This window comes from Notechis scutatus, chromosome 5 (genome assembly GCF_049901735.1).
Source record: "Notechis scutatus isolate UNSWTSFEM ecotype Mainland chromosome 5, rNotScu1.2, whole genome shotgun sequence".
Lineage (NCBI taxonomy): Eukaryota > Metazoa > Chordata > Lepidosauria > Squamata > Elapidae > Notechis > Notechis scutatus.
Window position 1 is genome coordinate 91,137,270 of NC_142013.1, and position 288,358 is coordinate 91,425,627.

At 38.9% G+C, this 288,358-nt stretch overlaps 2 protein-coding genes and 1 long non-coding RNA gene across 4 annotated transcripts; 2 read left to right on the top strand and 1 right to left on the bottom strand.

The window, feature by feature from the left end:
- Positions 1-13,226: 13,226 nt before the first annotated feature.
- On the top strand, positions 13,227-45,199 carry TM9SF2 (transmembrane 9 superfamily member 2). The gene is made up of 17 exons (XM_026668932.2): positions 13,227-13,458; positions 15,714-15,781; positions 20,387-20,480; positions 24,077-24,204; positions 25,136-25,265; positions 27,177-27,301; positions 28,571-28,685; positions 30,019-30,098; positions 30,189-30,297; positions 32,735-32,867; positions 33,635-33,754; positions 34,735-34,792; positions 35,354-35,513; positions 36,806-36,957; positions 39,088-39,199; positions 40,144-40,315; positions 43,976-45,199. The coding sequence occupies exons 1-17, from the start codon at positions 13,327-13,329 to the stop codon at positions 44,041-44,043; spliced, it is 1,956 nt and encodes a 651-aa protein (XP_026524717.1). The 5' UTR covers positions 13,227-13,326; the 3' UTR covers positions 44,044-45,199.
- A 4,418-nt stretch (positions 45,200-49,617) lies between these two features.
- On the top strand, positions 49,618-231,260 carry CLYBL (citramalyl-CoA lyase). 2 transcript variants are annotated; one of them, XM_026668933.2, is made up of 8 exons: positions 49,618-49,704; positions 152,675-152,864; positions 203,140-203,328; positions 207,224-207,325; positions 209,070-209,163; positions 210,631-210,798; positions 220,239-220,363; positions 230,894-231,260. In XM_026668933.2, the coding sequence occupies exons 1-8, from the start codon at positions 49,634-49,636 to the stop codon at positions 230,987-230,989; spliced, it is 1,035 nt and encodes a 344-aa protein (XP_026524718.1). In that variant the 5' UTR covers positions 49,618-49,633; the 3' UTR covers positions 230,990-231,260. The 2 variants fall into 2 exon arrangements, with proteins under 2 accessions (XP_026524718.1, XP_087823428.1); XM_087967302.1 differs by lacking the exon at positions 230,894-231,260 and adding an exon at positions 224,273-224,576.
- LOC148130580 (uncharacterized) lies at positions 120,032-128,147 on the bottom strand. The gene is made up of 3 exons (XR_015749914.1): positions 128,028-128,147; positions 122,813-122,989; positions 120,032-120,586 (listed from the first exon to the last, which is right to left on the bottom strand). It is a non-coding gene; the product is annotated as an uncharacterized LOC148130580 (long non-coding RNA).
- Positions 231,261-288,358: the final 57,098 nt, after the last annotated feature.

Below are 288,358 nucleotides of genomic sequence, written 5' to 3' on the forward strand. Positions count from 1 at the left end.
GCAAAATTGGTTATGCTCCATTCAGTTCTGGAGAACTTTCTCACTGACAATTCAATAGGTAGATAGGTAGATTCCTGAGCTCCTTTATATGCATGTAGTCCTCAACTTACACTTAGTTCATTTAGTGACCGTCCAAAGCAGTGGTGGAATTCAAATATTTTTACCGCTGGTTTGGTGGGCGTGGCTTGGTGGGCGCGCTTTGCATGCATACACACACTTTGCGTGTGCGCGCACGCCAAATGCGCACTTTGCGCAGGCGTAGAGGCGTTTGCACAGGCGCAGAGGCGTTCTAACTCACCTCCTGCAAGCCTGCACGATCCCGGTCGCTTCAGCAGCTGCTGCGCAGCACTCTTCTATGCCGCGCAAAGCAGCTGCACTTCAAATTCAGAGGATAAAGGTGAGTATGCGAGCGCGGGCGGGTGGGCCCAACAGCAGAGTGGTAGAAAGAACCGGTTCGATCCCTGCTGCTCATTGCTGCTATCGGCTCAACAGAACCAGGTCGAACCGGTAGTATACCTCCACTGGTCCAAAGTTAGAACAACATTGAAAAAAAATGACTTATGGCCGTTTTTCACACTTTCGACCCCGTGATCATGTGATCACAATTCTGATGCTTGGCAACTGACTCAGATTTACGGCCATTGCTGTGTCCCAGGGTCATGTGATCACTTTCTGCAACCTTCTGACAAGCAATGGGGAAGCCAGATTCACTTAACAACCAGGTTACTAGCTTATCAACTGCAGTCCTTCACTTAACAACTGTGGCAAGAAAGGTCGTAAAATGGGGCAAAACTCACTTCAGATTTCACTGGACAACAGAAATTGTCGTTGTACGTCGAGGACTACCTGCAGTTTCTTGCCAACATAGGACAGAATAAAAAAGGAATGGAGGATGAAAACTGAGAAATATAAAGGGAAAAGCAAGAAAAGTGTACTTTTAAATGGAAGGAAAAGAAAGGATAGAAAGATCTGAGCCCCATTCGTATAAAGAAAGGCTAAAGACTTCAGGAATGTTTTGCTGAAGGGAAATGTGACAGTACTACAAATCTTTGAAATGATGCCACTGTGTTCTACACTAGCTGCAGTTTCTGAGTAATCCTTAGGGGGAATTGTATATAAAACATGTTTTAGAAGACCAACTGGATGGGAATGCGGGCATGGGCTGTTGTAACTTGGTCCTCCTGCATTGCAAGATTACATTTGGTGAATCAGGTAGCAGAGAGCCTTCCCACTGCAACTTCTGCCTATTCCAGGGGTCAGCAACCTGTGGCTCTGGAGCCACATGTGGCTCTTTCATCCCTCTGCGGCGGCTCCCTGTTGCTGGTTGGCTCCACAATTGACGGAGCTTTTGTAGAGGAAAAAGGATGCTGTGTTAGGAGGAGACTCTATGTTGGGGGAACCGCCAAAGAGTCTGGTCGGCTCTTTGAGTGTTTAAGGTTGCCGACCCCTGACCTATTCAATCAGGAGCCATGAATCCAGAAGGACCCATAAATCGTGAACCTGTCTTTCATGGGTAGTGGTTGCTTATCCAGAAGTAACACTGGTGTCTACAGAAAACCCCCTATCCAAATCAGTCACTGAGGGTGTTGAGAGTATCTCCCAGACAGTCTGGGCTGGCAATATAGTTGGGTAATGTTAGTGTAGAGATAATACTGCTGTACCCAAAGCCTTTGCATAACTTTTCCCAGTAGTTTCCTACAACCTTTAGAGAGTAGGAGAGAGGACCAACCCCTACAGAATCTGACATTGCAGAGACCCCCACTACGATTCCCCCCTTCCCAGTGGTGGGATTCAATTTTTTTTACTACTGGTTCTGTGGGCATGGCTTAGTGGGCATGGCATGGCTTGGTGGGTGTGGTTTGGTGGGTGTGGCAGGAGAAGAATACTGTAAAATCTCCATTCTCTCCCCGCCCCACTAGCCTGCTTCCCAGCTCCATTTTCCTATGCAGGGCAACAAAAGGAGACCCAGCCAATCAGCTGGGACTCGGGTGGCAGAGGATAGGGGTGGGGCCAGTCAGAGGAAGTATTTGCTGGTTCTCCGAACTACTCAAACTTTCTGCTACCGGTTCTCCAGAACTGGTCAGAACCTGAATACCACCTCTGCCCCTTCCCCCAGCATAGACTAAAACCACCCAGTGAGGAAGGAGCAGTTTATACTGTAAAACAGTATTGGAAAGTCTTTTATTTCGTTTATTTTCTTTTCAGAGTAGGTTTTTAATCAGTTTCCCTGAACAGAAATGTCTATTTCTTGTAAATAAACTCAGATGTACGTGTCACAGTTAAAACCAGAATATATATAAAAAATATTTCTATAGAATGAGAACTGTAAAAACAACTAAGCCAAAGAACCCTTTCATACCATTTTTTTCAGATAATAATTTTTCTTTTGTTGTTTTTTTTCAGATGCTTTGGTTGATAGAACCTTTCTATTGTTCATATTTTGTCTTGATAACCTTTCAGATTCTACTACATAGAATCAGCCTACTACATAGTCTATCCTAAAGATAAGGCGTGTAATTTCCGAATCATACTTTAAGCATGCTTTCTCACAGTAAAGTTTATACCAAAAGTAAGATCGCTGAGAGAATGAGAACAAAAGAATGAATTTTACAAAATCCCCATCAAGAAGGTTACAGGAAAACATACCTTTTTTTAAATGAAGGATCAGCTGAGTATAACTGAATAATCTTTGAATAATCAGCTATGAATAATCTTTAAGACATCGTTGAGCCCACCAGCTACATATTTTGAGGGCATGGCTTTAAATACTGCTGGTCTTCTGTTGACTTCCATAGCAGGAACTTTCACTCTAGGTTAGGAGAAAGGCTCATAAATCTGTTGGTGTGAGGTTTTTTTTTTGTCCTTATCTTTGTTCATTCTTTCTATTTTTACAAACTTTAGGTGTTGCCAGATTTTGTTTGGATTTTTAATTGGTGCTTCTGCTGTTTATCCTTTGGGACAATCCTCTTTTCCATCTACCACATTTCATGCTTTGTGTTTGAGACACAGATTGTTTCATCAGAAATTCTTGGCGGTTGCCGTTACTGATATCACTGAATTTAGATTTTTTTTCTAATTTGTATATACTTTTTCTTTTCCTTTCCTTTCCTTGACTGTATAACACCCAATTAAGGTCTCACCACAAGCTGTTTTCAGCACTCACACAAATTCTCACCCAAGCCATTTGCAGACTGCTGTTGGGCACACAGAAGATTTGTTCTACAGTAGTTACAATTAAGACCTTATTTGGAATTAGTTTGAGATTTCTGTTGATAACAGAAGCTTCCAATCTCTTTGATTCTGTTAGGTGTACTGATTGGCACTAAAAAAAGGTCTAGGAAGTATCTAGAAACATCTAGATCAGACCAAACTTTAAATGTTAATTGTAGTTAGAACATTATTTTTCATGATTTTTTTTTCATTGCAGGAGGTATAGGACTAAAGAACAAACAGAAAATAGTAAAAAGAAAAATGGAAAACTGATCATTTATAAAATGGTTACTGACTGAAATATAATTTGAGTAATAGTAATTTTTATTGACTTTAGACATCATATGTGCATTTGCAAAAATAATATCCACAAGTTTCTTTCATATGTACTTAATATATAGTATATATACATCATAATATATCGTAGCTGAACAGAGGTGAAATTAAGCTTGCTTGCTTGTGTTAGACAAATTTCACAGGGTTCAATCTTGACATTGTTAGTGAATACTCAGTGGAAACCACAGCTTTAGCATTGTGTATACTTGTATTACGCATTTGCTGCACACACTACTGTAAATCACATCCGCATGCATCTGCCATCATATCTTTGCCTTTTTGTCATGCTTTTGATTTAGTGAAACACTAAAGAAGATCTCACTTCAGTAGAGTTTGTATTCAGTTTATACAAACACTTGTATAAGTATAAAAGCAATTTGTAGGGTTTTCAGGGACTTCCAAGACAAGGAAGTCCTTCACAGATGAAGACATGAACTAAATACAGTAAAAAAAAATTAAGTTGGGTGAGATGAAAAAAAAATCCCTATTGAGATTCCCTCCCCCCACCTTTATTTTGTACATTTCAAGATAGAGTACATGTTTTCCCACACAACCACCACCCTAAGAGGTGGGGCTGGGCTGAGAGAAAGTGGCTGACAAAGTCCGAAGGTAGCTTTCATGCCTGAAGGAGGGCAGGAGGTCCTAGTCTCCGGATTTAAGTGATGCACCCAATCGGTTCTCATATACGAGGGTTATATGAGATGAACAGGCCCCATCCTCTTAGTTTTTCCCTCCCAAAGTACTTTTACTTCAAGATTCCTTCAAGCCAACTGCAACTTTGAGGTAACATTTTGGCTATAAAAGCAATAGCATTCCCTCAGAGATTGAAATGGAAAGAAGAAGAATACAGGTAGTCCTCAACTTAATTGAGCCAAAATGTATGTTGCTAAGTGAGAAGTTTGTTAAGTGATTTTTTTCCCCTCAGTTTATGACATTTTTTTGGCCACATTTTACAAAATTTCGTGCCACATTTGTTAAGTGAATCACTGCAGTTGTTAAATTAGTAATGTGGTTAAGTTAATCTGTTTTCCCCACTGACTGCTTGCTGGAAGGCCACAAAAAGGGATCACATGACCACGGGACACTGTAACCATCATAAATGTGAGTCAGTTGTCAAGCCTCCGAATGTAAATCGTGTAACCATGGGGATGGTGCAATGGTCATAAGTGTGAAAAATGGTCATAAGTGTTGTGGTTAGCTGGCAGCAGGTGTGGATGGCTAAGGAGAGTGAGGACTCAGATGAGGGGCCAGGACCATTAGGGAGTGGACTGCTGCCTTCAGAGATTGGTGGGGGCTGGCAGCAGTGATGAGGAGGTTCCCGAGGAGCCTGTGCCAAGTGCACATGCGCGCAGGATTGCTCATAGGAAAGAGCAGTTACACCAGCATGGGAGACTCGGGAGTAAGGCTGCAAGGTAATGGCCCCTCCTTCAAGAAGATAAAAGCCAGCTGTGAAACTAACCTTCTTTGCAGAAGGCAAAGACCTTTTGAAACTCCAGCCTCGTGGACATTCCAGTATCCTGAGTTTGTATTTGAAGATTCTTATTTTACAAATTATTTCTTGTCTGCTATCTTTTGGCAAGTCTCGCACAGTTTGGCAAGGCTTGTGCTTATCACAGCTAATTATTTTGTAAAAGCATTACAAGGTTTCTGTTCTTTTTGAATTGTGTTTGATTTGTTGGAAAAGGGCGTGGGTCAGAACAATAAGTCACTTCTTTTTAGTGCCATTGTAACTTCGAACAGTTGCTAAATTAACTATTGTAAGTTGAGGACTACCTGTATTGGCTTGTATGAGAGAAATGTTTTAAATATAGAGAAACAAAGCTCAATAAAGATGTTATGTTAATCTTGAACGGAGTTAAAAACCTCAGGCTATGCCGGAGGCTTTTCTTTTCAAAGATAAAGATGCCTGTATTCAGGCACAGCTGACTGTTGCATGCTTCATAAACAAAGAAGATTATCTTCAAAAAAAGAGTAGGACGAATTATATCCTTTTTTCTGTTGTTTAGCTGTGTCAGGAATGTTTCTCCTACGTGAAACTGAAAAACAGATTACGATACTGGAAAATCCTACTGATAAATTGCTCTCTGTAGCAGAAAGTGCTTCTGTGTGTGCACAAAAAGCTAACCTGCGCCCTCTGCAGGCCGTCCTTGTCCAGATCGCATTCGGTTGGTAGTTATTTACGTTGCACTTTGCTTTGTGCTCATACAACAGAACTATATAACCTGGAACCTAATTGGGAGGAAGACAAACTCCAAAACCCTTCCAACTGGATCCTCTTTGCCTGCTCCAATGCTTTCTTCTTGCACAGCTACATTTAGGAGTGCTGCTCCCTTGTTGATCAAAGCAGGAACAACTGGTAGGATTTCAACCTTGTGTATGCCCACAAGGCCAAGCATTTTCAGAGTTGTTGAATTCAGGCCTCCTCGGAATATGTTCGTACGTGTTTGAACAGAATGGAATTCTACATTTGGAGATTGGCAAGGTTTCCTTTGATTGTCAGGATCCAGTTAAATTGTCAGTGAGAGACGGAGTTCAGGCTACATGGGGAAATTCCCAATAACATGTGAGTCATAAGCAAGAAGAAATAACAGGCTATATACAGGGATCTCTTGGAGAGCCAATCCTATTTTGAGTCAAAGCTTATAGCTTGAATTTGGCTATGAAGTTTTGAGAGATCTCTAGGTTTGGCTACTATACTGTGGAAAAGGAAAGGGCATAAACTCCATCTAGAGTCTCATTTATCTCAACTATAATTTTTCTGATTTACTGTTATTTAGTTAGGTTTATGTACCGCCCATCTCTTAGGACAGCAGTCCCCAATCTTTGCGGCTTAGTGGCCCAGCGGCGGTGGGGGATAAGAGAACCGGGTTGCGTGCGCGACGGGCCTGTGCACGCAACTCAACGTGCATGAGCGTTGGGCCGGGGTGTACATGCATGTGCCTGCAACTTGACTTGAGCAAATTGAGCTGCATGCTGGCTTGCCACTCACACAAGTCAAGCTGTGCATGTGCCAGCTCACCATTCACAGGGCCCAGTTCCAAACAGGCCACAGGCCAGAGTGGCCCGTGGTCAAGAGGTTGGGGTTGGGGTTCTATGAGATTGAGAGAATCCCCACTGTTGCTATTAACTGAAAGCAACACAAAGTTACATCATATAAACTATCCCCGGTATTTTTCCAAAAGCTATACAGTCAAAAGTATTTTATGAGGGTTAGTACTAGGAAACAGGAAACATAAGCAAACCTCTGTCATTATTAGTATCAATTTTATACACATAACCATTGAATTACACTCTTAAAGAAATACAAGCAATTTGTGTGTGTGCAGAATTACAGCCCATGCAGTATCCCCCATTCCCCCATTCCCTTACTCCCTCTCCTAACGGATAGCAGTCATTTACCTGCCTGCTGGGAAAGGAAGGAGAAAGGGGTTGGAGAGGGATTCACTCATCAGACCAAAGCAGTGAATAAAATAGTAGTAATCCCAACGTATTCCAAACTCAAGGGTGTCTCAGATGACACTTCTCACATCTTAACTGTCTCTGCCTCGTGGCCAAAATCCTTCCAAACTACCTAAGACCAAATTTAATTTGCGAACAAATAGGCCGTATATGTTTGGTTTACTTCTGATTCTTCCAGGATGATATGTGAGAAGTTTAGACACAAAAGAGAACAGTGGCAAATTTTGTAAGCAAGTGTTTCCACATCTTCAATGAAGTCTGCACAAGCCCAAGCCACTTATGGGACCATCTGCCCTCTCAAACACCCCAACCCAGAATCTTAAGGCCAACCGATAGGTTGACTCTGATGGAAACCACCCTGGAAGTATTGACCATTATGGGTGTTTTTTTATTTTAGGGCCATAAAAGTCACCAGACATGGGGTGGGGGGGGGGGTGGGAACCCCTTATACAAATTTTGGATGTATCAACTTCCAAGTCTCTTAATGGTATTGTGTTAATTTTGTATCTAACCTGCTTTTCATGTATTTAGGATTTTTTTTTTGGCTCTATTGTTGTAAAGGATGTGATCTGTACATAAACATTCTAAATATAAATTCTGAATAGAGGCTGTCACACTTTTTATACCTGCATCTCATATCAAGCCTGATGCCAGCAGAGTTTGTATTACTCAATTCCTGTCCTGATATCAGAAATTGCCATTTTAATTTTCTACATCCCCTGAGCTGTTACAATTTCAGAAACATTGTGCAAAGTCAAAATGAGCTCTTGTCTCATATTGCCAATTTCACCATGGGACAGATCTGAACAGGAGCTCAACCAGTTAGAGCAGGGGTGTCCAACCTTGGTAACGTTAAGCCTGGAGGACTTCAACTCCCAGAATTCCCCAGCCAGCTGGCTGGGGAATTCTGGGAGTTGAAGTCCTCCAGGCTTAACGTTACCAAGGTTGGACACCCCTGAGTTAGAGACTGGGCCAAATTTAACCTTATAGAGATTAGCAGATGGAATATATAATCTTAGATCACAGTGAAACGGCAGAAGGGAGAAAGCAACTTCTGATTCAGATGTGAAAACTAGGCCCAAAATGAATATTCAACATAAAGGATTTAAAATTAAGATTTTCTTCACTTTCCTGCCTTAATGATTTATATTAATGTTACTGTGCAGGAGATGAAGATGAAATTCTTGGAAAAACTACCATATATTTATTCTATTCTCATTAATTGAGCAAATTCCCCACCACCCAGAGAATAGATTCAGTAATGCCTTGGACAATTTCTCAGAATATGAATTATAGAAATCAAGGAAAATACTATCTGTTCATAGTAACTTTTTATAATAGTCTAAGTTGCCTGAAATGATGTGGCTGAGAGCTAAATCAAGGCAACCGGCCAGTAGCTGGAGAAGGGAGGGGATTTGCATCTGTTCTAAATAAGCTGAAAAGTATGACTGTTATCCATGCTAACATTTTACCAATGTTCAGCAGCATCTCTTTGAAAACAATACCTGTATTGTTACAGTGAATGCTTTAATAATTCTTGTATATAATTTTTAATGGGTAAATGACATGTTGTTGCATCCCCATCACAGGTAACATAAAGGTAGTACTCACATGATGACTACTTGCTTAACAGCCATTCAAAGTCTACTCATGACCCGATTTCAGAGTTCTGATGGTGCAACATTTCCCCCCCCCCCCCAATTATATGATTACATTTTGGGCACTTGGCAAGAGGCTCACCTAAACAGCCATTTGTAACATCCCACAGTTACCTGGCCATGATTTTCAAATGTTTTTGCTGGTTTTTAGCATTTACTTCCAGTTTCTGGCAAAAAATGCCTATTGGGATGGTAAGAGGCTTTTTCTCTCTAGCTAACGATCGGCTGATTTCGCTGCTAAAGTTGGTTTTCTGGCAGTGCTGCTTCCTGGATTTGAATGGGAGCATTTTGACAACTTTGGACAGCCATAGATCACCTAGGAAGGGAAGTCTTGAAGATTCCAGTTATTTTTGGGAGCAGTTGGAAAGTCATTGGCATTCATCTTTTTTTTTTTTTTTTTTTTTTTGGACATTTTGGTTTTTTAAGCATGCTTGGGCTTTAACTTCACTTTTTGAACTTTTACTTTCTCTTTTTATTTTTAGACTGGCTGACTAAATGCTGATTTATTTCAACCTCCTGTTGGACTCTTAGCTGTTTTTTTTTTCCTTTTCATTTATGCTGTTGTTCTAAATAATGTTTGTTTTCCCATATGTAAACATGGCATGTTCTTGGATGGTGAAGTGCTTTCATTTGGTTTACATTAATATTGGACTCTCACTACAGGGTTTTTGCATTTTTTAAAATTTGCAAAATACTTGGAGTTTATTGCTTTTTAATTTTTCTTCGAATCTTGAATAGAAATATCCAGAAAATATCTTTCTTGAATCCTTCTGCTTCAGCATTCTTTGTTCTCTGGTTAAGTTCACAGAGTAACAATGTATCAGATTGCAGACAAGTAAGAGTGCCTGAAATCTGAGAAAAGATCTTTTGGTAACATGCAACCTTTAGCTGTAAGTTTAAAAAAATATATGATGAGATGATAATGGTTGTAGAAAATATTCAGAGGCATGTAGCTTTGAATAAATTCGATTCACAAAAGGAATTTGATTTGAAAACTGTAGATCAAAGATATATGGACTGTGCAGATGGAGAACCAACTGAGTTGATTCCATGCATTTTTCTGAACTTCAGTCCTGCATTTTTTTACAATAGCAGAAACTTGACTGAATCAGGACGTGACAACAATTGTTTTTTTTTAAGGAGGCAGATTGGGGAATGAATTTACTACACTTCATTGGAAACACTTCTATCTGGACTTTGTTGGAAAGATAAACTGATTGTAAAGATTTAATTGATAATATTTAACTAGACAATAACTGATAAGAGGCATGAAGAAACAAACTTTGATATTTGATCCAGGGTGAATGACTCTTAAAACTTTTGGGATGATTTGAGATACATAAGAAGTGGGATAAACTTTCTACAAGTTGATTATAAAAGACTTTAACAGAGGGTTTTGAAAATTTAATTTTCTCCTTTTTATTATTATTACTCTTCTTGTTAACTATGTTGTCATTAATATAGCGTATAGATGACAGGTCAATAATTTGCAAATAGATTTACTAGTTTAAAAAATTGGGAAGGGCTGTTTGGCAGTGAGTGAGAACCAATATTGTAGTACTGTAATGTATTAATCCGTGTTCAATTAGGGGGGGATAATATGTGTATATGTATTGGGTTTTTTTCTTTTTAATGCACTTTTTAAAATGTCTTGCTTGTTTTATATTTTTTTCTTTGTTCTTCTTTTGGGGTTGGGTTGTTGTTGTTTTTTTGAGTTTTGTATTTTAAACTCTTTTTCAAATAAAATAAAAATGCCTGGATAAAATGGACTTGCTTAAGGACTGCTGTGTTCACTTAACAAATGCTGCAAAAAAGGCCATAAAATCAGATGCTGAACAATGGTGAGCTGCTTGACTATCACAATAACTTGCAATCATAGTTCCAGGTCCAGTGACAGTTCTTAGTTGATTTACAAAATAGTGTAGTGATTTACAAAATAGTGGTAACATTAACCCAATAAGCTAAGCCAACACCAAGCAATTTATATTATGGCTTAGCACAATTCTATTTATTTGTTATTTGAAATTTGTGTTTTTTATCTGTTAATGTCCAACAGCTTGAGCCAGTTTTTGTGAAGTTCTCCTTCAGTTTGATCTGCAGAACAACTGAGAGAGAGAACATCCCAATGCAAAGGCAACCACACATTAAAAACCAGAGTTTCAATTGCACCACTACATTCTGACTTTTTAAACCACAGCTTGTGGACATCCTGATTCAAAGTTACTTTCAGACATTGCATAACCTCCAGCAGCATTTCAGAAACTCTATATAAAAATCCTTGAACTCATCAAGCTAATTTGTCAGCTGTCTCAGAACTGCACACTGTGGTTCTGTTTATCAATAAACGGACCTTCTTTCCAATCAGCCTCCATTTTATTTCCAGCGCCTTTCTCCCAGCTTGGAACTGAACCAGATGGATTTTTCTTCCAACAGCTGGGACCAGCAGCTTAGTCACTAAGCAATGTGATCATAAAGTGAAAAAATCCTGAGACTGCAGCAACTTACAACAGCAATTCAGGCAGTTTTGCTTGCAGTTATTAAGCAAATTGCATGTAGTTAAGTACATCATGTGACTGTGATTTTAGACTTTCTGCTGGCTTCCCCATAGACTGTGCTTGTAGGAAACCGGCTGTGAAGGTTTCAAACTCAGATCATATGACTGAGGGGATGCTGCAACACAACTTCAACGAGTAACTACAAATCTTCTTGTTCCACACTGTCATAACTTTGAACAGTTGTTGGGCTAATGATCAATAAGCGAGAACTACCTATGTTATATATAGTCTCTCTGGAAATTAAGAGTGGCAATTTCACTCTTGGCCTTTCAGAAACTATTGAAGACAGAGGGATCTTGGGAATGTCCTTATTTATATTAATTTGTGCTTTTATTGGTTTGTATGGTTTTTGACCAAAATAATGATGTATAGATAGTCCTCGACTTACAACAGTTCCTTTAGTGACCTTTTGACGTTACAATGACACTGAAAAAAGTGACTTATGACCATTTTTCACACTTATAACCATTGCAGCATCCCCATGGTCATGTGATTTACATTCAGATACTCAAAGTTATGATGCTTCCACGTCCCAGGGTCATGTGAACATATTTTACAATCTTCTGACAAGCAAAGTCCATGGAGAAGCCATATTCACTTAACAACTGTGTTCCTAATTTAACAACTGCAGCGGCAAGAAAACAAAATTTAACAAAATTTAACAAAAGTGGCAAAAAAGTCATGAAACGGGGAAAACTCACTTAACAAACATCTCACTTAGCAACATAAATTTTGGGCTCAATTTTGGTTGTAAGTCAAGGACTACCTGTAGTTTTAAACATCTGGGAGTTGTTTTTGGAATTATATAAACACAAAGAAATAAATAATTCTAATGTTTGTATTTGACAGCTAGCTTGGTTAAGTGGTTAAGAAAGTAGTTAAGGCTAGAAATTGGAGACTATATGCATATGTGCATATGTTTTATAGGTATATAAAAAGCAGGACAGTACACATTGATGATTTGTAAAAAGTAAACAAACTATATTATAGGGAGTAACTTTTTCTTTCCCTTTTAGCCTCCATGAAAACCTGGACACCCTGTTCTTTTGTCTTACTGAAGAAAGAGTTTTTGCAAACACTTAGATATTGGCCCTATTATCTAGTGGCTAACCCTAAATCAGGAAATTGGGAATATTTAAAGTATTTATAGTTTATTTACTTTTTACAAGTCATCATCAAGTCATTTACTTTATTTACTTTTTACAAGTCATCATCAAGTCATTTACTTTTTACAAGTCATGTAGTTTCTTGCTTTCTTTTTTTGAACTGGACAAAAATAGAAAATCTTTTGCATATGAATGTTCAGAGTTGATATGGATAATTTATCCAATGTCTTTAAGCAGCTTCCATTTGCATTAGCAAATACTTTATGGCTCAAGTTTTCATTGTCCTGTTGAGAACAGTTGGAAGATAAACTAAGTTAGAACTTATTGTTAATTCTTGTAACTGCAGTGCAGAGATGTGATGTACATGTTTAAAATATGTCCTGATGGTGTTTCCTTCATCTCATCCTCAATCTGCCATGAAATCACCTTTAGGTGATATTTCATGTTCAAGTTTCAAAGTGGAGCACTTCCTCTTCTCCAAAAGATGAGAAAGATTTAAAAACTACAAAGTTAAAATGTATATATGTATATAAATGTATATAATTGTACATAACTTCTTTATCTTTCTGAATGCAAAATGTATTGACCGAAATGTTATGTCAAAGAAGGCCACCACGTTCAATGTTTTTTAATGTTTATATTCAATTTTTTTTTTAAAAAAAAGTGTGGCTTTCAACTTCCAGAATTTCCCTGAGCACCACGTCGGCGAGGGAACTCTGGGAGTTGAAGTCCAACCGGTCTAAGGTGATAGACTTTGAACTTCAGAATGGTGCCGTAATTGGACCACGCCTTCCTCAGTCCCGCTGTAACCATGGCATTCAAGAAGCACACCCCACCCCACCCCACCCGCTAAGCGGAAATGACTCTCCCTGCACTTCCCGCGAACACCGGTCGACGTGTCTGCCGAAGCCGGAAGTAGCCGCCGAGGGAAGCTCGGACCGTTGGGGGGCCGCGGGGTTTTGTTTCGTTTCGGCTTCCTCCCCGTCCTCGTCTGGGGTCGCCATGGCGGTCGCGTGCCTGTTGTTGCTTTCCGCGCTCCAAGCGGTTCTTCAGCCCCTCGCCTCCCCTTTCTACCTGCCCGGCCTGGCTCCCGTTAACTTTTGCGAGAAGTCGGCTGAGGACTCGGAGTGCAAGGTCTGTGGCTGAGGAGGAGGGAGGGTCGGGTCGGGTCGGGACGGGCGAGCTTTCCTCCCCAAGGGCTCTCTGCCCCTGGGGCGGTTGCCGGTGATAATAAGAGTGGCTACCTTCCTTGGCCATGATCCTCAAGCGCTTTGTAGTCCTGGGATTCACCCCCCCGCCCCCCAAATCTCATAGTGTCTGCTAAGATCTCAGCCTTCTTAGCTTCTTCTTTTCCTTCTCCTCCCCCGGCCAAAGTCGCTATTCCCTGTTGCAAAAACCAAAAAGTTAAAAGCCCCCCCCGCCGCCCTTCATTGACTTCTTGAACGGGCATTGCTTTGACCTCAATACCAAAGTGTGATTTGCCATCACTGGCAATGTTTAAGAAAGGATTGAAATGGTATAAGGGTCTCCTGTGGGTGTGCAGGGGGTTGGACTAGAAGACCTCCAAGGTCCCTTCCAGCTCTATTCTGATTGATTGACTGATTTGCTTTTTTTTTTCTGGTTTGGTTGGTTGGGCTTTTGATCTTCGTGACCTTGCCCATCGACCTGACACTTCTCTCAAGTGTCTAGAGTTCCTTAGAATTAAAATAGTTGAAGAGGAATTTTTTTTAAAAAAAAAGTTTATTATCCAGTCTTAGTTTGTATTTTGCCAACAAGGTTTTTTTCTGAACATCAATTTCATTGATGTCCTGCTGTTTGAATCACTAAAATGACTCTGTGGTAGACAATGCACATTGAAGATTCATGGGAAAAGAGATGATGTTTTTCTAAAAATTTTGCTGTTGATGATTAATAGACCTTAATTTTGGCTTAGAATTATGTGCAAACTCATCTAGGTGTAGATATTTAATAGAAGAACCAAGGCTTAGCATATTCTGTAAACTTAACTGTTATTTACATTAAATTTTAAGTTCCTGTCGAAGCCTTCTAGATGAATGGAAAATTTATTAGTGCGTGATTTGAGAAGAGGAAAAGCATCTTAATTATTCCAGTTTTTCTTTCTGTTCCTAGAGAAAGTCTTTTACATATTTTATATATTGTCATGATGTGTGAATCCAGCCACTGATATTTATTTTTCAAAGTATGGTTTTTTTGGCTTAGCTCTTGGTGAATCATGTGTCTGACTTTATGGCTTGTGCAATAAGTTAATTAAATTTAAATTAAGTTAAAGTAAGTTAAGTTAAATTACTATAGTATCTAAGAAATGTCATCCTCAAACTGGCATTTTCCTCACATGACTCTGTGGCAGTTGTACAGTTTTGACAGTCCTAAATAAATAAATAAAAATCTGTCCATTAGTTGTCCTCTCCAAAATGCAGATACTTTTGAAATCACTTTTGTATACAGTGGATAATCAATGTAATAATTATTACAAAAATTGATTATGGCCGCCTTTTTTGTGCCTTTATAAAAGATCACTTAGAACTCTGGAAATAGATGTCTGTTAGGTGCCATCTGTCATTATAATCATCATATTCAGGGCCAGTATGCTGAGGAGGGGGAATAAGAAACCTATTGAATTTATGTTTTATCTGCTTGCTATTTGGAAGGTAGTTGTTAGATAGAGAAAATTAATGGATCTTTGATCTGATTGGAAAAACTATAATAATACATCATGTTAACTGTTTTTAATGTTATCTAATGTTTTCCATGTTGGGAAGATTATTTTATGCTATCAATCCTACTAGAAATTTCAACTCTGTTAGTAATTTATTTGTTTATTTCCATTTTACAAACAACTCAAGGCAGCAAAAATATCCAGTACACCTTCCTCCTATTTTCCTCACAACAACCTGTGAATTGGGTGGGGCTGTAAGATAGTGGCTGGCCCAAAGTCATCCAGCTGGCTAATTTGAAAGTCTATTGATAAAATATTGTTTCAGTAATGCTATACAGTATTTAAAATTATATAAGAAGATACATTTCTCTGTTGCTTAAATGATCAGCCCTACTATATTTCTTCCTATGGGCTACATGCTTTGAAAGTTGTAATCTTCTGTACCAACTTCCTGGTATGTTTTAGGAGCTGTCAACATCCACATGCATCAGATATAGGAAACATGGGTTTCCTAAAGAGCGAGAAAATTCTTATTACTAACTAGATCCATTTGCCACTGGAAAATAGACTTCAATAAAAGCACATTAACTTTAGAGTTTAGTTGTTCTAAATAAAGTACTATGTTCAAAATACTTTAATAACATTGTCTATAGCTAAGAAAATTAGTGTGGGTTAATTTAATTATCTAATAATGTCTTCTTGGTATTTGCAGTCTGCGATAGAACTATTTGTGAATAGACTGGATTCTGTGGAATCAGTCCTTCCTTATGAATATACTGCGTGAGTATATTATTCCTAATTTGGTTTGTAACATTGAACTAGTAGTACTTTATGAATGCTTTGCTAAGCCAAAAAAGGAATGGCTATCCCAATTCAGCCATGGTGGAAAATTACTTTTGCCCTTTGGATTAGTTGTTTGGTGTAATATTTGAGTTGCTGAGTCCTGAGCATTTGTCCTGAGTATTGTACAGTATTGTATTCATTTGCTCAGTTGTAGAAGTTAATTTTATAATTTATCTATACTATTTTAAACAAACATGGGACAACATTTGTTCCATAGTATAGATGTGGTCATAATATATATCTAATAAAGGTTATTTTAGTTGTGATCTATTGTATTTTAGGATCTCATAACTAAAAATGTTTAAATTGCTAAACTAATTAATTTTAAATATCGGTATTTATTATATTTCCTGTACATCTTAATGCACAAATACAATTCTTTTGGAAAATACACTGCTCAAAAAAATAAAGGGAACACTTAAACAACACAATGTAACTCCAAGTCAGTCGCACTTCTGTGAAATCAAACTGTCCACTTAGGTAGCAACACTGATTGACAGTCAATTTCACATGCTGTTGTGCAAATGGAATAGACAACAGGTGGAAAGCATAGGCAGTTTGCATGACATCCCCAATAAAGGAGTGGTTCTGCAGGTGGTGACCACAGACCACTTCTCAGTTCCTATGCTTTCTGGCTGATGGTTTGGTCACTTTTGAATGCTGGCAGTGCTTTCACTCTAGTGGTAGCATGAGACGGAGTCTACAACCCACACAAGTGGCTCAGGTAGTGCAGCTCATCTAGGATGGCACATCAATTCGAGCTGTGGCAAAAAGGTTTGCTGTGTCAGCGTAGTGTCCAGAGCATGGAGGCGCTACCAGGAGACAGGCCAGTACATCAGGAGACGTGGAGGAGGCTGTAGGAGGGCAACAACCCAGCATCAGGACCGCTACCTCCACCTTTGTGCAAGGAGGGACAGGAGGAGCACTGCCAGAGCCCTGCAAAATGACCTCCAGCGGGCCACAAATGTGCACGTGGCTGCTCAAATGGTCAGAAACAGACTCCATGAGGGTGGTATGAGGGCCCAATGTCCACAGGTGGGGGTTGTGCTTACAGCCCAGCACCGTGCAGGACGTTTGGCATTTGCCAGAGAACACCAAGATTGGCACATTCACCACTGGCGCCCTGTGCTCTTCCCAGATGAAAGCAGGTTCACACTGAGCACATGTGACAGACGTGACAGGGTCTGGAGACGCCGTTGAGAACATTCTGCTGCCTGCAACATCCTCCAGCATGACCAGTTTGGCAATGGGTCAGTAATGGTGTGGGGTGGCATTTCTTTAGGGGGCTGCACAGCCCTCCATGTGCTAGCCAGAGGTAGCCTGACTGCCATTAGGTACCGAGATGAGATCCTCAGACCCCTTGTGAGACCATATGCTGGTGCGGTTGGCCCTGGGTTCCTCATAATGTAAGACAATGCTAGACCTCATGTGGCTGGAGTGTGTCAGCAGTTCCTGCAAGACGAAGGCATTGATGCTATGGACTGGCCCGCCCGTTCCCAGACCTGAATCCAATTGAGCACATCTGGGACATCATGTCTTGCTCCATCCACCAATGTCACGTTGCACCACAGACTGTCCAGGAGTTGGGGGATGCTTTAGTCCAGGTGTGGGAGGAGATCCCTCAGGAGACCATCCGCCACCTCATCAGGAGCATGCCCAGGCCAACGTTGTAGGGAGGTCATATACGCACGTGGAGGCCACACACACTACTGAGCCTCATTTTGACTTGTTTTAAGGACATTACATCAAAGTTGGATCAGCCTGTAGTGTTTTTTTCCACTTTAATTTTGAGTGTAACTCCAAATCCAGACCTCCATGGGTTGCTAAATTTGATTTCCATTGATAATTTTTGTGTGAGTTGTCAGAACATTCAACTATGTAATGAACAAAGTATTTAATAAGAATATTTCATTCATTCAGATCTAGAATGTCTTACTTTTGTGTTCCCTTTATTTTTTTGAGCAGTGTACAATCTTTTTTCCCCAAGCATAAATTTTAAACATTAAAGATGGAAAAATTATGAGATTTTACACAAGAATGCAGATCTGATAAGATACGACACTCATAAAGTTTTGGGTTATTTTTACTTTTAAAAAGCTTAAAACATTTTTCCTTTTGTCTTAGTATTTTTGAGCAAAGGTTGTCATTTAGTATTATGTGATGTGCCATGGTGCTTCACAATGTTGCTGTCAGCCTTCAAGATTTTTCTCCCTTTGCTTTGCTTCTTTCCGCTGTCATAAGTAACGGGGGGAGGAGGGGGGAATGATTATGGGAAGTGAGCTGGAGGTGTTACAAACCAGAACTGTATAAGCTGGGGGGTGGGGTACATTCTTGCTTAGGTTTCTATCCTATGCTATGCGCAGCTGCAACCCTTTATCAAACTATGTCAAGGTCAACGGACAGAAGCCTCATCACCACCTGCAGATGCCCACATGATGATATACACAACTTTTAATTGGATGAGCCAATTGAACTATTGGTGGGAATGTTGCCATTATTTTGTATATGTGATTTACGCGCCCATTTTCTCAGATTCAGAATTCTTTTGTTGCTACCACTTGATTTCCAGTTAAAGGTATCTTTTCTCTGGTTAAAAGAGTCTAAGTATTTCTTTCTTGGATTTTGAATGGAGCACCAGCAGACAGTTGCATTGGTTGGTTTGTTGATTATGTGTCATCTGTTTGTTGTAACCCTAATCCTAACCCTAACATAAATAGAACTTCTCCATGACAACATCTTGTCCTTCAAGTCTTCCAATAGTGCACCCCTCACCAGTCCACCTACCAAACTACCCACCATCTTTTTCTTGTCCACCTTTTCCAAACTTAGATCCTTTCCCAGAGAACTAGGCCTTTGCATAACGTGATTGAAATGTAATAACATAAGCTTGATGTTTCTTTAGTGGACATTAGGGTTGATTTATTCAGTGATCCATTTGTTTATTTTTTGCCTGTCCATGGTGTTCCCAAAATTTTTCACCAAGAGCAAAGTTCAAAAGTGTCAAAACTTTATCTATCCTGATTCTTTTAAATCCAACTTTCACTTTGATAGAGTATCAGAGGGAATGCCATTAGTGTTTTGCTAGTGGCCTTCAACATAGGGATTGGAGAATATTAGGTATAATTACACTTGATTTGAAGGTTTGACCCCTATGACATTAGTAGATAATTGCAGTGCCAGTTGGAAGAGTCAAAATACTTAATAGAGAAGTTGCATTTTTATTATTTTTTAAGGTCATTTTTCCTGGGTGTGGAAAGGCAATCAGACCAAAATATATTTTAAGTAGTTGATATGCAAAATATGTTTTAAGTAGTTGATTCACCCTTGTTCAAACCTGAAAATACTTAAATTTTGTCCCAATTTTCAAACTAAGAAGTTCTCTAACATTAGCTTGGTCTACTGTCCTGCCATTGACTGTATTTGGAAGGTAGATATAAGATATACCCTATACTTCCTAACTGTGCCTATGCAATACAGGCACTTTAAAATCCACTGTCCATGTCTTATGCATTTATTAAATTTGTATGAATGCCCATTTCATAAAAAGCAACTCTGGACAGTCAACAATCTAATAAAGCAACATATATGTAAGTACATAAAATCAGTATAAAATATACAGTAAAAGATAAATATTATAAAAATAAATATATAAATACTATGCAAAGAGAGAATAAGAATAGCTACCTCAACAATGGAGCCATTTAGGCATGTCTCCAGTTCTTTGGGATTCCAGGCCTGATAACATATCCAGGTCTTGAGGGGCTTCTGGTATCTCAAAAGGGATGAATAAATCCCTTATTATTGGTATATTATAGGATTTATAGAGAGTCTGGAGTTTGCCATATCTTCGTAATATCGAAGGCTACTGATTTTTTCTCCATGTAGTTTCTTCTATCTGACTAGTTTGGACTCTTTCTTTCTTTGAATGTTGCCAAGTTTTGTTAAACTACAACCAAAATAAATTGGGAAGTGACATCCCTTGACTGTTGTCATTCACAGACTGAAAGACCTAAACAAACAGATGCTAAGGAATTCTACTGCTATATGCATAGTAACTAGAGGATTTACGCTTTCTCCTTAACCATAGGCAATAGTTGTAAATTCAGAAGTTTGGTGACATCAAAATATTTTCTCAGATTCCAATTTTTAGCTCTTGTTACTATATAGTTTTAAATGATATGATTTTAACTTTATGATATCAGCTTTGGTATTAACATTATGCTAAAATATTAATATACATTCATGTATAGGATGTCACATAAAGTGATATTCTCTGAATGTGTTATTTTCTTTTATTGCTTGGTTGCCTCTTTTTTATTTGAGTCATTGACTAAAATGAAGAATTGATTTTTGGAGTAGTTTGATTAAAACAGTTCCAAAATATGACTGAAAGTGTTAATTTCTGAAAATGTATAAGCTATTTAAAATTTAGAAAAATAACTGGACCTTTGATAAAATGTGATGTGCAGAGAGCTGTTCAAATAAAATAATTTAACCCATACTGAGAATGTTGGAATTTTATAAATCTGTATTCTTTCATAGATTCGATTTTTGCCAAGCAGAGGGAGGAAAACGACCTTCTGAAAACCTTGGCCAAGTATTGTTTGGTGAGAGGATTGAACCATCTCCGTACAAGGTATAATCCTCATTTGAACAACTGAACAAATGTAAAATTGCAAAACAGAAAGCATGAATCTCATTAAGAGGAAAACTTGCGCAGAACTGTTGCATGGGAAGTACCAGTATGTAGCATTCTTGGGCCAATTTTAGAGACATGGAAGGAACCTACGGATGCTAGACTTGCTCTGGTTTTGTTTTGTTTTTTGCTTGCTGCTGCTAGGATTAACGACAGCATTCTAATTCGGTTTGATGATATGGCCTCATTTTGCATTTCTCACAGTGCAATTCCTTGATGGAGTTATTGTGTTAAAATTAAAATGGCATACAGCTGCTCACATCCTACTAGCTTGGTTTTTCTGGCAAATGGTAGGCAGACCATCTGAAAGCAGCTTTCAGTGGACATTTAGTCAGACTTGCTGATGCCATTTGATTTTCTCACACTGCAGTGCTGATAATGTATGACTGTCAGGTGTTGCATTGTGGAGAAGTGAAAAAAAAACACAGTTTTGTGAAAAAGTTAGTACACCCCCAATGTGTGTACTGCACATTGTAAAGGTTTTTTAATGTATGTGGACAAATCGGTTATTTTATCTTCAGTCAAACTATATATAAAGCTAAAGATGACATAATTGCACAAAACTATTACAATTTTCTTTGTAATGATTTATTCAACACAAAATTAACAGATATATGCTTTCCTCCATGGAAAAAGTTAAGTACATCCTTGGCTCTAATATCTGGTATTGCCTCCTTTGGCAAGAACAATTTCAAGCAGGCAGTTCTACTACTATCTATGAGACTCCAACATTGACTGGAAGGAATTTCTTCTTCAGCTGTGTGAATGTTGGAGGGGTTTCTTGCATACACAGCCCATTGCAAATCACCCCATATCTTTTCAGTAGGATTTAATCGCAGCTTTGGTTTTGCCATTCCAGAACTCTCCATTTTGGGGGTGGGGGGGATTTTTTAGCCATTCTTCGGTGAATTTTCTGGTAAGTTTTTAGGATCATTGTCACCTTGCAAGGTCTATTTTTGTTTAAGATTCACTTTTCCAACCGATAGTCTCATATTGTCCTCAAGCACCTTCTGGTACAATGAAGAATTCGTAATCGATTCTGTGATGCTGAGCTGCCAGACCCTGATGCAGCAAAGCAGCCCCAAATCATAACATTTCCAACATTAATTGGTATCTGATGAATGTTTCTTCTGGTGAAATGTTTCATTAAACATGTCTTCTAATAACTGTGGCCAAATAACCCTATATTTGCCTTATTTATTCAGAGCACATTCCAGAAGACCTGGTTTTGCCTTGCTGATCATGACTAAACTTTAATCTTGCCCTGATGTTTTTTCTGGATGGCGAAGATATCCTTCTGACATACCTCTTATTTAGATTTAATTTATGCAGTTCCTCTCTAAAGGTAGATTCATCCATTTTGATTCAGTCGTGGCAAAAAATACCTGTAGGTCACATGATGAAATTCTTGGTTCTTAGAGACTTGTTTCAGCATCTGCTCTGAGGTTGAACTTGTCTGGCCTAGGCAAGTTGGCAGTTGAAATATTTGCTATTTGTAGATGAAACAATGGGCTAAAAATATAAGTGATGCATTATATTTGTTATAGCCCTTTTATCAGTTGATATTGTTGAAGTGAAGATCAAATATATATATATATATATGTTGAAATATATTGAACACTTACCAGTGGGGATGTATCTCTCTTCACTGTCCCCAATTCATGTTTTATGGTTGTGAGCTGCTCAAATATTGAGATAACAGTTTGCGCTGTGAGAGGGCATTGTTTTGCCATAAACTCAGTTGAATTTTCCCAGGGTGCCGCTCTATGTTCTGATTTTTCTTATTATTTTGGGATTTTTTTCAGCTCCCCTGAAGCAGGTACCTGAGTTGGTTACTTATGAAGGTGACTGGCTATCATTTTGCTCTTCCCCAAGAAATGAGGAAAGATCTAATGGTTATTGTTTTGCCAGCTGTTTGGTGGTCCCATTCTAGTGCTTCAAATTTGTTAGAGGTGGGTGGTGGCTGGGATTTGTTTTACTTACAGTTCTCTTTCTTGCAAAGTGCTTCTCAATTCTTGGCTGTTTTACAGATTTCAAAGGAGGGAGATGTCCTGGGCTAACACCATGGCATTTTTTTTCTTTTCCTCAATTCTAGGCAAAATCTGTTATCTTTGTATTTGTAGTTAAGTAAAAGTACTACAAAATTAATTATATAATAAAACTGAACAGAGCTCTTGTAAAGTGTGTTGCAGTTCAGGTTTCTTCCCCAGTGGAGTTATATCTTTTTCACACGACTGCAGCTCTGCTGCTGAATCCATTTGCATCAGTCATCACTTGTCTTATCAGAATACTGAATTGCTGTATGCCTTTGGTCAGCCCTGGTGCTGTTTATTGCCTGACTCAGTCTGTTTTTGTTTTTTTTAGGCATATACAGTAATTTTGGGGGGCAGATTCTGCTTTCTGTGATTAAGCAGAAGGTGACATGCAGCACAAGCAGATCCGAGGAGAGGTGGTTTTAGTCAATAAAATGGAAAAGGCCCAAGTTTTAAAAGAGCTGAGTTTTCAAAAAAAACTTATTTCCATCTTAACAAAGTTATTTGGCTGTATAATAATTGTAGATTGGAGTTATATGCTAATTTATTAATTTAGAAATGCTTGGAGGTTATCGGTAGTTTGTTTTCTTGGGCCAACAGCTACCTCAAATTTTATATTGATTGTAGTTAAATTAGATTGTTGGTTTTTTTTTTCACTGTGCAACTTTAGGCCACAACTGCTGCATGAATTACCACCAAGGTTTGAGGGCTCTCTGAAAGAAGCCCTAGGATCTACTCTTACATTTGCAGAAACTCACGTAGTGTGGTCATCTAGACCTTTACTTTGCAGACTCTATATCATTGAGTACATTTTCCCCCTAACCCCATGCTTTATAGATATGGTGAATTACAATTCCTAATATCTCAAGTAGCCTTTCTGATGGAATCATAATGCAATGCATCTGAAAGGTTGTGCTAGAACTGCTCTGTACAACAATCTGATATTTACCTTCTGTTTTTAACATTGATTTTATTATCTGATATCTGCTTTGATGGGACAACGCTTTCATTAAATGTCAACTGATATTTGGTGCTTATTGGGTCCTTCCAAAATAGAGATGCCTATGTATGACAATGCTCCTCAGGTTTCATTATTGTCAGGTGTTTGCAATTCTACCCCTCTGTTTTTGGAGGAATCTATCCTGTAGAAAAGTATAATTTAGCTGTTAAACTGTAAGCTGAATCCTTCAGAATGGAAAATCTGATTTCTTTCTCTGTATAGATTCAAGAAAGGTTCATATTCTTGTTTAAGAGAAACAAATGGACATAGAATAGTTGGACTACAGCCTTATTTGGCTTAAACAAACAATTGCTTTAGAAATATGAATTTATACAGAAGAGATAATGCCACTTTTAATGAACAATATCTTGATTACTTACATTGATTCAACAATAGTATATGGAGTTGCCAACTAGTCTATTTGTATAAAGTTTCTGTCTTAACTTTGCTATAGATTTTAAGATAGAATTCCTTCTAACCTGAATATTTTTCATTTTTCATAGTTTGCCTTTAAGGAAAAAGACACTTGCAGACACGTTTGTACAAAAGAATATGATCTTAGTAAACCTGAACAAAGGCAAAAATTACAATTTCTGAAAAAGAGTATGCTATTAAACTATCAGCATCATTGGTGAGTTTACAATGTTAATGTATGTGGTTTAAATTTTAGCAGAAATACAATTATTTTATGGTATTTTAGTTAAAATAAAAGCAATGGTTATTTTTATGTTAAGTACTGTGGATTGACACAACTGTCAATCTACAGTTAAAACCTTACTTAGCTAAAGTAAAAAAACCTATTGTATAAACAACTCTTACAGCACTCCAAAGAACAATTTTTTAATAAAGTAAATGTATCAGAAATTCATTCATATATTTTTTTTCTTGGTTATACAGCCAGAAAATTTTTCATTGTTTTTGACTACAAAATTCTAAACTGGTTAATCCCCTGAGTTATTTAAAATATGCAATTTAATATATCGACAATCAAAATACAAGTAACAAATAATATGTCATGATCCCGACTAACAAACCCAAGCAAATCAGAACTCTGAGACTGAGGTCTTCCTCTAAGAATGTCTTTATTGGGTACATCATATCAGCACAATCAAATGGAAAACTAATTCCTAATGTTTACCATGGTTTCAGCATAATTAAAATGGGAAATAACTCCCTGCCCCAAAGTCACAGGTCACATTGGCCATTTAGATTGATTGGTGAGCTCTCCAGGCAATCCTCCCTGTTTCTATCCACCACCTGTAGAAATAACCTTCCCCCTCTTGTGGCAACTGAGGAATAGAAAAATGGCTTCTGCCAGGTTCGTTTCAAAGTTGACAGAATATATTATTTGTTCACCTCACTGCAAACTGCTGGGTTTGGCAGCCCCCCCTTCCCCCCTGCGGTGTTTCCTAGTTAGGAATGTTCTCTATAAAAATTGGTCTGCAGACCAGTTTATAATATTTTCAATGTGAATCTTTTGTCTTGGACCTTTAAATATTGATGCTTAGCTTTAATGTTGTTTTCTGAAGCATTTCCTGAAGTACTTTTTTTAAAAAAAATAGGATTGTGGATAATATGCCAGTAACATGGTGTTACGAGGTTGAGGACAATCAGAAATTTTGCAATCCTGGATTTCCCATTGGTTGCTATGTTACAAAAGATGGACATCCCAGAGGTGCCTGTGTTATAAGTGTAAGTTCCTTGAAAGTTCACCTTGAGCCACATTTTGACACCACAATCTGCAAATATTTGAACTGTGACTAAGTTGCTTATTTTCGTCTGTAATTGAGTGAAGGCTTTATCGGGGCCTTTATTAATATGTTACTGTTCTGTTTAAATAGTTGACATTAAATTTATCAATGTAAGGATTGCCCCACATATCTTTTAAACATAAGTCATATAGATTTTTATTTCACATGTTTGGTTTTTGTTATGTAAGAAGGTATCTTGTGTGCTTTGATTTAATTCTGAGTCCTTACAGATGAGTACAGCAGAATGAGGCAGGTATTCAAAGGATAATTCTAATCATAGCAAGACAGTCAGCTTAGAATTATGTCAATCTGATAGTTATCTAGCCTGCTAAGATTGCACAGTGTAACTAAAGATTGTTGAATTAATTTTTGTATTTTACATCTATCCACAGTTAATGTATAAGTAAAATTATTTGAAGAATTTGGATTTTCAGAGGAAGAAAGCTTGCTTTTAAAACATGAGATATAATTCATTTTTACAATTTATTTTGACTCACTTTGAAACCCTTCATTTTGTTAGCACCATAATTATTTCCTTGTTCTACAAAAAACAAGATTTTTAAATGTTCCTAGCAGTTGTAATACTTTGTACAAAAATAAATGCAATTAGATATGTAGTTAATTGTACAGATACTCCTTCTTAATGTCTACTCATTTAGCAACTGTTTGAAGTGACAATGATGCTAATGATTTACTGTGGATCCTCATAGTTGTGGATGTTTCAGCATCCCTAGAGTCATATCATATTTCAGGTGCTCAACAACCACTCATAATTACAGTGTTACAATGTCCTGCAGTCATGTGGTTGCCATTTGCAATCACATGGCAGAGTGGAAAACTAACAGCTGTTGTAAGTCAGCATAGTTATACAAAGTTACTCTTTAAACCTGCATTGTTTGGTAATGGAGTTCCCAGTCCCGCTTAAACTTGGTGAGGATTACCTGTAATTTGAACATTTAAAATTGATTTTATTTGATAAGGGTACTTTGTTTAAGATGTATCCTAAATTTGTAAGTAATCTGGCTTGATTTTTTTTATTCTTTACTAACAGCAAAATGTAGCTTAGACTTTCCTATTGATGACATGGTGTATATTTTATGCTCTTAATTTATTTTATGCATCAAAAGCAGCACTGACAAACAGTACCTGAACAGTTTATGAGCTGAGAGTGAAACTGTGAATTAGAAAGCAACTTATTGCTTGACTTTATTCAATTATAATAGTAAACAATAGTTAGTTCACATATTGGACACAGGCTCAATACTGTTAATAAATTTATATCCTTGTGGTTCCATCAGCGAGTAGGTGTACAACTGATAGCTAACAATTAATCTGCAGCTTGGATAGCACACTTATTAACATGTCTTATGAAGGTGGGACTGAAGTAAACAAAGCCAGAATCCTGCCTCTCTATTAACAAGAGAGAAAATTTGTCAGTGGGACTGGTTCATAGCACTTACAGTTTAGTGTTAGGAGCTGTGGTAAGCATTGGGCTTGTGTTTTCCTTTCCTCTTAAGGTAGAGAGTTTCTTGGCTTTCCTTTCCGTTGAGCAGTCCTCAGGAATAATCCATTATTAAATTATTGTAAAAATGCTAAAAGTACTTAAGAATGATTCTCAGCAAGGAATCCAAACATCAGAATTAGGCCCCAGACTAATTTGGTAGTAGTTCTTCAGTTTGTCATCTTAAGAAATCTTCAAGTCTTGCTTTTGGTAATGGTTTAACTGGAAACAGATGTGGAGCTCATTATGGTGGTGTTTGCATGTAGGATAGCACATGATCCGGACAGGCTTAGTTTCTTCAATTTAAAAAGAATATCCATATTCTAATGTAGTTTATTTTATGTTCTTTAGTCAGAATTCCATGATTCAGATACTTTCTATATATTCAACCATGTGGATATTAAAATAGTCTATCATGTTGTGGAAAATGAAGCACCAAGGGCAAGACTCGTAGCTGCTAAACTTGAACCAAAAAGGTGAATATGGATTTTTATGTAAGAGAACACAAGATTATGTGGGATGCATGATGAAAATGAGATTTTTGATAATTAAAACAAAGTAAGAAAACTTAATGTGCCATCTATAGGGATCTTCTTATAACTTGGCCAGATATCTGATGCCAAAGAAAATGTGTACATAAACAAAAATCTAGGACTAGTATTTATTGCTTGCATTTATGCTCAAGTTTTGTCAGAGAGTTTGAGATGACTTAATGGGTCTCCTTTCATTAATTTGATTCCCATCACAACAGTTTTATAAGGTACAGATAACAATTGTGAGAGAGTGACTGGCTCAAAATCTCTTGGGGAATCATTCATGCATTCATGCATTCATTCATTCAGTTTGATGTGGCACCTCCTGACTCCAGAGTGGCTCTGGGTAGACCACAGTAAAATTATCCGAATCAACAATAATACAGTAAAAACCTCTTTAGCCCCATGAGGATTTGAATCTGGTCTCCACTATTCAAATCAACACTTTGATTACTGTGCTACAGTAGAAATAAAATACAGCACACACAAACACACGCACGTATGTATGTATGTATGTATGTATGTATGTATGGTATTCAGCTTTGTTCGGGTATTTTCCCACGTCATTATAGTTGTGCTTTTAAAGTTGTAGCGATGTTTCGGCAGAATCTCATCTGCCATCATCAGCCAAAACGTCGCTACAACTTTAAAAGCACAACTATAATGATGTGGGATAATACCCGAACAAAGCTGAATACCATACATATAAATACCCGTGAAAACTTAAGATTATAATATTAAAATATTATTAAGATTAAGATATATATATATATGCAAACTCTGACTGTATCTTTATTCTGCTAAATCCTTAAATATTGTATGATGCCTTTTAAATAAATGTTAGGAGTTAGTAGCTATAATGGATTGAGTAGAATCTTGTCTTGTAACAGTGATTCTGCTTGAATGATGATAGCTTTGACTTTGTAGTGTGTCCATTCTTTCTTATTTTTATTTAACTACATTTCAGGCTGTTTGAAGTTTTATTTTTCTCTGTGCAAAGGTATATAACTCCATGGCCAAGACTTCCCATTTGTAGTATGTTTGCTCTCTTCCATCTTTCTTTTGTTGATATAATTAAATTTGCCTCTTCATAAGTTAGGTTTCTAATGTTATGACTACAAAACATTGTACTTTGGGCTTTGATGTTAAAGCATGGTTAAGATTGAACATGCATATTGTGATTATACCTATAATTTGTTTTTGTTTTTTTAGTTTCAGGCACACAAATATTGACCAACCAGATTGCTCAGGACTACCTATGGGTTTAAGGAACGTTATTAATGATGGAACTGTCAAAATTGCTTATACATATTCAATTAGTTTTGAGGTTGGTACAGATAACGTCATTCCTTTTGTGGCAGGCAAATAAAATTGAGTATGTGGTCATGACATATTTAAGTGAAATAAGATGTTAATTGATTAAACTGTTTATTCATCCAAGACATCAAACAGCATGGCAAACTAATCAGCTGTGATTTGATGGTTATACTTTGTTGTGGGTGCTCTGTTATTGGAAATTTTCAACAAGAGATTGGACAATCATTTGGAATGGCATAAAGTCTTCTGCCTTAGGCAAGGGCTTGAACTAGAATACCTCTAAGGTTCCTTTCAGTCCTATGATTCTATGTCTATGTCTATTTAGTGAGCAGGTTAATAATAATAACAGTAGAATAGAGTTGAACCTTCCTCTGTCATATTTGGATTCCCTTTTCACTTTTCCTAAGCGGGGGCAGTGGAGTTGGAACAGCCTCAGGTGCTGAAAGGTCAAGTTAGCTCCCCTTCATTCTTGGATAGTGTCAACTTGTAAAACATTTCTACACTTGTTTCCAAGTTGGCATAAGAAAGAGGAGAGGGTGGGAGGAAGGGCTGGAGAAGCATACGGCAAATGAACTTAGAAGCACGTTCCAACTTTATCTTAAAAAAGATTATAGCTAAGCATTGAAGCTTTTGCCTGCAAAAAACTTTAATTGGAGAATGTGATGGATGACACATAGCCTGTGTACATGCTTAATTGGAGAAACTGATTTATGGTCATGCCAGTATGTCGCTCCTAATGAATTCTTTGAAGTTTTTTGAAGTTTGGCTCAAGACTCATGATTTAATTAGGGTGATCGCTGGAATCCTGACAGCTAGGACATATCATGGCCCATATAAATTATACTAGAACAACTCACAAAAATGAATTGTTACAGTACTCAGCCATAATTTAATTATACTTTTGGTCCAGATAGTACATCAACCTAGCTACATTATGACATGAGACAATATATTTTATTCTTGAATTTTGTACATACTCTGTTTCTGTCTAATTTATATACAGGTAGTTCTTGATTTATGACCACAATTGAGCTCCAAATGTCATTGCTAAGTGAGATAGTTGTTAAATGAGTTTTGCTCCATTTTATGACCTTTCTTGCCATGGTTAAATGACTCACTTAAGATGCTAAGTTAGTAGCCCAGTTGTCAAATGAATCTGGCTTCACCATTGACTTTGCTTGACAGAAGGTTGCAAAAGATGATCACATGGCCCTGGAACAACCATCATAAATATGGACCAGTTGCCAAGGACCTGATTTTTGATCACGTGACTGTGGGAATCCTGCAATAGTTATAAGTGTGAAAAACAGTCATAAGTCCCTTTTTATAACTTATTTTTTCAGGAAAATACAGACATTAGATGGGCATCCAGATGGGATTATATTTTAGAATCCATGTCCCACACGCATATACAGTGGTTTAGGTAAGGCCTACTTTACTTTCGTAATTCAGACAATTTTACAGATAGATATAAAAATGAACAATTCTAATAGCAGGTTGCCTTGTTTTCCAGTATAATGAATTCGCTGGTGATTGTCCTTTTCCTCTCTGGAATGATAGCTATGATTATACTAAGAACTCTGCATAAGGACATTGCAAGATATAACCAAATGGATTCTACAGTAAGTATACAATTGTTCTGGAAAATTCCTTCCTTCCTCCCTCCCTCCCTCCCTCTCTCCCTCCCTCCCTCTCCCCTCCCCTCTTCCGTCTCTTTAAAGCAGCAAGGTCTCACATTGTATATTTAGGTATTTAATTTTCATAGCTGAAGGATAAATGACGACTTGATGAAATAATTCAAGTAGATGGAACCAGATTTTCATACAGAGATTGCGAAGTGTAGTATTAAATCAGATTAGATTATTCAGAGATGGGTGTCTGCTTTGGTGTGCAAAGTTTAAACAAAAAGCTGTTTTGTTTTTCTACCCCAAAACACCAGGAAATTGCATTACTGTTCCTCAATTATTTGTTGTTGAAATTCAGTGATGTGCTTTCTGAAAGCTGCAAAAAAGGGATCTTTGGGTTAATTTCCCTTAGGGTTAACAATAGCATGTTATACTGTTTAATACTTTCTAATTAATAGTTCTAACATAATATAAGTCCTTTTTCTGTTTTATATAAATATATTTGCAATCACACTGTTATGTAGACTATGACCAATTAACTTTATTTTAGCTCAGCTCAGTTGTATAGAAGCAAATACATTGATTGTATGTTTGTCCTTCTCAGATTGCATAAATGCACTTGTTTAACAGTAATAGAATTCAGTAATAGAATTTTGGGTAATATTTAATTTTTGAAGAAAAATAGTAATGCAGATTCTTCTGTGGGTGTGATTCAGTTTCCATGGACATACTTATTAATAGCAGATATTAATAAAGAACATAAGATTATTTGTTGTACCATCATCTCCTTTAGCTGTGAAAAAAGCACTGCATCATGTGTCAGTTGGCAACATCTTTCTTCTCTACTTTTTGGTTACTTTTTGTCACAGATATAATTTTAAAAAATGAAATTAGTCATTTGAAGAACAATTGCCTTTTTTGCTGTGCTTATTAAATAATATTGAGAGTTAGTTTATGGTTATATTGCATCCACAATTAGGAGAACCGGTGGGCCCATTTGAAAGGTTGAAGTTCAACCACCATGGAAAATGTGACCAGTTTACCAGAAGACAAACTCAAATGAAGCTAACAGTTTTCCCAGATTTTTACTTGTAAGCAAGTAGATATGATGGTCTGGGCTCTAAAAAATCAAATCTCATATTTGTGTATATGGAGACATACTCCTAAATGAAACAGCTTGCTTGACTGCTGTTTCAGTAGAAAATCAGATACAAATGGGATATTTAACAGTAAGAATGCAACTTGGATATACTCATTGAAGCGCATCCCCTCCCAAACATAAGCAAAAGTGTAAGCCGTGCATGCTGGAAACAAACAGCCTGTAATGGTATGTGGGAATAACTTCGGGAGACTGAAGAAATGCTGCCTAGGGAATGGTCAGATAAGAGAGAGCATAGCCCAGCGGTCCCCAACCTTTGCAGCCCAGTGCGGGGGGAACTGGGCCACACAAACAGCGGGCTGATGCATGCATGCAGCCCTTGTGTGAGTGGTGGACCAGCACACAGACGTGCAGCTTGACTTGCATGAGCAGCAGGTCACCGCGCACCTGTGCAATTGCCTGCCGGCTGGCAACTCACACAAGTTGAGTTGTGCATGCATGCAGATGTGCTCAGCTAACCACATGAGCGGTCCAGTTCCAAATGGGCATGGCCTGGTAGTGGACCATGGCCCAGGGGGCTGGGAACCTTGGCATAGTTTACAGTTGCATGGTGGGTGAGAGGCTTGGGAGGGACCTCCCTAAGCTATTTGAGCTGTAAATGTGAGAGCAGGAGAATTATACCTGATAGAATTGTACAAATCAGATTTCATATACAAATCAGGAAAAAGGAGAAAAATTACATGGAATAGGATCCCTGTGTGGGCTGAGGAACATATTTGCAGATACACAGAAGCCCACCAACTTTGGGGACCTCAAGTTGTTTATTTATTTATTTGATTGATTGTTGTTCATCTCAACAGGGTGGCATACATCATAAAAAAATGCTGTTGAGATTCTGGAATGAGGCCAAACACATGTTGAATATCAGTGCTAGGGAAAAGTTCACTGGTTTGTGTCCCAGGTTTAGCGACTTTCTGTAGAGTAGAAACACATATTCTTGCTTGTAGGACAATTCGAAAACTTTTTATCTTTGCATGTTAATAGAAAAGAATTCTGAGATTCATATATAATAGGTTTCTGATGCATGTTTTGAATGTTGTAGAAGCTTTGTATTTCCCATCATTTTGGAAGATTATGTGAAATGATTAGAATGATTGTATTCATAGCACTCTTTGAATAAACTGAATTGATTGAAACTGAATACATAAAAAATTGCATATCTGAAAAGGATAAATAGATAATAAGAGTATAATAAATGACAAGAGTTGGGAAACCTATACTTATGTGAATCAGACATATCATTGTAATATGCTAAATTGATCGTTTCCTTTTCAGGAAGATGCTCAGGAGGAATTTGGCTGGAAATTGGTTCATGGTGACATATTTAGACCCCCACGAAAAGGAATGCTGCTTTCTGTCTTTCTGGGTTCTGGAACTCAGATTTTAATTATGACATTTGTTACATTATGTAAGTACAGTATAAATACTGTTAAAATACTGGTTCATTTTCGAAGTCTGAATTCTTTAAGCAGGATTTCAAGAATGCTCTGTGTTGTAGGAATAGTTAGTTATATATTAATGTGTAAACGCAACAAGTTGAGGTTGGAGTGTGTTTATCTTGTACTGTGCTAAGAAGAGTTGGAAATCAATGCCACTAATAACACTCCTTGTGCCCCCAAAGACCTGGTCTTGTGCAGAAGACTGGGGGAGGGGACCAGGGTGGGGAATTGTCGGAGCTTCCATACATTAGCTAATATCTAGAAGCTGGCTCCTTTCAACTCTTATTCCTGAATTTTGTACAATTCAGTTAAATCATTATGAGAACATAGCAAACACTATAACCTTTGAAAATATTCATTTAACTTCCGTGCCACCCATCTCGCCTTTTTTCTCCTTGCCATCTCTCCCCCCTTTTTTTCTTGATATGTGTTCATGTAGTCACATGAGGCAATGTTTTGTAACATGGGCATCTTTTAAATTTTTGGACTTCAATTCCCAGAATTCTCAGCAATTGCTGTGCCAGGTAATTGCCAGGATTAAAAAAGAAATCCCACTGTTTTATGGACTGATTATCTTTCTGGGAGGTTTTTAACTGTAGATCTGGAGAAAAAAACAACACTGTTTTACAAATGGTTCCATTACTTGTAGCCATTCTGTCCAGGAGATGTGGTTCAGAAAACTGGATTGAGTATTTCCATTTTAATGACCTCTCAAATGTGTGTCTACTTTTAACAGTCTTTGCTTGTCTGGGATTTTTATCCCCTGCAAATCGAGGAGCATTAATGACTTGTGCCGTGGTCTTGTGGGTGCTTCTTGGAACTCCGGCAGGTTATGTTGCTGCCAGGTTCTACAAATGTAAGTTTAAAACTTTATTTAATCTGACAGCACTTAAATTCATTAGTGTAAATTATCATCACAGCAGTAACATTTTCTTCTCTAATGTTTGCCTTCTGGCAAGATGGAGAAATGTTTAAGACTGAAGGCTGTATGCCAGTTTACATTGTTCTGCTTTCAGGTTGGCTGGGTTTTTTTAAAGAAATTCTGTCAGTTGTTCTCATTTTGATATATTTGAAAGGAAGGGAAAGCTGTGGAAACTGACTACTGTTAGGTATGAAAATGAAGTTGTTGATGGCCTTTGAAGTTGCACTATGTTTGACATGTGATGCTTACATTGTTCTGTTGTTTTCTTTAATATGGTATCACTTGAAAGGAAGCGAAATACCATATTCACTTTATATTTTATGACACTTTGCTGAGGTCCTTGATCAGTGATTATTTTTATTTTAATAGATATGTTGTAGAGGGAGTACGTTGTGTTCATATGTGTTTGTAAGCCATTTTATTGAAAACAGTTGAGGCTGAACTTCAGTATCCACAAATAAAAAAATTAAGAGCCATTTAAATTATTTATTCATTCAATTTCTATAGCCACCCAACTCAACCAAGTGCCTTTGGGTGGCTTACAATTCTAAAATTGTAAAACAACAAAAACATCCATAAAATAAATAAGTACAAACAGCAGTTATGATGATTAATCAGCTAATAGAAATAAAGTTTAATAATTTTAAGTAGAAAAATTAAATACTGTATGTAATGTTGAAATTTTCTTCTTTTTCTTTCTTCCTATGTTATAAGCTGGACTTTAAAATATAATTTTCTCTGGCAAGTAAATTAGCCTTTTGAATTGCTAAAATTGGAGAATAGGATAAGAACAGGATTCTTTCTTTAAAGTCATAATAATTCACTTTTTGCCTAATATATTCAGATGTATTTGAGTATACCTCCATACTCTATAATTAACTGGTATTCTCCTTGTTGGCTTAATTTTTATATAGCTTTTGGGGGAGAGAAATGGAAGACAAACGTTCTCCTAACTGCTTTCCTTTGCCCTGGGTAAGCAAATTCCTATGATTAATGTTATATACAAAATAAGCTGACCTTAAATATGTACGTCCATGATAGCATAAACAATATATCTCCATATCATAATACATCAAAGCTGTGTATAATTTTTATTTTTTAAATAAAAATTTGTTTAATTTATACCAGGGAAAAGTTGATTAACAGTATCAACCTGGAGAAATATTTTGTAAGACAATCTTGCTCCTCACTGACCCTTGGTTCTATTCCTTAGGCTGCTTTTCAGATCTCAGGATAGTTGGTCTTATGTGTTGTCATACGCTATACAGCTTCTGTATTCCATCTTTTGGCTTAATCACAGCAAGCAGTTGTTCCCTGAAGTGCAGAGATGACAGACAGACATTTGAAGCTATTTAGCTGAAATGTCAACTCCTGCAGGAGTTCAATTCTATTCCATTAAGAGAAGTAGACTTTCTTGACCTATTTGCCTGACCTGTTCTGCTTGTGAATGTTGCTTAACATTACATTAGACAAACTGTAATATGATTTCGGTAACATAGAACTTCATCAGATTTAAAATCTTCTCTCTTTTAGCATTGTGTTCGCAGATTTCTTCATCATGAATCTCATTCTTTGGGGAGAAGGGTCCTCAGCCGCCATTCCATTTGGCACTTTGGTTGCTGTTCTGGCACTTTGGTTTTGCATATCAGTACCACTGACTTTCATTGGGGCCTACTTTGGTTTTACAAAGAATGTAAGTGGTTTTACCTGAGTACATTTTGTATCTTTGACTTGTTTGCAAAATAAGTGCTGAGCCTCATCTCTCAAGAACATGTTGTCTCTAAACGAAATGCTTTAATTGAATGAATAGATAGATAGATAGATGGACAGACAGATAGGTAGCAGTTATGTAAAAATAAAAAAAAATGTTGGTCATTATCTTTAAAGATAAATTACTTTACGATGTGGTGCAGGGTTTCTTCAGGAGTCATCTCGCCTCAATGGGACCCTTCCCACTTGTTCCAGTGGAAGAGGCTTACTCTGGATCCTATCTGCCAAAGTGGGCTGGCAGTATCCAGGAAAAGAGCCTTTTCTACTGTGGCCTCGCCCCTGGAATATTCTCCCACTGGAGGTGAAGTCCACCCCCACACTCCTGGCCTTCTGGAAGAGCCTGAAAATGTGGCTCTGCTGCATGGCCTGGACCCTGACAAGGGTGTGTTATGTTGGGGGTGGCTGACAGAGTAGAGAAGATCCCCACCCTCAGACCACCCATTGTCTTGGTTTTTAGCTTTCCTATTTATCTGTCACCCAGAGCCGCTGAATCCATGAGATTGGTGGCATAAAAAATTAATAAAATAAATATAAAGCATGATCAAATTTCAGATTACTTAGATTTTACTTGACAAGGCTATTTTGAACATGACAGATTTTATTATATAAACTGTGTAGGAATTCTGGTTTCGGTTTACTTTCTATTGTACTTTAAATGTATACAATTGTAAATAGCTTTAAACGGATTGTTGCTTTAGATCAGAGAAGTCGTGTCAGGGTTGTGTTTGACCTCCGAGGGGGGCGGCATGGTCAGCTCGACATTTGTGTTGGGGGCACCTGTGGGGATCTGAGTGTTCTGTCAGTGAAAATGGGCTCCCGAACTCTGTTTTCACCTGCAATGGCCTCCTGCAACCCTCTGCCAGAGAAAACAGAGCTACGTTTTTGCTGGCAGAGGCCCTGAGGGCCAGCCCTTTGCTGTTTCGAGGGCGGCCCCGTGGGCCAGATCTAAGCACCCCATGGGCCAGATCTGGCCCGTGGGCCTTGAGTTTGACACCCCTGTTTTAGATCAATCTTTCTCAATCTTAGCGACTTGAAAATGTATGGACTTCAGCTTCCAGAATTCCCCAGCCAGCATACTGGTTGGAGATTTCTGGAAGTTGAAGTCCACACAATTTCAAGCTGTTGAGTCTAAGAAACATTACTTTAGATTGTGTGAAATACAGCTGAAATTACTGAGAACCAATTCCTTCTGTCCCTTTTGTAATACTTCTAAAGGCCATAGAACATCCAGTCCGTACGAATCAGATTCCTCGCCAGATTCCAGAACAATCGTTTTATACAAAACCACTTCCTGGGATTGTTATGGGGGGCATTCTGCCCTTTGGATGCATCTTCATACAGCTTTTTTTCATTCTTAATAGCATATGGTGAGTTTTGAATACATTGTAATGCATAGCTATTTTTTTTTTATTTGCTTTAGGTTTGCACCTATCTCTTGCATTTTTCTGTCCTTTTGACATGCCCTCAGAACAGTTTCCTGATGGCCAAAGAAAATTGTTGTGAACATGTTACTCATTCAGATAAGTTTGCTATATAGTCAAAGCTTGAGAGACTGATTCATATAAAAGAATCTGTTGCAGACCCTGAGTGTTACAATACACCTGGTTCCCAGTGGTTTGAATGTTCTGATGTGATGCAAATCTAACTTATCTGTCTTTATATTGGTGCATTTTAAAATTTGTAGACAACTTTGACTTAATTTACCAATCAGTGTCATTTTAATGGATGGAGATAATTAGAGCAGTGGTAGATGATCTTCCTAGAACCAGATAAATGATGCTTGTTCCTTGTATTTGCAGCACTTTAAATGGCATTGTAGGAATTAGTATAAACTGTTTTTCTTACTAATTGCCCATCAGCTATGGTCATAGTCAGAACCACCATCACAGGATCAAGTGCTATCAGAGCTGTGGTGGCGCAGTGGTTAGAATGCAGTACTGCAGGTTACTTCTGCTGACTGCCAGCTGCCAGTAGTTCGGCAGTTCGATTCTCAATAGCTCAAGGTTGACTCAGCCTTCCAGTCTTCTGAGATTGGTAAAAAGGGGACCCAGATTGTTGGGAGCAATATGCTGACCCCACTTAGAGTGGGCTGTAAAGCATTGTGAAGTGGTAAATAAGTCTTAAGTGCTATTGCTATCAACATTTGATGAATGTTAGGGTATGAATGTTGACACATACTCTATGTAGGTTACTTTATTAAAACAGTATAGAAACACTTATACTAAGGCTTAAAGTCTCTGCAGGGTGATGTTCTAAAAAGAAAAAGAAATACATTTGTGTCTTTGAGTCTTTGTCCAGTAACTGTTTAGGCAAAGGTTTTTTTTGGAAATGATTTGCCATTGCTAGAGCTGAAAGAGAGTATCTAGCCTAAAGTCTCCCAGCTGGCTTTGTGCCTAGAGTAGGATTAGACCTCACAATCCCCAGTTTCTAGTCCAGTTTAACCACAAAATAGTTACAGGCAATGATCACAGGGAAGATTCTTCTAGTCAGAATCCATAGACCAGGAAAAGTAAATTGCAAGTGAGTTTCAAAGAGTGCTTATATAATCAGGAACAACCTGTTAAAATGCTTTCATCCAACAGCAGGTGTCCATAAAATATTTATTTACAAAGCGATAACTAATATCAGTCCCCACCTCTTGTTGCATAATACCATGAAGTAACGATGTTCTAATCAGTTTAAAATAACAATGGATGTGATTATAACTTTGAATATACAGGGAAATAGTGAACCAGTTTGACAAACAGAACTTGATACTGGAATGTTTCACACCCACAAGAAAGAGAAAATATAGGAGCATAGGTATACCCCAAAGAGGTAAAATGTAAGAAAGATTAATGAAAATCAAAAGAAATATGGAATAAAACACAAAAGTTACTGTTAGCTGGATAAAATATCATTTAGCATGTAAGTCTAATAAAGCAAAGCATGGTTAAAACTCCAAGTGGAAACTGGGAAAAATGACCAGGCTCCCAAGCACTTTCACTACAAGAACATGTGGCTGCTCTTTGTGAGGCCTGTATACCTTAATGAATGTATCTTTTCTTTTATGTATACTGAGAGTATTTGCGCCACATTCCTTGTGTGTCCAATCACACTTGGCCAATAAAGAATTCTATTCTATTCATAATGGCTAAGTTTGTGTGTTGCTAGCCACAAGGGATAAAGGAGACCACTTAATCAGCATAGCCCAAAAAGAACAGAGAAAGCAAACACAGGACACTAGAGACAAGAATTACAGCTTTCTGTAAAAACAAATGTGGCAATAATATTGTACAAAAAAACAACAAAGGCAAATCAGCTAAGGAACTGAATACAAAACAAAGTCAAAGCTATAACAGACTAAATAATAACCAGATTACCTAGATGAAACACCTGTTATCTCATTAGGAAAGGCCAAAAGCAACATTGCATTCATTAGGAAGTTCAGATCTCAAAGGCCAAGAGCTTGCTTGCCACAGTATGAATCCTATTTAATTTAAACTTCTGTTTTCCAGGTCTCATCAAATGTATTACATGTTTGGCTTCTTATTTCTGGTGTTCATTATTTTGGTTATTACATGTACTGAGGCTACTATTCTACTTTGTTACTTCCATTTATGTGCAGAGGTAAGCTTCCCAAATAGGTTGTCACAAGGTAATCTATGTTTTGCTGTGTTTAATTAAAATAACAAGATAAGAAAAGAGGATGCATTTTCTACTGACTGCCTCCCAGAGGGAGAATTTAAAGACTTACCAAAGGGACAGTGTTGTGGGGCTAGAAAAAAATTAACACGGTATTGTATTAATGAGATTGGGGGAAGGAAAAAATATTTCCCAAGTACCAAGAAATTTGTTCTTAGCTGCTGGGAAAAATATCTGCGGAACAAATGCTTAATCACTGAACTTGAGTATTGTATTCCACAGATAAAAAATGATAGTTTTAAGTACCATTTTGGCTTTGTTCAACATCCTAAACCAGATTTTACTTCTGCTTGTTAATACAATCTGGTTTGCACATAACACTCCTGTAAAACACAACTGGATTCACATATCAAACCAGAAACAAACCACATTATTTTGATTTGTATGTGAACCATACCTCTTATGATCTTACAAAAACAGAACAGAGAATCAGAAATTGTCATAGTTGAAACTGTTTAATAAATAACATCCAAGATTTATTTTGTTTTGCCAATTAAACCAAGACCCCCAAATACAGATTTGCAAAGTATTATATAGAAAAGATATATTCTCAATCATAGATTACATTTTCATAGGCAGGAATAGCCTATAACTTTATGTCATGAATAATCTCTCATACTTGCTTTAATCTCTGATCAACATTCCTTCACTGTTATATAAGTATTAGAAAATGTTCACCCCTTTAACCATATATTTAGCTATAACTCAGCATGTGTCTTTTAACATGATAATTACAGGTAGTGGTGTCCTCTTTAAAAGTTCTAAAAAGAAGTGCATAACTTGAAATGGAATATGATGTATAAAATAGATTTAACTGCACCTGAGAGAAGCATGTCTAACTTTTACACCTGTTTCCCTCTTTGTTGTAGGACTACCACTGGCAGTGGCGCTCCTTTCTTACGAGTGGTTTTACTGCTGTTTATTTTCTAATCTATGCAGTGCACTACTTCTTTTCTAAGCTTCAGATTACGGGTACAGCAAGCACCATTTTATACTTTGGCTACACCATGATAATGGTCCTGATCTTCTTCCTTTTTACAGGTAATATTGCTTGATATGAAAAATGCCTGCAGAAACACTAAACTGGTAACTAAATTGAAAATGATGACATGATGATGAAGCCAGATACTGTGTATCAAACATTTTCATTTCAGTTTAAAGCCTTCTGTGTGATCTAGGCATTCTGCATACTGGTGCTGTGGATCACATCTTCTGAAATCAGGCCAGGGATAAATTAGTATTTATGCTTTAAGTTTAGGTTCTCAAAATTTTTAATTTGGCCGTCAAATAGCACTTTTTTTATTTTTGTTATTGTGTTACAGTCTGGGCTGCATCACATAATACATGTACTGGCAGTCATGTCTAAAGTTATAAAATATTTTAAATATATAATTTTTGTTCCATTAAAAAGAACCCCGAAAAACACAATAGCTTTATAATTTCTGTGTGGGAATGGTTCCTCAAATCTCCTGCACTACAGGTAGTCCTTAAATTATGATTCCAATTGAGCTCAACTTTTCTGTTGCTAAGTGAAACATTCAAATTATTTTTCCCTGCCCCCATTTTACGACCTTTCTTGTTACAGTTGTTAAGTAAATCACTGCACTTGTTAAGTTACTAATACAGTTAAGTGAATCTGGCTTCCCCATTGACTTTACTTAAAAGAAGGTTGCAAAAGAGGATTGATTGCATGACCCCAGGACATCGCAACCGTCATAAATGAGTCATTTGCCAAGTGTCCAAATTTTGATCACGTGACCATGGGGTGGCTACAAAGGTCGTAAGTGTGAAAAATGGTCGTTAGTCACTTTTTTTCAGTGCCGTTGTAATTTTGAACGGTCACTAAATGAACTGTTATGAGTTGAGGACTACCTGTAGCGCTAGGATCTTTCATTGTAGTCAGTATGCTTTAGTGTTCATACCTTGACTTGCTTCTGTACTGTATTGTATCTGCTGTTAGTTGCTATGTGCAGGCAGCTAGTTGGACAATTCTTGAAAGGTAAGTTAATGCCATCTCTTTGACTTGGTAAATGTAAATTCCTTTTGTCTTCTAGTGCAGCAGATTCCCAAACTTTATTTTTAGAATTATGAATACTTGAAAGTAAACTGATAATATGCCCTGTATTTAAATAGAGACGCACTGCTTTACAAAAGGCATTAGTAAAATTTTTGTCATGCAAACATAATAATACTTAGAAGTGTAAAACAAGATGTGTAATTAATGCATACAGTTTCTGCTGCTACTACAATTACGAATACTTACAAGTGAATAAAAAATGTTCAAATTAGCATAAGAGGCTAATTTGACTCCCCTACAAGGGAAATGCCCCCCCTCCCTCCAGATGTTATGTTGAGTGTTTGTTAAAGGTATCGGTAGGGTATAGTAAAAATAGAAAGTCAAGATGGCAGCCTGGCAATGTGACTGAAGCTTTGCCTGTTTTCTATGGGTAATGCACATAAAAAATGGGCCCTTTTTGATTACACCTGTGGACACACCTTTGCTTTTGTACCACAAGACACTTGGCAACAGTGAATCTTTTGCTAATTCACCATATTGAATTAAATACCAATTCATATATTGGAATTTTTGCTCCCACAACCCACCTGCATTGTTCATGAGGAAAAAAGGTATATAAAAAAAAGCACATCATAAATTTCACGAGGCTAAAATGAAACATCCTAGGATATTCGGTCCTAGAGGCATTTAAGTTCCTGTCAAGTTGATATAAAAGCCAAACCAAGGACCTCCTAATTGCTGTATCCAAATGATTATATTGCTGCTTACTCATCTGTTTAAAATGGTCAACCTCAAGAAGGGTTTTGATGGTGCCCTGCTGTCACAGCAGTAGAGCGCATGCTTGGGGCATTTACTTCTCATATGGCATTCTGGGTCATTGATCTGACACAGCAAGCAAGTTGCTGGAAGCTACGCAACAAATCCGATTCACAGCGAGGTCCACAACTGTGTCTTTGACACACTAAATGAATCTGTTCGACATCAGTGGCTGAGCTAATATGAAAAAAAAAATCAATGCGATATTCAGTTTTTGCTGAAATATTTGTAATGCGTAAAACTATTGTGAATTTTCAAACCCTCCAAACTGCATGACACACCAGGCCTTTCAGAAACAAAAGGGAATGGTGCTTGTCCTTAATCTTATTATTCTGAAATTAGCAATTTACTCATTACTCTCTGCTATGTGAAGCAGGAATTTTAGAATTTCTACATATTCTGCAGAGATCTGAAGTGCACAGAAATGCGTATTGGCAGCTTTTAACTATTTAGCACCTTGAATTTCAAAGAGTTGTCTGTATCCTTTAAAACAGTAGTTTACATGAGCAACTGGTTATTTTTTTCAACCATGAACAGGTATCAAACATTGTTTTGCTCTATAATAGCTTTCTGTTTCAAGAACTGGTCAGTGATATACATAATAGAGTAGATTTAAAATTAGCCAAAAAGTGTGACGTCAGGAACCTAACCATGCATATATTTATCTGCAATTATTTTAAAAGCCAGGGCCATCTCTTTGTCTCTTTATCTTTTCGACATCTCATTTTCTCTGCAGAGGTGATCTTATTTCATTACGGTTTTTGTAGTGACTCAGGTTTCTACTTCCAGGGATGAAATAGTGCTATTTTTGTATCTTATGGGTTTTTTTCAGGCTAGCTGACTGCAAGGCTTGTCCAGCCTTCTGAGTATTTGGGCTAGCTTTTCTGTGCTGCCTTATCAATTTTACTGAATTTTGCAACAGCAATATAACTTTTTTTTTTAATATATGACCAAAACAGTTTCTTCCCAAGTTCAGTGGGTGCAGATACTTTAAGACAGCAATTAAGGACACATTAGATGTGAACACCTGTAAACTTAGGAGATCTTAATTCTGAAGAAATAGGAATAGGTTGATATTTGGGGGTGTGGTTATGACAACTATACATTGCACTTTCCAACTTTAAAAGTTAAAATGTAAGAAGGATGCTTTAGTAAAGATAAATCACAAGGATAAAGGTGCCAAGTTACAAGAATATTTACAGAAGAAAGTATGATGCTTCTGACTTAACAGAATAACAGGTGCAATTTAATATTTCAGACTATAAACAATAACATGCCTGTAGACAGCTTTTTTTTTTCTTTTTACTATTTTCTCTTTTTTCCTTTTGTTCTGTTAAATGAATAAATTAAAAAAAAAAAGATTAAAAAAGGATTGGATGGAAAAAGGATTGTTTTCATGCTGAGGCAGAAAAATGTATGGAAGGCTTAGGGTACATTTTTGGTTTTCTAATCTATACATGGAAATGCACCATACAGAAAAAGATTCCTAGCGAAATGGTTATTTTTTTCCAAAGCAAAAATCCCTGTGCTATCTTTACCTGGTCTTCTTCCAGATGTGGGGAGGGGTTTAACTTTAATGAGAGATGCCCTGCACCAGACCAATCTTGCTCCACAGAACTTCCTCTTTCAGGAAATGCAGACAGAGCTCAGCTCCTATATGGCAAGCAAGCTGCCTTTGGCACTGTGCTGATTTAATGTTGTGGCCCTAAATAAAAATAATTCTTGAAAAAGTAATCATGATGTGCTGTAAGAGAGAAAGCATTAAAATAGACACACTAACGTGCAAAATTATAGGTTTCTGTGGCCTGTTTTATTAATGTAAGACAACCAGGTATGAATATTGATGCAATTTTGTATTTGATTTGTAGGAACAATTGGATTTTTCTCTTGCTTTTGGTTTGTGACCAAGATATACAGTGTGGTAAAAATGGATTGAAGATATTCAATGCAGAAACTATCAACCTAATTTAAGTACAGGATTTTGGAAAAGAATGTAAGCTTTATCAAAAGTACTGACTTAGTACTTTCTGAATGATACAGAATATACATTTTCTCTCATTCAAATATTTGTATTGTAATTTTGCAATCTGTTTTCAGTTCGTATTCTTAAGACTGAATATAAATGTATGCATTTGTAAATATTGTTATATTGGGACTTTTAAATTCTAATTACCGGGTTATAAGTGCTGCCTTGCAGTATTTAATAATTCTTCTGAAAGAATAGTTGTAAATAAAGTTTTCTAGGTTTGCTGAGTGGGGTTGATTATTTTTTCAAAGTAAAGAACTTATTTCTATCATGCTTCTGAAGATTGACTCGGTGTAAGGTTGACTCAACATTCTTGTAGTTTGAATGTTTTTGTTTCATATGAAGCCATGGCCATAAATCCATCCTCCCCCCCCCCTCCTGTGATTCTGTTTAGTTCTAGTGGTGTTGGCGTTTGAGATTCTGTGCCTCCTAAGTTTTGCAACCTAAACAATTCATAATAAATGAGCTATGTTCAGTTGATTATTACCCATTATAAATAAACGCATAAAATCCTGTAAATAGAAATATATTGATAAGTTTTAAACATGTAGATTGGGTTATGTTTTTTTGAGTAAATCATGCTACATAAATGTAATATTCATGCACTACTTAAAAATGACATTTCATAATTATACTATAGTGTCTCTCTTAATCCACTACATAACTAAATTAAAAGACTGGATAATATGATGAAAAGGTCTGCATAAATAGAAACAAGATGTATTACCAATTGTGTCCCTTGCAGATTTTAATGATACATATTATGCAGAATGGACTACAGATTTTTTTTAAAGAACTATTTGCCTCAATTAAAGAAGTAAATTTGTTAGATGAATTAAAATTAATCCACTTGCATCTCTGAAAATTGCAGTGGAAACGTGTTTACTGTGTTAAGTTGTCTGAGCAATTTACCTATTAATAATCTCTGCATGTTTTCTGGAAGACATACCTGTTGCCATGTAATTGCATGTTTCAACAGATGACCCTAATTTTTTTTCTAGTATTTCTAAAGAGGATAAACTGATGTGTGAATATTAAAATCCAATAAAATATCTTTTGTTAATAACCTGAATTTTTAATTTGGTCCTGTAAACTTCCATTTACACAAATGTTCGATTCAGAATGCCTTACAGAAGAATTTAAAAAGCCATGTCAATATTCCTCAGAATTTTTTTAACAGCCAATCTAAATATTTGCTAAATAGTTATTATTGCAGCTTGGGTCTTCTTTTAGTGAAATTATTTGTGCAGTTATACCAGGGTTGGATGTGGTTTTAGCTGCTATAAAAGTGAGCCACCCTTGATTGAGAATGCTAGCATAAATTATCTGGCTTAAATAATAATTTCCTTTAATATATTCAAATTTGTATGCCAGGTTTCCTTGGAGTCAGAGAATAATTTTAAACAGAAGACTCCTCTGGCAGAATAGACCTCTTGACTACAGGTAGTCCTTGACTTACAACATTTAGTGTTGTAAGTTCATTTAGTGATCATTCAAAGTTACAACATTGAAAAAAGGGACTTATGACTATTTTTCACAGCTGTAACTGTTGCAGCATCCCCAAGGTCACGTGGTCAAAATACACATGCTTGGCAATTGACTCGCATTTACAACGGTTGCAGTTGCCCTGGGTCATGTGATCGACTTTTGCGGCCTTCTGACAAGCAAAGTCAATGAGGAAGCCGGATTTACTTAACCACAGGGTTACTAACAACTGCAGCAAGTGCTCGTGTGCCAACACCCAAAAGGCAATGCACCCCCCCACCCCCTACGCATGCGCGTGCAATCACCCACCCCACCGCCCCCTTACCTGCACAGAGCCTCACAGCTGATTTATGGCTAGTTTGAGGCCTTTTTTGGCCTCCCAAAGACTTGAGGAAAGCTTCTGCAGGCTTCTACAAGCTTTGTAGGCTGAAATCTAGCCCCATTTCATCATTTCCTGTTTTTCCGAAAATACCGGCCGAAAAAGGCCTCAAACCGGCCGAAAATCAGCTGTGAGGCACACACATGTGCCGTGAGGTAAGTTTGCCTGCAGCTCGCGTGCTGACACAAACGGCTCTGTGTGCCACAGGTTCGCCATCACAGCTTTAGGATATTTCAAGAGGGTAGCAAGTGAAACGTGTAATGGGCCCTAGCACGTGCCAAGAAACTATAGAAGAGTATATTGCATTGCAAATACTGTCTATGGAGATTCTCAGTCATCCAGGTCATGGTTGTCCCAAAGATGCTTTTTTTTCCCAAGAGGCAATTGGACTTTCTGGTTTTTCTTCGAAGACATTTCGCTTCTCATCTAAGAAGCTTCTTCAGCTCTGGTTGAAGAAGCTTCTTGGATGAGAAGTAAAACATCTTAGAAGAAAAACCAGAAAGTCCAGTTGCCTCTTGGGGGAAAAAAAAGCATCTTTGGGACATTGCAAACACTGTTTTGCCAGCCAGTTACTATTTTATATCTGAATCTGGTAATGGAACCTGAACTGATGGGCCACAGGAGAAAAACAAGTTTGGAAGAGCGGCATGGATAAAAAAAACCTTGAAAAACACTGTACAGGTAGTCCTTGACTTACAAGAGTTTGTTTAGCGACCGTTCTAAGTTACAATGGCACTGAAAATGTGACTTGCTACAATTTTTCACACTTAACGACCACTGCAGCATCCCCATGTCACATGATCAACATTCAGGTGCTTGGCAACTGGTTCATATGATGGTTGCGATGTCTTGGAGTCCTTTTGCAACCTGGCAAGGAATGTTAGTAGATTCACTTAGCAGCCAAATTACTAACTGCAGTGATTCACACTTAAAAACTGGCAAGGTAGGTGGTAAAATTGGGCAAAACTCAATGTCTCAACAACAGAAATTGCTCAATTGTAGTCGTAAGTCCAGGACTACCTGTATTGTGTCATTTGGCAAGGAAGATGGAAATGAAGGAAAACCTTATTCTAAAGGAACTTTAAACAATTTATGCTGTTCCTGATAAAAAACAAAATGTACATTTTTAGGATCTGAAATAAAAATTATTCTTTCCATTTATCATTGGTAGACACGTTAGAAAATTTATTAAATTTATATAACTGCTCATTTCTATCCCTGCCATTCAAGGCAGCTTACAAAGTTAACGCCAAAAACAATACAAAAAACCAAAACCAAAATAAGTGTCATCAGAACAGAACTATTTAAAAAAACCCATAAAATCTGCTTTTCCTAACATGCAATCAATTTGCAGGCTCTCCACTGTCACCAGATCACCAGTTAAGATAGCAAGACCACGTCTTCAAGTGCCAAGAAAGTTAGTGCCAGTCTACCCTTGTAGGGGTGGCAGGAATGATGTTACAAAAAGCCAACACTGCAGCAGAAAAAATTCTGGATGTTGGGAGCAGAGAGAGTATTAAAGTCTGTGGCACCCTACATTGTAGGGACTGGATGGGATCTTTCCCGATCAACACCAACTGGAACTGGCCACAAATCAATTTAAGACAGTGCTGACATTGTACAGGATGTGGATTTGTTTAGCTATAAATTGTAATAGTATGTGGGAGTAACCTTGGGAGTCTCTGCCAAGAGAAGTTAAGTGGCAGAATAGCTTAAAGACAGACTGTGGCTCTAAGGCTGTAAAAAAAGGGAGGGAACTTAACTTTCAGACTTACAAGATTCTTTGTAAGGGTAATTAGCTAATCTGGTTGTGTTTCTTATCTGGGATGCTCTGCAAGGCCAACATTTTTCAATTTAGTGGCATCTATTTCTGAACCATCAAGTTTAGGAATTAAATCCTTAACGTATCTGTTAGCCTACAAGAATGCCATCCTTCACTCAGTATCTTAGTTAAGATTTAACGGGAGATTTCATACTTGCCTTGCAATAATGATTATAGTAACCTTTACGGCTAGTTTGCACACTGGTAAATTGGGGCTAAATGCATTGGATGAATGCCATAGTGTGGTCAGTGAACAGCTCCAGGCACTGGAGTTTATTCAGTCAACCATATTTTACTAAATGTGAGACACGTTTGTACAAATGCAACCTGTATGATTAAGGTATCAAACTAGAAACCGGGGAGATTGTGAGTTCTAATCCCACTTTAATAAAAAGCCAGCCAGGTGACCAAGGGCCAGTCACTCTCTCAGCTCTCGGAAGGAGAGTGGCAAACCACTTCTTTTTTTTAAATTTGCTAAGAAAAACTGCAGAGATTTGTCCCGACAGCCTCTAGAATGGGACACAATTGAATTGGTGGAAAGAAATGGTAGGACAATCTTTTCATGCTCGGGCAGAAGAATGGAAGGCTGAGGGTACATATTCGGTTTTCTAATCTATACATGGAAATGTACCATACAGAAAAAGGTCATTAATGCAGATTCCTAGCTAAATGGTTATTTTTTTCCAAAGCAAAAATGGCTACAGGAACTTGGCTAGTCTAGTAAAGAGAAGGACCAGGGGAGACATGATAGCAGTCTTCCAATATTTGAGGGGCTGCCCCAGAGAGGAAGGGGTCAAGCTATTTTCTAAAGCGCCTGTAGGCCAGACAAGGAATAATGGATGGAAACTGAACAAGGAGAGATTTAACCTGGAAATAAGGAGAAACTTTCTGACAGTGAGAGCAATCAACCAAATCAACCAATGAAAGTTGTGGGAGCCCCATCACTTGAGACTTTCAAGAAGAGATTGGACTGCCATTTGTCAGAAATGGTATAGGGTCTCCTGCTTGGGTGGGGGTTGGACTAGATGACCTACAAGGTCACTTCCAACTCTGATTATCTTTTAAGTCTGATTATCTGTTATCCCTGTGCTATCTTTACCGGTTTCCTTCAGATGTGGGGAAGGATTTAACTTTAATGGGACAAACAAAAACAAAGAGAAAATAATCTTTTTAAATTTTCACTCTTAAGTCACCGCCCCAGCCAGGCCCTCTAACTTTGCAAAATATTAAATGATTAGTAATTATCAGAAACGGAGCTCCTTTTGATGTTTTTCTTTTTTTTTTTTTTTTTGCACCTTTGAATTTAAAAAAAAAAAAACAGCGTTTCCGCAAATACCCATGGCTTAGTTCTCGCTTTTTTCACGCCTTTCGCGAATGCATTTTTGGCAGTTACTCCCGCATACGTTAAGTCCTTAGGAGGAAACCTCGGGCATTGCCGTGCATCTTTATCACGGAATAACCTTCGTTGACCGCCATGGTTTCTATTAAAAACTTGCCCGCAATTCTTATTCTCCCGTGCACTCTTCCGCAATGCACGCTGTTGCAAGTTTATTCGGAGCAAATTTTCTTTAGTTACGGCCGTGTCACTAAGCGAGCCGCCCAGATAAGGCTCTCCGCTGTTCTTCGGATTTCTGGCTCGGAAGATTCACGTGCAGACGAGCTTCCGCATCACGTCTCCAATCCTTAGTTCCTTTAAAGGGGCGGGGCAAACAAAAGGGGCGGGATTTTCCGCGCCTGCGTGTCTGACAAGGAGGCGGCAGAACTTTTCCAACCAATAGGAGAGGGAGAGGGCGGGGGCGGGGCGAAGGACAGGCATGATGGCGTCTGCGGGGATAGGACTACGGCGGCTCCTGGTGGCCGGTTCGAAAGCGAGCAGGAGGGGAGTGTGAGTGTCGCGATGGAGAGGGGATTGCGCGTGCGCTCTCCGAGAGAACGGCATGGGTGGTGGAGGGCTTTCTTCGCCGTTGTCTCCCCCCTCCCCCTTTCCGTTGCCACTTCTTAAAACCGTCTCCAAGGCAGCTGATTCCTGATGTTGCGGAGCGTGGAGCTGCTCGGGATAGTTTTGCTACTCCTTTAAAGCAGGGGTCTCCAACCTTGGCAACCTTAAGGCTGGAGGACTTCAACTCCCAGCTTTGCTGGCTGGGGAATTCTGGGAGTTGAAGTCCTCCAGGTTTAAGGTTGCCAAGGTTGGAGACCCCTGCTTTAAACTGTGGCAGTGCACAAGGCCCTTAAGCTGGGTGGATTTCGGCTCTCACAATTCCCCAGAGCCAGCATGGGAGCTGAAGTCCATCCAACTTCAAGGGGCTGAAGCTGAGAAAGCCATGAGAAAGGTCATTTATGTTCTACTGAGCCAACCTTGATGACTGATTTTGCAATAGCTGAGCAGCATCCATCCTGGTGGTGTCCTTCCATCTGGAAGCCCGTGGCTTTTACAGATTAGATTGGAAAGTCAAACTGAATCCTCCTGGAAGAAGAAGAAGATGGTGGTGGATGACTTCCATACCGCTGCCAAGAAAACAAGGTGGACAACAGTCCCTTCATGCTGCAAATCCTTGAATCACCAGGAACTGAGTTCAACTAGTGGGGGCATTTTGTGTTATCATCATTGTGTGGAGATTATTTAAAGATGGTGAATTGATCCCTTTAGTTTTCTTGGGATTGTTTTAAAAATATTTTTTAATAGTGCCTTGGAGTTAGTACTGACTCCTGGCAACTTCCTAAAAAAGTCCCTGCAGTTTTCTTGGCAAGGTTTTCTGGAAGTGGTTTGCCATTGTCTCCTTCATAGGGCTTGAGACAGATTGACCGGTCCATATGTGGCTTAGTGCCTAAAGCAGGACTGGAACTCATGCTCTCCCAGGTTCTTTACACCCAGTACTTAACCACTCTACTATTCTGTCTCTGCAATTCTTGGGATTATAGATCCCATAATCTTTGGACAAAGACAGCATGGTCTTATCTTGAGGAAGGTGGTATAAAGAACGACAAGAGAACTTACTTAGAAGTGAGGCCATGAATTCAGAACTCCACACTGTGATACAGATCAGAGGATTAATAATAGTAATAAAAGTACATGCCACTTGAGTCCCAATGACTCTGGGCAATTTACAATTGTTAAAACATTTAAAAGCAAAGAGCAGCTGGGCATAAATGGCAGGGAATTTGATCTAGGGAATAGAGAAACAGGATTGTATTCATAACTATGTTTTTACTTATACCTATTATCTTGTAAGCAATTGACAAACCAAATAAATAAATAAATAAAAACCAGTGGCTTTCTCAATGAGATAGGACAGTGGTGGCTAACCTTTTTGGCCTTCTGTGTCGATAATTGCATGCGTACTCACGTGCCATCACCCATAAGGCAATGTGCGTGAGGACCCCCACGTCCCCGTGCGCGACCTGCCCACGCGCTGTGCATTTCTGCGCATGTGTGCGTGCCCCCGCTCACAGCACACGTCTACATGAGTGCATGACCCCCACTGCGCACTGCACATTTCTGTGCATGCGCGCATGTCTCCACGTGCCACGCCCCCCGCATATGCGTGCCAGATACCCATCAATCAGCTGGTGGTCTCGTGCATGCGTAGTACATCTACTCTGGGCGAGGGCTTGCATGCCGGCAGTAATGGCCCTGTGTGCCACTTCCGGTACGAATGCCATAGGTTCGCCACCACGGAGATAGGAGTTTCGACAGGCTAAGTAGTGGCATTTACACCCCTCTGTCCATCCTGGTGTATTAATGTGAGAAAGAGAGATTTTTTTTCTTCTACGAATGTCCTTCATTTAAATTAAGGCAGTCAATATCCTATATCAGGGCTGTCAAACTGGCATCGTCATGGTGGCATCATGTGACATTTCTGGACTTTCCCCCCCTTTCCTAAACCGGGCATGGGCGTGGCCAGTGTGTGATATATCTGGCCCATGGGCCACGAGTTTGACAGCCCTGTCCTATATCATGGGTTCTTAGTATGAGCGTGCTGGTTGGGGAATTCTGGATGTTGAAGTCCATACCGTTTAAAGTTGCCAAAGCTGAGAAACACTAGAGTGGAGAGTCCAGCTGCCTTGGAATCTGCCAGTGCTGAGCTATTTTACACAGATTTGCTGATGTGACACCTGACGTCAGCCTTTTTTCAATGGAGACATTTTGCCTAAGGTCCAACCAGGCCGGTCTTTGCAGTTGGAAATAAGTGCTTTTGACAGACTTCATTTCATAATTTGTGTTATAAACAAAAATAAATGGTGGGGACAAAAAAGATTTCAACTTTAGCCAAGTATCTCGTTACCTTAATTAATAAACTGACTGAAAGAAACTTTTTATATTGAGTGCCTCTTATCCATGGGTTGCTTTTTCTGAACACTAGATGGAGCTAATGTAATGAATGCTGAAATATATTATGACCAGTTAAACAGAGTGGGGGGAATTCTTGTCTTGCAATATTTTAGCAAACACAATTTTTAACAAATCTAAAATATAAATGACCAATAATATTGTATCTTTAAAAATATTGCCAATTATTTTTAAGTATGGAAATTGAGTAATCTCTTTTTTGTGTTTTCTGTTTTAATTGGAAAATTAATTGAAAAAAATTGTTTTAATTGGAAAAATAGAATCTTAATACACCAAAAGTTATTTGAGTAAAATGTTGTTTATATAAGATTTGAGGTTTTTGAAGTTTTCATCTAAGTTGCTGTTACTGTGTCAAATGTTTTTGAGCGTTTTGCTTTTGTATTATTCATATTGCTTTGCTTAAACTTTTAATTAAAATGCTTATATTTGCTGATAATGATACTTAGTTGCTAATTGGATTTTGGCATCACCCAATCATTAGTACAAACCAAATTCAGTCTTAAGAAAATTGGTTTTACAGAATGAACTCAATTGTCAGTTTAAGTATCTTGTGTGTTAATGAATTGGGACTGGCTTGAACATAAAATCAGAAACTACAATCAGTTTCTGCAATTTGCGCTGAATGCTAGAAGATAGATTGTTGATTGTTATCCTGTGATATCATATTGGAAAGTAACAGGAATGGGAAGACAGTATAATTATAAAATTATACTGTAAAAGTTATGAGGTGGGTGCTCCAGTTCCTGGCTTACCTGGAAGAGGATGAGCGTGTTCTCCTATGGCTTGCAGTGTTGGATGTGCTAATTTAAGTATTACAAACAGAGCATTCTTAGCCCACTAAAGTTCTGAGGATTTTTATGCTGGATAATTTGATAGTTGAGGGTTGATGAAAAACTAGTTGCATTTTAACCCTAGAAAAATCTTTTCTCTGTGAAAGGCTTTCCTTGAGATTGAAGATAGTGAAGTTCTTTTGTTGCAAATTTAGAATTTATTTATGTATTTATTATTTTTATAAACAACTCAAGGCAGTAAACATATCTAACATTCCTTCCTCCTATTTTCCCCTCAGCAATAACCCTGTGAGGTCAGCTGAGCTGAGTTGGCTTTCATGCCTAAGGTGGGACTACTAGACCATATAAATTTAATTTAATAAGTAAATAAATAACTTTCCCGGTACCTTAACCACTAGACCAGCTACAGGTAGCCTTTGGTTAAGGACTGCCCTCTTTAACAACCATTCAACATTACGACCATGCTGCAAAAGTAGTTTTAGTGATCCTCACATTTAAAACCTTCACAATGTCCTGTGGACTCCTGATTGCATTTTGCAAGCTTCACAGCTGGCTTCTGAAAACAAAAGTCAAAGGGAAAGCTGACAGTTGCAATCCCATGATGTCTTACTTAATGACCACAGTGGAACTGATGGAAGTCCAGCACAGTTACATGTTTTTTGCTTAATGACTGTGTTGTTTAGTGACAGATTTTCCAATCTCAGTTGTGGTCATTAAGCGAGAACTATCTGTATTCTGATAAGCAGATAATGTGTGATTTTTAAGTGATTCTCATTAAGTCTGATTCTGAAATTCATTATTTGAATAATTCGTATAATGATTGGTGGGGGAGGGAAATTAGAAACAAGTGATGAAGTATGGTTATGACATCATGGAGTGAAACCTGTGATTTGTGTCAGATGCTGGGATGTAAGTACATAAGCAGACACGACATCTGTATCCCCAGGTTGTTGGTTGTTATACAAATAAGTAAGTGTCTGTCTTCTTGGTGAAATGACTGATCACTCTGAAGTCTCTTACACAATAAAAAGCAAGTGAAAAAACTCTGAGACACTTGGGACAGCCCAAGCCTGCTTTATAAAATATAGGCTACCAATTGTAGTTAAACATTTAAGAGAGACATTTTATCCTGAGCTTTTAGGTGACCTAATTTCCCCTGGTACTGTACATTTAAGTGTTTTTTTTAACATCTGCACCTAATTTGTAAAACAGACTTAATGAGAAACTTCAAATAGTTTAAACATCAATTACAGTGATGGCAAGGTTTTAGAGGTTCAGTAATCTGTCCATGTTGGTCATTGAAATGTGATCCCAGCTGGATATAGTTAAGGACAGATGTCCTTCCAAGACTTGAAAACGAGGGCTTGACAGTTGATGCTAGCTAGCTACTAGGCAGGTTGTTATTACTCTTCATTTGCTGTGCAAGAGAATAGTAATTAATTTCACTTAATGTGGATAAAGTTTTAAAACAGTGATGCATCTGCATCTCCTGGGAATGTCTTATAAAAAAGGTTTAGTATTGTTATTAATTCCCATTATTCACAGTGAATGTAAAAAGATTATTTTATGGATCGATGGAATGTTGAATAAAGTTACTGGAACTGGAAAAAGGGAATGAGCAGCATATCATACAAGTACAGGTAGACCTCATGGGATAACCACAATTGAGCCCAAAATATCTGTTGCTAAACAAGACAGTTGTTGAGTTTACCTCATTTTACAACCTTTCTTGCCACAGTCGTTAAGCAAATCATTGCATCTAACACAGTTTGTTAAGTGGATCTGGCTTCCTCATTGACTTTGCTTGTCAGAAGATTGTAAATGATGATCACATGACCCTGGGACACTGCTAATGATCTGAATGGTGACCATGGGGATGCCGATGCTGCATTTGTTGTAAGTGTTGCAAAGGTTGTAACTGTGAAAAACGGTCATAAGTCACTTTTTTCAGTGCCCTTGTAACTGAACAGTCACTAAATGAACTGTTGTAAGTCAAGGACTACCTGTATTTAATATTTCACTGGCTTTTTATTTGAGGGTGTCTAGTTGCTGGTTTTAAGTAAAAACAAAAGCTCATTAGCAGTATTATCAGGGGTGGGATTCTACCAGTTCGCACCTATTTGCTAGAACCGGTTGTTAATATTCTAAGCAGTTCGGAGAACTGGTTGTTAGAAGAAATTACTGGACTAATCCTGTAAGGAAGGCAGGAAGGAAACATTCTGGTGTTGCTTACAGAAACTGCCTCTCTGTTAACCCTTATTACATTCTTGGCAGGACTAGACTTCCTGTCTCAGAAACTTCTCTGGAGTTTTTTTCCCCTCCTTTGCTGGTACTTTGCTTGTGTGCAGTGACCAAAGTTACAATGGCACTGAAAAAAGTGACTTATGACCATTTTTCACACTTACAACTGTTGCAGCATCCCCAGTCATGAGAGGCCAGGTGAGGAGATGCGTGCCTCGATGTGAGTGATATTGAGTTGGCCACACCCAGCCAATAACGTGACCACCAAGCCACGCCCACCACCTAAGCCACGCACACGGAACCAGTTGTTAAAACTTTGAATCCCACCCCTGAGTATTATGGGCATGTCACAAGTCATTAGATTTGAAATATTTATAGTCCTCAGAGAGTTTTGCGATTAAGAACATTGTTCTGAAGAGCTCTTCACTTAAATGAGAGGTTTCAAGGGTTGCTTGTACAGAGCAATTGAAATGATTGCATTTGTTATTTAGGTGTTGGGTATTGTGTCCATATTGAGAGGGCAAATATCTTGTGTTGAAACGTTTCCCCTGAGTTTTAGGCAAGTAGATTTGAAAAAGGGAAAAAAATATCTTATTTTTATGCTGAATACTTTAATGAGTTCTTTCCTTGAAGATGACAGCATGTCCTCATCTGTTTTCACTTCTAGATAATTTTGCTGTCTGATGTAGCTCCCATTATAGTGACTTTGGGGCTCAGGATTTTATTTTGAGAAAATTTGGTGCAGTACTCAAGAAGTGGATAGGAAAATTCCCCATCCCTGGGAAGCTCAAAGGAACAAAGTTGAACTGAGAGCTTGTTTGAGGATGATGTTAAATATATAGTGGGCCTCTTTTTATATGAGTCCTTTAGGGACACTGAGAATTTGTGTCTAGCCATTCCCTATTCTATCAGATGCTGAAAGGTGCTATTTACAAACCAAGACTGTCTACCAGAAAGCAATTCAGCTTTGTAAATTTAAATTCTATCCCTGCAGGAGTCCAAACTTGTACAGCTTTTATCAGCTGTACATGATGCAGTGTGCAGTTTTTAAGGAAAATAGTAAAAACTGGGAAACATCTGCCTGCTTAGAGTAAACATCATTTCCCTTTATTCCAGTATCCTTGATGATACAACAGCGTCTTTCATGAAAAATGCATATAAAACCCTGAGCTGCAATTTTGTGCGGTATTTTAGCATGATCTTGTTCCAGGGGAGTTAAATAATATTTCCTTGAAAGTTTTCCAGGCAATTCAACAATGAGATATATTTTGTTCACAAGGAAAAATGGGGTATAAATTAGTTGCAGTAATAAATAACCCGTAGCCATGGCTGACAAACTTTTGCTTTGGAACCACAGAGAGCAAGATGTCATTTCTACAGTAGTTTTTTTTCCACATTCCAATTTGGACTTATTCCCTTCATCTTCTCAAGAAGGCATTGTAGTCTGAGAAGTACTGGAGTGTTTTTAGTAACAGATTTCTTATCCAGCAAGCAGGAATATGAACCTTATCCAACCTGGTAGCCACAATTCTGGTGTTTTTTTTCATGAAAATCTCTCTCTCTCTCTCTCTCTCTCTCTCTCTCTCTCTCCCTCCCTCCCTCCCTCCCTCTCTCTCTCTCTCTCTCCCCCTCCCTCCCTCCTCTCTCTCTCTCTCTCTCCCTCCCTCCCTCCTTTCTCTCTCTCTCTCTCCCCCTCCCTCCCTCCTCTCTCTCTCTCTCTCTCTCTCTCTCTCTCTCTCACACACACACACACACACACACACCAAGCAACAATAGAATTATTAGGGAGTAAAACTACATGAAACTTTCCATCTTATTCTTAATATCACATGGTCCTACAAATGGGTTGGCTTCCATAAGTGCAGATAGTCCTCAACTTACTACAACAGCACTGGAAAAAAGTGACTTATGACTGTTTTTCACAGGTATGACTCTTACAGCACCTCCAAGGTCACATGATCAAAATTCAGACACTTGGCAGTAACTTAATAACTGCAGTGATTTGCTTAACAACGGTGGCAAGAAAGGTTGTAAAATGGGGCAAAATTCCTGTAACAAATGTCTAACTGAGGCAACAGAAATCGTGGGCTCAATGATGGTCGTAAATTGAGGACTTCCTGTAGTCCTCAACTCATGGCTACGATGGAGCCTGCCCGTTGTGATCAGAAGTTATGCCAGCTCTTATGTAAAGCACCCATGTGACCACCTCACTTATGACCCCCGCATCCCTGCTGTACCCAATGTGGTTGTTAAATGGAGCACAGGATACCTCAGGTCCTGCCCCAGTCTTTCCCCATCTCCACTTCCTGCCCCACGAGGCAGCAGCCGCTCAGAAAATGGTAGCCACTTCTGGAATTGCACCCTGCGGCCCAGCAACAGTATGGCCTGACTTCCCTTCCCTAACCTGAGCTCTTGAGAGCTTTGAAGGGTAACTGCATGATGGGTGACACAGGGTGAGGAGGAAGGTATGGGATCTGGTGCAGTGGGAAGGCAGCCTGAAGCCTGTGGGACCCAGTGGAGGGGGGGGGAATGGGGGAAGTAAGCAGAGGGCACCACAGTGTTCCTGCAGCCAGTCCTAGGAGTGAACAACTACAAGGCACTGCAGCGGCATAACTTTGGCACCGTGTTGTAAGAACATTTGGGGGTGGGTGGGTGAACCTTTTATGAAGTTACTGTAATTTCCCAAAGGTAGGACTGAATTAGTGGTTGTGTTCAATTACCTGAGCAATGCTACGATGCAGAAATGACTAACAGGCTTTACTTTGCTTGACCTGCAGAAATGCATGTCTAACCTTGAAACTCTCAGTTTCTATGGTCAACAGATATATAATTTTAGCCTTCATGAGTTGTCAGCCTCAACTTAATAATCTGGTGGCCATGTGCAAGAATAGAGCAGAATAGTCAGTTATTTTTTAAAAAAAAACACCTTATATTTGCCCTTTAATCCGGTTACTTCATAACATAGCCATATTGATTTTTTGTGATTTCATATGTGAGAACTGCATATAGCCCCAAATTAAGTAGCTAGCAAAAGTCATACAGATTACTTGGTATTGTGTAATGTTCAGGAAAATTGCACCCAGGTTTTGGATGTACAGTATCAGGAAACTGAAAAATACATAATAGACACAGCTTTCCAATTTGTGATTTTCTTGAAGTTTGCCTGTTTCTGAAGTAAGAGCAATTTCAAAATTTCCCTCAGTATTTTTATTTTTTTAAAAAGAGGAATAGGAGTATTTGTGCATCGGTAATTTAATAATAACAACAACAGAATAACAGAGTTGGAAGGGACCTTGGAGGTCTTCTACTCCACCCCCTTGCTCAAGCAGGAGGACCTAAGCAGGCATAATATGGTCCAAACTTTCCCATTCTGGGACCTCCAGAGGTCTGTGGCTTCCACATCTCCCAGCTGGTCAGGAAATGACATTTGATATTTCCAGCTTTGTATGGAAACCGTTTCTGGACTTTGTGCTCGAGACAGAAAAAGACAAACTCTTGACATTGGGTTGTACTAGTTAATATAGTTTGTTACAGAAATGGCTGGTATTTGTTAAATTGGTAAAGTAAACTGTTTATAACTAACCTTATAGTTAGGAATAATTGGTTTGGAAGAGTGGTTATGGTATAGGAACTAGGGGCCTTGAATTCTAGTCTTCCTTTAGACCTGAAAGTTGGCTGATGACTTTGGTCCAGTTATTCTCATTAGACCTACCTCCTCACAGAGTTGTTGGGAAAACAGAGTCTGGAGCAATATCTATGTTGCCTTGAGAAGTACAAATAAAGACAGGATATAAAGCAGAGGTGGGCTGCACATACTTTAACAACCACTTCGCCAAAAATGTGAGCATGTGCATGCACGCGCCCTTTGCACCACGAGACACCCTCACGTGCCCCGTTTTCAGCCTGGACAGTCTCCTGCAACACTCTGCTGGCCAAAACGTGGTACCATGCAACCTCCTTGTGCCCTGTTTTGGCCAGCAGAGTGCTTCAGGAGGCCGTCCAGGCCAAAAATGGGGCACCATGCAGCCCCCTATGCCCCGTTTTGATCAGCAGGGTGTTGCAGGAGGTGTATGTCTTGTGTCCCCCCCCCCCACCCCCGGCTGGCCCACAGAGAAGTACAATGCTGATTCGGCCCTCAAAGAAATCCAGTTTGACACCCCTGCTGTAGATTTAAAGTATCCCATAGTGGTCAACCATGTCATGTGAATGCCAAATGATGATGATTGTATAATTGTATAATTACTTTCTGAGAATGCTTTTATTGTTTTGAGCACCCAGAGTCTTGTGCAGTATTGTCCATTATTATTGATCCAAATAGTTAAATGAGTAAACTAAATGAATTGCTCATTAACTAAATCATAAAACATGTACAGTTCTGTCCCCTTAAGAAGTTATATTGATTATTAGTAAACGACTGTAATTTTTTCTTAATGTAGTTCAATTTGACAGATACTTTCAGAGTTAGGATTAGGGTTAGGGTTAGGATCATCCAACTGGCTTTCATGCCTAAGGCAAGACTAGAATTCACTGTCTCCTGATTTACCCATGTACCAAACCGGCTCTTTTGATCTGTTTTCCGAAATGTATCTTGCAAATTACATTGGCTTCATTTCCTTTTTCTTTCCTTTGGTTCCTGCACCCAACATTTATCTCTTCATGAATATGTCGCCTTTTTATAAACGTTTCTGTATACAGCTTAATGTTTGTGCATGCAATTAAATATGAATAGTTTGATCCATATATTGCCTTACATAATTGGGATTGTTAGGTATCCACAAACAAGTCTTGAAATAGCTTAATTTTTCTTTGATACCCAGCACTTGTAATGAGAAGTCATTTACTGTCAGTAAATATAATGCAAACTGGAAAGCACATTCCCTGTACCTATGGTTAGTTTATCAATTATGCTTCATTCCGTCAACCAACTCTGCATGCAAAGCTTTTGGATCATTCCAAATGTTTGGCTGTGTTTGCTTTTAGAGTCAAAGGGTTGTTTGGAGTTGCTGTACAGAAATGTTTTTCTTCCAGTAGGATATGGATAGAGACTTTTCATCCTGAGCTTCTTCCCATATCTGGCTTTTGGTCTCTTAAATAAATATGAACGTATCCAGTTGAAATTTGACTTCTGGGGATATGGTGGACAATTTATGGCTAGCCAAGCAGGAGTGGGTGGGATTCCCTTTGCTTTACCGTTTTGCAGAATGCTTTAAATCAGGGGTGTCAAACTCACAGCCCACGGGCCAGATGCGTCATGCGCTGGCCACACCCATGCTCGGTTTAGTGAAGGGCGGGGAAATCACATGATGACTCCATGACCACGTGAGTTTGACACCCCTGCTTTAAATAATAACCGTACCTCTATCCAAATACTTGACCTTTTACACCCTGAAATGTTTGAGGAACTACTTACTTTGCAGTAAGCCCAAAGATGGTTTGTTTGATTCTGGCCTAGAATGTTTCGCAGATCCACTTGTGTCAGTCATGGTTTATCTTTTGGCATGTGACATCCATACTGTCAGCTTCAGCTGTTTGTTTTGTTTTGTTTTTGCTATTTTTATTATTCTCATTCTGTAGGCATCATTAATATAGCTGATTTTATATTTTATTCCTAGAGACGTGAGAGTACATGAATCTCTTATGAAGTATAAAGAAAACACACACATATAATTCAACTTGTATTTCAAATGTTTTAACATTTCTCAATAGTGCAGTTGCCTGCTGTAGATGTTGTATTTTATATACCAGGTCCTCATATATTGAGCTAGAAGTCTGATAATATTATGCTCTAGGTCCCCAGACAAAGAAAGCAGGGGGGGGGGGGGAATTAATCTTGGGATGGATTTGAAATGTACTGTTTCTTCTTTACTTCCATCAGGAATATAACTACCTGTTTGGTTCAGCCTGTAATAGCAAAATCTGTCTGAGCTCTTTTCTATACCCCAAACGGTAAATCTGAAGGCTGGCAATGGCATAATGCATGTAGTTTCTGGCTTTACTTAGAAGCAAAATCAAAGGGTTTCTGAATAATGGCATTTAAAATTAAAGTGCACGGGAGTATTTCTCTATTTTATTTTATTTTTTTACTTTTTAAAGGCAGCAAGTAAGAGCTCTCCATTCTGTTGTTTGTGTGGCTGTGCTGTCGCCCAATTATCCATTGCCTTGCAGAAAAGATTTCATAGTCTTGCTGCCTTTGGTGAGGTCTATGGATGCTATTCTTTCATGAGAAGTTAACAGGCCTGAACTTTCCATACAGGATTGAGACGATCATCGGCCTTTGCAGTACGAAGGGATGTCCAATTACCAAGTATCATTAGTAGGCTTTGATACAGAGTAGGTGGCATTAGAATGGACACAAAAGTCTGGCCGACCAGAGTCATTTTCCACAGGTATGGATGAAACAAGCCTGCGTCGTAGTGTTGGGAGCAGTAGTATCCTCAGCGCAACCTTTTCTGTCTATCACTGAAAGCTGAAAGCATGAAACGGTTGGATGCTGATCATCACACCCTTTGTGTCATCTGAAACCCAGCGCCATTTAAATTCATTGGGAGTCTTCCTGCTAGACAAAGCGCCAATATTGCAAAGCTTGGCTATACAGGGTACATTTTTAATAGTCAATGGAAATGCCAACCTGCACCCCCTTCACAACAAACATGAAAGTCTAAAACGTAATGCCAACCCCTAATTGGCAAGAAGTTCAATATGTTTAAGAGGCCTTTGTTTTTCCTATTTGCTTTTGGAAAAACACAGGCCTAATAACGAGAGGCGTAAACCAGTCTGTGATTTTCTTACAGAACATTAAGCCTCTCTCCCACCCATACATTCTCTGGTTGTTGAGCTCTTTGAGAATATTTTGTCTTTTGAACTTCAGGTGTATCCAAAAATATTCTTGCTGCGGGAAACAACAGTGATGCAACAGTGATTCACATGAATTACCACAAAGCACTAATTCTGTGGGACTGAATTTAGTACTAAACTAAAAAGGGAAGGGAAGTTGGTGACATGAACCATTTATGAAAAAAAGGTTATCAGTATTATATTCCTTTGAGATTAGGTAAAATGGACATTCAGTAGTGTAGTATTATCAATAAACATTATTATTTAGTTTATTATTATTTATTATTAAATTATTATTTAGTTTATTATCAATAAACATGGTACCTATGTAGTCTGTGTATTCAAAAAGCCATTTTGATTTTCCAAGCCTCGCTTTCTTCTCTAGCAGTCTTTAAAAGAGACAGTTTGGGATTTAGGAAAACATTTGGTATTCTGTTTGGTGTAGTGGTTAAGATATCAGGTTAGGAACCTGGCAACCATGAATGCTTTGGGCACGAAGCCAGCTGGGTGACTTTGGGCCAATCAATTTCTCTCAGCCCTAGGAAGGAGGCAATGGCAAACCACTTCTGAAAAACTTTGCCAAGAAAACTGCAGGACTTTCCAAGGAGTCTTTGAGAATTAAACACGATTGAATAGAAGAAGAAGAAAGAAAAAATTAAGACTATATTTTTAAATTCTTGATATAGTTTTAAAAAATAAGGATGAAATAGAGGAAGTCTACCAAATTACAGCAAAAGACTATGCCCTAGTTCTGGATTTTGCAAGATTGAGCATGAAGTTGTCACGTTGCTTTTTCATACCTACCCTTAAATAAGTTTGAATAAGCATTCCATCTGATGCATTTTAGATGTGTGGACTTAAACTCCTATAATTCCTAGAAAGCATAAGCAAAAGAATTCTTGATTAGTATTTGCCTAAGATGCATTTATTGTTCTAGCTCTTATATTGGCACATATACATTTTTATCCAGACTCAATAGTCTACTGATACTACGTGCGATTTGATTTTCTTTGCACACACACACTCCACAATTAACATAGTTTATGACACTTTTCTATGCTGATTTCCTAGGCAATTGTGATTAGGTTGCACATTATGTCAGTTCTTGGATCTATATATAATTGATCTTGTCGTTTTGACTAATAAAATACTATAATAAAGTACTTTTTCAAAGAAGCCTTTAGAAAGTCTGCTAGTAAATTGCACCGGGTGCCAGATTTTAATTACTGTTGGCATTTCTGTGTGTATTGCTGGCAATGGAACCAGTCTTACTGAAAAAAGGCATAAATTTTGACACTGGCAATATGGGAGCTCAGCGTAAGAGACTGTAAGCTGGGTACTGTTCTGCTTTAATGTACCGATTAAAATATTCAGTGTTAAGTGCAAAACTGTGCTAATCTCAGGCTTCAGTTGTGTAATGATTCAGATTGTTAGAAAGCAGCATATGTAATAGCTTCAAATAAGGATTTTAAGAGGAGAAAAATAGGATGCTACATCGTAAGAAATGTGGTTGGCATCTACCAGGTTTTCCATTAAGTTCCAGGTCACAGACAAATAAAGGAAGCATGTTAAGGGAGGGGGAAAAATCCCCTTTTAAAAAATAATTAGGGAGATGTCTGTTTTGTTCACCAGATGGAAAATCAGTACTTGTGGGTGGTCTGTGCTGGATGGGGCATCTCACAATTGGCAGAAGTATGCCTTTAACTTTTAAAGTCCTGGGACAAAATGGAAAAGTAATTGACTGCTGAAAGCACTCCTTTTCTGGATACATTTCGGTCTTTTTATACCTGAAGGCTGATGGAGTTTCTGTCATTTCTTGTATGAATTCCCTGATTTCCAGTTCTCTCATTCACGCCTGGCTTTTTATTTCGTGGGATTGATTAAGAAGCCGTTTGGTTCAAGTCTTTGAGATCCAAAGCTTTATAATGGCTGCCCACACATGCATCTTGGACCTCTTTGAAGCAGCTTTACAAGCCACCACTCCAAATTACATTTTGCAAACTTTAAAAACTTGAAGGGCTTTTCTCAAACGCAAACGTGACCAAGTATTTCAGAAGGCATAACATGTCTTACATTCTTGTGAGGAGTAAAACAATATTTAAGTAGATATATTCAATTATTACAAATAATTGTAAAATTATGGAAATAGACCTATGTTAATCAAAATTTAGAATAAAGTTAGGGGTTATAGTGGGTGTTAAAGCTATGCTTGTTTAATGAAAAGCTTCTGTATATGTGGGTTCTATACATTTGTAATAAATATTGCTTTTCCCCCCATTAAAGAATGGCTAATCAAGTGAAGAGCCAGTGATCTTAAATATATTTGAAGTCCGCAGGATCTAATATAATCTGGTTAGTCACCAGGACCAGAAGTTTTAGTTTCCCAAGCTTTCAGTCTTGTGCTGGAGCTCATCTCGGGAAACTTCTTTTTCATCAGAACGTTCACCATGTTTGAAATCTCTTTTGCCTTGCCTTCTCCAGTTGGAAATTCCAATTATTTGTTCTGTAAGATTGAATTTAGAAAGTAAGACAGTTGAACAATTGTCAACAATTGTCTCATTCTAACTGCTTCTAGGACTAACAAAAATAACAAGCTCTCCTACACCATCATATCCATATAGTATGGAAAAATATGAATAAATGAGCAATATTAAAGTAATCCTGGGGTCAAGAATAAGAATAACCAAAAGAAGGCGGAGCCTCCTCACTGACGGACCGTAGATCGCGACTCTCTGCAGCTATGGTCCGTGCTCTTTCGTTGGAGATCCCCGATCATTACGATTAGGAGCTGAAGCTGCCTTGGAGGGGTGGCGGAGTAAGGGGAAGCCGCAAGCCAGGTTGAGGGGAGCCGCATCTCCCCCCCAGGCTTGGTCTCCCCCCCCCCCGAAGACGACTGCAGCAGTGGTTTAAAATGGCCACCCCAAAGAGGAGGACTCAGCTGGATTAAGATTTGTGCAGGAGGGAAGAAAGAGGTGGATAACATCTGAACCGGGCAATACAACTAAACAAAAGTACCCCAGGATTAAGGTAACATGGAATTTTTAAGAAAAGAAAAATGAGCAGCGAAATTACAAAGGGACAGGAAAAAAAATAAGAAAATATTTTTGACAGCTACGCGGGGCTTCGAACCGGAAAAGGAAGAAGCTGGAACTAAAAATTTAACTAAATTGGACTAAAATATTTTGGGAATAAACAGGCAATAAAATAAAGCTGGACTTAAGATTGTCAAAAAATAATAATAATAAAGTTTACAAATTGGAGACTGGACTGTGCTGGAATATTGAGGTTCGAAAAACCCTAAATAAAAAAAATAGGGGAAAAAGGTGAAGACTTTGTATAATAGAGAGTGCCACCTTTTGACAAAAACTTGAGTTCAAACAAAAGGGAAAGCATCCAGTTTCTGAATGAACTTGTGTGGATATAACATTAAAGAAATATTGAAACAGAGTAAGAATCTTAGAAAGTGAAAACAGAACCAGATTGATTGATGTTTTTGGTATAGACCCTGGGCTGGAATAACTGAGAACTTTAGATAATTGAAAGAAGAAAGAAGGAAAGTAAAAGTGTGGGGTTTTTTTGTGGACTTTAACTATCGTAAAATATAAGAGTGTGTAATGATGATATCTCTTTGGGAATTAAAAATGGAACTTAAAAATATGAGAGAATTACTACAGGAAAGAGGCGAATCACTTTGCTCTGTGTTAGAAAAAATGGAAATGGCGATTGAAGAACAAAAAGAAAGAACTTCAGAGGAGGAGGAGTCGACTCAAGGAGAAGACATTTTAAATAGACAATTAACACAAAGAACACTACAAAGAAGTGGGGAAAGAAGGAAGGTTAAAAAGTTGAGATTTAGGAAGGCAATCAAAAGGGGGAATACCTGTGAAGTCGGGAAAGGCAGAAAGACCCAGCAGAAAAGGGGAAAGGAAGATATTAAGAAAGAGAGGGATATAAACTGGAATGAGAAAAGATATGGGGAAAAGAGGGGGAGGAGAAGTAGTAAGAAACAGGTGCATGAAATAAAGAAATACGGAAATAGTAAAATTTTGAAAAGAAATTGTTTTTTCAGAGATAATGGTTGATGAATTAAAAGGGATTCTGCAGGGTGACAAGGGGTAATAAGAATATTTCTGCAATTAAAATATTTAGAAAATAGGGTAATATAGATACTGATAACTCTTATTAAAAATCAAGGGGGGAAAATATGCTCCTGGATCCAAATGAAAAGATTTAATGATTATTATTGTAACTTCTTAAAAATAATGGTTTATTGGGAATCAAGATGAGGGAATAAAGGTATATTTTAATCATTGAGGTGTCACACTCAAAGCAGTAAAAGGGGGGGGACCTATACTTGTTTGTTTTTTTTAGTGTTAAAATTTGTATTAATCTAGAATTTATAAAAAGAATGTGTAATGGAAAGGGAATATGACAGACTAAAGAACCAACTAAATTAATAAGTTAACATAGACTATTAAAAGCAAGGAGAGACATTGGTAACATTATTATTATTATTATTATTATTATTATTATTATTATTATTATTATTATTATTATTATTATTAGGCAAACACATATTGTTTATCTTTATTTTTAAAATAAATATTAAAGGATTATATTTGAAATAATTGAAATGAAACAAAAAGATGTTTCGATTGAGATTAATGAAAGAGGCTAGAATTAATGTGTTTGTTTCTCTCCTTACTGAAAATTTGGAATGGAAAAGGTAATAATAGAATTAAGTATGCATATATGAATGTATAATTGCTGTCATATTTGTATGTAAAGGTGATGACCTGGAAATATGTTGTCCACTAAAAAGAGATTTTTGTTTTTAATGTGAAAAACTGAATAAACTTTGTTAAAAAAAAAAAACCAATAAGAATAACCAGTGAAGCAATGTTCTCGAACTTTATACCCCCATGAGTATCAAACTACAGTACAGCTCCCATAAGTCTTGGGCATTATGAACATGGTAATCCACAACATCTGTCTGACAGAGAATGACTGCCCTGAGGGAAATTCTTCATGGGACAGACTTGTCCTACAAATCAGTGCTGCCATCCTGGATTGTATTGATTATACATTGCCCTGGGGCTAAAGAATCAGTGATCCTCTCTATATTCCTAAACTACAAATCCCAGCATTCTTCTCCATGGTTGGACATACTTGATGTGGTAATTCATGTCAGACTTGATGATAAAAAAAGACAATAGAGCAAAGATAAAAGATAGCATTTTCTTAAACATCTAGAAACAAATAAAGTTATAATTACTGTAGAAGCCAGCATGGGTTGGTTAAAAACCAATCATGCCAAACCAATCTTATTTCATTCTTTGGCAAACTGACTAAATTAGTAGACCAGTGAAATGCTGCGGACATAGTATATTTAGATTTCAGTAAAGCATTCAACAAAGTAGGCCACAACCTTGGTAAATTAGAAAAATGTGGGATACACAGCATCACCACCAGATCGATTTGTAACTGGCTGACAAACCATACTCAACAAGTAGTCCTTAATGGTACTCCATGGAAGGAATTAAGCAGTGGAGTACCACAAGGTTCCATCTTAGGCCCAATATTCTTCCATATCTTCGGCCCAATATTCTTCCATATTTTCATAAAGGACTTAAATAAGGTAATAGAAGGGAAACTCGTCATAGTTGCGGATGACACCAAGCTGGCAGAAATAGCCAACACCCCAGAAGGCAAGCTCAGGATCCAAAAGGATGTTGACAGACTTGAACAATGGGCCGTATCCAACAAAACAAAATTAAATTAAATTTAAGCAAGTTTTTATACTTAGGCAGGAAAAACCAAAGGTACAAGTACAGATTAGGCAAAACCTGGCTCGAAAACAGTAAATGTGAGAGGGATTTTGGAGTTGCAGTAGATGATCACTTAACTATGAGCCAGCAGTTTGCTAATACAATCCTTGGTTGAATAAACAAAGGCACAGAATCAAAATCATGTGAAGTATTAGTATTGCTTTATAAAATCTTAGTAAACCATACCTGGAACATTGCATCCAGTTTTGGTCACCACATTACAAAAAAGATGTTGAGACTTTGAAAAAAAAAGTGCAAAGAAGAGCAACTAAGATGATTAAGGGCCTGGAGAGCAAAACATATGAAGAATTTGGGTTTGACTGGTCTAGAGAAAAAAGGAGTAGGAGTGACATGATAGTAGTATTCCAGTATTTGGGGGGGGGGGGCTGCCACAAAGAAGAGGGGATCAACCCAATTTCCAAAGCATCAGAGGACAAGAAACAATGGATGGAAACTAATCCAGGAAAGAAGCAACCTAGAATTGAGGAGAAACTTCGTAACAGTGAGGACAATTGGTGGAACAGCTTGCCTTCAGAAATTGTAATTGCTTCATCACCGGGTGTGTATGGAGGGGTGGGGGGGGGGTGTTAAGAAAAGACCAGGCAGCCACTTGTCTGAAATGGTTTAGGGTCTGATAAGTGAAACATGGGGTTTTTTTGTCATTGCCTTCTTCCTAGATGTCCCCCTCCCCACTTTTTTTTTAACTTCCCAGACTGGTCCACGTCTCTGGAATTTTGAGATGATTTCCATCTAAGAACCAAGATGGATCAAAACGCTACTTAATTTCCAAAATGCAATGAGTTTAGGTCATGTTGGTGCTGCCATAGGCATGATATGCACATATCCCTACATTGTTGACATCTTTGACTGAAAACACACACACATAATACCCACACACACACCAATAAACTTAGCATTTCCAAATCTTGTGTTCTCTAGAGCAGGGGTCTCCAACTTGGCAACTTTAAGCCTGGCGGATTTCAACTCCCAGAATTCCCCAGCTGGCTGGGGAATTCTGGGAGTTGAAATCCGCCAGGCTTAAAGTTGCCAAGTTGGAGACCCCTGCTTTAGAAGTATTAGACCAAGGACTCCCAGAATTTGCAGTCTTTGACCGCTAGTCTGAAGACGTCTTTATTGCCTTAGCTGGAGAAAGCTAGCTTAACTTTTTCAATCATGAAACATACCAAGGATTGTCTTGTAAGGTACACATAAATATGTTTGTTTATGGTCACTGTGTTTAATGTAATCATTGAAATTTGAATTTTTAATTAAAATTAGGCTGTGCTAAAATACTTTGGCAATAAAATTAAATAATAAAAATGTTTAATTTGCTTTCTATGCCATTCTAAAAATGTAATAGGTCATTATCAAATAAAAATAACCAGTAACAAAAATACTAGGGAAACTATTTCTGTTATGTGGAAGAAAAATATTAATTAATAAAGCTTTCATAAGTGTTCTTAGAACAAATCTATTGAAATTATTTCCACCAATAGTAAATCATAATATTTTGCTAGAAATAGCTAATATCTTTCAATATATGCCCTAATATTTTTTAAGGAAATCATACAATGGAGATGAGGGGAAAAGATTTGAAAATTGGTAGCTGATTCATATTTAACTTTAGATTCTTATTTATGTATGTGTACTTATTAAAGGTTTCTTGTATTAATATATACAAAAACTTAACTTCATTTTTTTTTGCCAAAACACTATGTATTTAAAAATAAAATAGCTAATATTTTATTACTGTTTGAACTGGAGTCTTCAAATCAAGAAAGAATATAATGTAATATCTAGGTCAAGGAGCAATATTTCTGATTCCTTCCATCTCAACTATACTTCATTTATTAAAAATGCAATAATGGTTCCATATTCTCTCACTCTTTCCCTGTTTTCTCCCCTTTTCTCCCCCTCCCAATATCACAGATGCTTCACAGTCTGTCCTCCTTCCTTCTGGGCACAGCATACGGATTTTTTCAAAATAAAACTCAATTTTTTTGATGTGTGTGTTGTACTATTAAAAGCATAATTTAGGCACTCATGATGGTTCACTACCAGCAAAAGACAATGGTGTGTTTGGAAGTAACCAAGACTGTGAAAATGTTATTTAACAACTTTTACAAGACACTGAACAAAAAAACATTTTGTGCTTTTTTTAAAGAAATAAGAAGCTACTCTGGATTTACTGTTATATTACCTTCCCCCCCTCCCCCCAAAAAAGTGTGTATGAATGTAGTTAGATTAAAATAAAGATTAGATTTAATTGGAAATCTGTGGTCTCCGTGCCCCCGTGGAAGCTTGGGAGAAGGAAAACTAGTAAAATGTAAAAACATAAGGCATAAAATGCAAGCAACAATTCTTAGAAAAAGTAAACTATAGGTGAAATGGATAAATAAATTCACCAAACCTCAAAAACAGAAGAAAGTGGAATAATAAGGAAACAATGAATGAATTGGTTCAGACTGTCATTCTGGTAGTAGAACCTATTTCTTGCACACACTATCTTTGTGTTACCTTGTTAATTCCTTTCTCTGTGTGCTATATTCTGTAAGCCAGGAAGTCTTCAATTAATGGTCCTTTGTTACATCTCCACTGAAAAACTGTGTGATTAGATTTAAGACAGGGAGGATCCTAAACCATAATTTGATTTCTGAAGGTTCTGACTGGTCCCAAGTATGATAAGAGAAATGTAAGCAAGCCATATAATGTCTTAATATACTGTATGAAAAATATTGATCCTTTTGTTCTGTGTTTTAAAATAGACTTTGGAGTCCATCTTCTAGTCCAACTCTATGACCAGAGCATATCAATCCAGAAAAGGGCTGTCTAAATTTTGTTAGAAAATGTTGAATTATATAACAGCCATAACTCTAGGCTATTCTACTGCTTAACAGCATTTATGTTCAGGATATTCTCCTCAATTTGAGGATGGATCTCTCTGTAATCCACTTGTTTTTGTCCTACATTTGGGCACTATGGAGAATAATCCATATTCTCTTCTCCGTGATAACCCTTCAACTATTGTAAGGCTATAACAGGACTTCTCTTAATGGAATAGTTGAATCATGACCAATCCCTTCCAAGCAAAACCAATCCACAGCTTGCTTTCTTTAACAATGGACATATAGCTAAATTCTGTTTTCCATATGAACACAAATGTAGCATGTAATCCTTCGGCTTTTGTATTCTTTAAAACTGGCAAAGTTTGTTCTAAATAAAGTAAATATTCTTTAATTTGGTATTAGTAATACTGCAACATGTATAATTTACTTCTGTGATTCAACATTGCAAACCAAACTCATTTTTCATATAACCTAATACTTTTTGAAAGCACTGGTTTCTACAACTGAATAAGATCATAAAACGACAGCAACCACAGTAATTAAATGTATGTGTAAATTGACCCTGTTTATTGGTATTAATGGGATTTGCTGGGCTTAAATCCAATTCTTCTGCTTTTAATGAGCTGGAAGCCAGTCACATAACACACTTGTTCAGAAATAGCAAAATATCCATAGTTTTAGATTATTATTTTTTTACTTTCTGCAATATATGCATTTCCATCAGTATACTTGTGTGTACAAGAAAGTCATTTATTAACAAAACAAAAACAAAAAACTACCATGGACTTTTCAACACTTGCCCATATGCACTGTGTACTCTATTGAATTTCTGAAGAAAGGGATACTGGCAGGAAATCTTGGAATATATCGTCATTGGCTGGGCTTATGTGTTACTTAAACCATACCTGCCTATTCAAAGACAGGGAGATAGTTTTATTATATTCAGTGAGACTATCTCAAACATTAAGCTGGTCCAGTCCTTAAGTGCAAGGACATTCATTGGATGACTTGATCACAAATAAGGTGCAATTTGTTCTTCAATGTAAAGGAGATTTGCTCTTCAATGTAAAAAAGATGTCAAATGACAGTAGCCGTTTCAATTTCTACTGTTGGGAGTACTCAGAAACAAGAATCTGATCTGGTCTTTTCTTGATTTATCTGATACAGGAAGGCAAAGGTTCTGTGATTATCCTTTACTGCTATGCTGAAATGTTGGAAATAAATAGGGGAAAGGTTCAAATTAAACCCTAACTAGACAGAATTCATTTCAGTTATAGAATTGTGCTACTACTGAGTCAGATATAGGTGAGATACTTCTGTATCAGGCTCTTTCTAGGTATGGTGATAACCTATATCACACATGCACGATGATGAGTTTCATTATCTTTCTTCACAAATAAGAAAGAAGTTGACCAGTGTCCATCCATCTGAAGAATTCCCAACATCCAATGAGATGATTTTAGTTCCTCAGGTGCATTGCCTAGGCCTAATGCACAATTAATTCCAAGTCCATATAACCTCATCTTAATTCAAGAGTATTTGATGTTGCCAATCTTCGTTCAAGAAAACAACATTCAGGCATGCCAGATGTGTAGTGTGTAGTCTTTTCTATGATTCAAAGAAAACAAATGAGAAATAGCTTTTTAGGTCTTTTAAAGAGACTTGGTAGATGAGATGTCAGCAGCCTACTCAAGCTGCATGCTGAGGATGACTCTAAAGGATGTTAGCACTAGCCAGCATCAGTTCTGCATCCACAGGGACACAAAGTTAGCCTCCTTTCCCAGTTAAAGCCAGATAATGTATCGCCCTTCTGTTCTGATGGTGATAGTCCTTTTTTCCTCCTAGAAGATTCACTTTAATATGTGTACAAATGTGTCTTTGGAATAAGATAAACTTCTGTAGATTCTTCAAAATAACTAGGGCTGTATTATGTGAAACTAAGGTGCAATATTATCAGCTTGATCAAAGGGGGCTATGTTATAATGTGTAAGCATGTAACATATCTAGCTAATGTAAAAATGAATTGTATAGCATATACTGTTTAACCTGAAAGGAATTCCACTTCTTTTTCCTTTGGCAGTTATGTTTAGGTTGCCATTAAGACTGGAAGACTTCCAAACAATTCATATAAAATGAATAATATCAACTGGAATCAACTGGAACAGTAATTGCAAGAATATCCAACAACTCAACAATAGTGTTTTGATCTGTTTTAAAGATGAATAAAGGTATTTAGGTCTTTTCTAACAACCTGCAAAAAAGAAACTCTGTTAAACTCTTGATGGAGCTTCATCCTTGTAAGCTTCATCTTCATCTTTCTTAAGAAAGCCCGTCAAAGACACCCATTTGAGAAGAAACACTGGCAGCAATTTAGAGATATTTTAGAATGATGGCATTTTTGGAGCAAAGCAGCATCTTTCTCACAAAGAAAATCCAAAGAGTTTGTTGATCATTTAGATCAGATTTGGTACATGGGTGGAGCCAAAAGAGAATGCAAACATATAGGGATGTCTACAAAAACGGGGAGAAAAAAAATCAAGATGGAGGCCAAACCACATGATGAAATTCTGCTCCATTTTTAATGTGCATTGTAGTCTCAGATGAAGCCTTTTGAAAGAAATGTACGGTAATTGGTCGGTTTACAAAATTGGCAATAATCATGATTTTATAAGTATCCACTAGATGGCAGTCATACCTTTTCATAAAAGCTGGATTGGAGACTGAAAAATTCTAGGAAAGCTTTGATGCTTTTAATCTTTAATAACAACTATCCATTGACTTTTCCTCCACATCGACTTTTTTTTAAAAAAAAATCTATTTTGTCCCTTTGAATAAATGGAATGCAAAAATAACTAAACATCTTTGCGTCATTCTCTCTTTGTTAGTGTGAAAAATCTTATTTTGAGTAAAAGTGAATATTTTGAGAGGAGTTGATTCAATTATACAGTAGTTGATATAGGTAAAGGATCATTTGCTTCTTTTTTGATATCAGTGAATTAGAAATAAAAAAATTAAAAGGTATCATTGAAGAATAAATTTACCTTCCATTATTTAACATGTATTTTGCAATGAAACGTAAAATGGGAATCTTAAGGATCAGGTACATATTTGATTAATTGCTGAAATGGAGTTACCACTTACGCATATTAGTACTGAATTGAGAAGTCTTATGTAGATTCTCTGGCATTTGTATGATTAAAGATAGTTCAGATATGTAAAGAATTAGAAACCCCTCTGTGATTGTTGAATATTGTGTTTCTGCAAAGGATTTTAGAGATATTTGCTTCTTCCTAGTCCAGCACCACCCAGACATCAGATAGGATTTCACAGCATGTTGTTTCATCATGTTTATTTGAGAAAGTGGTGCCAAAATAAAGCAAGCCTTAATTTATCATAAAAGGAAATTGTTGTTTGTGATATCCATATTCTTCATAGCATATTGGCTTTTAAAATGCTAAAATAAGATTGTCTCTGCAAGCAATGGGGCAAATTTCCCTACTGTTGCAATTATTGTAATTCATTTCTACTTGTATCAAATGAGTTGAATTTCTCTATTGCCCACTAACATATTCATAAACCTGGAAGAGAACTGACTTTCTCCTGGAGTTCTTGCTGTATTAAGGAAATCAAATATAATTTGATTATTGGAATTTCATATTATATTAAGAAAGCCTGACAGTGAAATTTTGGCCCTGAGAATAAACCTGATTAAAGAAAGGTGGTCTTTACCTTCTCCTCCTCCTCTTGTGAAATACAGCATATACAAAAACCCAATTCAGCCCTTGGTTTCTTAGCTGTGATAGCAGCCTCCCATGCCCATTGCAAAGGTTAACCTGTACACTGCATAAGGATAACAGATGGAAATGTTGGTGTTCTGCCATTGTGTGTATGTTCTCTCTCTCCCTCTCTGCCACACTCACACACACACACACACACACCGCTCATTCCAAAGGGAAAAAGGATCTTGTATTTCTGTGTTTAAACCTTTGATCTTCTTTCACATTTAAGGGGAAGAGTCCTCCTTTTCACAGGAGACACATGGCCATACATCTGTAAAAACACAGCTGTGTGTAGCAAAACAACAAACCTAGCTTTTAAAAGAAAAGACAAAGGCTTTGCTCTGCCAAGTCAAAAAGTATTCTTTTTTTTTTTTTAATAAATAGATAGCGGTGTGTTGGTCCTTTGGATTTATACCAGGATTTGCTACCACTCCTTAAAGCAGTTTTTTTAAATAAATCTTAGCATTGGTTAACATGGGGTTCGGCTGTTGTGATGGTTCTTTTTAGCTAGTGGGCAGGTAGAACCAACTCTTACTAAATGAGTGAAGTGAAACCACACAAACACAATCAAAAAGCTCCGACAAAGGAGTCAGATTGAGCGCTGTGGGTTTTTTTTCTCCTCAGAGGATTTTTTAGGATCTTTCCAGAATATCCTTGTAATCTCATTAGGCCTATATATCGGGCACAGGGCTTTCTTATGCATGCACTTCTCCTCTTTGCTTTTGAGACAGCTCCATCTTCCTTGATCACTTTTGGCTTACTTCCCTTGGGAAGCGGGAGCAGTTGTACTTTTCGATATGGCTTTAGATGGAATCTGCTCAGTGCTCAGTGGCAGAACAGATTCTTTGCACCCAGCAGAAGAGTTTGGGAGCAGATCCTTCTGTGTTCAGGTCGGGTCTTGATGAATCAATGACTCCAGCTCAATTCAGTGCAGCTTCATATGATCATATACATACCTGCTGTATTTGTTTCTTAGGGCAAGATCAGTATGCCATTATTTTGTTTCCGCAAGGCACCGCTCTTACTCTTCCTTTTTAAAAAGGCTGGAATTTCATGAATAACTCATTATTTTGTCCTTGATTATAATTTCGGCTTCTGTCTGTTTCCTCCTGCATTCTGGTGAGAGAGTTTCCCAAAATGTATTGTTCTGCCTCAATCCATGGCAGCAAAGAGCCTTACAATATTATACCTTTATATTTTTTAGATACAGAATTTTATCCTCATAAGAATCAATATTTTATTCAATGTTTTGGGTCCATCATAACTTGTCATGCCCGTTATTTGATCCATTTTGTTCTCTTATAATCAAATGGCTAGTTGTTTGATTTAGTAATTTTTTTTTTTGTTTTAATTTGCATTTTTATGATTTTGGTTTTATCTGTCATTACCAGTTAACAAGTAAGCCCAAAATAATCATATTCTTGAATTTAACGTGCTTTTTTTTTTTTTTACAAAGGCAGCCATAAATTTCTAAAATCGTTTTTTTATTGGAGCTACTTCAGACTGCTGCTGTAGAAAATATTGAATTTTGAATTTTCTTTCCATGTTTTGTATGGTCCTTGTGAAACCCTCTGTATTATTCCTTCCCAATCACTAATCTTTAAAATAGAGAATACTGTTTTTAGTGGCCTCACTGAATTGCAGATTTTCTATATTTCCTCACACACAGAGTGTATGTGTATATGGTTTGTGTGTAAGGTTTGTGTATTTGTGCATTGTAGAGCCTTACAGATGGGAGTTGGCTTGACAGAAAACATTTTGATATTGAATAAATCCAGCCAGAATTTTATAATGTGCACAAACCGCAGGGTAAGAAATGAAAAGGGAGACAGCAGAAGGCTGTTCATTGTAATCCTGCGTGCTAGAGATATTTTTAATTTTCTAAGAAGAAAACAAATTGGGGAGGGGGCTGCTAGCATGTGAATTCCTCCTCCCACCACCTACTGCCTCCTACTTCTCTCCAATAATAATGGCAGCTTCATTAGCAAGCTGGCAAAAAAAAAAAAAAAGAGGGAGAGGGGATTTTATTCATAATAATCCAAATAAGTAAATAAAGAAACGAAGGCAGCAGGACAACAAGTTGGGTTCTTTGCATCAAGCAGAAAGTTTCTCCTTTGAAGTGGCTTATTTCTTTCCTCACCCTCTGGGATGGAAGGGGGGAAAAACAACAACCGTAAAGATCTAAAGCAACCCGAGGAATGCTGAAGTGATGCCGCCTTCCCGCCCCTCCCCCTCCCCCACTCCCAAGCATTGAGATGAGAAGAAGGCTTATAAGGGGCTTTGGGGAGCAAGCGTGCCCTTGGGCTGCAGTCTCTGAGGGTGGCCAGTAGGTGGCAGTATTGACACAGAAACTAGCCAGAGAGAGGGTTATGAATTGCCAGATCCACAGAGAGCAAAAAATAAAAATAAAAAAAATTGCACCCTGTGCTCCAGAGTTGGTCCCTTTGCGTTTTTGTTCTAGGGACAGTCATCCCTCAGCCCCTGTTGGGAGGATCATGCAAAGCTTTGAGAGCAGTGGGATCTTATTTTTTTAATCAGGTGGACCCTGAAATAAAACTTCCATTTAAAAATGGGGGGAAAGGAAGGGTGTATGCAAAGCGTGGTCAAAAAAGTCAAAATGGTGGCCATTGCAGTGTGTGTTCTACCCATTTTAATGTACATTGCACATTTTTTTAAAAAGGTAGAGCATTGTTTGCCCTCATAACTTCCATCTTGACTTTGGTTGAATTTGCCCTGTGGAAAATATTGTTCCATACTTCATGAAAAAGGGGGGGAGATTCACACTTTTCACTTCATGATTTTTGAGTTAAACGTTTGGTGCTTTTTATTTTTTTTAATTCAAAAGACAGTTCTTGTGGAAAGAGAGCCTGTTTTCCATATGTAATATAGTCCTATTTTAGGGGATTTTTTTAAAAAAATATATCTATTTTTTGTTCTCATCTTCTTTAAAGAAAATATTTGTGCTGTTCCTTACTGGCTTTGTGTTTAATCTTACACACACACACACACACACACTGTCTCCCTCACAATGCTCTTTTGATCTATTTTTGTGCAACAATCGCCCCAGAGTTGGTATGATCACACTGTAGTTTGGGAGCTTCCAAAGGCTTTGACTGGATTGTGCCCGTTGTCATTCTGGGATAATTAGCTGCCAAGAATTACAGCCCAATCCTGTACCATTTTTTTCCCCTCAGAAAGAAGTCCCACTGTGTTCTGTGGCACTGAGTACCAAGTAAATGTTCATAAAATATGGGTCGCTTTTCTTTCTCGTCCCACACTAAATGTTTATCTCTGCTCCCTTTTCCCACGAAGTGGGAATTTTGCAAGGTTTCAAATAAACCCACTGCCCCCTTTCTCCCCCACCCGCTCCCCAAAAACCTCATTGAGATGCACAGCTATGTTAAGAAGTAAGAAGATTCTTCAGTTTCACTGGATATGTTAAAAGCACAGCTTGACTTTCTCCACCGTTTGTTAATCGCATCCTGTTCTCCACTGTTTTGTTGTTTGGTGGTGAGGAATGTTAATTTATTTGAAGTGAAGAGTGCTGACGTTTCCCCTTTTTTAAGAATGAAGCATGGCCCCCTTTTTAAACATACCTGGTCCACCTCTGGATCTTTATTGCAACAACCTGCATGAATACAAATGCTTAGCAAACAGTTATTATCATATGACAACTGAATGATCAACTCCTTTAAATGTATGGTAGTGGAAATCTAGAGAGTATAATTGAGAACTTGTATATGAAGCATTTTATTACTCTGCCCTTTGTCTTTTGTAGAGGGAGAAAAAAAAAGGATAGAAGAATAACAAGTTCCATAAATCACATATTCTTTATAAACCTGCTCTGAAATTAACACAGAGACGGTTGAGCATAATCAGCGTGCTTTGAATGAGAAGTGGGAGGTGATTCCTCTAGTTTGAGAATAGGAGACTTCGGAAAACTAAATTATTTATAAAGTGTACCTAACTGTACAAAATGATTTTATGAAAGAAGAATGAAGAACAGAACTTATGAGGTTGTTATGGCAACTGAACTACTTAGCCTGGGATGTGTATACATCTCGAATATAACAAATCAGTACAAAGTCACTGTATTTTCTAGTTTGGGGGAAATAAATTAGAATGGGGAAGCTTTTGGTCTTTTTATGTATGATTACTACATCGTTAATCTGTGTTTTCATGGAGGATATCTATGAGGTTGCTAAGAGTCAACAACTACTTGATAGTTGTTAATAAAATATAAATAATATACATACTTTAAAAAATCTGTTTTTTGTAGTATCTTTCTTAAATCCAACTTCATGGAAGTAGTAGCTTGTGCATTTTTCTGCTATCAATTGTTCGATAGCATAATTCCAGAGGTTTTTTTTTAACTTTGATTATTATTCAAGCTTTTTGTTTGTTATGGAAAATTGAAGACAGATTACACTGTCAAAAGCTCCAACAATGTTTAAATTATAACTCTTATTTTTGCTTACAAAATCAGGTTTAATTTTATGAATTAAATCCATAGAACTGTCAACTACCCAGGATTTTGTACCTTGATTTGAGAGTAAATTCTTTTACTTAGTGGTTCTTCCATATAATATGATTTATGAGGACATTCACATATATAAAAGGCAGTATCATCCATGGGACTGAAATCCATGGGATTAAAAGGCATCTTTTCAATCACATGATTATTTATTATTTATTAAAAAATACCAATTCAGTATTTAGAAAACAGCTCTCTAACAAAAGTAATTCCCTGCCCTGATCCATAAGAAATGTACAGTATTTGCAAATGGTTGAGTTCCCAAATGTAATTCAAGTTATATTTGTATCTAAGTAAATGAGGTATTTATATTCATGCTGTGTGAGAGAGGGGGTGGGGTATTTTCTCCTATCATAAGTTTTAAAACATTTAGTACAAAACTTTGTGATTAGGAACCGTAAGGTTTTTTTTCCACACAGTGGACTTATTTTCTTGACACATAGTTGAAAGTTTTCTTACTTTATTGCACAAAATTACTTGATATTATTTAATTGGACATGAGGGTGTATTGCAGGAATTTCTACTTTTTGATGGATTAATTGTTTTCCTAATACTTAAAAGGCTGAGATCCAAATATTTTCCTTTCTGTTGCAAAATTAACTGCAATAAATCTGTCAGACCCAATTTATTCATGGAGCATTTCCCTTTGATTAAATCTGCACATTTGTTTGTGTCTGAAAGAAGCTGTGAAAGGGAAGGAGAGAAGTATAGGAGCATAGACAGCTTCAATCATATTTACATTTATTTGGGCATTGTAAAGTGATATAGGAGTCCAAAAATATATGGCTGAAAGGGTCAAAGGCAGAGTAGAGATGGCTTCAGCCCACCTTGTAGCTAAAACAAAGTTCGTGAGTTTATGAGGGGGATCCTTTTGTGCTTGTGCACGTACAATTTTTATTTTTGCAGGGTCTTCTAGTAGATTGTTAATGTTTTCAAGGTCCCTAAACAAAGTCATATGTGTTAACAGTGTTATTAACAATGTTAAAATGGAATTAACAGCTTGTGGATACCCCTAGAGTACAATAGCGTGTCAGCCTTCGCTGCCCCCTTATAAATTGTGTCCTGCTGTTTTTTCTTTTGTTTCTTGTCCAATCAGCAAACTCAACTCCTGTTGAAGCCTCCAGCAATTCAAGTGTGTTTTGCTCCATGCAAGGGGTGGAGCTAATGTGGAATTGATCACGGAGTCCATCCCAATACGCAGGTTAAGGGATGACCTCCACCTTCTGAAGATCAGCTCTCTTGTTCTGCTGCCTGTCTGACCTCTGCCTTGCCACTTGGTCAGTTTTAAAAGGCTTTTTCCTCTGTTGTAGTTTACTTTTGTAGTTCTTTCAGTGAAGGAACAAAAAGGTTTTCTTTATTCCGAGATGCGTTTTAATTTAAATTTCTATTAATCTTCATGATTTCAGAAAGCCTACTCTCCTGATATGAGCTTGATAACTCAGCTGGAAAAAAGAGCATTGGTTAAAGAAAGAATTGTTTTGAAAGAAAGGGTTTCCCCCCCTTTTCTTTAACTTTTAACAAGTTGTTAAAACACACACCAATCTTGAATTGATTTTGCAGTCCCCTCACTCATTTCAGAGGAAAGAAATTCCTGCTTCCAAGGTTGTTTTGTGTTTCAGCATTTCAAGCTATACTGGGATCCAAGATGAGGAAAAAGATATATGTGAAAGAGAATGTGTGTGAGTGTGCATCTCTGTATATATATATTTTTATTTTTTTGCTCACTTTTGTTGTTGAGATCTCAGGGAAATGCCCTCTCCCATGAAAGAGTTTAAAATATTATTCTGTTTTGTTAGCAAAAGCTGATATTAGTCATTTGAGTAAATCACTAACATTTGTAAAACATTGTACATACAATCGAAGATCCTTACATTGATCTTAAAAATAAACATTCCTTGTGGAATTATGCATTTTAATGAATTTGGAGCAGCTTTGGTGCAAGATTATGTGCAATTTTTCACTTGTCAATAAAGTTCTATAGCACTGAGGAAAATAGTGTTACTATAATGAAACTTATCAAGCTCTAATATGCAAAGAAATGTTAATTAGACACTTTCAATAAGAGATACTCAAGAAGGAAAGGGAAAATTTGCTACCTTTAAGGAGTCTGGCTTCCCACCCCCCTCCCCACCTTTTAATTGAAGTGATTCTGAAATCTTGCAGAACATTTATATGAAAGTTACACCTTCATCAGCTCCTGGGAATCTGTCTTATTCTAAATCAAGTACGGTTAACAAAACCGTGCTAAGCTAAACTTGCATGCATTTTACCCTGAATGGGCTGAGAGCACAAATTCTTAAGGATCTTTTCTCTCACATGAGCACATTTTTCACCCCCTAGTTTTTTTAAAAAATTTTAGTTGGAAGACATTGTCTTTGTTCTCTCTGCGGAAAGGTTAAGTTTTTGCAACAGCGGAAGCTTTCTGCAGAGGTTCTTTTGGAGGGTGTCCTGCAGTCAGGAAATTCTCTTCCAAAGAAGACAATTTCATCATCGTTTTCTATTTTCTATAAACCTTTATCATTTTTAGTACACAATTTTCATTTGGTTACCTTTAAAGCGTTGCTCTAAAAATGCCTAATTTCAAATTTCTGCTCTCGGAGACCAACAAAACTATTTTTTTCTGATTAAGCATCGAGAGGACTAACTCAGTTTTGTGGTTTCTTATTAGATGCCTAAGTGACTTTGAATAGAAAGATAAACTAAGAATCCTCCCCCCCCCAAAAGTCCACAAAATAAATATTTTTGGTTTTTTTACAAAATAAAAAACTTTATAAAAAAATAATAATATTTTTTTTTAATTAATAATATGTATTTCTTGAAGGCATATTGATATCCTGAATATCCAACATAAGTATATACTGATAACTGAAGCGTATAGCTTGTGAGTGTTTTATTGTGATTGGCTTGTTTTTTGTTTTATATATTTGTTGTTGCTGTTGCTGTATATGCCCAGAGTTACTTCTTGTGATATGGAGAGCTATATAATTTGATAAACAAACAAAAATATTCACGTCTTATAAAATATAAGGGGTTCCACTGAGAAGGAAGTTAGACATATTTAAAGTAGTGAGGAGAAAATCACTATTGAGTAACTTGTTGATATTTTAAAGAGACTAAATCATAAATAACTTCGGCTGGATCTAACCTAGTATAATTTTAAAATAATTTTAACATGTAAATTCAGATTGGTATAGTATGGAGACATTTGTATGGAATTAAACATATTGCAAAAAAAAAAAAAAGTGGCAACAGCTTTTAAAAGCCAGTGCACAGAGATGAGAGTCTTAAATGTAGTGCTTGGATAAGCTCTAAAAATGCACAGCCTGTGAATTAAAAGACAAAGGCATCTCTACACAAAATGATAAATTTATTTTCATGAAATCATTGCTCTATGCATAGATACACAGCTATTTTTAAATGAAATATTTTTGCCTGCTTTTCTTAATGATTCATTAGGTAGAATAGTAATACATGTATTGTGAAATTCAGACATTTATATGATTGTGTGGGTATTTATGGGTATGCTTCTGAGAGTTTCTTTTTTATCCTGCTGCATTAAAGTCAAACAAACAAACATTATATTGCAAAACAACTCTGTGGCTATAAAACTGTTTATTTCTGAGTGAAGGTAGGCCACACATTATTTGTTGTTGTTATTTATTTATATACTGCCTAATTCCCAAGATGGGATTGTTAGCCAGTTTAATCTTTGAGTAGAGAGCACGGCTTAACTTTTCCCATTTTCTGCTTTGTACATACAAAGTAAATCTATTTCTCTTTTAATGTTCAATTAATGAAACTGTTTTTATTCATAGCAGATCACATTTCCATTTATATGACAGTTGTATACCATTCCAGAATGATACACCCCAAAACCATCTTTAGTTGGACACTTTTTATTTTTATTTATTAATTAATCAAATTTATATGGCTGCCCAACTCACACACAGGTGACTCCAGGCAGCTTACGTTAAAACTCCACAACATAAAAACCCATACGACTCTTCATCCTTTTTTTTCTTCATGTTGTATTGCTGCTGTTTTTTAAACATTCATTAATCCTGGGGCTAATTCTGAAGATTTTCCCTGAAGAGTTTAATAATTTGAATTTTTGGTCGTCACTTTCAACATGAAACCTGCCTTTTGGAATTACTTGGTCTCCGTGGGCTTTAATATTAATTGCATGTAGCCTGGTGGGAATTGCAAACTTCTTTTGGCAAAATGTTAAAATTTGTATCCAGTAAACCATAACAGAATAACGATGAATTATCTGTTGTCCTGCACTTTTCTTACTGCTGTGTAACATGGAAAAGCAGCTAACAGAAAAAGCTTGATATCTTTGCATTGATGAGAATGTTTTGTGAGTACAGCTGAAGAGTGGGGAGTCAAGCTATTCTCCAAAGCACCTGAGGGCAGGACAAGAAGCAAGGGATGGAAAGGAGAGAAGCAATCTAGAACTAAGGATAAATTTCCTGACAGTTAGAACAATTAATCAATAAAACAATTTGCCTCCAGAAGTTGTCAATGCTCCAACACTGGAAGTTTTTAAGAAGAGATTCGATAACTACTTGTCTGAAAACCTGAAATAGGTTTTCCTGCCTAAACAGGGGGTTGGACTAGAAGACCTCCAAGATCCCTTCCAACTCTGTTATTCTAAACCAGGGATGTCAAACTCACGTCATCACAGTGGTGTCACATGACGTATCGGGACTTTCCCCCCCCTTTGCTAAATGGGGCATTGGCCAGGAGTTTGACAGCCCTGTTCTAAACTCATCAGGGCTGAGAAAGGAGGATATATTACTGGGGCATCTGTTTGAATTAACCACTCATTCTGTCCTAATTACTACTTGTACCTGTGTTTTTAAACTTTAAACTACGAATTTAAGAAATGTGGAATTCTGGGAGTTGGTCAGCACATCTTAAAATTTCCGAGATTGAGAAACCCTGACTTATATTGACTCCACAAAGGCAATATAAAGCATAATATTAGGTTTTTCTTAATGGCGTGCTGACATTGATATTTCACTACCACTGTATCCCAAGAGGTGCTTTTTCAAGAGGCAACTGGACTTTCTGGTTTTTCTTTGAAGACGTTTCGCTTCTTATCCAAGAAGCTTCTTCAGTTCTTTAACTGAAAGTCCAGTTGCCTCTTGAAAAAGCATCTTTGGGACAACGATGATCTGGATGACTGACAATCTCCATAGCTACTACCACTATAATTTCAGCCAAAGCATTTGCTATTATCTTGCTTTTTATTCTGTATAAATATTCTGTATTCTTGTAGAAAGAAAATGAGACACAACTCATCTTTTTCTAAACTACAAGAATAAAGGGGCATTCTAGATTGTAAAAGGCTTTTCCTCTAACAAGAACGATCAGAACTGCTTTTTTGTTGTTTTGATTTCCCTTAGTGATAATACTGGACAATGTTTTTCAAAAAAAATTGCTTCCTGAAAAACTTTTGGTAATTATGATAGATCCCTTCAAACTGAACACAAATATAATTTCAGAATGACTGTATCATGTATCTTGAGAAATATGAAATATTGATTTTCAATAACTATAATGCATTTAATCATATAATGTTTCTGACACACTGCATTAGTTCAGCAAGGCTAAAAGTGTTTTGTTGCTGATTTTCATTTATAGTCAGTGTCCAGTGAATCTTGGTGCAGTGTCCAAAAATAGTCAGTCAGCACTGATGGATTCCAGTTGCCCTGATGCCGTTTTCCATTGTGACAATGTCCTGGTAAAATCTCTTTCATCATGTTCATCATTGATTGCACCTAGAATTTTGAGAAAGAAGTCCAAGTGTGAATGTAGAAAATAAATCTTCAGTGACACATTGCACTTCATGATCTTATAGGCTGTAAGAAGTTTGGCAACCTGCTGAATGTTGTTGCCAAACTCTGAAGTTGTCAAGAAATTCTCAACAACATCCTTGAATGCTTTCCAGGCAATTTTCTCTGGCCCTACTAACAGAACTTTGAACTGAGTCTCCTTGATAACGTATCAGATCTGTGGAGTAACAAAAATGTCTTCCTTAATCTCAGGATCAGTTATTCTTGGAAACATCTGTTTCAGATAACGAAAACATTCACCTTCCTTGTTCTTTGTTTTCACAAAATTTTGTGTTTTATGTGACGTAGAGACAAAAAAAATCTTGTCGGGTCCTGGAACCAAATTCTTTTTGAGTGGCCGATTCTTTTTAATATAATATGATTCTTTTGCATGGCTGTCCCATTTTCATATGTAGCAACAGTACTTGGTATATCCAAGCTGCATTCCAAGCCTCTTAGCCACTACTTTTAGAACTCCACAGACATTCCAATTGCACTTGGTGTACTAGATGTGTTTCATGCAGCCTAGTCAACAGGTATTGAAGGATATACGGTACATTACTTTTGGGTAACAGGACAGCCATGAGGCTTCGCACTGATAAATCAACAAAAATATGCCATTCTAGTGGCTCATACTCACAACCCAAACCTGTGAACAAACCGTGAATGTCTGCACAGAAAATGAGGTTGTCAACCTGTGCAAAGAAATGTGTTAAATCATCTTTGCGATTTCAAAAGTTAGAAATATTTGTATTTGGTAATAGTTTTTGATTTTGAGAAACTTGCCAGGTCATTTAATTCTGCTTGTGTTATGAGATGTAGCTCACCAGATACATGCAGTTCAAAATCTGGATCATTGACTGGTGTATTGCAGCATCTTCATTTCTTTCATCTACACTACATTTCTCTGGTGGCTTCATTACTGGCAATTTGTCATCATGTGGAGCTGGTCTCATGGCTAAAAACAGATCAGGGTATTTAACTGATTTATTATTTTCAGCAGAGAACCAGCAACATTGATCAGAAGTAACAGTTTGTCACGCGATCATTCTGTTCTCACCATATCATTCGGACAACAAATGGCATTGACTTCCTAGTTCCTCTGAGCCAAGCTCAAGTTCAATAGCTCAACTTGCACAACAAATATGAGGAGCCCAGGCCTTGTCTTGATCACCAATCTTACAACCAAAGTACAGCTCATACACTTAACAAGTCCAACCATGCTGAGTCTTTGAGGCGTGTACTTGCACAAATGTAGCAGAACATATCAGGCTGGTCCGACATTGGCAAGACATTTTTGCTGTCACCAATTGTCCTATAGCAAGTCTATAACTGACTTGTTTGTTGTATAAATTACAAGTACATAGGCAATGCTATGCCTTGAAACAATTGCATTAAAATACATAGAAACTGATATTAATGAAATGAAAAGCATCTGTACATGTAAGCTGCTTTTATAGCCTTTCCCAGCAGAATCCACCTAGCCTAAACATGTCTAAACAAGTCCTAAGTGTACCAGTTCCATCAACTTTTCAATCCTGGTGTGAGCAAAAAGTCCATAAAGAACTGCTAGAACACTGTAAAAAAGAAAAGAAAAAAAACTTATTTTCATTTTGATCAAATATACCAACTTTATATTCCTTCTTTTTATTGTTAATGGTCTTAATCTTTTATTCAATCAAATATTGTCATAGAATTTGATTTTTCATCTATTCTGTATCCTGTCACATAGGTTTCTTAAAGGCTTTAACAAATCTCTTTTGAAGATCCAATAAGAAACATTTTCCATGACATTCTCTCAGCTTGCCATTTATATTTATTTTTAATTTTTAAAATCTCAGCCAATTTCTTTTCTATATCCAATACAGCATCCTTTTGAAATCATTCTCTTGGTCTGTCATTTCTAGTACCACATTCTACACTTTCTCTGCCTTGTCAGATTTTTCCCCCGTGTCTACCATTCCTTCATTAACATTTTTACATGATCTGTCCATAGAAGCGGACTTCATTATTGACAGTATTGATTTTGTAGTTACTCATTTGTCTCTATTCTGCAAAGATCTCATTTAATATTTCCAATCTCATAAGATCTTGTGTCATTTTGTAAGTCCTAGTATTAATTGACATCAAAAACAGGCTTGTATTTTTTCTTCCACCTAAAATCTTTCATCCCTCTCTAGTGTCCAGTTTCTTAAATTATTGCTTACCTTTTTTATTACTTGCGTTACATGAGAGCTAACAAAAGTTTGTTTCCCATGAGAAGTTTTTAATTTTTTTATAGTTAATTCCAGAATCTTACAATAAAAGTCAATATTCCAAATTTATCTTGATCTTTAATCCATTTTTCTTAGATAAAATCTTATTAAGCTTTTTGGTACTTATTTAAATTTTTTAAAATTATTAAGCTTATAAGTAATTTTGTTCAGAGTTGAAGACCTGATGAAGACTTTTCAAACTTGTTGTTCCGAAGATCTCTAAGGTGGTTAATGGGCAATTTCAGAAAATCATTAGGAAGTGAGATTTGCGAATTTAATGTCTTTTAAAAAGCCCCACCACTGTTGTGAACAAGATGGCCTTTCCTTAGATCCCATCATGTCTTGGCATTCAAACCTGCAATAAACCACTATCTTGTAGTCTCCTTGCAAGGAGTAGCACATATGACCAATCTCTCATACTTTCCTTATCCGCAGAGATTCCAAGAAACCAAGCTACTCATTGGTTCCTTAGTCTTTGCCACCATCGTCAGCTCTGCTTTCTCAAAGCAACTAATTCACCATACCTCTCCCAGGAAAAAAAATTATGTCAATGTGTCTAGTGTCTCTCAAATATCTACTCAGAACAAATTCAATGTGATCAGAATGTATCAATTTAAAAAAAAGATATCTCCGTATTTCTGTGAAAACCTTATAATATACGAATGAATTCTTTATTGGCCAAGTGTGATTAGACACACAAGGAATTTGTCTTGGTGAGCGTGCTCTCAGTGTACATAAAAGAAAAGATACATTCATCAAGAATAATAAGATACAACACTTAATGATAGTCATAGGGTACAAATAAGCAATCAAATCATACTAGGAAACAATCAATATAAATCGTAAGGATACAAGCAACAAAGTTACAGTCATACAGTCACAAATGGGAGGAGATGGGTAATAGGAACAATGAGAAAATTAATAGTAATAGTAATGCAGTAAATAGTTGGACAGTGTTGAGGGAATTATTTGTTTTGCAGAGTGATGGCGTTTGGGGAAAAAACTGTCCTTGTGGCTAGTTGTTCTGGTGTGCAGTGCTCTATAGCATCGTTTTGAGGGTAGGAGTTGAAACAGTTTATGTCCAGGATGTGAGGGGTCTGTAACAGTGGTGGGATTCAAAAATTTTTATTACTGGTTCTGTGGGTGTGGCTTGGTGGGCATGGCAGGGGAAGGATACTGTAAAATCTCCAGTCAGAGATGGTATTTGCCGGTTCTCCGAACTACTCAAAATTTCTGCTACCGGTTCTCCAGAACTGGTCAGAACCTTCTGAATACCACCTCTGATCTGTAAATATTTTCACCGCCCTCTTTTTGACTTGTGCAGTATACAGATCCTCAATGGAAGGCATGCTGGTAATAATTGTTTTTTTCTGCAGTCCTGATTATCCTCTGAAATCTGTGTCTGTCTTGTTGGGTTGCAGAACCAAACCATACAGTTATAGAGGTGCAGATGACAGACTCAATAATTCTTCTGTAGAACTGGATCAGCAGCTCCTTGGACAATCTGAGCTTTCTGAGTTGGCGCAGAAAGAACATTCTTTGTTGTGCTTTTTTGATGACATTTTTGATGTTAGATGTCCATTATAGGTCTTGAGATAAGATAGAACCTAGAAATTTGAAGGTTTCTACTGTTGATACTGTGTTGTCTAGTATTGTAAGAGGTGGTAGAATAGGAGAGTTTCTCCTAAAGTCTACCACCATTTCTATGGTTTTGAGTGTGTTCAGTTCCAGATTGTTCCGGTCGCACCATGAGGCAAGTTGATCACCCCCCCCCATCTGTATGTGGATTCATCATTGTTTCGAATGAGACCAATCACTGTTTTATCATCCGCAAACTTCAGTAGTTTAACATATGAGGCTTCTATAATGAGTTAGATTGTTTTCCTTCTTTATTAATTAAAGAAAAAAGGCTTTGTGTTCCTAAAGTTCTTTGTGTTCCTGACTCTTATTCACTACTTAAAGGTTTAAACACATTTCTTGGAAAGTGTTATGGTATGTTGCAGAAATGGTGTCAAATTTTAGAGCTTTATTTAATTTCAGTTTTTTATTGCCTTGTTAGTTTCATCTTTGGTTATGGGTTGATAACAACTTGTTATTGATCTGTGAATTTAGTACTTAAGTAATATGGGATTCAAATGTTTAAAAATCTTTTCTGGAACAGATGGCTCTTTAGAATTATTCTAAATTATTATTCTAACTTAAAATAATAGTTAACAAATTATGCTCCATTATCTCTTTCATTGTAAAAACATGTTTTGTTGTGTCCCACATAGACATGATAATTCTTTTATGCTGTTCCTTATGGAATTGATAAGCCAACAATCTGTTAAATAAATTTCAGTTTATAATATCTCTGATTAACTAGCAATAAAGCTAGTTGATTCTATATCACTCTACTCTTTTGTTCTGTATCTGTAACTGAATTAAGTTTATGCCTTGATTCTAATAGTTTCAGATCAGATAGCAATATATATTTTCTGTTTCTGCATTCATTTCTTTCTATTTGATGACAAAGAGATGAATAAACCTCTCTAAGAATTTTGCTAGCATCCCATAGTTATAATGTAAACATCAGAAACTAAATTGATTTGAAAGAAACTTCAGCAATACCGAAAATTATCTAATTCTCCAGCTTTTTGATCTAGAACAGGAGTTTCCAATCTTAGCAACTTTAATACTTGTGGACTTCAAGTCCAGAAGTATTAAGAGATGCCAAGATTGGAAATCCCTGATCTAGAAGTTCCCCTATTTGGTTTTGCTGTTATTGGATGATAATCTGCATATCTAAGAGTTGCCACTGTAAGGTCGGTTAACATGATTTAGAAATGAAACACATAGCTGTCCTTAAAATATGAGCGGAAGTATGTATAGTCTGTCTCTGTGAGGTATTTATATCTCTCTTCATCCAAGAGAGATGAAAGTGACATGTAAACTGTGATGTATGAGGAAGTTTGCCGATATTCCTTAGATCTGCTTTTCTATATCTTGCAATAAATTTTTCAAAGCGAGCTCTCCTTTTGCCCCATCCATCTCAGACTGCAATGCCTTAGTGGTCTCTGCTCTAAGTATTAATCACATCTGACTTGTTTTTTTTTAAAGATCAGCAAAGTTTGAGTCAGTATTGTTGCCAAAAGGATGGGTATAGGAAATAGACGCATATCTAATTAAAACAAAGTATGTCAACAATGTAATTAAATTTGAACCAAGTACCACCCCCAAGTTGTTGTTATGCCTGGATCAACAAGCCTGTTTTAAGTTAGTATTTGAATCTATGTTGACAATATGAGTCCTAGCCAGAGATGGTATTCAGCAGGTTCTGACCAGTTCTGGAGAACCAGTAGCGGAAATTCTGAGTAGTTCGGAGAACCGGCAAACGCTACCTCTGACTGGCCCCACCCTGATTTATTCTCTGCCTCCCAAGTTCCAGCTGGATCTTCTTTTGTTGCCCTGCACAGGAGAATGGAGCTGGAAAGTAGGTTAGTAGGATGGAGAGGGAATGGGATTTTGCAGTAACCTTTCCCTGGAGTGGGGTGGGATGGAGATTTTACAGTATCTTTCCCCTGCCACAATCACCAAGCCATGCCATGCCCACCAAGCCACACCCACAGCACTGGTAGTAAAAAAAATTGAATCCCACCACTGGTCGTAGCCCTACTACTCTGTATTCTATAATTGGATGTCATCATAAAGAAAGTTCTGTTTTATCAGAACTATGCTAGATAGTTCTGTGGGCCAGATGTATCCGTATTAATATGTGGTCGGGTGTGTTATTGGAGAGGTGGTTTTAAAGTATTAATGACTATTAGCGTTGTTGGCATGTGATTGCCTCTGAAGGCCATCTATTGGGAGACTAGTGGGCTTCTTTGTACAGTTGATTGGCCTCTTTTAAAAGAGATTCCTGGACTAGATGGGCCAAGAGTCCAATCCATCAGAGCATTGCTTAATATTCTTATCCTGTTGCTTAGGTTTTTATAGACCAAGGTTAGTATACCGAGTTTGTGTTGGGAGTTCACTGGCAACAAGTACAATTGTTCTGACCAAGGCTTCTGAGACCGTAATTATGCACATCCTTATTTTAAAAACAAGTCTTATTTTATTGCAAAGCTGGGAAATATTTTCATTCCCATCTGGTAATGAATCTCAAACAGTCCCTGGAGATAAGCACCCACCTTTCTGTTCTGTGATGTGCTGCCAATAACAGAAGTGTTAAATGAACTAGGAAAAAACAACAACCGAAGTACAAAGAGCTTCAAGAATGAATCTGAACCAAATGAACGACTTTGCTTCCTGCAAAGGTTTCATCATCTTTGCCTGTCCTTTATACCTTATGGGAGGGGCAATCACCTCCCAGCCTTCCTCCGAAGTCTCCCCTCTCGCTTTCTAGCAGCTCTGCGCACACACGCACTGGGAACAGGCTCCCTTGGGTCCTCTGTCTTGCTGCTGCCAGACTCTGAAGGCTCCAGAGGCAGCACCCAACTCCCAGATGGTCCTGGCCCCATCTCTGCATCGGATGCAGGACCCTCGTCCAAGTCCTCTCCGGACTCCCTGACTGGTCCCCGCTCTTCCCCACTGTCCGATTCTGCTGCCGTCTGCACAGGCTGCTGGCGAACCACAACAACAATGCTTTATAAATCAGTAATATACATTTTCCAGAATGAGGGAGGCTGGTATAAATGAAAAAGCAGCAGTTTAAGATATCTAACAATGTCTAGTTTCTATCCAAGCGTTAAAATAATTATGACGATCATTAAAACAAATCTAAAGAAAGTGAAATGAAGGAAAGAAAAATTTAAAAAATGGTTTGTGAAAATTCAGATTGGCTTTATGGAAACTTGTCAATGAGGAGATAGACTTTTCCCCTCCTGTTATATAAAATGGCAAAAGTGTCTGATTGATTCATTTTTAGATAAAACAGATGGGACTCTCAGATCATGCACTGTTAAGCCTTTCTTTGGAATTGGTGCCACTGTGACCAGAAAGTCCAGATGGTGCTTAAATCTGTTGTTTTTTAACAACCCTACTTTTTTGATTGTTATACCCAAACACATTGAGCAATTCTTAGTCATTAATTACTGATCCAGTTCTGTCGGTTGGTACTACGGCTTACCAAAACGCACCCCAAAGAAACGATGCAATGTGAGAAGCTTGGGAACATGAATCAAAGCCAGTGGGGGGGAAAATGCTTCACACCTAATAACACTTTCGAAGAGCTGTTTCAACTTTGCAGACTGCACTAGAACAATACTGGCCTCATCGGAACCAGAAAGTACAGCACATGTCACAAGAACTTTATAAAATGCGATCTGAGGGAACAAGAGAGCAGCAGGAAACGAAGGACATGAAGTGGACTTACATTGCAGCTAAAATATTTCAGGGGTTTTAACCTGCTGTTTTCTGTGCCAGACTGTGTTCTAATCAGTGTCATTGTGGCTTGTGAAGTCAAGTGCTTGCTAAGTTGATTTCTGTCTTGGAAGATCAATCCGACCAATCAAAGAATAAAAGTGGTGCATAATTCTTATGAGAGACCACAGCAAATTGCAGGTTATGACTTGTCAAATCAAAATCAACTACACTCTGACTTGAAACTATTTGTGTTTCCATGGGTTATCCACAATTTTGTTTTTTCTAAATATTTAAATTTAAATTACTGGCTTCCAGAGGCAAAATCCTATTTCCTATTATTGTATTAATTTTAAAGCACCACATATACTGTTGGCATTGAAGGAACCACAAGTTATAATAAATATTATGGTTTGTGATACCAGGCTTTGAATGCTATATATGATGATATAAATAACTAATAGGGCCTGGGCACTATAATTTTCATTGATGCTTCTCTTAGTGTGAAGATGCACTAAACGATTTCTCCTATACCAGCCAGTCGCCAAAACAATAGATCACAATGTCAGCCATTTTTGTGGCTTTTTGCTTAATTTAAAAGATGATTAAAGAGAATTTAACAAGATGCAGGTAGACGGCGCTGAAACTTTTTCCGCTTGGTTCCACAGAGAAAGGCTATAGCCATGATGGCGAACCTATGGCATGCATGCCACAGGTGGCATGCAGAGCCATTTGTGCCGGCACACGAGCTGCAGGCAAACTTACCTCACTGGGCATGCGCGCGCCTCACAGCTGATTTTTGGCGGGTTTGAGGCCTTTTTTGGCCTCCCAAAGGCTTGAGGAAGGCTTCTGTGGGCTTTGCAGGCTGAAAACTAGCCCCGTTTCGTCACTTCCTGTTTTTCTGAAAATACCAGAAGTGATGAAAAGAGGCTGGTTTTCGGCCTGCAAAGCCTGCAGAAGCCCGCAGAAGTCTTCCTCAAGCCTTTGGGAGGCCGAAAAAGACCTCAAACCGGCTGAAAATCAGCTGTGAGGCGCAGTGCAGGTAAGGGGGCGGCGGGGGGTAGATGGGTGGGTGGGATTGCGCGTACATACATAGGGGTGTGGGGGGGTGCATTGCCTTCTGGGTGCTGACATGCAAACACGAGTGTGCAAGCATGCACACAATTTTTGGCACAGGAGCCCAAAAAGATTAGCCACCACTGGGCTGCAGTATATCATGGAGGAAGGAGAAAACAGAAGCTATTTTCAAAGCTATTTTCAATAAAACTATGACTTGTGGTCTTACAGATTAATACTTTTCTTGTTGATTAATCTATATGTAAGACCACAAGCCATAGTTTTATTGACTTATGGCCTTGACTTACGGCTCCAATTGAGCCCCAAATTTTTGTTCTTAAGTGGGAGAATGTAAATCTCATGAGTAAGTAAGTTAGGGAAGATTGCTAAAAAGCTTTGAATTGAGCAACCAAACTAAGCCATCCTGTTTGCTTGCTTGCTTTCAATGCAAGAGAGATTCTTCTGGCCTTGAGCCAGAGTATTCAGAGTATTTCTCCCATAAATCCAGTAATGATTGCTTATTGGTCAAATCTGAGTCCTGGGTCCCTGATTGAGCCCAACACTTGGAGGACTAGTGTCTTTTTATTCAGACACACCAAGGAAGAAAATACTTTATTGGTTTGGTGAATTTCCTATCAGTTTTCCTGTCCAGTTGCAATCCACAGCAGCATCTACTGGCAGATGTAAGGTCTGTTAAGAATTAAACTAATACTGAAGCCAGTATTCTAGTGTTTTCAGATGAATTTCCTCTTGTGATAAGAATGTGAGAGAATCTGTAAGTGTGCCTTTTGCTTCTCTTGTGAAAGTGGGCTGAACTGCATATGGCTATATGCTGTCCAGACAGTTTAGAGTTAATGGGATTTGGGATAATTAGTTAGGAATTGTGAGCTGTCCCCTTAAGGGAATGCATCATGGTAAATGTAGTTAAGGTATCCTGGGAAATGTAGTCCATGTCATGTGATCACATCTGTAATCCTGATTGGTCACTAAATTGACCCTTGTTGGGTTGGGGGAGGCTCCCTCACTCTTGCCTGAAGCCATTACCATGCAGCTGCTCCAATCATCATCATCATGGGGATGAGAATTTATTATCTTTCTACACCACAATTCAGATATGCAAAGGATTGGACATTAAGAAGAACCTCATCATAAATGTGAGTTGACAAGGATGCCTGATGAACCAATAAAAAAGATTTGTATGGATGCTTTGTGGAGTTGATCTGTCTGCTTTATGCCATCCAAATATTAATAAGCAGAACAGGCTATTCAAATTGGAAGAACAAGTTCCAGAATGTTTGTAGCAGCCCTGGGAAGTTGTTAGAGTAGATCCTGGGATGGAGTGGGGTGTTGTTTTATGATGGAGAAATCAGAAATGCTTAAGATAAGAAGTAGACTGCCTATATTAATTTTTAGCTATGTTTCTTATTCCTAGCTCATGTCTGTAATTTCACTACTGCATTATTGCTTAGAATTCTGCTGCATTTGACGAAATGTTGAATGCCCTGAAACATCCATGTAAAATAAGTCTGCAAAGACACGGAGTTTATTTGTTGTGTCAGCCTTGGAGTGGAGTATGGATGCCAGAGGACTGCAACTTTCAGTTTATTTCTTACTCTATGGGCTTGGGGTTTTTCAAGAGAAAGTTTTTGTACAGTTTTGGCTGGTGCGCAAAAAGAATTTGCAAATCTTTTGGGGACCATATGGGAGTTTCTGATAGTACAAAATGCAGTGACCCATGTTTTCATGGGAATAATTCATTACTGACACAACTCTGGTAGTCCAATAATTGAATTAGTTGCTGTTTCAGGGACAGCGCAAGATGTTGGGGGAAATTTACACAACCCTTAAATGGCTTAGGACTTGGTTATCTCCAAAATCACTTGCTCTACAAATCTGTCCATCCAAGGCACTCAGGCACAAGTCTGTGTAGGAAGTCACCATCCAGATGTGGGCATTATCTGCAAAAGTTCTCCTATAGACTACTTTGGCACCAGAAAAAAAGTTCCACACCTGTTGGGAAGCTGTTAAAAAAATGGGGCATTTTAAGAGAGTATATGGAGAGTGAGAATTGAATGGCGTTGTATCTGAGCTGGATTAAATTGTTATTGTTATAATATCTATCTATCTAATAATATATGAAGATTATTGTGTTTATTATTACTGGGTTGAAATATTGTTATTGTTCTATTGTAGACTGGCAAAGTTTTTTGAAGTAGCATTTTAAAGAAAATAAAAAGGAAGGGAATCTTTAAGATAGTGGGCATTTATAATTTCCAAATTATGTCTGAATTCATGCCTGAAATTCTGCACAGTTGAGCATCCCTATTTTTTCCACACTTTCCAATGCCCCAAAAACTTAACCTATCAGTCCAAAAACCAAATAAAATAAACCAAATAAGTCCAGAAACCAAATAAACCAATTGCTTAGTTCCTGAAGATGGAAATGATAGAACTCCCGTTCTTGCGTTTATAAGAAAGCAGTAAGAAAGCTGAGCCTTTGTGCGGCATTCTTGATAATGCATCCTAACCCTAAACTTTATATTCCCATTTCTTGCCCTTGTGGATATTGAGATACACAATAGCCTTAATTTAAACTGTCTTCAAGATATATTTACTGTATATACTCGAGTATAAGCCTAGTTTTTCAGCCCATTTTTTGTGCTGAAAAAATCCCCCTCGGCTTATACTCGAGTCAGATTCCCTCTGAAAAAAAAAATGGTGTGGAGTCGCGCCTCCGGCGGCAGCGACTCCCAACAGCCCCAGCCGGGAAGGGAAAGGCAAAAGCGCTTTGCCTTTCCCTTCCCGAGGCGGCAGGACTGGGGCCGGGCCGGCGGTAGTGACTCCTGACTCAGGGGGCCTCCGAGGGAGGGGAAGAGAGTGACTCCTGCCTCCCGCTGTCATCATCATCTTCTTCTTTTGGGTTAGTGAATCAATTAAACCTTTCATGATAGTGAGATCGTTTCCCAAATTAATTATTTTTATTTTTGAAATTTACCAGTAGCTGCTGCATTTCCCACCCTCGGCTTATACTCGAGTCAATAAGTTTTCCCAGTTTTTTTGTGTAAAATTAGGTGCCTCGGCTTATATTCGGGTCGACTTATACTCGAGTATATACGGTAACTCATAGTCTTGGTATTCTGACAAGTTGATTTGTCACATCTTTGATTATTCTATCCTGTAACTATGCATAGGATGGTAACAGCTATCTATGATTGCATGTTTCTTTTTTACTTGATCAAAGATGTAGACCTGTAGAAATTGCTCTGCAAAGTTTACTTTTAGGAGATCTTTGACAGATTTATAGTGCACAGGTGCCTTTTTCCCCTGTCACAAGATTTTGCAAAGATGCTGCTCACTGCATTTTAACAAGGTAAGGTGCCATCTACAAAATGGTTTTCTCCCCATATAACTACCATAGAAATAGTACATTTTTGGTTCTTAAAGTCAGAAATTCTTATTTAAAAAGTTTAATTATGGGGGAAACGTCAACATACTGCTGAGAAGATTAGATTTCATCCCCAAAGATGAGATAAAAAACATTTTAATTTTAAACTAATTCACACCAATTAAAAGATGCAAAAGAATGTTGTACCAATCAGTTGTTAATTATGCATCACTTTTACTTTCCCTGTGAGAAAAAAATAAGCAACTTTTGTTCCATTTTGTTTAGGATGTAAACAAGTAATTACATACTAATAATTATTGGGACAACGCCTCCCCCACATGTTACTATAAATATCCAGATGGAGGAATTGGGTTCAAGAGGTATTTTCTATAAAGTATATTTCTTCCTTGAGTTCTTGTTACTCTCTTCAATCTTTTTTCCAGCAAGAAAGCCCAGTTTTATCACTTCAGGAAGGATCATTTCTAAATCTTGGGATATATATGTCAGAAGTGTAACTTGGAACCAAAAAATTCAATTTATAAAGTAAAGTACCCAATACACTACAAGGTGCAGAAACATAAGAAACAAGAATCAATAACATGTGTAGTTCATATACTTATGTATAATTAGCAATTACTAACTGTGGACATTGAATAACACTTTTGTTTAAAGATAACACTCTCAGAAGACCAAACATTAGATTTATGGATATGGATTTATGGATCTTACTTGCTCTTCTTTTCCCAAAGTCTTGACATTTTTTTTTGTGATGTGACCAAAACTGGATACAGTGTTCTAGGTGTGGCCTTACTAAGGAAACGATACTAATACTTGCCATGATTTTGAGTCTATGCCTCTGTTTATACAACCAAGGATTGTATTAGCTTTTTTGGCTGCTGCTGCACACTGCTGGCTCATGTTTAAGTCATTGTCCATTAGGACTCCAAGGTCCCTCTCACAGTTATTGTTTTTGAGCCAGGTTTTGCCTAATCTGTACTTGTACCTTTGGTTTTTCTTGCCTAAGTATAAAAGCTTGCTTTTCTCCACACTAAATTTCTTTTTGCCAACAGAGGACACAGAAGAAATACTGATATGCTAGAAGTTCTGACATATTCTTTAGCATCTGTTCTTTCACTTCATTTGGAAGGGAGTTGCTGTGAAAAAAAGTTTGGATTAGTATTGTTTGTGAAATAGAAATCATCAGTGTGCCTTTACCAAAATCCTGTGACTGAATTTTTGACTGCTAGAAGAGTTCCTCCACTTGAAACCCACTGCTGAATGTAAGTTGTTTAAGAAAGAATTGGTTGGTGTGAATACTGTGCATTGCTGGTCCAAAAGATGTAAAAGGGTGTGATCAAAAGCAAAATGGATGGTTTGTGACAACAACTAATAACAGGAAAAAGCTTGGTAAGTTAGTTAGAGATAGTCAGGTCAGTCAATGGGAAATTGCTGTTAAGTTTGGCATTTCATAGGAATATATGGATTGTTCAGAGATGACAACTTCAAGGGTTAAAATTTGCCAAGCAATTGTTACACCACCAGAGTGAAAATGAAGAATTTCTTCTTAGCATTAGGGCAGACAGTAAAACATGGGTTCATCATTATGACTCAGAAACAAAGAATCTATCTATGAAATATTATTACAATGCTTCACCTATAGGGAAAAAATTAAAATCCAGATTTTGGCAGGAAATCTCATGGTGGGAGTTATTCATATAGCCTTAGGATCACTATCTAAGCACCATACACTACAACACCAAAAACTTTGAAAAAGTAATTAAATAGAATTCAGGTGTACAAGAAGGAAATTTTGCTGCAGCACAATAACAACTAGGTCTCATACTTCATAAGCCATTCAAGAGGTAGTTGTGAACTTGGATCTTACAATTCAGACTTGTGCCAGGTGATTTCTACCTTTTTCCAAAACTGAAGAAATATTTTCATGGGTTTGATTCAATTGAAAAGGTGGGAAGGACTGTCAGGAGTTGTTTAGATCCTTTGTGACAATGGATGGTGGTGACAGTGTGGAAAATTAAATGTAGATAACAAAAGAGCTCATTTCAAGAATTATTTTCTCTCTTCATCTATGTATTAAAATATTTATAAGTAAAGTTAGAGAGATGGACGCATACTTTTCATTTAGCTTTCATAACTTTCATGAAAATTTTGAATGGCTTGGATGAGACACCACCAGAACTGTAAGCTAGATTGGAAGTTGAAAAAGCCTCACAGGAGAAGGCAATACCAAATTACTTCTGAATTATTCTTTTAAAATATTACATAGTTCAGGAATCAAACTTGCGAGGAGGAATTACCTTTTGATTTGGAAGCACAAATCTAGTAGCCTAGTTGGTTTTGAATATATTATATATGAAAAAATAATGCAGATTTGCAATTTTAAATAGATTTTAATTCTTGTACTATTCTAAAGAAAATATATTCTTTTCTACCTCTGATCTACAAACTACTTTTCAGAAACACGTTTTCACTTAAACTTGTCATTTTGGGGAACTTGTGGCTCTGCAGATGTTGATGATCTTCAATCAGGGGTGGGATTCTACCGGTTCGGTAGAACTGGTTGTTACGATTCTACGCAGTTCGGAGAAGTGGCAAATCTTGCCCCTGGCTGGCCCTGCCCCTCTCTGCCTGCCCCTCCCCACCCAGTTACTCCTTATGGTATTTCTTTTTCTTCCTCCCGACGATCAGCTGTTCCAATGATCAGCTGTGCCAGGATCCCCCTCGCTGTCTCACTGCTTCGCCCAGGAGGCTTCCCTGAGGCCCAGGAGGCAAAAAAATGGAGTGCAGGGGGCTGCTGCAAAAAAGAAGAAGCCATGTCCACCCAGTCACATGGCCATGCCCACCTAGCCACGCCCACAGAACCAGTAGTAAAAATATTTGCATCCCACCCCTGCCTTCAATACACATAATGCCTCTCACTCTCCCTGCTTGGTTAGGGCTGCTGGAAGTTGTAGCTCAGCAGCATCTGGAGGGCCACAAGGTCCCCATTCCTCATCTAAAGATAGGCTCAAATTGTCCGTTACTTTTTCTTTTTATTCCTTGAAGCATTCCTTTATCATTTGACAGTGCAAGGGAACAGCACGAGACATTTACAAAGTCATTAAAGTGTAAACAAAGAATTGCGTTTTCAATCTATATCATAATGATTCTCTTGAATGAGCTCCCTTCCTCCCCTATTTTATCTATTTTCTACTTGGAAAGCAATTTCAGGGGGTCGGGTCATAGTTCACATTAAGTTATACTTTACCAATTCCTGTTCTAGACCCCGGTTATGACTAATAGAGTCCAACAGAGAGGTTAGATGAAGAATATCGCTGACATATTCTTTTCAGCAGGCATTTTAATGATAAAGTTAATTTGCATCTCAGTATTTGTGCCTAACCTACTTTACAGCCACAGTGGAAGACAGAATTGTACTCAGTATGCCAGTTTGAAACACATATGGCACTACCCAGTAAACACTGTATAGGAAGCAGACGAGGATAGTTCTTTGCTTTGCCCTATATTCCTTGTCTCTTTTAAGGCTTTTTCTCCAGTCTGTTTTTCCATTCATCATGTTACAATTCAAGTAGATTGAAACACCCACAAATCTATATATTTAAAAGTGAAATACCACTCACGGATCATCACAAAATCTCCAGGACCGTAAAGCCTACAATTTTGAAATTTGGCACATATGTTCTTCTTGGTTTCTAGGTGCTCACTAAGAAAGGATTTTTTGAAATGACCATCAGAGCATTAGTATTTCGTATATTAACATATTAATATATTAACACGCTCTAATGCTAAGAAGTTCTACTCCCTCTCTGGACCTGAAAAGAAATCTGTTCCAAATGCAAAACAGAAGCAGAGGAGAGGAGTTTCAGTTTCAGTTTTAGTTTCACAGCAGCACCCAGCTTTAGTACAGAACAGTTGAGCTAAGCCACGCCCAGGCTCCTTGGTGTCTCCTTCTTGCTCACGCAACAAATACTGCTTCAGTTTCCAAACAGCCCTCAACTCTCTCACACACTGACAGAACACTAGCCAGATGAATATCGATAGATGCTGGTAGGCAGAGGCACAATTTTTTTTCTGTTATTTTCCTCCCCCAAAACCAAGCCCGATCACATAGTTTCGTAGCGAAGCATGGGTATAGAGCTAGTAATCTATGTAGCTGGTTCATCTGAGGCTACAATCGCATAACATAATTCCAGCTTTGCCAGCAAAAGTTCCCAGGTCCCTTCCCTGCATTTTCAGGTAGGCTAGGAAAATGCATTTTTGAAATGCCAGAAGCCAGTGACTATTTCTTACAACAGAGCTAAAGTATTCGTATGTGTGAAGGGGCAGAAACCCTTGTCCCAAACAAGATCTAATTGGACACAGGTCCAGAACTGTTACAGAAAAACACTATAGCTGTTTTTAAAAATAAAAATCTCTAGGGAACTTTGTGACAAAGTAGCTGAAGCAGAGAGTTCTTCTCTTGTGTTCCTGTGTTACTTATATAGCCCCCAGAGTTGCAGATAAAATGTTGAAACTGCTTTTCAATACTAACAGCTTAGCATGGTTTGGTGGGTACAAGAAAAGAAATTAGCCTGAAGTACCACATACACTTACTGCTCAAGACAGAATGGCCCTAGTAGACAATTGCAGAGAGGCTGTGTGATGACCCGGGGCGTGGCACAAAAGCAACAAAGTCACAAAAGTAGGTAAAGTCCGTTTAATACCTCCAACTTGGCCCTAAATGTCCAGTTATCATCGGCTGGAGAAAAAACTCTCCCAAGAACAGTTTTTAAAGGGAAGAAATTCCGTCAGAACTCAAAGTACATATAAATTATAAATAAAACCAACACAAACCATGCTGCAGCAATTAACAAGATAGGGCAGAATAAGGAATTGAAGACTTGAAAAGATAACGAAACACACACAGTTGGGAGAACTCCAGAACTCAGATACGACTTGACAAACCAAAATAATTCATGCTTTGCTTCCAGCAAGGAGCTGTGCGCAAACACTCTCTTTATCCTGTTTTCCCAGCTGCAGCTAATTAAGGGAATCAGGGCCTTTTTCTCCCCCATAACCCACGTTGCTCCCTTATCCGTTCCTCCCTACATGTCCTAGAATTAAGAGGGGGTGGACCTGGGTCTTCCTATGAATGCCCATTTGGACTGTGCCCTCCAGTTTCCTCCACAGCCACCGGAGCCACACTCCCACTCTCTGTCAGCTGTTCCACCTCTCCCTTGGAATCAGATTCCAACAGGGGCATGACAGGCTGGAAGAGTGGGGTGCTTCACCCACTTCAGTCCAAAGTGATGGTCAGTCAATGCCAGGCCAGTCTTAACTACACATGGAGCACCTGAATAGATCACTGAATGGTTGATGGAGCATGTGAAGTTGCACTCAGGGTAAGACTGCTGTGGTTGTTGCCTGCTTAAAGTTAGTATTCTGGGGGAAAATGTATCAATTATGTGTGTGTGTGTTAGCATTCTGCTTTAATGCTGTAATGCAGGGCTGTCAAACTCCTAGCCCAGGGCCAGATGCATCATGCGCTAGCCATGCCCACACCCAGTTTAGTGAAGGGGGGGGGGGAAAGTCCTGTTATGTCACATGATGCTGCCGTGACGATGTGAGTTTGACACCCCTGCTCTAATGACTTGAGGATGATTTTAAAATCTGTTAGGGTCAGATTAAGGCAAGGTAGTAAGGAGAGAAGAGAAAGGAGTTGTGTGAACATGTTTATGCTGTGGGTAGTGCAAGAAGAAAAAGATAAAAGAATCACTTGAAAGTGAGATGGGTGGCACATACATTTAATGAATAAATAGTAAAAGGCTCACGATTGCTTTAGGGTGAAAGTACTGGCTCAGTTTAAAAGGCATTGATTGGGAGCATTTTCCAATTGGACCAACTGCAAAGACTGAGTCTTATACCATTTACTTACCATAAGGATCAATTCGTGAGGTATTCTTTGTTTATCTTGATTGAGAACTCTAGAAACGAGATTGTTTTCCAGGACAGAAAATGACAGCTGTATTATAGTATGTTTTACCTATCTTACTGTACGTATCCTTGTCCATCACGTGTTGTTGATGTGCTGGGAAAAGTGCTGAGGTTTTTAACCATGGAAAATTAGCTTGGCAATGTGTTCATTAGCATGCATTATAGACATTTGATCAATCATTCTTGAAAAGCAGATGCAATCATGTACATATAATCTACCCTCCTTTTAGTTCTTCAACCTTTCTTGACCCTCTTATAGAAGCAGAAATTTATTCTGAAGTGTCAAAATGATGCATGGAGATTTAGCTGTGTGATGCCCATTAAAGTCAGTAGGAGCTATGCATGTAAAGCTGAATACAACCTACAAAACTTATTCCTGGTGTGGTAGTAAGAAGTGGTTTAATTTTCCAGACTTGACAGTGGAATGCTGTGTTTATCTATATGAATGAATTTTGGATGTTGACTATGGATTAATAATATAAAGCACTGATATCTGTTCCTTACAGATTGTATGAAGCCTACTATCATATTTTAAGCCACTACTTTAATGGAAAAAGAGAATTGATCTTAAAATTGATTAATTGAACCTATCTATTTAAAAACATACATAAAATAATAGAGAATTCAGGCTATTTTCAAGCCAGAAATAGGTATAATAGATTAGCATCCTAATACTAAATAGCTGTTGTGGTTAGCTGGCAGCAGGTGCGGACAGTGGAGGAGAGCGAGGACTCAGATGAGGGGCCAGGACCATTAGGGAGTGGACTGCTGCCTTCAGAGATTGTGGGGGCTGGCAGCAGTGATGAGGAGGTTCCCGAGGAGCCTGTGCAAAGTGTGCATGCATGCAGGATTGATCGTAGGAGAAAGCAGTTACAGCAGCACAGGTGACTCAGGAGTAAGGCTGCAAGGTAATGGCCCCTCCCTCAAGAGGATAAAAGCTAGGTTTGAAGAAGCATTCTTTGCAGAAGGCAAAGATGCTGTGAAGCTCAGCTTCGTGGACATCATAGTTAGTATTTGAAAATTCTTGTAAACTAGTTCTTATCTCTGGGTTTTTGGCAGCCTTGACAAACAACTTGGCAAGGCTCTTTCTTGTCAGAGCTAATTAGTTGGAAGCAGCCTTTTATCTGTGAAGAAACAGAATTCGTGGATTAAACCTTAAAAGGTGGGGGCTGCTGCCTTTGTCCTGTGTTTGCTCTCTTGGAACCAGGTTAAGTCAGAACAATAGCATAATAGATAGCATCACTAATATATGTAAAAGACAAAGTTCTCTGTGTCTCCTTGCCTTCATCCTAGCATCCCTTTTCCAAATTCCTTGCCAGGACAGAATAAATCTAATATTAGATGTCACAATAACCCTGTGTTGCTGATCTTTTTCCTACTCAGTTTCCTTCATTGCGTTTCCCATAGAATATGACAGATAGGAAGCTTTTATAATAGTGGGAGACATGTGCTGATTGGTGCGATGGTATGAAAGAAAGACCTTGGGAGATGGATGAAGAGATGCTGCTTAGGGAATGGTTAGATTACAAGAACTTGGTATGTCTAATCGAGTGAAAAGAAGGACTTGGGGTGACAGGATAGCAGGGTTCCAATATTTGAGGGGCTTCCGCAAGGTGCTTTCCAAAGCACCTGAAGGCAAGGCGAGAAACAATGGAGGCAACCTAGAGTTAAGGAGAATTTAGAGAGCAATTAGCCAGTGGAACAGCTTGACTCCAGAATGTGGATCCTCCATTACTGGAGGCTTTTAAGATGAGACTGGACAGTCACATGTCTGGGATGGTCTAGGGCCATGATGGTGAACCTATGGCATGCATGCCGGAAGTGGCACGCAGAGCCATCTCTGCCAGCACGCAAGCCGTCACCCCAGCGCAGTTCCACTGCGCATGCGTGTGCGCCTCCCACCAGCCAGCTGATTGCCGGGTATCTGCCGTGCATGTGGGAGACAGGAGATGCGGCGCATGCAGGAGACGTGCATGCATGTGCAGGGGGCGCGGGAGCACGGGGGAAGCGTGCACATGCACAGGGGGCAAGGGGAAGCATGGGGGTCATGCATGCGCAGGAAGCATGGGAGCACGGGGGTCACATGTGCATGTGCAGGGGGGTGGGGGAGCATTGCATTATGGGTGATGTGCACTTTCAGCACACAACGACGGAAAGGTTAGCCATTTGAGCAGGAGGTTGGACTAGAAGACTTCCAAAGTCCCTTCTGTTATTCTGTTATCATCAGCACCTACATTTCTCTAAGTACTTTTGGTACATAATACTTCAATTAAGAAAGGTGCTTTCTCTGTTGTAGTATCCTGTTCATAGACCCTTTATCCTTGGTAGCTGGTGAAGCAGAGATGAAGAGACCAACTGCAGAGAAAACCACACAGGATATGTGTGTATGAAAAAAGTAAAGCTATGATCATGCTTCCTTTTACCATTCCTCCCTAACTTTATGTGGAATCAGGGTTCACAAATAAATTTCAAGAGATGAGAACATTCAAAATACGGTATGCCAATTAGAAAATAGAGGAAAAATTTACTCCATACAAGAATATAAAATCCATCCCTTTGTTGATGGGGTATCTCCAACATCAAATAACAAAGGCTGTCATGTGAGGATATATTTTACAGTTTTAGCTATTTCCCGCTGCATAAAAAGGCAAAGCGAGACCAATAAATAGACTGAGATAATGCATATAAAATAGGAAGGGATAATGGATCGTTTCTGCCCTCATTTTTCTGCTCTAAGTCCCCCTAATCCATTTCAGAAACAAGACAAATTGAGGAATAAATTTGTTAAGGAGGTAATCTGCTTTTAGGAGGTGGCTGCTCCTTTTCTTTTCCTTCCAGTGCCTCCAAAAATCCAAAAGTAATAGAAATAAAAAGAAGCAACTTCATACTCTGGCTGTGAATATTTTGAAGGGCTGCCCTACGAATGACAAAGAAATGTCTTGGTTCTGATTGGTTCTGAGGGATTACAAGTCTCTCTCTCTCTCTCTCTCTCTCTCTCTCTCTCTCTCTCTCTCTCTCTCTCTCTCTCTCTCTCTCTCCATGTGTCTCTGGCTGTCTGGCTGTCTGCATGAATTTGGCTCAATTAGAACCAATTGAGAACCAATCTCATCTGCCGAGAGTCTCCCCCCTTCGGGGTCTTTTTGTGTGAGTCAGAGGGGGACAGAAATTCCAACTTGGGGCCTGCTTCAGCCTCCTGGTGCAGGCCTTTGGGTGAAGGCTGGAGGGAAGTGCCGCTGGTGGTGAAGAGTCGGAGGGCCTTGTTCCAGTGGGATTGCATCATGGCCTGGAACTGGCTGACCATCTCAGCCCGCTGAGCCTCCAGGCGCCAGTACCTGGCCTTGACCTCCCGCAGGTCTTCCCTCTGCTTGGAAAGCCTATGCTCATAATCCTCAGTGAGGTGCTTCTGCTGAGCCTCCTTCTCGGTCAGATCCAATTTGAATTGAGCCAACTGTTTTGCCAACTCTTTCTCATGGTGGATGCTTAGCTCCAACAACTGCTTCCTGTTGAGGTCCTAAGGAGCGCGGGTGAGCTGGCAAGGAGTGGCTGGGAGGGGAGGGGCAAGTAGAGGTTGGCAAAGCACCCCTCAAAGTGAGTGACATCAAGTTGGCCATGCCCATCCAGTCACATAACCACCAAGCCATGCCTACCTACCCAGTCATTAGATCATATTAGTGTCTGCGGGATTAAAATTTTGAATTTAGCCATAAATTAAAGTAAGGTCAGAACAAAAATAGGATAAATAGACCTAGATTGTGAATATTATACTAATAATATGAATGTTAATGGTTTAGTAATATCTTTGTATGTATGGCAGAACTATTGCACTGTGCTTGATATTTATCGTTGTAAACTACACACACACACACACACACACACACACACACACATATATATATGGATCTTTGGTTATTCGGGTTTTCTCCCGCGTAAAATTGGAAGTATCTAGGCGACGTTTCGATGAAGTCTCATTCTTCAGGCCTGTGTCTTCGGCTCTGTGCTTCTCGAAGTAATGTGAGCTTGCAGCTGCTTCTTCCTTTTAACTGCTAGTGGGGGTGTGACTTGATTGGGTTGGGGCTTGGCTGTGTTCTGATTGGGTGGGGGTGTGTTCTCATTGGTTGGGGGTTTGGCTGTGTTCTGATTGGTTGGGGGGTTGGCTACCCGCGAAAACCTCAGAAAACAAATGTATGTATGTATGTATGTATGTATGTATATATGTATGTATATATGTGTATGTATGTGTGTGTGTGTATATGTAGGTCTAGGTGTGTTCGGGTCTTATATATGTATATATAAAAATTATGAATTTAGTGATCCCTGAGGTCCAAAAGGTTGGTGACCCCTGACATAGAGAATGCTAAAGAATGAAACATCACATTACTGTTATATTGTTAATGTTTGCAGTCCTTATCTTTACAAGCTGTCCCTCTGCCCCCATCGCTTGCATGGTACTTAACACGCAGAGCTAATCTCCCAGTCAGATATTGTGTTTTTGCTCTTAAAAATATGAGTCCAAGAAAATTTCCATGATAGTCAGAATTGTTGTTAAAATATTTAATGGAACAGAACAAATAGCTACATAAAAGAGAAGGGGAAGAAAATAGAGGAGTATTGTGGGTAAAAAATAAAATATCAGCAAATAAAGAGTTTACTATTATCGCAAAATTAAAATTCATGATTTCATCATTCATTCATTCATTAAATGTATAGAACTAAGTTCATTATGTCATGTTAAGAGTAGAAATCTCTTTAAAACTCCAAACACGATGTTGATATTACCATATATGTCATTGTTCTGAGGATTCTGAGGATAAATGTAAAAAATCATGGAGGAAAAATCAAGAAGAAAAATTCCCACAAAATGTTATTCCAATGCAGTTGCAATTAGAAGTCACCAGCTTTTATAAAAACTGCCTACAAATAACTACATGGTTTCAGAGCTTGATAAATTATCTCTTTTCCCCTTATCTTTTTTTTAAATATTCACTCTCAATCTCCTGCTATGAAATATATATTAGGATTATTTCCTCTTCTGCTGAGTAAAGCTGAACTTTTCTTGACTAACCTGACAAATGTTGAATATTATAAGCTGCTATTCACTTGCCATGCAAAACTGCCATAGATTGTCATGCAAATGAAAGTGAATTATGAAATACAAATCTTACATGTCGTGTAGTGTCAAGCTTCTCCTGGAACTCCAGAAATTCTCATATTCAAGAGACTTATTTGGATTGACCCAGCCAGAGCATGTATCGTAATCTTAAATGCTACATCATAACAATTGGAAAATGCCTATTTTGTGACTCTTGTCATCTTTAAAGTGACTTAGGGAGACCATTAGAAAAATTCACATCTATACGGCAAAAGAGAAGGATTAAATTAGTTCCAGGGAGACTTAGAGAGAGAAAAGAGGATGGATATGCCCCTTGTAACTGACAAGTGAGAAAGAGCTGTATAGTGTGAAGTCAGATTTCCCCACTTCAGTTGCTTGAGCCTTGACTAAGTGCCTCTTGAATCACAGTTCATGGGGATATAGAGCTTGTTTTTAAAATATGCATTCAGTGCTTATTACTCAGTTGGGCATTTAGGTATTAGATATGTTGGGTTTAATGTATCACCTCAAAATCCTAATGAACTTTTGTGCAAGGCTTCTCAGCCTATGAACAGTGCAGTTGGAATTGCCCCCTAATGGTGAGGAATGGAGCCCAGATGGCCCTTTAAAGGTGATAATTAGGAAATACAGCATATTTGAATGTTAGAAGAGAAATTTGTTAAAGGCAGTCAATCTGTCTGAAGCATTCATATTTTCTTAATTGTTTGTGTGAGCCTTAATTTGTTTTGAATGCAAGAGTCATATATTTTTAATATTAAAACTAAACCCGCTGATTTTCTCTGTTCTGATTTATATTTGTTTTAATTTTGTCTGTGGTATTTTGTCTCCTAAACACGTGGGTGGAATAATAAGTATATAGATTTGGGTTATCTGCTAGGCCATATTTACTATCTGAGCTCAGCATCAAAATGTTATTAAGGCCAGAATGTTTAAATGAAAATCAGTTGAGTTTCATAACTATCACTCAGACTACATTTCTGGAGTTGTTAAATGTGTTTTTGCACTAAATGTCAAGTGTGAAATTTCATGTACTATACAAATGGGAAAAGTATATTTGCCATCTTATTTTTAAAATGCAAACAATTCTTTATTAAGTGGCCGAAAAGTATGGAATTGTGAAAATTTGGTAGTGTTGCTTAGGGTGCTACTGAGTTTTCTAATTTTACATGGGTGCTGTGTTCCCTCCTTAAAAAATAAATATTTGATCTGCGATTCAGTTAGAAGAAGAACAATAAATCTATTCTTTTTCTCACCAAATTAGAAAGCAGAGAATGCTGGTGTGGAAATGCATTTTCTCAAACAGTCCTTGATATGTTTGCCGTGAGGTATCACCAGGCCACCTGGTTAGGACAGAACTGGAGAGAAAAGAAGGAAGATATATGACTATGGCAACCTTTAGATTTTAGGAACCACTCTGCCCCATTGTGGACTCTGGTAAGCAGAAAGCTATCTGTTGTATTATTGCCATCTTCTTATAATTTCAGCCTGACCCATAGACTCTGCACAGCTATAGGCATACAGTATATATGCCTATAAGAGGAACCTGGTTGTAAAATTCATGTCGTTGGTTCGTTCTCCGAGCTTGGCGATTTGGTTGCAAATGTTTTGCCCCCATTTGAGGAGATCTCTTCAGTTCGCTTTGCAATTGTGCTTATCTGGGAGAGCACTGGCCTTTAAATACCTTTCTTGAGTCCTGGTCTGATTTTGGGTTGTGTGAGTGGCTGGCTGTAGTTGCTGAGTAAGTGCCATCTCTGTGATGTAAATTAGTGCTGGTGTTGTTGTTCAGATGTCTTCTGATGAAACCATGGTCTGGTTTCAGGTTGATTTGATTGATCAGCTACGTGTGATGTGGTCTGATTTCTTTTCATCTGTCACGTTATAACTTTGCAGCATAGCTGTTTGTTGGTCTTTATATGCTGCCTTCAGGGTCGTGGTTGATGTTGTTCTTTTGTTCGAAGTGATTGGTAGATTGGGTCAATGTCAGTGTGTCTGTTTATTGATTTATTGATAGAAACCCAGGTTTCCAGAAATTCCCTTTCTCTCCTTGACTTCGCCTGGGTTACAACTGTTGTAATATATCCCCACCAAGTATATGTATATACCCTTGTTTCCCTGAGTCTTATTTTCTTTTGGGCCCAAAAATAGGCAGTAAGGCTTATTTTCAGGGGTGTCTTATTCCCCCCCCCACCTCTATAGGAGACCCACTTTTTCTGCTTGCTCGTAGTGCCACCACCATGAGGCAGGGAGGTAGAGCTGCCCCGTGCACAGAGGTGGTATTCAGCAAGTTCTGACCAGTTCTGGAGAACCGGTAGTTGAAATTTTGAGTAGTTCGGAGAACCGGCAAATACCACCTCTGACTGGCCCCGCCCCCATCTATTCTCTGCCTCGCAAGTCCCAGCTGATCGGCTGGGTCTTCTTTTGTTGCCCTGCACAGGAGAACGGAGCTGGAAAGCAGGTTAGTAGGATGGGGAGGGAGAGGGAGAGGGAATTTTGCAGTAACCTTCCCCCAGGAGTGGGGTGGGAAAGGAGATTTTACAGTATCCTTCCCCTGCCATGCCAACCAAGCCACATCCACCAAGCCATGCCCACAGATCCGGTAGTAAAAATTTTGAATCCCACCACTGCTCGTGCACCCTACACCGGCTTACCTCGGGGCCCCCACAGCCAGGCCACCAATGCCCCGATACCTGCCTCACCTTGCAGCGGCAGCTCCAACATCTCTGTCCAATAGGACCCGGCATGGCTACCCACCCACTTCTACTTGCTCGTGGCTTCAATGGAGCTGGAGGCCGAGCAACGTGCCATTGCCACGGCCACAAGGCGAGGTGGGGGGGGTGGAGCTGCCCCATGCACCCTACGCCGGCTTACCTCAGGGCCCCCGCAGCCAGGCCATCCCCACCCCGACACCCCGATTTTCCTCTTTGACTTGCACTTGTATACGAACTTGTGCAAAAAGAAAAAAGAGAAAGATAGGCTGGTAAACTCCTAAATCAAGAGTTTTGCACCTTCCTCTGATTTGTATTTTTTTTAAAAAAAACCTGTTTATTGCAGAGGGAAATTCTGCCTTTACCAAAGTATTACCGAAAATAATAAAGGAAACTTTAAAAATAAAATTAGAAAAATATAGAAAGAGATTGGCAGGCCTCACCTACAGGCTACAGCCAGGGGTGGGCTTGGAATAATTTAACAACCGGTTCTCTGCCTGGTTGCTGAGTGGGTATGGTCATAGTGGGCGTGGCCTAATCATGCCCCTGCATCCTGGGAGCAAAAACTGACCATTTTTTTGCCCTCCCTGGGCTCTGAAGGCTCTCTGGAGCCCAGAAATGGGCCTGTTTCTGGCCTTCCAGAACTTCCAGGAGGCCTGTTTTTCACCCTCCCTGGGCACCAGAGGCCCTCCTTGAGCCTCTTGGAGGCTATTTTTGCTCTCCCCAGGCTCCAGAGGCTCTCTGGATGCCTGAAATGGGCCCATTTTCGGTGTTCCAAAACTTCCAGGAGGTCCATTTTTCGGCCTCCTCTGACTCCAGAGGCTTTCCTCGAGCCCCCGGGAGACTGTTTTCACTCTCCCTGGGCTCTGGAGGCTCTCTGGAGGTCAGAAACACACCCATTTTGGGAGGCTGGAAATGGGCCCTCCATAGAGCCTTCGGAGCCTGGGGAGGCCTTCTAGAACTTTCAGGAGACTCGTTTTTCACCCTACCCGAGCCTCTGCACAGGCCCTGCACTTACCTGTGATCCAAAATGGGCTGCGTGGGGACTCCTCGGAGGGGCAGGGTGGGGTGGGCAGGGCCAGCCAGGGGTGAGATTTGCCAGTTTGCCAAACCGGCCATAAAATTAACAACCGGTTCACCTGAATCGGTGTGAACCGGTAGCAGCCCACCCTAGGCTGTAGCTTTAGATAAGCTGTGCTTGGCTAGATAGATAAAGTTAGTTGGTGATGCCATGGAAGCCAAGCAGTAGATAGAAATGTAGCTGCATCTTTTCCTTTTAGATTCCTGCAATGAGAGTATTATATGAACAAAAAAAAAAAAAATGAAAAGATTCGGCATTTACCCACATGGAGGAATGAAATTGACAGAACTAACTTCTTTGACTAGTGAAAAATTAATCAATGAAATTGGAAAAAAATGGAATTAGTAAATCTAATGTCAATAAAATCTCAAGGGTATGTCAACATAAACCAACAGAAGCCAAATATAAGAGACTTGACCTTTCCTTCCTTTAATCTCGGCATTCTCCATTATCAAACAGTAGTTCTTTTAATTAGATTAATGCTCAGTTGTCCTCCATGTCTAATGATTTCTGAAGTCCTCGCTCCAACATATGAATATTTTCTTGCCCATTTCACAGAGTGTGGGGAAGGTTCAATAAGAAGATTTCAAGTACTTCCCATCTTTATTTTGCTGATCTTGTAGTTTGCTTTTAAAAATAAACTGTAATATTTTCAGGCTTAAACTTTTAACCAAATAGTTCATGAGCATACTCACAGAATAATGCAGAGAAAAAAATGCTTGGGTAATCAGATTTTATATTCAACATATATTATTGTATATTCTTGCATTGCATCAAGGCCATTGCATTTCTCCCCTTCCAGTATGAAATGCAAGGCAGAAAATGTTGAGTTGAAAAAAAAAGCATTCATGGTCTTCAGTATAAATAGCTCAAGAATGATTTTAAAGGGGGAAAAAAGAGAATTGGAACTTGCTGTGCTTTTTAAAAATATACCTTATTAAATTTTTTAAGATCAATAATAATAAGAACCACATCAAACTAAATTAGAATAGAAAAAGTGAAGAGGAAATAACAAAAAGCTAAAAGTGTAATAAGAAAATAGAAAAAAAGAATAACATATAAAGAACGCATATAAAAAAAGATATAAAGGCATAAAGAAGTGAATTCTATTATTCCTCAGAGTAGTTACAAATACAATTATATTTCAGCCTTTCTCTTTAAAGTTACATTATAGCTCTCTTCTTTCTATAATCTAGCCCATCTAATCAAAACCTGGAAATTGTAAAAAAAAAGAATTAGAATTAGGGTTGAATAAAAAGTCAAATTAGATTAAATGTATTTAGCCTGAAAATAAAACTGATGACTTATAACAGATTTCTCATATTTAAAATCATGATGCATAGTGCTAATTTATTACATAAACTGTAAGGCCTTAAAATAAAAAAGAGTAAAACCTGAGGAAGTGGACAATAAAAAAGCAAACATGGTTTAGGAAAGAGCTTTAATGTTTCAATTCTGTATTTTTATTTGTTCTATTGTTTACTATTTGAATTCATTTCTTGTTCTATGTGGGTCTTTAAAACCTATTTCTTCTCCATGAGTACTGAAGGTGTCAGATGTACAATATTAAAATGGCATAATTAAAGGTATTGGTGCTAGCTGACAATTTAAAAGAAAGGATACGAGAGTCAATTTAATTTTGCAGAATTTATAGGACAAGTCAGAATTGGGCAATGACTTTGTTCTGGACTGAAAAAGTTATTGCTGCACACTTGCAATAAAGGTTTGGGAAATTTTAATTTATATTAATAGCAATACATCATTCTGTGCTGATATTACTTGATGTACTTGGATGGATTTTGGACTGTGAAACTATAATCCCAAAGGACTTCCAAAGAATTAATACCAACTTCACTTGTAAAATTCCAAGCTCAATTTCTTGAACACAGTTGTTCTTCTGTTTAAATTGGATTGATAAAACAAACTCATATGTTTCTGGCAGTTTCCTTCTGTGTCAGGAAGCAGGATAGAAGGATGGGAATAAAGCCAAACACTTGGAAATAGTTTATTGCTTCAGATGTTATTATCCTTCTGAATCTCTTCTTAGCTTCCATCGGCATAGCGCATTTGCAATGGATTAAGGCTGTATGTGATTACTTTAATACACAAATTCAGCATTGACAGATTTATTTACTTACATAATTTATATTCCACTTTTATTTCAGTACAGACTCAGGTGGCATAGCTGATGTTCTCATCTCCTATTTTCTCCGCAACAATATCCCTAAGGAGTAGGTTGGATTGAGAGAATAAAGGTAAAAGGTAAAGGTTCCCCTTGCACATATGTGCTAGTCATTTCCAGCTCTAGGGGGCGGTGCTCATCTGTTACAAAGCCCAAGAGCCAACACCGAAGGCACACAGAAAATGCTGTTACCTTCCCACCAAAGTGGGAAAAAAGTGGCCCCTATTTTTCTACTTGCATTTTTACATGCTTTTGAACTGCTAGGTTGGCAGAAGCTGGGACAAGTAACGGGAGCTCACTCCGTTACATGGCACTAGGGATTCGAACCGCCGAACTGCCGCCTTTTCTGATTGACAAGCTCAGTGTCTTAGCCATTGAGCCACCGCATCCCTTTTATTGAGAGAATAACTGGCCCCAAATCATCAGCTGCTTTTCATACCTAACACAACTAGAATTCCTGACCTCATGGATACTAGCCCAATACTTCAAGAACTTCTCCAAACCAAATTTCACATATCACATCCTTCGGATATTCGAAAGGAGCGGCCCCCAACCTTTGCAACTTGGTGGACTGGCTGGGGGGAGGACAGGGGAACCAGGCCCCACAAGTAGCAGCCTGGTGCTCATGTACGCACAGCTTGACTTGCGCGAGTGGTGGGTTGGGACACATGTGCGCAGCTCAGCTGGCCCAAGTTGAGTTGCGTGTGTGCATGTGCATCAGCCCAACACTTGCGCAAGTCAAGCTGTATGCACATGAACATGCGCTGGCCCGCCACTCGCATGGCCCAGTTCCGAATAGGCCATGGCCCAGTAGTGGGCTCGAGAATTGGGGACCCCTGTTATAAAGCTCATGATGTAGAAAGGGCCTAGGACTTTTGTTTATTAGTAGAAGGTTACTTCCAATCAATTTATTTACTGTAGTAATTTGAATTTAATTCAATAATAATTAAATTCAAGTGTTGCCTTTCCTTTCTACTTAATGTGACCCGAAAGTCAGCTTACAATAATAAAACATGCATTCTATAAGGCACAACAAAAGAAAAAAAATGGTGTTAAAATAAATCCAAAGTGTGCAAAATAATTTCAGAAAGATAACAGGGATGCCTATCAATCTGGAAATAATCACAAAACTATTTCTAAACCTCTTTCCCAGCTGGCACTGCCTGTCAGAGAGCCTGGGATGGGATAGGATGGGGTGGGGGTAGGATAGGATAGGATAGAAGGGACCTTCGAGATGTTCTAGTTCAGCCCCCTGCTGAAGCAGGAGAAGCCATTTCAGAGGGGGCTTTCCAGCCTCCAGTGATGGAGCACCCACAACTTCTGAAGGCTTTTCCATTGGTTAATTGTCCTCACTGTTTGGAGGTTTCTCCTTAATACCAGGTTGCTTCTCTCTTGGATTTGTTTCTATCCATTGAAGAAGAGAAAAAAATATTCTAATTCTAACTAGACAGATGCTAAATAAAGCCAAAATTGTTACCCTGCCTATTACAGATAGCATGGAAGAAATGATAACTCAGGTTCATTTCTTTTCCTTTAATATCTGGGTTTCCCCCTCTCAACAGGAAAATAATTCAAGTTTTTGCAACTTTTCTCAGTATTGCAGTTGCTGGCTTTGAGGTTTTCCTGCTTTTATTACATTTTTCTGATATGTTATAAATGATCGTACCATGACTAGTGTTGCAGTGTTAAAGAAGATTGTTTTTGGAATTCCAAAAGTCTGTGATCAGTTTTTAATATCTGTTTTGGATTCAGGAACAGGAAAAGTATGCCAACTTAATACTGGAGTCTATTTCTGTGGTCACAATTGTGAACATTGTGCAGGACTGTTAAAACTTAATATTTTAAGAACTATACAAGCTTAAAATAGCAATTTTAAAGCCAGATAAAATATATTTGACTCAAGCTCATCAGTGAGTTCTTACTTTGAATTTTAAAGTTGGAACCAACCTACAGTGAATTAGCTTCCTTTGATGCTATAGTATAGTATTGACAGAGGGGAGGGACAGACAGAACAAAAGTTCTAATTGCCTAAATTTACAATAGGTTCCCAGCAGCAGCTGTCACAAAAGAAATGTTAATGCAGCAAAAAAAAAAAGGTAAATGGAAGGAAGCTAAATCCAACTTAGGGACAATTTAAACCCTACATTGAGTTATTTTAAACTCCTTCCTGCACATTGTGGGTACTTCATTTGTCATGCCAGGTTTTCTCTCCCTCCCCACCCCCCCCCCAAATTAGTCACCACTCTTCTTGTCCTACAGTACTTTTGAATTAAAATCAGAATGGGCAAGGAAGTGCAAAGGGAAACACATGGTGCCCATTATTTTGATTCAGCTTCCTTGAAAAAAATGCTTGATGCAACGATCAATTTCTTGTCCATGTTTCTTGCAGCTTTTAGAGGAGCATTGTTGTTATTTTCCTACCGATAAAGATTGGAATATCTGCAAATATAACAGATGGCCATCATTTTTTCATCCTTCAGCCATGAAGCAGGGGGCTAGGTGTCATCCAATGAGCTTCCACCCAACCATCTATCCAACCGCATCAGAATAGTTATCACTTTTATGCTTGCTCAAATTTTTTTTTTTTTACTTCCAGTACCATGTACAGACATAATTTCTCTTCTGTGCACTATCATCTGTCCTGTATTCCTTTTTATAACTGCAACTCCCAAGTTTGATGTTGTAATTAGTTAAAGCATCCTATAAAATTAAAATTGTTTTTCAGGAAACATGTGAGGAACCCATTTCAAGCTGTGAGGATCTCCCTTTAATTAAACACATTTTAAGTGTGTTTTTTTTTAAATCTCCCCCGTACGTACTAAATAGTATTGCATTTTATGATAATCAGTGCAACTGGGAATTGCTGTTTTGGCTATTCAGACTGATTTGTGCACAGAGTTCTTTGATTTCATGTTTATGTTCAGGGTGTAGGGTGCATTCCATAAAAACTGCTAAGTTTTTTTATCTGGATCCAAATCAGAAGTGGGTGAGCCTGATTAAACTCATTTCTGGGGTTGAGCAGATTCATGATGAGAAAGAATATAGAGCCTAACAGCTAAATATGTCTTTTTTGGCAGCTGTAGCCCAGCAAAGTATGTATTTGTTACTGTTTGTTTATGTGACTATGTGAACTCATGTATGATGAATGAAGAAATGAAGGGTGTGAAATACATAGCAGCTGATGTATGCATTGTTCTTCAGTGAAGCGAGGAATAACTACTTCTAAGAAACTCAAGACAACCATCTTCAAAAGTAGGCTTTAATTTAACAGGGGCAAAGGTTATAAAATAGAAAAGGGGCTTCTACACACACACACACACACACACACATGGAGGGAGGGAGGGAGGGTGTGTGTGTGTGTGTGTGTGTGTGTGCATAATTATGTTGGATACTGTTCGAGTTAATCTTGAAATAAATCAATATGATTCACAAGTGTTTTCAATAGCCCTATAATAGAAACAACAAAAAAAAAGAAATTACTGATGCTGGCATTTGCTAAAGAAGGAATGAAACAAGCATGATAGGAATGGAAAGGAAGGACTTGCTATGGGACAAAATGGAAAATTGAAGAGAAAGAAATACTTACATAACTGACTGTGATTGTTTTATATTATTATATGTTCGTTATATTTATATCCCTCTTTTCCACACAAATTCAAGGCAGTTTATTGGGGAGAGGATCTCCCATACTTTTTACCTGTAACAATTGTGAAGTATGTTGGGCCGAGAACTTGTATATCTGTGGGGCAGGGGATCAAAACATTCAAAATAGGGAGCATTATTATTAATTCGCGACACCACACCCCTTATTGTATATCATTGTATATAGTCCTCAACTTATGACCAGAATTTCCATTGTTAAGCAAGCAAGCAAAACAACTGGACAGCACGTACCTACATGAACAATTCAGGCAGAATGGGTACCCACAAGTGTTTATCACAAGATGGCTATGTGACATGCAAGAGGAAGGAAGGAAGAAAGAAGGTACAAGACCCAACTATATGGCACACCCTGCCATACATCAGAAACATTCGGAAGCAGTAGAAGACAGCTTCCAAGGTCTGCAAGTGGGCATCACCCATCGCTCAGAGGCTACCATACGAGGACAAGTCATACAACACAAAGATCGTTTGGAGGTGGAAACATTTTCTAATGTAATCTACTGGATTCCCTGCGTGAATTGCCATTGTGACTATGGAGGACAGATGGGACGGAAGCTAACCACCAGACTAAGAGAACATGAGCAAGGGGTTAGACAAGGAGACCCGAACTCATTGGTAACCTCACACTGCAGTGAACAAGGACATGCATTTAATTTCACAACTACTATGGTTGTTGGATGAGCAGGGACAAAAATAGCCAGAGAAATGATTGAAGCCTGGGAAATGGTCTCCTTGTCAGTGAACAGGAGTTCTGAATTACCGTCAGCTTATCAGGTACTTAGAAGCTGAGGGGACAGTGGCACAAGAAACAATAGTCAATGACTTAATAGCCAGCCATCAACACCCTAATTAACAACTAAAAGTGACACACAACCAAGCACCATATAAATACAATATGTGGAACGGCCTACTGCACATATTCTGGAAAGATAAGAAGTTCCCTGGTGATGGATTCCAGCATGAGCCTGAAAGCTTGGAAAAATAAACCTGTGGCCCAAGTGACTCAGATTAGATCCTGCAAAAAAAAAAAAACATTACACACACAACCCACTGTTTCTAAAAGTCTTTCAACTTTAAAATATTATTTTGACAGATAACAGATAATCAGAGGTACAAATGACAGACTAAATACAGTAATTCCTCTATAAAATTGTACCAGCAGATCCTTGGGCAGTCTGAGCTTCCAGAATTGACATTGGAAGAACATTCAGATTTAACAGATAATCAGAGTTGGAAGGGACCTTGTAGGTCATCTAGTCCAACCCCCCCGCCCAAGCGGGAGACCCTACACCATTTCTGACAAATGGCAGTCCAATCTCTTCTTGAAAGTCTCAAGTGATGGCGCTTCCACAACTTCTGAGGGCAAGCTGTTCCATTGGTTGCTTGTTCTCACTGTCAGAAAGTTTCTCCTTATTTCCAGGTTAAATCTCTCCTTGTTCAGTTTCCATCCATTATTCCTTGTCTGGCCTTCAGGTGCTTTGGAAAATAGCTTGACCCCTTCCTCTCTGCCCCTCAGATATTGGAAGACTGCTATCATGTCTCCCCTGGTCCTTCTCCTCACTAGACTAGCCATGCCCAGTTCCTGTAACCATTCTTCATATGTTTTAGTCTCCAGTCCCCTAATCACCCTGGTTGTTCTTCTCTGTACCTTTTCTAGAGTCTCAACATCTTTTTTATAATGTGGTGAACAAAACTGGATGCAGGACTCTAGGTGTGGTCTTACTAAGGCTTTATAGAGTGGTATTAGTACCTCCCTTGATCTTGATTGTATCCCTCTGTTAATACAATTTAGGATTGCATTAGCTTTTTTGGTGGCTGCTGTACACTGCTGGCTCCTATTTAGCTGGTTGTCCACTAAGACTCCAAGTTCCCTCTCACAGTTCCTGCTATCAAGCCTGGTTTCACCCAGTCTATATATGTACTTTTGGTTTTTCTTGCCTAAGTGTAGGATTTTATTTTCTCTACATTGAATTTCATTTTGTTAGATATGGCCTAGTGTTCTAGTCTGTCAAGATCCATTTGGATCTTGAGCCTGTCTTCTTGGGTGTTAGCTATTCCTGCCAGCTTTTGAAGGTGCTTCCGAAAGAACTGCTTGTGGCTTATCAAATAAAGTTGCATTTTAGATTTTTGTGAGGGCAAACCAATATTGGGCATCTTATTTTCAAATGTTTTTATTTTCAAAAGGGAACTATCTACCAGAACTCCAAGATCAGTTTTCTGATTAGCCATGACTCCGTCAGTCTCCCTCAGCCTATACTTTACAAACCTTTGGTGGATTGCTTTCTGTACAATCTTTCATTATGAGAACTGATAATTGAGTCTTTCATTTTGTTTTCTTTATTTTTTTAAAAAATATACTTTATCGATTTTACAATTAAAATAGACTAACAACACATACATAAATGCAAGAGAGAAAAAGAAGACAAGAGAAAAAAATAGAAAGAAAAACAGTTAAAAACATTTTCATTTTGTTTTCTTTAACAGAATAAGAACAGAATAATAGAGTTTGAAGGGACCTTGGAGGTCTTCTAGTAGTCCAATCCGCTGCTCAAATACGAGTTTCTAATCTATACTATTTCAAACAAATGCTCTTCTCTACACTCTTCCGAGAATCTCAACATCTTTCTTATATCTTGGCGACCAACTTTAACTAAACATTGATTCAAAAAAGAATTTCCTTACTCCCACAGTTGCTAAATTTGCTTAAGAGTCTTTTGGGAGGCAATTAATAAAAAATTAGATACCACTGAACAAAGAATACCAAATTATCCCTTTCTTATGCTTGTTAAATCTCTGAAGGAACTGTACAAATGTAGTGAGAAATGGAGAATGGGTATCAAATTCACCGCCTCATGTTGCCGTCACGTAACGTATCGTGATGTTTCTTCCCTTCATAGAACTGGGGTGGGAGTGACCTGTATGTAACACATTTGGCCACGGGCTGCCAGTTTGACATCCCTTCAATAGAGTAATACTGGGCAGCTTTTAAAGAAAATGTTGATTTCACTTCAGCAAAACTTAACTTTTTGTATACTTGGTATCTGTAACAAATCTCTTCACAAATTTAAATGGTTAGAATGTAAGCTAATCAAATTGGTTATTTTCTTGGAGCTCCCTCTCATACCCTTGCCTTTCTTTTTTAAAAATAGACATTTTTTTGGCCAGGAAGCCAAAAAAAGCCAGGAAGTGTAATGTTAATTATATAGCTTGAGGATTTCTGTTTGAAAGGTTGAATAGCATAGGTATTGAAGCCTTGGCCAGTAAAGCCATTTCTTTCATTGTAAAGACCTGTTTTGAAAAGTGACAGCAGGAAACCATATTGGTTTAATGTTGGAAAGAGAATAATAATCTCTCTCTCTCAGGAACCAGCCAAGTTACTTCAGTATGGATGATTTCAGATTGAGCGCTCCTGCACTATCAATCAAAAACAAAGATGTTTGGCCTCCTCTAAAAATTCCACATTTGAGGCAGGTAATTATGGAGTCCTTGGTGTTTTCCAAGCTTAGTTGTTTTTGTACAGATGTTTTATTATCCAAGTAGATAGCATCTTTGGAGGCAAAAGGGATTGGGGTTTGCTCTCAGAGCTAACTGAAGATGTTACCTAGTTGGGTAATGAACCACCTGCAATTAAATAACCAAGCTCAGAGAACACCAAGGACTCCACCGTTCAATCCTGAGCTTCAAATATTTTCTTCCATTGGCAGATAATTATGCACAAACTCCCATAAAGAAACACATCATTTTAACTGAGCACATCTCAATGGAGGCATCTAAAGCTTCAAAATGTTTCTTTAGCTTTGCATCCATGTAGAAATGGTTTGTGGTAGCTCTGCACATCTATTACACATATTTATACAACAATATGTATAATAGGTGTACAGACCTATTGCCAACCATTTCTAGAGGGATGCAATGTTTTGCATGTAGTTATTTTATATCTCAGAATTACATTTCTATAATGTTCTAAAGTGACTTCTAAAGGCATTTTATACATTTATCTTAGATATACAACAAAACAAAATATGGACACTTCTTTCACATTAGTTAAAATGGGTATTCAGTATTATGAACGATCATACTGAATGGGATGATTGACTAAGGTCTTCAGTGGTTTTGCTTGCATCATAGATGGCAGAACATATGGTAAAATTATTTACTTCATTGTGGTCCTTTTACTAGTCATATATCTAATTTGGCTCAATAAAAACACACTAACAAAAATGTATTTTATTCAGATTGGATGGATTCATCTTTCATATTTGGGGCAGATAGACTGGCAGTGCTGAATGGCAAATTTGGATTATCCTGGATCATTTCTGATTCTACAGTGTTAGAACGTAACCTCTTCATATAGAACAGGATTTTTCTTTCAAGATGTATTAGGTGTTCATCAGCTGCTTATATTTCATTCATGATAGGCTGCTATGTCACCTTGAATGATGTTGCTAAATTGCAGTTCAACAGGCTGCAGTCTAGTTATGACAAGTCAGAGGTTAAATGATTTGGGAATAAAATGTCATTTCACAGAAGACAAATTAATCCCCTGAGGCTTGCAGAAACTCTTAGTTTCTTTTCAGTTGTAGGTTTAGAGTTTACTAATTTTATGAACAGAGGAAAGGAAATAAACATGATTTGTTCACATTTCTATCTTAATTACAAATTTTATTATCTGCTGCTGCACTTAATTTTTTTTTTAAATGATTAGTTTCAGCCACAAATACAATAGCATTGGAGGTGTCGTTTCTCCTGCAAGTGTCATTTAAAATACTGCATGGGTGGCTCAAAAGATTAATTACTGTTTGCTGTAGAGAAGACAAGTGTTTTAATATGTTGTATATCCTCCATTTGTCATCTTTTAAAAAGTTCTGTACCCCAAGTGTGGCACTTTTTTCCCCCCACCGTCTGCAAGGTTCACATTTTATAGTATATCGCTTAATGTGTTAATGTGTATTCATCAATGTTTTAATGTTTAGAAATGTGTCGTTCACAAAATAACCCTGATGATCTTGGAAGCTATGGTTTGGAAAACCTGAATCCTTCTGACTCATTGAGACATTCTGTAGGAATAGAATATGTGTTTAATTAAAACAGTGCTGGTGCCCATTGTGCTATTAAGGACATGAATTATGCATCAAGTATTATTTTGCACATCATGTGCGCGCACATATGTATACATACACATACCTGTTAGCTACTTTAAAATATTCTGTGCTTCTGGATGCTCAAAGTATTTCAGATATGTTATGTTAATAATCTATTATGTCATCTTCATTGGCAGGTTATTATTATCCATTGCAAGAATTTAGGAAAGGCTGAGAGGTGATGGATTATTACTGATCTCATAGACTTCAGGCTCCACAACTGTAAATTATAGAGGCAAAGCGTATATGATAATTACTTCAGCCTGATCTACATATATTTTTTAAAAATTGCTCCTATCCATGACTTTTTCCCAGGGAAATTCTTATGGTGGCGGACACTTATTTAAGAATAATTTGATTTAATAATTTAAGAAATCTTTAAGAATAAAATGAATAGAATAAATAAAGAATAAAATAAAAGATCATTTGCCAAGATATCCTGAGGAATAGGTATAAAAAATGAAAGGTATCCATCTTCTGCAGTGGCTAATTGCTCCTCAAAATCATATAAAATAATTAATTTGCTATAGATCAAAGTTTATATTTGCAGAAGTACCTCAGTTTTTTTTTTAAAAAAAGAGCATTTCCTATTATTATAAGGCTAAGGAATCATCAGTCTTCCAGTTATATCCAGCATTTTAGGATCCTAGTTGGTTTTGGTGAATCAAGAAACTATTTTTGATCTTTCAGGGTGGAATACAGATAGTCCTCAACTTATGACAATAATGGAGCCTGCCCATTACTGTCAAAGGTTGAGTTGTATGTTAAATGAAATGTATAATTAATGACCTCTCCATCCTTGCTTTCCCCAATGAATTCATTAAGCAAATGCACAGATCATTAATAGCACTTAGGATAACTCGGGTGGGGGAGACCATGGGATGCGTAGTGCAGGTACAGGCGCACCCAGAAGACCTCCCAAGGCCTCCCCCTCCCTCTGAGATATTCCGTTCCTGCCCCTTGGGTTCCCAAAATTCATAAGCACCTCCTCTGTACCCCACCCCATCACAATCACACACTTAGCTTTTGAGGATATCCAGAGCTCAGGATGATGGAGTAGAGAAGGCCGCTTCATTGCTGGGCCACGTGGCGCAACAGAGGAGAAGAAACGCTGCTGCTTTTTCTCCCCTCGCAAAAGCAGTTGCGTTGGGGAGGAGCGGATTGCAAGGGGAATGAAAGCAACAGGATTCCTTCTCCTCGATTGTGTCACATGGTCCAGCATCAGCCCAGAAAAAGAGCAGCCTTTCCTACTCTTGACTTCCTGAACTCTACATATCTTCGAAAGCTAAGTGAGCTCAACGGTCACCGGGAGTGGGGAGGAATGTGTAGAACCGGGTGGGGTGGCAGAATAGGCCAAGTGCCTGCTGGGACCCGTCAGGGCAGGATGGGGGGAGGAATAGGTAAGTGGGAATGCTGCAGCATCTCTGTGATCGGTTGAAAGGGTGCATCGCCATGGGGGGCACTGTTGTAACTTTGAAATGGGTTTATGTGTAGGATTGAGGGAGGATTGTAAATTTGAACATTTGTTAAATGATCTGTCATAGCAATATGCAATAACACTTAGATTTATATACAGCTTCACAGAGCTTTACAGCCCTCTCTAAACGGTTTACAGAATCAACATATTGCCCCCAACAATCTGGGTCCTCATATTACCAACCTCAGAAGGATGGAAGGCTGAGTCAACCTTGAGCTGGTGAGACTCAAACTGCTGAGCTGCTGGCAGCCGGCAGTCAGCAGAATTAGCCTGCATTCTACTGCATTCTAACCATTTCACCACCGCAGTCAAGGACTACCTGTATAATCTCATTTAAAACAAGCAATACCTGCTCCCAATGAAGGGCTAACCATCAACGATTCCAACCAGTTAGGATTTAGTTTCAATTAACTAGTCTTCATCTGTTCCTGGCATTCATTAGGCAACCTGAAAAAATTACCTTTGCTCTTGGATCTGCTGCAGATCCATTAAAAAAAAACATTTTTGGATGATGCTGTATGCAGTGCTCAGAATGATCACATTTGCGAATGAAATCAAAAATTCACATGTATATCAGGTAGGCAGAAAGATTTTATGAGTATGAGAGCTATGCCGTACTTTGGATTTGACTTCCAAAGGAAGTCCATTTGACTTCCTGTCCTCTCTCAGACTCTTCCATGTCTTCCTTAAATGCTCTCATATGCTCCAGGACAACTTTTGGAGATCAAGGCCTAAGTACAGCACAGTCGTAGTCAATTTATATCAACCTGTCAAATTGTATGTCCTTACTCATACGTTTAATAGGTTAGACCACTTTCATAGCCACATTAGCTAATATGGCTAAACATAAAAGCGAAAAAGAGCCTAAATGATTCATGTGGGAGCCGTATCCAAACTGCACATTTGGCCACGTATTTATGACGCAGAGCAGGTGGTTCTGAATAGGTAACCTGTACAGGTAATTCAGGAAGAGGAGAGAATATGGCTATAGATTGGCAGATGCTAAATATTGCAAAGAATGAGATTGATCCCACTTTGTATGATGTCTAATTCTGTTTAGGTAAGGGGAAAAAAATAGGAAATTGAAAAAAAGTTTTACTCAATCAACATTAAAAAACAATAATAAACAAATATTTATCTTTATTGGGAAATGTATATCAGACTGCTTGTCTGATAGGCAAGATATTTATTAAATTTCTATACCACCCTTGTTGCTGTGTGTGGGACGACTCTATACCCCAACTCTAGAACTGTATGGTACCAAAATGGAATTAGATTTTCATGTGTCATTTCATATTGTATTACATAACAGTCATATCAAGAGAGCATGCAGTAGTGCTTATTGAATTTCCAGTTCTTCACTCATTATAATATTTTATGATACTGTACATCCTTTTGTTTCTCTGAAAGAATAGAAGGATAAACACAGTTCTGTTAAAGAGCTTTTGTTTTATTCAGTTAATTGATTCCATATGTATGTATTTGAGGATGTTTTTATTCTTCTGAATGAAATGATTCATTCAGATATAGGGGGGAAATCTAAGGCATATTCCACCTAGTGTTTCTCTCCAAAAAGTGCTCTCCAGACTCTGCTTTGGGGTATGGAAAGAATCTGTTTTACATATAAAAGTTTTAAGAAGCTATTATGGAGTTGATATTTTTTAAACATCATTTTAGTAATTCTACATTAAAGCTGACATCAGAGTAACAAACCTGATATTTGAACTATGCATTTGTACAGCTCAGTAAGGTTTAAATCATAATCCACCAGTCACTTACTGTCTAAATCCATTAAATGGATTTGTGCATCTCATTTTCATACAGCTGCTGCAGACATAACACAAATAACTATTCAAGCATGCACTCGCCTTACACAATATGTACAATGCAGGAGGAAGGAGGGAGATGGAAAAACCATGGCCTTCCTTCCGGGATGCCATTTTTTATCCACTACAGAGAGAAGTCTGATTTTACATGAGAAATTGGCAATGGAAGAAATTGAAAGAAACAACAACAATAACAATAATAATAATTGCAATGAAACATAATAAGAATTGGTAAAATAGAGAAAAGCTAAATACTAATACTAATACTAATAATAATAATAATAATAATAATAATAATAATAATAATAATAATAATAATAATAATAATATTTGTGATTTGCAAATTGAAGTTGAGCGATTATGGAAGAAGAAATCAATGGTTGTACCAATAGTAATAGGAGCCCCTGGAGCACTACCTAAAGGGCTGCCTAGATACACGGAAATTACCTTAATATCCTTTTTTGCTTGAATAGATATCCTAAGAATAAAATAGAATTCTTTATTGGCCAAATGTGATTGGACACATAAGGAATTTGTTTCCGGTGCGTAAGCTCTCAGTGTACATACAAGCAGCAAGTGATAAACCATTATCATGATCATAATCATAAATACAATCATCATAAATCATAAGATACAGCACTCAGAGATAGTCATAAGATACTCAATAATCAATCAACATAAATCATAATAGGATACTAAATAAAAGCAATCAACATAAATCATGAGATTAAAAACAACAAAATTACAGTCGTAATAAGCTTAGGAAATAGATAATAGAAAAGATGAGAAGTAAAATAATACAGCCCTACTAGGTGGTTTGACATCCCAGGGCATAAGACAGTGTTGTGGGAATTAGTTTAGCTGAGTGATAGCATGAGAGAAAAAACTGCCTTTTTGTCTGATTGTTTTGGTGTGCAATACCCTGGCCTATAGAGTCATCTTGAGGGAAGAAATTTAAACATTTTATGTTCAGGATGTGAGGGGTCTATAAATATTTTCACAGCCCTCTTTCTGGCTCATGCACTATACAGGTCCTCAATGGAAAGCAGCCTGGTTGCAATTATTTTTTCTGTAGTTCTAACTATGTGTTGAAATCTGTGTCTGTCTTTTTTGGTTGTTGTGCCAAACTAGACAGGTATAGAGGTGCAAATGACACTCCATTATTCCTTTCTAGAGGTGTATCAGCAGCTCTGTACTAATTACTAATTATACCAACTAATAATACTAACTCCTTACTAATAATCCTTACTCCTTATTTCTATTCTAAGCAATCACTTCTTGCCCCTCTGGTGTCTTTTTTTCTGCTTGTTTTAAGATTGAATTGTAGGGCCAGTGAGTTGCATTGGTCTAATATTTTACAGTCACTAAAGGGTCCTTTTGCTGGTAAGAAGCAGGCAGTATTGGATGATTTAAAACTTTATGATGGACCCATCAGCTTTATTAATCTGGAGCTGATGTATCAAGATTGACAAAGTATAGATATTCTGTCACGCTTGCCATATAGCTGTGCCTCCATTACTTCATTTCTCACTAGTGCCTGGGTTATAAACATAGTACTATTAGAGATTGCCACTTGAGGATGACAGGGAATAGAATGTAATGGAAGAATAAAATAATAGAATAGAATACAATAGAATAGAATAGAATGGAATGGAATGGAATGGAATGGAATGGAATGGAATGGAATGGAATAGAATAGAATAGAATAGAATAGAATAGAATAGAATAGAATAGAATAGAATAGAATAGAATATTTATTGCTGCTTTAAATTATAAATACATTAAAATGAAATTTCATTGCATTCGGCTCTCAAAAAGATAACCATTATGCATATACACACACACACACATATGAAACAGAGAAACATATCAGTCTAGTTCAAATGTATACAACATATACATGGTGAAAAAAAGAATCTTGCGAGTTTACAAGACGGATGGCATAAGGAACAAACCTGATAAAGAATCTAGTAGTCCCGCTACAGATACTTCAAAACCTCCTCCCAGAGGGGAACAACTGAAACAGACCATGAAGTGGGTGTTTGGAGTCTCTATGCTTCAAGCACTAAGCACATAGGGGCTATAAATAGTATCCTGAATAATGGCTTCCTATAATCTTCTCTGCTGTCCTTACGCGCTGTGTTTGTGGATCTTCTATCTGAGGCACTGCTGCTGCCAAACCAAACAATGATGCAGTTTGTTAAAACATTCTCAATCATACCTCTGTAAAAAAAAAAAAAAAGTGGCCAGGACAATGTGGAAAGTGTTCTCCCTGGTGGCACCTATCACAAATAATCCATGTTCTTTAGTACTCCTTGCCTAAACAGTGATATATTTTAGGCATCTTTTAAACTTCCACCTTTTTAGTTGCCCTTTCTAATCACTTACTCTCATTAGCAATTCCCCTTTAATCAATTTAAAAAAAAACAATTCTGCTTTTTATTGGATTTTCAAGGAAGGATTCTTTGCATTAAGAACAATTGCTTCAGTCAATCAATCCATTAAGACTTTCAAGCAGGGTTATGATTAGAAAACAGCATTAAATTCACCCACTCTTTCCATGATATGCCAAGCCCTGAAAGCTAAACTTGACAGATCTTTGAACCTTGAGAACTGTTTGGAGAATGTATATATTAGAATGACACACCTATGAGTGGCTGTTCATTTCCATGATTGTTAGATGTGTTTGCATTCCAAATAGATATGGGTAGATGTGTGGATGCTGTTGTTAGCAGCATTATAAAATTAGATTTCATACCTATGTAGTTTAACAACACAAGAAAATTAGTTGTGTAATATTTGTGTTTAAATAATTCTGTTGAAGTTCCAAGAAATCATTCTATAGTATAGCAACAGTTTATAACTAATATTGTTTATGCTTCTATTTGGAAAAAAAATATCTCTCTTGCTATGTGTGAATAAATTGACCGGAAAAGGAATAATGATTTTCAAAATTCTTTTGTTGGGCAAAGCATCTGCCCTGATATCAATTTTTTCAGGAGCAATACGAGCAAAGGTAAAGATATTCCAAGATATGCATTTTTTTCTTTGCTACCATGAAGTTGCAAGAATCTTTCTAAGTGGAAAGTAAGAAATGTATTGTTGATTACACATTTAAAACTGTAAATTGCGAGAGCTGTGGCAAATTAAGGGAGATGATGAACAATGATTTCTCCACATTTCTTTTCAATTTGCTAATGTTTTGCCTACTCAAATGAGAAGATGCTTCTAATTAGACAAGATCATTGCTGTCGTGCATCCTGCCAAATTGATTGTCATTCTGTAACTTTTGGTAGATTACACATAATACCTGATCCCTGATTGTTCCACAAAGTAGGAAAAAACTCCTCAGGAAAATTCTCACCAGCAGAGTTCCACTTCTCACTTAGACCCAGCTCTTGAAAAAAGCTGTTTTTCCTACATACATTGGATCTTTAAACTTTTGTCCACAAACGTCTGTATTAAAGGTCAATATTAGAATATACATGGCCACCTAAGCATCTGAAGCATTTTTTAGATGTTATCAGTGACTCTCATAAAAGGCCAAATTAATGCAAGGTGCCGTGAGTTATGAGCTTTCAGTGTTCTTATATGAAATTTCAAGTAATAGTGTTCAGTGTTTCACAGGCAGTTGTGTGAAATCTTGAGGGTAAGTTACTTAAGTTTTCATTTAACTGCTTAATACATATATACTTAAAAGGGAGGTTTAAAGGAGGGTTAATCACCTTCTCTGCAGTCATATTTTAATCCCAGTTTTGTGTTTTGGAAACTGATGGCAGAGAGTAACTGGTTAGTAAGCTCCTTGTGTTAAATATCCCTGTATAAACCATTTATATGCTTTGAAATCTTATCACAAAAGGTAAAGTTCATTCTTTAGTGGAACAGCTTGAAGAGCCACAGGAAATGTTACCTCCTTGATTGTATTCTTTAACAGGTTGTACTTTTGGACTGTTTCTCTCTTCTGCAACTGAAATGCAAGATGTTAGGGAGTTCTCATGCCAGTATGATGCAAACAAGGTGAGAGCAGCATTGCTAAAGAGCTGACTTTCCACAAATGCTGGCCACAGATAGGGTTCAGAAATTTTATATTTAAAGTGGCTAGGGTTTTCACTGGTGACTCTTGGTTTCACCAAGCTATTGTTCTCTCTTCAATAAATATCATATGGTGTCACTGGTTAAAGTTAGTTGGGAGAGAAGTAAGTCATTCCACCAGGAAAGATTCAAATGCAACCTGGATTAGATGTGCAGTTAAATATTTAACTCATTTTTTCCTAACTCGTTCTTTTAGGAAATGAATTGAAACATTTTGAAGATGCCTTAAAAAAAGCATCAATTCATAGAATCTTTCGCTAGTAGACAATTAATGAAAATAGGTTTACAAACTGAAAACAAGAGCAATCAAGTTAAAATGTAAAATCTGGAACATTGGAATGGGACAACCCGCTGCAGCCCTGGACAACTCACCACAGGATAACTCGTTGCAGGACAGTTCAACTATTCAATTTAATCATTTAAAATAATTTTTAAAATATTTTATTTTGTGTCATTCATGTTTCATCTTATCCCTCCTTTATCATCCTTTCTTTGATGATTCTATTCCACAATTTTTTAAATATTAGTATAATTCTTGTCCTGTGGAGAGTTGTCCCACTGTGAGTTGGCCATGGCAAGTTCGCTGTTGTGAGTTAGCTGCAGTGAATTGTCATAGATCCCTGGAACATAGGCTGGTCATCTGAAGCACCTCAGTCTATAAGGGCTTTGAAAAGGAAGGGGAGAGGCTAGAGATGCTTTCTGAGAGAGGACATTAGTTGAGAATAATTGAAACATCTATGCTTCTTTTGTCCATCAACCTCACAAAGGGCATGAGCAAGTCGTCATCACTGATCATGCCCAGGACAAGTTGATGCAAATAATTTTTAAAAAAAGCTGATTCCAAACCATTGACAGTTTTGAAAGTCAAATCAATTTACATTTGGCCTAGAAACAGGGCCAGCAGCAATTAAATCCAAATAAATAGGGTTGCACAGGCTTTATAATCTATTACAGGGGTCTTCAATCTTGACAACTTTAAGACTTGTGGACTTCAACTCCCAGCTTTGCTGGCTGAGGAACTCTTGGGAGTTGAAGTCCACAAGTCTTAAAGTTGCTAAGGTTGGAGACCCCTGATCTATCACGTAGCTATTTTCTACATTAGCTGAAGATTGCATTTTCACTAGCATCTGAGAAAGCACAGCAAGCCCAAAATGTCAACCTCCATGCAGTGGCATTATTATGGAAATAGTGGCACTAGTACCCATGTCATGGTGACCATATGTCATCATTTGTTTCTTTTGACCATGCCCCCAGACACCCATACCTGAATGGTCCAAAGTTATCCCATGAGTTTCCATGGCTAAAGATGAACTTGAAGTAGATCTACCTGATACTGATCTAGCATCTTAACCACTACACACACTGGCTCTCCAAGGCAGCATGTCTCCAAATACCACGTGCAGGAGAATAATGGCAAAGTCTTGATCTCCCGTTTGCAAGCACCAAGAACAACTGGTTGACCACTGTGAGAAACAGAAGTCTGAACTAAAATTGTCTTTGGCCTGACCCAGCAGGGCTCTCCTTATGCTTTCTTTATGTTTTATGCATTCCTACAGTTAAATGGTTAAGAAGTGAGAGAACCCCATTGTAAAGTAAATTTGGTATGTTGGGGCAGAGTAGAATTATTGTATAGCTATGTTATGGTTGCAACAACAACGTCTAATCCCATTCATGTCTTTTTGTCTAAAAACAATTGCTTGACGATGTACCAAGAGGGGAATCTCTATTGAATCCAGTGGGATTTGCATCAATATGAATGTGCATGAAAACCACGGTTGTACCATATATCTAGGGACTAAGCAGCATGTTCAACAGAATCTTTTGGTGCCTGTAATGTTAAATTGTGCCATGCCAGTGGGGGTTTGCTTTTCTGAATGATCTGCCTAGACTCTATTGTTTTCAAAAAGAAGTAGACTAGACACCTTTTCAACATGCTAATTTATTATGTGCAGATAGGAAGGAGAGCAGTTGCTAATATTTAGGAATATTTCAGGATGAACTTCCATTCCAGAGTGGGTAATTTGAAGACCAGCTGATGCTTTGGATTGTAATTCTCATCTACTTAGCTAGGATGGGGAACGATAAGAAACAATAGAATTTCAGAATGTAACCTAATTCTTGCCTATAAAATAACTACTGTATGAATGAATAAAGGAGCCCAGCTTGCAGAGATTCTGTGCTTTACTTCCCCAACCTTTTCTGGCATTGCAGACCAGAGGGGTGGGTGGGAGGGAGAGGGGGGTGATTCTGTGTGAGTGGCTGGCAAGAGCGCACACATCCATGCACAGCTCCATTTGCGCAAGCCGTGTGCACACATACCTGCCGCTCATGCAAATAGAGCATGCGTGTACACGCATAGTGTTCACGCAAGTGAGAATGCGCTCGGCCACTATTTCTGCGGCCCTAGCGGGCCATGGCCCAGAGGTTGGGGACCCATGCCTTAGAAGACTGTGAGTGTTTTATTATACTTTTCTAAACTATTAATTAAATATGTTTCTTAAGATAAATATATCACCTGGTACATTTTCTAACTTGCTAACCCCAACACAGCTCCTCAGCCAAATATTGGGCTTACTATTTACTTGCTAATCCATATATTTGTTCAGCAACAGGCTCTTTTTAAGGTCACTGTGTTTCTCTATCTGTCTGTCTCTCTCCCTCCACCTCCTAAAATATGCTTAAAGGTAGTAGTTTATAGTAAAAGAAGCATTTTTTGTGGCTGAAGGTTGACTTGAAGCTAGCTTCTGTAGGAGGTAGTGTGCCTCTTAACCACGGCCTCTGTTGTTGTCCACAGCAAGTAGCAGGTAACATTATTGAAATCTAAGTAGGCTGTTGATCCCTCCGTTGCTATTGCTTGTTTTTAGTTCTGGGTCCCTAGAGATGTGGAGTATTGGGTGAAACAATCTGTCAAGAGGCGAACTGGAGGGCAAGCAAAATTTATGGTTCTTAGCAAGCATAATGCCAGGGCCTTCAGAGTCAACCAATGAAGGAAGTCTAGAGTATCTTTGAAGAGAGAAAGGAGTGCAAGGATAATGGAGTCCTTTAACTGCCTCAACATAGTTTGAAGGACGAAGGTGGATTGATGAGTTGTTCATATAACATTTTTGCTGGTGGTTTAATACAAGACATCCTTACCAAAAAAAAAAGACTGAGCCACTCAGAGGACAATAGCCCGGGCTGAAGTTTTTGTTTTTTTTAAATTTCTCTTTTTTAAGGAAAGCAATTCTTAGATGAGATATAGCTGCTGGCAATGGTTTTACATTTTATGTCAGCTTTCTTTTGTCAAGAATTCAGTATTGATGCTGTACTCTCGGTTTTAATTCACACTTCCCTGCTAATCAATTACAGCGTTTATCCATTACTCAGATATCCTGACAGGGTCAATAACTGCTCTTCAGTTCGGTTGGCTGATGCATGTTCTCAAGCTAGTAGCAACAAAGCAACAGTCAATAGTCTAGTTTAGAGCACCATTGTATTTGCAGGCGAGGGAACATCTGGATGGGTAAATAAGTCTCACAAACTTGCCAACAATTACCCTGTTCTCCTACTGTCTTAATAATTTTTTTTTTTTTGCTTTGTTGCAGAAAGCCACTTGTGTGTTAGGAGAATGCCTTTTGAATCATATGTTTGTTCTTCGTTCCAAGTTAGATACGCATATATACCTTCTCACATATGCCTGTTCAAATATATAATTGACAGCCAATTCTAATGTGGCAAATTATCAGAGAAGTTAAAAGTTTTTTCTTTTTCTTGTAGAAATCGCTGTAGATAAGAGCAGGCAACATTTAATTGGAGAGCTACAATTTTTGTAGTTAAATTGCTCTCCGTAATGCTGGTAACAGGTTTCAATTATCCTTTTTATGACAGATGTACCAACATTTAATTGTTTCTCATCAAGTGTGGAGAGCGAAGGCACTTCTGTAGATTTTTCCATTCTTCGACATGTCACTTAGCTGTCTACACCATTCTTTGAGCTTTTTTCTCTCATCCCTTTGGCTGCAATGAGTTGTGTCATTCCCTCATGATCAGCACTTTTGTTGTCTTTGTGTTTTGCTGCATCTCAGAAGTTCATCTTTTCTTTCATCTCCTTCCCATTCATGCATGAGGGAACAGTTCTGCCCTGTTGTGGGGATGTTCTGCTGGATTTCAAACAGTGGGGTTCCCTTTTATTCTCTTCTAAGTCGTACAATGGGGCTGAATGTCTGTTGCAGAATGCCCCCGCTAATATGCTGGGTTATTTGGTTTTTAAGAAGTCAATAAAAATGGTGCCTTTAGTTGCAATGCTTGGCTTGTTGTTGTTGTTTTTTCTTCAGTTATGCCTTTCCATCTTTGGTTATAAATCTGTTTGTTTGTTTCTGGTTAGAAAATACAATCTTCCAAATTAAAACCAAGCATGGAATCAACAAACATTTAGGGGAGGAAAAAATACCCAACAACTCAGGTTTACTGGCAGTTGAATATTTTCACACTCGCTGATTTGGCAGTCTCTGATAAGGAAGTGGAAATTCTGCCAGCTCTAATTAATGGGAACTATTAACAGGAAGGATAACATAGGGAATGATGGAGTCGGGAGTCGATTTTGGCAAAAACCAAACCCCTTGGAGACTTTACAAGGCTCTTCATTTAGAGAAGGGAAAGGAAACAACTTTAGGGGATATATTTTCATCCTAGATTATTTCTCCAAGACATAATATTTCTGTATGCTTTCCAAACATCTCTTCAAAAGGCAGCACTGGGAAAGGAAATGTAAGGATCCCAGTGATGTGTTCAGAGATTTTGTTGTAATATTCAGCAACAATCTTCAAAATCCTTCTTAATAATGTCATAAAAGAGAAAAAATGAACAAATAGTACTTGTGTACCTCTCTAAGACATGACACCGAGGTCACTTACCATTTGGTTATCCCATTTGAAAAGGGATTGGAATAGTTCAACCAAGCATTACATTAAGAGAGAGACTTTGATGAATTCCTTCTTTTCTCCATTGTGTTGCAGATATTTTGGGTAAATTTGGGAGGCTTTCTTCTTAGTCAGAGTTGACTGGCTTAAAGTTCTTGATGTGTCATGCTGGCTGTTCACATTTATTAGGCCCTTTTAATTCTAGGAAAGAGAAGCATAGGCTGTAATCAGCCTTTGGTAAACTTGGACCAGTGAAGCTATTCCTTCAAGCAGGACAGTTATCTCAGAACATATGAAGGGGACTCTACAGCATTGGCCATGGGGATAAATACAGCATTAAAAGTGGGAGCTTAAACAAAAACAGTAAGTAGGAAAATAATTAAGAGAGGCATTCATTGGGAATGTCGCACTTGGCATTTTATTTAAACATTTTCCAGTCAAGGAGCATTGGTCTCAGATTTGTCAGGAAATTCAGTAAAAACAGTAAAGGCAAAACAAAAAACAAAAAACCTCACCTCCAACTGTTTATAATCTGGTTTTGTTTTAGAAGGAGAAATAGAATCTGGATTAAAACGTAGTCCAAGACTGATACTGAACTATTGCTAACATGGTGCTTGTTTAGTATGTACTACATGTTAATTTTTGTTTTGTTTTTTTAATTGACTGCATTTAAAATACTTTTTTTTTTAAAAAAAATTGTTATTCCTAAAGCTATGAAGGTTTCTTAAGTTTTAAAACTTTTTAACGTTGCATGTTTTCACATCAGAAATGCATTAACTACTTAGGAAAGATTCTCATTTTCCCCAAAATCCTTATTTTTGTTTTGATATTGTATGTATTATTTACTTTAGAGACTGAGTATTATTCGATATACATATATATAGATGCTTTTTTTAGTGAGGTTTTGACCTATAGACCGTAACAGCTCCCAGGGTACCTTTATAGTCATTGTATTATAAATCTGTCTAGTATTCAGTTTACTGACTTGATATACCATAACGGCTCCTAGACCTGTAATAGACCATTGTGTTAATCTAGATGCTATGCATGCATGTACTAAAATGAAAAGGAAAGAGATGGAAAATTAAAAATATTTTTTTTGCATGAAGACAGTTCATTCTTTAGAATTCTTTCTCCTTTTCTAATGGAAAAAAAACCAGCATTTCCTTTTATGAAATAAATGTAATTTATAATTCTATGTAAATAAATAATTAGGGATTCCAGAAAATTCTCTATCCTGGGATTCTTGATAATCTTCCACCCACTTATTAACTAGATATGAACTTGCTTACTTGCTGATCCCCAAAAGACCAGCCAACTACTGGTCTGGCAACATTCACTGAAGCCTAAGAAATGATCCACATGATTGGTCATAGGTATGATTTATTCAAAATCAAATAATTAGGATTGTGATATCTGATATTTTAACTGAATGAGCTCAGCCAAATGTCCAGGAAGAAAGGACAGTAAGGTTAAATGTTAAGGGTTGGTCAAGCTGTGAGCTCCAAATCCAACAGGAATTTGGAATTTGGAATCCAAATCCATCTATAGTGCATATCTTGAGCAAATGACCAGCAAATCCTATAAGCTGTCAGTGAAAGAAATAGCAGTGCCTTGGCCAGAAAGAATGATTATGTAAGCATTGAGTATGGTACGAACTCCAAAACTCAAGGCTGGGAAGTAAATTGTCCAAAGTCTGTTGTCTTCACAGGGTGAGAGGGTAGACCAGGGGTGTCAAACTTGGTTTCATTGAAGGCCACATCAGGGTTGCATTTCACCTCGGGGGGTCAGGGTGGATGTGGCCAGATGGGGCATGGTCTGCTTGATGTCACTCATGTTGGGGGGTGCCTGTGGTAGCCCGAGCACTCTGCCAGCAAAAATGGGCTCCCGAGCTCGGTTTCTGGCTGCAATAGCCTCCTGCAACCCTCTGCCAGGGAAAATAGAGTTCAGGAGGGCGGCCCTCCTGAGCTCCATTTTCCCTGGCAGAGGGTTGCAGGAGGCCGTCACAGCCGAAAACGGAGCTCAGGAGTCCATTTTGGCTGGCAGAGGCACCACAGGCCGGTCCCTCACTGATTCCAGGGTGTTCTGCGGGCTTAAGCACCCCGCAGGCCAGTTCCGGCCCACAGGACTTGAGTTTGACACTCCTGGAGTAGACCATAGGAGTTAAATTCTGGGACTAAATATCCAGCAGTGTCTCCAAGGTGGGTAAGGAGAAGGGATTAAATAATAAAAGCAGCATCACAGCACTGCAGTACAAGGCCTGCCCCTTATCTCTGGGCATCATAGTGTCACAACAGCACTCCAAAGGGAGAGAGTGTATAGATTTGATTTCTCTTTTCTGAAGTCTGGTTCATGCAGTATACAGATCCTCAATGGCAGGCAGGCTAGTTGTGATAGTTTTTTGTACAGTCCTAACTATCCACTAAAGTCTCTACTTATTTGGTTGCTGTGCCAAATCAGACAGTTATAGAGGTACAAATGACAGACTAAATACAGTAATCCCTCTATAAAATTGTATCAGCAGATCCTTGGGCAGTCTGAGCTTCCAGAATTGACATAGGAAGAACATTCAGATTTAACAGATAATCAGAGTTGGAAGGGACCTTGTAGGTCATCATTGTAGGGAGACCCTACACCATTTCTGACAAATGACAGTCCAATCTCTTCTTGAAAGTCTCAAGTGATGGTGCTCCCACAACTTCCGAGGGCAAGCTGTTCCATTGGTTGATTGTTCTCACTGTCAGAAAGTTTCTCCTTATTTCCAGGTTAAATCTCTCCTTGTTCAGTTTCCATCCATTATTCCTTGTCTGGCCTTCAGGTGCTTTAGAAAATAACTTGACCCCTTCCTCCCTGTGGCAGCCCCTCAAATATTGGAAGACCTCTATCATTTCTCCCCTGGTCCTTCTTTTTATTAGACTAGCCAAGCCCAGTTCCTGCAACTGTTCGTTGTATGTTTTAGCCTCCAGTCCCCTAATCACCCTGGTTGCTCTTCTCTGTACTTTTTCTAGAGTCTCAACATCTTTTTTATAATGTGGTGACCAAAACTGGATGCAGTACTCTAGGTGTGGTCTTACTAAGGCTTTATAGAGAGGTATTAGTACTTCCCTTGATCTTGATTGTGTCCTTTTGTTAATACAACTTAGGATTGCATTAGCTTTTTTGGCTGCTGCTGCACACTGCTGGCTCATATTTAGCTGGTTGTCCACTAAGACTCCAAGGTCCCTCTCACAGTTCCTGCTATTGAGCCTGGTTTCACCCAGTTTATATGTGTACTTTTGTTTTTTCTTGCCTAAGTGTAGGACTTTATTTTTTTTTACATTGAATTTCATTTTGTTAGATATGGCCCAGTGTTCTAGTCTGTCAAGATTCATCTGGATCTTGAGCCTATCTTCTTGGGTATTAGCTATTCCTGCCAGCTTAGTATCACTGCAAATTTGGTAAGTTCCCCCTCTATTCCCTCATCTAAGTCATTAATGAAGATATTGAAGAGTACTGGGCCTAAGACGGAACCTTGTGGCACCCCACTGCTTACTTCCCTCCATGTAGACTTAGACCCATTAAGGACTACTCGTTGAGTACGGTTTGCCAGCCAGTTGCGAGTCCATCTAGTGGTGGTGCTATCTATTCCACTTTTTTCTAGCTTACTAAGAAGTAGGTTGTGGTCTACTTTGTTGAATGCCTTGCTGAAATCTAAATATATTATGTCCACAGTATTTTGCTGGTCTACTAATTTAGTCACTGTGTTGCAGAATGAAATAAGATTGGTTTGGGATGATCTGTTTTTAACAAACCCAAGTCATCTTCTTTCATACAAAAAAATGTTGCAGTCTCTACTATCTTCATAATAGAAAGGGTGCAATCATATTTTCCCCCATTAATCATCATTATTATGCATGCTGACCTTGATCTCATCTAAAGGTCTTTGGGAGAAGCAGATCCCAGATTGCTAGATAGCGATGCCGCATTCAACTGGTTTGTTGCTTCCATAATTGCCTGTACTGACAATAAGTTGAGTCCCGGCACATGAGTAAAATAATGTCATAATCACAGATGAAGTGAGACCAAATCCCTCAGCAGTGAGATGCTAGGGGTTCAGCATCTGTACCAACTGAGGAATTGGAACATAGCATTCAATCATTAATAGCAAAAAAATAAAAATCTCATTATGAAAGGAATTTACGCTCATGCCAAAAAGTACTCAAAATTGCTTTATCAAGTTTGATCATCCTCTTGTGAAAGGTAGAAGAAAAACCTGTAGCATCAGTGCAAACAATGAATAGCATGCCTTAACTCCTAAGAGAATTGTTTCTTCTTTTTGTGGAGAACAACTTACAAGTAAGAGTTTGTGTCATGCCCCTGTCGGAATCTGATTCCGAGGGGGAGGCTGAATAGCTGACAGGGAGTGGGAGTGTGGCTCCATTGGCTGTGGAAGAAACTGGGGAAGGGCAAAGTCCAGCTGGGCAGAGGAGGGGAGAGGTAGAGCAAGGCAGAGGGAATTAAGAGGAAGACTCAGAGCCACCCCCTCTTCATTCTAGGGCACACAGGGAGAAATGGAGAAGGGAGCAACATGAGTTGCGTGGCTTATGGAGGAGGAAAGGGCCCTGATTTCCTTCATTAGCTGCAGCTGGGAACACAGTGTTTAAAAAGGGAAACTACGCACAGCAAAGTTGTTGAAAGCAAATCGTGAGTTATCTGATATTGTCGAGGCTTATCTGAGTTCCTGGCGTCTTCCCAACTGTGTGTGTTTTGTTGGCCTTTCAAGCTTGCAATTCCTTATCCTGCCTGTCAATTTAATTGCTGCAGCGTGGTTTGGTGGATTTTTATTTACAGTTTGTATATACTTTGTTTTCAGACTGAATTTCCTCCACTTAAAGGCTGTTCTTGGGAGAGTTTTTTTCCCCCCGCCGAAGGTAACCTGGACATTGGGGGCAAAGTTGGAGGTATTAAAGGGAGTCTTCTGGCTTATTTGACTGTGTTGCCTTTGTGCCACGCCCTGGGTGATCACAGCTGGTGTGACTGTGTGTGTATGTATGTGTGCATACATGTTTCAAATGTTTCATAATAGCAGCTAAGACAATAACAATTGTCCCTTTTCACAAACCATAAAGGCATGTTTAGATAACAGTAGCATTTTATATTTTGAAATTATATTTTACCTTCAATCAAGCATTAAAATGTTTTCTGCTGCAATTGCTCCAAGGACAATCCTGAATATAAATAGAAGCACATAATATCTAATAGCTTCATCCACATGAGTATGAGAGAGAGAGGGATGGAGGGAAGGAAAGAGAAAATCAGAAAAGAATTTCTTTCTTCACTGGTATCCTCTAGTAAGAAAAAATATGGAATATTTTTGGGAAAGATAGAATAGTTACATATGTGTCATGGTTGTCTTGATCAACTGTAAAATGTTGTGAATAAATTAGGGCAGTTGATGATAAAAAGCCTTTCCTGGAATTGATAGCCCTGAATTGTGATAAAAAAATTTGGACAATTCTTCAGATATGAGTGTTCTCTAACTTTCTTTCTCTTAAGTTTTTGCATAATTAAGAACTTAGAATCCTGATCACAGCGCCAGAAATCTAAGAATTGAGCATTGTCTTAGGGACACTGTTCAGTGGACTATGGACAAAAAAAATAATACACATGTCATAAAAATAAATAAATAGTTCTAATAAGGACAGATGCTTTCCATAATGGAGGTTCCAGTGAATTTCCCTGGCATCTCTAGTTTAAAGGATTAGGCTGCAGTTTTGATCGTAGTAGATAATGTTGACCCGAATAAAAGAGCTTCTTTGATTCCTTGGCTTTAAGCTTGATGAAAATTGTGGCAATCCAATGATATGTGAGTCTTCCACAACGCCATATTCTCCTGGCCGTATCAGAAAGCTCTTTGGCGGCTTTCCCAATATCACAAACCTGAACTGTCCATTCCAAAAGCTTCAGGCCAAAATCCCCCTGAAGCCAATCTGTTTGTTTGCTTGAGGCCCTGGACTTTCCTAGGCTGTGCTTCCCTGCTGAAATCATGGATTTTGTTTCCAAGGAGTTCAGAATTACAGGGGGGGCCAGAGAGAATCAGTAGCGAGATTGGAGTTGAATAGCTGCCAGTCGCCTTGTGTTCTTTGTGCTCCTTTTCTTATTCCTCTGTTAGCCTTTGCCACCCTTTTGCCCACGCAGGGAGTGACTGAAATGCTTCTGCCTTGGAGAGAGAAGAGTGGATCTTTTTCACAATTTTCGTGGGCCAAATAGTTGTAACTTCAGTGTAATATGCTCAACTCTGTCTTCTTGACTCCCAGCCTCTGTAAAGCATTGCGCAGAAGAGAAGGTTGGCTTTGCAGAGCCGCTTGTCAAAAAAGCTGAAATAAACAAACAAACAAACAAACAAACAAATAAATAAGGCACCTGTGGTGCTGGAAGATGCTGATGTTGAAATTCTCCTCCTCGATTGAAGTTTTTCAAAGGGAAAGATAGAGGAATCCAGGAAACCGAGACCTGCTGGGAACAGCACACCTTTGGGTTCTTAAGTTTCAAATGGTTTTATTGTATTGCTCTGTTGCCCAAATGGATGTGGCTGGCAGCAATCACAGCCATGTAAGTTAATGGCACCTGTGAAAGATAGATAAGAAACTCCTACTGTGTGCACACATGTGTGTATTTTGTAAGTTGATATGCAAAATGTCTTCTGGGAGAAGGTTGGTCTTTTTAATGGTTTGGTTTTATTTTTAAAATAATTGTGCACAGAAACAGTATTTATTCATCCGCTCTAATTAAAATGATGGGGGAGAATTTTTAATTTGCTACTTAAGCATTAAAAAAATATATCAGGAGGTGTTTATCTTTATGATTGTCTCTTGAGCTGACCAAAGCTATGTTTAAGGTTGGCTTTCCAAATAGCATACATCACAAAGCAGAGGGCATAACTACAAGCTCTTAGCTTGGAAAACACTTTCTTAAAAAGGTTTTAGGCTCTGTTAAAGATTTACCATTGCTTAGGTCAGTAGAGCATACTCGCTAAATGATTGAATTGTAAATGCTGAATGCTGATTGCAGGATCTTATTTTCTCAGGTGCATCATTTGAGTTGGGAAAAGCTGAAAAGAAATGATGATGATGATGATGATGATGATGATGATGATGATGATGATGATACCATAAGTTCTCAGGGCCTCACTACTATGCTAACTGGAATTTAGAGTTCTTAATGCTGCACAGCATGAACTGTAAACTCTTCTTTAGCTGTTTACACACACAGGGAGAGGGAGGGAGGGAGGGAGGGAAAGGGAGAAGGAGAGGGAGGGAGGGGGAGAGGGAGAGGGAGAGGGAGGGGAGAGAGAGAGAGAGAGAGAGAGAGGTGTTTGGCATAGGGATCCAAGATAAAGCATTCCTAGTTGGGTCCCTAGGAAAGAAAGACCCACAACTCCATTTATTTTAAGTGGTAGGTTCTTTTATTATTAAGGATTAGTGATTGCAGAGAAAGTAAGGCTAGATCTGAATATTTCCATTCAGAGGGTACATACTTCCCCTTTGTTGTTGGGGATGTTTTAGGAACTGCTTTGATGTCAGGCATGGTTCGAAGGGGTTTCACATTCTTTCCCAGGCCAACTGTCCTTGGATGGCTGGATGATTCTGGTTTGACACCTCTGGTTCTTTTCAGTGTCTTTCCCTCCCCTCCCCCCCACCTTATATCCTTCTTCTTTTCTCCTCTCACGCTTCCCTAAATTCCTTCTCCCCACCCCCTCCATTTATGGCAGGATGCCAGCAAAGCCCAGTGAAGCGACTGGAGATGGCAGAGCTGACAGTTTCTTCGCCAGGGTAACCAGTATTGTCTAAAGACATTTCCATAGTCATGTGATCAGCAAGACTATACACGCCGATGTGCAATGAACACTTTTACCTTCCCACCAAAGTGGTACCTATTTATCTACTTGCATTTGCATGCACTCAAATTCTTAGATTGGCAGGACCTGGGGCAAGAACGGAAACTCACCCTGTCATGCAGTACTCAGGTCTCAAAACCAGGCTGTCAGCTTTCTAGCTGTCAGTTTTCCAGCTGACAAACTCACCTACATATTCACTGAGCCATAGTCCCACCCAACTCCCCAGATATAGATCAGAGGTGGTATTTAGCAGGTTCTGACCAGTTCTGGAGAACCGGTAGCAGAAATTTTGAGTAGTTCACAGAACCGGCCAATACCACCTCTGACTGGCCCTGCGCCCATCTATTCTCTGCCTCCTGAGTCCCAGCTGATCAGCTGGGTCTTCTTTTGTTGCCCTGCACAGGAGAACGGAGCTGGAAAGCAGGTTAGTGGGGTGGGGAGGGAAAGGAGATTTTACAGTATCCTTCCCCTGCCACGCCCACCAGGCCACGCCCACCAAGCCACACCATGCCCACCAAGCCACGCACACAGAACCGGTAGTAACAAAATTTGAATCCCACCACTGATTTAAATAAATATAAAACCATGATACCACGTTCTTGTACCATAACAGTTCTACTACAATTCCACTAAATTCAGTTTTTTGATTTAAAACTTTAAAAATTTAAAACTTTGATGTGATTTCTTCTGATTCTGATGGTGAGCAAAAAGGCACAGGCTGACTTTAGTTCAATTTGGAACCAGACTTAGTGAACCTTAGAACATAAATTCATACTTCACACTAAAGTGTGGCTTTTTAACTATGGTTGATTAAGTAATCCCATTTGGTTTACTTAATTTAAGACAAATCATGCTTTAGTAATTTGTGGCTAGCTTCACACATGAGAATAAATTAAACTGAAATCTAACTAACTGCATCAGATCAGTTATTTTGATGGATTTGTACTCTAAATATGATGTAGCTTGGAACTAATCCACACAATGCCTATTTCTCCTGATTGGTGCTTTGTTATTCAGTGTTTGCAGATGTTTATACTTTTATAATTTCATTTGTACATCAACCTTAAATTAATATTAAACATAAAATATTTCTTCTCATGCTGGGCATAATTTAGTTATCTAGCTAATTTTATCTTGAGCAAATTGAACATTCCAGTTTTGTGTTGCTTTGAAAAAGCAGTTGGCTGCATTTCGGGTCTTTAGTGAGAAAAGTAAGGATAAGAATCATGGCCCAATTATGCTGCAGCAGCAATTACTCTAAAAATTGAACAAAATCATATAAAATCAATCAAAAATGGTGATGAACCAGCAGAAAATTATTTGAAAGCACAGTAGAACTAAAAGTGCCTCTTAATTCAGAGCTAAAAGAATGCAATTTAAAAGTCCATTTAAAGTCCATTTAAAGCTATTATAAACAGCAGAACTAAAATAATACTTAATAAGTCTTCACTGAATCTAAATAAAGAACCACGATTGCTTCAATCTTAGAAAATAGGGGCAATGTTTTCATCCCTTTCTCAAGAGGAATTCAACAGATTTAAAAATATATCTCAGTTTATCAGAAATCAGTTAATTAATGGATAAAATATTTTAAAAATGACAAGGATGAAGTATGACCTTAATGAAATAAAAAAATCATAGAAATCTATGTAAAGTTGTATTTCATAAATACCAGACATAAATTTATACATATTTGGAATACAATTAATTAAACTTGCTCTCTAGGATATTCCATATATTAAAATGCTTGTTTTATGATAATCATGGTTACATTTTTATTTATATTCTATTTTTATTTTAAGTGAACATAACTTGCATTTACTAAATATGGACAAGTTCTTAATATTTGCAATCAAAGTAAGAATTATAGTGGTAACCTATTTAATGAATTAATGAAAAGTCAGGAGTGTTAATGCTAGTTTGATAGAGTGAGCCTATTTATCTGTAATAATAGTTGATTATTAAATGCTTAAGCCATATTATCTTAGAAATGTATCAATTACATTTTGATTTTTGTGTTCATATATGACCTTGAAAATATTCTTTTTTTTGTTTTCCTCTCTGGCATTTATTTTGAATTACTATAGCATTAAGAGAAGAAATATTTGAAAGATAGCTCTGAACAAATTTATGTGTAATTACATTTCCTTTTTAAATCAAAAAAATTAAGATGAATTAAAATGCAATAGAGATGTTGCAATAATGCCACCAAATATTAATAAGATTAGATGATATCTTTGATGAATCAATACAATTACTTTTCATTCTCTTGCTTTGTTATATATCGATTTAAAAACATGGTTATATATCTATTAAAAAACATCCATGAATGTCTATTGCAGACATTTCAAACGCTATTCTCAGGTTATGATACAATCTACCTTAGCAATTGATTGCAGATCATCCCTCCCCTTCTTTTGGCTTATCTAGCAGGCAGTTGCTCAGCCATGTACTCTAATCTATTCCTCTGAGAGCCAAGATCTAATGTCATTCATTTGATTATTTAAACAGTATTGTTAGTTCTTTTCACTCTTCTAGTGTTAGCTGTTTACATTGAGTATTTTCCAAAGAGCCTTGTAATTTGAATGGAGGCAGCTTGAAATAGAGACACTGTCCTTAGTGCTGATTTGACTTACAGTAGGCTCAACCTGGTTTTCCCCCCACCTTACTTCGTGTCAAGTTATACAAACTTGAATGTTATCAAAATTGGAGCTTATATAAAGGATAGAAACTTTTGTTTCCAAAGTTCTACTTCTTTAAAAGTTTAAAAGCTCTTAGAACCATTTGTGGATCTATCGAGCAATCCAAATATTGCACATTCAGTGATTTGTGGTTTTTCTTAAATATCATGGTAAATATTTAATTTTTAAAAAACCCTCAATATACAGATTGTGTTGGATGTCTAGACTGGCATGATTATCTTTCAGCTTAATTTACTTTTCTTGCAATTACTTGAATCAACTACTGAAAAAACGTTAAGTGTGAATTATGTGATTCATTAATTTGAACTCCAGCCATTTATGCTGTTAAAAGTAGTGGAACAGTATTTAAGAAAATATCTTTCAGGATTAGGAGTAAATTTAATTCTTTAGACAAGAAGAGATGCTTTTCTGCATTTTTCGTAAGATAATAGTTCCTTTATTCCAAAAGTAAAAAAACACACACATCATATTCTAAATAAATCGGATGAGTCATCTTGATGTTAGTTTTTGATTATTGGAAGTGACTGAACTCTTCTTTAAAACATCAACTTCTCCGCTGTTGTTGATATTTTTTATTTCCCTTCCATATAGATGTTTGTAAGTTCTTGACACTTCAAACAGTAGAACACCCTCCTCTATTCTTTTGCTTTACAATACACACTAGGAGAGGGGGCTCTTCAGGCAGCCGTTTCTTCTTCTTCTTTTCTCTCTCTCTCTCTCTCTTTGCATTTTCCTTCTCTTGATCTATATGATACTGTAGCTGATCAGGTTTAAAATACTACAGTATTTAGCATCCCTGGAGTGCCATTTTATCTATTAGTACCAAGAATATGCCCCAGGCAAATAACCATCTGAATTTATTTTAATTACACAATATAGCTGCATTTACTTCAGGTTCTTTTTGACTAAAGCTATAAGGCAATTGTAACCATGGATGATGGGATTAAGTGCCTCTTGAAGTGACTTTAGCTCCTTGTGTGAACAAAGGGAAAGAAGAGAACACTTAGCCCCTTTATGAGTAAGAAGCTTTTTTTTTTCCTCCACCAGGGTACAAAAGAAGTACAATTAACAAACATTATCCCCCCTGAAGTAAATTGAAATGTGCATGGAGACAAATGTATATGCAATTAGACATATATGATCTAGGCTATTTTAGCCATTCATTATTGCTAACGCAGTGAAAAACAACCAAATGATGTAAAATGTTACATCAATAACTGGGATTGCAAGAACAAACCACATGTTTTGCAGCTGTATCAGTGAATGAGGGAAAGTAAATTTGGATTTTTATTTTATGCATTCATTTGGAGAGCAAGTTGTATTTGTCCAGTTGTTTATGCAGAATGTCATTCTTTTCACAAGAGAGATGTTTAATGGGATTTTGTCATTTCAAAATCATACCATCATTATCTGTAAAATCTGTCAAGCAAGAAGGAAGGGTGGCACTAATGCCAAGGGTACATATTATTCAAACTCAGCAAATGTGCTTAATTTGAACTATTGCTACAGGTTGTAGAAGTCATTCTAGAGAATATTTGGTATATTGGAATGCTGTCCTCGTTGACATTAATATAGTCCTCATAGATGCAACTCTTATCACAAAATTGAATGACAGGAAGCAGCTCAGATAGTGGTTTGGAATTCAAAAATAAGACTTCCCGAGGACCTCCAAGAGAACAGAGATGGGTGGTGGGGAATACAAATAAGAAGAAACTACTCCCTATGACTTGGAAATTTGATGCAGTTATGGTTCTTTTGCAATATATCTAAAAGTGTGAGAACTTCAAGATGGCAGAAAAAAAATAAAAGCTACACGAGATTGTGATTAGAATTAGTCTCACATTTAAAAAAGAAAATCTTTTGCTGTATCCTGCAACTAGGGACTAGGTTACCTTAAACAGAACTGTATCATTATTTCAACCTAAATTTAAATCCAATCTTTCAACCTAATTGTCTTTCCTGAAAAGCACATCTGCTTTGTACTGCTGTCTCTTCATGTGTAAGTGGGATCATCTTTAGAGAAGTCTACAAGCCCTGGAGAAGACCTGGCTGTTTTAATAATCTGAAGACAGTGGTTTTTGTTCAAGGACATGCACATTTAAACAGCCAGAAACAGCTCGTGAAGAGGCTGTAGAAACCCAGAGAGAAAAAATCATGACTTTTAATTGATTAAAGAGAGGTGAATCTTAACCATCTTTCGTTTGAAGGATTTTCACAGCTTTAATCTGGAAATATTTGCTCTCAAAATCATGTCCCACTTCAGCTGTTCTCCCACTTGTGTGACCAAAATATAGAGAGAATATTTATCCTGAAGAGTGGGAGGAAGGAGGGGGGGGGAAGCATTCATTGCAGAAATGGGATCTGTAGGGAGAAATTTAAGCAATCTCATGATCCACTTCTGCTATAATCAAATTAATAGCCCTCAAAAGAATCCAATTCAGTAAAAAAAACAAAAAAAAAACAACAACACACACACACCTGTGTAGGTCTAGGTGTGTTCGGGTCTTTTTCCCCTGTAAGATTAAGGTTATCTTGGCGACGTTTCATCGAGGTCCCACTCGCTATCCTCAGGCTGGTGCTTTCGGCTTCGTGCCAGTGCAAGCAGTGTATGATCGGAGCTGCCATCTCTCTATAAATACTGGTGGTGGGGGCTGGTGTGCTGGGCTGGTTGGCTGCGCTGCTGCCTCTTGATTGGTTGATGGAGTTGATGTTGGTATAATGGGCTGTGTGATGGCCTTGTGAGTTTTGTTGTGGAGGTATCCTGGATCTTGTGCTGTAATCTCCTGGGTCGTTTGTTTTGTAGTGATCTTTTTTCCATTAGCCTCTCGTGTTGTAACGGCTTGTGTGATGGGCTTGCAAGTTCTTTTGTTGTGGTATCCTGGGTCCTGCGTTGTAATCTCCTGGGTCGTTTGTGTTTTGATCTCTTTTCCATTAGCCTCCTGTGTTGTAACGGCTTGGGTAGTGGGTTGTGTGATGACCTTGTGAGACTTATTGCTGTGGTATCCTTGGTCTTGTGCTGTGATATCCTGGGTCATTTGCTGTGTTGCAACTTCTTGAGTTCTTGTGGTATAATTTCCTGAGTTTTCTGATGTGATATCCTGAGCGGGTGGCCGTGATGTAGCATTCTGGGTTTTAGTCTGGCTTCGAGTTTGGGGTCTGGGTCTGTGTTCTTGGCGTGTGTCAGCTTGTTTGGTTTTGGGGTTGGGGTGTGTGACAGCTGGCGAGGCAGCTGTGGTCTGCTTTCTGGATGGTGGTTGTCCTTCGTTTATAGGATGGCCTTGGGCCTGGGTCTGATGAGGGGGATTGGCGGTGGTGTCCCGTGTTGTTTCGGGTCTGGTGTTGGTTTTCGTGGCTGGGACTCATTTGTTGGTAAGGGCTAGCTTCCAGATGTCTGGTAGGCGGGAGGTATCATCCCATCTATTCATGTTATGGGGGTGTTTCTCTATCTCGGTGGCTTCCCTGATTATTCTCTTGCTGGAGTGTTCAGTGTTGGATATTAATTTGGTTCCTTCGAAATTAATTTCATGTCCTGTGGCTTTAAGGTGCTGGAAGAAGAAGTATTTTCTTCTCTTCTGACTGCGTTTTTGTGTTCTGCATTGCATGCATTTATTCTCCTGTTGGTTTGTCCAATGTATGTGGCTGGGCAATTGTTGCATGGTATTTCATAAACTCCTTGGTTTTCTAGCTGGATCCTGTCTTTGGGGTTTCTTAGGATGTTGGCTATTTTTTGGTCAGTGCCGAAGGCTGTCCTGATATTGTGTTTGTGGGGAATTTTGCTGATTTTGTCTGTGGTGCCTTTGATGTAGGGGAGGAGTGCAATACCGTTGTCTTGTTCTGTGTCTTGTTTTTTTGGGGTATCTCTTTTCGGATTAGACTGGTGATAGTGTTTCTTTGGAATCCGTTGGAAATTAATACGTTAGTGAGGGTGTGTAGTTCTGTTCTCAGGTGGTCTTTGTCAGCTAGGAGATGAGGGTCTTGGCTACGGAGTTGAACTGTGCAGGGTGGTGATGGGATTGTGCATTTAGGTAGTGGTTGGTGTTTGTTTTTTTCCGGTAGATGGTGTTTCCTAGGGAGCCATTGGGTTTTTTGTAAATTAGGATGTCCAGAAAGGGAAGTTGGTTGTTGGTTTCTGTTTCCATGGTGAATTGTATTTTGGGGTGTAGGTTGTTAAGATGTGTGAGGAAGTTGTCCAGATTTTCTTTCCCGTGTGGCCAAATTACGAAAGTGTCATCTACATATCTGAGCCAGAGTTTGGGTTTGTGTTCGGATTTGTCTAGAGTGTTGGTTTCAAAGTGTTCCATGTATAGGTTAGCGATGACGGGTGAGAGGGATGATCCCATAGGTGCTCCTTCTATCTGTTTGTATCTTTGTCCATTGTGGATGAAGTATGTGTTGGTTAGGCAGTGGTTGGTCAGATCTAGGATGTGTTTGGGGGGATTGTATTTGTTTTGGATGGCTGTCAAGGCTTCTTTGATGGGTACTTGGGTGAAGAGGGATATGACATCGAAGCTCACGAGTAGGTCGCTGGGTTGTAGGTTTTGTTTCTTTATTGTTTCTATGAAGTGGAAGGAGTTTTGTATGTGTGAAGTGATGGATTCTGTGTAGGGCTGGAGTTGTTTGGCGAGAAATTTGGCAAGATTCTGTAGAGGTGAGCCTATGGAGCTGACTATGGCTCTGAGTGGTATTCCTTCTTTGTGTATCTTGGGGAGGCCATAGAGCTTAGGGCATCTGGATGATTTGTGAGTGCAGGCTTCCAGATAATGGACAGTCTGGTGGAGTCATCTCTTCTATTCATGCTTTCAGGTCTTTTTTCAATCTCTATGGCTTCTCTGATGATTCTGTGGCTGGGGTTTTCTATAGTGGCTAGGGTTTTGGTGCCATTGAAGTCGATGATATGACCTGTGGCTTTCATGTGTTGGACTAGTGAGGAAGTATGTTCCAGCTTTTTTACTGCATTTTTGTGTTCATCCAGGCAGGTACTTATTCTTCTATTGGTCTTTCCGATGTATGTGGCAGGGCATGATGCACAGGGGACTTCATATATGCTATGCATATATGCTATATGCATACACAAGCCTGATGATAGCTGATGAGATTCTGCCGAAACGTCGCTACAACTTTAAAAGCACAACTATAATGATGTGGGAAAATATCTAAACAAAGCTGAATACCATACATACATACATACATACATACATACATACATACATACATACATGTTTTCTTAAGTTTTCACAGGTATTTATATGTATGGTATTCAGCTTTGCTCGGGTATTTTCCCACATCATTATAGTTTCCCATGTCATTACAGTTTATAGTCATTATAGTTTCCCACGTCATTATATATTAAACGAACACTATACAGAAGCCTGATGATGGCAGATGAGATTCTGCCGAAACGTTGCTACAACTTTAAAAGCACAACTATAATGACGTGGGAAATCATCTGCCATCATCAGGCTTCTGTATTGTGTTCGTCTGTAAGTCAGACTTTTACAGTTGTTTCAGTTTTAAATTTGGGGCTAGCCTACTGCTGTGCCAGAATGGTTTTTTCTTCATGCTGATTGGTTGGGAGTCTTGGTCTGTGTTTATTGGAGTATATATATATATATATGTATGTTTTTGTAGATTTTCATGGGTATAGGTATGTAGGTCTAGGTATGTTCGGGTCTTTTCCCGAAATAGACCAGTTCTTTGGAACTTCTCTGGATAAGGAGAAGATGGGAAATCACCCACATGTGCCCTGGGGCAGTGGTTTTCTTTTTTAAAAAATCACTTTCAGTTTGAGTGCTTGGAAATGGAAGAATTAAAGAGAAATCAAATCCTATAACAATATTGGATTAAATTAAAAAATAACTGTAAGTTCTTTTCCAATGTTCTGGCAATCCCTTGTGGACTTTTGGCTGACACCAGAATTGTAAAGTTGATGTCTTATGGATTTGCTTATAGATTACGGATGGGCTATGGAATGAAGAGATATCTGTTTAACCTTATAGGAAATGAAGACTTACTAAACTTATTCATTTTTTTTATTAAATATATATTCCAGAGCGATTCTTGGATAGTTTATACGCTTGTAATGAAGGTTGGAAATCACTTCCTTATATATTTCTTTTCTTTTTTATTATGTTCTCTCCTTTTCTTCTTTTTCTCTTTTCTTGTACTTTTTATTCTTTCTTTCCATTCTCTTCTCTTTCCTAACTTTAGTTTGCATTAGTTTTTACTACTGCAATTAAAATTTTTAATCAAAATATATTTTAAAATATAGAAACCTAGGGAGTGATAGCAGTTCTCCCTATATAACTTTTCTTTCATCTCTAGGAATTAGCTCTGATCAACCTATTGTCCAAATTTCATGTTATAATGTTCCAAGCCAATGTTACCACAAATCTTTCTATTTTCAAAATTTGTTCCAATTACATCAGACATTTTGGCTGTAGATTGAAGAAGGGTAAAGTATGAAGTAACTTGAAATCACGCAGCAAGAGGGACATCTGTTTTATAGCTTTAGAAGGAAGATGGGCAACTTCCCAGAGTAAAATATATGTAGGTACTATGTCCGCTAATGAGAAAAGGATGCTTTTGAAGGCATGGCCAAGAAGGAGTTCTCTGGTGGGAATTTCAGAGACACCTGATTGACTGTTGAAGGAATAGAATGCTCAACTGACCAAGCCTTGGGTTTCATTCTTGTAAGATCTTGTCTTGTGAAATGTTCTTTGAAAAGTGGAATTCGAATAATCAGATTTAAGCTTTATCACTAAATAAAGCAAGCACTCTAGCCATTCAAGAAGAAAAAAGGTTGCTTAATACTGGCAGCCAAATAGCCTCCAACCCTGGTGCATTTTTTAACCCCATCTTTTTTTTTTTTCCTCCTACTGTGTCAGTGTTTCCTTTCCAAAGGATTGTTTTGAGCTCTATTTTTTATTCTGAATAATTATTGGCCTTTGGTATTATTATGAACTGCTTTGGGATTCTGTGGGGTGAGTAGCAATATATTCCATACAAATCAATAACCAAAAAACTCTTTTTGACAGGACCACTCCTCTCCTGCCTGTAGCTGGTCCCAGGGTTCATTATCATGTGACACCCTCTTGCAGCTACATACCCCGGAGAGCCGTTCTCTACGTGCCTGCAGATGATGTAAGAAAAATACAGAAGATCCCAACTCTCAACGTTGATTGTGCAGTGCTAGATTGTGAAGATGGTGTTGCTCTAAATAGAAAGGTAATTAACATGTTATCTGTTGAGTTCGATGAAATTAATATGTCACCGTGAGTTATAATATGATCTAATAAAACCATGCATTGAAACCAAGCTGGGATGTACATACTACGTACATTTCTTCTGCCAATCTCTTCTGCAAACAAAGGATGAAAGTACCACAGCAGTTCAGTACAAATTTCACAAAGCAGCCGGATAGTATTTGAACTCTCCTCCTGTATAAAAGCGAAGTACTTAACATCCTTCTCTTAGAACCTCCTCTCCCTAGTGTTCCTTTCAACTTGGACTCAATTATTAAATGAGTAACAATGTAAAATCAAATTACTGCCCAAGGTGTTGGTATTCCTTGTCTCAGCGCGTTCAGGGTGATCTGCAGTGGCAGCAGATTCTTGCAGCTTGTGAAAAATTCCAAAACAAAACATGAGAGCACTGAACTTCTGTCTTTATACCTCCCAATACATTAAGATATAGTGAATTGAATACACACACACACTTTCTAGGGAATGTGTGTATATTTGTATTAAAATAGCCAGAATTCAAATATGATTGCATTTTGAATACTCAGTGATTCAGATGCAAGGCAGTGGGGGATTTTTAGACTTTATCCTCGTACGAAATGAAAAGAGACTTTTTTTGCCAATTGCCAAGTAGATCATTGTCAAAGCTTTCTGCTTGCTTTCTTCTTCCAAAATGGACTCAGCAGAGACTTCATTGTTCATGCCTTTAGGAATCAAACCATAACATTTATGAGAATGCTTGCTTTTTAGGACAATTTCTTCCTTTGTTATAGTTCTTTAAAGAAGTAAAATCATACTTAGCAGTCCTATATAAGACCACATAGTAAAAAATCATGTTAGCATCTTTACTATGGAATTTAGTGAATTGGTCCTTGGTGTGTGTGTGTGTGTGTGTGTGTGTGTGTGTGTGTGAATCTAGAAAGTTAAAATAGGCCCTGTGACATTATAGCCCTCCAGTCTGGTTACTCCAGTAAGCTATAAGCAAATAGTTCCCACAATTAAAAAACACAACTGCCTTTGGAATGGGGGTTAGGATGACGTGGAACTGATGATGTTAAATGGCTGGAAGATAAATGTTAAATGGCTGGAGGATAAATCAGTAACAGAGAACTGTAAAATAATAGCTGTCGGTTCCTTTAGAATAGATTTCTTCCACCCATTGTTTCAGGAATGTAGCGTGTTCTTTATATGGAAAAGTCCCCAATCTGTAGATCATCAAGAAAGGGGGGGAAATGCCCTGACTTCCAGTTTGCCAGGCTTCGGCGGCGGCAGGGATTCGCGATCCTGTGCGATCCCTGTAGCGCTAGCCGTCTTGGTGCCTCCGATCCCGACGGGTCTGGAGGCTAAGGCTGCCCCGTAGAGGCAGCCGAAGATAGGGGGATCCGGAGAGGGGTTTGGGGGCATCGCAGACCCCCTCCCCAGCCGGCAAAACCCCCTTCTCTCAAGGCGGTGGAGCGGCGGTCTGTAATGGCCGCCACGAAGAAGCCGGCAGCTGGGTAAGACTGTGCAGGAGGAAGAGGGAGAAAGTTTTGAAGAGAAAGTTTTTTTGGCTGAACCAGGACTTTAAGATATACCTAACATCCTGAAAACCATGACTTTTTGAACGATACTTTGTTCCCAGAGGAGATTTTCAAGCGGCGAATTTGAGGTGCTGAAAGGGAAAGTTTACTCTCCTTCCCTACGGAATTAACAAATGGACATTGAGAAACCTGTCTTTTTATAGAAGGTAAAAACTTGGCTCTTTGTTATAAGTGGGAAGGGAGAGGACAAAAAATATATATATTAAGATCTTGTTGGAGGAGATGCCTTGAAGATTTTGAGACTAAATTAATTGCAACAAGGCTTTAAAATACAGACTGGGCTTTTTTTTTCTTTTTACTGATATTACCCCAGGAAGAGAAAGTGAGAACTTTGTGCTTTGTTTGGACTGATTGATGACTCTGGGACTTTGGGGAATTGTTTCAACTTTTGAAACATCTTGGTTGTTTTAAGAAGAAGAAGAAGAGGGGGGGGGAGAGAAAAAAGAAAAGGTTTATAATGGCGTTACCTGTTGATGAACTTAGAAAGGAATATGGAAAAATAAAGAAAGAAGGCAAGGACGCTGTGGAAGAAGCCTTTCATTTTTTAGAAATGGCGCTTGCTATTTGTCAGCAAACACAACAACAGATGGAGGAAGCAGAAGAAGAAGATGCCATCTTTAATGAATCCAAAAGTTTAATTAAGAAAGAAAGGAGAAAGAGAGGAAGGAAAATGAAGGACTTAAGACTTTAAAAAACACCCAAGAAAGAGAAAAATAAGATGCAAAATCAACACAATGTTAGAAAACAAAAGAAAAAAGGAATACAACAGAGAGGGGAAGCTAAAAAGGTGGAGGTTAGAAGAGGGAGGGGGGGTAAAAAGGCCAGGTGGGAAAAGAAAGGAAGGGAAAAGGGAGAAAAAAGCCACAAAGGTATGAAACAAGATGGGAAAAGGGGAATTTTTTTTAGGGATAAAGGGTAATGTATAATCTTTTTAAAAAGAAGATTCTGCAAGGTACATAAGATGGTATTGTAGTATTTGTATTAGAAATAGAAAATTAGAATGTTATAAGAATTAATAAAAGATTAAAATATTGAAATGTTTAGTAATGATAGACTTCAAAATTTAACAAAATATTAAAGGGAATGTTTAAAACATTGAGTTTAATTACAGAGTTTAATTGACTATTGTGTTGATGTTATTATAAATTTATTACTGTAGCATTTGTTTTTGAAATAGATAATCGGAATGTTACAAGATTTAATATTTAGATTTATTATTTAATTATGTATTTAATCATTTTGGATTTACTATTTTTTCTTTTTTTTTAAAGTTAGTAGGTAGAATGTACTAAGCAGAATCAGATTGGGAACTAGGTGTTATTTTAAATGTTAATTTAGGGGGATGATAGAAAGGCATCATACTTTGATTAGTGATTCCAGGAGAAATCCTTTTTTTTACTATAGGGAATGAGATAAATGGATAATTTGGGAAGAATGGGCAAAAGATAAAAGTATAATGATTTAAATTAAAATGAAATAAATAAAATAGAATTAAGAAGAGTGAAAAGCAGGGAGAAGCTATATAGAAGATATAGAATGGTAAATAAGATAGGTAATGGCATATAAGATAAACATGAATTTAATTGAAGTCCATATAAAGAGAGGTAATCTGGGGCCAAGCTACTTTCTAAAAAGAAGTTTTATGTTTTTGTGTTTTGTGTGTTTATGTTTGAGAATTGATAAAACCTTGGAGGAATCTTGGATGGGAATAACGGTAAACAAGTCAGAGAGAAATGAAGATGATGACTATAAAATGGATAAATATAGGGGAAAAAAATAATAATAATGAAATTGAATAAGAGTAAAGAGAAATAATGAGAAATTTGCTAAAAGATATTTATATGTCCATATGGAAATGGGGTAAAATGGAATTATGTTTTATAAAATAATTTTTTATCCGACTTGTAAAAATTTATAATGGAAAGAGGTTTTATGTACTCAATGGTTAATGATGGTTTGTTTGTCTTTAAAACTAATAAAATTTGTTTCAAAAAAAAAAAAAGAAAAAGAAAGGGAGGGAAATGCCCTTTCATAAACCTGAAGGACTGAATTGTATAACCTGTGGCCCTATGCAGAGGTGGTATTCAGCAAGTTCTGACCAGTTCTGGAGAACCGATACCAGAAATTTTGAGTAGTTCAGAGAACCGGCAAATGCCACCTCTGACTGGCTCCGCCTTCATCTATTCTCTGCCTCCCAAGTCCTAGCTGATTGGCTGGGTCTTCTTTTGTTGCCCTGCACAGGAGAACGAAGCTGGAAAGCAGGTTAGTGGGGTGGGGAGGAAATGGGATTTTGCGGTAACCTTCCCCCAGGAGTGGGGAGGGAGTGGAGATTTTACAGTATCCTTCCTTTGCCATGGCCACCAAGCCACGGCCACAGAACCGGTAGTAAAAAAAATTGAATCCCACCACTGGCCCTATGACCATTTATAGTTTTGGGTATAACCCTCAAATAATTTCCAAAAGCCCCAGCAAATTGTCATGTGTAAAGGACGTAACTTTTAATTGTCCTTTATTTAATTCTACTTTGTGTCCTACGTCCCCAACCTTTCTAGCTTTCTGGATTGGCAGCAGCAGTGGCAACAGAGGGAGGGGGTGGCTTTGTGCATGCTACCTCGCTCCCGCACATGCGCAAATGAAACTTCACACTCTTCCCGGCCGCTTGCACAGACCGGTTCCCAACAGGCTGTGGACTGGTAGCACCAGGCTATGGCCCAGGGATTGGGGGCCCTTGTCCTAGCCCCATTCCTGTAGCCCCCAAGCATGCTACTCTAAATGTGGCCTTCAGCCAAAAAAAAAAAAAACCTTGTTGCGCTCCCAGAGTGGATAATACTAAGCTAGAGGAACCAAGAGCTTCATCTGATGTACAGCAATTACAGATGTTTCTTTTGGCTTGATGTCACCAGCATATTTCAGATGTATCCTCTCCCCCCGCCCTTTTCTTAAAGAGAAACAAAAATTATATAATTAGGTACCAACATCATTGAACATGATGCCTGCATATCATGTTCATAAGTTTATTTCTCTATTGTTTAGCAACGGTATAGTGACATGAAATGTTCATTCTGCCTTGTAGCCAGAGGTGAGCTGCTGCTGCTTCGCACTAGAAGTTAAGATTCTACGCAGTTCAGCGAACCGGCAAATCCCACTACTAGCTGGCCCTGCCCTTGCTTGTTTTTTGGCCTGTTTTGGGGGCCATTTTCCAGGCCATTTTAAGCTCACTTTGGGGCATTTGGGGGGCTGTTTTCAAGCCATTTTTGGGCTGTTTTGGGGCTGAAAAACAACCTGAAAATGGCCCAAAAAACAGGCTGAAAAATGGGCGGGGGCCAGCCAGTAGTGGGATTAACCCGAACCAGCTGGATCCTACCTCTGCCTTTGAGGCGAGTGGCCAGGAAGCAGGGCTGGATGTGATGAGTGATGTCATCTACCCGGTCACATGACCACACCTACCCAGCCAGAGAACCGGTTATTAAGTTATTCAAATCCCACCATTGCTTGCAGTTAGTTCTTATCTCCCAGAATAATCAGGAGTTTTCAAACCACCCTTTTTTGTGCATCTTCAGATCTCAAGATCTTAGGTATACCTGTCAAATGTCTCAGGTCCTTGCCAGTGAACAGTAATTATTAATTTCAGGCAAGATAAAAACTATTAAATGCATGCAAGGTAATCCTCCTGACTGCATTTAATTAATTCCATGTAACGCCAAATAATTCAGCCTGTGGGGAGCTGCAAAACAAAACACGAGGGTGCTAAAGTTCTGCCTTTATTGCCCCCATGATATTAATGTGGGGCTTTCAATAGGATTCAAATTTGATTCAAATAGAATGAAATTTAGTTTGGAGGTAAACCTGGTCTCTTACAGGTCCTTCTAAGATGGCAGCCATCACCCAGAAATGATGCTAAAGACATTGCCTTCTTGGATCCAGGATTTGCTGCACAATCTTTCTCTACCAATTTGCCTATTTGGTTTTTTCTTTGGAATCACGATTAAAGATAGAGCTACATTTGGTGCTTCTTCAGCTGTATTGGGTTTTGCAAATCTTTGGCTACACTTAACAAAATCATTTTCTTACGTTATGTGATGATTTATCACAAAGCCAAAGGTTTAGGGTTGTGTTTTTTTTTGGTCAATCTATCAGGTATTTTTCTTAACATTGTGAGAATTTCAGCAAGGAGAGAGAACAATGAATTTTTACAAGACTTCTGTTTTATTCGTTTTCTCTTTGTTGTAATATCTAAGGAAAATACAATTCATGATTAATCATATGTATGCCCATGATCGAATCTCAGTTCTTCAAGTGATACAGAACACTGCAAAGAAAGTACTATTTTCCTAGGCATCTTACTATTATTCAAAGATTCTGTAGCCTGGGGAAAAGTCTTCAGTCAGATTTGACAGATCCAAGTGTCAATCTGTTAAAGCAGAAACAAGGTGATCTGTACTATCTCTGCAGGGCATCTCTTATCCCAGAAGACAGCTGGAGTATACAGGTTTTCATAAAGACTAGTATTTCTACTGCATTATTAATCTATGTGCAGCTATAGACATCCTGCCACTTCTGAATGACAATGCTAGCAATAAATGTGACAATTTATGGAGTTTCCAAGGTCAGAATTTTATTCTTAATTAATTCCAGAATAATTGCTTAATTCTAGGGTGCTTTTTTTAAAGGGAGGAACGAAAGTTACAGATTTTCCCGGCCAATATGACCTTCTTAGAGAGATTGAAAATCCATTGATGGGGATTCAGTCGAAAAGATTACTTGGAATGTCATGAATAAAATGCCTAAGTACACTTAACAAGCCATTCTGATGGACAACTAGCTCTTTAAATGCTGTTTAAATGCTCTTCTGTTACTGTGTGAGGTTAGACTTTTTATTGAAACAAAAGCATAGAAAACTCATGATGACACAAGCTTAAACACAACCATTTGCCACATATTATATCTGTTTAGTCTCTGCCTGTCAGAAAGCCTGAGGAATGGCTGTCAATCAGTTCAGATTACAGCTGGGGAAGCTTTGTCCATACTACTTGCTGAACAACAATGTTCAGCATTTATCACCATTGGCCATGTTGGCTGCAGCTACTGAGAATTGTTCATTAGAAGGTCACACATTCCTGCTTCCATGGGGTCAACCTCATGTTACCAGACCAATGGCTTGACTTGATGCAAGTCTCTGTATGTTGGTGACCATAGCCATATGCTTTTAATCATTCAGGGGCATATGATGCGATATGGTCTTCCCCAGGCTAAATAATTGTCAAGTACCAATACGGGATTCATGGACAGCAGCTGGCTTCCAAATTTGGCCAACTTACTAGACCAACATGTCCATGTTCTTTAAGCCCCAAATGGATGGAAAAGGGCTTACATTGCTGATCATACTGAAGTTATATTAGCAGAAAATAAAGATTAAACTGTGCTCTAAAATGTCAGTTTCTTTTAATGAATTAATGAATGCCCATATAGTAAATGTCTCTAGGCATCTTGCACAAGATCAGGAAACTGAGAGATGGAGAGAGAATATTGGATCTGAAGCATCAGGGTTGGTACGACACTGCAGACTACAATGTGACACAATCTCTGCTTTTTTTACACACAAACACACACACACAAACACACACACCAAAGATATTATATTATTATGCCACAACCATTAGGAGTCATGGTGGTGCAGTGGTTAGAATGCAGTACCACAAGCTATTTCTGCTGACTGCTGGCTGCCAGCAATTTGGCAGTTTGAATCTCACCAGGCTCAAAGTTGACTCAGCCTCCCATCCTTCCGAGGTCGGTAAAATGTGGGCCCACGTTGTTGGGGACAATATGCTGACTCTGTAAACTGATTAGAGGGGGCTGTAAAAGCACTGTGAAGCGGTATATAAGTCTAAGTGCTATTGCTATTTTGCCAGATTTGGCCCACACTCTGCATCCTGTGGTTTCAACATAGAACCTCTAATTTCTCTGGGGCAGCATTCCCAATATATTATTTTGGAGGTAGTCTGCCACCTTCAAGTCCTTTTCAAAGGCTTCACAGTAACACCTCACTGGCAACAATGAGGAAAAAAAAGAGTTCTTATTAAAGACAAATAATACAGAACAGTTTGAGGAGGAACTCTGGCTGTTGTAAATATTTGCTTATTTATTTTTTAGAGTTCTTTTGTCTTTTTACAGTTCTGCTGCACTGATCTTTTCTCTCAGATACAATGCAGACAAATGCTAGCCTGCTTTCCTGTTGTCTGTGAACAAAGTGTTCACCTTGACAAGGAATGAATCCTGCTTGCCCTCTCCGTATATGTCTTTACCTACTTGCAATCTGGTTCTAAGGAGCAGAGGTGCATGTACTTCCTTGGGGAAATGCGCATGCCCTCATTTAAATAGATCACTTGGTAGCTACATAACAAAGAGCATGAGACAAGGAGTTCCCAGTTCTCATCCTTTCTCTGTTGTAAACTCACCAGTAGAGATAACCTCCCCTAAATTCTATAAGACTTCCTCTTAATATATATGGAAGATTAAAAGTTTAATAACTCCAGGTTTGGATGTTGATACTTCAAGCCTTCAACTAAACAAGGCTTGAAGTATCATTGGGTTAATGTATTATTAAACTTGTTCTTCTGGCTCTTGCCTTATTTTATAATTTAGAACAATGGTACTGGGTATCATTGCATCCTTTATTGCTGGCAGAAATTGTTTTTTTTTTTTTTTGAGACCTCAGAATATTTACTGATTACACCTTGGTTACTTCACCTTATCTTCGCTTATCTTTCATGCAGGTAAGGTAATCTCAGGACTTGTTGTAGCCCTCTTGTAAGACTCATTGGGTCCCCATGGAACCCAACTAACCCTGCAGGAGGTTCAGGGCGGGAACAGGAAGGCCCCTCCAAAGGGCAGAAACAGGGGCCTTCACAGATCAGAAGTTCTGTTTTCTGTCAGGACTCAACAAGGAAAAGAGGGATCACCACTTCCTAGCGAGAAATATACTTTGCAAACATTGGCTCCCAAATTCAATCCATGATCTCTGACAGCAGCACAGAACATTTTAATCTGAGACTGAGTAGCAGAGCAGTTAAACAGGTAGAACTTTTTTTGCATTGTGTTTTTAATTATTTTTCATTGATTTCATAAAAGTGAAATAAATAAAACAAACTGAGTCAAATTCTTTTTTTTTTTAAGGGAAGATGGAATTAGCCAATCAATATTTGCATACCTGCAGATACACCTTTGGCTTTCTTTACTCCTAAAATCTTATCATTCTCTTCTTCCATAAACTCATGCTTATTCCCAAGATAACATTCCATAATGCCTTGCATTAGGACAGCAGAGTTAAGCAACATTTTATCCTTGTTATTTTGAGGCTGGTATGATTTGATAATTTAAAATGAAAACTTGCAGTTACACTTTAAAAAAAAAACAATAACAAAGCTGGCAAACAATTATTTTCTCATTTTTCTCCCAACATACCAGAACTATGGCAGTAATAGTGGAGCTTGTCGCAAAGCAGTGGAGGAAGAAAAAGCATTAATTTTGTCATACTTGAAACAATACATGAGTGGAACTTTCTGCAAAGCTAATTAAGTTAGAGATTTAAATTATGGTCTCTTCTTTTCAAATTGTTTTAATACTATATGCTGTTCAAGTTATTTTGGCACCTGAAGCAGAAAATGAAGAAGCATTTTGGTTCCTCACCTCCATCTCTCATAAGTAAAATCGTAAAGCCAAAGTCATAACAGATTGGGACCGCCTGTAAATCTCATAAATATTTGTTATTTGTTTAATTTTTGCAGCAGCTGCTCCACATTGCTTAATGGCAGAGCCATGGACACAGACAAAGAGACTGACTGACTGAAAGAAGGGAATGTTTTCTGTTTCTGTGACTTCATGATCTCGTCCTTCTTTTTAAAACAAAGTAACCTACTTCAAGCAGAGGCAAAGACATAATATATCCAAAGCCTCTGTTTTGAATAATAGTAATACATTTGGTCTCCGAAAATAAGAAAAAGCCATTTATTTTTAAAAGATTTTATTTTAGCAAGGCTTCATTCATGCCTATCATTTCTCTGTGTTAGAGCAGACAAAGCCACTGCTATCTACTTGGCTATACTCTTGTGGTGGGTACTTAGGCATTGCAGCGATTTAGTACTTTAAAACAACAGAGCAGAGAGTAATACAAGATTATTGTATGTAATGCTGTAGTGCTTTCTATGATGTCTCAGGTCGTGCAAGTTTTGGAAGAAGGTGAAGATATGACAAGAAAGAGATTCTATTTGGAATTCAGGGCATATAGTGAATTGGATCTCTTATTTAATTACAACATAGATGTTATTTGCTTTTTTGGTAATTTCCATGAGTTCACAAACCTACACCGTAATTAAAATCATGTAAAGTATTAATACCACTTTATAAACCTTCAGTAAGACTGCACCTGGAATCCTGCATCCAGTTTTGGTTACCACATTACAAAAAAGATGTTGAGACCTTGGAAAAAGTGCAAAGAAGAACAACCAAGATTATTAAACGCCTGGAGACAAAAGCATATGAAGAATGGTTGCAGAAATTGGGTATGACTAGTCTAGAGGAGAAAAAAAGGACGAGGGGTGACATGATAGCAGTATTTGAGGGCCGCCACAAAGAATAGGAGGCCAACTTATTTTCCAAATGGATAGAAAACTAATCAGGGAGAGAAGCAACCTAGAATCAAGGAGAAACTTCCTAACAGTAAGAATCATTAACCAGTGGAACATCTTGCCTTCAGAAGTTGTAGGTGCTTCATCACTGGAGGTTTTTAAGAAGAGAATGGACAGCCACCTGTCTGAAATGGTATGGGGTCTCCCGCTTGAGCAAGGGTTGGACTAGAAGTCCTCTAAGGCCCCATCCAGCTCTATTCTGATTGATTGACCCTGTTAAATATGTAGCACTGCCATCCTATTCAACCAACACATGTACAAGCCCACTGCCAGAGCACCTGACAAGGCCAGGGATGTGGGTTGGGGACCAAATCCATTTTTCCTGTTTGGCCATATTGTCTGTTCAGGCTGAACAGCTGAGACTGCAGCCCTCCAGTTTTCATCTTTTTACACATCAGTCCCCTCTATTCCTTTCTGCAGGCTTGTGTACTTTTATGAAATACAAATTTAATGGAGATCAAAGTATATTTCTCTCAACGCAGCAGAGTGTGTTGCGGTATTGGGAGAGGTACAAAATCTGTCGCTGGCCCAACCCTGCCTGATTCACAGGTTACTCCAGAAGTGGGGCTCAGGACTTATTCTTTCATAAGAATGCCCAAAGTCAGGGCTCCACAACATGCTTAGAATCCATGAATGCTTTTCCCCCCACTTTTTTTGAAGGAAATGTTTTGATGTGCTGCAACTCTAAATATGTGAAGGCGGCCAAGCCATTGCTTTTGTCCAAGTATTAAGTGGGGAAATTACAGCCTAACTCTCTTCCTGTTTATTGTAAACAAGGTGGCCAGCCTAGCAATGGAGTCTGATTAGTCCTTTGCACCTTTTGTGAAAGGATCAAGAGAACCCTACTGTTTTCCGCGTTTGACTCCAATTTGCATCTTTAAAGAGGCTTGACTGCATTAGGATCCAGATTTCAATTTCTTGAATGCTGGACATAGTTGGTACAATGCATCATACAATTAACCAAGATCCCCATTGTTATACACTTCTTTTAATACAAGTGCATATTCATGCTATTTTTTGTGATGCCACTTTGAAAAATAATAGATTACCCATCCCTCCAAGAAGTTTTCTGAGTTTTTTTTTTTGGGGATATATCTGTACCAGGAGAAAGCATTTTGAAAAGAGAATGGGATGGGATGGGTAGAGGGGTGTTTCTTTCTGGAAAAACTATCTATAAAGGTCTTGAATCCGTTTCAGAATACTGGGAAACTTTGTAAAATAAAATACTGTTGTGTGCAACAAGATCCATGCAGTATGTATTTATGTACATTTCTATCCTAAATTATATTTATATACATTTATAAGGTTAAAAAAAATGTAGAATATGATTCTGCACGGTATTGTATTTACCATGTGCCAGGACCATATCCAGTCTTTGGATTCATACTTGGCTTAGCATAAATTGAGCCCATCCTGAAAGTTTGGTTTGCAGGGAAGAAAGATCTCCCTTTCTCAATTTGATGTGCCTTTTATTGATCCTAGGGCAGAATGGAGATGATGTGTCTCAGAAATAACAAGACATGTTGGTTATTATTCAAATTGACTTCGTTTGACTTTGGGGGAGCGGGAGGAGTGGGTGGGGTGCCTTCAAGTCAGTGTTGACTTCTTAGGACTGCTTGGAATAATCCAATTTTCTTTGGCAAGGCTTTTGGGGAGTGGCTTGCCAGTTGCCTGCTTCCCAGGATAGAGAGACTATCACTGGCCCAAAGTCATACAACTGACTTTGTGCCTTAAGGTGGAACTAGAACTCATGGTCTCCCAGTTTCTAACCTAGTGCCTTAACCACTATACCAAAGTCTCTTTCTTTTTATGAACACAGAGTATAGCTTATGCTATCCTGCTTAGTTCTATTCTGTCTCAGTAGTAGCAGTACAATAAGGAGTATGTTCAATTTAGTTTTCCATGAGCTGACCTCTTTATGGGTCTGTTTTCTCTTTGGTAATTTTGTTTCAAACCCTTTCTTTCTCGTCTGTTATATCACCTTAAAATTGTTGATTTTCTCAGGCACCATCCTAGTAGTTCCAAACCTGTGGCCTTTGATTCAAAGTCTTCAGATGTGTTGCCTGTGTTTGGGAGAAGGACTTCGTAGGATACATCGCTCTATCGAACTGGCAACCAAATTAACATTCATTGGAATTCTTCACGAATTTACAGACCATTTTTTAGACACGAGCAGGAAACTTATGCTTTTAAGACTGGTTTTTCCAAGAAGTAAATATTATCAAATAAATAAGAAAAGACATATTATCTAAGCCACTAAGCGTCTCGAAAAAAATATCAGCAAGCAAATACTGTGTTTTCATAAATGGGAGACACAATATATGAAATGCAATCAAAAGAAATATTATATGCTGCTGCAGCTGCTAATTAGTATGTAAAAGGTATACCCTAATTCTGCAATTAGTATGTAACTTCCTGAGGTTACAGTGGTGTAATAATTTAAGGCAAAAAATTATGAGATGCTTGAGTGTCTGATCGGTTTTTCCTACAGAGAGAATACGTCGCTTTTTAAACCATGCCCCAATCTGGTTCTTGTGGTTTAGCTTGAGGGACTCTATAATAAAAGGACTCCCTTGAAGCCCCTTGTGGAGTTTTTTATTGCTATCATTTGGAAATAATGAATTTTTGCCCCCATAGTGATGAAATATTAGCTTGGAACACACATGGCAAATCTCTTTGGGTGAGTTATGAGGCACTGAATGTCAAAAGGTTTCCTGGAACCTATCATGGCCACTCTTCTGATACCTCTTCAAGGCCCACAGTATCTCCACAGCCCTGCCCTTCCTGGATCTCTTTGTGATCTCTTTGTACTAGATCTCCAGTAAGGAAAAGCAACCTGGCTTTTTCTTACTGGAGAAATCAGTTAGCCTGTTAGTTGCATTATTAGGTTACATAGAAAAAGGTGTGTGTTATATATAGGAGTGTATAGAAAAGTACATATATGGAACTGATGGCTCTAGGAATTCAGCATTACATCAGCCCATCCCACCCAGTCAAGTAGGGAAGGGTTGTTGCAGAACCTGTCAGTTAAAGAACTCTGGCTGGCGGTATCTAGAACTCTGCTGTTAACTGTACACTGTGGAATAAGCAAAGGTAAAGGTTCCCCTCGCACATACGTGCTAGTCGTTTCTGGCTCTAGGGGGTGGTGCTCATCTCTATTACACAGCCGAAGAGCCAGCACTGTTCAAAGACGTCTCTGTGATCATCTAGCCGGCATCTCTGTGGTCATGTAGCCAGCATGACTAAACGCCGAAGGCGCATGGAACGCTGTTACCTTCCCACCAAAGTGGTCCCTATTTTTCTACTTGCGTTTTTACATGCTTTCGAACTGATAGGTTGGCTGAAGCTGGGACAAGTAACGGGAGCTCACTCCTTTACGTGATGCTAGGGATTTGAACCGCCAAACTGCCGACCTTTCTGAGCAATAAGCTCAGCGTCTTATCCACTGAGCCACTGCCTCCCTAAATATCCCTAAATTCCACTGTGGAATATTCTTCTCTAAATATTCTTTTGAAAGGCCCTCACTCTCTTGCCTTCTGAAAAGGAGTTAAAACATGGCTCTGTGGCCTGGCATGGAGTATGCAGCCATGGGGCTGTTTAGTCCCCTGAGAGCTCTCCCTTCGCTTTTTTACTAATTTTAATTTTTTTTTGCCTCCTTTTTTTTAACGTATACACACACACACACACACACACACACACACACACTGTTTTATATTTTCCTGTTTTGTGGTACACTGCCCAGAATCTCTCTTTGAGGGAGATGGGCAGTTCAGAAATGTGAAAAATAAATAAAGTTCTGCATTTAATAAATAGCAGTTTGCAAAAAGTTTCTGAAAAGCTGCCATCAAGCAGCTGCCTGAGCAACAAGAGTCACACAAGTGTGATGAGTGGTGTAGAAATTTGGTAAAATAAATACATAAGCATCTCCCAACATTCATCTTCCATCTCTACTGTTCCGAGATACTGCCTCTGCCTTGGTAGTTTCATTTACCTAATTATCATCAGCAGACCTATATTCCATGGGTTTATTCCAGTGAATTATTATATACCTTTCTTTTTAAAAATGTTAGAATATCCACCCCCTCATTGTCTTTTAATGCTCCCAAAATCCCTTGAGGGGTGGAGTCTGGGCAACTGAATGGAGCTAGCAGAGTGTTTACTGGCCGGATGCCCTTCCTGTCACCAATGCGGAGTTTTGTTCAGCAGATATTTTCTCATTGTGCCCAGAGAGAGAAATATCTGCCTCTGCCTCGGATCAAAACAATGTTAGAATATGTATTCCATTAATAAGATCAGTGGTAGTCAACCTGGTCCCTACCACCCACTAGTGGGCGTTCCAGCTTTCATGGTGGGCGGTAGGGGTTTTGTCCCCTACTTTATAAATCATCATTACTGTGGAACCGGTGGGCGGTTAGAGAAAATTTTACTACTAACAGAGATACAAAAGTGGCCGTAGGTATAAAAAGGTTGACTACCCCTGAATTAGATAGTCTGAACTAGGAAACTTGGTGTAGTAACAGTGGATCTTGTAATTTACTTCACTGTAAGTACAGGAACCTCTCTCTCCTCTTTAATCTCTGTTACTTCTCTGAATATGTTTCTTTAATTTATTTCATTTTTCTTCTAGTTAGACAATAAGTTTCAAAGTGTTCAGTCAGAATATTTGATGGGGAAGTAATTCTTCAATTTTGCCACTTTTCTAGCTTTAAACTGAAAGTACTGTAAAATTAGTGAATTTAGCCAATTAAAAAATTTACACAAATACACAAATTTATTGCGGTTATTACTTTATGAATATTATTCTACACTAAGGATATAGCTCAATTTCTTTCATTCACATTTTAAAAAGATAATCAGTCTTATTAATCCTAAATGCTTATCATTCCTCTCAGCCATCTTGTACTGTGACATAGGATAAATGTTATGCAAAAAGATTTAACTTTTCAGCAGATGATTTATCTTAGAGAATCCCTTTCCTAGGCAAAGTACTTTTCAAGAGATAGGAGTTGAGTTTTTAATCCAATTTAATATGCCTATTGTAAATTGAGTTTCACTTCTTAATTTTGGATCTTTTCTTGCTGTTCAGGTTTATCATTTCTGACTTGGACAACTTGGCAAAGATTTTTCAGGAAATGGGTGATATTGGATTAAATTTTGCACGTTTAGTGTTTTTTTAATAATAGAAATCAGTGGCCCTTCAAGGCAAAATCCAAGATCTTTTAAAATCCATGGAAATTTTATTGTTGATTTTAGAAAGAGTGAATTGTAATTTGAGTTCTTTAATGTATTATCTGAGTGGGAGGGAGGAATGCAATATCTCTGTAATTAAGTGTTTCTATTTTAACTAATGCTTTTTTTTTGTAAAAGACACAATTCAAGAATTGCAAACACACAAAAAACCCGCAAGGCCGTATATAAACCAACACTAAAATATATATTAAATATACAAGCAGAAAATTTCATGCAGCAGTTGAAATGCTGGACCAAAAAAAAAAGCTATAGGAGCATTAATGAGGGAATTTGTTTATTTATTTGATACACTTACGTTTCCACACATGTATATGATGGTGAATAGTCATAACAGTAAAACAAAATGCATGTACAAAAATTAAAATATACAGCAGGCAAGAGAACCAGCCATCATCCACAGAGCCTGGAGACAGCACGGAAGGTCTTTGAGACCTTATAAAAGGCCAGGAGGTCAGAGTCAACCTAATCTCTGGGGGGAGAATGTTCCAAAGGGTGGATGTTGTGGCAGAAAACACTCTTCTTCTGGACCCCACCAGTCTGCACTCCTTAGCCAATAGGACCTAGAGCATGCCCATCCGGCCAAACCAGATGCAACAGGCAGAAACAACTGGGGAGGAACAGTCCCTTAAGTAGGGGTGTTACATGTACTGAATGTAATGGCAGCCATTAACTGTTTTGCTCCACCCAGATGAAGCTTTCAAATGCTCTTCAAAGGCACACCTGCACAGAATGTTTTGCAGCAGTTCAGATAGGTGATCATGAGGGCATGAATGATCAAGAGCAGATCTTCCCAGTTCAGGTCCAGGCGCAAATAGCACTAAGACAAAGCTTGTCAAAGATCCTTCTGGTCAGAGCTATCAAACTGCTCTTAATGCAAGAACCATGACCCCAGGTGGACCTCCAGGTTGCACACTAAGTCTGTCTGACAAAGTGCCACCCCATCCAAAACCAAAGATAGAAGGTCAATGGCACCAGGAAGTCCAAAGCCATTCAGTGTTGTTTGGGTTGAGACAAAGTCTATTGTGCCCACCCAGGCCTTCACAGCCTCCAGGCATTGGGATAGAACATCCACAGCATCCTCCAGATGGCCTGAGGTGGAGATATAAAGCTAAATATCATCAGCATACCAGTGATACTACACCCCAAACTTTCAGATGATCTCACCCAGGTTATTATGTAGATGTTAAACAGGAGGGTAGAGACAACTGAGGCTTGCAACCAGATCTCCTCCAGCCCTGTAGAAAGGATAACCAGTACAACACAGTGCCTCCTACACTCAACTCCCAGAACCAGCCCAAAAGAATACCACGATCAATTGTATAAAAAAGTTAAAGAAGAGCTAGGATGGATACAGTGCCTACATCCCACTCCCACTTTAGAGGTCATCCAAAAGTGTGATTAGTGCCAACTCAATCCTACCTATCCTATCCTCAGACTTGAGGACTAGTCATAAATCCATTTCTTCTGCACCATCATAACTTTGAACAGTCATTTAACAATTGTTTGTAATTTGAGGACCACCTGTATTATAAAAACAATATTATTGAATTATCTTTATGTCACTTCAACAAATTACCCGTGGCAATTTCATCTATTTTTGTCTTAATAGGAATACTATGGGAGATCTTCAAATATATTTTAGTACATGTGGCAATCTTTAAGTCAATTTTTGTTTTTGAAAATGTATATGTGTCTACTCGCTCATGGCGGCTCTAGGCAGCTTACAAAAAATCAAAACACAATGTAGAAGAAATAAAAATAAAAATAAGTAATAAAATAATAATCTCTTCGGCGACCACACACACACTCATATCAACTATTTAATGGGCTCTGGGTTCCCCAGGCCCATTGACAAAATCATGTCTTAAGATCCTTCCTAAACTGTGTCAGAGTCGGGGAGGCAGTCAAATTTCTGGAGAGATCATTTTCCAGAGGGAAGGAGCCATCATGCAGAAGTGCCTTTTTCTGGGTTCTCCCAGATGCACCTTCCTGTTGTAGGTTCATGTATCATAAAAGTATGTCAACCCCGCCCCCCTTTTACTCAGTTTAGGGTAATTTACCCAGCTTTGGGGAGCGATGTCATAGGAGATCAAAATGTCTTAATTTTACCTATGTCATGTTGAAGTTCAGGTTAATATTGTATGGAAATGGTCAACCATATGTATATGTTGATTGAACACTAAAACTGCCAAAATGTCTCTATGTTACCTGTGAAACAACTATTTCCAGAATATGATGTAGCTTGTGGTTCGTGCGCCTTAACGATATGCATGCACAAGTACACAGAGAGGGGGAAAACCAAAACAAGGACTGGAGCAACTTTCTTATAAGATGGTCAGCTTTTTCATCTGAAACACAATTTGAAGGAAATGATACTATAGTGTAAAGGAATACAGAAATTTTTCCTCAGAATTATTTGATGCAGCTGAACGATACAAAATTTAGAACAGGAAAAATGCTTCCTCACACAATCTGTACTTAAACTATAGTATTTTCTTCCATGAAAGAGGGGTGGAAGCCTCCAACTTAAATGGCTTCTGATCATCATACCAGATGCTTCAGTAGTAGAGATACTCTGACCCCAAATGCTAATTGCTGGAGTACTTAAGGTATAAAATACAGCTATTGACTATCTCTGCTTCTCAGAAACACAGCTAATGCCAGTAACAGGCCACTTACTTTGAAATTCATCTGCTAGTAAAGACAGAGGAGGCAGAAACAGGCCCAGAAATGTGGACCTTACTACAAGCCAAATGAATGATGTGGACAGCCATGCTAAGCTTATGTGCAAATCCTTCAGTGATACAAGATTTCCATTCTTTTATCTCCAAAATGTTTATCTCAATGACTCTTTTGAAGGCACCTTCCTTCTCTCCCCCCTCTCTCTTCTGCCCTTGCTATTCATGCTGTGCTTTGAGGTAGCAATATAAGGGAGGACTCATTTGTTTGTACGGCTTGGCTTTATCTATTAATTTTCAGGAGGGAGAATTCTACTTTAATCAGAACTGATAATTTTCTCTTGGCAAGTAAAAACTGTTAATAGTTAGAAAGTTATGTTTTTAGTGAAGATGGTTAGTCAAGCACGCCTCTTTCTGCCAAAATCATCCCATCCAATTATCAGCAATCCTCCCCTGCTTCGCACTCCCTCGGCATGAGTTTTTTCTCAGAGAAGCAGAGTCACTGCTGGCTGTTTTGTTCAGCGATTCTGTCAAAAAATATTTTCTGCATCTCTAATTTCATTAAGATACGCTTGACTGAAATAATCAAACTCACTAGGAGAGGAAGATTTATTTCGAAATTTCTTTTGGCTCGTATTGTAAGCGGTTGAACAACCCAAAAGAAAAGCATCTGAGAATTATGTCATTCTGGTTATTATGAGTATGCAAGAAATGGGGTGGGGGGGAGAAGCTTCTTACTTATTGCGGAATATAATTGGTTAGCAGATGAATGTTGGTGAATGTCAGGGTGTTAGGATTTGGCTTGTTCGCTTTGACTAGGGTTTTATGGCTGCCAACTTCCAGACTCCTAGGGTTTCTCACAGAGGAAGAAAGAGAAAGAGACTTCAGGTTGTTGGAAACATGAAGAGTTTGAATTCAGAGTCAGCTGGTGTGGATAATGAAAGGCATGTATCTCATCCAAACTTTTCACAAGAATTTGCTTTATAGGTTATACCACTTTTTTTGCCCAGCCAAGGATTCATGGAAGCTAAATACAGATTATATTAGCATAAGTTCTTATTGATACACAAAGTATATTACATATGTTCTTCCCATGCTAAATTACTATGGAAGGTTTGGAGAGTTGCATATAAAACTAATGTTTAAGGCATCAGGCTAGAAACTGAGAGACTCTTGAGTTCTACTCCTGCCTTGGCATGAAAAGCAGTTGGATGGTCTTGGACTAGTCACTTTTTTTCAGCCCAACTCACCTCACAGGGTAATTGTTGTGGAGAAAATAAGAGGGAAGTGTGTTGGATATGTCCGCCCACTTGAGATATTTGTAAAAAAAAATAAAATAAAGGTGGGATACAAATAAATAAATAAATACAATCATAAAAAATAATAAAATAAATTGCAGAACATTTTCTTTTTTTTTTTAACTGCAGTCTAAACTTGGGATTTCAATCCTCAAATGTTTTTGTAAGAGCCAATCTTATCATACCTCTGTGTATCCAGCAAACAATTCTCAGATGAAAGTATGAATTGCCTATAATTGCTTATGTTTTTCTAATTGTACAAATCCATGCTTAGTTCTTTAGATAGGATGACCTGATTTTTCTATGGGTTTTCTTTAACTGTTCATAATTAAACTGTGCGTACACACACACACACACACACACACACACAGAGAGAGAGCTTTCTCATCAGAGCAGCTCAAAGCACCAGTCCATCAAACTAAGTGCACCAATTTATTACTTGGCCTGGAAATAATGGCTTATAATGTATTTTCATATCCAGTTAAGACACTTATTGTGGTAATTCTAAATTCCCAGGTATTTTTCAGGAGCAGATTCATTACAGCCACATAATTATAGTTATTTAGAGATCTCAGAGAAGAGACAGAGAAAGATACACATAGATCACGTATATACAATGTGTTTGGAAGTGAACATCTTTCATGGATTCCAAATAGAGTATCATAAATGAATGCTGCCTCCTTTTTCAATGCTTATCATTTCCCCTCATACCCACATACAAACAGAGAATGTAGTAGGCTAAAAATACCCTGTAAATCTGTGGCAAATATGCCCAGCAGTAGCAGCTGTGTAAAACGTATACAAAAATGTATACTGTGTACAATTACATCTCTTTATGAAGAATTGACCACATGTGTGAAAGCAGCTGGAAAGCAAGCAAGATGTGTCACACAAAATTATGGAAACACAATCACAAGTTAGGTGGCTTGATGGCACACAGATAACATCCATGCACAAACAGAAAGTCCAAGAGCTGAAAAAGAGCCATGTGTATTAATCCTGCAAGATACTCCTGACAAAAGGTACCAGCTCCATTTGGGGGGGAGGGTAAGGTTATATTAACAAAATTTTGCAAGACTGAAAGTACTTCTCCCTTCCTTTCTTTTTACTCTCCAGAATCCCTTCTAAAACTTTTCCCACACCCTTCTTCCTTCTGTGGGGTAAGATATTTTCACATCAGTTGTGTGGCTCTCTCTTCCAAGGCCATTCCCACAGACAGTGGAATTAGATCAAAAACCCATAGGTTCCAACATTTTTTGTGGCCTCTTGTATGGTTCAAATTTAAAGCACAAAGGAATCCAAAAACACTTTCCTGTTTCCAAACAAATTGATAGTAGAGTATAGCTGAGGTAATATGCAGCAATCAAATCTAGATCTCTGAGACCATATCACAGATGACTAAGAGAAATCACTGGTTAAAAAAAACACTAGATAAGAACTTACCTTCCTTACATAAGACATAATAAGGAACTTCAAATTCTATATATATAAAAAGAACTGTCAGGTGCTACTGAATTATATAATGCTGATAATTCATCTCCAACCCTGTACATCCCTTGTGCTATATGCAGACTAGCAAGACATCTACACTTATTGATTTTGAATAAAAATATAATCAAAAATATAAATGAAAACAGGATAGATGAAAGGATTCACAAGTTTTTGTCTTTTATATTTCTTGAACGTTATCAACACAATAATATTTGGTTTGATTACTATAAAGAAAATGCATGTTATCTTGAAGGAATAATTTGCCCAGGCATCATCACCAGCAGCAGGTGATTTATGCAAATGATCAGCTAATAACATAAAAAACAAATTTAGTGGCCTGGTTTTCCGATGAATTAGGAGTTCAGGTAACTTTGAGGCACACCATTTCTCCAGTCAGGGCAGCTTTGGGTCATAAAAAGTTATAGTAACCCAGGCCAAAGCCTGTCATGCAAACATAAAGCATATGCTAATTTCTCTTATGGCTAGCAGGAGTAATAGGTTTCTACAATTCTGCAAGTCAGTCCATTTCCAATGAAAGGGAGGTTGAGTACATTTAATATATAATGCCAAGCATTCTCATTTATTAAGTCCCCCTTGCATTTTGACACCCTGTTTTTTTGTAAGCCAAGTCTAAAATAAGGCAAAGCTGTGAATGGGGCTCTGAGAAGATCTCAATATGGGTCTTGCTGTCTCAAATTTCTTCAGAACGTCCCAATGGCTCTTGGTGGGGAAAACAATAGTGACAATGGACCATCAGAGATGGACTTTTTGAAGCTGGGGCTCAAGGATCTTTGCCAAGTCCACCTACCTTCCAGCCAAGTTGACATTCAATTTGTCTGTCAGTCCTCTTCAGTCCTGTTCTCAGTCGGCTGGAGGATAATGATGCAAACCCTTTGAATCTTGCCCCAAAGACTGACTCAATGGGCTATGCCTAGATTTCTCACAAGCCCTGCCAGCTCAAAGACAAGAATGCCTTTAGCAATGGAAATCAAACAGTGGAGGGGGGAGAGTTGCTGCATGACTGGGCCGTATATATATGAACAGCATGTGATGTTCTAAATATTGTTTGTTTGGTTTTCCCAACATTGGGTGCTTTCATCTGCTCCTGCTCCTTGCCCTGGCCTCTTTCTACCAACAGCATTACACAGGGAGCTCTTTTTGATCACCCAGAGAGGCAAAGGTGGTGGGTTTGGAGGTTTTGGCCATGTCATTCTTATGCTTGCATTACTTTTGCTTGAACACAAGCCTCCTACTGTGTTTGGGAAAAAAATGATTACTTGTTACCCGAATTTATAGTTTGAATAAAGCATAAGTACATTTTCATCTTTCAAATTTTACATTTCAGTTCCAATATATTATGATAGAGAATTGGGAGCTTTGCACTGTTGGCTTCTTCTTCTTCAGGCAGTGCAGATCAGAAATCCGATAGTTAAAGGACCATGCAGACAGATGAAAAAGAATTTAAGACAGTGAAGAAAAGATCACCACGCTGATGGGGGGAAAAATATAGTATTTCTACAGATATTTTTATCTGTCGAATTCAGCTGCAATACAAATCTTACAATTTTGTTTAAGCTGATAGCAAAGCTGAGCTATGGAATTTTGTCTTAAAATTATCGTTTGGTGGAGGCATCAGCATAAATCTTGTATTGGAAGCAAGTCCCTTCTTGGCAGGCTTCTCAAGAGAACAGAAAGAAGACAAGGGGAGAAAAGCTCAAGAGGGATTGTGACACTGGTGAAGGCAGCATCAGAAATTATGTTTATTAAGAAGAACATTGCTTAGAGCAGTGTTGCAGACACAAGACAAGTAGAGAACAGATCTTTTCATTCTGTATTCAAGGGCACAGAAGCATTCCTCTGAATTGCACTTAGTAAACTTAATTCCTGGTAGCTGGTAACATAGTTCTATTGTATAATCTAATAGGGTAATCCTCTTCCCATAGATAGCATTCTGTTTAATCAAGAAAGCAAGATTATTCTTTTTATATGTATAAAACCAGATAGAGATAGTCCTCAAACTATGACCATTAGTTCAGTGAACATTCAAAGGTCCAAAGTTGAACAAATAGAGATAGAATAGAATAGATAGAATTTCTATTCTTTATTGGCCAAGTGTGATTGGACACACAAGGAATTTGTCTTGGTGCAAATGCTCTCAGTGTACATAAAAGAAAAGATACATTAATCAAGAGTCAAGAATCATAAGGCACAACATAGGGTACAATAAGCAATCAAATCATACTAAGAAACAGTCAATATAAATTGTAAGGATACAAGCAACAAAGTTATAGTCATACAGTCACAAGTTGGAGGGGATGGGTGGTAAGGAGTGATGAGAAGATTAATAGTAATTATAGTGCAGACTTTGTAAATAGTTGGACAGTATTGAGGGAATTATTTGTTTAGCAGAGTGATGGCGTTTGGGGAAAAACTGTCCTTGTGTCTAGTTGTTCTGGTGTGCAGTGCCCTATAGCGTCGTTTTGAGGGTAGGAATTGAAACAGTTTATGTCAGGGATGTGAGGGGTCTGTAAATATTTTCACAGCCCTCTTTTTGACTCGTGCAGTATACAGGTCCTCAATGGAAGGCAGGCTGGTAATAATTGTTTTTTCTGTAGTCCTAATTATCCTCTGAAAGTCTGTGTCTGTCTTGTTGGGTTGCAGAACCAAACCAGACAGTTACTGAGGTGCAATGACAGACTCAATAATTCCTCTGTAGAACTGGATCAGCAGCTCCTTGGGCAGTTTGAGCTTTCTGAGTTGACGCAGAAAGAACATTCTTGTGCTTTTTTGATGATAGGTGTCCATTTTAGGTCTTGTGATATGATAGAACCTAGAAATTTGAAGGTCTGTACTATTGATACTGTGTTGTCTAGTATTGTAAGAGGCGGTAGTATGATTATGACTGGTCTTCGAAGTTCTGGCCAGCCCAGCATCCACACAGTCACATTATCATAATCTGAGCACTTGGCAACTCTTTGGAGTTATGACTGATTGCAATGCCCTACAATCACATGATTGCCATTTGCAACTTTGGCTGCCAGCTTTCCCAGAAAATCAGTGGAGAAAACAGCAGGGAAGTTTTCAAATTCCTGAGATAAGTGTCCTACCTATGCACCTTCCTCAGCCCTCTGCACTTGTGCTGTGCCAAACACTCACAGACTCTCCATGTTACAACCTTGCACAGCTTTTCCGACTCCTGCTGCACTCTTGTCCCTCCTTCCCTGACCCTTGCCATACCTCTCAGGTATCTCCTCACACCCTTACACATCTTCCTGAACTTTCACCCAACCTTCACCATGCCTTATCTGGCCCACCCACAGACACCCACTCACTCCCCCATGCACAACTCTCCCCAGTTGTATTGCATCCTTGTGCAATTTCTCTTGATCTGTACTGCACTCTTGTGCATCTTTCACTGACCCTTGCCATGCCTCTCATTTACCTCCTCACACCCTCATGCATTTTCCCCAACCTCCACCATGCCTTTCTCAAACTCCCATGCACCCCGTCACTCTCTCCCCCACCTGGCGGCTGCCACTTATCTTTCTGATAGTCTGAGATTTGAAACTGACTTTGGTGTTAACTATGAGAACTGAGACTACGCAGATTATCATCGCTAAGCAATGGTCACACTTTGTGATGGCATCATTTAGCTATGGAAATACTGGTTTCAATTGCTGTCAAAAATCAAGGACTACCTGTGTGCTCTGAAAAATTATGAAAGGATGATTATCTATGCATACAACGAAAACAACATTCAACATTTCTTAAATTACAGAAATTAGACATTAGGTGTGAACAACAGAATGTTAATGTTACTTCTAAGAAGAAAACAGCAAAATAAAACAGTGTAATTAAAAAAAAACCTGTTGGAGAGCAACAGACTCGCTATGCTTTTTGCCAATATGTTGAAAGCAAGTTCCATTTGGAAAAATATAGCACAGAAGTTAAGCAACAAACAACTTTGTGGATTTTTTATCATAATAGAATTTATGAAATACATCTTTAATATCAAGGCACCTATGTTAAAATTTAACCAGAAACAATAAATCAAGAGAGTAGGAAGAGCAGATGAAGTTCATAATAGTAGTAATTCAATGTTGGATTGGATCTGGAGCATCCTTGAGAAAAATTCACCAAATCTTTAAAGTAGATTTTGAAGAGATACTTGTCGAAGATTAGTGATTGAATACATATGTAGTGTCTTACCATTGGAGGAAAAGTCTGCTACGTTTGACATTTGATGAGCATTTTAACAGTGATGATTTAACAGTGATTTGATGAGCATTTTAACAGTAATCATGATGGTTCCATGATTGTTTACTTCATAATCTGATCCTCAGATTATGAACGGAATGTGTACACTAGTTCTAGAATAGTAATAACATTAATCATTACTTAGTCCAGGACTACTAGAAAAATGAATATAGGAATCAGATCCCATGCATGAAAAAAATGTATTAGGTGCCATTTGGAGGTCTTCTAGTCCAACTTGCTGCTCAGGCAGAAAGCCCTATACGAGGCTTGTCAAACTGGCGGCCTGCAGGCCAGATGCATCATGCGCAGGCCAAGCCAACCCTGCCTCTTCAAAGGCAAAAAACCCGTTGCAATACATCATGATACATCACGTGACACGATCGAGTTTGATACCCGTGCCCCATATCTTTTCAGACGAATAGTTGTCCAATCTCTTCTTTTAAAACCTCCAGTGTTGGAGCATTCACAACTTCTGAAGGCAAATTGTTTCACTGAATAATTGTTCTGTCAGGAAATTTCTCCTTTGTTTTAGGTTCCTTCTCTCCTTGATTAGTTTCCATCCATTGCTTCTTGTCCTGCCTTTAGGTGCTCTGGAGAATAGGTTGACCCTCTGTTCTTTGTGGCAGCCCCTTAGATATTGGAACACTGCTATCATGTCATTCCTAGTTCTCCTTTTCACTAAACTAGACATACCCAATTCAGGCAACTGTTCTTTATATGTTTTAGCCTCCAGTAGCCTAATCATCTTTGTTGCTCTTTTCTGCACTCTTTCTAAAGCCTCAACATTTTTTTTTAATATCACGGCAATACAATATTAACTGAAGGGGCTAATTTCCTGTAGAAAAATAGCAATGCTACATCTTGACTTCAGCGTCAACATTATGTTGCACCAAGACAATAGTAATTTCCTTTATACTTATTTCTAGTCTTTTCTGTGATGACACATAGGGAGAACAGCAAAATTTGCTTGCAAAATGTCCAAATTACAATAATATCACCCCCACTCAAGACCATAACACTGGCAGATGGACAGAGGAAGAAGTGTATGTAGTCTCATTTTCTGCCATTATAACACAGGCCTTTTCAGATTGCAGCAAGCAATTTGCCATCTGCAAATTGCAGTTTTTTGCTTTCTGTTGAGGCACAGATTCAAGATTCATAATCTTCCAAAAATTCTTGCTGTTGTATGATCATTAAAAAGAAATAAATCTAAAATCTACCAAATGAATGTTTTTTTCCAGCCTCATCTTTAGAGTCCTTTCTGCAATTATCTGATATCATTACTAGTCACAGAATTGTAACAGGCAAGGAGAGCCAAAAATCACTGATGCAGCTCATTCGGTTTCTGTAATTCCATTTGCTGGTTGGAGCTGCAACTCCAGAAGTGTAACCTGTGATGGTTTTGGTGGTTGGGAATTCTGGGAACTTCAGGACAAATGTTTGAACAAGCAGTGAGAATGTTCATATATAGCCAATGAACCTCTGGAAATAGATTTTATATTCCTTTTTAATTTATGTTTTCAGCCAAGTTTTTCTTTGCAACACTATCTACAAATGGCTTAGTGTTGTAATGCTTTATGAAGGGTGTGTCGTGATTCTTAGGATTGACAGACAAAAGATAGCATATCAAGCATAGAAACCCATTAGTTTTTCTATGAGATTGACTCTCTCTGTCAGATAATTATGCAAGTAACATTCAGTTATTTATATTATTTTATTTTATTCTTATTTATTAAATTTATATGCTGTCCATCTCACCAATAATATGACTCTGGGGCTGGGCGACTCACAAATGATAAAAAATATAAATATAGAAACACTTAAAATTTAAAAGTTACATAAGAGGTAACACCAAGGAGGCAGACAGCATGAAATTGTGATTTTTTCTTGTCTCGCCAGTATCTCCAGCCAGGAGTGTCCCATTCGGGCCCCAAGCCAAACCCAGATTTTTAAGGCCTCTCCAAAGGTCAGAAGGGTAGAAGCAGATGGGTCTATGCAAATTCACCACAGCCAACTCACCATGGCCATTTGCTAAGGCCAACTTGCTGCAGCTAACTTGTTGCAGCCAACTCACCATGGCCAACTAGACACAGAACAACTCACCGCAGAACAAGAGTTACACTAATATCGAAGAAATAGTCAAATAGAATAATTAAAGAAAGAATGCCAAAAGAGGAACAAAATAAAATGTGAATGACAAAAATTTAAATAATTTTTAAAATTGAATTGCTGAATTGTCCTGCAGTCAGTTGTCCTGTGATGAGTTTGCCATGGTGAGTTGTCCTGTGGTAAGTTGGCTATGGCGAATTGGCCATGGCAAGTTGACTGTGGCAAGTTGGCCAAGGCGAGTTGACAATGGTACGTTCACCTTGGTAAATCGGCTGAGGCGAGTTGTCCCATTCCAGTAGCAGATCTCACCTCCAATGGTAAAATGCTCTACAGAGTGGGACAGCAGAAGAAGCTCTTTTCCTCAATCCCAGCAGCCGAAATAGCTTAGGAGATGTGGTCTCCAGTAAGCACTTTCTAAAATGCTTTTAGAGAATCAACATAGTGTTGTGAGCAGGATGGGACTAGTTTAAGGCCACCTTCTACTGAAGACAGCAAACTTTCTGAGGCAATCCCTCTCTCTCAGTCTACCTTACCTCACAGGGCTGTTGGAGGCAGGAACGCTATGTTGGCCAACTAGTTTTCCTAGAAGAAAGGGGAAACTGCATGGATGTGCCCAATGTCCATGTAGTTAAAAGTAATTTAATTATGCCCTTAAGTTTAGCTCAACTCCTAGAAACTACTAGGGCACATCCATGCAGTTTTGTTGGAGGCAATATAGGAGTTATTATGCTCCTATCTTTTTCTTTGGGATTTTCTAAAGAAAATTCTGATCCAAGTACTAACTGGAATGCACCTGCTTTGCTTTTGCACCTAAGTAATAAGTAACGTATATAATGCATAATGGTTTTCTCAACAATGTAAATGTAGACTTACATCTTTAAATAAACCTAAGGAATCAATAATGCACAACAGGACACTCATTGTTCATTTATCTACTATGACTTAGTCTTGCTTTCAACAGTTTTTAAAAGCTAGACCTTATACTCTGATCTGCATTTTTCACTTATTATTACTTTAAAACTTTATAATTTTGCATTTGTTCAAAATATTATTAGTTCGTCATCTCAGCTTGATTGAATATTCTTAGCAGTTCACACCTTCTGTTTGTTAGTTTGTTAGGATAACCTCATTTGTGTTTATGCATGCATAATGAAGTAAGACAGCTGAATGTTTACAGCCTTGATGGCTTAGTGGCACAAATGCTGGGTTTAGATAGAAAGTATGAAAAAAACACTGTATTTTTATCTGTTTATTTAACCTTATGGTGTATGTGTGCTATGAGTGACCTCTGTACAAGGTTTTAGACCAACTGGTAGGGTCAAAGCCTAACTGAGTTTCTATGTATGGGGCATATCATAGTTGGGGCTGTTTTAATTACAGTTGTTGTGGATGGCTTCAAGCTGACAGTTTGAAACAATTTAATGGGGAAAGGTCAGTTAGTGGCACGTGATTGTCAGTTGAAGGAGGATTGAAGGCACAAATCTTAGAAAATGGGTGAAACAAAATTGGCAGTGAGAGAAACAGAAACTTTGCTGTTGGATTGTTCAGACAGTGCGCTCGGCAACAAAAGGCTTCAGGCAGGGAACTGGCCTTTGGGAATCTTAGCTCTTGAGACATCTGAATGATTCTGAAAACCTGAAACAGGAGAAAAAGTCTGAGATAGAGGTAGTAACTGTTACTCAGTTTTGTTTCATTGGATGAGGAATTAACTTATTGTTCTTACAACTAGCCAGGTTTACTATATATTTTAGGAATTTTGAGGTTCTACGACTTGACCATTGTCTCAAACAATGACAATATTCTCCTGCCACTCTTGTGAGTAGCAACACTGTTTTTCTATTTTAAAAAAAGCATATTGATTGAGTACTTCCTATATTCTGTGTTCTCCTGGCATTTACCTTTGAAGGGATAGAGAAGCAATATTGTGTCATGGCCGAGAATAAATATTACTCAAGTCATTTTTTCTAGCCTTTGGTAATTATCATCAAAATGTCTCAACCATTTGCAGTATACATCTCTGACTTTGTCAAAAAATGTCTGAAGAGGATGCATTTTTATGAATATTTTTTTATTAAAAGAAGTCATTACAAAGATTTTAAAAACCTATAGAAACATAGAAGAAAGAAAAAGGGGTTAAAAGAAAAAGTGAAGAATAACAAAAAAGCTAGAAAAACAAAGATATCTAAAGAAGCAGCTGAAGAAGATGCATTTGAACCATCCAGATGGATTTGCCACATGGAGAAGTATTTGCTCATTTCAGCAATCTGCATTAAGTTTTTTGGGGAGAACATTAGACCAATGAGGTAGCTCATAATAAAATAAAAATATCAACCAATTAAATGATTAAAACCTTTAGCCACTGTTTAAACACCAATATCAAGTTGATGTTAAAATGTCAGCAGCATTCAGATGTAAATTCAAATTTAAATTTTATATTTGCACATTCAACAACCATGCTAAATAAAAATACAAACTTGTTTGGGAATGCTAAAAATGAAGGAAGCTGATGGACATATTAGAGAAGGAAGTTCTAAATGACAAGGACCAAACAAATTACAAAAGCTCCATCATCTAACCTTTGGCATGGTTAGGTTGATCTCTCATAAAAAATCAGAAAAGATTATGTCTATTGTTCCTAAGTCCACTAAAACAACAATTTGCATTGTTTTAAGTGTTTGAGGAAAGAGGCTAAACAGAGAAGTCACAATTCCATTTGTAACTTCTAGCAACCAAGCAATTAGGAAGCAAATGACAGAAGTAGTTGCTACAATAGATCTAGAGATTCAATCAGAAATGGACCGTCCTTTTCAAACCATTTCCATACTTACATCTTTAAAAAAGATGGGTCTCAAAGTAGATTGGCTTGGTAATTTTAAAAAAACATCATGGTTATTTTTCTTGTGGTAACTCTTACCTTGCGATAGAACAAGCCCAGCATTTATATTTTATTTCCTCCATTGATATTGATGAAGAAAAATAAGAAGCAACATTTACTTCCAAGTTATGTGACAGTGAGAGGAGGAAAGGGTCAGAGAAGGTGAAAGGCCTCCCAAATGTACAAGGTAGATGAATCACAAGTAGGTGAAGAGACTACATTTTACCTCATTGCTTGATCTGTATCTTTGCATACCATAAACACAAGATCAGCGCAAGTCATTTTAGAAAGTTCCTGAGATAAGAAAAGTATGACACTCATTGAAAGAGAAAAATTAAGTCACTTATTTTATCAGAGCAGGAAGAACTATTGATATATTTGTGCAGGACAGAGGTTGGGACTTAGAAGCCAGTTGAAGGAAACTACTGAAAAAATTCTCCCAGGGAAGTTGGCTTTCTGCACTCAGTGTGGTGGGATATTTTTAAAACCTGGTTCTCTAGCAACAGAATTTCATTTTGGGAGCTTTTTTTTTTTTTGCAAACTGTTTAGTGTTCATGTGTCACTATCACGGTTGTGCCAGCTTGCACCTGGCATCAATATAAACAAAGCTTTGGCAAAGGCTCTTTCCTTTGGGATGGATACATCTGATTTTCAAGCTGAAAACATGTCAGTGTTGTAAGACACTCCAAATAGCCTGCTTTTTTTTTCTTTTTACCAGTATACTAAATTAACCCGCCTAGTGTCGTGTTAAATGCTTTGCAAACACCGACTGGAGGCAAGGAGAAAAACGGCAAAAACAAACAAAAACACTTTAGTAAATGGTTGGCCTGGCCTTGCTGAAAGCAAAATAGCAGAAGCTGAAATAGGATGGGGGAACTGGGAAGAATACGAAAGACAGAATGGCACAATAGAAAGGAGGTGTCTTTGGGCTTCTGACGTCTTTCCCCAGATCCCAGAATTAAAAGCAAGAGGTTCAGCGGAGCAAGGCTCTGCAAAAGGAGGAACGGGAGATGTTCTGACAAGGGGACCAAACCTTAACAAGCAACTGAAAATTAAATTGTTGTAATAACTGGTGCCGCAGCACATACTTAATGGTGTGGCTCTTACGAATGTTATAAACCTGTGAGAACAGCAACCCAGGAAGCATGAAATGGATGGAGCTCAACCGGAACTCTTAGATCACCTGGAAAGTGCAGTCAGAATAGATTGCAAATCTGTGGGGTAGAAAGTGTTTTCTCTCTTCCAACTATCTTCTCTCATACAGCAATATAAAAGTGCTGCAAAGAGAGTAAGCAACGTTAAAATGTTGAAGTATAAGCATTGTGTTCTTAGCATCCCTGTACTAATAGAGATACTGATCTGCGGTTCAGAATTCAGTGTTCCTAGTCTAAGGTGGTTCCTGTTTTCATATTCTGCCTTGTGAATATGGGCTTGAAAAGGGAGTAGGAAATGCCCATTGGAAACTCTCTTATGAGCCTGGTTTTGCAGCTTACCAAAGGAACGTATACATTGACAAGGTGCATAGGGCTGGAGATGTTAAACAAAGCTTCTCCATTCCTACTGCAATAGTGAGTCGCATGAAAAAATACACCAATATAACCACAAAAAGCCAATAGACTAAAAGCCAAAAAAACAGTTAAACAAGAGAGAAACAACCTTATAACTTAATATACAGTAACTGTACATCTTAAATGTTGTGGGTATCGGCTGTTATATGGCTGGTAATACCGTCAGCCAGATGTCTAGACTACATTTGGCATTTTTACCCAGCTGCTGTTTCCAAGGATCTGGCATAGGTAATGTTGTTGTTTGATGGTGATAAAGGTATTGTGGCAGAATGTAAACTGTTCCTGGTACAGTAAAATCATTGATGGTGATTTTGTCAATATTGATGGTGTTCAAGTGGTGCTCCAGATGCCAGATATTATGGTTGTCAAGGGCCGAAGTGTGCAATTTATTGATATCGTTGTACCAGGGGATGCCAGAGTCGAAGAAAAAGAACTGGAAAAAAATCACGAAATATCGTGACCTGGCCATCAAAATTACATGGTTATGGATGAAACATGTAACAGTGATACTCACTGTCATCGGGGCACTTGGTACCATGTCCAAGAATTTTACAAAACACATCAAGAAATTGCAGCTTCCTGAAATAAAACCAGCAGAACTGCAAAAAAAAACAAAAAAAAAACCCTGCGCTACTCAGAACATTGTGTATTTTAAGAAGATACTTGGTTAATACCTAGGACGCTGGCAGCAATCCGTAACAACCATTAGCACCAGTCACTGGTATTTGTGATACATTTTTAAATGTTCAGTTGACTGAGTTTCATGTTTAATGAATAAAAGTTTATAATAATAATAATAGTTGGAGTCCCACACTAGAAGTCTTTTGTTTTTTTTAAATAATAACCACCCACCTCAATCTGTTTGGTGAAAAATGGATAGCAGGAGTCTAGGAGGGAAGCTAATAATCTGAATAACCCAGGGAGGGTTTTAGAAGTTAAAACCAGCATTTTCTAATACTATGATATTTTGGAGAATATCGAAATTGGAAAATGGAAAGCATTAACATACACAGATGAAAAATTTGCTCAATTTCAAACTGCAAAGCTTGCGGTACAGTTCCCTAATGTCCTTTCCAGGTAAGAGTTGCTCTATGACGGAGAGAGGCAATTCCTAAATATGAGAGAGAGGAGGGGGAGAGAAAGAACGAGAGAGATACAAGTTAAAATAAGAGATAGTCTGTGTGGAATGTGTTTCTAGAGCTAAAAAAAATTGGTTTGGTTTGGTTTGGTTTGGATAGCTGCCCATCTTAGTAGTGTAACCCTGGGCAGTTCACAAAGAAAATACTGGAAGGAAAATTCAAGAATGATGATAAAATAGTAAATCAATCTGTGTGATACTTATGCAACTTTGAGACAAGCATGGTGTAAAATCGCCGTATCATCCTTCAGTCACCACTAGTTAAAGTTTAAAGAATAAATGTTTTAAATTATTGGAAATACAGGCTGGTAAATGCTGTTCATGTGTAATTTAATATTTAATTGGTATCCAATTTTGTTTTGAATTATTATAAATCAATCAGGAAATTATGTGTCAAATGCTCTGGAATCTCTCCTCTTACCAGCACAAAAAATTAAGTTCCTTTATTAAGGATTTTTTTAGCGGTGGCAATGAACATATTGGAAGACTTTCCTTCCATGTTGCAATGGCTACAAAACATTGCCGAGACAGATTAATTTTATTTGAAAAAGGACATAATTAAGGGTGTGAAGAGGCCTTTTGAATGGAAGTCACAATTGCTGTGGGTTTTTTTTCTGATTACAAACTGTGCAAATTAAATATTGCATTGTAGGACTAGAAAAACTAATTTCAAAAATAAACACAGTATGAAGCAATACTCAGTGGTTACAATTGGACTACATGCTTTTGCTAAACAGCCCAGTGAAACTAACCTAAATATGTTTCAAACTTCAGCAGCATCTCTAAAAGTGGCAATGAAATGTAGGATTGGCCTGTGGTTTTTCATGCAAAGACTCTGCATGCATACACATTTTACATCGGGTTGCTTCTTTGCCTTGAGGAACCCATGGTCTCTTTGCAGGTAATCCTTGACTTACAACCACAGTTGGGACCAGAATTTCCATTGCTAAGCAAGTCAGTTGTTAAGTGAATCATACCAGATTTTATGACTTTTTTTGCCATGGTTGTTAAGTAAATCACTGCAATTGTGAAGTGGTTGTGACAATTGTTAAAGTAAATTCAGTTTCCCCCATTGATTTTGCTTGTTGAAAGCTGGCTGGAAATGTCACAAATGGTGATCACACAACCCCAGGATGCTGCAATCTTCGTAAATACATGCCAAAATACATACGAATTTTGATCACAGGACCGTATTCTGTAACAATTCCAAATGATTGTTGATCTAAGTTCATGGGAAATGCTTTTAGGAATGCATTACAGGTAGTCTCCTGTTTACAACAGTTCATTTAGCGACCGTTCAAAGTTACGATGGCCCTAAAGAGTGACTTATGACCATTTTTTCACACTTACGACCATGCTACAGCATGCCCATGATTAAAATTCAGATGTTTGGCAACTGGTTCATAGTTATGACCGTTGCTTTATCCCAAGGCCATGTGATCACCTTTTGCAATGATCTGACAAGCGAAGTCAATGAAGAAGCTTAATAACCATGACAAACATAACAACTGTGACGAGAATTGTTGTAAAATGGGGCAAAACTCACAACAAATGTCTCACTTAACAACATAACTTTTGGGCTCAATTGTGGTTGTAAGTCAAGGACTGCCTGTACTTCTTACCAAAGATGAAGGATCAAATATTAATATCTATTTTCATATGGGAAAAAAAGAACCCAGTTTATACTACAATTACAGGCAGAAGAGTTTTATCCTATTTTCACCTTTTCTTGTATTGATTTACTTTGTGGAAGGTAATACTTTTCTTTGGATGAAGAAGCATTCGAACACAGAAAAAAAACTCTTGCAGAAATCTACAAGAGTAGATTTCACAGTGAAATGGGGCTTCTGTAAGTCTCAGTTTGGGTTTTATAGGCTAAAATTAAGCATCTGTGAATCCCTTTAACCCGACTGATATACAAACTGAACTACAATTACAATTCCATGATGGAGTTTGTGGGCTACTTGCATTTATGGCAACTATTTCATACTGGAAACATATGGAGACTCTAAGTATGCTGAAATATTACAGAAATTGATATCAGCATCTCTCAAGGTTATTGAAGAGGCAATTTTAAAAAAATCACCAAATAAAAAATACCATCTTCCCGAAGTACTAAAATTATTTTGGTTTTTTTTGCTTAAGGCAGTGATTTGCTTACATGCCTAAATTAGCTAAATATACAGAAAAGCATGTACTACAGGCAGAATGTGAAAAACATCTCTGTGGGAGAATCCAAATGGCTGTAGGAGATGCCAAATATAACAGCGTATTCCTCAGGATGAGCTTGTGTGTTGTCGAGAGAGAGCAAGCACTTACTAGGGTTACCATATGTCCATCGTTTTCCTAGAGATGCCTCCATTTCGATGCTTAAAGCTCTACACAGCTGGATTTTTTTTCTCCACATAACTTTAAAAAATGTATGGTTCTGAATGCCAAATGTTCCAGTTTCTTGGATTGGTGCCTCAGTCCAAGCTGCTTGATGTGGTGACTACGGCAGCAAGATAGCAGGATCACAAGAAACTTGGGGGGACTATTTGCAAGAGAAAGTAGTCCCCAGCTGGGCTGGGCACATTGCAATTACTGTCCTTGGCCACCAGGGCTGTGAGTGTGCCTCTCTTTGCAAGCTCTCTAGCTCAGTGATCCCCAACCTTTTTTATGCCGCGGCCCGGTACCGGCATCAGCTGGGCGCCGCGGCCTGGTACCGGCATCAACTGGGCGCCGCCATCTTTTTTTGACGAAAAAGTGCTTCCGGTGACCTCACCGGAAGCACTTTTTCATCAAAAAAGATGGCGGCGCCAGCGCTTCTGGTGAGCTTTTTCGGGTAGAAATGGCTTTGAAGCGCTTGAAAAAGTGCTTCCGGTGAGCTTTCTACCCGGAAAAGCTCACCGGAAGCACTTTTTTATCAAAAAAAGATGGCAGTGCCCAGCAACCAGCGGCCCGGTAAGACTTGTTCCGCGGACTGGTACCGGTCCGCGGACCGGCGGTTGGGGACCCCTGCTCTAGCTGACCTCTAGCAGGGCATATCAGAGTGGCTGGAGTTAATCCACCTCAGCCGAGCAAAAGGTACTGAGAAGGAAAGAACCAAGATCAGATTCTTCAGAAGAGCCTTATAGTCCAGAAGTTGGGTCCTTGCGGATTTGCAGCCACTTGGAAACACCACAAATACTGTCAACTCTACCACCAGTAGCGCTGGCAGCAGATTAACTTTATCAACGCATTGTAAAAATCTGGGGTTTGGAGGGGTATTGAAGGAGATTCAGAAAAAGGAACACCATAGGGTCTGTTTGTTTTGCAATAGCAATAGCAGACTTATATACCACTTCACAGTGCTTTTCAGCCCTCTCTAAGCAGTTTACAGAGTCAGCCTATTGCCCCCAACAATCTGGGTCCTCATTTTGCTGACCTCGGAAGGATGGAAAACTGAGTCAACCTTGAGCCAGTGAGAATCAAACTGCTGGCAGTGGGCAGAATTAGCCTGCAATACTGCATTCTAACCACTGTGCCGCTATGGCTCTTAATCTTTTAACATTTTAATCTTTGGTAGAACTAATTAATTCTTACAAAAATAATCCTGGGGCTATCATACCGGTAGTATTAGTGCCTAATTTAGATGAAGAAAGAGATGGGAAATAAAAAGTGGGAAGATGTATCTAGTTGATGGGTGCATCAACTATGGAAGCTCTTTAATTCTGCTTGAGCCCTGCTTCTGTATCCTGTACATACCAAGAGGATGCCATAGTCTTTATTCTGTAATTAATTACGCTCGGAAGGCTTCCAAATATTTCTTTGCCATGTTAATTATTTTCATTTGTGGAGATTGATGTTCAGGAGAAAAAAATATATAAACATATTAGCTGGAGGTATTTATGTGATATGTCTTTAACGTGATTATTTAAAGAGTTATTTTTGTGGTTTCATACAATACATTAATAATACAATACATTAACCCATAAACTAATCAAACTTGCTAGTTTCAAACAAAAAGTAAAGAAAAAGACTTATGTCAGTTAGCAGCCACTCATTATTTGGACACATATCTTGGTCTGTGCCAAATGATAATTCAACACTGGTTATTCATCTTTTCCTGTTGCATCTGTCCTTTTAGGACTTGAAATAAATAACAAGTGTGGGCTGGGAGTGAATAGGCAGTAGAGAGAAATAAATGTTGTGTCTGCCTGAACTACAGAGAGGACATTGGATAGAAGAAGCCCATCTCCAAAAATCCTGATAACCTTAACTGTTCCCAAAAGTAAAATTTTGAGATTAAATGCTATATATTTCAAAGAATACAACATTGTCTGAGAAAATAAATCCTAATGTTATTACACCTAATTTTTCTATTTCTGGTAAAGCAGTGATGTTGGGGGGAGGGAAGAAGGGGGGGGAGAAGGGAGGATTTTAAAAAATAAAAGTGATGTCCACAACACATATAAAGAGGGGCGGGGCATCAAACATGCGATTGTGTCTTTTTAACCCCATGGAGGTGGTGACTTTATATTAGAGAGGGACCTAGGTTCCAGTTCCATCCATATATATATTCAGAAAAATCTTTTTCTAAATTAATTGGACAACTATAAGGTTTCCTTAAATCCTTCCATGTTTACAAATGTTGCATATGTAGCTTTGGATGAAATGCAGGGTTAATGTCTGTTTTTCATTTGTTAAAAAAGGAGGAGTAATCTAACAAAAGGAATGGATAATCCTGCCTTTCTATTCATTGCTGGAAAAGTGGGGTTATTCATGCAATAAATACATCATTTATTTTATTTGGGGCAGGATCTCCAGATTCAATTTTGACTGCTTCCTTAATATGTTTTTAGCTTTGGAGAATAGGAAAGAGCCATTACACACTACATTTCAAGATGCTTTTTTTAGAACAAAAGTGGTAGCTAAATTGTTCTCATTATTTTCCTTCACCCACCTATCCCTTTTGCTTTAAAAAAAAAAAAAAAAGCAGTAATGTGATTATTTGTCCCAGTCGCATTCTCAGCAGGGAAATGGAAAAGAAAATGACCAGGCTGTTTAGACATGGCATTTCTAGAGAGGGGCATCAGCTTGTTAAATAAGTTTTGCTCTTGGCACCAAGTAATCCTGCAGGACTAATGGCCTCCTTAAAAAATATGTAGGTTGCTTTTGACAAAGAAAAGCTGAAATCCAGAGTATGGTGACTCTTGGTATATACAAGAGACAAAAGCCTCAGCAGTGTCAGGCTGAATAAACAAACCACTACAGGGGCTAACATTAAATCATAATTGCATGTTTTATCATGTCAGTCCTGTCACAAAGCAGCTAACTCTAGCTGCGACTACAGTAATTAATTTTCTACTGCCATCTGAAATATATGGAGTTACCCTTAACTATCAGGCAGAAGCTACAATCTGCTTGCCAGTATACCAGATCAGATTTTTTAACATTTCATGCACTGAAAGGTACTGTAATTAAACAGTCTTCTTGGGGTGCTGCTTTGCACAGCCATTCCAGCTCACATACCCGAACAAAGCTTGATTCTGATCTATGCCTCTTTGTTATATTTAGCACCATTAATTTGTCAATTACTTTCTGACGTTTACTGGCATTTACCTCTGCAAAAGCCGCATGTCATACAACAATGATTTTTTCCCCCTCCTTCCTCCCACCCTATGGCAATAGCAAGAAAAAGGGATTGGGGGGGGGGAGGGAAAGCCAGCATTTGGACTACAGTGTGGATGGTCAACTCCCCCCAGTACTAACAAAGAACTACTATCACCTTTATTGCCAGTCCAATAAAAAAAGAATATATTTATCAAAACGGTTTTTATCCTTGCGACCTGGTGTGTTTGGCAAATCTATCTCAAGGCTGGAAAAAAAAAGGAATCTTTTTCCCCCCCACATCTAGGAAAAATGACCAATAAAGACATTGTTCCTGGCATACTGTTTTTCTTTTTGTTTTCCAGTTCTGTGCCCACTTCTTTGATTTGAAAGGGGAGGAAATGTCTATACCAAGATCAGTAGTGTGACTTCTTCCTTGAGATGCTAATTCAGACATTGGGTGATCGTGCTGTTAGTTAAGGCATTTGTTTTGGGGTGTTTATATATTTGATAGTTTTATAAATAAGCCTACGAGGCAGGCTTCATCTTCGACATCCGTTTATTCCCCAGTCTGTCTTATCCTATCTAACTTTAGAACTGAGATCACTTTAATCCCTGAAAGTTTGGAACTAATGAAATAACTGCTGAGCTGCTGCCACGGAGCCCGGTCCCAAGCTATACTGTACTTCACACTCGATTTATTCTCCAGATGGCAAAGTCTGTGCAGCCCCGCTGTGAGGACCCACCTCGTCCACTGGAGTGTAAAAGTAGATGGATGTTGTTTTCTTTGCAGATGATTCAGAACTAGAAACTTGTGAAGATGCTGGTTATTAGCATTAATGGTTGCCAATTGAACCAAATGCATGTATATTCCTTAATTTCAGTCTCTGCTTATTGTGGTGATGCTTGATTCATCAGCAGTGCATAGGTAGCCAAAATGGCTACATTTCCACCGTGTAGTAACAGACATCACTGTGAACATTAGGTCAGAGATAGATATTAGAAGGATGTGATTAATAGCATACGCTTGCATTTTTTAAATATCTCTCTGAGCATTTCGTGCTTAAAACAGATGTATTTATCAATGTGTTATCATACTATTATTAGAGTTTACAGCATAATTTTTCATCTATTTCCATGCAGTCAACATAGAATCTAGATGTTAATGTTCACTTTTGGATTATTCATTGCTTGGGCAAGTGACAATTCAAACTCTAAAAGACATTTGAGTTATACTGCTGCAGTAGGAACTGAAGGAGCTTTAGAATAAAGACATGCTAAGCAGAAAAACATTCCTGTAGCATAGAGGGGGGAAAGGAGAACTTAATTTAGAACTAAAACTTAAGTTTATATACATATATATATACATATACATATACATATACATATATATATGTCTAGGTGTGTTCGGGTCTTTTCCCGTGTAAGATTAAGAGTATCTTGGCGACGTTTTGGCGAGGTCCCACTCACCATCCTCAGGCTGGTGCTTTTGGCTTCGTGCCAGTGCAAGCAGAGTGTGATCGGAGCTGCTGTCTCTCTATAAATACGGGGGCTGGTGTGCTGGGCTGGTTGGTTGCGCTGCTGCCTCTTGATTGGTTGATGGAGTTGATTTTGGTATAATGGGGTGTGTGATGGCCTTGTGAGTTTTGTTGTGGAGATATCCTGGATCTTGTGCTGTAAACTCACAAGGCCATCACACAGCCCAGATACTCTTAATCTTACACGGGAAAAGACCTGAACACACCTAGATCTACATACCTGTACCTGTGAAAATCTACGAATATATATAATAAATTCAGAATTTAAATCTGAAACCACTGTAAAAGTCTGACTCACAGACGGACACAATACAGAAGCCTGATGATGGCAGATGAGATTCTGCTGAAACGTTGCTACAACTTTAAAAGAACAACTACAATGACGTGGGAAAATACCCGAACAAAGCCGAAGGCCATACATATAAGTACCGCGAAAACTTAAGAAAACAAATATATATATATATATATATATATATATATATATATATATATATATATATATATATATATATATATATATATATATATATTCATTCTTAAGTTTTCGCAGGTACTTACATGCATGGTATTCAGCTTTGTTCGGGTATTTTCCCATGTCATTACAGTTGTGCTTTTAAAGTTGTAGCAACATTTCGGCAGAATCTCATCTGCCATCATCAGGCTTCTGTATTGTGTTCGTGACGAACAAAGCTGAATACCATACATATATATGTATATGTATATGTATATGTATATGTATAAACACACACACACACAAACTAACTAAAGATGCCGAGGGAAAGAGGGATAATTATTTTTTTGCACATATAATCAAATGCAAAAAATGTTTTGCATATCATTGATTCCAAATCGCAGGAGTAGGGTCCCATGAGCTTAACATACATAAGACTGGGCCTAACCTATCCGAGTAGACTGGCCTTATTACTTCAGGGGAAAAAATGGTGAGATAGAACAAAATGAATAAATAGTAAAGTAAATGGGAAATAATAATGATGATAATAATGATAATAATGATAATAATGATAATAATGATAATGATAATAATAATAATAATAATAATAATAATAATAATAATAATAATAATAATAATAATAATAATAATAATAATAATAATAATAATATCCCTAGAACAGTTAATATTTCAAAAGAAATCTTAAAGACTTATTTGCAGGAGGCTGGGGTGACAAAAGCAGCATTGCAACCTTGAAAAGTAGCTTCACATTGTACATTGCAATTCACAGCGTTCTGCAGTTATCACTCCTTGAAGAGGCTTGAGGTAACCCTACTCAAGCATCAAAACAGCAAAATTCTTTTTTATTTTATTTATATTGGTTATTCTGTGTGTGCCCGCACAGATGCGTAAACTAATTTGGACTTTGAAAGAAGGTCCCTTAGACAGGTCTAAAACTTGTTCTTCTTTGAGCAAATTTGAAGAGCATTTATAGGCATCCCCGGGGCGGGGGCGGGGAGAAGTAAATAGCAAAACATGAGTTGTAATGTTACAATGCAAACTCCATCCTTTACACCCTATGTGTGGCACCACAATGTAAGTTTAAAAAAACAACAGCTGGTGATATTACTTTGGTATCGTTGTTGCGAATGAGAGAAAATATTAAACATCTCTCTTAGTTTTTCAAGGAATTACTCCCAATCCTAAACATTTAGATCAAGAAATGAGATGTACTGATTTTTGTGGCATATATTTCCAAGTAAATGTGTTGATTGCTTCCTTTCTGTATTAGGCTCAACTAGTCCAGAATTCAGGAGACATTCAATTTGTAAGCAAAGCTCATTCATCTCTGCAGGGTCTTTCTTGTGGCAAACAAAGAGACTATCTTACATGGTCAGTGCAGAGTCATAGAATGTAGGTTTTTAAATAGGTTTTCCTGAGTAAACTGGGCCTTAATGTGGAGTTAATAGCCAAGATATGCAGTTTCCCTCTGAAATGTCTTTCACAAAAGCCCCTTGTGGTAACTGAATAAAGACAGTTCTACTGCTATAGGATTGGTGAACATGAACGGTCAAGATGGTTTCTTTAGGCTTGATTATCTTTCACAAATGAAGGTGAATATATGTGTTGCAGGATCCAATCTGGGTCAGTTACCAGGACCAAAGGTTTTTGTCTTCCAAGGTTTCAGATTCGTGGTCTGGAGCCCGTCTTCAGGGAACTTCTCTCTAGCAGAGTGTGTGCTTTGCGCTATTCTGTGTATGTGATTATCTTTGATTATCTTTTACTTACAAAGATTACCTTTCCAAGGAGCTCCTAGCACAGGGAGAAGCAACTAAGATTAAAAACCCTTGTAAAGACTGAACACTAACACCGGATTACAGAAAAAGATGAGAAAAAATGTTTTGATATAATGCAGTGGTTCCCAAAGTGGGCAGTACCGTCCCCTGGGGGCGGTGGGATGCCTTAGGGGGCACTAAGAGGCATGGGGGCTGGCAGGGGGCACTAAGAGGTGGCAGGGGGCGCTGGCACTCTGTCCGGTAGCCTCCGGGGGAACAGGTGGCACGCAGATGGCTACCTCTCTCCCCCCTTGTCATCCAGTGCAGCAGCTCTTCCCAAAGCAGAATCTACCCATAAAATGAATGTGTGTCGAGGGGAGGAAAAGTTTTTCACAGAGTTTTGAGCTGGGAGGGGCCAGAACGAGCTGAAGCACCAATGGGAATTCTCCCTGCTGCAGTGTCGTCTGTCTCCGGGCAGAGTCTCTCTTGACTTCACCCAATGGAGGAGAGAGTTCTGAGCAGAGAGAGAAGCAGGGAAAGTGGGAGGGGGATCTTTTCAGTCTTGAAGGGCTGCATTCTAGGGGGGTCTTTCATGCCAGCTCCGGAGGGGAGGGTGGACTTCCTTTTGTGCCCCCCCCCATTATTCTCATCCAATCTCCCTTTCTCTATGCGCCTGGAGGGGTGGACTAGATGCCCTTTGAATTCCCACAGTGCCCAGAGGGCGCCCAGGCTGGAGCTGCCGAGACTCCAGATGGGTAAAATGGAGCCAGAGCTCGAGGGGTCCTTCAGGCTCCCCCCGCTCAGTCTGGCAGGAGGGAGCCCCAGCAGGTGCTGTGGAGGACAAGGGGGAGGTGCAGCCCCACAGCCAGCCAGGACTTGGGGGTCCCACACTCACCCCAATTCAAAGGGAAGCCAGGAAAACCCTCAGCTGACAGTCCATGCAGGAAGAGACGGGGAGGATCTGCAGGGATCCCCCCTAATCCGGCCGGATCCTCTCCCCGGGCCCTCTCCCCTTGATGGGGGGGATTTCCATGGGGATCTCTTGGCTTTACAGGAGAAAACGGCATTTTCCGTCCTTGAAACCCACATCTCTCTCGAAGAACCCCTTCCGATCCCCACTCAGCCCCCAATGGGAAAGCATCTCCCCCTTTCTTTCTGTGGCTCGGGATCCCACTTTTCTTTGCAAAACAGCCCCTGATGAAGATCCCAGAACAAAGTTTGGTCGTTTCTCCTCAATTTTCCACTCCTTTCCTCGGACAATTTCAACATCTGCCCATCATTTCAAAGCGCAACAATCGATACTTTCATCAGAAAAAAATATACAAAGTAACATTTTGGGGGAAATTGCCAATATAAAAATGCGGACATAGAAATTTCCCTCAAAAATTTGCATTTCTCAGCTGTGGAATAGGAAGCGCTGCTATAACAAGGGTCCTTTTTCTAATGGTTTTTCTTCATTATTTCTTTATTATTTTATCATGGTGTAAAATAGAAAAAAAAAATAAAGCAAGTGAGGAAATGAGAAAAGGAAGGAAAGGGAAGGAGAAATGTGGGAGAAAGGAGGCACTGGCCCCGCAGGCACGTTGGGAAAGTAGAGCAAAGCCAGTCTGGCTTTCCTCTATTTTTCAAACGCGTCGCCACTGCTGCGTTCTAGGTGCCGGTCCCACAGGTCCACCCCATTGAGCTCGCTGCACCGGAGGGACCTGCCCAAGCAAGTCTGACGGAGCAGTGCACCAAATTGAGTTTCAGAGAGAGAAAGAGAAAAGAGAGAGAGAGAGAAAGAGAGAAGGAAGAAAAGAAAGAGAAAAGGGAAAGAAAGAAAAAGGAACAGACAAAGAAAGCGGGGAGGGAGGGAGGGAGGGAGGGAGGGAGGGAGAGAGAGAGAGAGAGAGAGAGAGAGAGAGAGAGAGAGAGAGAGAGAGAGAGCACTGATGCATCAGATTGAAATGAGGCCTAGTTTAGACTTGAGGCCCTTTTCCACATTGAAACATCTTTGGCTTCCATTAAAGGTTTTGTGGATGAAACATGGTCAAGACTATGAGGAAGCTCTCACATTTTGTTGAGGCTTTAAACTGGATCCATTGGACCAGATCTCCATCCTAAAAAATTACTTTTCCCCAATGTATTACAGTGCCAATTCTGAAGGCAAAACCAAAATGTACTGGTAAATTACAAGGAGAACACACACACTCACTCCCTTCTAGCCCTGCTGGAGCTGGATTGGACTATAATAGATATCTCATTATCTTTCCTCCTCCTTCCCTCCCTCCCTCCCTTATTTCTTTTTCTTTCTGTCCCTTCCTTCCATCCTCTCCTCTTTCTTTGTCTGTCCCTTTTTCTTTCTTTCCCTTTTTCTTTTCTTCTTTCTCTCTTTCTCTCTCTCTTTCTTTTCTCTCTCTTTCCCTCTCTCAGGCTCACCCCATTGACTTGGTGCACCACTCCACTCAGACTTGCTTGGGCAGGTCCCTCCGGGGGAACGGGCTCAATGGGGTGGACCTGCGGGGCCGGCACCTAGCACACGGCAGTGGCGGCACGTTTGAAAAGTAGAGCAAAGCCAGAGGTTGGTAATTTTTGCTGCAAAGAATCACAAAAGCTTCTGGGCTGTGCGCAAGAATGGACACACATGTCAATGCAATTCAGCAACATAAAATAAAGAAATACAAATAAAACAAATCAACAAGAATCGGAAAAGCATCTCTGATTAGATTCTATTCACTGCTAGAATCTAATCAGAGATGCTTTGGCGATTCTAGTCCAATGACCTGCTCCAGCAGGGTTAGAAGGAATGTGTGTGTATGTGTGTGCATGGCTGTCAAAACTCCAAAAACAGGTTAAGTAGCTCTGGGGAGGCCAGTCATAAATTAGACCACTTGCTAAACAACTGGCCATTAAATGAGGACCACTTGTATTTGGTTTGCTAGTCACCTGGCTACACCCACCCAGTCACATGACCACCAAACCACAGCTACCAGGTCATGTGATCAGCAAGCCACACTCTCAAATTAGGCCACACCCACATAAATTTGAATCCCACCCCTGGATGGGGGGCACCGAGGATGAATTTGTAGCACCAAGGGGGCGGTGGATTGAAAAAGTTTGGGAACCACTGATATAATGCATCACACAATATTGTAAACCAAATTATTCTCAGTCTGTTGCTTTATATTGTTCTTTTGTATAGATCAGTGGTGGTATTCAGCAGGTTCTGACCAGTTCTGGAGAACCGGTAGTGGAAATTTTGAGTAATTCAGAGAACTAGCGAATATCATCTCTGACTGGAGATTTTACAGTATCCTTCCCCTGCCCCGCCCACCAAGCCACGCCCACAGAACCGGTAGTAAAAAAATTTGAATCCCATCACTGGTATGGATGTAAATAGTTCAGCATTTACTAATGGGCTCAAGTGAATTCACATTCAGACTCTACTGCAAAAAATTTCACTTGGGATTTTGGGCCAGTTATACTCCTTCCTATCTCCCTGCCTATCTCACTGGTTATTGCTTTGAGGATACAATGAAGAGAAACTCTCATGCGAGTCACTCTGTGATCTTAGAGGGAAGATAGAAATCAAATACATAAACGTAAATGTTTGGTTGTATGATAGTAGAAAACAGATATTGAATAAAACACTGTGTTTGTATATAGTACACGTTGGTCTCCACATATGGTAACACCCAGCTGGCTTTACCTGTTTATAAGTAGGTTTAAGCCTTATTGAATATTTGGATGGGATTCCTCCAGGTAATACCAAAACTAGAGGCAAAGTATTGTTGCCAGAAAATTAGGCAGATAGCTGTGTCACTGAAATTGTGAAAAGACAGAAGTTACTTTTTTTCAAATTAAGGACCCAAAACTTTGCACTAATTGAAATGGTAGGAATGGCAGGAACGCTTCTTTATTCCTCCTCCATTTTTAGCTGGAGCCAAAAAGAAACTCTATAATTATTTAAATAAAGAGAAGAAAACTATTTCATGGTTTTTCTCTAGCTCATTTCATATGAATGACCCATACACACTGATTATGCGTGGGAAGTTAAAACTATTAAAACTCAGTGCCCTTATTGCTGTTAATGATGAAAACTTGAGATTGAGGATCTAAAAATAATAAAATAGAATAAATGGATGCTGAAAATGACGATAGCTTCTAAAAGTACCAAATGTGCATTCCTTCACAATTTTTGATTGAAGCCTAATAAAATATAATAAAGTAACAGTGTGACTTGGTGTTGCCAAGGAATCCTATTTCCTTTAAAACGGACAATGCTAGAATGCAATGGTTCGATGAAATTTCTATCCTGCACCCAACAGATGGCATGAGCATAAAATCTCTCACAGTAACACGTTTTTCTGTTGAACTATAGTGAAGAACAGTAATTTCATTGCTGGTTGGTTATTTTGAGTTGCGTTATAGAAAAGGGACATATTTGAAGATTACCAACAGCAACAGACTGATGGACAGGTTCTCAGTGAGGTGGTTAATCTGTGTCCAAGTTTTATCACTTGTAATTTCTGGTGGGTGGACAGGGTTCACGCCTGGTTCATGCTTCTTTATAAAAGTAATTATTTCCACATAGAAGACAAGGTAGTTCAGCAGCATTTAACTGCTTATGTAGTCAGATACTTCCAAACTTAAAACCTACCTTTGATGAATGATACAGGCAGGCAGACACAAAAGGAGAACAGCTCATTCAGGCTGTTTTCCACCTTTTCCTCCACCTTCTCTAAAACCCTTTCAGAACTGGGGCTTTTATGGCGAGTAGGAGAGTGGAGGTAAGTATACAAAATGGTATCCCTTTTTTTTAAAGTTCATCACCTTTGCTATCTTGACTTCTTTTATCCATCGCAAGTGGACAACACTGCATCAGAACACTGGAGAAGCCCATCAAATGCTTATATTGTTTCTCTGGGAGTAGGAGATCCATATTGGCAGAGGCCCCTGGAGACAATATTTTGCCTGTGTCTGTTAAGTCCTGCAATTTGGCTTCTTGTGGGGGACTAATGCTTCATTTGTGAATCAATTGTGTTTATATTGCAAAGTAGAGTATCACCTGCTTGAAGCTGTTGAAATCTAGCACTAGATGGCATGAGCAGAATGATCTTTTGCAGTGTTTATTGAAGAGTTATCCAAGGCTCTTTGGGGGTTTCTCTAGATTCTCTAAGCCAGGGGTCTCCAACGTATGGGTCGCAGCCCACTAGTGGGCCGTGAAGCCATTGCAGCCGGGCTGCAGAAACGGCTGGCAATTGCAGGTGCATGCGCACGTCCTCACTTGCACAAACAACAAGCGAGTGCATGTGTGTGCTCCATTTGTGGGAGCGGCTGGGGCTCATGCATGCTGCTCACACAAATGGAGTTGTGTGCGCATGTGTTTGCCAGTTGCTCACGTGGAACCTTCTCTTCCCCTCCAACCCCCGCCAGTCTGCAAAATTGGAAACGTTGGGGAACTCTGCTCCAAGTGGTCTACAAAATCAAATATTTCAGTTTGCAAAAAAGTAAAATAATGGCACTCTTCTCATTATTATTTTTTGTTAAAAATAGTCTTTTTTTAAATAAAAAATGTTAACATTTAATCGATTTAATATTGTTATTTTTGCGATAGTATAAATAAATAAAATTTGCATATGTCAATTTTAATTAATATGCTAAATGTTGATAAATGTAACCTACACAAACAAAATCCTCCAAAATTTTAAAAAGTGGATAGGTGTCCTGAAAGATGTACTGTTTTTTTTAAAGAAACAATGATCTATTTTACTGTTCCTTAAAGCAGGGGTCTCCAACCTTGGCAACCGGAATTCTGGGAATTGAAGTCCGCCAGGCTTAAAATTTCCAAGGTTGGAGACCCCTGCCTTAAAGTACAATAAATTTTTCAATTCAAGAAGGAGAAATACACCATCTCATAATAATTTTGCATGAATTCATTATGTTCCACATTTCATTGTGCTGGGAGAGTGAGGATACTATTCAAAGGAGACCCCAGTGGAAGTTTGAAAGAAAATCTCCCAGTCCCAGGAAACCACAAAAAAGTGCTCCTAATTCACTAAGAAAGTGCTTAGAAATTTCCTCACCTGAGGCATGTTGAAGTAACACAGATAAAGAGATGGTAAACCTCATCAGATGACTGTTTGTAGAGTCAATAACCTTCTTCCTTTTTCACACTTTCTGACGAGGGGCATTGCTTTCTTCTCTCTAAACTTACATTTGTGCCAATATTTGCTCTCATAAATCAGTGCGTGGTAACAGCTGCTTTATACCAGTCTTGTGAATCTCATCCTGATCAGTTCTGACAACTGTAAACTACTGTTTTCTCAGACTTTTTAATGCAGAACACATTTTTAAATCTTTTCTGTCTCTATTTCCAAGGCTGGGTTGAAGTCTTGTTTCAACCTTAACATTTTATGCTGTATTTTTAAATTGTTTTGCCCTAGATACTAGTAAAACACATGACAATTTACTGATCCTATAACTCCAATAATTAATTAATTTTCATGCCACCCATCTTGCCAATGAGACTTAGTGCCTTGTAATGCTAGCTGGCTTAGTGCCTGAGGCAGGACTATAGCTTTGATCTCTTGTTTTTCTAGCCTGATGCCTTAACCCAGGCTTCTTCAAACTTGACAGCTTTAAGACTTGTGGACTTTAACTCCCAGTCATGTTAGCTCAAGAATTCTGGGAGTTGAAGTCCACAAGTCTTAAACTTGCCAAGTTTGAACCACTACACCAAACTGGCTCTGAATAATATATTATTAGTGTTATCTAACATAGTATAATATGAGAAATTTTGTTTTAACAGTAAACGTGATTAATCTTTTCATGATTGATATTCAGTTATTGGGATTATATATTAGCTAATGGACCAAGTTAGTTCCTCTGTCCTTGAATTACATTTCCCATCAGTACTTGGCCAAGGTTAATGAATAATGAAGATCAATCATGTATGACCCAATCATATTTTTTATTAGATCAGTATCACGATTCCTTTATAAAAAAGAAAGTCTCTTTCAAGATGATTTTGACCTCTGCTCTATCTATCTATCTATCTGCCTGTCTGTCTGTCTGTCTGTTTAATTTTTTTATGATAACACTATGGAAATAGCCATCTATTTATTTTATTTATGTATTTGTTACATTTATATGGCTTCCCATCTCTTGATAGGTGACTCTGGGCAGTACTCCACAAGCAATAAAACTACATATTAAAAACACACAGATATGACAAATATAAAAATCACATTTAAGGTATCATAAAAACAAAGATTCTAGATTCTAACATTTGGAGGGGGGAGGGGGAAAGGAGTTATTTTCCACCTTAGTGTATAGCTTTAGTCTAGAGAGCAGTTTGGTCTAGTGATTAAGGAACCAAGATAGAAACCTGGAGACTGTGAGTTCTAGTCGCGCTATAGGCATGAAAGTCACTCTCTCTCTCAGCCCATGACTTCACGCTTGGGTGACAAGCCTGTCATCAATCAATTCCTGCTGCAACCAAATGGATCCTTAAAAAGTGGAGCCTGCACTTGTGAGAAAATGCTAGGAAGAAGAAAAATATATATAACCTTAGGATTCTTCAATGGGATTGTCCCATCCAAGTGCCAATTAGATCCAACCCTGTTCAACTTGTTCAAATTAAAGTGCTCTGCTATGACTCATGAATGGTTGATGAAACACATTAAATTATGGCTAAGCCTAATTGCTTTTATTTAAAAAAGAATAGTACCTGAGCAGGTGTGTCCACAATGTATGGTCAAAAAGATCAAGATAACATATACAATGCACATGAAAAAAAAATAGAATTTCATCATCTTGATTTTTTTGACCACGGCCCATGGATACCCTTACAACTATGTGATCTAGTCCAATCTTACTATATCATGATCTGTAATGCAGGTGAATTTCTCCATTGTTCACTTAATTAAACTTGATTTTTTTTTTCAAACTTAAGTTCTCAGTAAAACAATGCATTTGGTTTCTCTTTATCTTTTTCCAAAAAAAATAAAAAATTAGGCAGAAGCTAGAATAAAAACTGTGGAAGCCCTTGAGAACTTCGACTTTGGTCAGACAGAGAAATGTGTTAGGATCAATTCAGTGTCTAGTGGTCTTGCAGAAGAAGATATGAAGGTCATTTTGAAATCCAAGATTCTTCCTACTAGCCTGATGCTCCCGAAGGTTGACAACGTAGAAGAAATAAAATGGGTGAGTTTTATCTGCCATTATCTCAGATAAAGACTTGCGTCCAATTTCAGAAGGGAAAAAACAAAATGATATAAAGCAAATATGACATACTTCTGCTGTTAGTAGTTGATTCAGTTCATCTACGGTATAATTTATCTGTTTTGTTTTGGAATATCAAAAAGTAATTTATCTTCTCTTAAGCAAACACTAAATCAGATTTGAGAATTGTGATGGTTGTCCTATGCAGTTCTGAGACATTGAACATAGTAGACTTTCTTAGCAGGGGAGAACAAATCACATGAATACATTTAAAACTCTATTTTCAAGACCCACAGAACAAAGAGAATAGTTTGTAACTGCAGTTGCATTATGTGTGGATAAAAGGAGTTAGATTTAAAAATGCAACATTGATATATTATGATTCAGTTTGGACTAAGTAAAATGAAACAAATCTGTTAAGAATCAGTGCTCCTGTTCATGATACTAACAGCCATGTTAGAACATTTTGGTGGATGGAGGAAGCATTTTACCAACATGTGAAAAAGTTATGGTGGAGATAGAAGGAAAGGTCACTCCCAAGGGCAGCCCAAAGAACAAACAGGAAACTTTTAACTAGTGTTTTTAATTAGGAAAGATATTATTTCCTGTCCAGCCCTCTATGTCTTCCTTTTAAATTGCTGGCAGGTGTGTTTATTTTTCATGATTAACTTTTCAGCCAATAGAAACTGGAGATGTAAATAGTCTGTCAAATTGCATAAGAAAATGCTGAAACGGGCCTAATTATGCTATAATTGTGTTGACTATTGAAGAGGAATTTTCATTTCATTTTACCATATTATTTCTTGAGCATATTATTGAAATCAATCAAGCTTCATTTTACTTTGTTTTCTGAGCCCTGCGTAGGGATGAAGATGAGCACACATTAAATATAAAATCCATAAAGGAAAAATATGGGGATAAATAGATTCTGAAGTTCAAACAGGTGTCCTCATCTAGTCTATACCTACTAGTATTAAGTGGCCATAGGTTCTTTATAATTCTTGCCAGTCAGCAAGTCAGGACAGTATTATCCAGTAATAGAGTCTACTTCTTAATTGACTATCAGTGAAAGAAAACATTCCAACATTCAGAAAACTTAATGTCCAGTATGCTCAAACATACTCACAAGGAATCAATTTGAGTATTTTATCACATTCAGTGGCTCTTTCAGACAGCAAGATCTACTTTTATAATTGTATTTAACAACTGCTATAAAGAAGATTGGAAACTAATTCTATTTTGTCTCTTTTTTATTTTTCTTTAACGTTTTTCCTTTCTTGCAATTTTAGCTTTCTCTTTTATTTCTTTTTCTGTTCATTTACTTTCTTTACATTGTGTGTGTGTATTATATAAAACGTATACTGTACATATAAATACACAAAAAGTATATTTTGTAGATATATAAAAAGTATATGTAAAAAGACAGCAAAATCTAAAGGCCTTTTGCTGATTGAGCAAACAGCAGACTAATGCAATTGAGAATTGGCTATGCATATTCATATTTGCACTCTATCCAAGGTTTTAGAACAATTCAATAAATACTCACTGGGTGTGAGAGGACTAGACTCTAGTTTCCCTCAGCCTTGATTTTTCCTGGAAGCAGAGCCCATCTTTCGTTCCCCTACCCTTTGCTAGATGCTCTCCTCTTACTTTGCTTTTAAAATGGCTATTGCTATGGAAAGCTTTTGGCTGTTTATTTTTGTCCTTCATTTTGATTTATGCGAAGCCTAAAACCTGGAGACTGATGCACAACTAAAAGACGGGCTTACTTGTTCCCTTTTGTGTGAGAATCTCTTGCTCTCTCTTTGTCCTTCAGATGGGTACTTGTTTGACTGGCATGGCTTATTGGACTATAACAAGCCTAACTCTGGCTCTTTTGTTGTGGGACAATCCGCCCACAAATCCTGAACAGTGGGCATTCTTCCCAACACACTATTGGGTGTGCACTGGAATTGAAAGAATGGCTAAAGCCTGTGCCTTCATCCCCTCCCCAATCTTTGTTTTCTGCCTCCCCCCTTTCCTTTTTTCCAGCCCTCTCACTGAAATGAACACTTTACCAAGCCGGAAACATTTAATTGTCTCCTTTTGAAAAAAATTAATTGAAACTTCTCTACTAGTTGCCTTTTGTATTTGGTGCTAATAGTACTTAAAAGGGGGGGGGGGAGGAAGGAAGGAGGAAGACAAAAATAATTAAAATAGGAAAAAGAAACATTATTAGATCCAAACTTTACCTGACGGTCCCAAAATGCAAGACATAAAGATTTCAGCAGATACATAGAAGTAGCTCTATGGGGGAAGGGAGGAGCTTCCATTTTTTTTAACCATTTAACTTAGAAAGAAGGTCCCATGTAAAATTTAGATTTTGAGTTTTAACCAATTCATGCCTGTGAAATCATTAGTGAATAGCTTTGTTTGATTATCACACTGTTGAGTCTAGCATCAGATTTTGGATCTGTGTCCATTTAATTGGAAATCAGGCTATTGGCCCTTACTTCCTTTTCTTGACTTTCTCGCCTTAATTCCTTACATTCTGGGGTTTACTAGCTTGTGAAAAGATCGGAAAAGCAGCGGCAGTGGTGACAATGATGACTGTGCATGAAAAAGAGGGAAGGACGGAGAATATACAGAAAAAATGTTTTGATTTATTTTGACCTAATGTAAAGTTACTGCCAAGTGCTTAGAACCCTTTTCAAGATGCTGTGGTTCTATTTTCCTTTTGCTTTGGGGAGGGGTGAAATTGGGGAGGGGGAAGCGCTAAAAGGGGAAATAACACCTCTAATCCAGTTTCTGGTAAATAGGCTGCCAGGTTTCAAAATGAGTTTCCTTTATATTAGTCAGAATATTATGCTAAGCCTTAAGCATTAGTTTTTTTATGTTGCCATAGCAGCCTTATTCCTGCAGGGTTGTGACCTGTGATGATTACAGTACAAAGCTTACAGGGACTTGAAACCCCCTTTGAAGATGAAAAGTCTTTGATGGTTTATATTTATGCAAATCTCTTAGATATGATTTACCCAACTGAGACTGAATGGAGAGATGATTAAAATTCCCTTTCCCTTTGATAGCCATTAATGGTTAAATATTCCTTAAATATAAAAATGATCCAAGATTTTCCCCCTTCTTGTCTTTATTGACTAAAATTTACTTAGCATACCTGTGATATATTTATCTCCCCACACATTGCTAGATCTGGACAGACATAATAGATTTACAATATACTGCGGTAGTTTCTCCCCCACCTTCTCTTTTGAAAAGGGAAAAAAGAAATCTGTACAAGAGCTTTTGTATGTTCCCAGATGATAGATTTGGGAATCAGGGGTACCCCACCCGCAGCTCAGAGCTAGCTGTGAACTGCTCTCATGGAAAAAATTTGAAAGCTTTGGTCTTCAAAGAATTAAACTTCCTTTTTAAGGCCCTTCCTAGGTAAGCTAAAAATTATGAAGAAAAGGCCTCCAGGACAAAGGGTAACAGGGCCGTGATGAATAATGTGGATGCCACTTTGGGAGGCTGGAAAAAATATACAGGCACATGTCAGTGTCAGACATGAAAGAAAACAGAATGTCAGGTATATCACTCCTTCCTTGTTTTACAGTTCTGCTTATTTGCATTTAACAAAGGCAGAGTGATGATAGGTGTTAGGCAAATATGTATGCAGTTAAACCTGTACTGCTGAAAACATAACAGTAGTGCCAGCATTCTTCAAGATAGGCCTATAACAACAGACTGAAAACACAGGGGCAGAGAGTTGGACTGGCAATCTGGGCTCTAGATTGTCTGCTTGGTTGGTCTGCAATTTTGTGCAAAGAAATTTCAGACCATTTTTGTAGAGGTTTTAAAAATCCCAGGCCCTAATAGGTCCTCTCTGTAATGTTCCTAGTTTATAGAGAAATGTGCGTGGCACTTACAAAGCCGAACACTCGTAGAGCCGATCAATTTCATTCCTTTTGTCGAAACTGCAATGGGTTTGCTCAATTTTAAGGTAAGAAAGATCTGTTTAATTTAGCATGCCTGAATAAACTCCTAGGCTTATAGATTATACGTTCCATTAAATAAATAACACCACCATAACAAGGAATGGGAAAGAAGCCAACTATTATGTTTTTAAATTATATTGCTTTCATATTTTATATAAATCCATTCATTAGCCCTAATTATTCAGCTTTACATGACATAGATGCATCTGACATAACTGCTTTCTTCTGTACTGCTGTAATTACTTTAAGCTAGTCAGTATTAATGCACCGAATAAAAGAATGCAAGTCTCAAAAATAGCCCCAAATAGCTAAGAGTGTTTCTAAATATTCCAAAACTATCATGATTTATTTTCCCTCATTTGCCTTTGAATTTTAGGCATTATATTAAATATTTTAAAAGAATTTTAAAATGAAGTCGAAAGAATATTAAATATTTTTTTTTCTCCAATATTCTTTCTTGATTATTTTTTTTTAATGTACACGCTCAGCCGGCCCTAAGAGTTTAAAAAAAAATTCATGAGAATTTCCAGGCTGAAATATCTGCATGACATTACTATGTGTACAATCTCTTTCTCTCCTTGGCCCCAGAAATTCATTTTCTACCTCCTCCCCCATGTCAGTAGTGATGAATGCATGCAGATAGCCTATTTTTGGCATCCAGCCCACAGTTTTCTGTGGAAGAAAGATATTAATGCTGAAATTGAGTGCAGCCCAGTCAAGCCAAGATTTCTTGTAAAAGTTTGGTATTATTCGAAGGAGCTGCTGGGAGGCCCTTGTGGCTGGTGTGTTAATAATATAAATCCCAGTTTTAGATATTTCTTTTTCAATATAGGCGAAAGAAATACTAATTTTACATCTTAATGCAAAAAGTTAAAGTACTTCCTCCTCTCTTTTAATTATGCCTTTCCTCAAAAATGAAACCCAAAGAAAAAGAAAGATTAAATTCTGCCCTGAAAAATATCAACTATGATTTCCTAGGAGTTGTTGAGAATAAAGTAGCATATCTGCTTATGAGTAGGTACTGAGGTACTGAGTATATCTGCTTATGGTATTGCTTAAAATAATAAATACAAGCATCTGAACTTATTTTAGTACCGGTTATTCACAAGAAGATCCTTGCCAGCATTGCATTATTGCTGTCTACCAAATTATATTTCTAAATAAATAAATATTTTATTATTCAAAGCTTGCAATGATACTGGGATTGTTGCATTTAGAAAATCCCCAAGGTATCATTTGCTTTTCAAATGATTTGCTATGCTACTTGTTGCATTTTATATCTCCTGTAATCATATTAATTTGAAGATATCCAAAGAGCATCAGTTGATAACATACCATATGCTGCCTATTAAATTGTGAGTAGTTGCAATCTCCATCTGCAATGTATTAAACCAAATATGCTTCAGCTGTGTTTCTTTGCAGTACTAAATATTTTGGAATCTTTTAAAAAGTTCCATACTGTAAACACTATGTAGTGATTTTTTATTTTTTATTGCTTTATTAAATCCCAATGTAGTTGCCACATTAGAAAACTTTATCAGAAAAACCAGTAAGGAAATATTATATTCTGCATTTTAATTTTAATTATACTACATTTTTGCATCCAGAAATGTATGTATTTTTTAATTTGTGTGTGGCTATCATTTGTTATTATTTTAGAATAAGGAATATAGTAAAAAGTATATTTTTATTGCAAAACTAATTTTTGAAATGCTGCTTCTTGTATTAATATTTGTGTTGCACCTAAAGGCTGTTTGTGAAGAAACTCTGAGAAGAGAACCACAGGTTGGCCTTCATTTAGATGCTGTGGTATTTGGAGGCGAGGATTTTCGTGCCAGTATAGGTATTTCCTTTTTTAAATAATATGTTAATTCAGTAGTAGTTATGATACTCTATTCAATTTTATCATAAACCTACTGAAATCAACAGTAAATATATTTGACTATATCTGAATGTAATTCTATGATAAACATTTAGATTATCTTTATAGGCTAAAGAGTACTAGAATTAACATTAACCATTTTGTAATTTTTGCAAAAAATAATAATAGGAAATTCTGTTTACTGGCTCATAAAAAATAATACAAGATTTTATGGGGGAAGTTAATAAGGAGACCATCTCTTTATATGCAAATTTAACATTTAAAAAAAAATCTTGAAGTAATGTTAGTGTATGATGTAATATTTTGGTGTATGAACTATAAACTATTCTTAATATTTTAGCAATCTGTCTTTATTTGCATGTCTATTTTATTGCACACATCTTAACATATGTGCTTGCTGCCTGGGGATACAAGAGTTGTAGACCAAGACATAAGGAGGGTACCAGATTTTTTAAAAATGCCCTGGGCAAATAATTTATTTTTATTGCCTCTGTATCTTCAGATGCTGTTTATCATTTTTCAAAAAGTAAACAAGGTCAGCAGCTTTTCTTTTTACTATTCACTTATGGCAGGTGCCTAAGTGTGAACTGTATTTCCTAATAAGAACTCATGGATTATGTCCCCACAATGCAGGATTCTATATTTAATTGACTATGGCTTGAGGAATTAACTCAATTTCCTAGATCCATACTGAGTTATAAACTTATCATGTTGGGTACTTTCCACACACACTAGGCCACAAACTACACAGTCACATTCTAGTCTGACATGTAGACCCAACCTCTGAGCAGAATGTAGTTTAAAATCAGTCTTTCCAAAGGAAAGGAACTCAATATATAATGATGAATAATAAGATCTTCAGTAGGTCTCTTGTGAATGCTTCAAAACAAATCTCAAATATTCCACTTAAGGTATTAAATATAAACATTAACGTTTAATGTTTTAAAAGTTAAAAATTTAAATTTGAATAAATTATTTGAGAAATTAGTATACTTGCATAAGTGTAATATATATAACCAAAAAGTTTCCTTGTGATACCAAAAAAGCAATTATAGATGCATTTTGTGGCACTACTCTGATTAAATGAGTTCAGCAATGTTTAAGGATATTTTCTTAAAGTTTGTGTATGTTTTATTATATCCATAACTATGTAGTGGGCCTTTTTAACAAATAAAAATAGATGATAGCAAAAATGAAAATTATTAAAAAGAGACGTAGTAAGAAATAATAGGCTTTTGCAGAAAGCCAGGTGTCTGTGAGTTGAATAATATTCTTTCAACCATTTCTTAAAAATTGTGATCACATAACGATCTCTTACTGTCTTTCTTTTGCAAATCAAAAACAAATTTATTCTTAACCAAAGCTCTGTTACAAACATTTGTAATATGAGAATTAAATTTTTATCCACAATGTGGTCTTTCATTTCAGGATCAACAAGTAGTAAAGACACTCATGATATTCTTTATGCACGGCAAAAAATTATCGTCACAGCAAAAGCTTTTGGCTTGCAGGCCATAGACCTTGTCTATATAGACTTCCGGGATGATGATGGGTTACGTCAGCAATCAAAAGACGGTGCCTCAATGGGTTTTACTGGTATGCCTTTTAGTTAATATTTCAAATACATCAATCTTCTTCTTAATCCTAGACCAGATACGATACTGGAGAGTTTGCTTCACAGCTTAAGCCTACTTGGTGGATGGTCAAAGAAGTCTGAACGTTACAAACTTTTCAGAATTTATGCTTGTAAAACAGCAGATGAAAGACTCAAGGTGGAAAAATTAAGCCCTTAAAATTCTTTCAACGTATCACACCCTGGTGTCATTCTTTTATTAGCAAAAGTACAATATAAACAATGCATAGTCTCCTGCCCTTTACCATTCAGGCGAGACATAATCTTGGCCAAAAATCTGGGCACATTCCGTTTTCCCATTCAGCGAGCCTGCAGGCATACATTTATGCTCAAAAATTTTCCCACCACACTTTGAATGTCAAGATGTTTTAAAAGTCTTTAGCTGATTTGAGGAAAACTTTACCCTATATACAAATAGCTATTATAGATTCAATGTAATAATTGGGGGGGGGGAATCTTGAGAGCCAGCATTTTAGTATGAAGTATATGAGAAACCCCCACCCCCACCCCATATGCTAATTCGGCTTTGATAGCTATTTTCTTGTCACTCTTCTCTGTGAGCTGCTATCCTGTATTCTGACTTGTTTCCCAGTAATTGCCTGTTCACCTGATGACACCTACGGGAACTGGCAAGACGGCACAATCAAGCAAGCTTCTTACAGCCAGCCACTGTAACCTAGGCATTTCACCCATGATTGGTACACTAGATCATACAAGCACCCCTGTGAGATGCGACACATAACAAAGATTGCAGCTTCGTGATAAAAATCAGCTACTTAGCTCACACATGCAGCCTTTAATGTGCTTTCAAAAACAACAGCACCAACATTGCAGTGAAATATTTCATTTGCTTTAGATAGAAGATATGCAAGTTTTAATACCAGGGAGTTCTTAATCTAATAAGAGGCCAGTTTTAAATGAAAAGATCTGAATCCAGACATGATATCTTGTTGGCTTCTGGGAGAATTAAACTGAAAGAATTGCCAGAATTGCTAGGTGGCATGGTGAATACTTATCCTGAAAAACACAGACACCAAACACACACACACACACACACACACACACACACGATAGATTTGTTTTCCTTTCTTCTAAATAAGAATTTAGAAAAAGAATCAACCAATGAATTGATTACTTGCAAAATATGTGCATGTTTCCCACTCACTTGATTCAATTTTTTTTGCTAGCATTGTTTTATAGCAAAAAGATAAAATTAGAATTAGAATTAGAAGAACTTTATTGTCATTGTACAAGTACAACGAAACTGTGGATGCACCCCAGCAACTGTTCGCAATACAATAAAACCAAAGCACTTAAAAATGAAGATAAGAAAAATAGAGTACCCACATCTCCATTTGCAATTTGAGAGTACAATATCTACGAATATACACAAAATATACATCCAACACTGACTGTAACGCTTAGCCGAGTATAATACACAAGAGATGGATTGTACTGTAATATGTTATTATACATCTGAATGGGGTATTGAAAATCTCCTTCAAGTTAAATTTGACTTCTATGTCTGTATAGTTCTCTTGACAACAAAGAAGTGTTTTCTCATTGCCTCCTTCCAGTCTGTGCTCTAGCTTTCTAATAACTGATGGTTACCATTAATCAGAACTTCTGAACATTTCAAGATTGGTCCCAGTTAGCTAAGGATGTACTCGCGCTCAAATTATTTTTCCTTCTTTGAAAAATTGGGAAAAGGCCTGTTCACCTGGATTAAAACTACCTCAGTCACAACTAATCTAATATTTTTTTTAAAAAAAGGAGTGGCCCATCGTAATGATTTTTTTTCAATTTCATTTTTGTGCAAACATTAGCATTTGCTGTTACTGAAGTAAAATGTATATATTTTTAACACATGATGAGTATTTCCTATTGATATTAGTTTGCTTTTCTTGTTGCTGTGTTATTACACAGCAGCTGAAGAATTTTCCCCATGCAGTTTAAAGCATTTCAGCTTGACCCTACAAACCTTATTCCCTTATCATATTTGTTTATAGCCAAATTACAACCTTTTACCAAACAAACCATTTTATAAAAATGAGTTCAATCATTATTTAAAAGAAGGTTGGATCTTCTAAATAAGATCCTATCTTATTTGAGAGGACACTCAGAAGTTTGGTAACTACTTTAAAGAATTCTGCTATGGGTATATAGCCAGGATTGAATTTTTAAAGAATAAAACACTCTTCCAAATTCAGTGCTACCTGTATGTCAACAGATGATTTACAGGCACAATGGCTTGGGTTATCAACATACCATTTTTATCATGTGAGCATTTTTTTTAAAAAGAGCTTCATCAGTTTTAAAATTCAGCTGAAGAGAAGATTGGTTTTGCCAACCTGGTCAAATGGGAAATGTGAAATTAAGTATGGAGCTGTGAGCAGGAGGAAAATTCTGCAACCCATCAAACCAAAGGATCTTTACTTTCCAGAAGAAGGAAATCACAAACCATTTTTATTCTTGCTTATTTGTAAGAACGTGGCTGAACCATTCAAACAAGTTCCAGGCATATACTATGGGTTGAATGATGATGAATGATTAGTGTCACTTAGAAATCTGAATAAGGGTGTCAGGATGCTTTGACCTGGATAACATACAGCCAGAAAGGAAATATTCAGTACACTTACCTTTGCAAACAATTGGAAGAGATAGGCAAAACTGAAGTGGGGGGGGTGGAATCCCAAAATTTTAAAGACAATAATAGCTGTCAGAACAACAGCTTTCCTTAAAACTGAAAAAACTGGAGAACAGGAAGATCAACATCTAACTTTCAATGCCAAGCAAGAAAGGAGAAGAATAAATACCTTGATCAAAAATATGACCAAGCAGAGGGAAAAAGGAACACAACAGGTACTTTTAAGAAAATCTGAGAAATCATAAGAAAATATACAGCTGAAGTAATGAATATTAATTATAGTAGAGATCTATTAGAGCAAATGAAGGTGAAAAGGCTGTACTGAACTCTTATATAAATTATCCTAGTAGTTTCATACATGAGCAGGCATGCGAACTGAATTTCCCAAGCTCTAGTCAGGAACTCAGATACCTAAAAAATGATAATGACAAAAATATGCTTATTTGAGACAAAGAGCACTTTGAGCACAGGAAAAGGCTTTCTGTCAACCATTATGGAAAGATACCAGCCTAGAAACTGGAAATAATTGGAAATTACACCAAACCGAAGAACGGAGAAATAAAAAGGAATGCACAAATTACTGACTTATTGTACTGATTCCTCACACCAAATTTTTTTAGCCTAGGATCTTAGAAAAAAACAATACCAAATATGGAAAGAGAATAAAGCCAAATGAACTATCGTGTCAAAAAAGGCAGAGAGGCACAAGGTCAGAAAGTGAATACTGTAGAAAGTATATACTAGATGGAAGAAATGAATACAATAAGGAAGTGTACAATGCAAGGTTACAGATTATGAAAAAAAGGATATCCCAATTCTATTTAATTTACAATGATTATTATGGTAATTTACAGTCATTATATGTGAGTATTTGGGACTCTAATATGGATTGCAGACTTGGAAATGTTGTTATCTATATCAGAGTCCCAAATACTATTAGAGATATGTAGATGACACTATTGTTTAAGCCAAAAGCAAGCAAGACTTAGAAAAATGGATTATGAAAGTAAAAAGGAGACAGTGAAGAATCAGACTTAAGGTATAATATTTCAAATGCTATTAGTATCAACCAGCCTACCTAATTATAAGTTCATTTGAACCTAATAGCCAAAAAGTGAAAAAGATGCCTAAGTTTGTTGAAGAAAAGATGATGAAGAACAAGGATATTTCTATCACAGCAAAGAACAAGACAGTTAAAGCACTTGTCTTCCCAGTGGCCTCTGGATATGAAAGGTTGCATATTAAGAAAGAATGAAAGAAGACACTTTCAAATGATCGATGTAGAGATACTTTCTGAGAGTACCATGGAATGCAAGAATAACTCCATATAAAATGAAAACTGGCAGTTCTCTTGAAGTAGGAACAGCAAGCAGAAATTCACATACTTTGGACATTTGATTCAAGCTGATAGATAAAGGACTAGAAAAATCAACTATGCCTGGCATGTTTGAGAAGACAACAGAAAATAAAGAAGATGGATGAATCAAATAAATTATAGATCTGTCCCTGGAAGAGCTACAAGTTGTGACTAAAGGCAGATCGATATCACGCATTTGTCCACGTCAGTACCATAAATTTTAAACTTGATAACACATAGCTAACTGGGGAATTAATACCAATGGTAGGCAGGTCCAGATGATATTAAATTTCTAATACATTCCTTTATACAATCCTTTATAATACATTCTCAAGATGGCCACTGGACCTCAATTTTACCACTGTTGGTTCAGAACCTTAAAATGATTAACCAACCAGCCAACATTTGCAGAATCAAAATCAAACAACTTACCCTCAAGATTTGTTAGCATGAACCTCCAAGTATCAGTTTAGTATTTTATCCACAAATGAAGGTTATATTTTAAAATATAATAGCAATCCTATCTGGTTCTGTATAGGATTGGGCTGAGTATTAATATGCAGGTGTAGATTTGGTCAATTTCACAATGGATTTTTTGCAGATTTCTAAACATTTACCCATTCAAGATAAATATGAACTCTTGAGATAATTATGTTTTGTATTTCCCTAGGTAAGCAGACAGCAAAATGTTGACAATAGTTGATTTCTAGGGCAAATTGAGCCTAATCTAGAATTTCATAACTCCATACTATTTCCCATTTGAGGTTTGTTTCTCTGAGTTATAGGCCTCATGTAAAATAAATAGAACACAAATTCATTCTGAAATATTTCTTACACAACTTGGCAATTTTTCTTTAAATTAAAAAAGCCCTAGATTTCAGCTTTTGTTACTGTGTTTGATAAAACCATTTCAGGATATTTTTGAATGCAGAAGTAGGTCAAGGACCTTGGAGTACTCATCTCTAATGATCTAAGTGCTAGAGCCCACTGTAACTACATAGCCAAAAAGGCATTAAGAGTTGTTAACCTAATCCTACGTAGCTTTTTCTCTGGTAATATCACACTACTAACTAGAGCATACAAAACATTTGCTAGACCAATACTTGAATACAGCTCATCAGTCTGGAACCTGCATTACGTATCTGATACTAATACAGTTGAGAAAATCCAGATATATTTCACAAGAGTTCTCCACTCCTCTACTCGTTGCAGAATACCTTATGCCACCAGACTTGAAATTCTAGACCTAGAAAACCTAGAACTACGCCGCCTTCGGTCCGATCTAAGTATAGTATATAAAATTATATATTGCAATGTCCTACCTGTCAATGAATACTTCAGTTTCAACCATAACAATACAAGAGCACACAATAAATACAAACTCAAGGTAAACCACATTAAACTTGATTGCAGGAAATACGACTTCAGCAACAGAGTGGTCAATGTCTGGAATATTCTACCTGACTCTGTGGTTTCTTCCCCAAACCCCAAAAACTTTAACCTGACTGTCTACTATTGACCTCACCCCTTTCCTAAGAGGTCTGTAGGGGGCGTGCATAAATGCACCAATGTGCCTACCGTCCCTGTCCTACTGTTTCATTTTATTTTTCTTATATGTATTCATAACTATGTTATACTTATACCTGTTATCTTATAATCGCTTGACAAAATAAATAAAATAAAAAATATGAGGATATGATTCAACTGTTTGGTCCATCAGGATAATTTCTGGAAAATATTGCCACAGAGTTGGGATGGTTTGCTATCATCTAACTTTCTCACCTAACATACAGTTCAAAACATTGTTTCTTCCAGCTTCCTCTTTAACTTTACACTGACAACATAAAAAAGCAGAAAACAACACATTTGCATATTAGCATCTACTTGACAGGACTTCTTGTATTAAAACTACACTTGGAGCAATATTATCAGGAAAGAGTGATAGCTATCACGGCTATCAATAATACCAGTTGGCTATCAATAATACCAGTTAAGAATGACTTTGATAGGAAGGATCCATGGCATGTAAGGGAGAGGGAGTATCAAAAAAGTAAAGATGACAATTTCAACTGCATAATCAAAACCATGTTCCTTTATTGGAAGAATCTAAATCTGTTATCATTGAACTAATGCATCAATACATCCCTCAAGGCTTTTTGCCTTAATGTAGTAAAAAGTATGCATATACAAACATTTTAAAAAATAGTTGAAATTTAATATAATTTCAGAACCCGTAATTTCTAATAGTTTTCATTTTTAATATATTTTTATTAAAAGTTTTAAGAACTAATAAAAACTACAATGAATGAAATTAGAAATAAAGTGAAAAATTAAAAAAGGAACATAAAAAGCTAAAACTGTAATAAGTTGATAGGCTTTTCCAGTCACCAATAAATGTGGATATTATCTTTTCTCTAATGAAGGATGCTACTTTATCCATCTCAGCAAGATTTGTCAATTTCACTAGTCATTCCTCCATAGTGGGTAGTGCCGACCACTAGTCATCTACAGTCCTTAATAAATAATCTCTATTCCCACAAAGGTCCAGTCTGTCTAATTAATTTTGCTATTTTCAAAAGCACTTTCATCAGAATATAAAATGTATGATACACCATTATCCATTTAAAACCTTCCTGAATCACAATCTTGTTCATTCCCAGAAGAAGACAACTCTCCAAGAGTCCTGAGAGCCTTTGATCTTCTCTGCTGTTCGGAATATCTCTTCAATTGTAAATTAGTAAAATTATATGTCCATAAAGCCTACTTAGTAGTTAAAGGCATGCTGATAATCTCTTGATTCCTAAGCCGTTTAACTCGCAATCTGCCACAAGAAACTCAATTCTGGAGGTCTCCTTATGAGGAGCAGCTCTGCTTGGCCACAAGTGGACAATCCTACAAATTCTTCTTCTTTTTGAAAGATTTTTGCAAGCTGGAACTTGGCTCCTGGGCGCTGATTTCATTGTGTTGATGTCCGAGCTCATGGAGCCACTCATAGGGACATCTAACTTGCCATAGGTCCTCATCTGGAAGTTGAATTTCTTCAATTTCTTCAATTCTAGTTAAAACGTTCTTATGAAAAACATTGATAATGAATTTTTCAGGACTACTATGGTGAAGGAAGTGTAACGTGATTTCCCGTTTTCTTTTCATATTCATTCAGTAATAAATGAAAATTTGAATTTCATACAAATATACAAGGTACAATTGATTACTGACTCATAGTACCTTTCTGTTTTGTAATTCTGCATGCCCCCTTCCAAATTTGACACCAAAAATATTTGTTTTTTTTTAAAAAAATATCATTGTTAGTTCCTACCAAAAGTTCTTAAATTCCTTTTTACCTTAAATCTTTTACTGTATAATAGTATGTATTAAGTGTAAATCCCACGTTAGTCTTTGTCCTAGATTGCTCTAGCAATGAAACCCCAATGTATATAGCTTCTATTACCTTTAATCAACACTTTGAAATTCATTGTAGTTTTTAAGGCCATGTTTGATAACTGTCAATCTTTATAGCCCAGGGATTTATATTAGGACTCTGGGTTTAATTCAGAATTGGTCATACTAACAGGAAACCATTTAAGATCAATGAAGTCTGTTTGTCATGACTGTCTCCAGAGAATTCTGCTGGACACTTAAGTTCACAAGGTATTTGGCTATATAAGGAGCAACAACATGCAATTGCAGCTTTTTAGATTGTTGCTGATCTTAAAAGATTGAAGGCCTTTTGCTATGTGTATAATTTTTAAATTCCATCCACATCTTTATCAAAACAAAAAAATGTCTCAATTTAAAAGATAACTTAACAATAATTTAGAGATCCCTGTTTTGAAATACAATGCTTCTTTTGAAATATATTTTATTGGGGTTTTCATCATGAAATATTTGTGCAAAACTATTCTGAAATTGTAATTTAATTGCTTACGAGTATAATAGAGTGCAAATCCAGTACATAAGTATGTTGTTCATTCTTGTGACATAACTTCAAATATCTTAATTTGGAATAATCAGAATTTGAGCAGGACACTAATGTTTTTATTTGTTTTACAAAGTAGCCTTTGAACAGCTGAAAATAAATCTACTGAAAATTATGGAGCAGCTGAATCTCACATTACAAATTACCTCAATTATAAGTGATAACATAATTAAAATCTGAAAAAAATAATGCAAGCTGTGGTTTCTAAAAGATATCTTTACCATAAAATAGATCTTATATTAATAAATTCCTAAAGACATGGACAATTAGCCCTATGTATATAGTGGCATTTTTAAACTATCTAACTTACTATATGTTTTAGATAGGTTTTAGACTAGGTTTATTATTATTATTGTTATTGTTGTTTTAAATATTTTAATTATTTAATTTTTAAATACTCTGTAGTGTGATTGTGATGTGGTGTTTGGGGCACTGTGCTGGAGTAGCTTTCAAATTTAATTGTATTTATAGAATGCAATGACAATAATTGACCCTTTTTAAAGTAGAAGCAGATCATTAAAAATAGTTTTCTTTCCCTTTAGAATGTTTAAAATAAAATAAATAATAATCTGCACTCTACATATAAAATTATGACTATATACTGTGGATAAAATTAACTACTATACTATTGAAAATCAAAATGCTGAAACAATTATATTTTTCTTCCAGATGAATAATTTGTCCTTAGTTGAATTCCTTATAAAGAAAAAAAATATTACTTCTTAAAAGTACATGATATAATTAAATTATTTTTAATTGTTTTGCTTGTTTAAGGAATATCTTTTAACCATTTTTCAGTATTTCCAAGTACTGCATATTGAACATACTTTTTTTTAAAAAAATGAAACATTCACTACATTGTAATTACAAAATTGTGAAGAAAAAATGTAAAATGTTAATTTGTTGAGGACTTTCAGTTAAATTTTATGTAGTTTGTCTTGGCTGGCCAAGCAAGAACCTAAATGGTAGTCATATTAGAAAAAAACATAACCCATTTTGTATCATTTCATTAAGAAAGAGAACATTTGCATGGGTCCATGTTTGTGAAAGTCTACATTTTGATATGAAACAAGCTATAAATAAAATAAATAACCATAAGTCTGTATTGATATTAACTACATAAGGAATATTTTCAATATACTTATTTAGAATTATAAAGGATTATTCTGTGCTTTATGTTTGTTTACAGAAGTTAATTTGAGAATTAATTTAAATTCTGGTTTCAATAAAAATTTGGCGAACAGGTTAAATTTAAAAAGGGAGTTAATTTTAAGATGATGATGATGATGATGATGATGATGATGATGATAGTTCTAGTGATAATAATAGTAATGGGAAACTGTAATGCAGAACTAGCAATTACAACATTTTGCTAGAACATCTGTTTGTTAATGCTGACTATGGTTATTAATCTTGCTTGTAGGTAAGCAGGTGATCCACCCTAATCAAGTTCCCATTGTCCAGGAACAATTTTCCCCAAGCCTTGAAAAAATAAAGTGGGCACAGGAACTGATTACAGCTTTTGAAGAACATCAGCGTGCAGGAAAGGTAAAACATTTTCTTCAAGACTTAGAATGTGGATTCAAATAAAAATCAGTGTCAAGTGTTCCTTGGAGAATTTAAATGAACCTGTTTAAAGATACAGCAACATAGATAGATAGATAGATAGATAGAGAGAGAGAGAGAGAGAGAGAGAGAGAGAGAGAGAATACATTGAATAACAGTATTTTTATCTAGGACACTGATGTTAGGAAACAGCATTGTGTCAAAATTTATGCCATCTTGGCTTTAAATAAAAACAATCTTCCTGAAATTATTGCATTTCTAGTCTTTTAAATAAATATTGATTAGATATTTATCCTCCAGTTACACTCCACTACGATATTTGTTTTATCTTACTAAGATATTTGTTAAAGTGGTAATTGAAAATCAGAGCTTCTTTCTTCATAGTGAGGAATTCTTTGTAGTCTTTCAGTCAAATTTATAGGGCAGCTTACAAAAAACCCAACTAATTTCAAGAACATTATTTAATTATACACAGTTGCTTTAGTTTTTTTTATTGCCTGCTCTGCCCAAATAGCAGGTACCAGTTATTTTTCTAATCACAAACTACAGAGTTCCTGACAAGGTGGAGGCACTTTTATTGCAAAATGAATACATGAAAACCTATTTTTTATCTGAAGGTTCTTTTAATATTAAAAGACAGCATAGTAGCACTCATATATGATTGTTCCTAATTTAGTGCATCATTGAATCTCGTGTTGCCTGCTCTGTGGGTTTCTGCTATGTAAACATTGTGGTGATAAAGCACAATCTGTCTTCACTTTGTGCCAGTAACACTTAAATTAGGGGTCGCCTGAAGGAAAATTTTATGCTAGCTACAGCATTGTCAGCTAATTATCTTAAAGGTTATTTGCTAGAATATAGTTTACCACTGGGGGGGGGAGTTGAAATTAAATGTGCTTCTTTTAGAAAGAACAAAATCTGACATGCTTATCAAGCCAGCAAAGTTGTCCAGAAGTGCAGAAGAAAAAGTGTGATCCTTTTGGTGCAATTTACCCAATATTTGATCGCCAAAAAACAATATTCTTAGTAAAGCCAAGTACACACATACACAGCCACACAGAAAACCCCACAAGTGCATATGGATTTCTGGCTGTCTCTTATAAAGCCCATTAACACAATACTGAGCTATGAAAATATACAGTGTGCAGAATAGGAATTGCAGTTTTATGTCTTCTGTTTTCTGTTTTAAAAAAATACTTTGAACTCATAAGTTATTGACATTTTATGTTCTTTTGTATTGTTGAAATGTGGGCATTTTCAATACCAAATTCTTCTGGAACTATGGCTTAAACCATCACAGTATCCTTGCAGTTGGATAACTAGCATTCTTATAAATAAAACATTATCAAGTAATTCCAGAGATGTTCTAGCTACAAGTCCCTTCAAACTACTGGTGTATTTAATACTGCAACTTACTTAGAATGATTTTGAAATAGAGATAAATGATGTACAATTAAGGACAGCTAGTTAAACACCCTTTTACAGAGAACCCTGTCTCTCTTACCTGCTTTGCAACTGCCTATAAAATGTAGTCATGGAAATTGAAGCTTCTTTTGACCCACTATTAATACTAAATATTTATAAATATGGCACTGGATATTCATTCTAGGATTAAATGCTGACCTCATCAAAGAAAGTGAGAGGGTTAGCACTGACTTCAGTAACAGCCTAGCGTCATTCAGTAGGTTGAAGCAAAATGCTGTTTAAGCAGTGCTTCCTGGAAATCTTTAATCAAAATTGCACAGTACAAGGCTTAAAAATCTGATTCTTGAAAAATCAGCCCACATCTGACTACTTAATTTCCCCGAAGAACTGCCTTTCACTTATGGAGATGGCACTAATATTTTCATCACAATTTTCATCACAATTTAAGGAATCTAATTTTGAAATGTTCCATTTTAGCATGGATAACTAAATGTCTTAAACTGAAATTGGGAGTGTTGTCCTCAATTGTATTAGTATATTACTCTTGTTTTCTTTGTAAGCCACACACTAATATTAAAATGCCATCTTCTCCACTTCATTTCTTCCTCTCTTCTTTTTTTATTAAGCTAAAACTTTAAATTTCAGTGAAGAAGGAACAGAACTTTAGTTTGATATTGTTAAGCCTTGCATGAGGAGAAAAATGTGAACATGTTTATATATGTGTGTGTGTGTGCATTAATCAAAACTGAAAGCCTGGAAAAAAATGAAACACAAAGGATTAGAATGACTAGCCTGGTGTCCGATAAATTGTTAATCTTCAACTTCTGAAATTACAGCTTGTCCTTAATTGGAAATTCTTAGCAAACTAAGTTTGATGCTACCACCAAACAACAGTTTATATTCACACAAAGCAAACAGTTCCCATTATTTGTCATAATTTGGAGAATACAGAAATATTTGCTTTGAGGGAATCTGAAATATGATAGGATATTTTAACTAAGGTATTCTGAATCTAATATGATCATTTTGAAATTTTAGACATTCACTAAAATCAAAATGTTTTTGTTTCATGAAAAAAATTGCTATTAAAAATATTCAAAAAGATTAATAAAGTAAGACATATTTTATTTAAATAGTACACTATATATCTTTTCTTCATATAACTCCCTGTAAAAAGCTGAACTAATCAATATTTAACTGAGATTCTTTGGTTATATGTTTTTGCTAAGTTTTCATTCATAACAAATAAAGTAGAATTCTTTAAAAATATATTCTAAAGGAGTATATATTCATTACAATGTATGTTTCTCAAGATTTAAATAATACAATAACTCTACCTACTGCAATTTTAAAAACTTAAATCTTTACAATTTTGCACAAATCTGTACAATTTTTATCATTTTCTAAAACATTCTCAAACCAATTCATAGTAAAATACAAGTATAATGTGATTCATTTGCTCCAAAGTTGCACATTATTAGTGAATTAAGCTTCCATCTTTATTTTATAGCCTTTTAAAATAATATTGACATTCAGTGTCAGTTTTGAAATAAATTTTAATGCATTTAATTTTGAATAATTTGTTAGTAATTTAAGAAGAAAACAGAAATATCTTATTTACTAGTTAAGAGGAAGACACTGGAAATAAGAGCTTTCGTGTGTTGTACAAAGAGACACTTAGTGTATAAGAACCATTACAGACATAAAACAGTTAAATGCCAAAATGAAATTTTTCAGTCTATCATCATTGTACATCTTTAACTGCGTCATTTGTTCTGACAGCTGTTTGATGTGATCTTGCATAATATGCTAGTACTTTATTTTATAGAGACATTGACATAATAGTGGGTAAATTACTATATGCTCTGAATATAGCCTTCTGAAAATTTAAGTTACCAGTTCTCATAATTGCAAGATTTGTTTGAAAATATCTGAACAATAGCTAGTAGACTTGTTAAAATAGTGACTATCAACCAATTATTTAGTGGACTGGGAAATAAATTGCAGTTGACCCAAAATTAATTCTGCAAATTAGTAAAATAATGCAGAATTACCTTTATTAATCATTTTTCTTAGTTAAAATAAGACTTTTAATTGTAAAGTTAAAAGTCTTCGGATATAAACTATTGATCAAAGGTTGATCGAAAAAACATGGATTTCAGTCCCATTTCCACCAGGGATTCTTATCTTAAGGCCTGAATATATATTAACAAATAATCTACAGCACAGTGCTACAGGATCAGTCACCTAATATGCAATATAATCTTAGCAGGTCCTATATAAATTTTCCTGCTACATTTTCAAAGGGTCAGAGTTTGCCCAACTGTTTACTTCAACAGCAAATTGGAGCTATTAAAAATGAAATAATTTCATTTAACTGCATAATTAAAACATAAATTTTCACATGCATATCCCTAGAGGAGTGCAGTGCAGTCTTAAATAGGAAATGCATTCTTGTTTCTACAGCTGAGCTGGTGTTTATTTGAAACCCTGAGAAAGGAAAAACGTAAAGGGGTATGTGCATATGTATATTTTGCTTTCCTAAGAAGAAACAGACATTTTGAACATATGTTATACACAACTATTTCAGCATTGTTTTCTGAATCATCACAGATTTAAAGTTGCCTAATGGGGATCTGAAAAATTAAGAGGAAATATAATGAAAGGAAAACAAATACTTCTTGTCTAATAATGGAATATTTCAAAACATTTCCTCAAATTAGAGTAGACGTGCACAAGAATGTGCTGGGGGTATGATAAACCTCAATGTGGAGCCAATATTTTTCACTAGAAAGGGAAAATATGAGGCTTCAGGAGCTTGAGTGAGAAGGAAATAACGGTAGGATGGGGCGGGGCGTTAGGATTGAGAAGATCAAGATGTGGCTTCAGTTTGTAAGCTGTGACTGCCTGAACTAATTACTCCAATACAAATAATTTTCACAACAATTAGGCCTTGAGCCATGTTTGGGAAATACATACTTTCATTGAAAGTGTTATGCAGATTATCAAATTATCAATTTTTTAAATACCATTTCTTTATCCCTTCATGGAGTAAGATTTAATACCAGGCGACTATTCATGCAGTCTGCTGTGCAGTGTTTTGCTTTCAAAAATGATTTTTTTAAAAAAACCTTCCTTACAGTTTTGAAATTATTCAATGATCTCCCTTCCAAGTTCTAACCAGGTCAAAGCCCTGAGAAGCCATGAGATCAGCCAAGGTGGACTAGATGCTCCTACCTGTGGAGGTTCCCCTCCATGGAGGACACTACACTCTGATAAGCACTGATCAAGAAGGGAAAATTTTTCACAATAACAAATACCAGGGAGCTGAAGCTTTAATTGGCTTGGGGAGTATTTCTGTAGAGTACTTAGCCTAATTGTTTATTCAGCCTCTGGACTCCAAAGTATAACCTGAAGCTGCCTCTACTGACTCGAGCTAATGGTTTCTTCTTTACTAACTCGAGCTAATGGTTTCCTCTCATCGCAGATGACCTATATCAACTATCCAAGTTTAGCTTCTCTCCAGAAATGATGGACTGCAACTGCCATCATTCCCACCACTAAGCATAACAGGAATGATTACTGCATGTAGCTCAAAGGCAACAAATTTGGCAAGCCTTGCTTATTCATTGGCAGAAAACTTCCTTGGGAGAGGTCTTTGGCATTTGAATCCTTTTCTCTGACAGAAACTAAGGTCACATTCATAAGTAGCATCTGATCTATCACTAAATCACCAAAGCCTTTCTCTTGAGCATATCTGAGACATCCTTCCCAGCTTATACAAATATAGTGTATGAAAACAAACAATCACATTTTTATATCTGATGTGGTTTGATCTATCCTGCCCCCATCAAATTTTCAGGTATGAAAAGATGGGCAGAATGTTGAAAAATTATGTCCTTTAGATCCAACTCATGGAATCACACTTTGCCACAGAGCATGATAGGATGCAAGAAGACCTTGTAGCAAGAAGACCACAAAGCCACATCTTACCTGGTGTTTCCCCACTCCCCTTGGGTTCCAGGTATAATGGGGCTCAGCTGCCTTCTTTCTTCTTGAGAACAGGGCAGAGCAAAAGAGCTAATGTTCTGGCCATATGGTCTTTTTGGGGTATACCAAGAGCATTCAAAGGAAAGCTGTACTGCCTTAAATTCCTTTGTTTCACTGTATTTGGCAGGAATTTTGTTAAAATTAAACCAGTTACCACTAAAGCTAGGCTGAAAATTATTCATTTTACCCCATTCAGGTAAGAGACTTGAAGAAAGAGAGACATTTGACTTATTGCCAATTTAATTTTACTTCCTTCACATCCTTCCTGGTTGGTCACTTCTTCAGCAATGATATCTCCACTAATCTCCGTATCCTGCAGCTTTCACCTAGGCCATGGTCTTTAAGAAAGTACAATACACCTGTATGACTGAAAAAAATCTTAAATTTGTTTAATCAAAAGTAATTTCAATTTATTTCAGTTGTGCTTACTTCAGTTGAAGTAAAATAGTTCAGGCTTAGCAATATCAGCATCAAAAGATTTGTCATTCTTTCACATACTGTATTATACGATGCTGGCATTAAATTTTTCAGAATTCAACTTTTCTTCTTTGGAGCAGACAATACTAAGATAAGCAATATTAACAGGATTAGGATAGAGTACTGTTGGAAATCTTAACTGAAATAAGCATTTTTACATGTTATGTTTTTTTTATTTAGCAAGGGCTAAATTAAATATTTAATTTAGATAGATTATGTATGTATGTATGTATGCATGTATGTATGTATGTATGTATGTATGCGGTATCAGAAGTTGTGGGTGCTCCAACACTGGAGGTTTTTAAGAAGAGATTGGACAACCATTTGTCTGAAATGGTATAGAGTTCCTGCTTAAGCAGGAGCCTTTCAGAACCAGCTGGAACAAAGCTGAACTATCTTTTTGATTACATCTTCATACACTTTAACAGAATAACAGAATAAAAAGTAGAAGGGGTCTATAGAGGCCTTCTAGTCCAGAGGTGTCAAATTCAATTTCATTGAGGGTCACATCAGGGTTGTGTTTGACCTTGAGGGGCTGGAGGGGCATGGCTAGGATGGATGTGGCCAGCTCAGTGTCACTCATCGAGGCTCTGTATTGGGCCACGACGGCCTCTTGCAGACCTCGGAGCTCGCTGAGCTCCATTTTCACTGGCGGTGGGTTGCAGGAGGCCGTTGCAGCCCAAAACGGAGCCCGGGAGCCCACTGGCAGAAGCAGCATGGACCGGTTCTTCACTGTTTCCAGGATGGGCCTACAGGCCAGATCTAAGCACCCTGCAGGCCAAATCCAGTCCCTGGGCCTTGAGTTTGACTACCACACAAGCTACATCATTATGGATGGAGATTACAAGAAGTGGAAAAAGTAATGTTCCTGAGTCCATAAAATGGTGCCAGCATTCTTCTCGTGTCATAATGAATTTCCATTTGATTTTTTTAAAAAAAATATATGATCTTTAATTAAGAAAAGAAATTACTGTAAATGGTAAACAAAGACAGGCAAAGTACCAGATTCGTACAGAATCCTCAGACATTTTTAGAAATCAGAATGATAGCTGCAGTCTAGTATTTTATCTGGAAATGTCCCCTTTGCCATAAGAAAATATTAATAAGGTGAGAAAGCAGAAAGCATCTGTGGGAAGGGATGCCAGAAGGAGAACTTAACCCAGGGGTCTCCAAACTGGCTGGAGAATTCTGGGAGTTGAAGTCCACAAGTCTTAAACTTGCCAAGTTTGGAGACCCCTGACTTAACTGGTTTTCTCTCTAGGAAATGGGTATATTATAAATGTTCACATCCTTCCATAACAGCTATTGTAGAAAAATCCTCATGACATCTCAGAATTCTGAATGTTGGGAACCTGTGCTCCAATGGATAGGGTATAGATTCAATAGTAACAAAATTAATTGATTTATATACAGATCACTGATAAAAGACAAATCTAAACTACAATCCTGCACAGATTCATTTAGAGTCAATGGGATTATGTCTTAGAAAATAAATATGCATAAAGAAGCTTCTTCTTACATGTTGTCCATGACCTTGGGAACCTTGAGGACTCATCAGTGTGATTTTCCTGGATGGAGACAATATATAACTGCTTTGATATTTTAGTTGAGCTTCCCATGCTAGCCACCAGTCCTAGCATTGCTGGGTGTCTCCCATCCAAATACTAATCACTGCTTAGCTTCCAAGCCTTATCAAGGTCAGCCAGGAGCTGCCACCTGAGACAAATAGGCAAGGACTGTGATATAAATAAAATTAATAGTAGTAGTAGAAACAAAATTTATTAATAACATAAATATTTTACTTGAGCTATGGAAATATTGGCCTATTTATCAATGTAACACTACAGATTAATGGTTGGAACAGCATATTGTTTCTTAGGATTTTCAGGTCATCTCAGCAAAAGTATCTAAACTCATCAGCTAAAGTATATATATATTTATCTTCATTTGTAATTTCATAGGTATTTTATACACCAGATTCCTCCTTTAGGTTTCTAATTAATTGTTTTTGCAGGACAATTCCAATCTGCTTTTGGGATTGTTTCTACTATTATCTAATTTTAATTGTCCTAGTGCAAACAAATGGTTGTAACATCTCTTCCCATCTCTGCTACTGGAGTGAGGCTCTTCAGCTAAATTGACCTAACTATAAACAGTATACAAGTGAAAATTTAAGCATTTTGTATGTTTTCTTTGTACTACTAGTCCTAATAATATCAGGATATTTTTTGTCATTGCATCTGTACTCAAACGTTGATTCTATTTCTCCTACATAGAGTATGTTTGTAAGACTTTTTTTACGAATTGTTCTTTTTCTAACAATCCTAATTTTGCTACTGTGGTGGCAATTGGTCTCTCTTTTTATTTTTTACTCTTCAAAAATCTCTTTTAGTCTTCATAACCCATGGTTTTCTAAATCACATCAGAGGTTCTCCAATGCTGGTTAGAAATGTGACTAATTTCTCTAGTCTAGTTTATTTATCACTGCTGTCATTTTTTTCCAGTGACAGAAAGAAGCGCATACGTTGATCTTTTGAATAAGATTCTGTTCTAATATTCACAATAGCTGGAATGCAGCACTCATCCTCTTCTGTAAGATGGACCTTCCTCTATCAAGAGCATCAGTTCCATCTTCTCTCTGACAGCCCAGCATGGAACCTCAAATCTTGCTTCACACTGCTCCCAGAACACAACACAGTCCCCTTTTAGTTCTCTGATATCAATATTGGGGCTGAGTTTTAATAGTTTTTATAGTAATACTGCTTACTCAACACTGTGATTAGCAAAAAAAAAAAAAACATTCCTTGTGGATACCAGTATTATAGTACCAAACAACTGGAACCTGGTTATAAGTGTAAAATGAATTGCTGGGCTCACTCTCCTCAATAGTATATCACTACTGTCATTCATAAGAGAAGCAGTGGCTCAGTGACTAACACACTGAGCTTGTCGATCAGAAAATCGGCAGCTCAATGGTTCAAATCCCTAGCGCCACGTAATGGAGTCAGCTCTCCCGTTACTTGTCCCAGCTTCTGCCAACCTACCAGTTTGAAAGCATGTAAAAAATCCAAGTAGAAAAATAGGGACCACTTTGGTGGGAAGGTAACAGCACTCCGTGAGCCTTCGGCATTTAGTCATGCCGGCCACATGACCACAGAGATATCTTTGGATAGTGCTGCCTTTTCAGCTTAGAAATGGAGATGAGCAGCACCCCTAGAGGAAATGACTAGCACGCATGTGCAGGGGAACTTTTACCTTTACCTTACTGTCATTCATGCAGCTCAGTTTATGTCTTCCTATGTCCTTCCTAGGAGCAGAGAGGAAGAATATGTCGTCTTAGAGAAAAAAGTTAATATTTCTCTGGTTTAAGCTTGATTCCTGATAACTACAAGCGCATGTTGCTTTTTCAGCAGCAACTTAGAAGTAGTTGGCAATGGTCTTCAAGGGCTTTTTTTTTTCCAAGTTCACATTCTACTTCACAGTCCTGGTATTTTCTGAATTCCCATTCAAGACCGAACCTGACCTGACTGTGCTTAGCTTCTCTGAGAGCAACCAAGATCAGCCAAATGCTGCTACCAACTTTCCCTCTGGTATGGGTTAAGAAGCAGGCAAAGCAAACCAAAGCTCTTTTCCTTTCCCAACTAATGTATTTTAGCTTTTGGCTCATTTTTATTACATTTTTGTTTTGCATGTCTTTCTTTTAAATTATTTTATCATTGTATCCCTGGGCTCTTTCTAACACAGGTAATGTCATGCCTCCCTCGGAATCTGAATCTGAGGGAGAAGAACAGCTGACAGAGCGCGGGAGAGTGGCTCCGCTGGCTGTGGAGGAAACTGGGGAAAGGCAAAGACAGGCTGGGCAGAGCAGGGGAGAGGTAGAACAGGGGAGAGCGGGTTCAGATGAAGACCAAGACCCATCCCTTCCTCATCCTAGGGCGCACAGGGAAGAACGCAGAAGAGAGCAATGTTGGTGGCGTGGCTTACAAGGAAGAAAATGGTCCTGATTCCCTACACAAGGCACACCTGGGGACGGAGTTTAAAGAAGGGGCAGTTGGGAGGGACGTTTGCCAGGAACAAACACTGAATTCATCGAGTGTTGAGAGCTGTGGCCTGCATTCCTGGCTTCCTCCTGACTGTTTGAATTATTGCCATGCTTCTGTGTGCTTACCTTGCCCTGCTGGAATTATTGCCATGATTCTTCTTGGACTCGTTTATCTTGCCCTGCTGGAATGATTGACTGCAGTCAGTCTGCTTACAACATTTGGACTGGAGTATCTGCAGCCAGAGGCTGCTGCAGGTTCATGGGAGAGCTTTTCTCCAGGCTGGAGAGTAAACGGGACATTGGAGGCAAGTTGGAGCAAATAAAGGGACATAGACTTATTCTCTAGCTGTGTTACCTTCGTGCCACGCCCCGGGTCATCACAAGTAATAGATATCTCTGATTCATGTGGGATGTTTTGATTGATTCTTGGCTAACAAACATGTATTAGGACTAACTATAGCCTGACATTTTTTCCCCCCAAGATCTCTTTTAAGAATATTCTTTTTTTTCCTTTGCAGGGTGCCTTCACGTTCCATGGTAGCATGATAGACATGCCATTACTGAAACAAGCCCAAAATATTGTTACACTTGCTACTGCCATCAAGAAAAAATAATCTGCTAAATAACCTTTTCCCAGAGTGATTCCAGGAGCTTCTTCAAGAAAAATTATATAATACCAAGAGTAAGGATAGTGCAACGCTTCATATTTCAATCAAATTCAGAATACATGTCCAACAACTTTGATCTATTCTTCTTACTGGATGTCAATGAGAATGCTAAGATTGAAGCCTGTTTTCTATGACAAATGAGTTGTGACAGACCTGAAAGCAAACCTGTTTCCTTTGGAAAAGCAACCAATTAAAATCAATCAGTGATGTGGACAAACAAGCTTCAATTAATATTTGCCTCAGAAAAATTTATGTGAACAGCAGAGTTGCCCAGAGAGGAAAAAGTTCCTTATCTTTCAGGGATACGTAGAAGCATATTTTGTTATACAAAAGAGAAAAGAGCTTCTCTTCGCTTAAAATTCTACACAACAAGAAGTCTTAAGAGAGGTTTTTGGTAGTTTCAGAGACTTGACACATACAGTATTGAAGGGATCCATAGACATTCCTTCCTCAACTTGTGTTCCTGTTGCTTTAAGAGTTATACTGAAAGCAAACATTCCAAAGGCATATTTTCTCCTGCTGAAGATAATAAAAGACACCTTCTGGCACTATTCTGTATGACTTTTAAAGATGGAACCTCCTCTCTGACTAGATTTCCAACTTAGCTTCTTTCAGTCTAAAGATGCATTGCTTTTAGAATATTTAATCTGTGGTACAATGCATTTTGCTGCCTGCAATAGAATTTGCAAGCTCGAAACCATTTAATATGGCTTACTTAACTTCTCAAGAAGTTTGTAGTTAAACATTTGTATGCATCAATTAGGAGTTCAAATCATCTTCTGTACATTTTTTTCAGATGTTTTCGAAAATTAAATAATTAGAAGTTTTCCCATTTCACTGTGCAGAGCCAACTTTCATGTGGATCTCTTCCCACCTAAATGAACACCTTTTTTTTCAAGTGCAATTGGATATGATTTATAAATATGTGCAGTTTGGTAAGTCCCTGTAATCCAAGTGCCTATGGAGAAGGGATTTATCAAAACTGCTTTTTAAAATGCACCTCACTGTTGAATCAGACCACCAGTTTTTCTTCAACGTGCTCTACACTGCTTTTAGTATCATCACAAAGGGTGACAGCAAAGGAATTAGAGATTGTACATTTCAGAAAGCTTTTTTTTCCTTAACACTCAATGATAGTGCTACTTGAATCCCTGCAGATAGCCATATTACAGCATTTTCAGCCCTGCAGAAATCTATTTTGAATGTGACCTTAAAGGAAAGGGGTAGTTACTGTGCCTTTTATGAGCATATTAACAAAGTCTGGTTTTAAATTATAATAAGAAAACTGGATATAATTCCTCAAAATGATTACTCCAAAATTGCAGTTTGTGTATGTACTTAGAAGGATTCGTGGCGGAATTATAGGTTCATAGACCAAATGGATACCCGATTTTTCAGCCTCAAATTGTCCTCATGCACTGGTGTCCCATTTTCATTCACTTCAGAAAAGATCATTCCAGCTCAACTACCAGAGATATTTCTAACAGAACTGAACATAGAGATTTATCTAACTGGCAATGAGCAGCCTTTGGTTCAGTCCTGGCCATGGCTGGGAAAGATTCCCCTTGTGAACCTAAGAGGAACTATTCTGTTGAAATATACAAAGACAATACACTGTTGAGATGACTTGGTGTTTGTTTGGAGATGGTGTTTCTTTCTATTTATATCTAAGAAGTCCTTCATTCATCTACTCCCCTTATATTAATCTATTTAATCTACTTCGCTTTCCATGGTGCCACTTAAAACCAGAAGAGGCAGCTTTCTGGACTGGTGGTGGGCATCTTTAAAATGTTGAGGCCATGTTGTGAGCACTTTTATAAATTGGCTCACCTATTTGCAGCAAAGCTGCACTTATAGCCATGTCTTATGATAAAAAGGGGCATTTAACAAACCAGTCTCTCCTTCCAGCCTCCACCGGGGGGCTCTCTACATCATAGTTTATTGTGTTGTTTTTCCCAAAGCACAATGATGAATTTTCAAACAAAGCCCTGAGTGGAAACTAAAAAATACCCCCTCCTTTTTTTTTTTAGAAATCCTATAGGGCCCAGTAGCCAATCTGCAAAACACATGTTGGGTGACTGCTTCTCTACAGCTTCAACCAAAATGATGATGATTCCTTAGAAGAGTATACCTTTATTGGACAAATATCTTAGAGACAGTGACTATCTTCACATACAGTATTTACCTGTCCCAATTCACTTGGGATCATTTTGGGGTTTATATATCAAGCTGAATGTTAGACTAACCATGGATCCCACCACATGTGGTTGGCCAGGTAGTGGTTCTGCGGCTCATGCAAACACAGCTAAGGTGTTAGTAAAATAGGATACAGGGACATTCACAGGGAGGGGAGGGTAATGACGATTCATTTAACTACATAACTGGAGTCCTGCCTAACTCACATAAAGAGGAATGGAACTTCAATCACACCATTGCAGCCATCCTGACTTTTTCAAACAGATACACATACCTTGTGGATGCCCCCAATGGCATATTAAGTCCTGCAGGATATGCTTTAGGACTCAAATATAAGCCCTATCATTTGTTATATGATATTCTGATTGATACGACTTTGAAAAGCCATCTCCTGTCTCAAATTAAAGCATATTGCATCAAGTCCCATCATGTACTTTCCTATCACAGATTTCCAGCCTGTATTCACATCTCACGCTAAATCATAATTTACTAAAGAAATCCCACCTGGATAGGCTCCCGGAATTATGCTACTTCATCTTCCCATTCAGCACCTTTCAGCCCAGCTGATTTAGCATCAATCCTTTTTTTTTTTTTTTTGCTTCCGATGATTAAGCCTTCCTCTTTTTTTATGGACTACTTTGGAATGGGTCAGCCTGGTCCCTGTTGAAATTGAAAGCAATTTTCTTTCCCTTTTTTATCTGAATGATGGGTGTCTCCTCTGGTCAACTATCTTGTCTAGCAAAGTGAATAGGGCAGGATTTATTTCCCCGATGGATGGAGAGTGGTTTGACTTCCAGCTGCACACAGCCTGCCCCTTGGCATAAATTTGGTGGGGTGGGAGAGGGTGGCCCTGAGAAGACTCGTTTGCATGACAGTGGCCATGCGGCAGTAGCGGCTCATCTGGGCTGGGCAGCTAACGGGCTTAACCCGGCTGTTTGGGAGAGGTTAACCCAACTTGTAGGCAGGGTAAATAAACAGAACAAGCTGTCTTTGTCCTCTATTCAGACCAGCCTCTCCCCCGAAAGCACGCTGCATTGAAGGCACAGAGTTCAGCTTGTGGCTGCCAGAGGGACTCCCAAGGCAGTTGTGAGCGCCAACAATCAGCCAGTTTGTTTCTTTTCCTCATTAAATCATCGCCTTTTGTGCGGGGGCCCCGCAACTTGTGTTTCTTAAGAAATTAACAGAATGCGAAGTTGCAAACCGGGCCTCAACCTTTTCATGACCTACAAGATGCTCTTAGATGGGCACCCCAGGAAAGCAGCACTGTTTACTTAAACGGGTAAATAGAAAACACTTGTGGGAGGTGAGAGAGACAAGGAGTCATTTAAGCCATCCTCTTAATAAAATGTAAGTGTTTGGATCCTTATACCACAGAAATGAAAGCTCTTTTTGAGCACCAGAAGTGGGTTTTAGTGATAAAGGTCAACCCTGAACTATGCAAACATTTCAGGCCAATTGCAGAAATCTTTTCAGTAATCAATCCCTAGATCTTTACATTAAGAGGTGGGGATTTCAGGGATGGGATGGAGCCTTAAAAGTGCCCCAAGGTAATCCTTTGACTTGTTAAATCTGGAGGTTACTTGCATGCAGTCTTAGACATCTCCCTCACGGACCCCAATTTCATTCCATGTGAATACAGGTGCTCTATTGTACACAAATGTGTGATCTGACTCTCAAACTCCCCATCTCACTGAATTAGCCACTTATCTTTGCATTATTCAAGATAAAAATTCTATACACCAACTTTCTCATTATCTCCAGCCCACACTATCTAGACAATGGAGACTGTAGTTTAACACGTGGAGAAGGGCAAAATTGAAGGTTAGAAGTCAATACTTTCATCAAGTTATCCAGTTTGGAATAATGATCATGTCCTGTTTTTGAATTCTCAAACAATTACTAATTCCAGAAGCTATTATTTTTGTTAGGTGTCTTTCTCCATTAATATGTATAAAATAGATGTGTGAGCAGTGTGAAAGTCCACAAAAATAAGCATCCAACTTTCAAATAAAAGAGAAGTCGTCTTTTCTTAGAGATTTGGTTCATTTTCTTTTTCTAGTTTTTAATACAGTTCTATGTGCAGACAAAACCCTAACCCCGTTTGTTTATGCCAGGACATTTATTTCTGAAAAAAAGAGGCTAGCCTATTCAAGCACAGAGTCCAGTCTACAGCATGTGCCAAGCAACACCTTCTAACATTACCACAACCATTACTCATGGTTTACAAATCACAGTGGCTAAAAAGCCAAGCCAAATAAGCTCCTTATCAGGCCAACCCCCTCAGCAATAGTACAATTGATTTATTTCACTGAGCATACTGGGGTTTTCCTATTGTTGGTTTTAGTGTGATCTCCAAACAGCAGCCATGCATAGGGCAGGGTATTATATAACTAAATACACCTCCTTACCAAGAAAGCCCTGCACATGGGAAACTATTCTAGGCTAGGCTAGATGCCAAGTGCAACATAGAAAAATACCCTTTTCAAACCAAAATTCAGATTTCTCGCTACATTAGGTCTTAGATTAGGGGGGGTGAGTCCTACAAATACTTCACTTGAAGTGATGGGAGTCATCTTCCATCTATTTGGAAGCAGCACTTTGGTAGGACCACACCTAAGAGATGGCACAACTTGACCCAGATTTTAAACCAAGCTTTTGGGGACAAAACTGTTCTTAAATGGACAGGAGCTCATCCACTCGAGTCAGATGTTCTGTCTCAGCTGGTCCTTCTCCCCTCAACCAAAGGCTGTCCTCTTAAGCAGGCTTGGCTCCCTGGAAGCTGCCAGCACTGAAATTTTCATTCGAGTCCAACTCTCTCTCTTCCTCTCTTCCTGGAAAGCCCATGTAGTTTTCTTCACAGTGGTAGGGAAGGGATTTGCCACTGTCTCTTTCCAGCAAGGTTTTAACTCCTCTGGCAAGTCTTATCTGGATCTGCTATACTTAGCTTCCAAGCTCAGACAAGTTCTACCCAGGGAGAAAAAAATAAAAAAGAAAGCATTACTCCCAACTTTAGTTAGTCCAAGCAGCTGGAAGTGATCAGTCTGACAGGCCACTAGGAAGCAGTGTGATGCCCACTCCTTTCCTTCCCATTGTAGACTGCAGGGTAAGAGACCCCAGGGATGGAAAATTAAAATGGATTTCTCTATTCCCCCCGATTTATTTTCATTATTCTCCGTAGTACCCTGGGAATAAGGATTCTTGTCTTCTCTTAATCCCTGGCCTGGAGGGTTTTTTCAAGCATAATGTCTTCATTGTTTTATGGGGGGGTTAATGACAATCAAGGATAGCCCTTGTTTAACTGCTGAAACGAAGATGGTGAAAGAGCCATCCTGGAATCATGGTCAAGTGGAATTTGAGGAAAGGGGATTTAGCCTTAGTCTGAGCTGTCCAGTTCTGTCTACCTTCACAGCAAAACCTGCACTTTTGCTTACAGGAAATCCTAGCTGAGGGTTTATCTCCCTTTTGAGGGCAAGAGGGTTAAAGCATAAGTAAAGGCTCAGTGACAGTTAAAAATGGACTGGCCTGAATATGAAGCATTGAATCCCTTTTTTCCCAAGTTCTTTCTTTTAAGTAGGGCTTTTAATATATGTATTTCTGAGTGGGAAAATATACTAAACATGGAAGATAACAAAATCTGTCTCAAACTCTCTACAGGCTTAATTGATATAATACACCAGGACTCAGAGGGGTTACATTCAAAATAGTAATATATATATACAGCTTCTACCCAGAGCAGTAACTCTATTGAATTCTACTGTATAGTGCAATATTAATGCAATATTAGGGGTTTTAAATTCTATGTACAGAATGTGAAGGATGTGTGTTTGTGTTTATTTTCAGTCATAATGTACACTGAAGATGGTATTTAATTTCATTGTACGAGGTGCAATGACAATAAACTATATGATTGTGATTGTGAATTCTTTATTTCTAACAGATTTCAACAGGAAGTGTTTTTGTTTTCTTTGATCTTTTTGGATTTGTTGGTTAATCAATATCTTTCATTTGTGCAAGATCTTTTTGTATGTCACTGCAAGTGGGTCCAATCTGATTTTTTTTCTGACCCCTTCTGAACTTAACAGGTGACTCAATAGGCAAGTGGTATTACATGTGTATAGCATCTTTGTTAAAAGGGATACAACCAATCCAGCTGGTAAAAATTAGCAGATTGCAGAACTAAACTTTATCTTTTAGTGAGGTGCACCTCAATACGTGGAGGACACCAGAGAGACTGCTGCATCTTTCTAAGCGGCTCAAAATTAAACACTTTCTTCACTAAGACATTTGACTGGTTGCTTGTCAACTAAATTAAAAGCCCAACCTGTGGCGGCCTTAAAGTTTCTTCTCCCCACCGCCCATGGGGGCAAACGCTGCCCTCGACACATTCAGAAAGGGGAGAGAAAAAACCACTGAGGTAGCCGCCCACCTTCCCATCCCCACCCCTGTTTTCTCATCTAGGCCGCTTTCGGGAAACGTGGAAGGGAAACCCGTTCGGCGAGCGAGGCCACCTCCACGCAGCCCGCCCGGATCTGAGTTTGCGAGACTTTCAGAAGAGAAACACTTCAGAGCCCGGCTTGTTTAAGGCTACAAATCCTTGGAGGGGGTGAAAGACGAGGAGGACGTGGGAGGGAAGGCCTACAAGCCTAAAGACTCGCCGCCTCTGTTTTCCTCGCAAATGCTCTTACCGTTAGACCGCGCGAACCGTGCAAACAAGCCCAACTGCAGGCCTCTACAACTGACGCAGCCACACCGGTCCTTTCGGCTGTCGAGAAAACCGGCAAATGAGCCCTCCAGAGGCCCTGCCCGAGAGGCGGGAGGCGGGGTCGCCTTCTCCGGCCGTTCCCGCCGAAGTGAGGGGGGAAAAAAGTTTCCCTTCGCTTGGCGGCAGCTCGGCTGGTCCTTCCGGCCCCGATCCCGCTGCCTCTCAAAGAGCCGATGGTAGCTAGCGCGGCCCGGCGGAAAGCAAGCGCCGAAGCCGTTCAGAGCTGGGGCCGCTTGAGACTGTCGGTGTTGCTGCTCCGAGGCCTTTCGGCGGTTTCCTGTCTTCCCCGCCTCTCGAGTCTGCCTGGAATCCTTCCCGTGCAAAGAAAAGAAAAGGCTGGACACGGAAAGTCCTCAGCTGTGCCCGGTTTTCCTGGAGCGCAGCCGGGCTTTCTAGGGGGGGGGGGAAGCATTTTGCCAGCCAGGGACCCCCGTTGCCCTTTTCTCCCCGGACTATCCAGCTGGTTGCTCCAGACAGGGAGTACAAATACCCATCTTTCTCCAACAAAATGCGCTCCAGACGGCCAGGTATACAACTTCCATCATTCCCAGCCCACAAATTGGGGTGGGGGGGATTACACACTTTCTGGATTGGGGTGACCGCCTTCGCTTTCTGGAGGGAGACCTGAGCGTGGCCTGGAGGTCACTTCGAGGGTCCCACCAGGAGAGCATCCTGCCTGAGGGTCCCCTGTTGGAGTCTCCCCTCAACTGGTGCAGGTGATGCCCTCGCTCAGCCCCGTCTCCTCCTCCTCTGCAGGGATGTTGTAGAGGTGAAAGTACCCCATGGGTACTGCTCCAGGCTCCAAAGGGAAAAGGTACAAGCCTAGAAATGCAATACAGGTAGTCCCCCACTTATGACCACAACTGAGCCCAGAATTTCTGTTGCTGAGGGAAACATTTATTAAGCTAATATTAGGCTAATATTGATCTAGTACAAGTAAGGAAAATTCTGCAGTTGATGCAATTTAGAGTAATCACATTCAGAATCCTTTCCTAAGTGTTCAGGTATTCCATGACTCAAAACTGAATTAGAATTGTTACTTCTATTCCCTATCCTGCAGTGACAATTAGATATAGGAATTTGGCTTTCCTCAAAACAGTATTTTTTATTCAAGAGAATGCTAAGTTACTTTGAAAGAGACAATTTCTTGGATACAGAAATAGAGGTAGTCCTTGAAGTATGACCACAATTAAACTCAACATTTCTCCATAGCTAAGCAAGACAATTGTTAAGCGAGATTTGCCCCCTTTTAAGATTTTTCTTGCAACAATTGTTAAGGGAATCACTGCCATTAAATTAGTAACATAGTTGTTAAGTGAATCAGGCTTCCCCATTGACTTTACTTGTGAGGCGGTTGCAAAATGAGACACTGGACATTGCAACCGTCACAAATATGAGTCAGTTGCCAAGCTTCTGGATTTTGATCATGTGACCATGGGGAGGCTGCCACGGCCGTTAAGTGTGAAAAACCGTCCTAAGTCACTTTTTTCAGCGACGGTCACTAAACGAACGGTTGTTAAGTGGAGGACTGCCTGTAAACTCGTCCAACGCCCTTTCTCCTTCACAACCGAATCTATCGGTTTTAAGGGAGTTAGCTTCAGCATCGGAGTGCTCAGAAGGTCGGCTTTATTTGAATTACAGCCTCCTAGTTCGGTTCTCTAGTCTAGGTAGATGAAAAATGCCTTACCCACCCGAGGAGCGGGACGAGTCGAGGAAAGGCCACGCGCGAACGGGCCTTTATTCTGCGGCGGAGATTTGAAATGGGTTCAGATCGTTAAGCCTGCGGTTGGGGAAAGCAGAGCTGGCGTCTTCTCCTTTTCTGGCTCGGGGTCCAGTAAAGTCGACACCCCACCCCACCCCCGACTTCAGCGGAAAGCGCCGAAAGCTCTGACGAAATCCCCGAAGCTAGCGAGCCCGCCTGGCTTCGCCTCTCCACCCGCGCGGCTAAGGGGAGGAAAGGGCTCTGGGGTCGAGGCAGAAGCCGAGAGGAAAGCCCGTGGAAACAAGGAGAACGCTTCTTTCCTCAGACCTCCCGCGTGACCGTGAAAAAAAGCAAAGAGGAAGTTTTGCGCGACGATCCGGGCCCCAGGGTCAAAATGGGGACAATCTGAAGCTTAACAACGCTAGAGCTTGCTCTGGCGACTAACACCAAATTAGCCTTTAGATTTAATGCAATAAATGGATCCCACAAAACCCTGTAAAACTGGCTTGGGTGTATCTTAGAAGCCGGTGAATTGAAAAAGTTACATCCGGACTGATGATAAAATAAATATTGGGCTGATGAGAAAAAGTTGCGGTGTGATTTATGACACTCTCCATCTTAGCAAGTTTAAGAGGTGTGCACTTCAACTCCCAGAAATCCCCAGCCAGACATGCTTCTCTAATGCTTATTGTGAAGGGCACAAGGGTCCTAATATTATTTTAATATATATTTGGCTAATATTGAACTAGCACAAGTAAGGAAAATTCTGGAGCTAGATGCAATTAGAGTCATCACATTCAGAATTCTTTTCTAATGGTTTAGATATTCCACGACTCAAAACACATTTGAGTGGAATTGTTACTTCTATTCCCCGTCCTGCACTGTGAATTAGATATAAAGGAACTAGAAATTTGGTTTTCCGCAAGACTGAGTACTTTTATTCAAGAGAATGCTAGGTTATTTTGAAAGAAACAATTTCCTGGGTACAGAAATAAGGTAGTCGTTGACTTAGGACCAAAATTGAGCCCAAAATGTCCATTGCTAAGCAAGACAATTGTTAAGCAAGTTTTGCCCCCCCAATTTCTTGGCACAGTTGTTAAGGGAATCACTGCAGTTGTTAAATTAGTAACACAGTTGCTAAGTGAATCTGGCTTCCCCATTGACCTTCCTTGTTAAAAGGTCGTAAAAGGTGATCATGTGACCCCAGCACACTGCAATCGTCATAAATATATGCCAGTTGCCAAGCATTCAAATTTTGATCATGTCATGTGACCATGTGGATGTTGCTGCAACAGTTCTGAGGGTGAGAGCCATAATCATAAGTCACTTACTTCAGTGCCATTGTAACTTTGAATGATCACTAAATGAATGGTTGTAAGTCAAGGGCTACCTATACACATATCAGTGAGGGGAAGGAAAGCTCCACCTCTGGATATACCCATTTTCTCCATGCAAAGCATGATCTCTTTCTTTCTCTTTCACTGAAAAAGTTTCTACGTTCAGGATAAAGTGGGGAGCCCAAGCTTACAAGCCTCTTGTAAGCTCCAGAGATCTGACTCAAAAAGTAACCTAATGCCTGCTTTCTATTGACAGTGGAATCTTTTCCCTTTCCCAAAGACATAGTCTTGCATTTGAGAAACCTTCCAGGCTGGAAAGCAAGAGTACTTGAAAACAGAGGCCAGAGAGCAACACCACAGGAAAAGAACTACGGAGCATAGTCGTCTCCCCAATGAGCAAGGCTGAAAGAACCTTCAGAAGGACTACATGTCTCCAGGTAAAAGGATCCAGTAGCAAGTGATGGGGAAGACCTCAGGCTGAGACCAACAGAAGCCCTGCCAACCATCTCTAAATAAATATATCTTGCTCAAATGGAACATCTGTGCTTTAATTTGGATTTATGGTTGCTTCCTCTCAACTTCTATAAGGACTGCTGCAGGACCTTCTCAGCTGCCCAGGTGTCATGCCCCCTTCGGAGTCTGAATCTGAGGAGGAAGGTGAACAGCTGACAGGGAGCAGGAGAGTGGCTCCATTGGCTGTGGAGGAAACTGGGGAAGGGCAAAGTCAGGCTGTGCAGAGCAGGGGAGAGGTAGAATAAGGAAGAGGGAGTTCAGAGGAAGACCAAGGCCCACCCCCTCTTCATCCTAGGGCACGCAGAGAAGAATGGAGAAAAGAGCAACGTGGGTTTGCATGGCTTATGATGGAGGAAAGGGCCCTGATTCCCTTCACAAGGCACACCTGCGGATGGTGTTTAAAGGAGAAGCAGGTGGATGGGGCGGTTGTCAGGAACAAATGTTGAGTTTATCTTGTGTTGGCTGTGGTTATGTGAGTTCCTGGCATCCTCCCAACCGGTTTGAATTACTGCCGTGTTACTTCACTTCTGGAACTCCTTATCTTGCCCTGCTGGATTTATTACCTTATCTTTCCTTGTTGGATTTATAGTTTAAAGTTTTCAGTTTACAACATTTAAATTGGAATATTTTTATTTATTTTATTTGGTTTGTCAATTGCTTACAAGATAATAGGTATAAGTAAAAACATAGTTATGAATACATGGATACATATAAGAAAAATAAAAGAAACAATAGGACAGGGACGGTAGGCACGTTGGTGCGCTTATGCACGCCTCCTGTCTGCAATTAAAGGCTGTTGCAGGTTTGGAGGAGAGTTTTTCTCCAGACCGGAAGATAACTGGAACATTGGGGGCAAAATGGAAGCTAATAAAGGGACCCAGACATATTTTCTGACTGTGTTGCCTTTGTGCCACACCCCGGGTCATCACACCAGGACAATTAAGTGAATTACTGTACAGGTTCTAAATAAATAAATATTGAGCATAACTGTTATTTCATTCCCATTTCAAGAACTTTGACCAAGGGCAGATGAAGGCAAGGACAGACCAAAAAGAAAAAGGAAGATTGTACAGGGAAGGGTTAGCTTTCCTATTGACATGGCACTATGGAAGGAGCAGAGGGTTGTCCTTTTCTCACCAGTCCATGAAGCTGGTGTGGCTTCTGGGGGCTCATCCACTGGGCAGCCAGTGCTTCCTTCATCGCACAAGTGCCAGTGGCCTCCATCTATCTGCTTGTCTCCGTCTTGAGGGTAATGGTGGGTAGATCAAAGGCAGTCCATGCCCCTGCAGAGCCAAGAACAATCCGACCACTTTTGTGTGCTGTTGCTAGGAGCCCAGAAAACTGAAAGGAAGGCTGGGAGCACATTAATCAGACTCGTTACAGTACAACAATAATGTCTCTCTCCCATGACACTCTCTACCCCAATCCCAAAGTCGGGTAATGCACCCTTGGGTTGGTTGGGAGATGTTCTCCAGACCGGCCTGAAGCCACCCTACCTTTTTACCTTATGCCCCCTCACTTCCCAATGTGGCAATCCCCATACACAAGATCATACATCACATTGCTTTAGACTGTCTACCTGTGCTGACTCCGGCTCATTCACTACCACAGATTCCGTTTATAAAATATAAACAAACAGGAAATACAACCCCTTTCATTACAGGGTAGCAGTCTTATTGCATGAATATTTGCAGGAGTGATGGGAATACATCAACAAGGAACACGGCAGGCCTATGGTCATAAATGAATGCTATTACTAGGACAAAATTATTTAGAATAAGGATGTGATTCAATTGTCTGTCTTTGAATCCGCTTTGGGAAACCAGGACCAGACACTACGATTCTGTCAAAAATCCAAATTATTAATTCATTAAGTCTTTACTGATAAATAAATATGCTTGTGTTTTAAAACAACATATATAATATTTATTCATTTATTTTATACTGCAAATTGCATTATCTTGTGCCAAATTTTTAATTATATCTGTATTTTGCTATTCAGGTCTTTTGCCTATAAATAGAAATAATTATTGAATAAATTTCTTAATTTCAGGATGTATATACAGTTTATGTATAATATATATTGTGCATCTACTACAAGCAGCTATCTAAAATATGTATTTTAAATATTTAAAATGTGAAAAATTATGCATATATTTGGTTAGTTGCTTCTCTCTGCAATTTTGTGTTTCTTTGGTATTTCTTTAGTATTAACTCTAGTATTGTTAGTAAAAATTTCTTTTAAAAAATATACAGCTTTTTAAAATAGCAGATTAGGTTTTTAAGCTGCATAGTTTTTAAAAATATAGTAATATAGTTGTATAGTCAGACTGCCATCTAGTAAATTGTATTTTTTGAAATTTAATAAAAAAGAAAAATGATTCATTAAGAAAACAAAATAATTTTTATGACAGTTTTTTCCCCTTTAAAGCAGGGGCTGGCTTCAATTGCATGGTGGCAGATGTTATTGTAACTTTTTAAATCTCCTTCCTACATAAATCCCTGCTCAGCATTGTAGCCTAAGTACTCAATTATTTTTAGACCAAAAATGAGGATACACCAAATTACTTTTGACTGAATTCAATGCTGCTGCTTCTTCTCCTTTTGCTTTGAAACACACAAGATCTGGCCATAACCCATAGCAGGTACCTGGTTTTGCCTCTTGGTTTCTATCTCTGCTAAACTCAGAAGAGTTCTATCCATCTCACCTTATTCCTGCTGCACTCGTCTTCTGACCCAAGCTAAACAAACGGACAAATCTGACATATATACAAATACAAAACTCATTACTAGGAGTTTGGAGCTATACCTGACAGCAAGTTTCTTTGGCTACACAAAGAGCAGATGCTGGTCAAAATAATCTGAAATAGAACCCCAGCAAAAACCTCTTAAATGGGCAACATTAAGTTCACTGGCAATAAAAAAATCTTATAAAATAGAAAAGCTCTTTCCACTGGGATAAAAGACTTTGAGGGAAAAGCTGGAATCAGCCTCCTCGGTTTGAATCAGAGTTTGGACATAATGGCTGAGAATATGGTAATCTTGAAAAATCCAGATGAATCAGGGCTGATTGCTGACTTACTATGTAGTCAAGTAATCTTCTCCAAACTGTTTTTTTTTTTCTTGTTATTCCTGTTTTGTTGCTTTTTAAATTAGCTGACAATTTGAGAGAAATCATTGCTTTTCTTGTTTACTAAAACAAGTTTAGGTGAAATCTTTGTAACGCATATAGAGATATAGTTGGCTTACCAAGTTTTAGCAACACACTGGATAGGAATCCCTATTCTGCTGCAATCTGGAAATCAATATGAGAAAAAGATCAAGATAATACGGTTCATTGGATTGGACTTTAGAGATCTGGGTTTAAATCCTCAGCTATGTAATGATTTTGGTTATACTATTCATTTTACTAACCTTGTCATATAGCAACAGAGCAACAGAATAATATTGTCTTTTTGAGAGAGAATGCAAAAACTTTACAGAATACAAATTTAGTAAGTTATATGGATGCTAACTGGTCTCATATGGGATTATACGCCAGAACCAGTGGAAGGATAGTCTAAAAAATGAAGTCAATATTATGCCCGGCTGAATTTTCCCCAAATTCTGCAAGCAAGAAATGGTGGAATTACAAAATAAACAATGTAATAGAAAATTAAGAGGTTAACATGTTCTGGGACATTAAAATTCAGGCAAGCACCTGCCACATAGCCCCAAGACTTAACAATTGTTGCTAAGAAAGAAAGAAAATATCTGGATAGATTTTTGCAATACCTGAAGACAGTAGAAGGGAAGAGAAAGAACTGGAGAAAATCACAAAATACAAAGACCTGCAACTAGAATGATTGTGTCAAAAGAAAGCAATAGTATCAACAGTAATAGAAGCCTTAGTAGTGGTAATGGAAGTGCACTTACAGCCGCAATGTTCAATGTTCAAAGAATCTCTCCATGATTGACCAGTGGTGGCACAGTGGTTAGAATGCACTATTGCAGGCTAATTCTGCTGATTTCCACGGGTTCAATCCTCACCTGCTCAAGGTTGATTCAGCCTCCAAACTTCCAAGGTCAGTAAAATGAGGATCCAGATTGTTGGGGGCAATATGCTGATTGCTTAGAGAGGACTGTAAGGCACTATGAACCAGTATATACTGTAAGTCTTTTGCTGTTGCTACTTGTCGACCTACATATTTCTTTTCTAATATACCACACAAACAGCACCACAAGGAAATTAAAATTGCTATTTATAAGATTCAGAAGAAAATAAGATAGACATTTACAAAATGCTGAAGTGGGAACTCAGGAAGAACCTTGATTTGCCTACAATTATAGTTGGTGTGTAAAGGTAATTATTTAGAAAGGAAAACTTTAAAAGAAATATATTTTTCAAACACTGAGAAATGACCCATGGGGCCAGGTGAAATATGTAAAGTTCTGTCTACTGTTCAGGTGCTGTCTCAACAATCTAAGCTTGGTTGGGCAGCCCTCAGTTAAAGAAACATCCTATGTAAAACAAGTAACAACTACTCTCTCAGAAAAAAAGCTTCCCTTAGAGCTAAATTAAACAAATTGTGTTACTGTTACAAAACAAAAACTGTTTTTTTTAAAAAAAACAAGCTGACAACATATATTTAGGTTCCATAACACTACAGCTGAGCTGGTCAAAATGTGACTTACCATGCAGTCCTCTGTGAATTTATTCATTTGTATGTCCTACTGTGTTCATCAAATTGTACCTCCACATAAGCGTGAATCAGATTTTGTCCCCATATGTTGCAGTACAAGAATAGGCAACATGTCGCTGAACTACAGCTCCCAGGATCCCTCACAATTCACCATATTGGCTGGAGCTGGTGGAAGTTGAAATTCAGCAATATTGGAAGGTTGATCCATTGCCCACTCTTGTACTACAGCATATGGAGCAGCAATCTGATTCACACCTATCTAGATGTAAGCTGTGTTGAGCACAATGTGTAATGGAATGTGCGAATGACCTTGGAGAAAGAGGGGAAGAGATGCTGCCTAGGAAACAATCAGGCAAGAGAGGGAGGAGCCTCCAGTGGTTTCACAGTCAATGAAAGAAACTTAGGAAGGAGCCCCTCCCCTTAATGAGCAAGTAGCTAAAAAGGATGACGGGAAGTTGGTGCCCTCAGGCTACAAGATTCTATTAATGTAGCCTGACAATAGAGTAAAATCAGTCCATCTAATCATGTTTCCTGGTTCATGTTTTTCCTAAATCACATCAGATTTAGTTCATCTTGTAAGTCTCATCACCACTTTTACATTCAGTATTCTCCCCCAGAGGATGCATGGAATAATTGTCTTGTCCGGAATGGTATAGGGTCTCCTGTTTGAGCAGGGGGTTGGACTAGAACAGTGGTCGCCAGCCGGTGGACTGCGGCCCACTGGTGGTCCGTGAGAAAATTTTGGTGGTCCGCAGAGAAATGTCAACCCCGGAGCACCCCCACAAAGCAATTAATCTAGGCTGTGCAGGAACACAAGGCTGCTCCGCCCACATGGCCCATGGAAACCCTCCTGCCCACTCACTCCTTACCTGGCAAACTTGCTTGCTAAGTTGCTATTTTTTTTCCCAACCATCAGCTATTCTGCTCTGCTGGGAGATTTAGATTAGCTAGAAATCAGGAAATCATTGGATTTCTTGCTGTCTAGCTAATCTTTAGATCTTAAGCAGAGCCGAACGTCCCTTAGGACTGAAGGTTCTATTATTCAGTGCAGACTCAGACAGCCGATGGCAGAAACACAGTTCTCTAAGTGAATCTGTGATTCTGTGAGCAATTCAATCTGTCTGCCTGCTTTGCCTGATTTTGTGTAAAAGTTGCTCTTTAATAAAAAATTCAATATTTACATAAATATTTATATTTACATACAAGCCATGCCCAGCCAGTCACATGACCACCAAGCCACACCCACAAATTAGGCCACGCCCAAGAACTGGTTGTTAAGAAATTTGAATCCCACCCCTGCCTCTGTGTGTTTGTGTGTGTGTATGTGTATGTGTATGAGAGAGAGAGGGGGGGAGAGGGAAAGGGAGAGGTTAGATCAGATCTCTCCCATTAAGAGGCAGTTTCGGTGACCTCGCGTTTCACGGCCTGTTAGCTCAAGTCAATTGGCTCTCCCTCAAATCTGGCCGGATCTTCAATGTGCACAGACTCTCTCTCTCTCTCTCCCTCCCTCCCTCCCTCCCTCCCTCCCTCTCTCCCACCAATGTCAGCAAGCCACTGTCAAGCAAAATTCATATTAGTGGATTTAAAATTATGAGTTTGGTGGTCCCTGAGGTCCAAAAAGTTGGCGACCCCCTATTATTCTGTTATTTTCTTCATCAGTCAAGACACCTAAATACCCAGCTGCTGGTTCACAAGGATGATGAAGAAGATGTGAATTTTTAGTACTTGCAAGCTCTGTGTGTGTATACATTTAAAGTCTGTGGCAATATCTCCACTGAATGCATTTGTGCAATCCCAGGCCAAGGGCCAATTCAGTATAACTATCAATATAACTGTAGGACCACAGTGCAAAATCACTTGCTTGGTTCCTCTTTGTTTCATTTTGCAAACATGCTTTTTGTATTTTAGCAACCCACTGGTGAAGTTTTAATATTTCCTTTGGTTTTTCGTATCAGGTATTCATTGATATTTCACTGAGCTAGATCTTGGACATAATGAATAGCAGTGGACTCAGCAGGTACAGTGAAGGGAGAGTTCCAAATACTTCTATACAGCCAAAGACTCAAAGGCATTTTTCAATAGCTCAGGCAACAGGTTGCAGCCTCAAGCTCCAATTTATTCAGTGGGGGTAGGACAGGATTTGCCAATTGCTAAGCCCCAATTTTCTCAGCCAAAGGTAGAAATATTTCAAAATAGTACGGCATTCTATTTGAACCTTGAGTCAGTTAGCAGACCTCCAAAACATGCCTGATACTATTACAAATAAGCTTGTCAAGATAAAAGCAATTTTTAAAAAATCTAGGTAAGATAACTTTGTAACTGAAATCTAATATACTTATGAAGATATCCTGTTATCTTACTCAAAATGTATCAATTTGAACTGAATAGTCCTCTATATTAGAGATCCATTAAACTGAATTTTATGGAGGAAAGTAATAGAAATCCATGTATGCAGTGAGGATTTTTGTGGCATATATATATGCCCTTCTTGGAATCACATCTGCAGGTAATGCCATTCATACGTACATGTCCTAAAATCCCATGAATATAATTCTAAGGCAGGTTTAGTTTTGCAAACAAAAAGATTTGTTCCCTTCAGATCCCGTCTAATGCCCAGAAGAGATAATTGGGACATTAATAAACTAGGTGTAAACAAGGCCTCCCCATTCAAACATATTGTCAAGCCATGCTTTAAAAAAATAACAATCATAGATTCTGATTGTAGCATATTGGTAAAAATAAGCCAAGTTTTTTCCCCCAAATAGTTACACATGTAACACTAAGCTTAAACAAACAAAAAATCTGTGGAACAGCTCTGATTTTCCTTTCTCCTGCCCAGAAAATCACTCAAGGTGATAAAAGTTATTACCCAATGCAGCAATTCTGAGAGCAGGAATGTCCAGAAGGTTCTGGTAAAAAATACTCAAGATGGTGGGCATTTTGGCTGAAGCTCTGACTTTTATGTACGTATAAAATATAAGACCCGTGTGTTCATGTATAGTGTTTTTCATGTGCTTCGGTGATCACACCATCATGGCCTCCATCTTTGACTGTTTTGACTACCTCCTGCGGACGGGAACACACACACACACACACACACACACACACACACACACACACATGGTCTGAGAGTAAGTCTCATTAAATTCAGTGGTGTTTCCTCCTGAGTAGACAAGAATATACTCTAATCGTTATATTTGTGTTAATTTGTCAAGCTTGAACTTGTCATATGAATGACACAATCATATGAATGATTCATATTATATTAAAGTCATAATGTGTTCATTTGGGGGATGAATGGTCCTCCTTAGACACGTATCGAAAATCAGCCCTATTCCAGAAATTAGTGAAAATCTAGTTAAATTACAGATCAGGATGGATTACAGTATTAGTCAATCCAAGAGGAGGAGGATGGATTAATAAATGGCATACAAGAAGCTATAAAATATTAAGAGGTCCTCTTAGTGATCTGGCCCAAAAGAGAACAAAAAGGAGCACAAGTAACAGCCAAACAAAGAAATGCTGAAACAAAGCAAGCAAAGAAAAAACAACTCTGAAGAGTGGATTAGTAACAAAATTAAGATCAGAAGTAAGATTACTTTAAAAAATATGTCACAAAATCAGTTGGCTCAGTGATTGGACTAATTCCAAACCATTAAGAAGAATAAAGAATTTTTCTAGAAAAATGTTAATGGAGAACATTTACTAAAAATTAAAAATTAGACAGAGAGCTTTCACATCAGATCCTTAAAGTGTGATACTGCTTTTTTTTTTTTACAACCATATAGATCACAGGTGTCAAACTCGTGATGTCATGTTGTTGTCGCGTGACATATTGTGACTTTTTCCCCTTCGCTAAACAGGGGTGGGCATGGCCAGTGCATGACACATCCAGCCCGCGGGCTATGAGTTTGACATCCCTGATATAGGTCATTAAAATCACCTCCCACATCAAGATCTGAAGAGAACAGGGTGTCCATATAATGCAATAATTAGAAAACATGCATTTGAAAAGCATTTTGGAAATAAGAGATTACAATAATCAAACATATGGTAGAAATTAGAGAAATGGGAAAAGGTAAATCATAAGTGAATCCCCTTGTGAAAGGGGATTATTATGTATACATAAGTTTCTTGGACTTTTTAATAAAACCCCAGCTTAAAGGCTCCTTAGTAAACTTACAATCAGGATAAATAGACAGAATTCTCTTATAGATTAGAAACTTCCTATACAATAGAATATATAAAAACAGAATAAACAAGGTCTTCTCGCAATAATGAGAAATTAGAAAATGGACCTTTCAAATCTATAGTGGATCTAGTTCTGTTTAAGTTCCTAAGTGAACCGCATACAATGAAGTGTATGATAGCAGAGGGTAACAAATTACTTGAATGGGAAAAAATACAAAAATAAAGCTTTCCACCAAAAAACCAATCCCCAAATTTGGGTGAATTGGCAACCAATGGCAAATGGGATTCAATGTGACTGCAGTAATTGAAAACAAAAACAAAAACCAGAAGGCAACCATAGGCATACTACATGAAAGTGAAATTCCTACCTTGACCTGCACATACATATCTGCAAAGATAGTGTGGAAAAGATTGCACTCATAGGTTTGAAAGTTTATCCTCAGCATATCCTGAATGAAATATTTATATAAAAATAAGGAATTCTTAAGACTCCAGATAGAAAGCATGAGAATAAATACCAGCATGTGCAATTTGCAATGTTGCCTGACATTAATTTATTTACAATTATATTCATTTATTCACTTGCTCCTAGAAAGAGAATTATACCTACTCTGCATTTTGCATTACATCCTACTAGAATCTACATATAAAATAATGAATGTATTCAATAAGTGACAGGAATGGCTATTATGACACTTTTTAGTACACAGGAATTTTATCATCTTTCATCTTATTGTTCAACTTAAACAAAACAAGTAAATTAAAATTGAAAACACACATGCTGAAAAAAAACCAATAGAAAATCAACATGTAAAACAACAGCTTATGTTAAAACATGTAAAATATTGTTCCCCCAAAGCTTTGACCCCATAAACCTATTAACACAGAATGTGCCAAGTGAGCCATAACAGAGACCATGTTTTAGGTTTAATTTCAAAAGGCCTTATCTCCAGTCCCCAATTGTCAAAACTCTGAAGGTGCCCATGTATAGAGCAGTTATCAATGGACCTCTGAAGATGACATTATTAGACAGGCAAGAGTTATACATATGCTTAACCTCTTGGAACTTTGTTTAAAGCAGCGTTTCTCAACAGTGGCAGCTTTAACATCTGTAGACTTCAGTTCCCATAATTCCCCAGCCAGCATGCTCTGAAAACCACAGTTCTAAAAATTTTCAAGGTCGAGAAACACTTATTAAAGGAATGTTTACCTTGTTTTCCTTCCTTTTCAAAAAGGAAGGAAAACAACGTTTAATTCAACATATGAACATCCTAAAGATCACAGCCAATCACTGAAACTAATTCAGACACTAAAATCAACAAAATTAAAAGAAAGAAATTAAAAGAGTATTAAATGACCAATGTATTAAATTAGGTATCAGTAAAGCTAAATTCTCAGTTGAGAGAAGCCATCTTCTCTTCATTTGCAAACAGACTACACCTAAAGAGCAAGATATCTCAATTTCCTCAGATACTGATTTTAAAGCCATAGCTGCTTTATGAAAGCCTTCTTTTATATTTCTATAACTGGGCTTTGGAAGTCGATAATTCCTACAAGAGCAAAGAATCTTTAAAAATGGCATGAGCAGTTGTCTGGAGAAGAAAATGTTTTTTAAGAAGCCAGCTTGGAAACTGCTGAAGGCTTTAAAACTCATAGTAGACCTAAAATGGAGGACGTTAGCACACTGGGCAAGTGAGACAATGATCCTAACATTTGTCCCAGCCAGTATTCTAGAAGCAGCAGCAGCAGAGTGGCCTACACCCATTGAAGTTTTCTACTGATCTTCATGGGCATCCTCATGTCCAAGTAGTCCTTGGGTTACAACCACTTGTTAAGCCACCCTTGCAAAGCTACCATGGCATTGAATGGGCGGGACTTACAAACGGTCCTGAAATTACAGCCATCACAGCATTCCTATGGTCTCACAATCATGATTTGGGTGCCTGACAAATAGTTTGCAAACATGTCTTCTCAAGCCTTCATGTCTACACCATACCAATGTTGTCCTTCTTAAGTAGCAAAGTTGGTCCTTGTATTCACTTGAGGTGTCTTGCTGAGAGTTTAATTCAAGTAAATGTAAGTACAGACCTGTTCTGACTTTGTTGCTGAGGCTGGCAACAGCAGAAACGAAGGGGCCTCAACTGATTTGTGCGGCCCCATCTCTTTTGCAGGGGTGTGAGGCAGTGGTGGGATTAAAAAAAAAATACTATCGGTTCTGTGGGTGTGGGTTGGTGGGCATGGCAGGAGAAGGATACAGTAAAATCTCCATTCCCTCCCCACCCCACTAACCTGCTTTCCAGCTCCGTTCTCCTATGCATGGAAACAAAAGAAGACCCAGCCGATCAGCTGGGACTCGGGAGGCAGAGAATAGATGGGGGCGGGGCCAGTCAGAGGTGGTATTTGCCGGTTCTCCGAATTTACTCAAAATTTCCGCTACCGGTTCTTCAGTACTGTCAGAATCTTCTGAATGGTGTGAGGCCCTTAAATAAGGCTTCAGTCAGGGCTCTCTGGGTGTATGCATGTGTGTGTGAGAGAGAATGAGAGAATCAAAATATGGCCGTTATGATCGAAGTCTTACCTTTTGATATATGTGTCACATGCGCATATAAAAGGTGTGGAATTTCAATAACGGAATTACATTCCACAGATTTTGTTCCCACCTGCTGATACCTCTGGCTTTAGTCTCTCTTTTCTGTAGTGATATCCCTTTTCATGATCAAAGGTCCCCTGTAATCTTTGCCAACTCTTCTCAACTTCCCAATGTGCTGTAGTTGCTGTTTTGTATTTTCACTTTCTTTCCACCCAGATTTTTCGCCCTTACTTTTCCTATTTCCTTCCGGTATGCCTTCTCTTTCCTCTATGAACCACACATTGTGTACGTGTGGAGCACCTTAGAAGAATAGCTGCCAAAGCACTTTGTATTGATATCATCCAACTGCATAGCATTTATCAATCCAGTAAGGCTTCAGAGCTATACTGCCCATTTCCTGCATCACAATTCTTGGCAGAGCCTAATTGAGAAATTGCCTTCCTCACATCTGTTTTATTTTTTACACTGCTACCAAATGCAGAATACGCGGTTTCCCACACATGTAACCAAACATATAAAAGCAGTAATATTAAAATAAACCCCCGAGGGGGAGGGAGAAGTGGAGCAGGCAGTATTTGTTTTGAAGAACTTCTTATTCTTCAGGGCAAGTTCATATGTCAGATTGCCAAGTCCAAAACTACAGGGATCAGACAAGGGAGGCAGCACCACATTTTTCTTAGTTATTTTTGCAGCTGGTTGGAGGAATAGAGCAATCGACTCTCTCCACAATTCATGGAAAATGAATTTGCCTGACAAAACTTTTGAAACAGATGATTTTTCCCAAAATATCCCTCCTGGTTTCCTTGTGGCCAGCAAATGTGCTGTATTTTGGGGAAAATCATCTGTATTTTGGGGAAAAATCATTCTTGAGTATGACATTGCCTCTACTAACTGCGGAATCCATCCAAGGATCTACTTGGCAACTGTTTAAACCAGAGGCCTCTACTTGGATCTACTTGGCAACAGTTTAAACCAGAGGCTATGCTGGCTGGAGAATTCTGGGAGTTGAAGTCCACAAGGCTTAAAGTTGCCAAGTTTGGAGGCCTCTGGTTTAAGTAGAACAAATCCAGCTGAATTTAGCCTGAACTTTCTCAGAACAGTCTCAGAAGAGGCTGGTTACAACTAAAACATTAAGGTTTCATATACAGGTAATCCTCGACATACGACCACAATTGAGTCCGAAATTTCTGTTGCTAAATGAGCCATTTGTTAAGTAAGTTTTGCCCCATTTTATGACTTTTCTTGACACAGTTAAGTGAATTGTTGCAGTTGATAAGTTAGTAACCTGGCTTCCCCACTGACTTTGCTTATGAGAAGGACGCAAAAGGGGATCAAATGACCTTGGGTTCATGGCAACGGGCATAAGTATGAACCATTTGCCAGGCATCTGAATTTTGATCACATGGATGCTGCAAAGGTCATAAATGTGAAAAACGGTCATAAGTCACTTTTTTCAGCAGTGTTGTAACTTTGAATGGTGACTAAATGGACTGTTATAAGATGAGGACTACCTGTATGCATCTATAATTCTGAGTCATGAAAATCATCATGATTGTCATTTTGAAAACTGTAATCCCAGACCTTAGTTAGTTGGTTGATTCTGTAGTCAAATAAAGGCCAATAGGTTCACCTGGAAGCCTGTTTTCCCCCTTTGGAAAAAAATTAATCAAATAATTCTTTCCATTAGAAGAGTCGGACAAATAGTGTCTGTGAAAAATGTTGCATTATAGTTCTATCCATTACAACAGCTCTGTTACATAAGATTCCAGACAGTCACTCAAGTTAGGTATCATTCCCCTGTCAGAATCTGATTCGGAGGGGGAGGCTGAGCAGCTGACAGGGAGTGGGAGTGTGGCTCTGTTGGCTGGGGAAGAAACGGGGGAAGGGCGCAGTCTGGCTGGGCACAGCAGGGGAGACAGAATTTGGAGGAAGACCCAGGCCCACCCCCTCTTTATCCTAGGACACGCAGGGAGGAATGGAGAAGGGAGCAACATGAGTTGCCTGGCTTACGGGGCAGGAAAGGGCCCTGATTGCCTTCATTAGCTGCAGCTGGGAACACATTGTTTAAAAAGGGAAGCTGTTGGGAGCAAATCTTGAGTTATCTGGTATTGTCGAGGCTTATCTTGGTGTTCTTGGCCTCTTCCCAACTGTGTGTGTTTTGCTGTGTTTTCAAGTCTACAATTCCTTCTCCTGCCCTGTCAAGTTAATTATTGCAGCGTGGTTTGTTTGGATTTTTAGTTACAGTTTGTATGTACTTTGTTTTCGTACTGAGTTTTCTCCACTTAAAGGCTGTTCCTGGGGGAGTTTTTCTCCAGCTGAAGGTAACCCGGACATTGAAGTTGGAGATAATTAAAGGGACTCTTCTTGCTTATTTGACTATGTTGCCTTTGTGCCACGCCCCGGGTCATCACATTAGGTAGTTTCCCTTCAATCCTCCAGATTTTGGAGTTTTTCTTCCCCCAGTTCCATATATCTGCTGCTGCATGTTCAAATTGGAAGGATTTGCAGACAAAGTTTCCTTATCCTTATTTTTCGTAAGATTGTTTCTGAAAATCTCATGAATGCTAAACATACTCCTTATTGTTTCTTGGTGTTCCACTGATAGATTCAGTTCTGTCCTGCTGACATAGAGGCATTTGTTTGAGGTTAAAGAAAGTAATAATTTATAGAAGAACACAGATACTTCTTTGTTCCATTATTAATCTATGTATCTCCTAGTCTTTGCCACCATATATCTCAATCTAGTTTTCCATGGTTAGGGCCTCAGCTTCTGCTCTTTCTGAAGTCTAGCTTTAACCACCCTTTGGCCATTGATGGAACTTAACATTTTAATAATAATTTTAAAACCTAGAAGATAATTGCTGCAAAGCAATTCCATCTTTGCACACACTTGTAGCTCTATAGGGTGTGGTCTGTACAGGTAGTCTTTGACTTACAAGCTTTTGTGATGACCTTCTGACAAACAATATCAATGGGGAAGCCAGATTAACTCAACAACTACGTTATTAACTTAACAACTACAGTGATGAACTTAACAACTGAATGTTTTGTATTGCATATGCTTAACGAAATCCAGCAGACTGCTACTGGACTACTGTTCTCTCCCAATCTTCCTTTCTTTCACCAAATGTGTTTTACTCATACAGAACTGCAATAAAGAAAGTGAAATTCCATCTTTTTCCATGACTTCTACCCTTCTCTGGTTTACTGTGGTGGGATTCAAATAAATTTACTACCGGTTCTCTGGGTGTGGCTTGGTGGGCATGGCTTGGTGGGTGTGGCAGGGGAAGGATACTGCAAAATCCCCACTCCCGGGCAAAGAATATGGCAAAATCTCCATTCCCTCCCCTCCCCACTAACCTGCTTTCCAGCTCCGTTCCCCTGTGCAGGGCAACAAAAGAAGACCCAACCAATCAGCAGGGACTCGGAAGGCAGAGAAGAGATGGGGGCGGGGCCAGTCAGAGGTGATATTTGCCAGTTCTCTGAACTACTCAAGATTTCCGCTACCAGTTCTCCAGAACTGGTCAGAACCTGCTGAATACCACCTCTGCTCTGGTACCTATAGCAATATGACCCTGGTGCTTCTGAAAAGGTGGTTCTTACAATGTTATCTGCTAGGTTTAAGGGCAAGTATAGTCTTTGGACTGCACTCCCTATGTGGACTGTCACCTCCCATATATCCAGCTAGCACCATCAAGACCAGAGACAGGGAAGTCTGCAGGGAGATTGAAAGGGGATGCATATAAAACTGGAGGTAGGACATCCATCATTCAATGACATTTTTGATGCTCCCTGCAGACATCCCTGATCATGAATGGTAGAAATTACCGTCTATCAAGTTGGGGGATGGGGGGAGGAAACAGAGCAACTTTTGCAGGTGTCACTCACGTGTTTTTTGGTTCCCCAATCAGGGTTGTCTTTCAGAGGGTTATGGGGAAAGGATATAGCATGGTTTGGTACAGAGCCTCCCACATAGGTGTTAAGGCATTTGTGAAGCTCAAAGATAAAATATCTAGGTTGGATTTTTTTTGGCTCATTTTTAATTCCTTTTCCCATTTTCCTCATAGCGTACAGTCAAAGTTTGAGGGCTTTGTTGCCTATTTCAGGAGGTATAATTCAAGGGGATGTGCCTTTGATTAATTCTGAAAGACCACAAAAGGGGAGAAAGGCATTTTCAAAAATACTTCAGGATTTTTACTCCACTCTCATCCTCTTTTGAAGCATCTGACATGACTGGGGTTAGGGGAAAATATTGGGGGGTGGGAGGGGTGTTCTATTTAGGGCTTTGCTTTTATCGTGATCCAGTCTAGACAAAAGCAGCTCTTTGTTACTACCGTCCTTCTGGTTCAACTGTCAGATTGATGGGTGCTTTGTATTTCAGGGAATCTCATTTGCTCTGGAACATCTTGAGGTCTGCATTCTCTACCAGCAGGAAAGTATTATGAGAGCAAATGGGCAGGATCCAAGGGGAGCATTCCAGGGAGACAGCAGTGAGCCCACACACCTCAGATCATGGCCAACAGCAGGGGTGGGATTCATCCGGCATTACTACCGGTTTGGTATTTGCGTTTGGAGCATCTTAACTTACTGCACCTCTGTATGGTTTGCCAATTGCACAGTGGCAGATAGGAAAGCACTCCAGAGGGTTAATATCATTGCCCAGAAGATCATTGGTTGACCTCTCCCCTCTTTGGAAGAGCTTTATAGCTCCCGCTGCCTTAAGAAAGTTCAAAAACATTCTCAAAGATCCATCTCATCCTGGGAACCCTTTTTTTGAACTATTACCATCTGGCAGACGGCACAGGATAATAAAGGACAAATAGGCTGAAAAACAGCTTCTATCCCAGGACAGTAACTCTACTGTATTCTACTGTATAGTGCAGTATTGATACGGTGTCAGGGGGTGGGTTTCAATTCAATGTGTGGAGTATGAAGGATGTGTGTTTGTGTTTATTTTCATGGTCATGATGTGCACTGAAGATGGTGTTTGATTTCGTTGTTCGAGGTGCAATGACAATAAAGTAAACTAAACTAAACTAAAACTAATGTTACTAACAGTGCTAATGTTAATGGAAACCAGCCACACTAAGAGAAAGCTTGGATGAAACAATTCTCTTCATATTCTAATATACAAGGGTAGGAGAGAATGTTGTTGAACCACCTGCTTGTGCAGGTGGGTTGGTCTAGAAGACCTCCAAGGTCCCTTATTCTGTGCTGTTCTCTTAACCCACATAATTAAAATGGCACCCTGCAAAGGAAGCTTGAGATTCTTATGAAATTGCATGAACATAGTCACATGTGGAATGGCATAACCCAACAATTCTGGTACCCATCCTGCCATTGGAGAATAAGTCTAAGCTCCTTCTGCCAAAGGGGGATGTGAGACTATACCAAATTTGACATGAACACAGAAGATTGAACTGCTGGATCATAGATCAGAAGTAACCACATCTCCTCCCTGGGTACTTCGTGTTCCACTACTCAATGATCAGGAGTCCTCTGCCTCATGTTTTCTTAGGTTTCAAAAAAATAGTTTTCCTACCATCTGAATTAGCTTCAGAAAATTTGGTCATTTCTAGATTGAATTTTGCTCAGTCCTTAATCACAGCAGCACATGCAATCTTAAATATATTTACTTGGAGTAAATCTCATTGAATTATTCTCCCATAGAAGTATATTTATAATTGTGATTTCAATTTCATGAACAAATAACATCTTTCCTAGCCAGCTAAGTAGTCTTCATATGTGTACAGAACATTTCTAAGATTGTAGTTTTGAACATACACCTTCAGACATGCATTCTACTCCAATCAGAAGAATTTAGCTTATGCTAGTAGCATAAAAAGTCCTCTTCTACTATCAGCCTGGAGTTTATTTTCAGTGGAAAAAAACTAAAAGGGAACATAATCATAATCCCAAGTACTTTGCCAATTTGGAATTTGAGCAAGAATTCTCTTCCTTAAATTTGTTCAGCACTACTTGAAAACAGGGACTAGAACAGATGTCATAGCAGAAGTGCTGGCACCTTGCCTTCCTGATTAGGAAGGACAAGATTTAGAAGCAGGAGCTTCTGGGAGAAATTTGAAGTTTAATAGCAGAGGATGTTGATATTTAAAATCCAAAATATTTCTAAGAAATTATTCTACTGGCTTTAAAATCTTTATCACACACATATGAGCAATAATAACACTCACTCTACAAAAGCCACATTTTATCCCCAGACTTTCAGAACACAATACTCAAACATTAAAATTAAAATCCAGGGTTAACATTTTTTTCCCTTTTTCTGTGACTATACATAGGTCTGAAAAGTAAAGAAAAAATTGCAGGAAAGCAAAAAAAGCATTTCTGAAAATATTCTTTATTATTTCTGCAGACCTTTCAGCCGAACTCTGTTTAATATAGCTACCTGCTGCTATTCACCAAGTTCTCTCATTTAATCAAGTTCTTAATACTTTTAAATTTATGGATATTTATGATATTTTTATTTCCCCTTTTCTCCTGGAAGTACATACTTGGCTTCTTTCATTTTATTTTTGGAAACCAACCAGTAAAAGGATTTAGAGGAAAATAAAACAACCGGCCAAAGGCCACTCCTCAAATCACAACCCAATATGCAACTATTTCACCAAACCAGCTCTCATGGTTCCAGCTAATGTGTCAAGTTTTCCAGAGCAAGAAACATATGAATATGTTGGATGGATGGATATGCTCATCTACAGCTGCAAGCATGCAGCAACTGACTTCCAAGTTCTTGAGCTAAATAATAGAAGATAGATACAGATAGATAGATAAATAGGTAGGTAGGTAGGTAGGCAGGTAGGTAGGTAGGTAGATAGATAGATAGATAGATGGATGATAGGTAGATAAATGATGGATGATAGCTAGATGATGGATGGATGGATGGATGGATGGATGATAGGTAGATAAACGATGGATGATAGCTAGATGATAGATGGATGGATGGATGGGTGGGTGGGTGGGTGGGTGGATGATAGGTAGATAAATGATGGATGATAGCTAGATGATAGCTAGATGGATGGATGGATGGGATGGGATGGATGGATGGATGATAGGTAGATAAATGATGGATGATAGCTAGATGATAGCTAGATGGATGGATGGGATGGATAGATAGAAATAGATGATAGATAGATAAATAGAAGGTAGGTAGGTAGGTAGGTAGGTGGAGATAGAGAGATAGAGATGATAGGTAGAGATAGATAGATAATAGACAGGCAGAGAGACAGGCAGGGGTGGGGGGAGAGAGAGAGAGAGAGAAAGAGAGAGAGAAAGAGAGAGATGCCATTTCAGGTGACAGAGCCATGCAGTTATTCCATTCTCAGTGTGAGATGCATGAATTGTCCAAATGTTTGTGTCAGCAGCACCTCCTCCATGAAATGTGGTGGGGGCGAGTGATATTACTGGCTTACATTCAGAATCTTCTTCCCACTTTATTCCTGCTGTTTCTTTCCATTCTCTCTTAGAAAGGGGATCCATTATGACAAGTAAAAGAGTAAGAGTAAGCTCCATCAGAGAGAGTAAGATTCTCTGAATGGCATCACTAGGGGACCTCCCTTCCTGAAGGAGTCTCCCATTTCACAGGTAAACTGGAAGTGTCTGAGATAAGGAAAATGCTCCAGAGCTCAAAGTCACATGCAGTTGATCTTTGGTCCCATTAGCTATGTCTCCTCCTTCCTTCCTGCCCACCCAGCTCTTCCTGCTCACCTACAGAGGCAGGGTAGTCTCCATGACTGTATAATAGTTAATGGCAATCCATTATTGCCGTAAGTGATTAGGACAATGAGTCGTTAATTTTAATAAAGTATTAGTGCCTTTCCCTGACCACAGGAAATTATTAGACCTTCAGAGTAACGAGGGGAAAATCTTGGCCATAAAACCACAACCCTCAGCCAAGCAAGATTTCAGAGCAGTGGAGAACAGATGTCTAGCTTTGCAGCCCATTCTTTTTTTTTTTTTCCCTGGACTTGAGGATGGGAGCTAGGCATTTGCTTTTGTAAATGGAAGGGGTATGTTTGTATGTGTGCGTGCACACACCAGTAAAAAATAAGTTTCTATTTTGTTTCCCATTGTTCCCTTCCCATCTTTGGATTTTTGCTTATTTTTGTAAGCATCTTTCCCTTCTTCCATTTCCTTGCTCTGTGCATCACCCCTTCCTCTTCTTTTGACTGTTGTTTGAAGTCTCTTTTACCGTTTTTTTTTTTTTTAAAAAGCTCATTTTATTATTTCCCTCCTCTTTTCTAGCTAGATCAAAGGAGCTTCTCTTGTAAAAATATTTGCTTCTCTTTGGCCAATTAAGTCACCGTGTGTGAGGAACCAGGGAGGAAAAGAGAACTGAACTAAATGACTCGCTTTGCTGAACAGCCCAACATTCTCCTGGCCTGACTCACTGAGAAGCGCACATCTTAAAGAGATACATCCCTGTAAGGCTCGGTGGGCCTGGCTGTTGCCATCCCAGGGAACAATCATCTCTTGGGTTCAGCCATGAGAATACTGGAATGGGACAACTTGCCTCCGCCAACTCACTGCCACCCAGTTGCCACAGGACAACACCACATGGCCAACTTTCCACAGAGACAACTTTGCTACGGATGGGCGAGTGAGCAGGTGGGAAAAATGCAGAGCAGCAGCAACAGCCAGGGGTTTCCCATTTTCATACCCCCAATGGTGTCCCCACTGCTGTCAAGCTCCCGACTGAAGAGGCCAGGGACCACAGCAGTGGTGGTGGGCAGGGCAAGGGGCAGGAAAGTGGTGGTGTCCAGGGTGTCCAATTTTAACACCTCCTACCCACGGCTGCCACTCCTGTCACCAGCCTCTTCAGCCCAGAACTCGGTGTGATAGTAATGGTGATGGCAGCAGGGAGTGTGAAAATGGGATGCCCCTGGCTGCTACCACCACTCTGCGCCCTGCTCACCCACATACTCACCCGCCTGTCCGTCTCTCTCTCTCTCTCCCCGGCTGCTTGCAGGGAATTGTACCTGCAGCAAGTTGGCCATATAGAGTTGTCTTGCGGCAACTTGGAGGTGGTGAATGGGCAAAGATGACTTGACAGTGACGAGTTAGCTGTGGTGCGTTGTTCTAGGCAACTGGGAATACTATTGGAGAAGACATACTGGCAATAGAGCCTCCATTCACTTCTTTAACCTGCCTTACTGCTACTGCAATCAGAATTTTCAGTGTCCTAATAATTTTGAAGGTCTGTGGTTCATCCTTGTCCCCTCTGATACAGGCAAAACAGAATGTGTCAGTCAAAAGATGTCATTATGTGGGGATTAAGATGCAAAGCTTAAAAGAATCTGGTGACTGGTCTCTAGGATTCTGCTGCAAAGAACAAATATTTAAAAGAAATATTACTAGTAGTAGTGTCAGGATCACAATCAAAACAGCTCTACCAACATTAAATGCCTCCCACGAATGCTAACAGATTATTTTGTATTTTAAAAAGCAAGAATCTAGTTTTTCCACAAATTTTGAAATGCCCTAAGTACAAATATATATCTTACAAATGTGTCAGCTATTTAGGCTGCTGTATTAGGTCTTACACAGAGCTTAGACTCTTGAGCATCTGCTGTGCTATTTTTGCATGGGCTTGTTTGGATCAGTGTGAGATAAAGATTTAAAAAGCTATATAATAGTAAAATGTAAAGTCAAAAGAATGACTTCCAGATGTGATGGAATAAAAGTCCCTGAGTTCTTATCCAGGATGGCCTCAATACATTTGGGAAAGGTGGTTCTAAACAATACTGGTATTAAATTCAAAGGAAATTCAAATGAATATTTGACATAAAAATGTACAAATATTTCCTTTTCTTATGATTAAACTTATGGCAGAATGCACAGGGTTTATTAACTTCACCAAATTGTAATGTCCCATGTTCTTGCAACGTGATCGACCACTTTCTATATCATTCTGTTTCTCTTTAGCATTTATATGTTGCATCTGAAGAGCCCAAATCTCACTCTAGAAGTTCTCAAAAATCTTTAAAAAACATTTACATCCTACAGAAGCCATTTACAATGTCGTTTCCCATATGAAGGATAATTCAACAGTTACACCTGCGACATAATCCAAAATGTTTTGTTCTCCTGGATAATTGACTATGTTTGTTACTACCCAATGTCCAAAGAGCAAGTCTATGCACTAGGGGTGTCCAGCATGCTTCACTCTGTAGTTTGGACAAGACTAAAGATGAAGGGCTTGTGTACAAACATAATCTGCAATCCCATCACAAGTGGCTTTCTTCCTCTCAACAATAAGACTAACTTCTCTCACTTTCACAATGCACATCATAAGTATATTATAAGTGGATGAGAACAATGTTGACTCAATGATTAATCCTATCAACCCAGGGAATTACAGTGGACTGCTTGTTTTTTAAAAAATGCATCTAAAAGTGCAGTTTGTACATTTCTACTAAATACACATGCATTAGCAAACAAAATCCATTTTCTAAAAAGTTGGGGAAAAATATATTGTAGGGAAGGGGGATTGTGAGGTCACAATGACCATCAATCACTGCTGTGCCCAGAGTAATGTTTCCCTTTAATGTAAATTATACAGAAGGGTTGTTGTTTTTTGTTATAAAGAAAAGGATGTTCCTCTTGATACTAATAGTGAAAATGCCTTCTGCTCACTATCTCCTTTTAGGAGCAATTATGCATCTTTTCTATTTTCTCTCAATATTGCTTTTGTCAAGACTCTCCTGCCATATTGCCTTCTTGGCAGGAAAATACTGATGGTGGAAAGCAAATGAAGAGAAATTGCTTTGAATTCTGGAGTTTGTTGGCTGCCAAGTATCCCAGAGAAAGAAGAGGCAATCAAGAGGAAGCTGGGTTGAGTTCTGAGAACTGATAATTGGTTATATTTCTCCTGCCTCTGCAGGATATAACAAATGACAAATGCATCTGACATGTGAATGCTGCCAGCCTTGACAAGAGAAACATGAGTGCTAACGGAATAAGCAAGAATGAAACAGGCTCAGAAAATATTATTTGCCTTGGGGCCCTTATAGGGGAGAGTACCTTACCTTATAGGGTAAAACTGACCCAGGAACTTTAGTGATGAGCTGATGTCAAACATAAATAGAAACAAAATGGAAAGCCAAGCCAGAAATGTCATAGCAGTGGAACCTTGAGCACCCTGCACACGTGACAGTTACCTTTGACTGACCATCAGCACATTTCTGGCTGGGAGGTTGTTAAAGCAAGCAGAAATACTCCAGTTGAGGACACAAATTAGACTTTGAGGATGCACCAACATATTCTAAACTACCTACGTGCTTATTTCAAAGGCACATAAATTTGTTTCTGACCATTTAAATTAAAGGGAAGGATTTTTTTTTTCACAGTTAACTGTGCAACTATATATAAATGCAAAGCCACCTGGGTGCATAAATACAAATAGAGATGAACTAATTGCGTTTTTGTGGGTTCTGGAATAGGGGTGTAAAAAAAACCATCAGAAATAAAATGGAACTACATCTACATGGAAGGAGGGAACCTCCAAGGTTCTGTTTTGGCCCAGCATTCTTCAACAATTTCATAAAGGATTTAGATGAGGAAATAGAAAGGGAACTCATCAAATTTGCAGATGACACTAAACTGGCAGAAATATTCAACACTCCAGAAGATAGGCTCAAGATCCAGATTGATCTTGACAGACTTGAACACTGGGTCTATCTAACAAAATGAAATTCAGTGTAGAGAAAAGTAAGGTTTTACACTTAGGCAAGAAAAGTCAAATATACAAGTACAGATTCCATGAAACCTGGATCAATAGCAGTAAACTGTGGGAGGAATCTTGGAGTCCTAGTGGACAATCACCTAAATATGTGCCAGCAGGGTGTGGCAGAAGCCAAGAAAGTCAATGCAATCCTAGGTTGCATCAACAGAAGGTAGAATCAAGATTGCATGAGGTATTAGTACCGCTTTATAAAGCCTTAGTAAGACTACACTTAGAATACTGAATGTTACCAAAGATGTAGAAACTCTGGAAAGAGTACAGGAAAGAGCAACTGGAGGCTAAACCATATGAAGAATGATTGCAGGAATTGGGTATATGTCTATTCTAGTGAAAAGAAGGACTAGGGGAGACATGATAGCAGTGTTCCAATATCTGAGGGGGTTCCACAAAGGAGGAAGTCAACCTATTTTCCAAATCACCAGAAGGCAAGACAAGAAACAATAGATGGAAACTAATCAAGGAAAGAAGCAAGCAGGAACTAAGGGGAAATTTCATGACAGTGAGAACAATAAACCAGTGGAATGGCTTGTCTTCACCCACCCAGGCCCAAGCTTGTGGGTGCTTCATGAAGAGACTGGAGAGCCACTTGTCTGGATTGGTATAGGGTCTCCTGCTTGAGCAGGGGAGTGGACTAGAAGATCTCCAAGGTTATTATGATTCTGTTATTCTGATTCTGTTTTTCCAACTTCCTGCTGGCTTTCCCATTCCCCTCCTCAGTATGACCCATGGAACAGGCTGCCACTTTGCTGAGGGGAGGGGAAACGAAGGAAGCTGTGGACTGTGAGCAGAGTGATTTTCCCTACCTCCTTCAATAATGTACTTTTCACATGGATATACAGTATTTAGCCTATAAATAAAGCCTATAGTAAAGGAGAAAACTATATTGATGGCATTTTAAATTTAAGGTCATCTATCAGATTAAAAACAATGCTTCCTAGTGATGTGATATAACAAGAATTAAGAATAGTAAATATTTTTTAGGTATCTGAGTTTCTGACTAGAGCTTGGGAAATTCAGTTCACATTCCTGCTCATGTATGAAACTACTAGGATAAAGGCCAAGACAGAACAGAACTAAATCAAAAACAAAAAGAATCTCATATTCCAATGTAATCTTTATAGTCAACTGCTATTTCACTGAAATATGTATTTATCTATGCTTTATTGTTTTATTCTTGTTATTAATCACACAGTCATCCAGATGTTCAGATTGGGTTTGGCATTTTTGTCTGGCTATCGAGTCCTTACCAAGGACCTGGGAGTAGTCATACATTCATTTCAAATATCCTCTTGTTGTTGGAGTTGATCTGTAATAACAAATAATTATTTATTTTCAATCACTGTATATTTGTGATGGGTAAACACCTTTTTTTCCAGTAGTTCTACAGCTGCTGGCTCTGGGTTGCTTAGCCAACAGTCCTGAGTCCTGTAGCCCATTTTTCACCAGATGTCCAGGAACTCCAACACCTAGTGCACTCCTTGTTAACCCAGGTGACTATTGACCCACACAAATGTCTGTAATTTATGCCTCATCATATTTTTATGCAAGAGTCACTCTTTGTCTGATTCCTCTGATGAGACCTGTTGAACCTCTGGCATAGCTCTCATTTTCCTCAGAACATACAAGCCCCACAACAATGTCAAAATAGTGCCTCACTGGGAGATGATGATGATGGTGGTTATTGTTATTATTAAATTATATGCCACTCATCTCGCTAGATTCTAGGTAGCATACAGACTTAATATGAAAAAATATACCCACTAATACTAAACATATTAATATAATGAAATTTCCCCACCCTCCAGCAAAATCTGAAAAGATGTGCTGAGACTGTTTGCAGCCAGGAAGATCTCAGTGATAATGCCCATCATCCACAGCAGTCCTGCCCATGAAGGGGATCATGGGGGTGTTAGAGGAATTGATCTGGACAGCAGTGGGCTAAGTAAGGCTGATATAATCAAATATGCACTCAAAGTAGACTTGCCTTCCACCTTCATTGTAAAATTCTTCCACTCTCACAAAGATTTTAATTTATCCAGTTTATTGATTATTATTCGGTATTCAAGATAATTTTACACACTGAACAATTTAATTCTGCTTTCCAGCTGAGTTTGCTTAATGGAACCAACATAATAAATGGAGTATGATAAACACACCCACAGTTTTGATATTTTCTTTCTTTCTTTCTTTCTTTCTCTTTCTTCTTTCTTTCTTTCTTTCTTTCTTTCTTTCTTCCTTCCTTCCTTCCTTCCTTCTTTCTTTCTTTCTTTCTTTTTCTTTCTTTCTAAATTTTCATTTGTCTCCTCTACAAAATGACTCTGGGTGGCTTACACATGAACATACACACACACATTATTTATACATATACATATACATATATATATATATATATACACACACACACACACACACACATTGTTGCTTTATCTTTTGGGAATTTCCTTAATTTAGGGAGGGAAATACATCCAGAGTTCAAAAAAATATAAAACCATGAACAAAATATTTAAATTGAATTTATTTAGAGAATAATTTTAATAGTGTGGCATTAAAAAACTACAAATAACTGATAACCCATTTATTAGATAAAATTACCATTGACATGTTTTCACATTCAAATCTCTCTCATGCTCTGTCTGTGGCTATAATTCTATTATTTTCAGATGCACTTTGTTATCTTGGGCATCTCACTTAACTTTAGAGAAGCTGAGGCATCCTACCAAATGATTAATTTCCAATCTTCCAATTCCAATTAATTTCCATAGGGGAGTAACTTAAAGCTGGTTTCATCATCACTTTGCTTCTCAGCCCTTGAAAAGCCATCCACTGCAGAGCAGATTCTTGGAAGTCAGAAGTAAGTTTAATTTCTTAGAGAGCAGCCAAACAGATTTTGGCCAGCTGGCAGGCAAAACAGCTGGAGTTCTGCTGTTTTCCTTACACAATCTGTAAGTCTAAAACAAGTCTGTAGAATGTCCTTTGGGGTTTTGAGTTGTGCCTATTTTGTGACTGTTCAGAGAGGAAAATGAAAGCCAAGGCTATTTTTTTTCATCTCAGATTAGGCATTAGAAGGCAATAGAAATGCTGTAGTGTAGAAAACACTGTCTAGTATTCTAGTTAACTCACAGAACTTCTCTTTAGTCCCATAATATACAGTAAACAACAACTCTCCAAGAGCGTAGAAGAATTTTGTTAACCCAGTTATTTTTTGTAAAGACTAGAGATTTTAATGAGCAAATATTTAGATAGACCCATAAGCTCATGTTTTGTTATATATAATTTTAAATGGTAGATATAGGTCAGTTTTATTGTCATTTTTGTGGAATTCCAATATTCTCTAGCTAGGGCTGCCTCTCTACAGAGAGAAAAGATAACTTTTAATTCATTTTCTTTTGCCATTTCCATATATCATACTTTTAATAACAAGGCAGGATAATGTTCAGCAGTTGATGAAAAGGAAATTATATGGAAGTTCAGTTGAAAGGGTGATCGTAAACATTTTAACTTCTTTTGTTTTACCAAATAAGCAGTAAAAGACAAAAATAATTCTTAAAAGACGGAGAAAATAAAATTTGAAGGGATTTTATAAAGGGGGGAAATCGTTCAATGCAGGGATCCTTTCTGTTCTCCCTTAACTGCTTTCTGTTTAATGTTGGAAGGAAACTCACTAATATATATCTATTTAAATTGGAAGGGAGCTGTTGAGCAACTGAAGCTTATGGGTTTTATTAGGACTTCAACCTTGCTCCACCCACCATTCATTTACAGCCCCAGTTGAAAAGCTTTCCAGATCACAAGGTGGTCGGAAGTATGACCTCATTAGCACCTGTGTAAATGTCTGCCTGGTTGTGGCTTCGGAGCTCCTGATTGCAAGACTACAATGAGCTAGAACTGAAGAAGCTTCTTGGATGAAGAAGGAAAAACACAAAAAGCCCAGTTCTCTTTTGAAAAGATACCTTTGGAGATATCCTGGATGAAGGAGAGTCTCCATAGACACAATGAGCTAGACTTTGATAGGCTAGATATATGCTTAGCATTGGCTTCCCCATCCCCATAATCCGGATAGATCTGCCTTCAATGCCTTTTAGCGCTATGAGGGTCAAGAGCCCAATTTCCAGGAGATGCCTCAATAAAGGTCTTTAATCACGCCGTATTTGCTTTTATAGAAGCTGGATTGCCTTCTTCCCAGTCGATATACTCCAGCTTCCAGACTGCTTGGAGAAAGCTGCGTCTGAAATTTGAAAATACCCGCTGACTCGATCAGGACAATATTAAGCAATATGTTAGTAAGGAAATATCAATACACTGAAAATGTAAAGGATATTTTACAGGCCAGGAAAACACGGTCTGATATAAGTTGGAACACGCCAAAGGAACTCTTGTTGTTCCTTTTATCCTGAGAGTTTGGATACTTCGATCTCAAACCGTTTCGAGTCGCTTCGCAACCAAAAAGAGCCTCCGGGCATTCCGAAATCGACCGGATTTCCACCAGAACAGATCCCCGAGCCGGGATTTCGTGAACGACCGAGGTTACAGCGAAGAATTCGGGCGAGAGACCAAAAAATAAATAAATCCCTGGTTAATATCCCTTCAGAGGAGCCCGCGGCAGCCGTCGATCGCTCCTCTCCCCTCACCTGGCCCCGTTAAAACCCCATTTCTTAAGTCGGCGTTGCGCCGTTTTCGGAATCCGAGCTCAACGCCCTCGCAAAACGCACAGAAGAGGGCCAGCCTGCATGGATCTTGCGTGGATTTGCGTTTCCCAGCGCTGTGGGTAACAGCGTTTTGGTTTTTTTTAAAGGTGGGATATTTAAAGTATTTGCATCTGAAGCGCTCAAAACGAACTCGTTCTGGTTCCAAGAAAGGGACATTTGAGCTCTCAGGGCCGATCCTTCTGCCTAGGGAAGCGAACGCGGGAAAGGCGCAAAAAACGCGGGAAAGGCGCCAAAACGGCAACAACCGCCGTTTGGCGGAACGTTTCGTTTGGGTTACCTGTGGTGGGTGTAAAATAGCCATTCAAACTATATCAAATGTAAAGCCAGTCCTGTCGGGAATCCAGGCCAGGAACGGAAGCGTGTGGACCCCAAAGGCCAATAAATAAATAAATATAAAATTGGTGTTCTGAAAAAGTTTTCCCTCTGGGATTTCAAAAGAATTCTCTCGGGACTAAATGGCCCACTTTTGTACCCATTGCTGCGGAGGACAACAACAACAACAACCAGAAGCCGCACGGTAACGGTACAGTCAGTAGGAAACGGAACTGTTTCTCCCCCTACACCTCACGTAACAAACACCCAGGTTAATACCTCTCGTTTGGAGGTGGACTGGATCTGGGTTTGCAAGCATGTTCTTTTTCTCTCTCCTTGGACGATACGGTGGGGAGGCGGGGTGGGGGTTGCAAAGCAAGAGTCCCCTAACTCAGGGGTCTCCAACCTTGGCAACTTTAAGCCTGGTGGACTTCAACTCCCAGAATTCCCCAGCCAGCAAAGCAGAATTCTGGGAGTTGAAGTCCACCAGGCTTAAAGTTGCCAAGGTTGGAGGCCCCTGCTCACCACCCCCGCCTGCGAAGGCTTCCCCAGAGCCGCTCCTTCTCTTCAGGCCTCTTCCTCCAGAAAGGGGGCGGGCGGGCTGGAGGGAGGGAAGCGAGACTTCCTAGATGGGGCCAGGGTCTCGTTCGCCCCTCTTTTACTAAGGGCAGTTAGTAGCAGGGGGAGCCAGAGGGCATTGCCTCCCCACCTCCTCCCCCCACTTCGGAGCGCCAGTTTTCCTGAAGACCGCTTGACCCAAAGTTACTTTGTCCTCTGAGGTCACCCCTCAATTTCTCTTTTCCGAATAGGGAGAATTCGCTTGGAAAAGTCGACGTTCGTTATTCGGATCAAATCCGACAATTTGGGGAAAGGTCTCCCCGAAGTGAGGAACGCGTGTACGATCCTTAAAAAATAGCCTCCTTTCCGGCTCGCCTCTACTTTCGTTCCCTTCCGATTTTCCAAGGGACCTTTGTTTTCCTAACAAAGATTTTAAAGTTTTTAACTTTCTCGTTTAATTGATTTTTGCCCCCTAACTATAACCAATCGTTTCCTTCCTCCTACCTTTCGAATATTTGCGACCCCCTCGCTCCCATTTTTTCTATTCCCCGTGTCTCATGCAAATTTATCACGAAAAAGAAATGATGCTCGGGTAGAATCGGGGGGAAAGGGCCTTCAGACGATTTGAGTACATAGGAATTGTAACGCGCATGTCACGCTAGCCGTCTGGATCGGAAACGGCTTGGCCTTTCCTGCTCTTCCCCGGAGTTCTCGTGAGACAGGAACGACTTTTGATCCCGGTCTGGTTATTTCGATGTCGGGCCACGTGACTCGGGTGAAAGCCGAGCCGACCTCGCTCCGAGAGAAAGACGGACGCCAAAAGTTCGCGAACAAGCCTCGTTTGTTTCCCGGGTTCCTGAAAAAAAACGATCGAACCCGTGCAGAACGCAAGCCGAGATCCCTGAAATGTTAACTCCCCACGTCTCCCTTTCTCTCAAACGTCTGCGTGCTTTCTTCCCCAGAAAACTGGAAATCCCAATCTGAATCCGAATCAGATTAAGAATAAAACAGTAAACCCTACAAAAAGGAGACAGAAGAAGAAAAAAACACCCGAAAGGATAAAACCTAAATAGGGGGGCGGGGGATGAAATCGTTTAAGTCCCCCTCGCCTCCCCCTCCTCGGCATATGGCTATACTTGAATTTATTTGGTTTCTTGGGCTTTCACGAATTCTTTAGTTCCAGTGTATATATATTCAGGACTATATGTGTGTTTGTGTGTAGTGGTGAAGGAGAGAGACCAGCGATGATAGTCCTTGCCTGCCTTCAGGCGCCAAATCCGAACTCCTAAATTGTTTCTTCCTAAAACATTAAGCCTCCTCCCACTCCTCTATGTTACTACAATGCTGCTCTGCATTTGTTTTAATTTACATCCTGGCTTCTTTAAAGTTGATCGCCGATCGGAATCAACAGCGAGAAGCCCCCCCCCTTCCCCATTTGTGCTGGCCCTTCCAGGTGACTCGATCGGCCGTTAAGAAAGTTAATTTGAGGTACAGTATTCCGACCAAGACTTAATTCGATGCGCCGCCTTTCTACGAACTGGGAGCGCAGGTTGGCGCAAGACTTCTCTTCCATGCCAATCTTGCCTTTAAAGACCATTACACACATCTGGGAGCTGAAGCAGAGAAAAGGGGCATTTGAGGTTGAGGAGCTGCGGGATGGGGATGAGGAGCAACCCCCCCAAAACGGACCTGATTGGGCTCCCAGCAGACTTCCTTGGAAGAGCCTCTGATCCATCTTTCCAGCTGAAGGTATCAGCCAAATTAATTACGCAGATGAACAGGAGTGCCCGCTTTGCCCTTCGCAATCTTGTTGCGCCCTGGGCGCCAGAAATCAAAAGGCAGCGCTGGGTTTGGGCGTCCCACCCATTGAAACCGGCCGTGGGGGAAGGAGGGAGTCGCCCACTCTCGCAGGAAAGCGAGCTCACTTTTTGGGTTTGCGGGCACCGGGGATTTTGCTCGGGGACCTGAGAGGGACACCCTCTCCCCCAAGAGTCACTGGCTGCTCTCCAGGGAAGGCGCGTTTTCTCTTCTGCAGCCGACGCTGCCATTGGCCGAAGGGGCCGTGCTGCCACCCCGAACTCTGGGACAACCCGGTTCAAATGGGAAATACTACTGAATCGCCCGAACCTCTTCTCCGGCTTGGACCATTTGAGTTTAGCCGCCGAACAACTTTCTGCATTGCGCCCTGGAATCCTGATCAAGGGGTGCGAGAATCCAGTTGAAACCAGTGTGATTGTAAAGCCCCCAATCCCCCAATTACATTTTGGCGTCTCACACACTCCCCCTCTCCCCGCTCTTATTTTATTCCCCCCCATTCCCCACTTGGACTCACAACCTGAGCATCCCTCAGAAGGGAAGTCCGATTCTAGTTGCATTCTTCCAGCAAATTATTGAACGGAAGTGCGAGGCTCTCTCTTGAAACCTGGAGTTTCTAGACAAGAGAAACGGACCTCTGAGATACAGGTAGTCCTCCATTTACATCAGTTCATTTAGTGACCAAAGTTACAAGGGCACTGAAAAAAGTGACTTATGACCATTTTTTTCACACTTAACCGTTGCAGCATCCCCAAGGTCACTGGGGACTTGGCAACTGACTCATATTTATGACGGTTGCAGTGTCCTGGATCATGTGATCGATCACCTTTTGGGACTTTCTGACAAAGTTAATGGGTAAGCCAGATTTCACTTAACAACCATGTTACTAAATGCAATGATTCCCTTAACAATTGTGGCAAGAACATTTGTAAACTGGAGCAAAAATGTTTCACTTTGCAGCATAAATTTTGGGCTCAATTTTGGTCGTAATTCGAGGACTACCTATAGTTGGCGGCGGGGGGGAGGGGGGCAGGGAACTGTTTCCCTGGCAGCGCCAGATCAGTATCCCGGGTGCAACGCGCGCCTGGCGGCAAGGCAAGTGGTTTCCCGTGCCGCCGCGTAGCTGTGCAAAGGAGTATCGCAGTCTCGGCTGCTTTCAAAGGGGAAGAAGTGGGGGGCATCTGCCCCCCCAGACAACTCCCGTCGGTGTTTCCCGCTGGCAATTTTGGAAGGAGAAATGTTGCACCCCGGTTGGATCAGCCCTAATTAATCTGCGAGCCTTCTGCATTTGATTTTCTTCCTCCGTTCTGGTAGCGCGAGCGATGAAGGTCACTCGCAGAAAGGCACACACCTGGATGAGGAGCATTGGGTTCCCCCCACCCTTTTTCCTCGCTAGAAATGCATTTCTTTCAAACCTTCCTTCCGTTGATTGGGGACGCGCCTTAAGTTCTAGCCGAGTCCACAAGTTACGGGACAGCGCCAGAAAAAAAAATGTTTTGACAAAGCGGGTGAATTGCTGGACTCCACAAGGAGGCGGGGGGCTCATATAGGCTTGGGAAAGATCCTTTGACTGGATCTTTGACCAGGTGAGCTGGCTCGCAGTCCGCGACGGCTTCCCTTCCCCCGTGGGTGGAGCACGTGCCCCTAGTCGCCTTCTCAGCCCCGGCCCTAGTGGGTCCCCTCTTTCTTGCAAGCCCAACGCCGTCACTCGAAAGCAGGAGGCGCGCGTCTTTGGGTCGCGACGCAACTTCTTTCAATCTTGGCCAAATTGGCCATCCGCTCCCGGTAAGGAGATGAAACAGGTCTGGTTGGTAAGGGACCCGAATCGGGCCTAGCGGATCAGGCAAGGTTTCACTTTTTATAGCGGGAAACGATCCGGGGCTGCTTTTTTTACACAACTGCCCCATCAAGTTGTTTTGAGTTACCAACTCCTACGCCGCCCATCAACCCGAGATTCGCTCTAGCGACATAATAGCTGTGGTTGATCGAGGCATCAGAGACGCCACTTGGGGGAATTGTCTCCCAAGTAAAAACAGTGGAGGGCTGTGTGTGTGTGTGTGTGATGGGGACACGCAAGATACTTTTGGGACGTACCTCCTTCGTAATGAAGGAGAGGCCTTCTAAACTTTCACCTTGGAATAAACAATTATGAAGAAGCGGCATGTTGGTAAGGAACTCACGCCTGGAGCTGAGGCGCGAGCACCTGTTTACTAACTCCCGCCTCTCCCCTACAGACGGGACTGGTCTCTCCAGCTGCTGAAACGGCCCCAGCTGGTGCCCGGCGAGCACCTATTCGCAGGCCGAAACGTTTGCCAGACTCGCACCGAAACAAGCGACGGGCGGAACAGGGCTCTGATTGGTGGGCGCGGCTTCGTTTCGCGCCTCCCGTTCGAAACGATGGACAGCCGGGGCCCTGTTTTGCGAGCGGTCCCCCGCTCCTTTCCTTGTGTTTCGAGAAACCCTCCCCGGCCTTTCGCTTTTTCCACCCCCGATTCCCTCCGGTAGTTTGTCATTTGCTCGCCTTCTTTCAAAAATTACACAGATACACAAGCAAATAACCCTGTGCGTTGATGAGACTGAATTGCAAAGATTTGGGATGGGGGGTAAGACTAGATGGCCTCCTTGCACCCCGCTCTCTATCTCAGCGGCAATAACGGACCCCTCGCTGCCCACCTCCTCGCCCCGTGTTGGGTCCGCTTGGTGTGTTCTTTTCCTCCGGGCTTCTAATTCTTCCCGAGAAGCTTCCGCGGTTCAGATGGGCAAGCGGGAAGAAAAAAAAAAAACATTGGCCTTGGCAGTTTTCTTCAAATTAAAAGTCATGTCATGGTTGCCACTCTACACCTGAAGAACGACTGGCTGCAAAGGCAGCATTCGGTGCACGTTCGGCTAGGTTACAAAGTGAGCCGAGCACCTGATCTTGCAAGGATCCGGCGAAGATTGAACGAAACCTCTCCTACCCCGCTTTCAGGATGCTGGCAGGGCGAGTCAAAAAAGTCAAGATGGCGGCTGAAGTTGAAGCGATTGAAGTTCCTTCGGCTTCTTGACGGAACTGGCCGCCATTTTAACTGTTTTGACCACAGGCGCTGTTTCCTTTCCCGCGTTTGCCATTAGTTATCTTTGAATCTACCAGCGGGGCGCGGGAGAGAAAGTACACGCGTATCTGTAAATACGGATAAAAATTGTGAGATTGCGACGGAGACGGTGGGAGAAAAGGCCCTAGCCCAAATGTGTTCTTGTTTTGCTTTCCTGCCCAATTCTCTGATCAATCTCTTCGGGGCAGCTTTTGGCCGAAAATCACCCAGGTCTCCCTCAGCTGAAGGAAACGGGAGGTCTCCAAAGACCATCGGTAACCGCCATTTGAGAGGACCGAAGTCATTGCTTCTCAAAGTTAGACCCGCAAGTTTTTCAAAAGTTCTTCTGAACGCCTCGGACGTCCTATGAAGTCCGGAAATGTCTCCTGATTGTATCCCAATCGCCCCCCCAAAAAGAACCAAAAAATAAAAATAAAAAACCAAGTCCCTGGTTTTACGGCTCCTCTCTCATCCCGAATTATGCCGAAATAAGGGATTCCGTGGCTGGCGTTGGTTAATTGGTTAATGACGGGGCGCTCTTTCAGGCGCTCAGAGAGAGAAAAGGAGGCGTCGCTGAAGTTCTCAGACTCCCCCCAACTGTTAGCAGCGCCACTCGTGAGCTGTGGCAGGATTGCCTTGGGTCATGTGCAGAGTGCCTTCGCCGTTCAACTCGCCCCCACGACTCAAGGTTCATACTAAAATTAGGCCTTTCCAAGCAGCCCCTGCAAATATTCAGCCCCCACCAGAGCAATAGAAAGGAGTGGAGGAGAGGAGGACGGTTTAGCTTCTCCCCGGCCCTTCTTCGCTCCAGCTCCCTCCCGCCCTCCTGTGCCGCGGCGGCGACCCTTTCACACTCACCCCGCTTCCCCGCCGCATTCCCACGAGGACCGCTCCCGCGTCTCCTTTCGGGAGCCCGCCCGATCTCCCTTCTAACGATAGCTGAGCTCTGCTGCCTCCTCTTCCCTCCCCGGCGGCCCCCCCGCTCCCCAAACCAGCGGCGGCAGCAGGTAAAAGGAGGTTGGCTGCCCTGGGACTTTGGCAGGGTGCCCGGAAAAGGTCTGGCCTGGGGAGGGGAGGACGGCGGTGGGAACCCCGCAGATGCTGAGACCTTCCCTCGCCAGAAGGGCTTGGCTGACCCGGTGCAGGGACGAGGGCTAGCAGGGGTGGTGTTTTTGTGTATGTGTGTGTGTGTGAGAGAGAGAGAGAGAGACTCAGCTTGCTTCCCTTCTGCTAAGAAAAGTTTGCAGCCACTTTCCAAAGTTTAGTTTATCCTCCAGTTGCCCAAGTAGCTCCTTCTAAGAAGAGTTCACTGGCTTTGTTGGGGTTTGGGGCCACAAAGGGGAGCCTTCGCCCTATTCCTTCATCTACATCCTCATCTGTGTTTTTTAGCAGGGCAAGTACAGCTGAGCCCATCCCCCCACTCCCTCCTAGCCCTCCTTCCCAGTCCTCAACCCCCCCTCTGCACCCCCACCCCCTTGTCTTGTCTGGCGAATCTGCGGGGTGGGGTGGGGGCTGCCGTGCTCGGTCGCCTCCTTTGTGGGGTGAAGTGGGAAAAGGGAAAGAAAGAAAGGAGATGCACCAGCCTCTGTTTGTACAGGTAGTCCTCGACTTACAGCAGTTCATTTAGTGACCATTCCAAAGTTACCATGGCACTGAAAAACAACAACGAGGTATGGCTGGTTTTCCCACAACCGGTTCCCCTTGGTCACATGATACAAATTCAGGTGCTTGGCCACAGGTTCATATTTAGGATGGTTGAAAATATCCCATGGTCCTGTGACCACCTTTTGTGACTTTTGACAAGCAAAGGGGGAATCCAGGTTCACCTCACAACTTTGTTACGAATTTAACAACTGTATTGATTCACTTCACAACTATTGACCAGAAAGGTCATAAAATGGGGCAAAACTCACTTAACAAATATCTCGCTTAATAACAGGAACTTAATTGTGGCCCTAAGTCGATTACTACCTTGCATTGGTTGAGCTGGCAAAGAGCGCTGATTGACAGCTGCTGTTCCTCCTCTGGTCTGAGAAATAAATTTTTCCCCTCCCTCTTCTCCTCCCCCCGCACTGGTATTGATGGCACTCTGGCCCCCAGGGCTGACCTTCAGGTCAGCCCCTCCACCTCCCTGCCTTTCCATCAGACGACCTGGGAAAAGAGCTTCACCACCCATGGACCCCCCCCAGCCCCCACTCCATCCCACCCTGCTAGCACCCAAAGTTGATTAGCTTCTTGAGCTGCCTAGCCTGCAGGTCACCTTCCCCCTCCTGCTCCCTGCTACTTCTTCTGTTGCTGGGGGAGGGCTCCGTGTCTTGTCCAGGGATAAACTGTCATGCCCCTGGTGGAGACTGACTCTCTGAGGGAGAGGAGGAACAGCCGACAGGGAGTGGAAGTGTGGCTCCTGAGGTTGTGGAGGAGGCTGGGGAAGGGCAGAGGCCATCCGAGCAGTCAGAGGAGGACCCAGGTCCATCCCCTATCCATCCTAAGGCACACAGGGAGGAGAGGATAAGGGAGAGATGTGGTCTCCTTGGGAGGAGAGGCCCTTGATCCTCTTCATGGGATACAGGTGTGACAACTGCATAAGAGTTTGGACCTGCGTACTGGCGAACGCTGGAAACAAGGCGTGTTTTATTTTGGTCTGAAGTTATCTTGGTTGGTGTCCTTCCAACAGACTGTGCCTTGTTATCTCCTTGAATTTGGTAACTACTTCTCCTGTTCCGTTGTGGAAATTTCGTCATTGTAGTTTGTTTGGTTTTTTTTTATTTCACCTCTATCTGCTCATTGAGTTCAGACTGTATTGCTTTCTTTTGAAGACTATTTTTGAGTACGTTTTATCTCCAACTGAGAATTATTGAGCAGTGGGGCCAAGTGGGAGGCATTAAAGGACATTTATTTACATTTTGGATTCTGTTATGTTTGTGTTACACTCTGGGTTATCACACCTACTAGACCAGTGCCGGCTAACCTTTTTGTGACCCCTCCCGCCCCCCTGCACAGGCATGTGTGACACACACCCCTGCGCGCCCCGTGTCTCTGTGCATGCGCTTCCCATGCATGCCCCGCCCCTCCATGCATGCATTCACGGCAGTTACCCGACAATCAGCTGGCTGGTGTGTGCACATGCACAGTGGACCTGATCTGGGGCAACAGCTCGCGTGCCGGCAGAGATGGCTCTGCATGCCACTTCCGGGACACATGCCATAGCGCCGCCATCACGGTACTAGACCATACTTCCTCAACTTGGGATTGAAGCCACTGAGTTCAATGGTTCTAATTCCAGTTGCCCAAACACAACTCCCAGGAAGAAATGTCAGGACACGGTTTGGGGATTTGCTTCCTGTCCACAAGCAGGGAATCTGCCTTTCATGGATCATTTTCTAATCTCTAATGGCAACACCAGAGAGACAGTGTGGTGTTAGGTCTGGGAAGAAAAAGGCAATGGCAAGCCATTTGTTCTGTATTAACCATCTTTTTACTGTTCTGTATTCTGTACGGATGCAGATAGATAAACTCAACAAAACATACATACAAAGTCTTTATTATTGGTTCATCAGGTATCCTCATAACTCACATTTGTGACGAAGTTCTTCTTTAATGACCAATCCTTTGCATATCTGTCTTGTAGGTAAAAAGATGGTTATCTCCTATCCCTTTTCTCCCATCTTGTAGCGGTAGAAGTAGAACAGTTACCAGTCTGAGTCCAGGCAAGAGTGAGGAAACCTCCCCCAACCCATTGAGGATCAATTTAGTGACCAATCAGGATTACAGATGTGGTCACGTGATATGGACTACATTTCCCAGGATACCTTAACTACATTTACCATGATGCATTCCCTTAAGGGGACAGCTCACAATTGCTAACTAACTTTCCAATTCCCATACACTGGCTGGACAACGCACCATTTCCAAAAAAATGTTGTCAAGTCCACCTTGCAGAAATTTGCCCAGAATGGAAGGAACCTCACAACCCCAACCCCACAAAAAGTAAAATTAAATGTCAGCATCCTGCCAATCATGGCTGACAGATAAAGAGGACCAGGGCCTGGCTAGGTCTCCCCTAGGAAACTACCAGGAAATTCTCAGAGCTGTTAAAGTAGAACTGGGAGTTTAAAAAGAAAAGGTCCCAGAAAAGCAATTCCATATTACCAGAAGAAAACCAACTGAAGATGCCCATGAAGTCACTGGGAATCCAGCTTAACTGTAAGGCAGAGGTTACTGTAGAAGAATAACAGGGGTGTCCAATCTTGGCAATTTTAGGACTTGGGGACTTCAACTCTCAGAATTCCCCAGCCAGCAAAAATCTGCTCTAAAGTATGTTTGGTTTGTGATCTGCCATGGCCAGAACTAAGAGTTTCTTGGAATGATTGTCTTCTCCTTTATGTTCTTAAACAAAATTGGGTGTACCTCACAATTTTTAAGCGCTTCACATGAAATGGCTGAAAACAGTGCCACCACTTTCAGCTCCTGCACCCAGCCCTGTTCTAGAGAAACCTTGGAGTAAGCACACTGCCAGAACCCCCAGACCACCTAACCCACTATTACTATAGATGGATAGAAGAGGACTACTTTTTTTTCCAGCTTACCCAGAAGTTATAAAAATGAGCTTATGTGATTCTAAGCCACTTTAGATGTTCTCTCTCTATATCTCTAATTGGCACTTTCCAATCTTGATCATTTCATTCCAAGAATCCATCAAATGCGATCCAGAAACTTCAAATCCTACCGTATGCAAACATACTGGATAATAAAATCCTCAGAGTTCAATCAATTATATATCAACACTAAATAGGGCCATTTGTTCATTAGTGACTTATCGCATCATGTAACTATTATTGTTCCCATGTAAATAGTAATGAATTCCAACTGCCTCTGCACAGCATTGGCTGGGTGATACAAGTTACTATAAATAAGGATTAGCAGTCTTGCCTGGAGTTCAGTTCTTTTGCAGTGGGTGGAAAGTTGGGAGGGAGAACATAAGGTTCCAAATAATTGCATAGAGGATCAGAATCAAGGGATTGGTTACTAGAAAATAAATCATAGCAAGTTAAGTGCTAATAGGATGAGTGCATTATTATAATAGATATCACTTGTCAGCATTCAGCATTGTCACCCACAACATCACATGGAGGCTGGAATGCCACCTAACTCTATGGAGATAATGTCTTTCTGCGCCAACTCAGAAAGCTCAAACTGCCCAAGGAGCTGCTGATCCAGTTCTACAGAGGATTTATTGAGTCTGTCATCTGCGCCTCTAATAACTGTCTGGTTTGGTTCTGCAACCCAACAGGACAGGCACAGACTTCAGAGGATAATTAGGACTGCAGAAAAAATAATTACTACCAACCTCCCTTCCATCGAGGACCTGTACACTGCACGAGTCAAAAAGAGGGCTGTGAAAATATTTACACATCCCTGACATAAACTGTTTCAACTCCTTCCCTCAAAACGACGCTATAGAGCACTGCACAACAGAACAACTAGACACAAGGACAGTTTTTCCCCAAACTCTGCTAAACAAACAATTCCCTCAACACTTTCCAACTATTTACAAAGTCTGCACTACTATTACTATTAATCTTCTCATCACTCCTTATCACCCATCCCCTCCCACTTGTGACTGTATGACTGTAACTTTGTTGCTTGTATCTTTAAGATCTATATTGACTGTTTCCTAGTATGATTTGATTGCTTATTGTACCCAATGACTATCATTAAGTGTTGTGCCTTATGATTCTTGACTCTTGATGAATGTATCTTTTCTTTTATATATACTGAGAGCATTTGCACCAAGACAAATTCCTTGTGTGTCCAATCACACTTGGCCAATAAAGAATTCTATTCTATTTTATTCTATTCTATTCTTTCGTGGTGAGCTTGACTGTAACAAGCAACTTCTTGGCTTTCGCTACAGATGGTCTGGGGTTTTGGCAACACCCTTCACTCATCTAACATGAAGTTGGGTGGCTCATTATTACACTTCTTGTAAAAAGGCCAGCCTTTTTTGGAATCTTGCATTAAGACAGCCCTCAAGTAAAAGCATTAACTAATTTCATACTTGGAGAATAGCAGGATATATGAATATAGTCTATAGAAGCTGTATTTCACAAATCTGTGATTTAACTTACAGCCAACCACTATTGTAACTGTACAAGAGACTTTAGACGAGTGGCTGGTGCTCAGGGGAGAGTTACTTACACAAGGCTGGTCTTCAGATTGTGACAAAATTACAGGTAGTCCTCAACATACAACCATAGTTGAGCCCATTAAACATTTGTTAAGTGAATTTTCCCCATTTTACAAGTTTTCTTGCCACAGTTTGTTAAGCGAATCAGTGCAGTTGTTAAGTTCATAACACAGTTGTTAAGTGAAACTGGCTTCCCTATTGTCTCTGCTTGTCAGAAGGTTGCAAAAGGGGATTGCATGCAATTGTCATAAATATGAGTCAGTTGCTAACTTTGATCACATGGTCATGGGGATGCTACAGTGGTCGTAAGGGTGAAAACTGGTCATAAGTCACTTTTTTTGATGATGTAATTTTGAATGGTCACTAAATAAGCTGCTATAAGTGGAGGACCACCTGTATTGCGAAATAATCCCAGGATTTTAAAATGCCTGATCAACGAGGTTGGTTATTTCTATCATTAGAACTCTCATTTTTCTTTCAGGAAGTGGAAGCTAGGAAGGCAATCAAGCCCTCAGGTAGGTGGGAAAAGAAGACTCCGGAAAGAGGCTGCCGTGGGAATTCCCTGAGGGGAGCAAAGTCTTCCACACTCGACAAGCAAAACTTTCCCTGTCCCAGTCCATGAATCTATCTCCTGGTTTCTCCCTGTGTCTTTCTTTTCAGCAACCCTAACAGAAGGCCTAACCCAGGGGTGTCAAACGCAAGGCCCACGGGCAGGGGTGGGATTCAAAATTTTAATAACCGGTTCTATGGGCGTGGCTTAGGTGGTGGGCGTGGCTTGGTGGTCACATTATTGGCTGGGCACGGCCAACTCAATATCACTCACATCCAGGCACGCATCTCCTCGCCTGGCCTCTCATGACTGTGGGGGTGCTGCAGCAGTTGTAAGTGTGAAAAATGGTCATAAGTCACTTTTTTCAGTGCCATTGTAACTTTGAATGGTCACTCCACACAAAGTACCAGCAAAGGAGGGGGGAAAAAACTCCAGAGAGGTTCCTGAGACAAGAAGTCTAGTCCTGCCAAGAATGCAATAAGGGTTAACGGAGAAGCAGTTTCTGTAAGCAACACCAGAATGTTTCCTTCCTGCCTTCCTTACAGGATTAGGCCAGTAATTTCTTCTAACAACCGGTTCTCCGAACTGCTTAGAATGTTAACAACTGGTTCTAGCGAATAGGTGCAAACTGGTAGAATCCCATCCCTGCCCACGGGCCAGATCCAGCCCCTGGGGCCATCCTGGAATATGTAAGGGCTGGCCCATGTCGCTTCAGCCTGGTTTACCCAGTGCAAAGAGGAAACGTCAGGCCAGCGTGGCTTTGGCCCAGTCTACCCAGTGCAAAGAGGAAAAGTGCCAGCAGTTTGGGGAATGACATCAAGCTGGCCATGCCCACCCAGTTGGTCACGCCCACCCAGTTGGTCACACCCACCCAGGGCTGTCTTAATGCATGGGCCTGATGGGCATTTCCCTGTGGGCCTCAGGAGCACAGGGGCCCCATACTAATCTCTGTATGTTAACCCTTCAATGCTCCTTGTATCATATCAATACAGCAACATATTACGTAGTTATTTGTTGGAAGTGCCAATAAAATAAATATATGTTTAATTTTATTGTCCATTTACATTTTTATTCCTGTAACTATCATAGGGGCCCCAGTACACTGCTTTGCCCAGGGCCCATAATGCTGTTAAGACGGTCCTGCGCCCACCCAATTGCACACACACACACACACACCAAGATCAACCAAAGTGTGGTTAGCCGGCAGCAGGTGTGGACAGCTGAGGAGAGCGAGGACTCAGTTGAGGGGTCAGGATCATTAGGGAGTGGACTGCTGCCTTCAGAGATTGTGGGGGCTGGCAGCAGTGATGAGGTTCCCGAGGAGTCTGTCCCAAGTGCGCGTGCACACAGGATTTCTCGTAGGAAAGAGCAGTTACAGCAGCACAGGCGACTCGGGAGTAAGGCTGCAAGGTAATGGCCCCTCCTTCAAGAAGATAAAAGCCAGCTGTGAAACCTTGCAGAAGGCAAAGATGTTTTGAAACTCCAGCCTCGTGGACATTCTAGTGTCCTGAGTTTGTATTTGAAGATTCTTATTTTGCAAATTATTTCTTGTCTATTATCTTTTGGCAAGTCTCACACAGTTTGGCAAGGCTTGTGCTTATCACAGCTAATTATTTTGTAAAAGCATTACAAGATTTCTGTTCCTTTTGAATTGTGTTTGATTTGTAGGAAGAGGGCGTGGGTCAGAACACAAAGTCCTGATGCAGCCCAAAATGAAATTGAGTTTGACACACCTGGCCTAACCAGTAGCAAGGGCCGATCGTATGAATATATCTGACCAGTAACATATCCTGGAGCAGATCTGTCTACTGAGCAAGGTCACCAAAGTTAAGATTGTGACCACAATGAATGATACTGTCATGTTTCAATATGGTGCACACAACGCAGGTAAAACAGGAGAGGAGCTTCAACAGCAGCGGTATTGTGGACGCCATCTTCGTTTTTGGGACCTTCCCGGGCCTACAGACTTGAGAAAAGTGTGGGGGGGGGTCGGCTGCTGTCTGCAGCTAAAAGTGAGGCTGACCCAAGGGAGAAGGAAACTGGGGTTGCTTCTCTTGTAGGAGCCTTTTCGGGCCTTGCAGGAGTTGCCAGAGGACCCAGCACCGTGGATTTCTAACCTGAATGAGTGGGAGGGAGGGAGGCGGCCCCTCCAGGTCTGATGATTCAAGGCTTGTTAAGGGAGAGGATTGATCTGGATTTATTTCCTTAGTCTCATCAGGATGAAGGAATGCACTGAGCAGTTGTAGCTTGACCAGGTGTCGTTGCATTGGTTTTCTCCTTTGCATTGGAACGCTGAGGACTTCATTAGGGGACTGGAGACTAAAACATACAATGTCCGGTTTCAGGAACTGGGCATGGCTAGTCTAGTGAAAAGAAGGATCAGGAGAGACACGATTGCAGTCTTCCAATATTTGAGGGGCTGCCACCAAAAGGAGCGGGTTAAGCTATTTTCCAAAGCCCATGAAGGCCAGACAAGGAATAATGGATGGAAACTGAACAAGGAGAGATTTAACCAAGAAATAAAGAGAAATTATCTGACAGTGAGAACAATCAACCAATGGAACAGCTTGCCTTCAGAACAGTGGTGGAATTCAAAAATGTTTACTACCGGTTCTGTGGATTGGTGGGCGTGACGGGAAAGATACTGCAAAATCCCCACTCCCTCCCCATCCCGCTAACCTGCTTGCCAGCTCCATTCTCCTGTGCAGGGCAACAAAAGAAGACCCAACCAATCAGCTGGGACTCGGGAGGCAGAGAAAAGATGGGGGCGGGGCCAGTCAGAGGTGGCATTTATCAGTTCTCCAAAGTACTCAAAATTTCTGCTACCAGTTCTTCAGAACTGGTCAGAACCTGCTGAATACCACCTCTGCTTCAAAAGTTGTGGGAAGTTCTTCAATGGAAGCTTTCAAGAAGAGACTGGCCTGCCATCTGTCAAAAATGGTGTAGAATCTGCTTGGGCAGGTGAGGGTTGGACTAGATGACCTACAAGGTCCCTTCCAACTCTGTTAACTCTAAATCAAAGCAATGTCGCTGTGGATTAGTACTTGGTTGGGATCAGAAGTGGTATTTGGCAGGTTCTGACCAATACTGGAGAACCGGTAGCGGAAATTTTGAGTAGTTTGGAGAACTGGCAAATACCACCTCTGACTGGAGATTTTACAATATCCTTCCACTGCCACACCCACCAAGCCACCTCTACAGAACTGGTAGTAAAAAAAATGTGAATCCCACCATTGGTTGGGATGTCATCAGGAATCCTAAACTGGGAAGCTGGAAAAGGAACTTGGAAGGAAAGGGTGGCAAACCACTTCCTTAGCCTTGCAAAACCAGAATGCAAAGAATGTAGCCCTAGAGACCAAACACCACCCTGTTTTCCCACAGATAAAACGTCACCATATGCAGAGAAGCATCAAGGGAAAATGGACAGAAAAGAAGGCAGCGGAGCCAAGCACCAAGAGATTGGGGAAAGGAGTGAAATGTGCGTGAATAAACTCGGGGTTTATAGGAATATTTGCAAATGTTTGGGAGAATGAAAGAGGGGAGAAAAAGACCTGTATACATGCAACAAGTGACAGAGCCATTCCTTAAGCACAATCTACAACACATTTACTGTAGCTTGGCCAATAGCAATAGCACTAGACTTATATACCGCTTCACAGTGCTTTACAGCCCCCTCTAAGCGATTTACAGAATCAGCATATTTGCCCCCAACAACAATCTGGGTCCTCATTTTACTGACCTGGGAAGGATGGAAGGCTGAGTCAACCTGGGGGCTGGTGAGATTCGAACTGCCAAATTGCAGGCAGCCAGCAGTCAGCAGAAGTAGCCTGCAGTACTGCACTCTAACCACTGCACCACCGCAGCTCTGGTCAGTGCCTAGAGAGAGTAAATAGGCCACTTCCAGTGTGAGGGAAAGGTTGTGCATTGTGAGAAGGTGAGGCAGCTGGTGAAGAAAAGAAGGCGGACAGATCCAGTGGGACTTTCTGCCGTGGATGCCCCAGTCGCTTGGCTGCTCTTAGGTAGTGAGCAACCAGGATGCTGGCATTCGCCCATCTTTCTCAAGTAGCAGCAAAATATGGGGAACAGGTCACAGGGAAGAAAGGAGGAACATGGCCACGTCAGTCTCCACACTAGATTAAAAAAAATGGGAACAGAAGGGGGATGAAAATAAGATCTCTAGGTCTCCTTGCCTTTCTTGACTTTACTTTCCTAAAGTCATAGCTAGGGTTGTGCAGGAAGTCCTCAACTTACCACAGTTTGTTTAGTGACCGAAGTCACAACGGCATTGAAAAAAGTGACTGATGACTGTTTTTCACACATGCAGCATCCCCCTGATCAAAATTTTGATGTTTCTCAACTGATTCATGTTTATGACAGTCCCGCACTGCCGTAAGGTCACGTGCTTCCCTTTTGAGACCTTCTGACAAGCAAAGTCAATGGGAGAATCAGATTCACTTAACAACCGGGTTACTGATTTAACAACCGCAGTGATTCACTTATCAACTGTGGCAAGAAAGGTCTTTAAACGGGACAAAATTCACTTAACATATGCCTGGCTTAGCAACAGGAACTTTGGGCTCGCTTGCAGTCTTAAGTTGAGGACTACCTGTAACATATACTTCGGTACCTGCTCTAGCTCAGCTATCAAGATCCCTTGGACCGGCCCTGAAAGTGTGAGTGTTTTTTTTAAGTTTTTTATTTTTAACAACAAACATAAGACAAACATAAACATAAAATAACAAATAAAACTTTCTTGGATAAGTGCACCATCATGCCTCCCGTCCCTGTCCTATTATCCCCATTTATTTGTACCTATTTCCTGTATTCTTACTCATGTTTATACTTATACCTATTATCTTGTAAGCGATTGTCAAATCAAATCAATAAATAAAATAAATTATACAGTGTGTCGCTTGGTACATATTTCTTGTGCACAATATCTATAGTGTTTTCCTCTTAGATTTAAATTTACATTCATATTACATTAATCAACTTTCCGTGTCATATTATATTATTATTACATCATTGTTAGACTTTGATTTCAAATCCGGTGGAAAGTGTGAGTGTTGAATGGGGTGTGTGTGGTACGTGCAAGTTCTTGAGAATAACAGGTGTATTGGGCTAAAGAGCAAAAACCCAAGGAGTGTAGTAGTGGTAACAATAGCCATTCGGGAGCCATTCTTACTTAAAAGCTGTGGTGAACTTCTTCAAGAGCATTCTGGAGTTGGATCCCACGGAAAAAGATGCAATTCCTCTGTGGACTTAAACTGGCCAGTAGACTCTAAGGCAGGGTTGGCACGGAAGACCCTCTAATATGGCAGGACCATTCTCGATCAGCAGCCCAGGATGCGAGTAACTCCAACATGAGCGAGAGACCCTTCAGATTGGGGGTGGCCGCTCTCCATCCTCCGGGTGGGAAGGAAAGTGCTTGCCTCGCAGTCCAGTGACCCTCTCGCCCTGATGCGCCCCCAGATGCTCTCCTCCTCCCCCTGCTCCCTCCCTGTCCCGGCTCCCCTCCCCCTCCCTTGTCTCTTCCCCAGCCCCCCATCTGTGCTCAGGAAAGCGGCGCCTGCAAGTCTGAGCTGGAAATTGGTGCACCTCTGAGGCAGCCCCCGCGCCAGTCATTTCTGCGGGCAAGCGAGTAAAGGAGAACAAATCGGGGACAAAGGCGAGCGCTTTCCTTTCAGCCTGGTCGTTAGGGCAACCCCAAGTATGCCGGCCATAATAAGGGCCACTTCAAAGGCTTTTCTCCCTCCGCCTCCTTCCTCTTCTCCACCACCGCAGCCGCCTCCCTCTCCTCCTTCTCTCCCCCCCTCCAAAGAAAAACTTTATGTATGCATTTATTTATTTACCCGTCCCCTTTCTCTCCTCTTCCCTACACTCCTCTTTCCCGCGTTTATGGCGCACCATTCAAGCTGGTTTGTATTAGAGAAACAAAGGACAAACGCGCCTCAATAAAAGTGCCTAAAAAGCGGGAGGGGTGAAGGAGGAGGAGGAGGAGGAAGAGGAGGAGGAAATGTCAGGAGGGGTGACTTCCCCCTTACCTTCGGTATTGATTAACCAGGTTTTCTGTTTTTGTTTAATGGATGGGGGCAATTGAGGAGGGAGGGATAAGAACACGGGCTGGGCCTCTTTGTGGAGATTGATTTGTTTATAATACACCCTTGATTTTTAGGCCCTTTACCCCGCCCCCCAGAGCCTGTGTGAGTGGGTTAGAGCTCCTGTAAAAGCTAAATATTTAAATCCAGGCCAAAAGAGCCTCCTACACAAGTCTTGGCCCCCTAGAGATTCTCCTCATGCCCAGAGCCCACAGGGCCCCCGCTGGGGTGGAATGAGAGGGTCTCCCCGCTTGTTTTGAAGGACGGTTTTGAACAGGGGA

Bases quoted from the DNA above. Each gene is read 5' to 3' on its own strand.
- TM9SF2 (XM_026668932.2), top strand. From the start codon at position 13,327: ATGGCGGTCGCGTGCCTGTTGTTGCTTTCCGCGCTCCAAGCGGTTCTT. The intron at 34,793-35,353 runs GTAAGCAAATTC...TCTCTCTTTTAG, and splicing joins ACTGCTTTCCTTTGCCCTGG to CATTGTGTTCGCAGATTTCT. The intron at 40,316-43,975 runs GTAATATTGCTT...TTTGATTTGTAG, and splicing joins GATCTTCTTCCTTTTTACAG to GAACAATTGGATTTTTCTCT.
- CLYBL (XM_087967302.1), top strand. From the start codon at position 49,634: ATGATGGCGTCTGCGGGGATAGGACTACGGCGGCTCCTGGTGGCCGGT. The intron at 203,329-207,223 runs GTGAGTTTTATC...TAATGTTCCTAG, and splicing joins ACGTAGAAGAAATAAAATGG to TTTATAGAGAAATGTGCGTG. The intron at 210,799-220,238 runs GTATGCCTTTTA...TCTTGCTTGTAG, and splicing joins TGCCTCAATGGGTTTTACTG to GTAAGCAGGTGATCCACCCT.